The sequence below is a fragment of the Centruroides vittatus genome, unplaced genomic scaffold, assembly GCF_030686945.1.
Source record: "Centruroides vittatus isolate TY-2023 unplaced genomic scaffold, ASM3068694v2 contig_439, whole genome shotgun sequence".
Lineage (NCBI taxonomy): Eukaryota > Metazoa > Arthropoda > Arachnida > Scorpiones > Buthidae > Centruroides > Centruroides vittatus.
The window spans coordinates 2,619,209-2,871,384 of NW_027122239.1; the positions used below are offsets into that span (position 1 = coordinate 2,619,209).

The following is a 252,176-nucleotide window of genomic DNA, read 5'->3' on the forward strand; positions in this document are numbered from 1 at the left end:
GTTCCAAAAGTATTTAAGACATCGAGGTCTCTATGTAAAAATACATTTTGAAGCAATGCCTTGTTGATGACAGTCATTTCATTTTTGGCAGTATAAAAAAGAATTAATTTTAATTGCTTGTAATTTTTCGATGTCTGAGTACTGCGCGTCTTTCAACAAGATGTTAATGTAGCCGGCAATCAGCTATTTGTAATTTGTTGAAAACTCTTTACTCTTTATAAATAAGTCTTATATATCATGTCTTGGCACTCTTCCATGACTTATTACTAGTGCATTTGAGTCTTTTCATAATATTTTAGATCATAGATAGCAACGATAAGGTTTCCTATTCTTTATTTTCTTAGTATCTTTGGACTGCTTCATTTTCATTCTTTATATCTCTTCTTTGTTTTTAGGAATTTTAATTTAATTCTATATCTAGAATAATTTACATATTATATATTTTGATTTTGATTTTATAAGATTAGTGAATTTGAATTAATTAATGGCATAGAGGTCTTCATTTTAATCATTTTTAATTTGTAAAAAATGCAATTTGTATATGAAGGAAGAACGTGATGTAAAAAAGAAAAACAATAATAAAAAAAAAGATCTAGAAAGAGTGAAGTTCAAAAATTAAAGTTTCTCTCGTAAATTTAATTTTGTATATTTTTTCTCGATCTCTAGACCGAAATTTTACAAAGAATTATGCGGTACACGTTTGTGTTAGACGATGCCACTCAAGTATATCCATCGATCAGATCATTAAAACTGTGATCATGTATCAAAGAATTGAAATTTCAGCCAACCTTAAAATAAGAAAATCTTACAAATACTACATTTTTATACGATTTAATATCATAAAATATATATTTAATAACAATAGTAGTAGTAATAATAATATTATTATATGTAAACCTAACACATCTTTAACGAATGAATATATAAAATATGGAAAATGTAAATAATTACATAAAAAATCACTTTAAATTTCTAAAATATAACTTAATTCATAAAGCTTTAAAATAATTTATTAAACTAACTATTAGAAAATGAGATCATTTTCATGTTCAAGTTTTAAAATTGTTTTCTTCACAAAGAATTATGGATATTGACTTATCGGACGGTATTGATAAAGAGCCTTATAATTGATACAGGGACGAGTGAGAAGACGTGATATTCTCCACTGAAAGCTATCCCTCGAGTGGTCTTTTAGATGACAATAGCTCTTCAGATAGGCTTGCCGGGCTTTTAGATCGGATTGGAAGTATCTGTACAGGATGATAAATTCCAACATGAATTCCTTTAGAGAAGTATACTGCCTCGCTTATTCTTCTTAAATTTCATTTTAACTTTGTTGCCGTTTCGTTTATCACGGCATAAATTTATATAAATCTATAATAATTAAATAATTTTAAAAGTTAAAAATTGATTTAAAACCGTGTTTAAATTTTCCTCTAATATCGGATGATATTATTTCACACTTTAGATTGCTTTTTAGTGGATTTTAAAGTAAAATTTAAACGATTAGTTTTTATTTTTAAGTGAATATTAAAAGGGATAATGTATATATGTTAAGTGAAAGCCACAAAAGTGATCGCTCTCTTAAAATAAGATGTTTGAAGAACTGAAAGTGTTGAAGACAGAACTCACTGTCACGGTTTAGTTCTCCAGTTAGTTGAAGTATCCGACGATTCTTCATTCAGACAGTCACGTACTACGCTAACGGCGAAATGACAGTTTTATCAGATATCTCTACCTGTTAAATCGATTAATAAATTTCATATATAAAATTCTTTTTTATATATAAAAATATTGTATAAATCTAAACTTTATATATATATTTGAAAATTACATAGATAATTTTACTTGAAACTTTTCGCGAGTCTGTTATAAAATTCATCGGTCAACTTCAGGTAAAAGATCTTTTTTGACGCCACACTAAACTGTCCCATCGTTTCCTATATCAATTTTTACAGATCCAGCTGTAGGAGAGTTTATTATTGAGGCTGAACCGAAACAATAGAAGCAGTAAAAGCTCGGAGCTGCTACCCCCCGAGAACTTTATGACCTTTGCTTATGGTTGATCAATTTAATGTTGGGGTGATAAAGCTACAGTCGCAATGTCTACAGAAAGTGAAGAAAAGTCTTTACTTTTCTTCGGCTATGACTCGCTCTGTTATCTTAATAACGTCTTATAAACATCACTAGTACACTAACTTAACTGTGCCAAGTATGAGCGAAAACTTCCTATAAAGAATCGAACGAATGACCGTATATAGTCATATATATATATATATATAATGTATATAACAATTGAGATCTTTACACGCTTTAGTTATATTTACTTAGATTTCTTTATTGTTACATATAATAACCTAAAGAGAGTCTATTCTGTTCTGTTATATACATAATTTCTCACTACGTTAAACTGTAAACGGGAAGATAATTATTCACCGAACTCACTATTTTATACACTCGATCGAACATCGATCGATCGATGCTTAATCATATTTATTAAGCAGGATATATATGCGATTAACGTTAATTCGTTCTAGTGCAGAAGAAATGTACTATATCAAATGCAGCGTTACGTCTAATTGTACGAATATTTTTGTTCTTTGTTTCGAAATTTGCCGAAAATTTTCTTCTTTTTTTCTTAAAAAACTTTGATCAGAAATTTTATTCAAAAGATATTTTATTGGATTTCTTAAACTTCATCATTAGAAAATGCTGATCCGATTTATTCTCGATTTGATTGCCTTGCATCAAAGAACGTTTGATGAAGTTCTGCTCAAGGCTGAAAATAGAAAGTTCTTTATAAAGTTTACTAAATTTTCTATTTAATATCGAATTTAACCATTCTCCATTCTCTAATAAGTTAATAACAAAACTTTTTTAACCATTATTTTTTTTTAACTTCCTAATCGCTACTGCGCTCCATTTAAAACATTTAGAAATCAACGTTACGCGAATATAATCGATGAATATTTAATCATTCTAAATCGTAGAAGTGAGTAAGAAAAAAAAAATATATGTCAGAGTATTTACAATAACTTCATCTTAATTAATCTCCGTAATGATCTTAAAGACAAGAACGTCACCTATTTAAATAAAAGTAAAGACACTTTCGCTCGTCTATACGTCAACAAACACTACATATTTGAAAATAGGACGAAAAACAAACATGGAAACGGTATACAAAAATATGTCTGTAGACGAATTTAGCCGAACCACTGTTCTGTCGAAAAGCTCGTATTTCTGCGCGATGTGGGAATCACAAATAGGCACAGGGCCAGATTTTAACGTTTTATTATCGCCATTTTTTAAGACATATTAATAATATCTTAATATAGCTTCGGGGGGGGGTCGAGTACTCTGTTTAAGCAGATTCTCCCCGTAAATAAAGGATGCTGTTGATGGAAACTTGCTCCCTATCCGAATATATATATATTTTTTATACGATTCTTTAGAGAAATAGACGGTGATTAATTTTTTTCCTTAAATTATATCCTCCCCAAATAATTAATTAGAAATAATAGAAAACGGAGGTTTAGGTAATATCGATTTTTCTTCAACTAGAGGAGCGTTTTTGAAGAATTTTTAAAGTTCTTCCCCTTCCGTCCCCCATACTGTTTGTCAAATACTTGTCGTGGATAAAAATCTACGTAAAGTTGTACAATACATCGCCGTCAACTGCGTATTAACAACGTTCTATTGTAGATACTTCCGACATGCAGTAGCGTACTTGAGATCAATGACAATACGCTTTATCTCACAATCGTCCATTCCATTGTTCATGACCATTGCTTTAACAATAGCGAATTTTCATCTGCTCTACAATAAATAACTTTTTAAGTTACCGTCAAGTTGTTACAAACTCGGAGATTTTTAAGTACCGCGCCTTACTTGTTTAAAATATAAGTGATCTTAGGATTAAAAACATTCACAAAACTATACTTTGGAATTATGGGATGGATGGCTGAGATTTAGAAGCATTTTCTTTTGGCAACTTTACAGTATTTTTTTAATATTTTATCCACTTTTTTATATTTTTTTCTAAAGAATATATTGTTTTTTTAATTTTTTTTCGTGGTTATTCTTATTTTTTTAATTTAAAATTGTTTCATTTCGGGGGTTTTGATCTTAGATTTTTATACCCCGTAAATGTTTATACAACAGATTCTAACATTTGTTTATTCTCTTTTTCCAAATAAATAGCTTTCTACGGCACGATAACGCTTCCATCTTTAAAAATTACTTAATTATTATCTATAAGCTATCATTTTATTAACTAATATTTATAAAACGGAGCGAATTTTTAATCGTAAAACGTTGATTTAAAAAAAAATGATTATAATCTGTGTAAAAATGTGTGTTCGCTTCTTAAAAATATATAATTAAATTAAATTTTGAAATTATAAAAAAAACTCTATGCTTGAATGTCAAAGCACTATAAACACTTATTTTCCAATGTTGTTTACGATGCTCATAACCACTACCAAGGTCACCGAGTTCCAAAATTAGAATATGGACTATTAGTCGCTGAGTTCATTTAATTCTTGTCAGTCTGTTGATAAAAGCGCTTGGTGACAGGCTGTCTGAGACAAACAGTCGGTTATCTGATCACCTGGACAAACTCCGCACACCCAAGTAGGCGGCATACTGTCTATTGAACTCACCTGTCGTAATCTGAATTTGATATTTTTGTATAAAATGTCACTAGGTTAAAGTTTTATATTGTAATTCATTATCTTTATCTTATCAGGTTTAAGTAATTGTAGTAAATTGTGGATAATTAAATCTTTTTTTTGAGTTATTTATTAAAATTAGAACATAAAATTTTGATCTCTGTTCTGTTTTTAAGTTTTATTGCCATCCTTTATAATAAACTCCTCGCAACGTCTTTCTCTCTATATAGTTTGCTTTGATTTTTTTTTTTTTTTTTAAATTCTCTCTTCGTGTGATTATTGCTAAAATATTTACGAAAATTTCTCCTGAATTATTAAGCTAAAATTTTCAAATCGCAGAACTATCCATCTGTTCGTCTCTTCATCCTTCCTCAATCTTGAGAACAGATTTAAATAGATGAAAATAGAGACCAGATATCGAAAGCTTAGGGGCTGGAGGGCCCCATTAACCATTTACGAACTTCCGGTTTTAACCGGAAATCATGTGATTTATTTTTTTTTTTTTAAGAAAGGTGATTAAAATTGCAGCCCGATTATACACTCGATTCTTTTTATAGATTTTCTTCGTGCCAATTTCTAAACTTTCAAAAAATATATTTATAAAACCAATTTTTGTCTCATTCTATGCATCTACTTTGCATCCATTTTGTGCAAAACCGCCCATGAAGTAGCCTTCAATTCTTCAACGTTTCCTTATTCAGAATATTCAAAAATTATCATCCTGAAATTTAATTACAATTTAAATTTATGCTATTACTTATACTTTAACCTATATTCACTCCTCGTGCCTTAACATAGGACCTCTTAAAAATTCTTCTAAAGTAGCCTATACCTTGCTGAAAATAAATTCATGAATTAAAAACCCCTAAAAATTTTTAATTATTTTAGAAAAATCCGAACTTTTTTTTTCACACGAAAAGCATTTGAACCTGACCCAATTTATTGTTTACATTTTCTTGTAGGTTTTAATAAACAAAATTTTAAACATAACAATTTGTTTAAAAAATTGTTTATGAGTTATATAAACTTGTTCTCTCGATCCCAATTATTTTGTTTATTTAAATATTACACATTTTACGTTATTATAATGTAAATTTGGAAGATTAATCTAATTATTCTAGAAAATGTCAACACATATGTTGACACAATAGACTAGAAAATTTTGTAATCTCTCTCCAAAGGTTGATAATATCGCTTATTTTCGTGTGTATATACATTGTATATATTACATATTTGTATAACATTATCAGAGCTGATTTAGCATATATTTTTTAAGGGCATTAACTTGTATTTTTTTTCCTTCTTTTAAAAAAATCAAGACTAAAGAAGAAATTTTCATAATGCTTCTTTATTTAAATATTTATAATTTATTTTATATATTTATTTATATTTAACATCGTATAAGATTTAAGTTGCGTAATTTAACGTCCTTTTTTTTCTTTAAAGTTTAACGTACTTGTTAATATCTTCGGGAGAAAGTCTATTTTCTTGCAAGTACAGCAAATCACCAAGGTCGTCATCATTAATGTGTTTGTCTTCTTACGTCGCATGTCACACTAACCTCAAGATTCACTAACATAGTGAGTAGAATATCCTGCAGAAAAATGCAATTTTTTTTTATTTTTTCAAAGTTGTTATTATTTTTTTATAATAAAAAAAATCCCGTAGAATTAATCCTAATATAGGAAACAAAGTTTACCTAAAGACATTTTTATAAGAGTTGAACGGTAAGAGGGAGGAAGAGATACAGGGAGCGAGTGGAGGAAAGATTTTGATCGTTTAAACAAAGCGGCATTGAATAGCGTACGCGTGTGCAGGGGAAAAGGGGGTAAAAAAATATATATCCCCGAGTGTACGGGGCGATGAAAAATAACTTTTGTCCCGTTGTTTTTGTGAGCTTGAGATTCACTACTAGTCTACTCTAGTATCTGTTTGCCATGGGACACTCTGCCCCGAAGCTAGGGAATTTCGCTTGGGAATCATGCAGATGACAAAAGACACAGGAAACTGCATCGTCGGATCGCTAAGTAGTGGCTCTTCAATAACTCTCTATCTCCGCTCGCGTGCTTTCCAGAAAGGATGTTGGTCAAGACAATTCCACCCTTGAAAAGTTGCCTTTGGCTAAAAATTTCTGAGAAGCATGTTATAGTATGAAAAACCTACTTCTTCCTAGTTCATAACATCAGGTTATTACTTTCGTTCTGACTGGTGATAGATAAAACACAATGTTTGGAGCCCTTGGCGTTACACACTACACTGACTAATAATGCATAAACTAGTATCCTCTATTCAAACTATAGAAACAATTCTAGTGATAACGCTTGTCTTTGTTTCATTTAAATAATTTTATTTTTGTAAAAACATATCGCTTTCTCTTTTTTTCTTTTTTTTAATCAATTTTCACAGTCGTATGTCATTTTCTTTGTTTTCTCTATGTTAAATTTAGCTTGCGATTGTTTCGTTTATATTTGTTCTAATTGAAATTTTATTGAGATGTTATTTTATTTGTTTTTTAAATGTATTTTAGCTAGATTTTTCCGCGAAGCGCAAATTTAGTTCAATTCTAATTTCACTCACTGGAATTTTTCTCTTCATTTTTCTTCCGTTAATTTGTTTAAAAAAGGAAAAAAAACTCTTCTAAAAATACAAAGTCTTTAATTATTAAACATCAACCTTATTTTTTCTTTAACGAAAGAATCTTTTTATCTAGCCGCAAACAACTTATTTTAGTGTCAACAGCATTTAAATTGATGCCTACTGACAGTATTCGGAGGGAGTGTAGGAGACATTCTTGCCTATTAAATGGAGTAGCTAGATGAAATGTTTGTAAAATAATTCAGTTTATATTTACTAAATAAGTCGGTCAAATAATTTAAGTCGTTTTAGGTCGGACAATCAATTGAAGAATGGTCTTAACAATTAGTTACGCTATACGTTAGTGAGATGGGTTTGGCAGGCACAATCGCTGGCACGATAGAACGACTTATAACTCTTCCCTTTAACTTTCCGTTTAGTATATTAGATGATCTTTCAAGCATATGTTGATTTAAGAATTTAAAACGCTTCATGAATCATATCATAATTGTAAACAAGGTTTTAATTAATATACAGGCCCTCTAAGCGTAAAATTCTAAGCTCGTCTAACGCATAAAGGTACTACTTCTAACGTGTAAAACTAGGTTTAAACTTTTGTTGGATTTAAAGGAGAGAAATTCTGATTCTATTCGTGTGATCTCTTTACTTCTATTTAGCATTACGCGATAGGAAACTTTCTAGTCCTTTACATACAATAAGTCGCATAAGTGGCCGAAACTCTGAAGTGCCGATAATCTCTCTTCAACTATGTCATAGTGTAGCATTAAAGGTGTTTACACGCTCTCGAGAATTGTTCGATTTATGAAATTTAATCTGATAGTGTTCGATCATTGATCTTAATTATCATATTAAACAATGGTTTATTGCACCCGATCATTTCGATAAACAGTAAATTGATAAATAACCTTTCATGTGGCTGACATTTAAAGAGGATTTGTACTTTGGGATTTCACAAAACTGCTTGTTCAGTATTTAAATTTTGTCAAAATAATTTTTTTTAATATATAATTTGAGAATTTTAAAAGCTCATTTTAATTTTAATAGAAAATTGATGCTAAATAAATTATATTAACAAAATTAATTCACTTTTAAAGCTTTAAAAATAATATTAATAGGCTAATTCTCCTTAAGATGTTTTAGTGCATACTTTTAATAATTATTATGTTTACATCACGCTTACTTTTAGGAAATTTTTTTGTATTTTTAAAAATAATTTATATTAAATTAATTACCCAAATAAACTGAAAGAATTTATTTTTAAGCTTGCAATTGAGTTTAAAATTGTGATGTTGGAAACAAAATTAAATGATATTTCAATGCTTTCTTCTAATAAATTAACATTAAAATTGCCTTTTAAATCCTGAATTCTTATATTTTAATATAACTTAATTCTTTTAATGTTAGATTTTATTATGATTAACGAGAAAAGGCAATTTAAAAAATCATTTAAAATCACTTATGATAATATTCTCCTATAACGAAGATAAATTATTAGAAAGATATTAAATATGCTGATGAATTATTATAAGATTATTATTAAGAGAAGCTTATAAATTCAAATATATACAGAATATTTATATAAATTATAGAATAATTCTTTTATCATTAAAATATTCATAAATTTTAAATATTCATATACTTTTTAAATTTTTTCTCTTGTAAACACTAAGAGAACTATATATAATTTTGCATATAATGCATCTACATAAAATGTAGATTTTCAATTATTTTATAGTTATTTAACCAATCTTCTAGCACAATTAATGTTTTATAGAGTTCATGAATCTCTATAAAAACTTGATATATAATATAAAATTTATAATCAATACGTAAAAACTTCCAAATTTTATTAAACAAAACAGAAACATTAAGTTTAAATTTACTTATTATTTCCTAATATTAGCATTATTAAAATCACTTTTTAAAACAATTTCTATGCTGTTAGGAGTTAAAGAATCTTTATATCAGGATTTAGCCTATATACAGAATTATTTTATATAAAAGACTTTTGTTTATAAATCCTAAGATCAAAGGGCATAAAATTTTTAAAAAATGATTATGAAATATGTAATTTTTGTTATTATTACATAGACTATAAATAGAAGGGTATAATGTAATAAAATTTGACATTTTTCTAATTTAATTAATTATACTCGATATTCTAACATACAATGTAATTTCTAAAAGAATAGAAGTCTAATTTAAGAAATAATATTTTAAAAATCGGTAAAATTCTTTCTTTATTTCTTATTGGCAACAATTGCAAAAGTAAACAAGGTGTTATTTGTGGTTAACGAAAGCGAACATTTGCTAACATCTGTGTATAAAAGAGAACAAACATATTTATGTTGACACAAAGTAATTTTTGAGTTTTCCTACGACTATTTTACTCTCTTATAATTTAAATCTTAGCGAGTTATTGGTAGGTCAGGTGCAGACACGAGTCTAGCCACATGATGAAGAGCATGGGTTGTGTCATACTTTGTGGTCCCCAGGGTTTTTCAACGTTTGCCAAAAAATCTGGAAAAAGAACACCGTGCCAACAGATATAGTTTTCTTTTAAAGGAAATAAACAGATACAAAGTATCTTAAGAAAGAACTTGATAGATTTTTAAGTAGGAAAAAAATAGAAAGAAAATACAAGTTTAGAAAAATATCTCGAAAGCGGAATGGTTAATCTTTACTTGTCCAGGTGAGATCTGTTCAAATAATGTTACTGGATTTCAGGATATGGTAGGATTAGTTGAAGAGATATTTGGCCACTCGAATAACTATTAAGCTACGAAGATAAGTACTTCCTCTCGTAAAGGATTCGGTCGTTTATAAATTTTGTATATATGTATTCTAGCGAATAACCTTTTCTCTATTATATACTTTGCATTATTGCCATCTTCGATGCTTATAAATCCATTAAAAAATTTATTAATTATTCTGTACATTTCTACAAAAGTACACAACAAAATTATAAATATTAAAAACTGATACATTTATATATATAAATATGGTGTTAATTCTCTTCAAACTTGAACTCGTATAACTGCAACCTGATTAAACTGAAATGCAATATTTTGAAAATATTATATATCTGTTTATAAAATATAGAATTTTGTTTTTCTTGATTGTTAATTACACAAATAAACACAAATTATTTAAATAAGGGAAATGAATGTATGCAATGTAAATTGTTTAAATGTTCACTAGTAAGGATGGGAAAGCATACAAGAGCATAAACTTTGAAGAAAAAAGGAAGAAAAAAAGACTCTGCTTTCACTATTTTTAGTGCTGAGAAAAACTCTGATTAGATTGTCAAGCAGTTATCAATTGAACATTGTTTTAAATTGGTCGGTTTCTACTTTTGCTTTCCAGTCATGTGACATTACATAAAAAAAGTATACTGAAGATAGGTCGCAATTCTATTTTAGAGAAGAGTGTCTCTTTACAAATTTCCATCTTAGTAGACTGCTTATAGAAATAAATTAAAGAGGTTCCGGCAAAAGAATTTTTTCTGAATATCGACTCGGCCTATATGAATTTAGGTGGCAATACCGTATACGCAGGGAAGCGGGTGCATGTTAATGAGATTCGGATCACGTTAGCAGAACTGGGACTTAAATAGCGTCCGATCATATACTAGCTGACTCCACAGATCTCGACTAGTTTTATAGCCCGGAGAAAGAATTTCACAATCTCGAAAATTTCTGATAGTTCGTCGACGCGTAAATTCTTAGTGTTTGGAGTATTAATGAGTCTCGAAACTTTTCTTTTGATAGAATAGCCTGGAAGAATTTAAGTTTATTTATCTACAGATACGAAACGTTTTGTATCTCGATGCTTGAAAGTGACCTTGCGTAAAATATGTAATTGATTCAAACTTATGGATATTTTATCTTTTCTCTGAACTTCGAAACCGAAATCAGGTGCGATCTCATCTGAGAAATCTCGTCAAGGACAAGAGGGATTGACCAAGAATACATTACTTTGTCCTTATTCGGTCAACTGATTATCATAGAGTAAGAACAAGCTTCCAGTGGTTGCTGGGCGATAACTAAACTTGAAATTTTACTCTTACTTGTCAGCTGACTGGAACGGGAATGAAAGAATTAGCTAATCAAATTCAAACTGATCGAGTGATAAACGAATAAGTCGGGCTGAAATAGATAACTTGTTAAGCTAATAATTAAATAATCGATTGCCTAATTTGTATTGCAGATTTACATGTATACTACTAACAAATAAAAATACAATCGGTTGAAGAAGTTTGCAATCTCTTTTTTCTATCTTATTATTATTATTTTCATTAATCTGGATAACCGAACCATCTCTTAAACTTTCTTTCATTAAAAAAATTTATAAAAATATTCTATTATAAAATGTCAAAGGTGTAAATATTCTCAAACGGGTGGTCTAAGTCAGGATTTAGTGGGGGAAAAAACCGGTTGATCGATTATGATTGATCTGAGGTCTTGTTTGCATTATATTTTTAGTTTGTCGCAGCTGGCGAATGATCTTTCATGTCGAAAATTTTGACGAAGAAATTTTTTTCATTATCTATGTTTATGAAGTCCCGTAAAAAAATTAATCACGAAATTAATTTTTAAATCAAAAATTAATAACTATAAAGATTTTTTTATACGTATCTTAATATAAAGGCCCTATATATTAATTTTCGCTACGTTGCATTCAATATACTGTTAGTTTTTGTAGTGTTAGAGTCGTTTTCAGTAAGTTTTTACATTCCCATGGTACCATCAGGATGTCTGTTCTTGTAAGCAGGATAGCAAAAATCCTAGCTCAAATGCTTTTTTGACACTTGTTCACGATGTGTCACAATGTCTTAGTCTCTACCATGACAAGTTCCAGATCCATGGGTAATTAACACAGTCAGAAGAGTGGAACGACATTTACAATCCATCATTGCTTAGATCTCTGCCAAACATTTGATGTTATTTTGGCCAGGTTTTCTTTTATATATATATATATATATATATTTAAAAAAACTTCCCTACCCTTTCGTATGTTCTTGGTTTTAGCCTCTTTTAAAATAAAAATTCGTTGTAGAAAAGGATCAGATCACCAGATGTGTCAACAGAAAATGGGATGGTAAATCGTAGCACAAATTATATCACTGTAGGAAACAATACTAAGAGTAGAGTCTAATACTCCAGAAGAGTTCTTTTTTTCAGTTCTTTTCTAAAGACAAAAGAACAACAGCGCAGTTAACTTACTGGATATACATTGTTTTCTTGCATGTAAACTTAATTGTGTTTCTGACAATTCAATAACCACCAGACTACTTAGACGATTAAGATGCCATTAATTTAAGATTAATGAAGGTTTATTCAGTAGTTTATTTATAGTAAACACTACTAAACTCTCAATAAATTTTAACCAGTTAAGCCTTTGATTCCTAATTACATTTTTTTAAATAAGAATAATCAACTTAATTAAAGCCCAAATTTAATCGACATTGTTTGTAAGCATCTTTTAATCATATTAAATAGATCTACGACACGAACGTAACTATTTAAATCCTATTAAACTCTATATGATAATTTGAGAGGCTGTTTCCATCTTCAAAAAGAGGTGAAGAAAGGCGAAGCATGCACTTACCTTCCTATCCTGTACGCTAAATATCGAACATGAAACCACTCTCTATCATCCATAAATATGCATTATCCGGATTAAGAAGATATTTCAATCATTCAACTAGACTAAGTTATAACTTAAGTAAAAAAGAAAGATTGTTTATTACATGTCAAAAGGTGTGTATTTCTACCTCAGTAAATAGGCAGTTTAATTCTTGCGCCAAGACTTTTCTACTTTTAGACGATGAATGAGACATCTGTGAAGTATTAGGTCTAACTACTTGTCGGTATGTCTGTGTAAAACTAGATAGCTCTTATCCGAGTATTCTTTGCCAAATTACCTGTGGCCATCGCAAATACAACTATAACGGAAATAAACTAGTAATATAACACTAGACTTCATATGAAAGATTTAAGCCATTCCCCTGCCAAGGATTTACTAAAGAATCTTTGGCCACGTCATATAACCCATTAATTTGTATTTGTGCTAAATCATAAAGTAGAATCATCTTAACTATTTCTCAACAATAATTCTTTTAGCGAGTCGAATTAATTAAAAACAGGATTTTTTTTTATTCAACATTCCCAGAAAATCCTATTTCTAGAATCCTATCAGTTTCACTAATGGAATTTAATTCAGTTAGCATTAATAAATAATTTATCATTAATTAGCTTCGGTTTGATTTAATGCTATCACATTGTCAAGCTCAGGTGAAGTGTTTACATCTTTGGTAACGATGGTTGTCAATATAAAGTAACGAATTTACATCAGTCACGAGACAGATGTTTGGCAACTATGTGACAACAGTAAAAACAATGTCAGCTTTTTTTTCTTTATTCTCTCGTTCCTCTCTCGATTCTTTGCCTTCTCTTGTGATCTCACTCGAATTCTGAATTTTTTCTCATCTTACATATTTTTAGCAACTAAGAGATAAATCACTGTTGTTGGGTGGTAAATCCTTGCACTTAAAATTGATTGGAGAAATGATTACAGGAAGGCATTCCCTATCTTAAGAACTCATTGGATGCGTAAGTCGGGACTCGATGAACGATTAGAATACATCAGATAGCATAAAAAAGATTCCTTCTAATTCACCGTGACTATCTGGGAATGGAAATAGACAACCATGCATTTAAAAACTCAAAAAAATAGATGAGAAAATAAGATAATCTTAAAACAAACCTTCTATTACATCCTTTGTAGTCGGTAATGAGCCGAATAAATTCTAGTCTATTTAAAATGTTCCTTTATATATATATATATATATTCATGTATGTATTATTGTTTTGCTAGTGCATATGAACAGCGTGGTACTTCGTACGTGCACCTGTTTATAAATAATCAGCCCTATCCAACAATATTAAATTCTATCTTGGAAAATACCACTTTTTTTATTCGAGAAGTTTAATATTTACCCAACTTAGCTCGAAGTCAAATAGGAAAAAATTTTTATAACTTTGCTCTTGGATATCCGGTTAGCTTTAAGCTATATCGACTACAATATAGGTCTTATAATATTGACCGCGTTGCTCTTCCAAACAATCGATTTCAATAGAAAGAAGTTGATTTAAATTCATATTTTTTTCTGTGTATTTAAATTAATGTTTAGTTAAAGCATTGAGATTTACTCACAATTATTATATAATAATCATTCTATACGGTTTCTAGATAAATACATTTTTAAAGATTTCTTACATCTCACTCTGAATAAATCTATAGATCTATGAGTATGCATTATATATAAGAGAAACTTCAGATTTAAATATCTAGAAGAATCTATATTCTTACTCCTTTCCAAAAATAGATCCTTTCTAGATCTATTCTGAAGATTTAGAATGCTAGAATATTGTTTTAGTGCTTTATTAAAGCATAAATTTCATCAGTAGTTACTGTAAAATAGTGTAAAATTATGATTTGACGTCTATAAGACATGGTATAAAAAGTTATTCTTTAAAATAAATTCGATATTTATAGAATCATTAAGCTGTAATGATTCTGTTTGGTCAGACTAAGCCAAGAAGTAACATTTAATTTTGGCGTTTTTAAACTTGGCTTTAGACACATTTAGGTAAAGTACACAACAGAAATTTTAATAAAGTCCCTTTAGACTATCAAACCAATACACCATGGTCAAATACGAGCACTTAATGAAACGAAGAGTAAAAAGAAAGATCCTGTACCAAGACGCAGGTGGGTCTCTAACATCTGTGACAGAACTCATTAAAAGAAAAAGAATCGTCCCCAGACAATTTGTATCAGAGAAAAAAAATTTTTAAGTTTCTTTGTTTATCAAAAATAATAACAATATATAATCCAATTTTTTTTAATCAATAGACGTTCGATCAAACTTTTATATATATTTCTACTCCCCTCTAAAAATCCTTGTATTCGGAGATCAACTTTTGGAACATTGACCCTATCTTAGGGATTACAATTCTCTCAATAGAATTACTTACTAAAGGATTCTCTCAATCAATACATTGATTTTGTTGATCGAAGTTTGTTCATTGTAGTTTCGGTTTATTTTTTAACAAAACTTCTTTTTTGCATGTTGTTAACTTCTTATGAAGTTCATCATTTGTTCAAATGATAATTGCTATCAGTCGTCCACTACTACTAAACTTTATAGGGTGTAAAAATCTGTTTGTAAAACATTAAAATAAAGTAGAAAAAACATTTGTTTTTCTTTAAAGTTTCAGGCATTGAGACATGAAAAAGTGAGTGCATGATAAACTACAGCAAATAAAATTTGTAGTCTTTATGGAGAGATTAAAAAAAGTTTAAACATCAACAAGCTCACACGCAGCATTTTCTGGAACAATTGGTCCTGTTTGGAGAGGTTCCAAATGACCGTTTCTGACATATTTAGGTAAATGTTTCTTATTAACAATCCACGTAAAAAAATCACAACACTTCTTTTTTCTTACTTGGTAACTGTGCCAATTGTTGTTGATTGTTTATCTCAACATTTTCGAGGTGCCACGGGATAACTTTTAACTACAAAAGTATCGCCTTTAAAATAAAATCTATCGAATTTTTATTGACCTAGTTATACTAAATGAAAGTTTTTAAGGGTTTTAATTATACAAATGGATAAACATCTGCGTAAGTTATTTAATTCAAAAGATATCAAGACCTTGAGAGCATCGCTCATTTAGCACCTGCGTTAGTAAGTAAACAGCAGGATGATCACACCTGGTTTACAGATGATGGTTTAAGGATATATAAATCTTATTTAATATACAAAATGTCGATTTTACGTTAAGTGTTTGATTTACTAAAAATTTCCTGGTTTCGAAACTTCATAAAAGTGTAGCAAAACTAAGTTGTGCGTAAAATAAATTAAGAGATTTTTATAGCAAAAACAATTATCACAGTCTAAATTACGAAATTCGTATTGGGTTTAAAGGTTTAAAACTGCATTTTTATATAATTATAATAAATACTTTTGCAAATTTTTATATACTTATTTAGATTTAAATTCTAAAATTATCATCTTTATTTTAGAAATGTTTTATATATTGATTAGATTTATAGATTTAACAAAAATTGAAATTAAAAATTACTTTTTAATTACTATATAGCGAAATTTATTAAACTTTGGTTCCTGTATTTAATTTTTATATATTTTTCTTTTATTGGTAGAAATTATCAAATAAAATATACATTACTAACTTTAATAATTAAATCTTTAAACAGAGAATATAATATATAAAAATGCAACTTTGAAGAGATGTTTATTACTCTCTACACTTTAATTTTTATACTATTATGGGATAATACCACTAAAACTAAATCTGAAAAATACGCAAAAATACTCGAAAAACTTCCAATATAATGTATATAATAACACGACTAATCATAGCGAACACGTGTTTGAGGTCCTCATCACAAGCCCCCTACTGTAATCTTCACTACGGAATCAGATTTTGTTAGGAGGCCCACAACTCTTCTCGCGCGACCCTTTATAACGGGCCCTCACTAAAGACCTTCTAACATAGTGAGGGGTCTATATTGAATTAAAATTTGTTAAGAGGCCCTAAACTCCTACCGCGTGGCACCACGTAACATTTACTAATGGGTAGAATAGGAATCATGCCATGATATTTATAAAAAACGTAGAAATATTTTATATATTTTAAACTTGTAATAATTAAATAATATAGTTCATATTTGATAATTCACCCGTGTTATTAATGTTATAAAGTTTGTCTGAAGCATAACATTTGTAAAAATTTACACGTTATTCAGATCTAAAATATCTGCACAGAATCCCAGAAAATTTACAGATAATTACAGATAAAATATAGAAAAATTTAAAATATATACAGATTTATTAATAGTTAAATTCCTAAACTTTTTATTAATTATTTTTAGGGTTTGATAACTTTACAGATAAGCCACAGATTGTTTATTAATTAATATACTCCTAGAATAAACAACGTTAACAAGTTGGATTGTGTTATACAAACAAAAAAGACGTTTAAACAAGCTTAGTAAAAGCAAGAAAGAGGGAAAATGTATAACAAAAATGCAGTTTAGAGCATAAAATAGGCATTGATTATATTTAAAAAACACGATTTTTAAAAAATTAGTTAATAAATATAACCGTAAATCAATATACGAAATGGAAAAACATAGATTTTTCCTAGTAAGAATACGATAAACAAATCGTTATTAGTTCAGCGACACGTTGGACAAATAAACGTATCCATGTCAATTTTTAACGAAGATCCCGGAGCAAAACATTACGATATTTTAAGGTCTTCGTCCACGAAATTATTTGTCATCTGTACACACTTGACTTTTGACCCTGCTGACTGGCATACTTTTCAATTTAACTGTTTGTCAAGAGAGGTTTTCAAGTTCAAGGTAAAATCTAGTTGTAAATAAGGTCATCGAAAGTACGATAGTCGGATGTTTCCGGTGAAAAAGCGGTCAGTGGCCGATCGAATTTTGTTGTTAGAGAACTCTGTAACTTTCAAAAATCATGTTACCTAAACATAGAATCGATTTATATGCACCATATACCAACCAACCAATAATAAATTTAAATATTTGCATATTTATCTGTGTAATTAGATTTATAATTTTGTTAATTTTATATAAATAGGCTTACATATAGAATTTCTCTCTCTCCCTCTCTCTCTTTAATTATTTCATATATATATGAAATAATTATGAAATAATTCATATATATATGAAATAATTAAAGGAAAAATAACAAATTAAAATGTACAAAAATTAAATTAATATTGATTATATATATAAACTTGATGATAAGATTTTTGTTTTAAGCCATTCTTGACTACGTGCAATAGTGATAAATTGCGTAAAATAAATTTTAAGATATTTTTAAAGATAAGAACGGTACTAAAATGTTAAATAGGACTTATTTCTGAAGGATTCTTGACAACTTAATTATATATTTATTATCTAAAATATTTTTTATAATAACAAATCTTTATAAAATGTCTTTCGTGTAAATAATAAAAGTGTTTTTTTGTTTTTTTTTTAGTTGAAAAAATGTTCAATTTTTGTTTCAAATTTTAAACTTATTTTATCGTTTTTTCTTTGGATAAAATTTATTTCGAATTTTTACAGTTTTAACAATAAAATTCTTTCTTTATAAAATAGACTTTTGCGATTTCAGTTCTGTAAGTTTTAAAATTAATTAAATCAATATTAATTTATTGTTATTTTTCCTTTAATTATTAACTTTTCAAATGATTTTTATGCTTGTTTTATATCACATTTTCTTATTTTTTAGTTGCAATTTTCTATATTTTTCACAATTGTTCCTTATTTTTAGAAAAAATATTGCTTTGGTTTTCCATTTCTTAATATTTAAAAACATTTTTGGAGAGATTTATAACCTGAAAACAGGGGGAAAAAGCATTAAAGAGACTTGAAACTCTTAGAATGCGCTCCAACGATAGAGAAAAACTTAGAATACTTGCAGAATTATATACTTCTCTATAAGTTAAAAGATTAAAAATGCTTATAATTGAATCATAAAAGGAAAAATAACTAAAAACAATTATATTCTCCGTATAATACATGCTATTTTTCGTGTTAAAAATGCCATAACATATTATTCACATTCCATATATTGAAGCGAGTTAAGCGCTTTGTTCCTTTTTATTGTAACCTGTAAAATAAACTTTTTATAAAAATAACTAATAAAATACTTCCTTTAAAACTATCTTTGATATAAAATATAATGATATAAACTTTAAAATTTAAAATTTATGATAAGTTAAAATAGAAACTGTAGATATTTATCTCCTATTATGTTTGTACTTTACATTAGGCTAATAGTCTAATTATTCATGTTATTTACTTCAATTCTCTATATATGACGTGTAAAATTAAATAAAACTTTTGTTCTAGATAGAAAGAAATTTAGCGATATAAGAACTTCGATCAGTTTTTAGTATAATTATACTTAAAAGTTTGGACCTTTCTCTCCCGTATAACAAATTAAATAACTACACAACCTAGTTAAAGTAATCATTGTTTATCGACTTACAAATCAGTTATAGCTTGGTGGGGGCCCAGGCAAATTTGAATTAGTGGGCCCCATATACAATGTTAACTTCAAACATTTCTCTTCGGGGGGAATTTTTTGGGGGAATCCCCCGGTACTGCCAGTGCCACATGCACCTGAGCCACACCGGATTTCGATATTCTTACTACAATAATAGGTTTATAAAAGATTGGTTTGGGGCCCCCTGTTAGTGAGGGCCCATAGGATAACGCGAAAACGTTAAAAACTTATTTAAATCATAAAAATGGCTCTAAAGCAAAGGTTTGTAAGATGGGAACCACGCTTGTGAAGGACTTCATCAAAACTCATATAAATAACTTTTTTTAAATATTAATTATATTAAAAATGGAATTATTATTTTTTCTTTGTATACCAGAAAGCGTGACTTATCCGTTTATAGTTACATAATAACATAAAAAAATAAGTTATGGATTTCCATAAATGCGTGCCTCGTTCGACTAATTGCACCGTGAGCAGTCATGTTTAAACAGTTGGGGGAAAAGTAACCTGACTTGACCTGACCTTTTTTTTCTTGTAGAGAAATTGCGAAAGGATTGTTGAGGGAATGCTTTCGAATGTTATTACTTTCATTATGAATGCTAAATATATAAAACACTAAAAAGAAATTGAGCGAAAGGCTATTTATTTTATTGTTCAAAATGCAAATGGCGCGTTATATACATAAATATAAATCGTTATAAAATTTCCTGTTTTTATATATAAAAATTTTTAATTAGTTTTTCTATAACACGCTTTCTCGAACATATATGCCATCCGTTCTAAATCGCATTTTAACAGCTGGTATCCTTTATATATTAAAATATATTTCGACTACACGCTGAGGACTACTAGTTCTTCCTTCCTTATGTTATCTAAATTGGAAATAATCCAAAGGGATCTGTGGGTTGGGAGAAAGGAGCAGAGGGGAGAGGAAAAGCATTTAAAAATCACTGTTTTGGCCCATTAAATGCATTCTTTACGCTTTAAATGATGATATAAACTTTATCGGACCTTTAACTACTGTAGGAATTATTAATCATCTACGCAGAATTATATATCATTCCGTACAGTCACGTTATCGGATTTTGGCATAAAAAAAAAACTAAATTAACTGTACAGCAATTATGTTTAAAGGTTAATTTAGCTTCAACACAAGTTTGTTTTCATTTTTTAATGTATATAAAGTAATTAATCATTACTATTGTGTCTTATTTTTTATGTTCCTAAGAGGAAATCAAACAATGTAGACAATTATACACCCGTCCTTGAACAGCGTGTATATATATATATATATATATATATATATATAATATATTTATAAATTTAAAAAAATATATTTTTCTTTCAAATGCTTATTTATTATAATTTATAAATATGTATAATTTGCTTTTTTATTTTATTGAATATTTTATAGATAATTTAATCATCGACAGATGGCGGCATCACTCTGATAAATTTTTATTAATTAAATTAATATGAAGTAAGTAAACTTTGAAAAAAGTCCTAAAAAATATGAAAAATTACATTTTTACATGGAAATAAAGTATAAGTCTAGCTACGTTTAAATGAACATTGTGAAAACGCATAAATTCTTAATAATGTATGTTAGGTCGTTCACTGAATTCATTTTTGATTTATATAGAAATCTAGTCAAGATTTCTGAGTTATTTTTGTAGTTTAGTTTAAAATAAATTCGAAAATATGGAGATTTTTTAATTGTATTGAAAGCGAGTAAAAACTTTCTTAGAAGTTGTAGAATGACCTAACAAAGGAATTTAAAAAGAAAATTTGAATAAAAAAAAATAAGAATTTTTAATGAATTTAAACGAAAATATATTTATAACTTTAAAAAGTGCTATTATAATGAAATCTTCATATATTTAATATTTAAAACCAGAGAATCAGTTGTTTCTTGTTTTAAAATTTTACTTGTTTAACACTGCTTAAATTTCATAAATTAAAACTTCAAAATTCGTTTAATGTTTACAGCTTAATTTTTATTTACACTTCTCGTAGATTTCCAATCAGAAGATCCCTCAACACTCATAATATTAACATTTTAATGTATCAAGAATTCATTACAAATATGATAAACGAGGCAAGGAAAGAAAAAAAAAAAAAAAACGAAAACTTTAAAAACTATACTATGTTTCATCTTCTCTATCTTCATAACATAACTGGTATATATACATCGACTGTTTGTTTACAGTTTAAACGTCACATAGTTCACGGACATTCACAAGTCCACAAACGAAAAAAGAAACCACACAGACACACACACATAAAGAGAGAAGAGAGAAAAAACATAAGTTATATATACACAATATTTTAAAAGGTGCTTAAGTTTGTTTATACATTACAGAAAATGTTTTTAAAAAAACGTGAATATTTCAAGCATTTTTCTATTTCTATTTTTTTTTTTTTTTGAGAATTAAAATTCTCTTTTTTGGTTCTCGATGAAGAAGTTTAGCGATAGGACCTACTATACATCAAGCAAACATCTAATCTGATAAGCATGGAGACCTTCAAAGACTTTTATGTCATCTTCATTTGAATACATTTCTATAGAGGTACGCATGCGTTGTTTCCATCGATTGGATAAAGTCTTAACTTTCGGATAGACTTAACGAACTGAAGGCATTTCTAAGGTATTCGTGCTAATAATCCCTTATACTAGAAGTACTGCACGTAGTCAGACTCGTACTCTTCATTTCGAGAAACCCGACAAAACACTACTTCTTCTCCCCCTTTTTCCCCTTCCATTTCTTTGTAACAAATTTATTTTTTAAACTCCTCTAAGTAAATTTATTTATAATTTAATCATCGCTTATTTTTTTTATTTTTTTTTGAATTATAAACTATGGAGACGTTCATAAATATGTCTTAATTTCTCAACGGACTGTATTAAGCGAACAATAATATTATCTACTTTATCACCGCAGTTAAAAGTAAATTTTGAAAAATACAAGTGAACTTTAAACGATAAGCAATTATTCTAGACAGCTCGGCTACGACGAGGGAAAGGAAACAGCTAAATAATAATTTTTTTTTTTTAAATATAGTTTTTACGAACTCTTGTACTTTCTGGGGGAATGGTAAATAACGCGGTACAAAGTTGTAAAGGGGGTGTGGGGGTCGTAATGCCAATAACTTCTTGTCATGCACACTTTTGTTTGTTAATTTCCCCATGCAGAAGACTATATGGCCTTACCTGATTAAATTTAACTTCACCCGTCCCAGAGTCCGTTGAAGTCTGTCGGAAGGACCCACCCCCGTGCAGCACGTCCCAAGACGGCCAGTTATTGGCAGACACCCCTCGATATCACTCGGGCCGAGTGCAGCGTGACGTCACACGGACATCATAAATATCAACGAAGAACGAGATATTCGTATTCGAGCGATCAGACTTTGCCAACAAGCGGTGGAAAGTGAAGCGGTCCCGATTGGTGCATCAGCTACCGAACACGACAACTCACGTGTGTAGTGTGACAAAGAGTGCGCGTGTGCGACTTGGACTTCGGGACTGTTAGCCAGAGAAACGGGCATATCTAGCCCGTCGCTTCATGGGTGAATGTTAGGTTGCTCTGCATCCGTGGCAAGGTCGAGCCTACTCGACGATGTTTCTATTTTGAATCGTTACGAATGTGACGCCAGTTGCAACGGCAGTCAACCGACTGACAGCGCCGAGGTACAACACGTGCAGTCGGCATTGTCACAGCTATCCATAGAAGCGATGCAGCGACAACAGGACTCGGAAACCATCGGCGACGAGTATGGAGTTCCTCTTGACATGGACGATAGCTTCGTTCATCTTGACATGGACGAAGCTATCAAGCACGAAATTGAATTACCTTTCGCCAAATATGGAACGCCGAACTGCGGTGTGTCGGAAGACGGAAGTGGAAACGGCGGGGGAATGGGACTAGCATCGACTGTCGATCCCACCAGCGTAACGGGACTGAACGGTGGCTGTGCTATAGGCAATCTGGCTACCTTTAGGAGGTCGGTCGTTTTGAGTGCCAGCACGCCCGCCACACCTTCAGACAATCACAATCTACCGCCTTCTCCTCCGTTCGCTGCCGTTCCCTCCACAAATATAGCCAGTCCGATAATGGCACCCGCGGCGATGGATGCAAAAACATCGAACATGCTGGACGACAGTATGATGTGGCTAACGCATACACTGCGTTACGCACCGGAACCATTAGACTTAAGGCCGCAGGGAGAAGTAATCAACGAATGGATGTTTAGAAAAGATTACACCGACATGACTGTTGTTACCCAGAGTCAAACTCAAGTTGTACAACGTCCGATCGCTACCGTTAATCCTCACCAACAGCAACAACAACCACAGCAGCAGCAACAACAACAACAACAGCAACCGCAACAACAGCAACAGCAACAACCACACCAACAGAAACAACAGCAGCAACATCAGAGTAACAATTACAACTCCAGTCGCATATTGGAAAACGGTGAAACATGTATAAGCAACGAGCAATTAATTAACTTGACCGTGCGAGAACTGAACAAAAAACTTCACGGATATCCAAGAGAAGAAGTGGTGAAATTGAAACAGAGACGTAGAACCTTGAAGAATCGTGGTTATGCACAGAACTGCCGAACTAAAAGACTAGCCCAAAGACACGAACTGGAAACAAAAAATCGTTTACTCCAGACTGAAGTAGCCAGATTGAGACAAGAGTTAGAAAGAGCGTGTCAGGAAAGGGATTATTATAAACAACAGTTTGCTGTTCTCAGAGGTCGCGATTGTTGTCAAGGTTCACTTTCAAGTGTTTCAAGTCCTAGTTCACCAGAATTCTATGGGATGTAAAGTCTATGGGAACCAAAAAACAAACCAAAAAAACAAAAAACTCCCGTCCTATCCCGATCGACGGGACAAGAACTCGGAACAAGCTCTGATTGTGTAGTCGATGTAGGTATGTTAGGTCAGAAGTTTTTAGCCTCTAGTGAGTGTGTATGAATGTGTGACCGTCTAATTCAAGTCTGTGATTGAAAAAACTATATAGTTAGCAACTCAATTATAAAAAAGTAATTACTTTAAAAAGTTTCGATTCCGTGAAACTAACGGAAAAAAAATATGCGCTAATTCTATGAAGTTGAAGAATGTGTTCATTTGTATATAATCGTGTCTTAAAGCGCATTCTGTTTTGAAGTTTTATTGTAAAAATCTCATTTAAAATGAGATTTTTTTTAAAACAAACCAGAACAAAACTTCAAAACTATTGACTCAGCAATAAGAGAAATACAGCTTTAATTAATTTAAAAAATAATAATAATATAGCGTGTGGTTAATTTAGTCAAAGATGGGTCACAACACAGATAGGCCAAATTCCTTATTTTATCTTTTTCTTTATACTCGTTAACACCTATCATTAATCTTAAAAATGGGTGTATTTTGGTTATATATATATATATATATATGTAAGCTTAAAAAAATCAAATTATTTCCCTTAGGTATATGATTATAATAAAAGTAAATAGTCATTAATAGTTACTTAATTGTCCTGTATTTTGGCATATTTTCGAAACATCTGTGATATGAGCTACCATTTTATGAGCTTCGTTTTATGATGGCTCCATCGCTACTATTAGTAATAACAGAACCATAATTTTTGTAGAAAAAGAAAGTGACAATAGACCCACCGTTAATATGTTTGATAAGCCCACCGTATAACAGCTTACGAGACCAAAAAGAAAAAAAAACCACATAAATTTCTTCAAATTAACCAAAATTTTTGTTCAAATGAATATCATAAAAAATATATGTTTATTTTTTATGTCCTCCCTCTGTTCAATTTTCAAAGAACAGCATGTTTCGATTAAAAATCGAAAGAAAAAAAAAAATATATATTAGAGAAGTTTTCATATTTGTTACAAAAGAAATAATGAATAAATGAAGCTCAATAATAATTTTTGTAGTGTTTAATGTTCATTTTTTTTAAAGAAAAAAAGCACCTTTTTAAACCAGTTTAAAGAAAAAAAGAAATGTAAATGACGTCAATATTTGCGTCACCTGCATTGCTCCTCTTACAAAAGGATCATTAATAACGTCCAGATGTATCGAACACGATCGGTAACTGATGAATAAACATTAAAGATCCGCCATTGTTAACGTAATATAATTGTATAACTAAGAAAGTAAAAATCGTTGGTCCAGGTGAGCCAAACAGAAACGTTATATACGGCCCTTACGTACTTTAAAAAAGCTAAATTGAGGTATCCGTTGACGTCAATCTGTCCAATATGTCCCACAAATCGTCTCACTTATAAACTAACACTTGTGGTGTTTGCCGGAACCATCAATGTAATCTTACACGTTGATAAAAATAGGATTTACACTAGCTATACACGCATCATTGTAAAACTAGATACAATTTCCCTCTTTAATATTAATTTAGTATTTAAATATTAATCCGATTTTATTTTATTATAGAATAAAGGAATAGAAAGTAATAATAATAATAAATTTTTACCTTCTTCAAAGGTTTACTTCCGTAAAAATTCCTTCCCCCTTTCTTTCCTTTATCAGCAGCTGACTCCACTCAAAGTTGTCATCTGTTATTTATGACATCTCAGACCAGAACACGTACTAGATAAAGGGGAATGTATTGTGTCTATAATTGACACTAAGACGTAATATCAGTTCGAATTATGGCATAAATGCTCGAATTTTAAAACAGCCGCCATTTTTAGTACCGTTTAGTATCCAATTTGTCGAGTCTAACGTCTCGTTTACATAGGTTTAAACGCGTTTAAGATTAATTATAATCTTCCATTTTTAATGGTTAATATCTCTAGATAATTATAATTAAACTCCAATCTTTGGCCTAAAAGTAATAATGCTATTTTCTTAAACAATTCGCAGAGATTTTGATACATTATCTACAAGGTTAAAAATAAATTAATTTTAGTCAAGTTATCGCTTAGTCGGTTTAAAATAAATAGGCCAAATATATATATATATATATTATTTTATTTTTAATTATTATCTCTTTTTTAAAGCTATTTTAAAAAATATATTTAATTAATTCTAGAAGATTTTTAACAGTTTCTACTTAGAATTGTACTCTGATAGAACTGACTGGGTTCTTATCGCCTCCTTTTTTTTGCGCTTCTCCCTTCCAAAGTTGAATTCTAATCTAGACATGTCTACAAAGAAGACAATACTATTGAAAAGTACGTCTTCTTGTGTGACAATCGGATTTAATTCTGATCGTAGTAAAGAAAAGTCCACCAATTGTTTTGTCCCTTCACAGAACAGAAATGGCAGTTTTAGGATTCACAATCGTAAGCAATAGAAGTGGTCTTAAAAACGTGCTTTATTTCGAATAACCTTCATTATTGTCTAACAGTAACTGTCTTTTTTCCCCTTAAAAAAAACAAAAAAAAAGTATATATTTAAATTATACCTTATTTAAATAAATGTTTAAGCCTTAACTACACAAAAAAACTGAAGTTTTGTTAATGAATATTTTAAAAAATATAAGTTAAATCGATTAGATTTTAATTAGAATTAAGTTATAAAATAACTAAATTAATTTTTTAGTTTAATCTTGATCTATTTTAGACAATGATTATAAAATGTAAACATTCGGGACCATTTAAATTTTATTATTATTATTATTATTATTAAATTTTTAACATTATATTTTTCGACAACATCCTAATTAAATGTTTAAGTATCTTTTTTTTTTTTGCTTCCGGAATTAGAACTAGAATAGTATAAACGTTAATTAAATTTTAATTAGTCTAAATTCTTTCTCTAGAGTGCTAAACAATAATAGGGCTTGCCTATAAATCCCTAAACTAGAAAGAGTAGGGACAACAGTCCCAGTAGCTCCATAGTGTCGTCCCTGATTCTATTTTTAAAACTATCCGATATCTTATTTATAAAACGAGAATTCTGTTATTTATATAACAGTTTTTAACAATTTTTAGAGAATATTTTTTTTCTATTTTTTTTTTTAACTTACTAAAAATAAACTCTAATCTTATTTACATTCAATAGTTTTAATATAGGAATTACACTATTAGAGTTTCATTACATAAAACTAATTCTTTTTAAATATTATTAAGTATATTTTAAACAAGATTAACACTCTAAATCATAAAAGTATCATGTTTAATTTGCTTTAATCTAAAATTTAAGTATTATAAGAGAGAACTGAAAGGAAGGAAAATTAATTTTATATCAATATATAGATATATTATTTGTGAATATATCTTTTATAATTTCTAGTTGATTAATTCTTAGATCTTGAAATTAAAAACCCAAAGGACCCCTATATTTTGATTGTTTTTTTTAATTTAATAATACATTTTTTAAAAATCCTTAAGGATATATTCCTGTAGAAAGTAATGTGTTTCCCATTAATACTATGTACTGTAATTACCTTTAAGAGGTATATTATAATTGTCATGTAAATAAATATATAAAAAAGTATATATATATAGTAAAAATATACACACATATATATAATTTATTGATTTACATGTTTAAATTTTCTTTCTAAATATAAATAATTTAGAATATAAAATATATATATAAATGTATTGTTTGATGTTAGCTTTTGTTTAAGAAACTGACTTATGCCAGAATACTAAGAACCATTCTTTAACATCATCTGGCATGTACAAAAAGTTGGTGTACCTATATTTACACTTCTGAACTATTCGTTTAGTAGAATTTTTTACTAATTCTTTAATTTTAAATAATTATTTTTATATTATCTTCAATAAGAACTTGCATTTATTGCAAGTTTAAATGGCTATTTTTTTTTTTGTGTAATTTTTTATTTTAAAACTTTAAATCGATTCGTTTACGTTTAAAATTTAGATTATTTATATATTTATTATTAAATTTAAGATAATTTTAGATAAAATGTTATTTAATAGTACCATTTTCACTTTGGCAAATAAGTAAAGGCAGCTTTGCGGGATGACAGAAGTGATTTGCAGGGAAGCCCCTCTCCGGCTACTGACTCATCACTCGCGTCATGTGACTAACCTAGTAAAGCAAGATCTGTCACTTGACCTCTGACCTTAATCCCTCATCATCGTATAGTCGTTCTGATAAGAGATTCTACACAAATATAAGACTTCTTTCGAATTTTTATTATTAGAGAATTAAAATTAAATTTCTTTTTTAAAGGAAAAAAAAGAAAAAATATATATTTAATGAAATTCGAGTACTTTTTAATTAAATTTTATATCTTTTATTGAAACCTTTTCTCTATTTTGAAATGACGTCAGAAGATGGGGTTGACGTTAACATTCTGCTTGCATCACTTTCTTAGTTATTTCTGTCTTATCACTTTGATGAAAACAAAAGTTTCCCTTTTTACAATAGATTCGTCGAAATTTTTAATTTTTTAAAATACATTTAACTTAAACGTGCGGATATTTTTTTACTTATAAAACTGAGGATACAATAGAAATTTTAAATATATTTCCAGTTATCCGTATATTGGATATTTTAAATGGAAGCTTGCTTAGTTATATCATAAAAATGTAGTAATTATTATAAAAATATATATAAATTCTAAAGCTTTTTATTTAATTAAAATAATCATTTTTTATCCAGATTTACGAAGAATCAATAATTAAAAACTTTCACAGAATGTAAATGAAAATGTAATGAAATTAATTTTAATTATTTAACAACAGTTAAATTAAATAATATAAAGAAAAATTCAAATAAAAAAGAAAAAAGAAAATAGGGCTATTAACTACGAAATGAATGAGTGAGTCACTGGAAAAGTAAAGGAAGAAAATAAAAATCTATGTAAAGAAAGTACCAAAATAATAATAATTATTAATCCCTTGGGTGTAGGAAAAGTTGACTGCCTTAATTTATAAGTAGCTTATTTACAATGGTAGTTGAATTTTTCTACAAAAAGTCGGTTAGAACAATATCAAAAGAGTTAAAAACTCACGAACAGAAAATAGTAATTTACAGCTTTAAGGACAGGTTTATGTCTCCACTCACGACATGTTGGTCCGGTTGTAAATCTTCACGAATTTAGCTTGTCTCCTCACTCTGATTTTCTTTTTTTCCATAAGAATCTTTTTATTTTTCTTTTATTTATTAAGGATTATAGTTTCTATATTGTTTCCTTAAAAAAAAAGAACAAATATTTATCAAACTCTCTTGATAAATATATATGTGTATATTTTATTATATTAAATGTACAACGTTACTACAGACTAATTTATCTTTGAGTAGGTAAAATATACATTTTATACGCCTTGAGAATAAGAATATTTATAAAATTGTAGGAGCATGAGCTCGTAAATATTGTCTAGATTTTAAATTAGTACAATTTATTGTTATAGCTAGAAAATATACTTCTGTTTAAGGTCTTTCGATATTTTCGTATGGTATTAAAATGCTTTCAGGCCTCTTGTTTTCGTTCTATTCAACATTATAATTAACGAGATTAAGAAAGTTGAAGAGAAGAAATATGTCTAAATATTTTTTTAGGCTTTAGAAAAATTGAAATTTTATATTTTATGTATAATTTTTGAAGTAAAAATAGGAAAAAGTTGACATTTTCTACGGTTTATATTCTTAATGTTTTACAGGAGATGAATAATTGAATAAATATTAATTTCTTAACTTCATTAGAAGAAATATCCTTCACGATAACCCTTGTAAAAGTAGCCTTCATGATAAGTCAGATAAAGGGCAATTATCGTGAAGATCTTTACTTAATAAATATTGATAAAATTATAGTTTTAATGTATAAAATATAATAAAAATTACATAGGTTCCAGTAGTTTACAAGAATAAATAATATGAAATTCAAAGCTTCGACTTCTCTCGTTACAGTAGCTTATAATAATCAACAATGAATCAGGACAGTTAAACAACGAGGTATCTACACAGGTTGGACGAAAGTATAGTGTTTAAAATAATATATAAATAAATTAAATATAATAATTTATACCTCTTTTTTTAAATTGAATACTATATAATATGGCAGTTAAAATAATAATAATTGTCCTACTTACTTCTGAGCTGCCTTATATGTTAAAAAAAATTGAAGAAAAAACATGATAAATTAAATATAAACAAATACTTTATTATAATTTAAGTTCAGTTTAACTCATTTTTAGCGCAAATTAAGAGAGAATTTTCTAATTTGTAATGTAATATTCTTTATTATCTTCGAAGATGAATAAAAAAAAAATTTAAAAATGAATTATTAAATAAGTGTTTTATAATTGTGTAAGAGTTCGATTTTATTTCACATTATTACAATTAACAAGAAGAAAAAATACATATAAATAGTATTATACTTGTACAAGGCTTCGACTTTCGCTATATTATTATAAGGGGCTGTACAGTACATAAGTGACGTACACACTGGAAGGGGGAGGAAGTTATAGCAAGTCAGGCAAGGGGAAGGAGAGGGTTGTCTGTTTTATTTCATTAAATTTTATGCATTTCATTATATTTCTTTCAAAATTTTTTGCATGTTTTCCTTTTTACTTTTGGTATCAATCATTCATAAAGTGATAAAGGTTTTAAGGGGGGTTGAGTTTTGTTGAACATCCGAAGTAGAGAGGGACGAGTAAAAATTTAAAAAAAAAAAAAAAACGCGGACATAATTTATGAACAGCCCCTAATCAGCAATTAATTTATATATATATATATATATATTATTTATTTAAAACAATTTTAAAACATTTTATCTCACTTTTTACTTTATAAACTTAGTTAAAATTTTAAAAAATAATAGCATAAATAAATTGACGTAGGGAGACAATTCTAGTTTATCTTTTATATAATCATTTTTACTAAACTATTAGATGAGAAATTAAAAATAATATAAAATTAAATTAGATACATATTAATATTTTACTGATTGCGTGTTGTATCAATTTGATAATTTATAAACACCATCTGTTAATAATCAAGGTTTCGATTTTTATTTTTAATTTTACTTTCCTCTTTTTTTTTCTCTCTCTCTCTCTCTCTAAAGCTAGTGGACGTATAGAGAAAGCGTAATGGGACCTTGAATGATAGATAGCCTACATTTACTAGAGTTTAACCTTGCGCGACTCAACATTAGTTTCAAACACTCTCACTTTATATACTTTAATAGAGAGTTATAGTTCAAGGTTTAGGTTTGTTTATCCACTCGATAATCAATGAATCAACACTTGTCTGCCTTTGATAAGAATGTTGCTAACAGATGTCTAAAGCCTTTTTATAACTAGGAAAAACGAATTTTTTCTTTATTAAAATAACAAAAATTACTAGTTGATAACGATAAGTTGTCTAGACGTTCTCTAAAACGAAGTCCAGGTAGTAAGAGGATTTTTAATTATAACATATTTCAGTAAATAATAAATATATTTTAAAAATTCATTTTTATTTAATATATCGAAAGGAGAAAATTAGAGGGGAAAAAATATATTTTATTAAATTTCTAGCTTTATAAATATGAAAAGGAACAATTATAAAATATCAATATTTGCACTAAATCTCACATTTGGAAGGAAATTCTTTATCCAAGAAAATTTATTTTCAGAAAATTCGTCATTAAGTTTCTTTTTGTGTCTACTTTACTATTTCTTTTCACTCCAAGAAACATAATTTTCCATCTTTCCGCCTTTGGTTATTAAATATGCTATGTTATTGGTTGGAAGCCAGTTGATTGAGTGTTGAAGATGTTGGAAAAGGCGGCTTAAGACTAAAGTGGTAAAGTTGAAAATACGAAATCAGCAACCGCTAAATCATGTGATTAAAATGGTGTCTTAAAAGGTGGACTGCCCCGTTATGTAACACGAGGTTAAAGGCGAAGGTTTTCAAAAGAGAAAGTTTCTTATCAATTCTAGTTAGAAAGTTACAACAACGTTAAATGATAATCGTGTCATGTGATTATTATCGTCTCATTTGTTTATTTTGAAGCGTACAAAATTAATTTTATTTAAATTTTATTGGCTTTTTTTAATTTTCTTTTCTTTCTTTTTATTAATGTTCTTAACGGTATTCTAATTGAATAAACTCATTTATTTATTATTTATATACAGTAAAGTGCATTGTTTGTTTAAATTTCGATAGAAACATTAATATATATTATTTTTTATATCGATTAATGTACAGTACAATTAATTATCCTAAATTTGATTCTATTATTATATTTAGTATACTCTATATATAGGATATACTGTTTATTATTTTTATATATCTTGACGTGTAGGATTTAATAAATATTTTGCCTTCTAATCAGTTATAAACATTTTTAATTAATGAATATTGCTTCACTCATTTCGCTTCATTAAAACCTGTTTATCGTGTAAATCTCTTAGATAACGGTTGTATACAGTCGAACCTCCAATAAAAACCACCTCTAAACAGCGACCATTTTTTCGTGAACTTTTTTGAACAGAAATGCAAATAAAATAACTACTAAACAACGACCACCTGCAAAAATGGACATTTTTTATGTTCCCGTCGGTGTCCGTTGTTCAGAGGTTTGATTGTATACACATGGACATTTATTATATACACTCATTAACTATTATGAAGCATTTTTGTACTGTTTAAATTCAGAAAATATATATTGTTTTCCGGTATCTTATTATCTAGAGCTGATATATTTATCATTTTTATATAATACTAAGCGTATCAGAATGTATTTTCTATTATAGTAAATGATTTATAACAGTAAGTTATGAATCATCTCATGTATATTAAGTATTTTTTTATTCTGTAACATTCATTCTAAATTATTTATACATGTTGCGCATTAGTTTTGTCGTCTCTCTAATGTATAACGAGTAATTTTTAACCCGTTGTACACATTATTTAATAATATAAATTACGAAATTCCATTTAATGTACAGCGTATCGCTTAAAACAATCGAAATTGCCATAGATGCGGAATGAAAGATCATAACAAATTAATTTATATGGCATTAAAGTATGTTCAATCTTTTGTTTTTAACAATGTTTTAATAAAGATAACCTTTTAAAAAACGATTACAACTTACTAGACATATATCACCTCCTCTTATAATAGAAGCAAAGTTACATCGTCTAGTAAAGTAAGCGAGTTGTTAGCTAGAAACTACGTGATTGAACATATATTATCTGAGTTACTGTTCCCGTTATGGTAGAGAGGCCAACCTATTGTGTCAATGTTGACCCGAGGGCCAAGCACAGAATACGTGACTAATCATAGCCGCCATTCTTAAATCACTATTAGTCTACGTAACTCGCAACTAAAGAAAAACGACATATAACGAATACATATATATATATAAATCTTATAGTTTTTATATATAAAAATAATACTGTTGATCTCAAGTTAGAAAACATCTTCATTATTTTATATAGACACTCGTTCATGCCTATACATGGCATGTTAACTTTATACACGACTACTAAAATGTTTAATTATCTAAGCTTATATGTGATAAAAATTTTATTACTTTTTTTTAGCAAGTTAATAACTTAAATGCCAACAATTTCGACTGGCGAAACAGATTAAGAAGAATTTTAATATCTTATATACAAACGAATGAATAATATTTCTCGACTGGACATTTTTCAAACTGCAAAATAAGCGTTATATATATATATACAGGCGCATACATCATGGTATACGTTGTACTGTACATCTCAAAAATTACCTGCTTAACTTGGTAATCTTGCAAATCGCTTTCTTTTGTATTCAAGTGAAGTCCTTTCTTCTGATATCTCAGTAGAAACCAAACCACGTAGGGAAAGAACTGGAAATTGGCAAAAGTTAACTATAAACTTAGAATTCTCATATTTCTCTTTAGCGTAACGTACAGTACAAGTTTAAACTATTCCGATGTTCGTCCGAGCGTCATTTTTGTTTTTATTCTTTGTTCAACGAACTGATTCTTTGGGTAATAAAGTCATTCAGGTGTTTAGAGAGAGGTGACGAATGTTTTTTATTCTATTCCAAACCCTTCCCCTAATGCTTACTTATCGATCCCTTTTATAATAATCGTATATTAATGCTGACAATTAATCGATTATCGCGGATATTGGGGGAATTGAAACTTGATTCTCGAGGGGGGATGATACTTCACTTCAGATCTCTCTTTCCAACTTTTAACGGTTACAATGACTGGCGACCACGAACATCAGTAAAAGTTGTTTCACAGAAAAGTCCTTTAAGAGTTGAGTATTCAGGAAATAGATTTTCTCGATAGATTTGATAGCGTGTGACTGCAATTGTTCGTCGGAGTCGTTCGAAAGTCACGGAGTAGCGGTTGTCATGGTGATAGCGCGCTTCCGTAACCACCCCTTAAAACTATCCCTCTAACTGTCAGGGGGATCCACTGAAGAGAAGTACTTTATATGGAAGAGTTTCATGCTTTAAGTGGAACGTTTTATAAAGTACTTCATCACTATCTGATTGAAACGACGTTTTTGTTAGAAAATGATTTTTTAAAAGGCTGTTTGACTTATATATATTCCGTGTCTAGTTATTTTCGTTTAGGGCCGTCTATTATCCTTGTTTAAAGTCTATTAAATCTCGTAATGGTGGATAATAGTCAGATGAAACTAATTAACTGTAAAATATGCCACGCTTGATTGATTAACTAATTTCGGTATGTAATTTTTCCTCGCCTATTAACGAATTCAGCTGTATTAATTATAACGGCCTTACATAATTTATGTAAAATCTTGTAATTTCTCTTATTCTCTATGTTGTTCATGATATTTATATATATATATATGTATATTTAATATGTTAAAACTATCTCTAGACTATTTTATATGTATGATATATTTTCATAGAATCGTTACTAATTTAACTGAATTTTCATGAAATTAACACGTTATACGCAGACACCTGTACACGTTGAAAAAACACTTAAAAACAAGAATTAATTTTTCAACACAATTATAAAATTCCACAATATCTTATATATAATATATATATATAACACAGCTTTTTTTTCTGGAAATCTATGAGAGAAAACAGGAAAAATTTATTCTAACAAATCCTCTATACTTATTTTCGTAAACTAGCAATTTTTCATATCTAATATCCTTCCGGTTTTAGGGTTTTTTTTATTTTTTTTATTTTTTTCTTCGGTAATAAAACTCTTGAGCAGCTGGTATACATTCTAACACGTTCGAAAACTGACAGCTTTTCAACATGCAGACTTTATAATGTTCTTTACATATCTTTGGTATGATATGAGGGATTGCAATGCAAACTTGGATACATTATGAGGCACAACAGCTTTGCGATGAATACCTGCATTCCGAACGATCGATGGAATTCGACAATCATGCATGTATCAAATACGATGTTGCTAAAGGAAGTTGTTTTGCTTGGTGTTTCCCGTTATTTTTCTACTTCCTCTTCCTGGATCTGCTAACTGTTTACTATGGATAACGATACAGGAATCGAGAGATTGTGGCTTTACTTTTTCTTTTATTATATCATATTTTTTTATTTATTTATATACGTGTGTGTGTATATATAATATTTATATTTATTCCGTGTTTATCCTCGTTTAAATTCTAGTAATAAAAATATCAGCATACGTTTTCATATATGCTGAGATTTTCTACAACTTTATCATGAATCTCCTTCCGTGTAGACTATATTGTTATTAAATTATTCTTAAGTGTATCTACGGATAGTTTAAAGAATTTAAGAGAGAAAAATCTTGGAAAAAATCCTCCGAAATCTGCGAAGAAATTCTGGAAAAAATTTACATATTTTCGATTTCGCATGAAAAGTGATGCATCTATTAACAAGCGATGCTATTGGAGAAAAATCTTTTTACATTAAATTTCTGGTTTAAAAAGTACTTTCTAAGATTATTATTATTGATGTTAAAAGGTTATATATTTTTTTACGTATTAAAATAGTTTTCTGTAAATTTTTTCGAGTAAAAAATGAAGAAAATTATACCAAATACAAATAACAACACGGTTTCGATAGTACCAAAAAATTAATTACTTTTCTACATCAATATTTTGCTTAAAAATTGTTGCATAAGTTATTTTCGAATTCCAAATAGAGAAAGTGAGGAGCAAGAGCAAAGTTTTAAATCTTATCTCTGAGAAAAATAAATATTTTTACGTTTAGTTCAAAGAAAAGTTAAACGACCGGTTGTTACATCGATGTTATTTATGTTATTATTACTTTAGTAGTGAGAGTAGCACTTGATATATGAGAAAAATTTCAATCCTTCTCCCTTAAAAAAAAGGAAAAAAAATCATTATCGCATGAATTTCTAAAATAATTTAATCGCTTGACGAAACAGAAAAGAAATTATACAAATGTTGAATACCAAGTATTATATTACGTGAAAGGAAGTTTAAATATCGTTAAATAGTAGCGGCCATGTTTTATATTCAGTATTAACGCCTGTAAGGATATCTTTTCCTTATAACTCAAACGCATTAAGGAGAAGAACGATTTAACTTTAATAAAAAAAAGAAGAAGAATTTAATGATGATTATTATTATTTTATTAAATAAGAATAATTTTCAAAACATTTCGAAAAAGTTTTAAGAGTTATTCAACACTGTAGGCGGTTAGTTGTATTTTAAGGAAGAAAGAAAAAGTGGAAAGAATGGTTGGATCTGTTTGATAATTCGCCCATCGGTTCTTCAATTAGCTGTAAAGAGTTGGGTCTGTCCGCAGTGACATCAGTTGGTAAGATGGTAAATGAGTTAAGTGACATCAAACCTTCCTCTCGTAACCACTTCTTTTCAGTTGGATGGGCGCGCATTTAGCGTGGGAAAGAGTAGTAGCCGGATAGAGTCAATTTGAGAGAAGTTTCGCGTATAGAAACGGAACCCGCTTTACCAGTCATCCGTATGTTCCACACATGAACGAACAACGAGTAGGCGATCAGATCTCGTCTATCTCCCTTAGGGAAAGTTCTGGGGATACAAGAGAGAGAAAAGCACAAATCTAACGATGGACCTTTTGGGCTACTCGTGCCGCCAACAGTACAAGGGAAAGTTCAATTCTCTCTCGTTACTCAGATGCATGCTAGCCCTAAGGTAAGAGCTAACAGTGGAATAATAGGATTAGTTTCTCTGGTTGGTTTGCAGTACGCCACTTAACGCTGTTAGAGTTCTTGCCGCCAATGTACTTTACCGTTGGGAAGAGTTCTAGTTGGATACCGCTATTGCCTTTTTATTCTATACTATATCGCTTGGTTTTACAAAAATTTCTGCCTTTCTTGCCCTGTTTGGGATATTGGAATTTAGAAACCAGTCCTTTTGCTCTTATATATATATATATCTATATATTATTCGATTGCATACGGCGCAATTTTTTTCCTTCTTCATCCTCCTCCTCTTCCTCCTTTTCCTAATCTCTTGATTCGGATTTTTCTTAGAGAAAAGGTAAAGATTTCGAGACTAGATCCTGCATTTCTTTTAAGCAAATAGGTTCGCTTTGAATTATCTACATTTTGATATATAAATTGGGAATTGTTATAACTCGCGGATATTATATTATTTGCGTTATGCTTACTAAGTAATGAGTTGTTAAATACTTTAATTACCTGTCGTGTCGTTATCGCCGGGGGATCGTGCGCTAAATTTGCTGTTCTACTTATAGATTTCTTCCATTAAAAATTTACTAAGAGCCTCGTACTTTTATAAAAATTAATTAATATTTTTTTTGTCTTAACATTTCCGGTATGAAGTCTTTTAAAGTCCCTTTAGAATCTCTCCTGTTTTGTTTTAATTAATTAATTTAAGCAAATTAAATTATTATTATTATTATTTTTGAAAGTTATAATTGAGTTATAATTCATATGAATTATGAATTTTATATCCTACATGACTTCACTCATTCTAAAAACTGATTTTTATACTTAACTTTCATAATAACAGTAAAAGTTAAAGAATATTTTATAGGTTAAATCTAATCTTTAGCCTTTAATTATCAATTAAATTTATCGAAAATTCCCATTTTTAAAATATTTTAAAAATAAATAAACTGTAAATTGTTTACATGTAGATATATGAGAGTTTATACAGAATTATCTCTTTTTCGAATTTGTTGAAACAGCAATTTAAGAAAATTGACGTATTGTATCATTTCTAAAATCATTAATCTATTCTAAAAATTGGTTTAACTATTTAAAATAATTAGATTTCTTTGTGTAAAATAATTATAATAAATAATAAAATCCTCTCCTTTCGTTTATAAATAACAGGAATTTAAAAAATTTAGGCTAAATTTGCTTATATATTATGCTGTTTCAACTACAAATTGCCAAAAAATTGTTTATTTTTCATAAAATTAAAGACAAATAAATCTGATTTCTTCATATATATATACAGTTAACAGTGTTTTGTTTCAATGCATATTTATGCCTAACAATTTTTGAAAGTGTAACTTTATGTATTGGATAAGAAGAAGGATCGCATTTTTAACTGACTTTTGCATAGTTTTTAAGTAATGAAGTAATGAAGAATTTAGGCTTTATAGTGGTTAATTAACATAATACGTAGAATTATAACTAATTTAAAGATAAAACTTATACAAAATAAGCTTCTTCGTTGCTCTTATAAGTAGAGAGACAAACACTGAATCTGATATTTGGTTATAAAGCATTAATTGAAATTTATCAAAGATAAAAAAAAAACAAAAACAAAAGTTAGAATTATATAAATAAATTTTTTATGTATGAATTTTTAAAATTATTATGATTATTATTATTTTCCCAATAAATCAATATTGTTGATAGAGACTTTAACTTTTATTCTAACCGTTCGATGCTGTAATTTAGGAAAATTCGTGAGTTGTAAGGGCTTAACAATCGATATATTTCACCTGAAGATTGACTGTAGAATCTTTAATAGATCCTTGTTGCAATCTCGTTAAGTGAACTCCAACGACTGATATAAAACGGTCAATTGGATAACAACTCTTCCATGCTGCCTTTCTGAATTTATCATTATCGACTAAATAATAGTGAAGAATTTATGTTTGTCGAGTTTATTATTAACAACATTTTTTCTCGAGTTTGTTGGACCTCTTCTTTTTCTTCTTTTTCTGGTGAAGATCAGTTTAGTAAGCGGATACTTCGCCTTAAAAAATAACTCTTTGAACGACTTTCTATAGCCTACGCCTTAAGAAAAACGGGCTCTTACACTAATTTTGGCTAAATGTAAAAGAAAAAGAATAGATTATAAAGAGAGAAAAATCTATATTTAGTAAAGACTAATAACCCAAATTTTGTTAATTACTTGTGTTAAAAGGTAGAGGAATCAAAGAAAGGATGAAACGTTTACATTATAACCTAGTCTACATACATGTATATACTACGTATACTGTATATTTTTTCACATCAAAGACAAAATTCGGCTCGGAACGAGACCACTTTATCTAAATCACACCCTTACAAACAGTAAAGCTTATAATACAATGGAAGATCTGGCCTAATTTTAGATGCCTTTGTCTTGTCGGTTCAGAAGGAAGAAAGTATCTTAGAAGAGGTCGTCAGCAAATTAAACCGCAAAAATTCTTCTAATCCTAGTTTGGCAAGAAATGAACTTTTTTTAAAAAAGAAAAAAAGAAAAAAAACATTAGAACAAAGTTTGTACTTCTTCCCCTCTGTCTCAACAGACAACATGAAAGGCGGGGAGGTTTAATGTTACGTGTGGGAAGCTGAAAGTTAAATATAGGATAGTCTTGTGGATGAGTATTTATGGACCATTGAAGCAGAAGAGAAAAAATGACGTTGGAATACATCCTGTGACGTCATATCCTCTGTGCAGGGGGAAGAAGAAAAAAAAGTAGATGCTCGGCAAGACTGAGCTGACAGTTGACGTGACAGACGCTTGTCATTTCACTACTGCCAATTCGAGGTAATAGTCTCCTGCTGGCATAAGTTAGTTATCTTAGTTCCTGCCTTTTCGCATTGATAAATAACACCACTCTAATTTAACAATCAAGGCCGAAATATAACTTTAATATAAAGAATTTACCAGTAAAGTTCAATTTTCACCTTTATTTATGATAGATTTCTAAAAGGCGACACAATAAATAAATATTTATATATTTAACTTGAAAATATGTCGTTATTAATTAAGTTGATATTTCGACTTTGTTGATTTTTGCTTATTTTATTTTTTATTTTTTTAAATGTTTATTCAATCTCATATTTTTCCATAATGGCTGCCAACTTTGCCCAGTTGTCGCATGTCTTAAATGTCGCCCACATCTTGACAACCGGTTGTACTAAAAACACGTGACTATCAAACACGTGAATCGGTTTAACCCCGAAAATACTCCTTTCAACTGATAGACGCCTACACTTATTAACAAAAAGAAAAATTGCGTTTATACAGAGTAATTTCTTACAATCTCCATCCAGTTAATATATCAAGGCATCGTTTCCCGTCTTTATTTTATTTTTACTATTTTATTTTAATTTCTTTTTTCTATATAGGAAATTCTAATTCTATTAAATCTCAGTTGCATTTTTGTACATTTAAAAAATTTATAAAAAAATATATTAAATTATTATAAATTTCTGAGTCAATTTACAAGTCTAAATGGCTTAAATTATCATTAGTAGAAATGGGTGTTTTATCCGCTTAAAAAGTAATAAAAGTGATAGTTTTACTCGCTTTAAAATTGTAGTACGTGCAGGCTTTGAGAGAGAAAGTGAAATGGGGCCCGGGTCGGTCATAAATATGGAAGGCCTTTCCTCTCCGAAAGCCATAAAAACATACGAATAAAACAAACAAAAATCGCTTTTTTTACAATTTACCAAGAGAAATTTTAATTGTTTACTTAAAATTACTAAATTTTGAGGGCCTTCTATATCCGGCCCCCTGTCAAACGCCCTAGGAATCCTCTTCTATATTTCTTAAACCCATTGAGTTTCCTGTAAATCATACATTCCGCAAAGCATATCCATTAAATATGATACATAAAAAGAAAATTTATAGGAATTAAAACTAATTATTATAAATTCATTATTTTACGTTAATATAAGCTTATATATATAATAAAAAAATTAATATAAATTGTATTAATTGTGTCTGATTACATGTCAAGTAATTTATAGCCAAAAAAAGAAAAGTAGATATGATGTGATTTACTGTAATTAAATTGGTTTCAGTTTTAATTTTTAGAAGAAAAAAAATGTAAAAATTAAGTCAAAAAAGTTTGTATAATTATTAAAAAGTAGTAATTTCTTCTTCCTTTATGAATAAATAATAGTAATAAATGTATTTTCATGTTTAATTTAATAATTTAATTAACATTTATGTGTATAATTACACCAATTTAATCTAATTTAAAAATGTGTTTAAATAAACGTTGCGCTTCTGTTGAACAATTTTCGATATTTTGAGAGTGTTTTTTTTTTTGTAGAAAAATGTTCGAAACACAAATAGAAAAATAAATATTTATTAATTCTTTTTTAACCTTTAAAATTTTATAACTTATACCACTTATTTTTTGATAAGTATACAAAGATGGCCAAGAAAATATCGAATTTTAGTGATAATTTCGAAATTATTTTAATTTTATATTAATAAATTAGTAATATAAATAATTATAAATATATAAAATATTATATTTAGAGCCTGAAAGGGATGAGATAGATCTCGTGCCATTCGCAAATGTGGGGCCCTCACTAAAATCCGTAAAAATATACGAATAAAAGTAACAAAACACAAAAGCAGATCTTTCAAAATATCAAATAAACTTTAACTTATATCGATATATATATATTTAATATAGGGGAAAAAAATTAAATTTTAGAGGGGCCTCGGTGTTCAGGCTCTCAGACTGAATGCCCCCGTTAGCACTCCTATTCAGGTTTTGACTATATTAAACTCGAAATTCAACAAGAGGAGCAATGGGGCCTGCCTTGTCTAGTTGCAAATATAGGGCTTCACCCTTCTCTGTAGGCATTAAATATACATTAATAAAATCAATAAAACACATAAAACCAAAGATTTTCGCATTTACTAAACTAAACTTTAATTTATACAATTGCTTTTTTAACATAAAAAACTAAATTTTGAAGGGCCCTTCAATATCCGAGGCCCTGACTAAATGTTCCTCTATCTAGATTTAATTATATTAAACTTACGTACAGACATTATTGCCTCATATAGATTACTTCCATCTTTGGTGGATATTTAACGGTGATTACCATGCAACTCCATAAAGAAATAAAAGGAAATTTAATGGAAGAGAAATATATATATAATTACATTGGTATTCAGCATGATTCATTGTATACTTTACATCGTTAGAAAAGAAATGAAAGATATAGAGATCCCAAACAAGAGTTTAGTCATCTCCCTAAGGTCCTACTTAAAAATTACATTCTTCTGCTGTGAAGATGATACTATTCTTAGAATTAACAATATATTATGTAGAATATATTACACTAAGCACCTACAGAAAAAAAACAAGAATTCAAAATGTCATTAAGACAAAGGGGGGAAAGACCTGTTAGAATTAATTAAAAAGTTAAATATTATTTTAAGTTAGAAACTAGTTAGAAATAAACATTAGCAGATGTTAACAATAAAGACATTGTGCGTTAAAAAAAGGTTCAGATTTATTGTCCATAGATAAATTATCATGTTTATACAATTCTAGAGGGATTTGTGATAGTCATCATACATCAAAAGCAATGAATTCAAGTTGGAATGGTAATGATGCGCGAAACTAGCAAGAATGAGGTTTACACAACAAATATAGCTCACGTCCAAAACGGTACCGAACTTTATAATCTATAACTTTTACGACATATCTTGATATTTTTACATTTAATCAAGTCAAAACTTAGTTTAGTAACAAAGAAAAACAATTAAGAGAATGTATAATCTTAAAGAACGGCAGTAAAAACTTATTTTTAGGAAACGTTTTTGATCTAGGGATGGTGCGAGATGCAGAAATGATTGAACTTCGTTGATGATTTTTCTTTTGTGGAACCGACTTCGGAGGGGGGCAAAGTACAATTTAATGGCAGGCTTTCGAGTTAATTTTCTAGCGGTGGGTGTAAGAGAGACAAGTGCGAAGACCTTCTTTGTTTATTTAGGAATAAAAGGGATTAAACGCAATCAAAGAACACCCAGCGTGTTGCAGGCAAAGTGCCAAAATGGCTGCAGTTGGCCAGGTTGAGTTTAGTGAGATGGGACGAACAGACTAGCATCACTTCGCTAATCGGACGAATGTTTTTATTTGGCTTGCCTATTAACGGAAATATCTTAAGTTCTTTTTTGGCTCGTCTTATTCTTCGTTAATTAGACATGAGTTGAGGGGAAAAAAACGGTGTTATTCGGTTGACAACTAAGAAGGAATATAAAATTAGAGATGTGAAGATGAGACAAATAAGATTATTTACACTTTATATATATAGAAAATGGGGATAAGATGGTTTTTCTTTTTACTCCGTTCCCCCTCCTCCGATCGCTTTTATCATTATGGAGTTCATGGAAAAATGATGCGGTATTTTCTATGTTGGGAAAGTTAACGTCTCGAAGTAAAGCTGTCGAGTGGGGAGAAATCATTATGAAGAGAAATCGTACATGTACGGGTGTAAAAGAACAGCTTACAAGACAGAAACAAATGGAGCGAAATACCTGTTAGCTGCAGCTTACAATGGATGTGGCGACAGTGGGGTAGCGTCAGGTGCCAGCATTGGGAGACAAACACGTGGTGTTGTTTGAGAGTTTTTTTCCTCTCTTTCTACGCTCATCCAGAAAAGAACAATGCTTCCTTTGTATTTAGTCACATGTTACACACTAGTTAGTCTATATCCGAACGGATATCTGTTGTTTCTAATATCCTATTTCAATTGTGAAATCGGCAAACAGTTCGTGAAAAGCAATAGCGATACGGTGTGGTGACACGAGATTATAGATAATGCAGAAACATTATTTTTACTTAAAACAATTTCGTATACTCTTACAGCCATCGGGGAAGCGAGTTTCGATTTGTAATAATTTTCGTGTCTAGACCAAATAGCAATCGATGAGCAATATAATCAACAGAATAAACTCCTCGGTATCGTAAAGAAGGTACAATTTATCGTAGAGGAAACGGTTTTATTTAAGTCTGCCATACTTCATTCTGATGGGTTTTAGCGGATGTTGCGACCAAAGATTGAACTATCAGTTTTCTTGTACTTTGCTCACAATTAGATTGTCCCGTTCTCCGATTAATCCTTTCTTTGATCACCAGCTTATTTGTCTTCGCGATCTTCCCTCTGTCAACTTTTCGAAAACTCGAAGAAGTGGAGCGAAAATTCGTTTCAATTAAAAAAGAAACCACACCGGAGGGAAAAAAACCAACCGAAGACGAGAAAAGGACCCATTCTTAATGGACATATTCGAATATGAACCGTGAAATTTTCGAGAGGAATCATAACAGTGCCAAAGTATACGAAATTTAATCTTTAAATAACATCTGGTTTGTACTAAAAACTTTTAACTTTAATGTTTATACTTAGAAGTATTTCGAGTGTGACTAACGTCCGATATTTCGTTCAAAGGGTTCGGATTTTTAAGAAGAAAGAACGAAAAAAAAAAAAAAAGAGAGAAAGATGGCGGTAATCCGACACTTTATATCTCAATTCAGAATGCCATACTTCAACAAGTGACAGATATTGCAAGGACAACGGGTGGCGCTTAGGTGAGAAGACTATTTCTCTAATGACATTTACCCTTCCGCCATTAAGACTGGAAGCATCCCCCTAATTATCCCGTTTCCAAATTGAGTGTATCTGCCTGTCTCTCTTCTCCTATTCCTGCAAACACTCTCGATTCCCGACACCGATGCATCATGGGTCTGTCAGACGATCATTTCTCATTCCTACCTGAATTGGGGTAGTTGCCAGAATAGAAAAGTTCCTAGCAGAAGCAATAAACACAATTTTGTTTGTGCGAATTGACGGGGTGGAGAAGCAACCGCTTGTAAAATTGTAAAGATGAATGACTTTTGCCGTTTGTGCTAAAAAACCTACTCATTTTCCCTATTCTTCTAAAAGTTTATTTGGCTACAAAAGGATCTCTATTAAGGACTCTTGTAAATAGGTTAATTTCTATGCTGTTTATTTCAAAGTATCACTCTTGTTAGTGATGAATACGAGAAGAAAGTGTTTGAGACAACTTACTAACGGTGCAAATAACCTAACAGCCAGGAAGTATCATTAATTTGCATTTTGTTCCACTATGAAAAATATTCAGGAACGTAAAGACAAAAAATAAAAATAACACATTAGGAATGTCCCCGATTATCTTGAAAAAAATAGCAATTTGAAGTATTATTGCATTATTTTACAAAACGTAAACAAGTGGTTCTTTAATTAATATTAATTTTCAAGTAAATAAATTGCAGCGTGTTTATTTTCTGCTATTTTACAAAGCATCAATAGAAAGGGTACTATTTTAACTACACTTTTTATTTAAAATAACGCGAAGATATACTATTATTTCATGGATGTTTTACAAAACACGTGTTCTGTCTTTTTTTTATTTATTATTTCATACAATAGTATAACACAAACGTTTTGTTCTTTTTAAATAGTGCTTTACAATTCAATAGTGCAGTAGGTGTTGCTCTTTATTGACATTTTACAAAATATCAATACGCGAAAGTTGTTTTACAAGAACTTTTTAAACTGTATTTTTACCGTTTAACTCAATAAAAAAATATATATTGTGTTTGACTTTAAATGATTTTTCTTGCTATCCTACGGACTAAAATGGCAATTGCCTGGGACCTCCAACAACAGGGGGCCCAAATCAATCTTTTATAAGAAAATATTTTCCCAGAAAATTCCCCGAAGAAAAATGTCTGAAATCAACATTGTGCACGAGGCCCCCTAATTCAAATTGAATTAGGGGGCCCGTGAACAGTGTCGTCTGGACCCCACCAAGTTATAACGCGCCACTGATTTCGTACCGATTTTTTACAAAACGGTAGCACAAGAAGTATTGTTTTTAATGTTATTTATCATTAACAGACTTATTAAAGAGGAAAAAAAGTTGCTATTTTGTAAGAAATTATTTTAAAATAACTCAAATTATGCTATTATTTAGGCCTATATAAATTAGACTTTCCTGTAATCCAAGAAAAGCAACGCAGAAAAATCGTTTAATAAGAGAAAAACACTAAGAATTCTATTCAGTTTACACAACACTAGAGCACATACATAGCGTTTTTAATCCATAAATAATGAATATAAAAACTATTCTTACGTTATTATATATATATAATATATATATATATATATATATATATTTTTTTTTTCGAAAAGTTATGACGAATATTCCGCGATTTAAACGTTTGATTGAGGAGAAGTCGCTCGAGTGTTATTCAATGTCGCAATCTTATATTTATGTTTTTCGATTCCGAACTTGTCCGGAATATAGAATCGTTGGACCATTCAAAACGGAACAGAATTTGACATGTTCATAGCTCCTGCAAAATTTTCCATTTTTTAGTACTTTCCCTTACACGTACAAGAAACACACACACACAGAGAGAGAGAGAGCCGCGCCGCTTTATCTACAACTCTCATCTCTAGAAATGAAACATAAGAAGGCGCGACACACTATAATATATTGTAAATTTGTTAGCAGCGTATTAATTTCAAACGGCCAATTAAAAAAAAACAAGAAAATTACTTAAAAAACAAGCAAAGGTTCATACTCTCCAAAAAAATAAATAAACAAACGAAAAAAAAAGGCAGAAAGCAGAAACTTCAACACAGGCGGTATCTATCTTAGAAAGTGGAAGATGGAGAAGAGAAAAGGGAAGATTTCTGTTCTTTCTGTTCTTCGGAGCGTGAATGGTCTGATTTTCTTATCGGTAGCAGCGCCCCTTTTTGATCCATCGTCGTCCAACAAAAGAGACGTCGGTAACTTGGCCGACTCACTCTCACTTAAAGTCAGGTGGTCTCCCACCTCATACGGTTACACAAGTTCGAACCAAGCCATCCGTATCGAAATCAGGGGTCGAAAGAAGTTAAATAAAACCATCAGCTAGCAACGGCAACTCGGAAAAGAAAAGGAGGGAGGAAAAGAAAGAAAGGGATGAAAGTTCATGAATTTATGCAGCTGTCGCTTCTCGTTATACTTTTCATCTCTCACGTCGGCATTACGCTTCTTATTTAACGCCATCTACTTGCTAGATGTGTGTGCGGGACAATGAACTACCTTCACTTCTTTCGCTTTTTTATTTTTTTTGAATTTTTATACTGTTTCCCTCCCCCTTTTTAACTTCGCAAATCTTCGGCGGTTATGAAAAGTAACGAATTCCGCCATTAAAAATTTTTTTAAAAAAATTTTCTGTCGCGTGACGTCATAATATTTTTTTTTCTGGCAACGCCGCGTAAAAATAGATTTCTTCTTACGAAAGTTAATTGTGTCGTCATTAAATTGTTTACGTCACTATTTCGAGTCGTAATTTCTGTTTTTATGTTGCGTAGTCGCGTGACGTCGAGAAAGTTTTCGTTTCTTTACCGTGACGTCACGTGACGCTTCGTCTCACGTGGATCAATTCGAAATACACTGGAATTAGAAGCAGAAGCGAACTATTTAAAGAAAGAAAAAGTAGGAAAGAAAAAAAAAAATATGGTTGAAAATTTGCAAATAATTCCGAAAATGAACGCGGTGTGCAGGATTAATTAAGCGTGATTATTTAACAATCATAATCCCAACAGTTTGGAAAGTTTCAAAATACACTGCAAGAATTTAAATAAGGGTTTTTATTAAAATTAAATGACTAATTTTGTTTTACGCTTACTTTTAATAACATTATTTTGTGCATATTTGATTATTTAGCAATGAAAGGGTCGGATGATAATTTCATGCCTGAAATAATTTTCCGCTATCGTAAATGCGTATTATTTCATTATTTTAACGAACAGTCACTAAACACAAAATTCGGTAATTAATACTTATTAACAATTACTTAGATGCGATCATAAAAAAATATAACGTCTTTAAAAATTCACAAGCCGATCACCTCGCCATCTAGTATCAAATCAGCGCATCATATCCGACAGTTAAAAAAGAAAAAAAACTTGTCGATAAATCGTCGCCCGTTGTGACGTCATATATTAAAAAATATATAATTTTATCTACGAAAATATGATAAAATTTTTTTAAATAGAAAAATAAACGCGTTATTATTCTAAATGAGTAAAATAAGTTAAACTAATTAAAATTTTGTTTTTTTTTGCGTCGGATAAATGTCGTCTGCTTTAGTCATTTTGATGACGTTGTTGCCGAAATCAAGATGGCGGCTTACAGGTAAAATTGTTTAAGTAGTAATTTTATAGGATTTTATCTTATAACACAAATTTCTTTTACATTATCATACCATTTACATATATAATATGCAAAGAATTAAATTTAATTACGTAATAATTACAGATGATAAGTAATAGTTATAACAATATACAGTACACTCTTGCTAATCCGGCATGACCTAATTATATTCCTATGCTATTCATTGCTGTTTTAAATGCACACAGTAGGCTCGTAATGTTAAATTTATCTGTATCACTGCACATAATTTCACAATAACAAAAACAATACAGTTCCCCAGCATATGAATCAATACCAAGGGTGAAAGGAAACAATTCGCTACACACTGTAATCCGGCACCCGAGCAAGTAACGTTCGGATTAACAAGAGTACGGTATACGAAGTTTTTAATAGAGTAAAATCTACTGTTAAACATTTATCTTGTAAATTAGCAAATGAAATTGGTTTCATGATAATGTTACGATAAAAGAATATAAGTAAAATTGCAATAGTTTCTTCATTAAAACAAAAGTTAAAGAAATGTTTAATGATAAAATCTCAATGTTTCTAGGATAAAATGGAGACTTTGTTATTTGTTTAAATGTTATTTTTAGTTTAAATGAACAGCATTTTGTTTAAAAGTTGTTTATCAACCAAAAACAATTGATACTATTATTTTAAATGAAAATGTTTTTTTTTGGTCATAATTTTAATTATTTTCAATGTACAGTACGTAGTACATTATGATATAAAATATAAATTTCGTTGAATTATATTACATTATATTTATTCAATTTCTATTCCATTTGATTTACATATGATGATTATTTTTAAGAAGTTATTATATGTAAATTTATTGTAATCACAAATGTACTTTCCAATTAACTTTTCTTTCTTTTAATTAATTCACTATGATGACTGACACTATAATTAAAGCACATTAAATTCATTATTCATAAATTCTTTTTTTAAATATATTCATAAAAAAATTGTGACAATTCATTTTAAATGTGAAGAAAATAATAATTTTATTTTAGATAACAAATATGTTATTCATACATTTAATGCAAATACAGTAGATCCATAATTAATTCAAACTGGACACTAGTCCCCGTCTGATTCCTATTTAAATTAATATAAAATTCTCTCGTTAATTTGAACTCCATTGGAATAAACAGGAGGCAGCACAATCAAGAACACATGTTATAGTAGATCAACATTGTATTCCCACTTTTGAAATTTAAAAACATTTTAAATCGGTTGGTGCAGAATTAGGACAGTTTACAGTTGCCCTGTTGAGCTTGCTCCTCATTGTTTTTCATTTTATTTTTCTTTCTTATGTTAATGCATTATTATATCTTTGTTTTGTATTTCTCATTTATTCAACATTATTCTATTTGCCCTTGTGGTGTTAAAATCATTCTTTTGATCCAAAGCATACAAAAATGGTCTCCTTTTAATTTAAAGTGTTTAGGCCATCCCTCTGAGTTCAAATTAACAAGAGTCTACTATATTCGTCTAGTTTAAGGAAATTTACACAGAAAGAAAAAAAACATATTTAAACATTGAATTACACAGAATTATCATCATCATCAATAATATATAAAGTAAATAAAGATAAAATGAAACTGAAATCATAAGAGAAATTTGAATTTAAAAGAAATTAACAATAAAGGACTTTTGATATGTTACTTACCTTAAGTTTTAGGAAGATTGAAACTGTTTACACATATTCATATGCTTTAACATCATTATAAGTATCATCCCTACAATGTTTATATATTCTCATATATAAATATCATCATCATCATCAATTCATCTTTATTTGTATTAGGCCTTGGCCTGTTACAAGGGGAGTTTTGTTTAACATTCATTAAATAAGCAATTATGTAGTTACAAATTTTTTAACAAAATTATACAAGTTATAAATAGATTTTAACGTAGCCACATGGAAAAAATAGACATTTCTTTTCCGAGGAGCACTCATTTAAATTATTTAAATCGGAACTTTGTCTTAGGAATATTGTTTTTTTCGCATCCACAAACCAGATAGAATTTAGAGAAGTTTTCTAAACACCTCGGACATACAATTTTAGAATAGATATAAATCTTGTTATCAATGGTTATTATGTCATTATTAAGGCGAAGCTGGATGAAGAACCCCTTAACACCAAAGGGAAAATTAAGCTACATATAATTATTGATATTAGGTATTATATTATATGAATTCGGCAGATTTCGTGTCCGGATATCCTCCACGTCAAGTATCAATGAATTCTCCATTACATTTCTAGTTAGTTGTTTACATAATTCTTCACTAATCTCCGGAAGGTGTATAAACGGGCCCATCGAAATCCAAAATTGTTAATTACTCTGGTCAGCTGACTTACCCAGTTCTTTCTCGATTCTGTTTGTAATGATTTCCGATATAATTGGTTCAAAAAAACTAAATAACAGCCGACCACTAAAAAAGACTCTGGTTTAATTCCACCAATGCGAATATAAAACTGGAAGTAGTATGTGATTGCACTAGATGACCAACCGATTTCCTAATTAATAGTAACAAACCTCCAGCTGGTCGACCAAATCTTTGTGGCCTTTGAGCATTTTGCTATATAAAATCCAAAACTTATCTTCTAGGGATCTCTTCCTTATCTTATTTATATCTAATATCCAAGTCTCTGTAAATCCTATTACTTCATGCGATTGTAAAAACTGTATGACAGGATCTTTATAGATTTTTTTAAATAGACCTTGGATATTCCAAAAGCTTATACTTATTTTGTTTAGGATAGCCTGAATATTTTCTTTGACTTGGTCTGGAGGTAACGAGTTTAATGAACTCTCCTGGTGAAGATTACAATTTTCCTTAATATTAGTCAGCTTTTTAACCTCTAGTTCCAATCTTTCTTGCTCACGACTCTCTGTATCAGCAGTCTGGCGACTCATAAAAAATAACTGATCTGAATTACTTCCTCCAAATTTAAATCGTACGTGAAGATATTACCATCTTTTATGAAATAATCGTCTCTGACCGTTATTTTATGTCCCTTTGCCTTTTCTTGACTTATCGTTAAGGTTAATTTTTTTCTTCTGATCCTGGATCTCTTACATAGATCTGCTATAAATAGAAACTTTCCCTTTCCTATACTTGCTAATTTTGATCTTTTTTTCCAAAATTCTCGCAAAATCGAGTTTCTTTCATAGATTGAGCTTAACGTAATTTTCACAATGGATTTATCGTCCCCACTTGACACTCTGACCAAACTATCAGGCAAACAATCAGGTAGTCCTAGTTTATTCTTAATATAATAATTAATCTCATCCGTGAGATCGTTTGTCTTAAACGGGAAGTTCAGGACTATAATATTGTTCTTTACCTTCTCGTTTCTCAAAGAATCGATTTGAAACTCCAGCTTACCTTGCAGTTGTTTACCAGTCTTAACTATCTGGTCGAGATCGGTTACTTTCTGGAAGGCTTTATCCAATTCCTCTCTCAATTCTCTATTCTCTTTCTTTAGTGAGGTTACTTCTGCTTTTATCGTACTTAAATCTGAATTTAATTGCGTAAACTTTTCCTGAATCAAAACGTATATTCCTTTTAAAGTATATTGAGTCTCTTCCGTTTCGTATTCATCCTCTTCCGCTACCAATCCAAAGTAGTCTTGAATGTTTGAGTCTCTCACTATCCCACTTTTAGTTATAGAGGGAGTTTCTACAATTTGTTCTTGTTCACCATGCATCAGATTCAATAACTCATTTCCTCTCGCTAATTCTTTCGCACTACCTTTCCGGGGTCTTCCACGCCCCTTTCTTTGCATATCTGCACGATCCATCTCCTGAGGAGATCTAGCCAAAGGGCCAGGGTTAGACTCTATCCCCGCAATTTGCAATAAGCACCTTATTAAACTTAATCTTAAAATATTTGTGTATTCGTAAACTTTCTGATACACCATATTCAATTACTTTCCACAAAGCTACAATAGAACGTCACTTCTAACCCCGAATAAAAAGTCACCAACACCGTCCACGACTCCCCCAAGTTCCCATATATAAATATCAGTTATTTCATTTATCAGAGTTAAATCTTACTGTTATGAATGGACTGAGGAAGAAACAAGCAAATTCCCTTTTATATTGTTAATGATTTATGTGATTTAAATAAACTTGCTACATTTATTAATAATTTTATTGCCCTCACCACATAACAAAAGATTATTGTATAAATGAAGTGATAAACTTAGTTGGGATAAGCAGCTTATTGTTTCAAACCTTTGAGATATTAAAATAAAAATTATTTTCCAGAAAATGGATATCATTTATTATTTTAAGCTAGAATTTAATATATATCTTTATTAACAATAATGCAAAAGCTTTCTGCTATTGTTCTAATCAAAAATAAAAATTTAACTGTATAAAAATACTTTCTATTGCAAGCTTAATATGGTTTAATGAAGCATCATATCGTGAATGTCAGGCATTTTTAGACCTTAACTAAAATTAAATAAAACTAAACAGAATAAGTCAACATGATGTTTTTATTTCAACTTTTAAGTTTTTTTTATTAAATACATCTTTTTTGTGCTTTGACGAATAATATTATATTAAGTTTATTTTTTACAATTTGTAGTTGTGAAAGTTCTTTCAGTGAAAGTTTAAAAAACTTTTTAAATGAAGATATTTCTTCTAAAATAATAATAATATTGAAGAAAAACATTTCTTATATTTTATGAGAGAAGTTTCCAAAGAATATCAAAAAGGTTTTTTGTAGATTTGGTTTTTCTTAAAATTACATCCAGCTCAATGAAATAACCACATACAATTCAATAACAAAAATGGTAGACAGATCCTAAACATTGCATAAAAAATATGCACATTTAAACATTGATTTGAATATAAAACAATTACAGTTAAGAGAAATTTAAACAAATATTGTACATAATTTAAACAAAAATTTTTAAAATATTTTAAACTGATATGATAACCTGTTAATTGTAATTTTGTTAATGATAAAACATTGTTTATTTGGCCGGTTTCATGATAACATTACAATATTCTTACATCATTTTCCTTAAAATTTTTGGTTGTAAATTAAACATCCCACACGAACAATCACACACCAAAATAAATTTCCCTGCAGGTTAAATGTAATTTCAAAATTAACAATAATTATTTTAGTCAAAGAGAAAAATTTAAAACAAAATGGAAAAATAAACTTATTTAAAAGTAATTGCACACAATTATTTGAAAATCGATAAATGATTTATGCTCTTCAACTACACAAAACAGCACACTTATTTGCTATGTACATGCATGAGGTTTAACCTCATATAGTAAAAACAAAGATAATATATATATATATATTTATATCTCTTTGATAAAATGCTTTAATGACAAAGAAATTATCTTTCTTTGGTTGATACCGAAACAAGAAAGATTATCAAGAAAATGTTTCTAATTATGCTACATACAAAGCATTAAACATTTAGTACTGAAGCATATACAATAATTACTAAGACATATATTTATACAATCTTCTAGGATCTGCATGTAGGTACTTTCTAATGCAATGCTAAAACTTACATTATTAACAGGAACACTACTTTTGATGAATTGTATGAAACATATTAGCTAGACGTGATGATAACACTAGTGACAATAACAATAATTAAAAACAAAGCAATATTAACCGATTGATTAAATTCTAAGAACTTCACTTTCTATACAAGAGATGATAAAGTCTTTAGTTTTTCAATATAATCTGCAATTGGCATTGCACACTGAATATAGTACAAATGTGTTACTGCTGCCTGTGAGAAGAAACATGATTTATGGGTACAGTGGATAAACCAACAGTTGATGAAGTGGGTTGATCAACATGAAAATTCTTTGGCTGACCTGCAGCATGAGAAGGTCCAGCTGTTGGGTTTTGAATCTGCTGAGTTTGATCTGAATGAGATGTAAGAACTGTATTCTGATTCTGTTGGGGTGGTGGATACATAGTTTGCTCTCTTTCTTTATCACGTCCAGGTTTGTACGATTCTAACACAGCATCTAGCCTTTCTGGAGTGGGTCCCCACCGTGCAAACCCAGTATCATTCTGTAGGAATATCATTTGAGTACCATGCACAGAACGAACATTAGTTTCTTGTCTAGAAAAAAAAAATTTTTTTTACATGATATAATAAAATTATAACTTGAAAACAAGATTTATTTTAACTCTGATTAATATTTATCTCTCATTATATAAAATATAAAAAACTATACAATTTTCCATTTCTTTCTTTACATGTACATCTAACCTGATTTATTAGTTAAACCAAATGTTCAATTTCCAGATTTACCAGACTATGATTAAAAAGGAAATTTGCAGTCCAAACTGTAGCTTAATAAATCAGATTCCAAATCTTATATATAAAATTCTCGTGTCACAATGTTAGTTACCTTACTCCTCCGAAACGACTTTACCGATTTTACCAAATTTTATATGCATATTCAGTAGGTCTGAGAATCGGCTACTATCTATTTTTCATACCCCTAAGTGATAAGGGTTGTTCACCCTTAACATTTTTTTTTAATTTTTGGACAAAATTTTTTGTTTTTATTTTTCTATAATGTGGCATTAAAAAATACATACAACCCTAAATTTTTACCCTTTTATCACCAACCCCTATTTTTTAATAGCCATTTTAGTAATTTAATCATTTTTCATCCCACTCGATAACTGATCAATTATCGTCTTTTTTGTAAATGTTTTTCACTCTATTTCGATTAAAATTTCCCTGAGCTTATGGCAAATCTAAAATTTTTTTATAAAAATAAACATTTATTTTTATTATTAAAGTTTATTCCTGATATATACTTAGTGTTACCAATGTTAGATTTTTAAAATTTTCTGCGCTTTTACTGGTGAGTGATACTCATTTGCCAGACTATACTGGTGTCATTTCCCAGTAAACAGCACGGAGTAGGGATGAGACCGAAGCCGATCTCCTGTTTCTCTCACACAATAAGACTTCTCTCCCTCCCTACACAGTTTTCGGCCATCATTATTGTTTATGCATCAAGTGTAGTAGTAACGTTTACAATTATCATTTTGCTATCTCAGTGTAACTCTCATATTAACTATTAATTATTCCTATTTTATTAAAATTACTAGAAATTACCTAGAAATAATTTATATGGCAAAACAACGTTTGCCGGGTCAGCTAGTAATTGATAAAATTATTAAAACTTTCAGAATATGGAAGGAGAAGATCAAGCTACAAACTTTGATTCTTCATAATAAAACAAATTTCATAAAAGAATACTCCAAATAATTATCACAGTAATTTATTATTTGATTCTGAAGGTAAGGATTATAATATTCTGAAATTCCACAACATTAAAATTCTGTATATTTAAATTATAAAATTCATGAGAATACATTGAAAAATCCATTAATACAGTAATCACAATATTTATGAATGTAATGTTCAATAAACAGTTAATCAAATTCAATTAATTAAATCATAATTTAACAGTTAAAATTTTAAATTTAACTTAAATTTATTAAACTCAAAAAGTCTATGCTACAGTAAAACTTGGATAATTCAAACATTTCCTCCAGACCCTTAATTTCTTGTAGAAGTAATATAAAAATAATTCCTCTTTTTTGATTAATTCAAAGTTTCAAGTAAAATTGTGAGAAGTTTCACCTGCAATATTGAGATAATATGTGTTTTTAGGTTTTAACATTGGTAACAATGATTGGGAAATTCTAGATTACAGTATTCAGCACATTTCTTAGCTTCAGCTTACTTAAAAAAATTTTCTTTTTAGCTTTAAGATGATTTTTTAGGAACAGGAAAAAGTAAGTAAAGCTGTTTTTCAGGCCTTCACTTTTTTAAAAAAAACCTTTAAAAGTATTGTATTTACATAATACTAAAAAATAAGTAATGCAATACTATCTGTACTGTACTGAATATTTATAGTTTGGCAGGTTTCCATTTTACATGGGGGTTTTTTTTTAACATAGAAAAATCACTCCATTCTGAAGATGTTTCCATTTTACTTGGGTTTCATTTGGACAGGTTTTACTACACAAAAAATTTATTGTGAACTGTGTGTGCCAGTTCAGTAAATTTTTATGAATTAATTATTGTTCTCAAAACACATTTTACTCATGCTAATTTACATATATATTCTTCAAAATTCAGATTTATAAATTGAAAATCTAAATCTGGATGGGGTCTGGTCCCCAATTAGTCTGGGTTTTTGAAGCTTCACTGTACTTCAAAATATATTTGAAGAATAAAGTTCAGAAAAAATCCAGAATAGTTGTTTTTAATTTAATTTAAATTTTATAAAGATAATAAAAAGAATCACAACAAAGTAAAATATACAGTAGTCTGCTATATTTTTATTTTATCATTTTCTTTAGTTCTATAAATTGAATATTATCTCATTAATATATTTAAAACAACAAGGATTAAAATTTAATTCCTGTAATATACTGTTGGGTGAGTGCCAATTTTACAGAAAAGCCAGAAGAAAGTTTGAGACTATTAAAAAAAAATTCAATTTATGTTATATTGGCCTAATTTTTTCAATTGTGATCTCTCTTCATAGGAGGTTTTCATTGAAAATCTCTGTTTATATAATTTTACTCACTTTGTCAGTTAGAAGAAAAGTGACATAAACCATATGGCACAGACCCAATAATAAAGTAATTGGTTTTATTGATTCTTGCTATTCTTTACATATATAGTTAACTCCTGATGAAGTGAATCCTTTGAGAGTCCATTGTACTTAGACTTACTTTCATTTATTTTATTAAACAAACTAATACTAATATATGATAAATAATTATTATTAAGATACAAATATATAAAATATGTTTTATAATTGTTTTCTAAAAATTTCAATAATAATGAATTTAAGAAACTTAATAATGACAGATTATGATTTTCAAATATTTTAGCTGTAACACTTAATGAACAAAATTTTAAATCTATAAAAGGCAATATTTGCTGAATTTTCTTTGAGAAATTAAGTATGCAGTTGTTTTATAAAGTAATAATAATCATAACCCTATATCTTTTCTATTCAATTTTTATATTATTACAATAATTCCATAATTGTTATTTCTATAATCTAAAACAAATGGAATAAATGAATACAACAAATATATTTACTGAAGTGAAAGATTAAACATAATTATTCTATATTTTTGTTTATTATTTGAATGATCTGAAATTTATAAGGAGGAGAAATATTTTAAGGGTATTTTAGGAAATGAAATAGCAAAATTTAAATCTTACCTCGGACAAATATGTTGAAAACCATGCCTATATTCATGTTCAAACGCAGGAATTAAAACTTGCTTTCGTTTAAATCTAGTAAAGAAAAATTATATATATTGAATATTTGAAATTATTAATTGAAAATTTTTATAATCTCTCATTCTAAATTTAAGATTCCCCATTACATTATATTATTATATCAATTTTAATCAAAGTTAACTAATTTATATATGGAAACTTTGATGCACAAAGATTCCATAAGAAATGATCCCATGCTAACTGTGTTATTTGCAGAATTTAAAGATCACAATCAAATCAAAACATATACTCTCCCATTTTTGATTTCTAATAATATATAATTTATGGAACTTATGAAATTTATTGGCAATGAATTCCAAAAGAAAATAATCATAATATGTAAATGTAAGCATTTTATTTATAAATAAAAGTTACACTAATAGCATTTTTTGATTTCATCTGAAATTTGAAATATTTGAGTAAAACTATACCTTTCATACACTTCAAGCACAGAAAATTTATCATCATGAATGTTTTTGGCCTCTGTAACCTGAGATAGGTTACAATTAAAACTTAAAATACCTTAGACACAAGAGTATAAAATTCATGAGTGAGCACTCTACCTCCTACCAAGTATCAAGCAATTCAAAAAATCTTATTTGAGATATTAGAAAAAATAGACTCATATATTAATTTGACATTTCTTGAAGCCACTAGCACAGCCTGTAATAAACATTTGACTCAGAATCTATTTTTTTTTTCCAGTTATTTCTTGAAATGCTAACCTGGTTTGTGCAGAAGCTGAAATGGATGTATATTTCAGCTTCTGTCTAATGAAACTAAGCATTTTGTATAATGTCTACTTGCATTTTAAATCTCCTGCAAACCTTGTAACCGGTGCTGTCAAAATTTGTACGCTAATGTTTTCGGCCCCTCACTAGGAATTACTTACACGCAGGGGAGAGGCGTACCCATGGGCAGTGCGGTCTCGGGCGACATCTGTGAGCTTCTAATTTGGCAACTGGAAGAGAGGATAATTCCACCGTACAGCAACAACATAAGCTTATATACAAGATACGTGGATGACATCATGGTACTATGGAGAACAGACATAGACATCAAGGTATTCATAGAGCAGTTTAACGACAACCGATATGGCCTCAATGTCAAGCTTGAGCAGCATAGCAAAACAGCGGTACATTTCCTGGACCTGAGCATAGAGTTAGGGAAAAACTGCATAAATACCTCCATATACCGCAGGACTTCTAATTTCCCGACGTACAAACCAGCGGATTCTTGTGACCCTTACCAATACAAAATCACGGCGTTCAGGACTTTGGTCAAAAGGGCGCACACGCACTGCTCGACATGGGAAGCACTTGAACAGGAAATGAAGTACCTGCGAGAAGTTGCAAAAGGGCACGGATATAATGGATTAATACAGAGGTTAGAGAGGCAACACGAAGACGATACACGTCGGGCACCACCCCTAATGACTGCATAGGACAACCAACACGACGACTGGTACCGGTAACATACAACCCCCGGTTGGCATCGTTATATAAAACAATTGTGAAGAAACAAGGAATACGTATCGCATACAGATGATGCCTGTTGATTTTTCAAATCCTCCGTAATGATAAGGATAGGCCGGACAGGAAAAAACTGCCAGGGATGTACACGGTCCCTTTAAAGGACCATAGATTTAACAGAGATTTAATGTACATCGGGGCCACAAAACGATCAGTAGAAATTAGATGGAAGGAACATCAGCAAGATATTAGGGCTAACAGAAACAGCACCGCACTTGCGGTTTACGCCTCAGATCCGGAAATAACAGCAGACTTCATGAATGCTAAACTCCTCATCACCACTCGGCACATGGACCACCTTAGATGGTTAGAGCAAATGGAGATTTGTAAAGCCTTCGAGTACACCCAACCAATCAATTCGAAGGACGAGATGAAGTTGTCTTTAGCATGGCAGGCACTAATTCAAGACAGCGATTCGAAACAATGGAGGCCAAATGATTAAAGAGACCCTTACAGGGAAGTTGCATCGATAAAAGATGCAATCGGATTGCATTTGGATAATTTACATCACGAAGATAAGCACGCGATCATATTACGTAAAGTTTGGAATGTTGGATAGCACGCGGTTTCGTTAGATTCGGAATTTTGACAATTTGAATTTTTATCCGGAAAGAGGATATTATTCGATGTAACGGTCAAAAAAGAAAAATTTTGCTTGAAGAAGGACCTAGTGAGGGGCCGAAAACGTTCGCGTATGAACTTTGACAGCATCAGTTACAAGGTTTGCAGGAGATTTAAATGGTTTCACCCCAGTGTGTATAGGTGAATTATGTCTACTTGCTTATTAGCACATAGCATAAAACAAAACAAATGAATGCTTCTGTACTTCCAGATTCTAGATATGCATGCTCGATAGCTATTTTTACATTTTTTCCTCTTATTTTTGACTTTTCACCACGTGGACACTAAGAGGACTATTTTCCATACCCATTATGAATCTCACCAGGCAGTTGGGTAGTAAGGGACAAGGCCAATGTTTTTGTCAACTCATGAAAAATTCCTGGGATTGCTCACCTGGAAGAACAAACTTTAAAACCAAGCTTTACACATTCTGCTGTTTTGTTTTATGCCATATGTTAATAAGCTGTTATATATTACATGAAATGCCTAGTTACATTAGTTAGATGATGAAATACACATATTTCAGCATCTATAGAAACTAGGTTAGCATTTCAAGAAATGACCAGAAAAACAACATATTCTGAAATAAATATTTATTACAAGATGTGCTAGCACTTCAAAAAAATGGATAGGCTCTTGAAATGGCAAAATTTCAGCATGTGACTACAATGTGTGTCTAGTCTGCACTATTGACAATTGTTCTTAATTAAAAATATTTTCTTAGATTAAATGACAAGTCTTTTTGCTAAAATTTCAGTCCCTGCTAAAAGGATATCTTAAGTAAATCATAATATGAGACAATATCAAATTTAAAATATCTAAACAGCATGTCCTTTATAATTTCTGCAAAGAAAATTAACAAAATTGTTGAACAAAATAATTGGCTCAAATCTTTTATCTGTTGGTTCTGCAATTATAGAACAAAGAACAATAAAACATTTCCAGGCATTGAACAATCCAACTGAATATTTTCCCTTTATTGCTCTAGTACATGGATGGTAAACTTATGACACGTGTTTCCAAAGTAGTATGTTTTGAGAATTCTTCAATATATAACTTCATTTACTTTTTACTTTATAAAGTATGTGTTCTATTTGGTTTATCATCATTCTTTTCTCAAACAAGACTTTTATATTTATTTTAATTAATATACTGTACATTCAAACTTTTTTAAAAAATATGTGCATCTCAAAGATTTAAATATGCCTACTTTTGTAAGTAGACTTAAAAGTGTTCATCTCAGCTTCTAGTATATTCTTAGATTTGACTAATACTAGTATTAGTATTAGAAATACTAGAATATCCTAAATGGTTATTCTAACTGTAGATAAATGAGAAGAATCAAAAGTAATGTTTCTATCAAGTGCCACCCAAACAAGGACTATGATAATTTGTCTGGTTCTAATAACTCAGGAGTATTGTGCAAATCACTCTTTAAAATGTTTTTTAAAGTAACTGTATAATAATTTTCCTAGCATAAGCCACATTCAGTAATATGGAATTCTTGCTAAGTCCAGTTCTGCTGTGATATTGAACTCACTTCTAATTCCCAACTGCCCATTTCTAGACTGGCAAAACATAGCTTTGGATACATTGATACCATAAAACACCAACAAACCAACCCACTTCTAGAATTATTAGTTCAGGCAGCATACAGTATATTCCAAAAGAAGCCTTCCAACAATGGCAGGACCAATGTGGCAAGTTTGTGTGTGCGTGTATGTTTACATATATATACATGCTGAAGGGTCTTATTTTGAAGGAGATTAGATAAGAGTTTCCATATGTCCTACCATTACAGTGCTATACCACAATTCTGGAAACTTTTTGATTTCCATGTACAGTACATTTATATGTAAATTTAATTTTTTATAACAATGATTATTCATTCACACAAAGGTTAATTTTATCATTTTTATCTCCCACTATTTTAAACACTGCTTGGCTAATTTGCTGACTCAGGATACCATTCAAAGATAGAACAATTCTTTGCCATGCCCTTCCAACCAATTAGATTTTTTAGCATTCTGCATTACTGAACATAGGCGAATTATATTGTTATATATTCATTTAGCAATAAAATTTTTATTTTATTAAAGAAAAATAAACTTTTTTCCCCATGTATTAAGAAAATAAACCTTAATTAATTCTTTGAAGTTTTAAAATAGGCTAATACATACAGAGCTCATAATCTCTTCTTTAAAGTTTGTATTGAACAAAGTATAAAAAAATAAAAAAGTTCCTAAAACTTCTTATTAAAAAAACAACTTTTAGATTATATCTGTTATAAGAAATTGTGTTTTGTCGGCATTATTAGAAAGGAAAGAATATTTTTCAGGAAGAACTAAAGTTTTAGCCAACAAAACTTTTACACAGATTTATCAGTATTTGAATACTTTTTCCCTTCCCAAGTAGATAATATTGCATGTTTTACATTCAAATTACCATACTAAATTTCTTCATTGCAGAGTTAGAACCAATATGTAGTTAAGTATTAGAGCATTTCAAATCAGTGAAAAATATATTAACAACTTCATGATGAATTGATGTTAAATACTCTCATTCATTTTTATTATATGAAATATTTTATGTTAATTAGAATAATTTTGATTAAATAATCTTACAATTAAATGGCTGTTAAATTTATTTATTAACAATATATAATAACCTGTACAGAAACTACATGATAGCAGTAGAGACCCTTTGATTTGTGAAGCTCCGGGCAAAAATCATATTTGAGGCCCATTTAGTTCCTCTATAGATATTTGATTGACTTAGAAACATTAAACTATTCAATAGCTTGGAATATTTAAACAAATGTAAAACTGGAGAAATTTCAGCTTGGAATAGGTAGACAATAAAACAATTGCATACTGGTAAAAATTATGGACAAATGCTTTTTCAGACATTTTAAATAATTTGATTAAATATTATTGTTATTTATTGTAATTAACAGAGAGCAGTTTGTTTACAGTCTATTCCAAACTCAATTGGATTGTGTATCTAGATTGTAGTGTTTATATATGAAAAGAACTTTATATTTTATACACAAAAATCAAAAAGTCTTGCCACAGCCAATTTAATATTGAAACGGTAACAAAAGAAGTAATTCTTTTTGAGAAAGATACAGCTTGCATACAGAATATTAAGTTTCCCAAACTTCAAAGGAAAATTTGTAGAGATTTTATATTTGTAAAATAATCATCTATCATAAATTTATTACATAATAGAGTTATTAATATAGTAATTCTTCATTGAATGTAAACTTGTGTAAAATTATCAACTCATTATATTTTTATTTCATTTAATATACAATAGATACTGCTTCTTCACTCCAGTAGAAACCAACCTTCAAAAATTTTAACTTTTCAATGAAAAATTTATTTCATTTTTGTGATAATTGCATGAGATTACCAAATTCAAATGATGTCACTCATCACAATATATGTTGATTTATGCAAGAAATATATAAAATCTTAAAACTTCTTTTTCAAGAAGCAATTTTTTACATATTTTTTCCAAGTGAAGCATAATTTATTCATTTGAATACTCAATATAAAAATATTTACAGATTTATTGATATAGTTAATGATTTGAACATTATATTTTTCTTCATCTTTGCACTAATATCTACATCAACATATATTTTATTCTGTTTTTGAAAATTCAAAACCTATTTAAATGGTTTAAAATTGTTCTAACACAGATATGAGAAACATATTATTCACCTATTTCAATTTGCAATTCTGATATTAAGTACATACCAGGTGTACTGCTGTTTACTAATAGATGGTGTAAGTGAGCGTATTAAGCTACCATGGAGACGCCAGTTTTGACCTGAGTGACAAGAAGCATGAAAATCACCCCAGGAAGGTCGAGGACCATCAATTGCAGGCTCTTTTGGACGAGGACAATACCCAATCGCAAAAAATGCTTACTGAGCAATTGGGTGTTACTCAACCAGCCATTTTCATGCATCTACATGCCACGGGAAAGATTCAAAAGATCAGAAAATGGGTGCCACATGAATTGAATGATATGTTTTGGTGTCGCTCCATCTGCCTATGTGAAATCTTGCTCGCCAGACGAAAAAGAAAGTCATTTCTGCATCGGATTGTAACTGGCGATGAAAAATGCATATATTTTGAGAATCTTAAACACACGAAATCGTGGGTTGATGCAGGAAAACCATCAACATCTTCCCCAAGACCAAATCGCTTCGGACAGAAGACAATGCTGTGCGTTTGGTGGGATCAGCAGGGTATTGTCTACTATGAGCTGTTGAAACCTGGTGAAACTGCCAATGCCCACTGCTACCACCAACAACTGATCAAATTGCACCATGCTCTGCTTGAAAAAAAGCCAGATTATCAGCAAAGACATGACAAGCTGATTTTCCTCCATGACAACACACCATTGCATGCATCAACATTGGTCTGAAACTACTTGGAGACACTCAACTGGGAGGTGATACCCCATCCTGTTTATTTACCAGACCCGGCCCCTTCCAACTATCACCTGTTTTTGTTGATAAGCCATGCACTTGCTGAACGGCTTTTCGATCCTTAAACAGACATCCAAAAATGGCTGGACGAGTGGTTTGCCTCGAAAGAGAAGGAATTTTTTTGGTGTGGTATCCACACATTGCCCAAGAGATGGAAAAAATGTGTTGCTAGTGAGGGAAAGTACTTTGAGTAAATTTGTTTTTGCTTTCTATGAAAAAATGTGTGTTTTTCTGACTAAAAAAACAACGGATTTAAGCTTATACACCTGGTATATAAATAAATAAATATATATATTTATTTGTTTATTTATTTGTAGGCACCCCAAAAGGATCTTTTCTGATGCCCATAAAGCAGACACACAGCTGGGTGATGAAAGACAAGGTTCAACACATCTGGATAGACTGTCCATGGAAATTTTCTGAGATTGTTTACCCAGATTGAATTTCCAGAACCATCTAATGGCCACCTATGCCTGTCTGTTAAGTATATTATTGTCTTTAGGATAAATAGGAATATTCATTTTGTATGTTTTGAAGACATTAATTTTAGTGCTATTAAAGAAATATTTTTAATAAAGAAATGGATAGTTTTTGTAGTCAGTCAACTGGATAACATGAAAATTTATACATAAAATGTATAATCTTTTGCCATCAACATATAGTTGCTTATCATATTGATTGACAGTTCTATTAAATCCTTCACTGTTTAATCTCAAGCAATTTAAATGGAAAACTGACATAAGATATTTTGTGATAGACATTAATTAGTGTTTTTAAATTCAATTTGTATTACCAAGTTTTCATGCATATAACCTACACATGACTATCCTATTGTTTAAAAGCAATTTGAATGGAGTGTGGCTTATGCAAAGATTTTATTTTTGTCCTAGCAATTTTCTATGGGTTATAAATGCATATAACCATTGCAGGCTATATCATGAAAATATGGTAAATACCTGTATGTATGTATAAAATGGAAAATAAATATAATTCCTTTTGATAACATATTTACAGTAGGTCTTTTACAATATTGTAAATATCTTTTTTAAGTCTTGTTTTACATTAGCTAGTTATTATTACTTTTGTTTATATAATGTACCAGGCAATACTTATGTTCATGTATAGGGTTCAATGTTTTCTTAACAAATGAAAGTTGTGTTCACTTATTTCTAATTGCATATAAATGATTTGAATCCAAGAAGCAATGAAATTGACATTATCAAGAAATGAAAATCCATAATTCTATTGCAAAAAATTCCTATTATTAAGATTATATTTTGATGAAATATAAAGCTAATAAGATGGATTCTTGATAACATTATAACAACAACAAAACAAACTGCCAAAGTCAAGGTTACCAAAATAATTGAATTAGAAAATGTTTTGACTTTGATTTTGGTCATCTCCCACTAACAAAATAAATTTTTCACACAATATACATCCAAAAAATGTTTGTAAATTCAAAAATAATTTTATTATGTAATTTTTAAACGCAAAACAATTCTATTAGCTAAAGATGATCTGAATGCTGAAAGATGAAGGCCGAAAACATTTCTAAATATAGACTTTTGGTAGCTTCAACTTTAGCAACTTCTTTTCTTATTACGGTAACATAAACACGTACGGTGGACGTCACGCCAACTATTGTACTTGTGTTTTCTTATTCAATGTCTTTGTGTAAACCAAAAATTTATTAATGAAATCTTATTTCCTCGACTGAAAATTCAGGCTTCCATTTTGAAAGGTAAAGTTATCAATGTGAATTTTCCCTTATTGCTTTTCATTAATTTACAGTTTAATGCAAATATAGATAACATCCAGTATAAATTATGGTTATTTAAATTTTGTCAATGTGCCAATTAAATAATAATTACAATAATATACAAAAATCTGAAAGATGACAACATACCAATCAATAATTTTTCCAGCATTGTTAGTGTATTTATATATTTCAAATTCCAGAATTTCCATAAATTACTTATAATGGTTTATTAATCATGTAGTAAACTATCTGAACTCTTAATCAAACATAACATATTTTCATAATTGTTTCAGGTTAATTAATAATTTATGTTTGCTTTATTTTTTCAAAGAAATTTATCAAATAATAATTATAAAAATTTTTATTCATCTTTTACACTTTAAAAAAAAAATTTTACATTTAAATGTAATTAGTTTTTACCTATAAATTTTTAAATACAGTAGAGCGCCGGAAACTGGAACGATTTTCAGTCGGACTGTGTTGTGCTGAATCGAACGTTTTTGATACTAAATTTACTTCTAAAGTATAATTTTCATGTTTTTTATATTCTTCAATATATTTATTTTGTTTGTACAAAATGCAGAAATAATTTTTAACGATACGATAGCCTCGATTATTATTATAAAAATTTTCGTTAGGCTTAAAATCGACGAAAATTCAACACGAAGCGACACGCAACAGAGAAAAATTTGAACGTCGGACAGGTTAATATATTTTTTCGTACATAATCGGAAATTGGAAAAAATCACTACTTGGAATGACCCCAGTCCCCAATTGGTTCCAGTTATCGACACTCTACTGTAGATGAATTTCTTGCCAACTGTGGGGCAAAAATTGATGCAGATGGCAAAATTATGGTTGCCAAACAAACCATTTGGGCAATAAGGAGTTGAGAGATTTATTGGTAATAAAAATATTAAATTATTATTATAAAATTTTTTGTAAGGTCATAAACCATGGTTTCTAAAGTTTAAAGGTAATTTTAATGAACTTTTGAAACTATTCTAATATTCTTGGAAACTGTATAAACTAATGCACAAGTAAAAATAAATAACAAACATTATTTTTTTACATTTTATTGTAAAATGTTTAAAAAACATACATTATTTTGATGTTGAATTTCACAGAATTTTACTTTTCAATTCTTTCTATTTGGAAGAAGAGAAAAATTATGAAATTTTCAAATGATTTGCAACTATATCACTGTTTAGTGAATGTATACTTGAAATCTTAAAAGTTGTGTCTGAATTTTAATAATAATAATAATAATTTTTAGGACTTATGGAAAAAAAATTAAAGTTTTGGCTTTGAAATACTTTCTATCAAATAATTTCATACTTGGGTTGCTGTTGTGTAATATAATGCAAAAAAAATTAACGAAAATTGTCATGTTTTGTTAAATTAATCATTATGGAGCAACTGTTTATTATTTTGCAAAGCAAGAAACACTGATTTTAATCAGTTTGAACAGGTAAGTATTTTTTACTCTCAGCCAAATTAATCAGCAGAAATTACATGGTAAGAACATCTTGGGATGTTTATATATTTTTTACTCTAACATTAATATAGGTTTATAACTTGTTCATGTTTTTAGAAACATACACGTGAAAGATAAAATCATTAGCTGAGCTTTACAAAATTAGAAAATTTAACATTGTTCATGTTTGTATTAAAAATTTTATTTTTTGTAGCTTCAATTTAGTTATTGCCAATCTAAATTTAAAGATTATACCACAATAAATAAATGTTTGTTAATCACAATGCCGAGCTGCAATTTTTAATCACATTTTTAATTTAATTTAAAATATATGCTCTCCACCTCAAATTCATAGTGGCTCACCCCTGTACATCATACTTTTCCTTTAACAATAGTGTGTTCATGTTGGTCATCAATCTAACATTTTCAGGGAAAAATTTTTGAATTGAAATAACATGACTTCCATTGTGCATTGTAAGTTTGTGTACAGTTAATTGGGGCCTCCTACCTCTACACTTTCATCTATCTAACTCCATTCTCAAAATTAAGGAAAGAAGGACAGATAAGCAAATGACAGTAGGAAATGGGCTGCAATTTGATAAAATTGTAGACCTAACAAAGATAGCTATTTTTAAAGTAAATTGGTTGATTTGGATGACTTGAGTAAAAAAAACCAATCAGACTATATTTATTGTATTATTTAGCATGGAAGAACAAACAATATTGATAAGTAAAAGACTAAAAAATGAATTATCCTTGTTTAATCATATTTATAACTTTCAGAAAGTCCAATAGCACAGGCATGGCCAACATATGGCCCGCTTAATGAATTTACGCGGCCTGTGATTAATCTTTCAATAATTGGTTGAATGGATTTGCGATAATTCAATTTTTTTTTTTTTAAATTCCATTGTAGAAATTTACAACTTTTGTACTTGTCTGTATGATAGTGCCAGATAAAAAAAATGATAAAATATTAATATTTATCATAAAATAATGTAAATTTAAGACAGTAATTCAAGATATACAGGTGATATTCAATTTAATTTAGTAATTTGCGTGCTTTGCTAGAAATGCAATACTAATATATCTAGACATTTATTTACTTAAATGAATCGGTTTTGTATTTAACATTTTTTAATTTTAATATTTCATTCGGCCCAGGGCAAAAACTGTTGGCCATGCCTGCAGTAGCACGTCAAGGTTTGGTCTCTAGCCTAAGATTCCCAACACACTTACATTCAGAGGATTCAAGAACAGCATTTTAAATTGAGAGAATTCACACAGTCACAATACTGACATACTTGTCTGACTCATTAATAAATTCAGATCTCCTGTCATAGCATCTAATAAAGTTTACTGTGGACTTTAGCATACATATTCTGTCATATGTGGAATGAATGTCATTTTTTAATGACTGGCTTCAAGTCAGTATGCCTTCAAGGTGTTGAATAATATAGCACTTCTGCAGAGCCAGCCTATTCTTTATTTCCTTTTATACCAACATAGCTTGAGACTCAACAGAATTTTAGAGAGAACTTAGTTGTGAAAAGATGTTTATTTCACATTCCGTACTCATTAGCCAAAACTTGTGAGTCAATATCAACTGCGTGGATTTCATCAGCAGTCAAAGACTGATTCTAATAGTTATAAGCTGTGTGTACAAAAATCAAATTCTTGTTACTGTGGTTGATTTCTACAACTTACTCTTTATATACACAATGTGGAGTGGATTCTTTAGGGAATTACTTAGCTAAAGTCAACTGTATGGCAGAAGGTGACCAAGGTGATTCACACTATTAATCCCAGACTGTGTGAGATAATAGTTGTATCCCAATCAATAGTGTTGGTTATAATGTCCATTTTTATATCAAAAGTATAGGTGAACTGTAAATAACCTCTTAACAGTGAGGGACGATTATAATCGTCCAAGGCAATCGTGTGGCAGTGGTGAGGGACGACTATACTCGCTACATTCTTTTGGGGGTATCGCCAAAAACTACCGCGAAAAAGAAATTCACACAAAAAATGAATTATGTAACAATAAAAAAAGACTTCTTTACTAGACAGAACTGTTTACAAAAAGTCTTTTTCTGAAACAGTAATGAGAAAAAATGCTTGTGGGAAATTTTTAAAGTATATTTTCATTTCTTCTCCACAACTAAGTGGGAGCCCCACAACTGACTGTTCCACTGTTGAAAGGTTAAGTTCTGATTCAGATAATGCAGGATATACAAGAAATTTAGGCTGAGATTTCAGTTTAGAGAGAACTGTTTTCTTCTGACTGACAATGGAAATTCAAAGGCATCTAAACATCAATACACAAATGCAATGCTTGATGGTGAACTAGATCTGGTATCCAAAGAGTAGATTCTCATGCAGAACATCCATAATTTAGCATTGAGAGAATAAGAGCTTTGTAAATCCTGAGAATAGAACATTTATTACCTCTGACTTCTTTACCTGAAGAGTAGTTGTTTAATTTTTCATCAAACAAGAATACTCATGAATTTTGCTTCATTGATCATTGGGATTTGTATACCATTTACCTAAATAGGTAAATTTCTGGCAAATTTCAAACATTGATCTTCATGCAAACCAAGTAGACGTGTAAAGTTTTGTCAGTGTTAAAAGTAAAGTCATTATTAGACCATTGATGATTTTGTTTTTTTCAGATGAATTTCATTGAGAGACAACTGCAAACTATATTGATAGACTGACAAGAGAACCAAAAGTTACCTGCACACACAGTCAAACTCAAAATAAAACTCAATTCAGCATCCAATGTCACCCATTTTATCTTTAGGAGATGAAAGTTGTGTTTTTACATCTGAATTTTCCTCTTCCCCCCCCCCCAAAAAAATCCAAATCACCACTCATTAGATCACCATTCAAAATTTTTGAATTTGTTCAGTGGCTTCCTATTAGCTTTTTGAAATCATTAGTAAAGTATTAGATTTACAAGTCTACCTGAATGTTTTGTGTTTATTTTGTGGCAAGTGAAATATTCCCGTGGTGTTTAATATGCATTTATCTAATTTTCCACTGTTTTAACTGTTGTTGCATAAGATTCCTGATTTTGGATGGTTTGAGGAGGTGCTACTCATCTCTGGATCTTGGCAAAACTGATATCATTTGTGAAAGCAATGAGAATATCATCTTTTTTCTTTGTCATACAGGTTATGATCTAGAGTATGAAGAATGAGGTCCTTTACAGTTTACACAGCAAGGAATGGCAGTGCAAGTATCACTGTGTTAACCCTTTCCCTGCCGTTTGCCACGCCCCCTTATTTTGTAAAACGGCCAAGGTCAAAATAGGTAAATCAGGCAATATTACTTTAAAAATTCACCAAAAATTAAATTATTATTTGATTCATATGAAAAAAATCACATATATTCATCAATATAGTTAGTTTTAAATACGACATTTTTCAATAAAGTTCGTTTGAAATATTTATGAGAAAAAAAAAATAATATATGATAATTGACATTCAAACTTAAAAATTTGTTACTTTTTGTCAAAATTAACATTGTCTGGTTACTTTATTCTTATTGTCACTGAGCCAGAATGACGTAGAATATTGTTCTGTACAATTTGATATTACATTTATGCACGTACGTTTATTTGTTGTGAAATTATCGCACATTATATCAAACATTTGTTTGAAATCTGAACTTTATTCTGCTTTCATCTAACATAATTAACTAATATACTTTATTCATTTCATATCAAACAAGACTATATATTTTTGTAATAAACATATGATTACCAATAGCAATAGATGTAACATTTGCTAATATTTTAGATTTAATAAAAATTAAAATTAAAAAAAATATATAAAATATCAGAACTGAAGGTCATAACTTAAATATTTACGATATATTAACATATTATAGCTGAATAAACTTATTATAGCATAAATCAACTTATTATAGTAATATTATTGCATGAATATGCAAAAAATAAAATAATAAGTTATCAGAAAATGAAAAATTAAGAAAAAATAACCGATAATTAAAATTTTTTAAGTCGATAAAACACCACCTGGACAAAAATATGTAGAATGAACGATAAACAAGACGATGCCGTCAAGTGCTGACATCTGTTGTCGATAAATTTTATAAAAATCGATTGTTAACAGGGTAACGATCAATCGGTACCCTGGCCGTTTTGCTAAACGAATAGGGTAACGATAGATCGGTACCCTGGCCGGGAAAGGGTTAAACAATACCATATTTTTGAGCACGAAGAAACGCTATGACAAGAGGTTTTAGATTGCCCACATCTTTGGCACTGGAAGCAATGCACAGGGTTAGGTATGTTGGGATAAACTGAATAATGGATATAACCTACATATATTGATTTGGACAGGGTGGGTTACTTAGTCAAGATCAAGTGTTTAACAAATGGCCAAGCAGGTTCTGTTCCCTGAACACTGAGTTTGGTCATTGGTTTCCGCCTTGCCAGGACGGACTGGCCACATGGAGTTTTCTCCACACATGTAACATCTGAATAGGGGCCAGTTATCCTTAAAATGACCTTCCAGAAGGTGATTTCCCTAGGGGGAATGCCTAAGTGTTGCATTTAATAGGTAGTAGTTTTTCCCCTCATTGAATTCTGGTGTGATGAATAACCAATACTCCTTGTTCTGATGGATTTGAAAGTATGGAGAGTGAGTTACTTTGAACATCACTCCCTTAGATGACTTAAGAGTTGCATATGAGGTAACAACTATTTATATTTTGTCCTCATTGATATCACTTGGTGATTATAGTCTTAGACTGCAAAATAGAAGAAGTTTCCAACTGCAGATAAAAAACTGCAATCTTGTAAACTGTTTTGGTATTTCCGATTGTAGATTGTAACAACATTTGCACTAAGAATGAAGGTACAGATCCTGTATTTTCATTTAGCAGTAGCATGAAGAATAGGATTTGGTTCTAGGATTATTGTATTGAATATTTGATCAACAGGTGGTGCTTTGAGTATTGCTGTTCCATGACTAATAAAAATTCAGCTTCTGGTTCCATCTACCATGAAGTCCACATTACAACTGAAATCATAGACAAATTGTCACACTAACTGAAACAACAGCACATCTTGTCTGACATCAATTGACTCCAAGATCAACAAATTGACTGCAGACAGCATGTTGCCCTCAACTGCAAGGATCCTTCTTTCCATCATAGCAAACATATAAGTGAAAATTTAGATCCCAGCAATGGTAAAGAAGCAATTATAAACCATTCTTAGAAGTTCCCATATAAAGGAATTGATTAAGGTATTCTTTAGTAAATAAGAATTTTGAACAAAATTTCAACTTTAGTTTGTTTATGCAATCTAATGTAAGCAATTTTGAATTTTCTCATCTTCAGAATGCATGTTTTGTTATCAATATGCAGCACATATATATATTTCACACACTATATTATGCAGATAAGTGTGAAATATAAAGTGTTTATATTCACACTACCCCTAAAACTAGTGCATTACTAGGACATCATGCAAGTTTGTCGTATTGCAATAGAATTGAGGTGAAGCCTGAAAGAAAGAAGTGATTTCTGCACATGTTAGGCATAGAAGAGATGATTCTTTCTTGTACCTGACAGACAAGAGCGGTAAAATTTACACTTGCCACCACAAAAGAGGGAATCTTTGTACCTGCCAGCCATGGGAGATACGATCTTTGCACTTGCCGATATGGAGAGACGATCCAAGAACAAAGCAATCGCCATTGATTGCTTTGTTCTTGTGTATTGTTTATTTTTCATGCCTATTTTCCATCAGGCGCACACAATGCTATTTTTATTTTGATCCCTAGGCTTAAATTCCATTAGGTACAATCAGTCACATCAGAGAGCAGAGATATTGTCACTTTAATACCTCATTATATTAAAAACAAAGTCATGGACTCTTATTTTTTACATTTAAATGGATCTTGATTACAATTTTGGATTCCTCATCAAAATTAATGGAAAATGGCAAAGTTAATTCTATAAGCTCAAAGAAGGCATGCTAACAACTGTGGAACATTGTACATCAGAGTCACACAATACTGCTTTGTTGCACACACTCGTACTACAACCTTATATCCCAAAAACGAAGTTGTGAATCGCCATTTTTTATTAAGTTTTTGGATTCCTCATAGCAATTAATGGAAATCAAAATCATTCAAACAGATTTTGAGAATGAACACAATTCTGTAAGCCACATAGAGCATTAGTGAAGCCTTTTCTGTCTCTATAATTTATTTTTAAGTGCAAACAATCGGCTGTGTTTACTAATGATATGGTATCACAATTAAATGTAATACTGCAATGGGCAATAAATGCAATGCATACAATGTAACAATAAGTTTATTCATCGGTAACTATAATTCAGGTTGGCACTATGGGCGCAAAAAAACAAACAAAAATGAAACTATTTGTAGAGCTGCTAGTTTGGAATTTTTATCATGTCCTTGCTTCTTTGAATGTGGTTAACTATTTGCATGTCTGTGAATAACTAATTAATTAATTAATTAATTATAGTATTTTATTAAATACTGTAATTGTATTATCTTGATGTAAATAACTGAATTAATGCCTCATTTGTATTTACAGTACTTCATTGCTTCTGATCTCTCAATTGATTGTATGTTCCTTGGAATCAAGCATAAAATTGCTATTGAGAACTTATCACTCAGGAACACTCCTCATGATGGAAAAAGTGGATTTTTATTTTCTATTTTTTTTATAAAGGATACACATTTTGGGCCAGGTGCCTCTCTTCAGTCCTTATTATGTATAATCATAAAACTAAAAATATAACTAATGGTGACTACTGGAATAACTAATTGTTGAAAACATGGGGTAAAATAAGTAAAACTGTAAAATAAAAATAAAAATTTTTTTGTTAAAATGTAGAAAAAATTGACCAATAAAAGGAGTAAAAACAAAAACTGGTTAAAAGACAAGGTGTAAAGAGTGACATCAAGAGGAGCATTCCTGTGTGATAAATTCTCAATAGCAATTTTATTCTTGGTTCCAAGGAACATACAACCTCAGTACTGTACATAGTGGTATTAAACAGGCTTGTGTGTTGCCTTGGAATCTGAACATCAAAAATGACAGTAATAATACCATCATTTTTTATGTTTGACTTATGATGGAAGTCCCAGAATGGAACTTCATAGTAGTAAGTCAGAGACTACTTGTACTTAGTAATATAGATTCTTCAACATGTACTACTACTGACAATTTTATATTTGACTGTACTTAGTAAAATAGTAATACTAAAAATTTTAATAAATTATTTTATCATTTACACCCTGAAAATAAAAATGGAACAAACATCCTTAACTTCATTAAAAAATAATATGTTCAGACTTACCTGCTAGCTTCAAGTTTCGCCAATGCAACCGGAACAGGATCTCTCCATTCGGGAATGAAAACAATGAAAGATAATGGTTCCTGAGATTCCGAAAGAATTTTCTAACAAAAAAATGATCCAAATTTTATAATTTACTCTGCATAAAAATACGATAATATTTATTAATTTAAAATTGCTAAGGGTTGTTTACTTTTAAAAAAATAATTTGAAAGGAGGTTTATGCCAATTATAAATTCACATCCATCAAACAATGGATTCTCCAATAGGCATAGCAAGTTTGCAAAGATTTTATTTTCATTCTAGCAATTTTCTGTGGGGTACATGTGCCATCACAGTTTATATGTATGAAAATCAGTAAATGAAATAATTTTTCTAAGAATATATATTTTACACAAAATTTGGTAATTAGATTGAAAGGTAATTGTTCCACTTTCAAATATAATACATCAATATAAATTCAGTCCCTTTCAATTATACTTGGTACATGTATCTAAATATCAATGAGTGAGTGAAACTGATATAGCTTAATATGAAACATTTAAGTAGAAGCAGACTTCTTACTAAGAAAAGTAAACTGTCCAGCAGAAAGAGGATGTCTGGTATATTATCAGAAAATGTTGCAGAGTACCAAAGTTCGACACTTATAGAACAAAAATGTAAATACAGTAGAGCGTCGAAAAGTGGAACCAATTGGGGACTGGGGTCCTTCCAGTTAATGATTTGTTCCAGTTTCCGACTTTGTACGAAAAAATACATTAACCTGTCTGATGTTCAAATTTTTCTCCGTTGCGTGTCGCTTCGTGTTGAATTTTTGTCGATTTTAAGCCTAACGAAAATTTTTATAATAATCATCGAGGCTATCGTATCGTTAAAAATTATTTCTGCATTTTGTACAAACAAAATAAATATATTAAAGAATATAAAACACATGAAAATTATACTTTAGAAGTAAATTTAGTATCAAAAACATTCGATTCAGCACGACACAGTCCGACTGAAAATCGTTCCACTTTCCGGCCATTCCACTTCCGACGTTCCACTTATCGACACTCTACTGTAGTCCAATTTTAAGCACCAACTGCCTATTTTGAAAAGATAATTTTTAATTACTAGTTATAATGCAATCAAGTTATTCTTTTTCTCTTACCACCAGTTCTTATTACAATTTTTTTGATACATAGATGTTGGCTTAGTTACAAATTATGCAGAAACTATTGCAAACCATAAAGTGGTAGAAAACAATTTTTGTCCACTGAAGCAGGAGGCAATGAGGGCAGCCAGGAACAAAATCCTTTGTATTATTGTTATCCATAATTAGTAACTTAAAAAATTTTAGCTTTCAGAGGAGTCAATAATTTGTTCATTGCAGATATATTTTAAATAAAAGTACACACAAATCACAATAGATCAAAAAATTGCAACAAGTTGCTCAACTTTCCTGGCACCATCTGATATATTTTATTTTAAAATTTTTAACTATTTTATAAAATGGCAAGAAGCTTAATTTTGAGGGTAGGGATGAGTGTTATAAAAAAAAAAATTATAAATGCTAATAACAAGTAAAATTGTCATTAAGTCCAATCCTACTGGAGATACACACGACCCCATTATCTCCCCAACCCTCGACCTTTAACCACCAAAATTTAATATCACAATACTATATCTGAAAACAAATATGAAGAAATAAAAATTTTATTTAACAACATAAAAAAGTTGATCTACAGAGTTTTTTTTTTTTTGCCAAACAGAAAATAACATCACAATTTTTAATCTCTCTGTTTTATGAGAGGGATAAATAAAGCAAAGGAATAACACTTTCTTTATTTATTCCTCTCTTCAAATGTGAGGAATAATAATACTAATGATGTGGTAAAATAATAATGTTACACATAAAAAAAAAAGTAAACTACACTAAAATTCAAAGGTTCAAACCTATATCGTCTAGCTCAATGGTTCTCAAACTTATTATGCCCAAGGACCCCTTCTCGTAGCAACAATCTGACCACGAACCCCCAAGTCAGTGATTTTCAACCAGTGTGCCAAGAGAGGATTGTATGTGTGCCACAAAAATTTTTGAAAGCACTAAATAAATTATTTTTAAAAAAGCCCAAAGAACTATTAGTGTACTAGTACGTATCAAAATTAAAACCTCTAAAAAACTCGTATAGCCTAATCAATTTAAATTGTTATAATAAATAAATATGTACATAATGTAGTAAAAAATATATATTCATAAGCAAAATTATATAAACTTATGCATAACACTGGGTTATTTCATTTTAAATGAAATTTTCTTTAAATCAAAAATGTATCTATAACTGTGTATATTTAGTTCAAATGATTTTAATGTAAAAATAGTGGACATCGGGCAGGTTTCTAAAGGTAATTATCGTGCCACTTTTAAATGCAAATTACGACTTAATGTTAATTGATTTTCTTATGTAAATGAGAATTATTAATTTAAATAACTATTATTGTAAAGAACAACAATACTATTTTAATTTAATTCAAACTTTGTTAATATATATATATATATATATATATATATAGACAAAAAGAATATGGTGATAAAATGTTTACATGTTTACAAACAACTTTAAATCGTGATTTTTTTCCACCAAAATTTAATTATAGCTTCAAGTGTGCAGTGAGATGCGAGATAAAAAAAAAAGGTTGAAAAACATTGTCCCAAGTGAAATAAATAACTCTACACTACTATATAATAGCAAAATTACAAATTTAACTTTGATACCTAGAATGGTGACAAAAACAAAATATTTTGATATTTAAAGTAATATTTGTTGAAATTACTAGTTAAAGGTTTCCCATTTTTGATAAACTGGTATAATACAGTGAAAACAAAAGAAAATGTATACCGTATTTTACGGACTATAAGACGCACCTTAATTTTTAAGCAATTAAAAAAAAAAAATAGCTGTAAGACACTACAGAGTATAAGACGCACCCGAATTTTGGAGGCAATTTTTCGAAGAAAAAAATGCGTCTTATAGTCTGTAAAATAACGGTAATTTATTTCTAATTGGGTTATAAATTATATTACCAAAATATAAAATTAATAAGGTTTTTATTTTATCTATTGAATTTTGATGAAAATAAATAAATTATTTATATTTTTAGTCACTAAACAGTTAGAATTATAAAATGATTCATACATTGAAAACTATAGATGATTATAAAATAAAATAAAATAAATAATAAAATTGTATAAAGTGAACTATATATTTTAATTAAAAGGCACTTTGTTCTATATTTATATTTAATATAAATGTAATTTTTAATTTTAATTATAACATAAAAATAACTATAACTATTAAGTACTTAAACGATGTGTAAATTTTAAGTAAAACACAATTAACATGTTGTTTTCTATTTTTAATATCGTTTTTTATAATATGAAAACTTTTAATTAACAATGTTTTTGGATAAATAACCTGAGATTTGACCAAAAAAAAAAAATCATACTTTTCCAGCAATAACTTTAATCACATAACGAATGTTTACGTCAGGATGTAAAAATGAATCCAATTTATTTATTACTATTTATTTTTAACTTTCATAATAATGAAAATGGGTCACAATCATTTTACTTTTTATTAAACCATTCAAGGAGCCCTTGGCATTGTCTATGCACCTCCAAATTAATTTTAATTTGCCATGGATCCCATCAGTGGTTTCAAGGACCTCCAGATGTCCGTAGAAACCACTTTGGAAAACATTGGTCTAGCTCCAGAGCCTAGTGTCTTATCAACTTGGCTATTCCTGCTCAATGACAAAACCTTCAAACACTTATAAGCTAAACACTGAATTTTCAAAGACCCATTACTGAGAATGCTTGAGAAGCAGGTTATATTATTGGGACAAGGAGCTGTTTGTGTATAAGACTACATATTCATCAGGTTTTGTTCGAATCAGAAATCCAAACATCTGATCCTCTCCTTGTAAGTGACAGCTTATTATTTTTGCTTTTCAGACACCAAACTGATAAGGATACCAGCACTTGCATTAATAAGTAAGTAAAACTGGTGGCAATAAATAATTTGAAGTTGTGAAAGCAGTTTAAAACTGATGAAGAATGGTAACTGTATTTTTAACCTTTGAATACAGAGAATAATTCTGATTATTAATGTGCATGTTGACTATGTTTATTGTGGAGTAGAAGTAATGATATAAACATTATAATTAAATTTACATGTCTACCTTAGTGGAAACAAGTAAAATGGCAAGGCCATATTTGGGACAAGACTGTCTCGGAGACTCACTACTAAGCGGGATCACTTCGACGCTCACGGCGGGTCTCGTTCTCATTCTGCAATCATCTTTGGTATCGCTGGTTTTGAGTGCGATTGTTCAAACTTCGCCGGCCACAGCCACAACCATGAGGTCTTCCACAATGCATTTTCATTGAAATTAACCTATCAAATGTTGAACTTTCTCTCCGTTGCATGATATCCCATGTTGAATTTTTGTCATTGTGAAAATTTCCCGTTTTTGAAAAAAATAATGGTGGCTATTGTATCGTTTGTGCAAAATAAAAAAATAATTGCAAACGAAATTTATATATATATTATATATATATATATATATGTAAAAAGAAAAAATAATTCTATTTCGGAAGTTAGTTTTAATATAAAATTATAATGACGCGCCATCTAGTTTCAAAAAGTTCCAATGATGAAACAAGATATCTCCGGTCAATCGGTCAAGGTTAGCATGTGAGGAATAACATGGAAACAGGTAAATGGGTTTCTTCAAAGATTCGTTTGTCAAAATTTGATTTCACAATATTCGTATTTCCAACTTACCAACCAGCAACACATGCGCAAATCTCGCATTACTGCCTGTTTGTAGAGAGCGTCGCCATTTTGTATTTTATTGCGTTTCGGTTCTCGGTCCCCCGACTACCTATTAGTCTGGTTTTTTATGCGCGCATGATTTGGACACCTAATACTCTGTGCCAAATTTCAACTCCTGACATGTACTCCTTCATACCTCTACTCTGATAAGACAGCAGGACATACGATTTTATAAACAAGACATAGTCTTGTCAAAAATTATCCAAATGAATTTAAAATAGAAAATTCTAATGCAGACATGAAGAAAAGCAGAAAAAGTTGTGTGTGTACAGTATGCAAATTGCATAAAGTTAAAACAAACTGTAACTAAAACTAAAATCTTTGACAATAAGCAACACAATAGGAGTGGCAACAAACAATTTTAACATTTTTCTATTAATTTTAAATGTTGCTCAAGTGTTCAGGCAGTCATCTGGGACTACATGGGTGGAACACTAATTTATATGGAATTTTCTTTTACACAGTACCTGTTATCGCAATCTCTACATAGATTTACATTACAGGATGGTCTTGTTTAATATTCATCAAATAATCTTTCTAATATATCAAAAAATTGGAAGTTAAGTCACAAAAAAATTATATTAGATTTCTCCCAAGACCTAAAGAGATGTCAATTTTAAAGAGCCATTGATATTTCTAATATTAATAGCTCTTTAAAAAATCTTTCTAATACAGCAGTGTGTTGTGTTGTGGTTTTATTGTCTACCATTTATGATCTATTGATGTTGCAACTATTCTTATTTTCTGTTAGCTATCAAGTTTTTTGCTGTTATATATAGAAACGAACACTGAAATAAATAATAAATAAATGTTTTGAACTCTGTACTACAAAAATGGAATCTATTTCACATCACTTTTCCATTACTGTTTATTATTTTATTGTGTCATTTCCCTAGATGTGCAGTGTTACTCAGGCAGTGTACCAATTAAAATAAACTCTCCACACTGCTTTTTTAAATGTTATATGGTTGATAATAATTTGTATGCCTAAACATTTTTATCTATGTAAAATTAATATCATAAATTAGATTTAGATGCTCTGAACTGTAAAATTATTTTTTTACAAATACTTAATAAAATCAAATATAAAAAAAACTATAGGTTACTTAATAATTTCATTATTTCTAATAATTATTTTTTTAGTTTATTCTTTTTTTTAATGTAAATATAAATAGATTTAAGAACTAAATAAATGAATACTTAGGTTGTAAAAATATTTAAATGTTAATTATTTACTTCAAAATGATCAACAGTCGCTTCCATCAGTTCTTCGGAATATGGAGGATTAGCTTCAAAAGAGCCACTGATTGGATGAAAATTCAAAATTGGACTAAAAAATAAACATTTTATTTTATTAATACACTGGATCAAATTCTCTCATTAAATTAATATTGCATTTATTTCAATTTACCCTCTGGATCCAAAAAAACTATCTGTATCTGGAAATGCAGAACAGTACTGGCGGAAGTAAGAGTTTAAAGGTGATGCAAAACATTCAAAAGTTACACCAAAATGTTTGTTTAAACTTTCTAATACAGATACAGGTAAAGCACCTTGCGTTCCGTGTCCTTCATTGGGAGACGACCCAAAAAACGTCTGAAATAAAATTAGCAAGTTTTAAAATAAGTTATGATATTTATATATGTACTCTGAAACATTTCTTATGCTTCTTACTTGATATCGTTTCAGCATACACCATACTCTAGTAAGAAAATTTTCAAATTTGCGATCATCTGTACAATTCCATCTATACAATTGTTCCTAATGTGAAAAAAGAGAAAAAGATATAGTTGAAATTAATTACTGGTTATTTTTAGTTACTTTTACTTACTAGTTTTTTCATGATAATTTTTTACCCAAATCAATTTATTTAGCCATGCCTCTCCTTGATATCCTCACACTACATGCCATCTATCTGAATGTATAAAAATTTTGGTAAAAAACTGCTTATCACAGGCCCTCAAAAAACTGGAAATTTTCCACCTTGCACCCATTCTCATGAACAATTTTCCCCCTCATAATTGCATGCATTAGACAGCGATTTTCCACCCTGATGCCATTTTTTAATGTTGTCAGTCACGAAGACATCTCAAGATTGCCACAAGAGAGAGTCACGATGTCACACATATTTCTCAACTATGCATGATGTCACGACATCATGGACTCAAGCTGCTACAAACTTGCCTCCATAAAATAACCTAGAACACCACGACCTTCAACAATTTAATTTTTTCACAACTATTTTGTGCCTAAAATATACAGAAAAATAATTTTCTAGCAAACTCATTTCACATTAGTCCATGCTATTGCAAAGGTGGGGAGTTCCTATGGATAAAGAGTTAGGGACATTGCTCTGTAAACAAAGCAATATTTTGTATATTAAAAACATATGATCTTAAATTTGGCAATACAGAGAAGGAGACATCACAGGATTTTTTAGAATCGTCAAATTCAAGGAATAGCAGTTATGTGAAGTGTACATGTAAAAAATCAGCAGAAAATTGCCTCCTTTGGCATTCGGCCATACTAATGGAAACTGCATGCCATTACAGGTTAAAATTTCTCTCTCTCTCTCTAATTTATTCAATTAGGAAATAAACTTAATATTGATCTTACCGAGATACAAGACCAATCTGATTTTAATATTTTAGGAATTTTATTATCTATAAAAATTTTTGATAATCTTGCTTTTTTTATGTTAGATGTTACAGCTTTAGCCAGTGATGAGAAATTACACAAACAATTCAGTTATTATAAATTGTTTGAATGTCTCGATTATAGTAATCTCTCGAGTACCAATTGCTCAAATGCAAAGAATCACTTTGGCACTATTTTCAGTAATCATTTATTCGAATGTTCCTCAAATAGTAATTGATTAAATCTATTAATCACTCATTATTCAAAGGATAAATACTGAAGTTGTTTATTATCTCAAGTATAATCTTTTCTTAAATTAAGATACTGAAAATTGATTTTATAACATTCCCAATATATTTTAAAATACAATTTATAAATCTTTCAATTGCTTTTCTAGAGACTAAAGTTATGCTTTTTCTTTAGGTTCTCCATTCTTTTTTGATACTAAAAAGTTTTGCAGTGAATCCATTAAGGAAGAAGATGAATGAGATAAGTTCCTTCAAATATTATAAATAAATGACCTTATTTGTAGATGCAATAAAATGAAGAATGTGGAAGAAAGTAATAGTTGTCCAGCCAAGAGGCTCTGTAGTGTGGTGTGTGAAAAAGAAACATATAAGATAAGATAAAAAAGTGCCAAAACAACAGAATATGAAATACAGAGCATAAGCCTGAATTAATAAAATTATTACCCACCAAACCAATCCACCAATTTGTGTAATGGGCAATATAAAAAGGAACATTATGTTGTACTTTTATGCATCATGTAATTCTTCTAAATTTCAATATCATTATGCCTATATTTTGTATTGCTATGTAAATTGGCTTATAATATTATCAATATATACTTTCTAATATTATTTCTACATAAAGCATTCATACATAATATTCTTCTGAACTTCTCAATAGCTTGCCTTTTAGCAAACTGTTAAGTGGTATAGTTTAAACTTAAAAATCTAAAAGGATTTTTGAGTATAGCTGAATTTTCCATTTCTTGATATGACTATTAGATAAAAATTTTACAGTTGCAAACAGACTCAAAGAAGCCATATGTGACAAACTATAGTAGTGTAATGTATGTTCTTGAAGAATATTTTATTTTTAATGTTTCTATAGTTACAAATATAGACTTAATAAGAACAAATTGATATTTTTAAAAAATAAACACAAAACTATTGTGTTATTACTAAGATTTCATAAAATTATTTGATTACTACTAAGAAAATTTTGCAGAGAAAGTTTTGATATAGCATGATTTCTATTTGACAGACATTGCAGAATTTATTGTATAAAACTCCAAGATATAAAAAAACGCACTCACTCCTTCATACATTAAAAGTGTACACAACAATAAAAGAACCTAGTATAGTTATTCGAATGTTCTAGATACAATAATGGAAAGTGGTAAAATTTACTCCTCCATTTATCATACTGCCAGCAAGTAATTATTGAAAACAAATTCTTACATTTGTATAATCTAAATTCCTATTTTAAATATTGCTTGTTGAATTCTAAAATTTATCATCATTTTGACTCATCTTATATAATTATTTAACACAACTGCATAACATCGAATTAGAGTACAATATTTTCAGTTAAAAAATGCACACTTATTATTTCCATTTTAATTACCCATGAAATCTAAATCTAGTTTTTACTGTTGTATTGTCTTGTATCAGCTATAAGTTAAGAATATTTGAAAATAATCTACATAACATATTCTTAAAAAATTTGCATTTTTCATAAATAAAAAATGTTTACTGGACCAATATGGGGGGGGGAAATCTTTTCAATCCCTAAATTAAACAGATACTGTATCAATTGTAGATTTTATGACATAATAAAATTACAAAATTGAGCATATGACTTACTCAAACATTAGTGTAAGTGTATACATAATCAAAATTTAATGAAGAACTTGTTAGAATCAAAACAAAGAAAAATACCAAATTTTTATCTTAAGATATTATTACTAAATATAGGAAGAACACTTACCAATTTCTGAAAGTATAAAGTGTTCATTCTAACAACATCACCCCGATAACGCAAATGAGTAATTTCTTTGTCGGTGAGTAATTCCACGTGAGGTAATCGTGGCGAAGAAATGGCAAACTGAACAGGATAGCAAAACACTTTTTTTGGATTTGTCACTTGTAAAGAACTTGTAATTTCTAAATAAAAAATATTTTTACTATGTATATAAAATTTTTAAACAATTATTTACTATAATAAATATAATGACAAATCATTATTATACAAACCTTCAATTCCGTGTTGATTTAAGATACTCCAATGTTTGTTATGTATTTTCTTCGCATAATCACAGGACATATAATAGATTTTTGAACATATTCCCTCAACAGAAGCCTTTGCAGCTTCCATTAGGTGTGGTTGGCATTGCTGTTTCAAGTGTGCTAGTCTCTCCTTTAATTTTAAAATTTAAAGTTAAAATAAGAAGAACAAATAAAATTAGTTGACACAGAAAAATAAATATTTAAAAGTCACTAACAAGATAATCATCATAAGTAGCATTCAAAGTTTTTCTTAACCATTGAAAAGCATCCTCAACATTCCATTTTACAATTTTCCTACTTTCAGGAGAAGCATTTCTGCAACATTTAAAGAAAGTGGTTTTAATTGAAAACATCTACTCAACTATTATAATTATTAATCCTACAAAGTTATATATTAACATTTATAAAAAATTACAAGATAACATAGAAAAAATAATTGTAAATATAAAATAATGTGAATATCCACAAGTTTCCAGAATGTGCTTTTGAATTCTGTCACACAAGGGCATATGTCTTGGCAGCCGTAAGATACTGTTAGTCGTTAGCGTAAGTTCACAATTTTTAGTTTTTCATTGGTGACATGCCTTATAAAACCAGTTTAGGTAGATATTATGCAGTGGTTGGTTGCCATAATGGCCAGCGTGTTCTTTGTAAGTGGTTTGAAGCTGTGTATGTGACATACGAAAACACGCTGCATCGATATTGTCCGTGTATTCGACCATTCTAACAGTGGCGTGCCGTCATTGGAAGCGATGGAAGCGCCGATTCACCTTCCAATGACCTTCCCTTGTATTTTATAAAATATAAATTTTCATATATTAACATACTTTGCATTAATTAAAATTAATATTTTATTATAACTGCATTATGTATCTTTTACAAATTTCTATACTACATGTGAAAAAAACGGTAAGATTGCTATTGTATATTCGAATAATTCAGTAGCGGAAGGAATGTCGAAACCGGGTCAGTTTCAAATCAGCCAGATTATATAGGCATTGGCACATGCGGTTTACAGAGCACCAACCTCACCCGGTTTAACTGGTGGATGCTTTACACATAAAGCTTCTAATTTTATATCCCGGACCGGTTGTGGGCTGTTAGCCGCCTGCCTGCTAGATATTCGGCCGCCCTAGCCCGATTATGTGAATCATGAGTAGACTAGATCAATGGCGGGAAACTCCCGGCTTGCGGGCCAGCTATGGCTCGCGAAAAGTTTCTATCCGGCCCGCGAGATCTTTAATAGATTATTAAATTGGAAAAATAACTGTTAATTAGTTATTTTTCCAATTCTTTGTAATTTTCGAAAACGATAAAAGAAATAAATGTAGTAATTAACTTTTTATTTATTTATTTCATATTTCCAGACTAAAAAAATTACAAGTCACAAGAAGGCGTCAGTTGACTACTATGGCCCGCGGAAAAAACGTAAAATTTATTCTGGTCCATGTTATAAGAAAGGTTGCCCACCCTAGACTAGATTTATAACTTAACCCAACCGATAGGAATTTACTGGCATGTTTTTATGATAGTTCTGTATAGTTCGACAGGAGTTTTAAAAAAATCCATTAAAATATTTGATATATTTATTCTGCGTTTATTCCGCTCTCCCATCTTATATTACTTACAGATTTCAATGTTAAACCGGTGATATTACGATTTAGTATGTCCCATCTGTAAGGGGATGGAGAAAAAACGTGTACAATTCTAGTACAGTGTTAAAAAATTAACTGTTACTTTGGCAGCATCATTTACAACCAAATTTAATGAATGAGACATACAATGGTACAAAAAAAAGCTCTAGAATTTATTTTCCTTAAATTTACGATTTATATATCCGTTGTCATAAAAATTTGTCTTTCCAATGTTTTCCCAAGACTACAGATATTCAGGTACAAAGTAACTGGTTTCGACTTATTTCTACTAAGTAGTAGTTAAATAATTAAGAGATTAGGGAATGGGGACATAAATAAAACCCTGCTGAAAGACCCAGAATTTTACTTAAACAAAAGCTTAACCAAACCAATCACTAGCTCAGTACAGTGGGAAACTGATTTCCGTGTACACCTGGTACTAAAACGAATTACAGTACTGTAGTTAGAAAACAAATGACTATTAAGTTTAACATATTTACATCTATGGTGAGAAACGTTTAAAATTTACAACAGCCCTGTGGCGTCCTTTGAGATATACTAGTGATCGACAAAAGAGGCATTTGACATTGACCGGTATCGGCACCCTGCATGCATGCACGCACCGCACACCTACCAAGACGCGTCTGATTCCATTCATTAGCCACTCGTAGGGAGCTATTTCACTAAGTGGATTGTTTTAAGATTTAAAGTAAAGAATATTTTGTTATTTTTATGTACGTTTCTTCACAAAGTTATATTTAATTATAAGTTTCTTTAAAAGTATATTCATACAATTGAAGAATTTTTTGTACTAGGCATGTATATTCATCACACATTTTGTTTTACCAAGTAAGTTTTCTTTTATAATTTTAATTTTAGCCCTTATATCGTGGCTAGTGATTAAAAAATTTATTTTAAAAAAGTTTTGGCTCAAGACCATATAATGAAAAGGAAAACATTATTAAAAGAGAAAGACCAATGCCTAAATTAAATACGTCAACAAAAAATTTCGACATTTTGACCATAAAATTTATCACAAATGACGATTCTTTCGTAAAATTGAAGCAATTTGGAAATCAAAGCGGAATAGAATTTAACATTGGTAGACAATATAAAATAAATATTGAAAATTATAACAAGATAATTACGATTAATAGATATATCTAAATTAATGGATGTTATATGTTTTTTCTCAAAGCAAGAATTGGCATTTAGAGGGCACAGGGAATTTATTGAATCTAATAAGAAAGTTCAATATAATTACCTCTGTTATTTATTAAGTATGTCAGATAATCTATTAAAAATACATTTAAAGAAGTACAGTAGAGAACCGAAAATCGGAATCAATTGGGGACTGGGGTTGTTCAGATTAGTGATTTGTTCCGATTACCGATTATGTACGAATAAATATATTAACCTGTCTGATGTTCAAATTTTTCTCCATTGCGTCGCTTCGTGTTGAATTTTCGTCGATTTTAAGCCTAATGAAAATTTTTATAATAATAATCGAGGCTATCGTATCGTTAAAAATTATTTCTGCATTTTGTACAAACAAAATAAATATATTGAAGAATATAAAAACACGAAAATTATACTTTAGAAGTAAATTTAGTATCAAAAACGTTCGATTCGGCACGACACAGTCCGACTGAAAATCATTCCGATTACCGGCGATTCCGATTAACGAGTCTCTACTGTATACGGTTTTTACTGTCTTATCGAACAAACAAATACGAACGGGCCCTGACGCACAATTAATTGATTGCCCCTGAAAGTCGGCTTCTTACAGAAACACAGCTTCCTTATCATCAAATGTCACGGCACGCCACTGCATTCTAATTACATTCATTTCCACGTGATGAAAATTTAAGAAGAGAATGGGTAACCAGCCATGCATGTAGGTACATCCAGCTAGTAAAATAACTGCCATCATAAGACACAAGTCCATACAGAATGATTACTTGCAGATAGGGTTTGTAATGGCTCTACATTTAGCTAAGGACACAAATATTTTGTAACAATTTGTTAATTGATTAAAATTTCACCTGCTTTACCACTTGAAAAATAATTATAAGAGTCAAGACTCCTATAATTAAGCATTTCTTGGTAATCATAGGCTTTACTTTTAATAAGATACTCAAATATAGCTGGATACTCCAAAGGCGGCAGTCTCTCATCTCACTAGTCGACAATTTTATAGTACCAATTGATGAAAATAAATTAGAAAATACAAGTTTGTAGAAGAAACTATGAAAAACTCCAAAAATTTTGCATTAGACTTAATTCTATGAATATTTTGGGCTATTTTATGAATTAAACAGCAATATAAATATTTTCCAATAGATAGTAACAGTGGAATTTTAGTAAAATTACAGAAGTAAATTTTGCCAATTATTTTCTAGAAACAAAATAATAATAAAATTTAAAGTAAAATTAAGAAAACCCGAATCCTGTTTTTTTATCAGTTTTAAAAAATATTTCCTGACCATGCACGTAGCACGCTTTTTTTTCTTTACGTTAGAAAAAATTTAAACTCTTGTAAAAACAATTGAAAATACTCTCTTTATAATTTAAAACATTAAAACCCTTACAATTACTAACAAAGTGTGCATTATGAATGAATTTCTATTAGTAATTTCAAAATCAATTATATTCTCAATTCTGTAGTTCTGCAATTCCATACTTCTTGCAATCTTAATGGCAGTGTGATGGTGGTGCTACAGTATGGAGAAAATACACAAACCTTCTCCAGAAACTTGTGGATAACAATAGAAGATTAAAAAAAATTTGAAAATTCATGATTATAAACTGTTTCATATATACATAACTTGCAATATCCAAATATACAAAAATTTACAAAATGTAAAATTTTTTATTCATTGCATTAATTATGATAAATGTTGAATATAATGTATTTTCAAATTAATTATAAGAAATTTATAAATATAATACAATATGGTGAAAAATTCTTTTGTCAAAACTTTGATTTTATATCTAACTAATTTATAAAAACATTAGTCATTCACAATTTTAAAAATTTGTATTTAAAATAAATAACAGAACTATAAATATTTTTAATAAATTCTGTCATTTAAAAAACCATAACTCTGTTGACAACTTAAATTTTTTTTTGTTTATTTTTTTATTGTAAAAATTATCCTATTAATAAATCTAATAATCTTAAATTCATTAATAAATCCATCTAGTAAAACTGAATTTAAATTAAAGTTAAGTGATCTTTATGTAATTAGAAAAATTTGAATTATGACAAACTATTGAAAAGTTCACTAAACTTATAAAAATGTTAAACACTCGATACCCAATAAAAATTATTTAATTCTTATAAAAAGTTTATTTTTTTTTGTGATAGCTTCTTAAATAATGCATCCTAAATCATTTTTTCTTTTATTTTAAAAAATCCATTGTATTTTCAGATTAACTTTGGATTTTTACAGTTTAGACATTTGCAAAAATTAATAATAAATTCCTAGGTTTATATGTCATCTTTATGCAAATAATGTATGATTTTTATGCAAACATTTTTGTGCATAAAAATCATACATTATTATATTTACCCAAAAGGACCACCGGAGGGTTTGAAGCAGTTAAAATGCTATGGCTCCAAGACAGTACATATTGCGAAATATTTTTATCATTGTTTTATTGTGAAAGTGCCGAATCCTAAAATAAAAGGTTGGCATTTTGATCATTTTTAACTTTGTGTAAATTTTTTAATAATCTATAATTGTTGTTTTAACAAAGATTTAGTTATATCTTCAAGTCAATTTGCAGTTACTTCCGAGTTGGACTGTGAAAAGGATAAAAAGAATTACCGTATTTACTTGAATATAAGACGACCTTGCATATAGGACAAGGTGTGACTTTAAAGATCAAAATAAAGAAAATTAGTTTTATTAATACAATTCTAATTTTATTTCGTTTAATCACAAGTAAAATACCAAATGAACGTAAATACACACATTGTCCAGCAAAAATTACTAGCATTTTAAACTTTAAGAAAAATCTTGTAAAATTGACATAATTTGTTCACGTAAAGCTGGACAATTGGGGACCTTTTTTTTTTTGCCAATTCTTAACGGTCGAATCCACTCTCCGTCGATTACACGTATGAGTTTCTCCGAATTCTGATTTCCGAATAATCATCTGTTTTCACGTGGGAATGGATTAAAACTTATATTGTGCTCCCATATGATTTTGGAATTTCAATCTGGAATTCAATTCAAAAGCTTTGCTTTTCCTATTGCTATTCATCTTTATTCCTGACAACATACAAGAATGATTCAAACGACCCAGATAAAATACTTGTTTTTAAATACAAGAGGGTAAGCATCTGGTAAAAAATGTGAATACACGATTTGCAAAAATTATTTGTAAAAATGCAAAGAATCTTTCGCTCGCGCGTATAGGATGACCTAGGATTTTGAAGCTGTGATAAATGAATAAAAACCCTGTCTTATATGCAAGTAAATATGGTCTATGTAAGTGTTCTAAAGCTTCAAATGACGATAATCCAGGATTATGTTGTCTTTATGCAAATAATGTATGATTTTTGTGCAATAAATTCCTAATTTTTCTGTTACTATATTATATGATTAACAAAATTGTTTTAAAAATAATACAAAAGTACAGTATTTTTGTATACAAATCTGAAATTATGTTCCTATAAGTGAATTATAGGAAGACTAGAATTCAAGATCATTTATATTTGTTTTGCTTAAAAAATAAAATATTTGTTATTGAATATTTTATTAATATAAATTACAAAATTATCAAATGTAAGAAAAACTGAAATCATCTTTATATGCAAATATATCAAAGTATTTTCACATAAATACATTTGTCAAATATCAGGAGGCATTTTCAGGTATGCAAAATTTTTGAAACAAATAATATATTCCAGTTTGAAAATTTGAAAAAAAAAAAAAATTCTAATTTTCAAATTTAAAATTTTTTGGAAATATATAAGATTTATTTTAACTTTTTTTTAATCAAACATTAGCTTTTTGTATTTGAAAAAGAGTAAAGCATCAAATAGTTTCTATTTGTTTCAAGTGTTACTTTATCAGATTTCCAACTGCTAATAACAAATGGTGAGTTATTTCATTCATACAATTGAAAAATTTAACCATCTATTGGAAAATATTTTATTGGATAAAATATAAAAATACATACCTGGATTCAATCATTTTTTTTGCAGCCTCAGCATATTTAGATAACTGTTTCCTAGCATCTCCAGAAAATTTTGGTCGCACTAATTTAATAGGTATGTCATTCATTATTTCTCTAAACATTGATTGTGAAACTGCTGTAGTACAATTATTTGGCAGTAGAGGATCATTTCCTTTATCACAAACTTTGCGTTCCATCAACCAACGATTAAAAGATTCTTTAGGAGCATCGATCCCTTAAGAATATGTCAAATTACTACTAATACTTGCTTCAAAGGAATTTCTTTTAATTATACTATTTGAACTTTTTGTTAATTATATTATTATTTTTTTACCTTCTCTAGAATGGCACATTTCTTGATAACTTAATCTTAACTTGGTGACAAGATTAGCTCGATACTGTTCGACGTCGGGATGAGGAGGTGGCATTAACGAGGGAGTACGCTCCCAGGTGATTACATTTGTGGGAACTTCTAAATCCCATGGTCCACTGAAATACAAATTTCAAAATATTATTTTTATTTTATTCTATTATTAAACTTTCTTCAAAAAATAAGTAAAAGAAATAGAATTACTAGTAACATTTAATTCTATAAATAATATAAAACTGTAGAAATGTCTCTACAGCACAATGTTCTATTCAATATTTCTAAAGTTGAGTCATAGTAAATCAAAAAGCATTAAGTATTAAGCATACAAATTTAAATGCAGTTTATTAATTTGCAAATTTTCTATGTGAAGAATAAGCAAATATCTCATTTTACTTCAAGTAGGCACAAAATTTCAACCATTAGTGTCAAAAAGTTTTGAAATAAAAATGAATTTTCTTTTAAGGTTCTCTTTAAAGCTCTATTGTAGTTTTTGTAAAAATTGAAACCATGGTTCTGTAACAGATTCAGCCTTACTCAAAGCACATAACCTTGTAAATAGGCAACAAAGTAACAAATGACTGAACTGATTAGAAACAAAGAAAACAGCATTCCAATTTCACTTTTAAAACACAAGATCAATTTCTGCATTTTGATGAATTCTCCCCCATTTATAGGCTTAGCCAAGATGTTACTTCATTATTTGTGGCTATTATTGTTATATTGTTTTTTTCTACTGCAAATTTCCCCTGACCCCATTTCACACAATTGGACATATTCTGCACCTGTCTACAACCCAAAATAAAAAAAAAACTGTTCAAGTTTTATGCTGAAAGTGATTAATAGAAGTAAATAAAAAAATATAAAAAAATCCACCAACAAGTTGAATAACTTTCCTGGCTTTACTAAAAAAGTTTGCAACATGTTCTTTTGACTGACTAATTGCTAAAAGTTATGTTGCTCCATGCTTCATCCCCTTATAGAAAAATATCTTAGAGCAAAATCTACATCTACTAGATATGTATTTTTTATTTATTTAGATTAGTAATTATTTAAAATAAAATTGTGTGTGGAACTGCCTGTTATATAATTTATTTTTTAATAAAATCTTATGCTATTAATTATTATAAAAAAGGCAAAAGGCTTAATTTTGAGGGTAGAAATGAGTTTAAGAAACTGTAAATGCTAATGTGTAAAATTTTCATTAAGTCTAACACTCACTTGAGATATGACATGACTATCCTCTATCTCCCCACCCCTCAACCATTAACCACCAAAATTTGATAGCATCAATGCCCCTTATGTACAAGTTATCATACCAAATTTTGTTTCTTAATCTTTACCCCTTCAGATATAGTAATTAAACTAGCTGCTACCTGCGACTTTGCCCGCACGGATTTTGCAAGCAAACAACATTTATATTCAGTATTTCAACAACGATAGTAATTGTTATATAACACCTATCGCTGAGAATGATGACGATTGCTGAAAATCACATGAACTGTTTTCAATTTGATCAATTTTCTGGAACGTTTACAATCGTTCTATAATTAAACAAATATGCAATAACAGATTTGAATTTGAAACGGTTTGAACATTTGATTAAAAAATCAAAATATATAAAAATATTTATAACAATGTCTGAAATGTTATCAATTTAATACAGCTAGTACTCAATGAAGACTAAACGTAGTTGAAAACAAAAAATCGCATCTATAATAGTAGAGTAGAAGCCGTTCTTCCGGTTAAGCCTTAATGCTCTCCCCTCGCGTGAGGGAATTTCTAAAAATCGCTTCTTAGTGTGCGTTTCCATGACGTACCCTAACTGTGTACCAAATTTCACCACTTTAGGTTCAGCGATTGCTCTGGGCGATGATGAATCGATCAGTCAGTCAGTCAGGACAAGTAATTATATATATATATATAGATAGATAGATGAAGTAGATGCCGACAGAGAGAAAATTTTCTGCTGTCTTTTGACACTTTTTTGATTTAGAGGGGCTCAAAATGTAAAGATTTAAAAAATAAAAACTGGAGTGTCAACTTTGATACGGTTCCCTAAAGATGGGAGAGAGTATATTTAAGTGTAAATGTGTATGTAATAAAAAATTCAACAATTTTTTTTTTCTTTTTCATCTGTTTAACTGACATTAATAAAAACGAGTTTTTAAGTACATTTAAAACACTAAATAATTATCTCGCAATATATTTTCAGTTTACATATGGTTAATCTTTGAATTTCATTTAATTATTAAAAATAACAAAAAATTCTTTGGCTTCAGAAATTCTGTCAACAAATTTCAAAATGTGTTCTCGTATGGTTTGTAATATTCAATGAATGATAAGTGAGTATTTTAAATAAAACTCTTCAATTTAGTAAAACAAAACTAATCAACTTTTTCAGGTTAAATATTTAACTGTTTTTAACAGTTTAAAAAATGTGAAATGTTGAATGCATCAAAAGAAATCTGTTAGTATTTGTTTCTTAAAAATTATGCTCAAACTATTTTCTGTATATTTTACATAAAATTTTAGTGACAATTTTTTTGAGCTCATATAAACCCTTCTTTATAAAAAATGGAAGCATGTAAATTCATACATAACAAGTGTTTACCTTAATAAGAAACGTTTAGGATTTGGCAATATTCCTTCTTCAGAGCACCTTCTCTTCTCCCCAAATTTAGGACCTGGCTGAGGAACAGGAGTTGGCTGTAATACTGAAGAAGAAATAGGTGATGGTACAGGAGAGGAAACTTGAGGATCAGGAGATGATTGAATTCCAAGTGGATCAGTAATGGGATCAAACTGTAAATTAATATATTTTTGATTACTTCCAATGGAAATTTCATAAAGTGAAAAATTAAATAAATGAATAAATTATTTGAAATGATCTAAACAAATTTTTATGATATCAAGATATTTCATTTGTAAATTAAGCACAGCCATAATGTCTCAAATACCAATTGGCCAGTCTATCATTTTTATATTTCAGGAGAGTTTTGTCATGCATACTAATATTAACCTGAATAACAATGACAAAATTTAGATTACCAATTGGTTATTATGTAATATCTAATTATAGCCTGTCAAGTTCCATTTGAAGAAATGTGCATAGTAAAAGGACAAAGATTGAACTGATTAGTAATTTAAGGCACAAAAACCATTAGTTATGCTACCTAAATTAATTCTAAATATGGGTGTTTGGATAGTGCAACTGGCAGTATAGTCACACATTAAACAAGACTTAAGGATTTGAATTCTCTTCTATCCTTAGGCTGTTGTTGTTTCATCCTTTTCTAAATTTAATAAAATAATTCTATATCTATCTTGAGGAAACCAGTGTTTTGTATTCGTTTCTTTTCTTTTCTTTCGAAGACACAATGTAGTGACGTAAACTTAAACACTGGGCGAATTTTTCATCCTTTTTATTCGGTTGGAACGCTTTTTTATTACATAACGCGTTTCGGGCCGATGCCCCTCTTCAGCCAACTAAACATTAAAAAGTGAGAGATGACTATATACAAATATTTAAAATAAATATCGTGACAGTATACATAATTAGTTTTTTAGAGGTTGTTACCTTCTAAATCCTGGTAAGAGCTTGTATACCGTTAAAAGCTGGTCCGTACCTCATTCGGTAGTTTAGACGGATGTAATAGTCCAAGGGTACGAATCTTGATAAAAATTCCATAAAAAGGAAGGTTTAGTATCAGTCTGTAGAAGTATACGGGGTTATTCTTTCACAAATCATATTCGTGAAACCATACCTGAGATTCGTCTTCCGGTGTGTTGTCTAACACTGGGCTCGTACTCCTCCACCTCAACTGCGGAGCACGATCTGTTTTTAATTTGCATATGTCTGGTCGAGCATTAGCAGGGGAATGTTACTTCTGCTAATGCTACTAAACCTTCCTTTTTTATGGAATTTTTATCAAGATTCGTACCCTTGGACTATTACATCCGTCTAAACTACCGAATGAGGTACGGACCAGCTTTTAACGGTATACAAGCTCTTACCAGGATTTAGAAGGTAACAACCTCTAAAAACTAATTATGTATACTGTCACGATATTTATTTTAAATATTTGTATATAGTCATCTCTCACTTTTTAATGTTTAGTTGGCTGAAGAGGGGCATCGGCCCGAAACGCGTTATGTAATAAAAAAGCGTTCCAACCGAATAAAAAGGATGAAAAATTCGCCCAGTGTTTAATTCTCTTCTATCCTTAGGCTGTTGTTGTTTCATCCTTTTCTAAATTTAATAAAATAATTCTATATTATTTGATCATTAAATCATCAATATACAGACACATCTGTAGGACAAAGTTACTTAGTAATCTTAAGTTGCTTTTCTTCAATCTTGATAATGGCAGTGCATCCAATTCTATTACAGTGTGGTTCTATTTTACCTTTTAAGATTTACTTTAAAAAATTAAGAATTAAAATTTTTCCTAAATATCAGTCTCCTATATAGCCAATCAACACTATTAATTTAAAATAATTCTTTGTTTTAGTAACACATACTGATTCCTAAATATCCCTAAATAACTATAACAAAACAAATACAATGCTCACAGTGCAAAATAAAAATAATTTAATGTAGACATATATGTATATTAGCAATGAAATTACACCACATGCCTACTAGATACAACGATACCTTGACTTACAAGTTTAATTCATTCCGTGATGGAACTCTTAACTCAAATTACTCGTATGTCAAATCGATTTTCCCCATTGAAATGCCATTAGCCCATTCTGGACCCCCAAAACACCGCAACTTTTTTGATAATAAGAATTTTAAATAAGAAAAATGTACATATAAATAACGAATATTGTATAAAAACATAATAGATTGTACTGAAATAAACTGGTTTTGCAGATGTTGTGGCATTCACTGCATAGATAAAGAAAGAAAAATAATGGAAAATTCAAGAAATGAGAGATGGTGGCACCGCACACAACATGGAAGTGAACTAATGCCTACATCACTCAATCTCGAGTTTTTCTATAAGCTAGCGTGTCAGACATTGAAAGAGTAACAAAAGTGATAAAATTATGACAATTTTCCATCTTCTTTTTCTTAATCTATGATTCGCTGTGGTATTTGCTGCACCAACTAGCAGTGGGGTATCTGAAGCTGGCTCAGAACCTGAATTTTAGCTCTCAACTCAAAGCAAAAAAATCAACTGAGAGACAGCTCATATCTTGAAAAACTCATGTGTCAAGGTACCAATGTACTGGTATATGTAAACACAGCCCTGTTTCTGCTCTAACTTAGATAGCAGAGGTGGGCAATCCAGTTCAGTTTCTGGAACTCAAATTGTTGGAACTGTTTGTTATGCTACATCAGAACTACCTAATCTGATGGACTAAACAAGGAATTGTTTAGTCCATCAGACTCTTCTCCACAACTTTTTTGACTGTTGACCCCTTTAAGAATTCTTTGACTTTTTACTGATCGCTCCTTTTTGTTTTTTCTAACACAGTTACAGCTAATATAGAATGTTTGCATATATCTGTTCTCTCTGCACTTCTAAACCTTTTGACCAAACTGCATCAAATTTTTCATACTTGTTCTCTAAGATCTTGTGAAAAATATAAATTCTTTCATACTTCACTCCTCCCCTAATTTCATATCCTTGACACTTCACAATAAACATAACAATGGTAGGCTAAAATAAACAAACTTTTAATATGGTTTTCATTTTAATGTTTGTCTTTCTTACTTTTTGCCTGGCATACCTGCTAGTTTTCTCTAAACAATATTAAGATAATGGACAAGCTCTGTATAGAAAAGCTTTGATAAGTTGTCTAGATACTATCCAATATACTTTCACAGAACAAGTGCTGTTAAAACATATTCAAAACAAACTTATGAATAATTTTTATACAATAAGCTTCTATTCTTGAGCATTTATCTTGTTCATTATATCTTAGTCAAGTAAATACATTTAGGCTGCACTGATAAAGTAGTAATTGCAGGAAAACATCAACTTTATAATACAACTAATTCAAGTTATTTAAGAAAAAAAATAGAAATGCATTAATCATTTAAATTATGTTTTATTTAATTAATTATTACTTAGTGTAAAAAAAGTGAAATATTTTACTTCAATGCTTTTTGATAACAGATTATTTAATATTTTTTAAAATACATACATGTGTAGCACCTCCAATCTGAGGCATTTCCCATAATGATTCATTGGTAATTTTATTGAAAAAATATGGTCGACTTTCTCTTTTACTCCAAAACTTTCTCCATCCAGCTTGCAGTAATTCATGTGGTAAGTCATGAACAGGATCTACAGATCCAAACTGTGGAGGTGACATAAATGGTGCTCCAGAAGGAGTTTGTGGTGATGGTACTTGTTGAGAACCTGCAGGTGAAGGTGAATTCAGAATAAGAGGCATAGATGACTGTCTTCGAACTGGAGCCGCAACTGTAAAAGTATAAAAATACATTTAAAATAAATAAATAAATAAATAAAATCATATTATTATTTTAAACAAATAATAAATAAAATTTACTTGATTTTGAAATATTGGAATTAGCTGTATCATCCCAGTTGGATATTTCAAAATGAGTTGCAGAACTTTCAGTTCCACTTCCTGTAGAATTGTGATTTCGAAGCCGTTCATCATCCAAAGAACGATGTCTACCAATTGTTCCTCCTGACATATTGATAAATCTATAAAATATAAATATAAAAACTTAGAAACCTAAATGAAAATAATTAGTTTAATTTTATTTCATTAACTGAATAGTAGCACATTCATGTAGAGAGAGAATAAACCAGAGCATTCAGCAGCAAAAGTTAATAGTTAAGGTACAGATGTTAGAATCTGATCTAATATTCAAATTAGTATCATTATTATTATACATGAGAAACAATGCATTTATTATATCTTAAATATTTTTATTCTTCTAAAATTTTTATAATCTATTCTTACAATCATCAAACAATGCTTACTTTTTAAGCTTTCAATGAAATTTTTTTTCAGAAAATTTCAGCTGTGTATGAACTATGTAAACTGTTTTATTTGACTTCCTATGCAATTTTAAAATAGCATTCAATCTAAAAATATGTAATAAATCAAACTGTTTACACTATTTACAGTATTGTGTTTAGGATTTAAACTGTAATTTAAAATAATATTTCCAAATTTATGGGTTACTTTAATTGTAGATGCATGTTATGTATGTTAATAATAATGTAAGTCACTACTGCAAAATAACTTTCGATACAGTAAACATTAATTTGTTAACTTGTGGAATTTTGTGAATAAAAATTCATAAATTTACTGTGAGTTTTATAATATTAATGCTTCTACATATTCAGATTTTTAAGTTCAAAATTTTTATGTAGAGAAATCAATAAAAAATTGCGATATGCCTCTTAATGCATCTCGAAAAAAAATCTAGCAACAAGTTGTGTAACTTTCCTGGCAAGAGTTAAAAACTGTGAGAGCTGTCATCAGTTATAAGATTTTATTTAAAAAACTTTTCATATTATTAATTATTATAAAATGGCAAAAAGCTTAATTATGTGAATAGAGATTAGCTTCATAAAAAATTATATATGCTAATAATGAGTAAAATCTTCAGTAACTTGAGATATGACACACGATCCCCTCTATACATACACGCAAAGTGCAAAATTTCATAAGTTTTCAACAAAAGACAAGAGTTATTAAGCTTCAAAGTGGGTGAACAAAATCATGCTACCACACATACATTCAAACAAATTCTAATTTTTGTTGCTGCATTTCTTGACATTTCAAGGTCGTGAGTCCAAAAATTTAAAAACCCTGGGTGGTCATTTTTTAACCGATTGCCATGCTTTCTCTGTTATATATTTTCTTATGTATTATACATACTTTAAAAGTTACAGTTAACTGTTTATTTCTTATTGCATACTTTAAGATTACTAAATAAAGTTTTAAAATACAATGAATCAGCATTCATAAAACATAGTAGATAAATTGTTAGAGAGAGAGAGGTTTTATTTAAAAAAAGCATATGTTTTTTTTAAACTTTGCATATTTTCTTCTTAATTTTTTTTTGCATAAAAAATGTCATAAGTTTTTGCATAAAGCAAGACTATATTGAATATATACTAAATTGACAATTACAATTTAAGCCAATAAATGTACTGTATGTCCAATGATATTGTAATAAAGAAATAAATTTTATTATTTTTTTTAAAACAAAATTCAATATATCCTGAAGAAGTTTTGTTTGAAAGTACATATTATGTATCATTAATATAAAAAATTACAAACCTTCCTATTAAACATTTGATACTTACTATAAAAAAGTATCTTACTAAGGACTTAAAAATTAAATTAAAACAAAAGCTAGTTACATAAAAACTGGATATTAGAAAATAAACATAATATACAAGTGAAGCATGCAATGCCATAAGGACTGCACATAAATTCGACTTCAAAATACAGTCACTTACAGTGCCATTATCACAATTTTTTTTTCAGAAGAAAACATTGCATTTTGAACTCATTTCTCCAATAAAATGTATTTAGAGAAAAATGCTGCATGCTTCAAGTATAAATTATTTTTACATTTTTATGCATATATTTTTTGTGAAAATACACAAAAATATATGCATAGCACACGCTTATAGCAACTTCAGACATGTAATGCAGACCAAAATGACTATAATCACCAATAGGTCATATTTGAAACAAATTATAAAATTTATGCTACACTAAAAGAAAAATTGATAATCAGTATTGAATGGTAATTTTCTTAATTCCAATTTAAATCAAATTTAAGATAAATTACAAAATAATCAGAGTTTATCATAACAAATGATAACCAACTTTAATTTGATAACATGAAAATTAGAAAAACAATCTTAGATCAAACATAACTTCAAGATCAGTTATAATATCAAAGCGTAGAAAATATATTTAATTTAAATAATTTGCTTAATGGTTGTAGATCATTACTCCTCAGTTATAAAAACTCAGCCCAAGTAGGCCAAAAGAAATATTCAATGCTTTTAAGTATATGCTCTTACATCAAACTGTTAAGAGCTGCCGCAAACTACAGTTTGCAAGAGCAAAGCTGTAGTTTGCGGCGGCTCTAACTGTGAAGGAAGACTTGTTCATATGTGACCAAGAGCTTTTGACAGATGGGTCATTGGTTTAGCAGAGTATATTGCAACATCTTGGAAGAACAAGTATGTCAAAAATCTAAAGTCGATTTCTATATTAAGAAAGTAACAAAAATGAACAAAGTTACTTATAATGCAATCACCTGGGACAACATGCAATCTCCACAATGTATTGTTGATACTTCACAGTTTGGTGTCATTTACATACCCTCATGTATAATAAATTTTATAAATTTCAAACCTGATTTGGAAGGGACCACTAAAGAGTTAGATGATACATGTAGAATTTATTGATAAAAGGTGGCTGCTGGCTCTCTGCACATGTAGCCTGAAGAGTGACATAGAGATCCAACAATTTTGGAACACAGTCCAGCAAAGTAAAAGTTGGACAAAGCAAAACAATATGGCCCTTCTAAAGCAGACAAATCCAAAGATGCAGTCTTGATAAAGAGGAGCACATACATGAAAAGATTAAATGAATATGTCATGGAAACAATGTGTGCAGATTTCAGAAGACTTCCTTAACACCTTACAGCATAGTCAGGAAATTCACCACCACAGGTTCTTAAAATGAATGAGGTAGTCAATTCTTCATTCAAGATGCTACAAATTTATGTGTTTTGCCAAGACACACAAACTGGACATGCAATTGATCCCAGTATTGGAGAAACAACTCTTAACTTTCATCAACTGTAACTTGGCACCACATCCATTCACTGTAAGCAATTCCATACAGCTGTTGGAATTACATAATATCTCATTATGCAAGGAAGAGTATATGACCATTAAACTTCCACCATGTTTCGGTCAACTCAGATTTTCTGCTACACAATATTAATTCAGCACACAAATACCATTCCAACATCCCAGAACACACATTTGTTACATATCCATTTTTGAATTTGACAAAGTCTACATACAGGGTATAGGTATGCCTACGATAGCCCTATACTGAGTATGTTATATGAACTGGTTCTGAGACATTTAGAGAACACAGTATTACACTTGTGTCAACAAACTATTCTTTTGAAAATTATACTGAAAACAGTTGTTTTAAATTAAAACCCTGCTTTCAATTGAATACACTGATACAAGATTCAACTCAATGGATTTCATGTAGATTATCTCCATTAATATTCAAGTTAATTAAAATAAGTCAAATTACTAAAATTCAAGTTAACTCATCAGACATAATCCCCATATTGACAGAGGTTCAAAAGAACTGTGTTCTGTTCTGAATAGTTCTCCTATCAGGATGTCGGTGATTAGAATATCATTCTTTGTAATTATTAGCTGCAGCAGAAATATTGCCATCACATACATCCAACTCAAGAATCATGTTCATATACTCTTGACTGTTGTATATAGTCATATACATTTACTTATTTATTTATTTTTTATTTTATTTTTAAACATTAGTGAGTAAGTTAATATTTAAAAATAAAATAAAATAAATAAATAAAAAAAATTGGGGTCTTGCCCATTTGTCTCTGTTGGTCCGTTCGTCTTGTCTAATTTGTCATTGTGTTCATTTCCTTCTCGCACTGTCTGTCTATCTGTTAAGTAGTATTAAGATTTGCAATCACATTCAGTTCTATTAGTATTAAGTAGATATAAGTCTTCCTACTAACAGCCACTTGGCACTAACTTCTACACTCAGCTATTCGTGCACTCAATTATTGGTGTTTGCTACACCCAGGTTCTCTTTTAGACCCTTTGGGGGACTATGGCCTTGCAGCATAAAAACTGCATGCCGACATCAAACATAGAGGGTACTGTAGTCATATGTACGCTGTTCAGAGGGATCGTATCTTTTTCTGTCTATCTCCTCTCCCTCCTTCTTCCCCTTCCCTTATCTTCTTTTCTGCCAGCTAAACACTTCGTGTACGGCCAATGTCTTTCTTTTATGTATGTATATAGTCATATCAGCTTGTTATATGCTCATCATGAACTATGAAAAATGCTTTTTTAGAGTTTGATTTGATTAAGCATAAGCAAAGAGTAAGAACAATACAAAAAGAAAAATAATAATAAATAAATAAAAATAAAAAATATCAAGAGTGTTTACAAACACATAAGTAACACAGCAATGTTTTCAAAACACTTGACAGTAAAAATAGCATACAGTGACATTCATTGAGTTGAATCAAGTGCACAAATATTCAAAACTCTTTCAAAATCTCTTTTCTTGAAAACAAAGCCTTGTATGAAAAGTTTTATTTTATATTTTCGATTCGGTATTCGTCTAGAATCACCACCTTTCTGCTTATACCATCAATTACACGACACCATGTATAAAACAAATTTGGTTCAAAGATAAAGATGCAGGTTTGCTATCCACCACATGGAAAACTTTGTATGAACTGTAAGCTTAAAAATTCAAATCATGATAGCTACATGTTTATTTTTATCTTTATTCAGTTTGTAAACAGTACATAGTTTTTGGCCTGCAATTTTCAAAAATTGTAGCCCTATAAATTCCCACTGGCATCTGTCTGCCTATTTCCTTCCTTAATCTTGAGAATGAAGTTAGATAGATGAAAGTCAAGACTAGATATGGAAAGCTTAGGGGCAGGAGGCCCTGATTAACTATATACAAACTTCCAGTTTGGACCAGAAGTCACATTATTTCAATTCAAAAGTTTTCTCCTGAATGTAATTAGATAGATGACAGCATGTATTTTACTTTTACTTCATCCCTTACGATTCAAAAGTTTATAATTGAACATATAACTGTTATATGTTCTTTTACGTTCTTCATTTGAATGCAACTGAAGCAGATCCATCAAACTGGATCAAAAACATTCTTGGTTATTAAAGTATGATGGAATTTCTTAAAGCGTGTGTTTATTTCATCTAATTCTTCAGCTGTTTCGTTACTGAATGGTAAATTAAACAATAGTTTTTTTTTTTTGCTGGTAAAGGTGTGACAATGGTTAAAGAATAATTCTTTCATTTTGATGAAGATGACGTACACACACGTATACTTTAGATACCATAAAAAAGTTGATATTCTTGGTACATGGGGTCAATCTAACTCTATGCATATATATAAAATCTACTTCTTAATTGATTATTGTTACAGTTATTAAATGACACAAAACTGTTAAAATTTCAAAATTCTAACATGTTTTTATTTAATCTATTGAAATAATTCACTTAGGAATTATCATTTACTTTCACAATCCCATACAAATGATTTTGCTGTGATTACCACAAACATACTTACTTCATTTGTTATACTGGCTACCTGTCTTTTATTTCTGAAACATAAGTTGATCTTAATCTTCATTTTCTGGCTGTGCTATACTTGCTGCAACTTGATTATCTGCTTTAATTTCATAGCAAGATATTCTTAAGCAATGAATATTTGACAATGCTTGAGACTATGAATTCATTTATCAAATGAAACAATCTTTACAATAGTAAAAAATTAATAATGCATATCAAAACGTAAACACAATTAAACCCAAACTTCAAGAACTGATGAGTCACACAAGTAATTAATACCTATTTCTAATTTTTTCTAACATACAAAATCCACTTTAAATGCTATATATGATATAAGGTACCACAGGGTCTATATGACCCCAAATGTATAAAAAACCATAAAATATCCTAAACCAATAAAGCAATGTAAGTCTCTTTTCATTATTATACATATAGAAGTGACAAAAAAATATATAAAGCAATAAATATGAAAAATTATCCATTTACCCCAAAGACATAGGATAAATATAAGTACTGTAAAGGGTAATTTAAATTTCCCAATTTTTGTACTTAAGACTACATGTCTCTGTGGCAGGGAAAATAGTAAATGAACATAAATTACATGTGTAATTAGTAAATAGTCTGCTTTGAAAGCTTGAGACCAACTGTGGCTTGGTTATTCAATAATGCCTGTGATTTCTGACATGGTTTTGATTCTCTTTTTGTTTTTTTTTTTTTAAATATATGTAAAAATTCACCCCACTGGCATACCTCTTACATATGCAGAATTCCATCATCTGCTCACCTAGAATACTTGCATTTTTACCTTTGCCAAAACCCATAAAATAATTATGTCCAGTAATTGAGAAATGCAGTTCTCTAGTATTCTTGATTGAAAAGCAATTGGTCAGGTTCTTCAGAATTAAGGCTACTCTGCATCCATTTTCAATCAGCAACTCTCTTCAATTGATACAAAGACTGGATTCTATTTCTCTACTTGACAAAGAGTATATGATAGTTTTAGCTTTCAATTGCTTTATCCATCTATTAAATTACTTATATGTTTTAGTGAAATTAGCGATTTCCTACTTGCCAACATCAATAAGGCATACAAACATCATTAACGCATCCTGAAACTGAACATTTGGTTTATTATTCATCATTCTTTGAATTCAACAACAAAATTCACCTGCAGAATAGAGGTGTATCCATGGGCAGTCCCTCCTCAGCAATACTATGTGAGATTGTTCTGTACTGCCTGGAAAATGCCATTTTACCCATCTTTCAAGATCACATTCTCTTGGAAACAAGATAAATAGATAATATCTTCATAATATGGTGGAAAAAAAACCAAACCTACAAGGGTTTCTCTGAACATTCAACACCAACTACAGTTTACTCCTGCAGCTAAATCAAGAAAGTGATACATCAGTATATTTCTTGGACCTAACAAACACATCCAATTTTGGAGAAATAGTTACTAAGATATACAGGAAGCCCACTTTTCAACCAATATTAATCCCCTACAACTTTGTGGACCATAGCACATTAAGTTTTAAGTATTCAGATCATTGATAAGAAGAACATATATCCATTGTACCAACATCCATGATACAATAGCAGAACTCAAGATCTTAAAGATAACAGCACAACATGGGCATCCAATTCAATGATAAAATGATTAATTGTAACCTTTCAAAATACAAAAACTAACTCAATACCAGTGAACCAGAAAAAAATTGTTGTCTTAATTACTTCCTGAAGAGATATACATAAAGAAGCAGCCAACTCTAATAATCTTACATTGGTATACCAACATGATCTGACAGTTTTCAAAATTTTAAGATAGAATAAGGTTCCATATGATCACAACTCTGCACCAGACATCTACTCAACACCAATAAATGATCAACATTTCATGACAAAGCTTCTATTCATAGATGGCATTGGATATAATCTACAACAAAGAATCAGAGAGCACAAATATACAAGCAACAAGAACCTCTGTAACACTGCATTGGCAGTCTATTCACATCAACAAGATATACTGATAAATTGGGAAGAAGTGAAAATTATTAAGCATATCTCTAATGTGCATGCTCTTTCTTACCAAGAGAAGTTTATAAAGCTCGTAGAAAATCTGCATGCATTAATCACTGCAATGCCAATACCCTTCCCAATGCTTTATGGTCACTTTTTGAAATTTGAGTTTTATGTTCCTTTATTAATTGTTTATTTTATTTTTATCCATATATTTACTGTTTTATATTATTTAAATTTTATGTTCACACGTTAATTCAAACATTTACCTACTACTGTCAAATTGTATTCATTATTATGTTTTATCAAAATTTCTGTTTTATTAATTATTTTTATGTTATTTTAAATGAATTTTTTTATTCAATGTAACTAAAGAAACTCAGTCAAACTGATCAAAAACATTTTAAATTTTAATAAATACCTTACTGGGATTAAGGGTCCATTTACAAACAACAGTGACATGACCGTGCAGTATCCACTTAGTGCAGTGATTTTTTGCTGGTGGGAAATCGTTGACCTAGTTTTAAACCACCCTGTTCAGAATCGTCCGGCACAGTGTCGTGCAGTGGCAGTGGCATGACTGTACCATGAAAGTACATTTGACCGGAACGATATTTTCACTGACGGTAAATTTTGTTTTCCAATGGATGATGAACATTTAATTGAAAAGGTGCATCAACACCCTGTTCTATTTGATTTATCTCATTCGAAACACATGGATATTGAGTACAAAATGAATATTTCTCTGTTTTGTTTAATAAAATATGAAATGCATGTTGGGACATTAAAAAAATATAGATTCATCATCTATTAATCTTTTATAAACAGTATGAAACTCCCATTCTATTGATTTTTTTTTTGTCCATGCTTGATGTACCCACTTGCAGCACTTTCTTGACTGCATTTCTTTTTCTTCTTCATTCAAACATATAGCTATCATAGCCAATTCATCCTCGGAAAAGATTATGACCACTCACCGAGAGCTTTTCATGTCACTGCTTTGTGTAAATACTCATCACTGTACTGTGCCGGACATCACTGTCACAAAACGATCACTGTAAATGGACCTTAAGAAGCTAACTTTTATTTAAACTAAACTCTATGGATCTCAAATCATGATGATAGTATCTATTGGATTATTATTAATTACTTTAATGAGAGAATGATCTGTTTAAACAAAAACTTGTTAAAACCAAATATAGTGATTTCTCCAATCTTTTAGGGATCTTCAAAGTACAGGAGGATTTCCTGCTACTAAAAATCTGGCAATGTAGCTAAATAGTTGAAAATAAACCAACAACGAGTTGCTCAACTTTCTCGGCAACATTTAAGATTTTGGTGATGCCATCTGTTATCATATTTTATTAAAAAAACTTTTTATATTTTTAACTATTATAAAATGACAAAAAACCTAGAGGGCAGGGATGGGTTTTATAAAAAATTGTAAATGCTAATAATTAGTAAAATCATCATTAAGTCCAACCCTACTTGATGTACAGTACATATGACCCCATTATCTACCCACCCCTCAATTTTTAACTACCAAAATTTATTTGCATTGATTCCCCTATAAACAAACCTCCATGCAAAATTTCAGAAATAAGCACAGGAGTTGTTAAGCTTCAAAGAGGGTGAACAAAATTGTGCCCATCACACACAGAAATTACCCCCAATTTTTTTGCATTTCTTGATGTTTCAAGGTTCCAAGTCCAAAAATGTAAAAATCTGGGGGGTTGTTTTTTGCCAGATTACCGTACTTTCCCACTGTTATTACAGCCAGAAAAGTAAAAATGGCTGCCAAATCTGAAATATGTACTTTGTTAAAAAGACAATTTGATAAAAGTTTTGATAAATTAATTTCTTCAAAGGACATGAATAGTTTCTACATAAATTCCACAAATTGCTATAGTCCTCTAAGTCAGAACAAGCTAAGTAATACCTCATATGAAAGACACTATTGAAGGTACAGTAGAGCATCAATTATCCGACCCCCGATTAACTGACTTATCGGTTAACCGACTGCGTTCTAGTCGGCAAATTCAAATGTCCGCTAGTGATGTGGCGCTACAATATTTGGTTGTGTCTTGGCTACTTTAATATTATTTTTGTTAAATTTTTGCATGTTTTAGCTGGCAGCACCGGCTCGACCTTGAAAGGGAGGCTAGTATTTAAACCAGGTCTAATACACTATACTAATAATGTATTTTTTCATACTTTTCGGTTATCCGACTTTTCAGTTATCCGACCAACCCCAGTCCCCAATTAAGTCGGATAATCGATGCTCTACTGTACTATTAAAATTTTTTAAATTTGCATTTGGTATTAATAATTCTCAGCCTTGGTACAATATATACGAAACAAGATCAATGTCTGCATGCTTAATTAAGCAGAAAACCTGCCAATTGTGTAGTACATGAATTACGTTCTACTGGATGGTCTTAAAATTATCTGTGTCAAACTACTGTATTTACTTGCATATAAGACAAGGTTTTTATTCATTTTTCACTGCTTCAAAAACCTAGGTCATCCTATATGCATAAGCAAAGGATTCTTTGCATTTTTGCAATAATTTTTGTGAACTGCGTATTCACATTTTTTACCAGATACTCACCCTCTGGTGTTTAAAAACAAAACTATTTTATCTGAATCGTTTGAGTTGTTCTTATGTATTGTCAGGAGTAAAGATAATTAGCAACAATAGCAATAGGAAAAGCAAAGCTTTTGAATTGAATTTCAAAATTACACAGGAGCTCAATATAAGTTTTAATCCATTCCCAAATCTCCTATGAAAACAGATGGTTATTTGGAAACCAGAATTTGGAGAAATTCATAAGTGTAATTGACAGAGAGTGGATTCAACTGTTAAGAATTGGCAAAAAAGATTCCAGATTGTCCAGCTTTACAATTACGTTGTCAATTTTACAAGATTTTTCTTAAAGTTTAAAATGCTAGTAATTTTTGCAGGACAATGTGTGCATTTAGGTGCATTTGACAATATTTTATTTGTGATTAAACAAAGTAAAATTAGAATTGTGTTAATAAATCTAATTTTCTTTATTCTGATCTTTAAAGTCACACCTCATCTTATGCGCAAGTAAATATGGTATATCATAGCCAGTCTCATTGTAGTGTTGACAGAACAAACCAAGATATCCAAAATATGTTCATGACATGGATGGCTGATAAAAACTGTAATCAGTGGTCCAAAAGACTAAGTTTGTTTAAAAACAATAAAAACAACACTATCTTTCAACATTAAATTAGTTTAATTCAAACAAAAATAGGCATGCAAGTATTTGGTTTCTTGAAATTAAACAGATTGTAGCGGCAACATTGATGAGGTAGAGAGAAAGGCACCACTAGAAAAGAATCTACTTACCACAGGGTAAATAGATTCTTTGGACCTTGCAGTGAGTATATTGTGTCTGTAAATCTTTACATGAACAGTAAATCACATACTTGCATTGGACATTTGAGTCTATTTTTCATTTGAAAAAACCAAATACTTTCAACATTGCATTGATGTCATCATCAGGCAGAACAGAATGTATTTGGAGTATAAACAAAATTTGACTGGATACATCAACATATTCCAAAAAAGAGTCCTTAACAATTTTTGAACAAATTTACAAAGTTTTTAGATCAGGGTGTCCCTGTGTTGGGAAGAAACCAAAATGTTAAGAATGGTATTAGATACGAAGTCTGTTCAAAAAGTACGCGGACTGATGTCATAAAACAAAATGTACTTTATGTAGAAGTTACATGTCTGGGTTCCCTTCAAAGTACTCTCCTTCCCAACTCACACACTTATCCCAACGGTGTTTCCACTTGTTGAAACAATCCTGGTACACTGCTCTTGTAATGTCCTTCAGCGCCTTCGTCGCATTTGCCTTAATCTCAGGAATCCTCTCAAATCTTCTTTCTTTCAAGGGTCTTTTGAGTTTGGGAACAAGGAAAAGTCACAAGGAGCAAGATCAGGCGAGTGGGGGTGGGGGGAAGAACAGTGATCGAGTGTTTGGCCAAAAACTCAAGAGTTCTGAGGGCTGAATGGGCTGGAGCATTGTTGTGATGGAGAAACAAGTTGCCACTCCTCCACATTTCTGGCCTTTTGCGACAGATGGTGTCCCTCAGACATTTCAGAACATCAATGTAGTAAGTCTGGTTCACTGTGGAGCCTTGTAGAGGTACTCGTTGTGAACAACACCCTTAGCATCACAGAAAACTGTCAGCATCACCTTGACATTGGATCGAACTTGGCGAGCTTTTTTGAGTCTGGGGGATGTTTCACCCACCCACTGGAAAGATTGGACCTTCATTTCAATGTCACTGAGACGATTAGACCTTCGTTTCCAAGTTTAACACGAATTTCACAGCAAGTTGTTGCTCCTTCATGTCATTCATTCTGAAATCCGACAAACGAAAAAATCGCACTTCACTAAAAACCGCGTAGCTAATCAACAAATAAAGATATCTGTAATTGGGAAACGGCTTTATTACTAGAAGATCTGTACAAACCTAGCGACACCAATTGGATTCCTCTGGAACCAACTGGAGTCATGCAATTCAAACAGTCTGCGTATTTTTTGAACAGACCTCGTATACAAAAAATAAGAATAATTGAAGCCCATTGACATCTGTAAAGCAGCAAGCCAACAGCTTATATATTAACAAAAGAAAGCATATGTATATTGCAAGCAAGGCAAGTGTTACTCTCTAAACATATTTATAACAATTTTTTTTTATTAACCATTCACTTCTGTTTGCTTAATATTTATTATAAGTTATTTTATATCATCAAAATGTAACAAATTTAAATAATGTCAAGAAATCTTCAAATTATTCCATTTGGAATGCAACATAACTCTTTCGTATTTGAACAGTTTATAACCTGTGGTAAGCCTGTAAATCAAGCCAAAAACATTTGTTTGAAGTATAAATAATTCCTGGAAATATATGAAAGCTGTGTTTATATAATGTAAGGTAAATATTGAGTTGATCAAAGACAATGGCTGCATTCAGCAGACTCAACAGTTCCGGAGCTGTTAAGTATTTTTCTGCTACTGTAGAGTCCAGACAACTGGTAAAGTCAGTTGTCTGGACTCTACAGTAGCACTGTTTTGGAACAAGTTTGGTGATTTGACGTCACATTTAGTATCTAAATCAGAGCTGTTTTGCAAATATAAATACATTCACATAACAATAATCTTAGAAGAGAAAACAAATGAACTATTTTGATTTAATGGATGAGGTTCATTTTTTAAAGATTTTTTGTATTTATTTAATTTTAATGTTTCTTTGTATTAATCGATTTAGTTTTCATGCATTTGTTTATTTTATTTACATGTGTAACAGCTATTGAGTGAAACAACTTCGCTCAGTTACAACTGTTGACTCTGCTGAATGCATGCAATGATAATGATCAGGAAGAGACAAACACCAAGAAAAATCAAAAGAAAACTTCTGAACAACACATGTAAGATCCAAATGCTCAGTCTGTGATGATACATGCAAAACAGGAAAAAGAGAATTTGTGAAAAATGTGAATTTTGAAGGAAAAAAATTGCCAACCATAGATACAAATCAAAACAGAAATTACAAAATCAAGCAAAGAAAATGAAATGTTTGTCTAATGCTTGCTTAACTCCAAGTTCTGTTGGCCCAAATTAGTAGTACTGTTTAAGTTCAAATCCTGGATTTTGACAGAGGGAAAGGATATTTTCACACATTCTTGCAGTTGTAGTTGATGTAGAAAATAAAGTTATATAAGCTAGGAAATGAAAATGGGAGAATTGCCAAAATCTTTTTAGGAACCAGTTTATGGTTTGTAACAAAACCTGTTAACTTAAGCACAATATTACCAGATAAAAATCATACATAAACATCCAAAACCCAATAGTTATATATTAAAGCCAAATGATTGGCAATATCTCTTGCTAAAATAAAAATTAATGTAATTAAATTAATATTTTAATAATTAATTTAGAAGGTTCTGGAAGAAAATAATCAGCCCAAAATGGGACTCTAACCTGCAACAACTCCCACTTACCAAGCAGTCACATTGCAAGTGACTGCATGACAATGCCTGCCTCTAGTACCAAATAACTTAGCATTTAATTAATAACAGTAGTAATATAGCCCAATATAATTTGGCATTTGTATAGATAAAATACATTATGTCAGCTGGTAAATGTTTTATCATTTCCAAGAAGGCTAAAGTTATAAAAGAAGTCAATGCAAAAAAATGTACAATCAAAAAATGCAAATGAAAATTTTCAGGAATTGTATGTAATTCTAACTTAAGTGTGACTCAAGCTTGTTCAGTTCAAACAAGTAGCCATAAACATATTTTTATTTAATTAATAAATAAAACTTCATGTTGTTCTTTCTATTCATTATATCTTTTTTTCCCCATTCACTTTTACCCAGTGAAGTTGGACAGGATGCAGATTACCTGGATAAAGCTAAAACATTTTATTTCAGTTTTACCCAGAACTTATGAACAACATGGACCTTACACGAGTAAAGCAAGGTTTATGCAATTTTTGACTTTACCATATGTCATTAATTTCTAATATTTGTAATATCTCCTCTTGACATACAATCCTTGTCTTGGATATAAAGCTAATAATCAGACAAAAACTTCTAAATCTTTAGTTATCAACATGAAAAGAGCAAGCTTAGAATAAATGAGATCAAGCTAATTATTGAATAACAGGAAAGAAATCATTTCGGTAAGATTATAAATTGAATGTAACAGATATACTTATCTTATTAAATAGAAAAGCCGAACCATTATATATCTTTTATAAATATGTTTTAAGCATAAACATATTTTTACAGTATTCTGTATATATTAATACCAGAAAACAACATACAGAGATAGAATATAACAAAAAATATAATTTACTCAATATATCTTGTATGTTTATATGAAGGGGTCAGTGCCAAAACATGACAAAAATGCTTTTTGGCAAAATGAAGATGAGATAGATCAGGCCTGGCCAACCCGTGGCCCGTCACATTAAATTGTGTGGCTTGCTAGGCGATATTATATATCTATTAAAACTTTTGTTTCCTGTTAATGTGTATACCAAAACAATTAAATAAATGAAAATTTGCATGTGTCATTGTTATAATGTGCAAGTGCGTGTATGAACTCTTGGTATAACAATAAAATCTTATTCATTTTGTATTTGTTTTACTTTTTTAAAAGCATGTTTGCCAAAATTGTGGCCCACCGTAATGTTACGCATGATCAAAGTGGCCCGCGAAACAATTTGGGTCGGCCAGGCCTGAGGGAGATCATACTTCCAAACCCTTCAGCACCTATGACCTTGAGTAAGCAACGGTTAATAATTATGGGGAAGATTGATTCACAATCATTTACTGGCACTTTAGCGAGGCTTACTGTTTGAGGTTTAACAGTACAATAATTAACAAACAAAAATACATACTTCTTAATTATCTATACTTCCACAATCTATATATTAGAGGTATAATACCTCTTATATTTGTACGTTTATTTTGACAATAAGAGTTTCGAACAAATAAAATCAGATGATAAAAATGAAAAGAACACTAAAAAAAGAAAAAAAATAGCTTAATTCATAATCATAATCTTTCAATTTAGCAGCAATGGTTATATCTGCATTCTAGATAAATTTTCACATCATTATGAATGACCTTTATTTACACACTTTTTTTTTAATTACTAGAATCAACTTTTTACATAATACAATTTATTTGATCAGTTAATTTTCCTTCTCATTGATGGGCCACTACTAGCTATTTCTGCAACTAATTTTTCTGCATTATCTGTAATGTCTATTTTTTTTTTAAACTGCATTTGCTGCTTCTGTCTTTGTTAGATTTCTTTTTCTACAAGCTTCTTGGACATTTCCATCCCTTCTTTCATTAAATTCTGGGCTTCAAAGCCAGATAGATCTGAAATTTTTGAGAATGTTTACCCTCTTAACAAGGCTTCTTCATCCTCTTTTCATTTCCTTGCATCCATTCACTTAGTAATTCTTTCCTTTTATATAATAATCCAATGATCGCCTAAATATTCGGGCTATAATATGGTTATAATCAAATAATTAATAAAAATAAATTTGGTACTAGAGGTAAGCGTTAGGTGCCATCTCTTATCTAAATTAATAATTCTAATTTTAATAATTTAATAAATAATTTAGAACCTTCTGGAAGAAAATAAATGACCCGGGGCAGGGCAGTTATTTTCTCTGCTTGCTGCTGTGGGCGGGGCGCAATTGGTAGCGCACCGCACGGAAAGTGAAGGCTGCGGGTTCGTGCCCCGCTCTCGGTCAGTTATTTTTATTACCTCCAGTACCAAATTTATTTTTATTAATTATTTGATTATAGCCATATTATAGCCGGAATATTTAGGCGATCGTTGGATTATTATATTAACTCATCGGGCTTTGAGTTGTGTATTATATCTTTCCTTTTATTTGTGTGAATTATTGGCTAATTTCAGAACTGTCTTGTTATTTGTTGTTAGAACCTTTTCCAGGTTTCTATTGAGTCTGTCCATGAAGAATAAAGTGGATCTCAATCCATCAATGCTTTTTATACTGAGACTTGTTCTGTCCAGGTAAAGAATACTTTTGATTTTGCTAAACTTTCAACATTCTATAATGTGAGAGAGGGTTATAACTATGCATTTGTCAGCTTGCTAGGATTTCATATTTTGCTATATCTGCTTACTTCTTTGTGCTGAACACTTTTAACCCAGTAACAATCAATCCTTCTATAGTACAGTGGCACATGTTCCTTGAGTTTTGTCGTCAAATTTCAATATCCTAGTTGTCATAACATCTTACATCATCAGGAAATTCTTTACAGTCATCATCATTTGCATCAGTACATTGTTTACTAGAGTCAGATGTACCGCTCTCCAGCAACCAAGATTTTGGTATTTTTTTATATATATTCTCCATTCGTTTACTTTTTCTTATGAGAACATCAATAAATGTTTTAAGCACAATCTGACATACAACTTCTGTTAGCATTCATCTAAAAAAATGAAAATTTGCTTATTTTTTTAATGGCAAGGTGTACGGTAATACAGATAAAGCTTTTGCATAAGAAAAATATTTTTCTTTTCACTTTTTGAAATTTTGAGATTCTTTTGAACATCAAGGTCAATGGTTTTTAGGATGGTATTTGTCTGTTTCAAATCTATGACATACAGCTTAACACTTTTGTAATCAACAATTGCTTCAAGTTTAATTAATTATCCCAATTTCTCATACTTGTTACTGATCCTAGTTGATAAATAATTTAGATATTTTTTTATTTATTAGGTATATATTTCTATGGCCAAGTGTTTCAGGACTAAGTACTAAATATGCTAAAAAACATTGGTGAAAACAATCCTGTAACACATAAAATTGTTACAGGAAATTGTAGGCCAACAGAAAGGGTTATATGACTTTAATATTATGGGAGAGATAAGATTATATTCTGAACAAAAGCAGAATCTTATAAAATTATAAGATTTCGCTTTTGCTCTGAAGAAAAACATTGTCATGAACGATCAAAAGATTATTGTTTATTAATTACATCATTAATAAAATACTTGACACGAGTTTAATGAAAATTCAAGAATAAAATATTATATATTTTCTGACTAATAATTTAACAAACAACAGTAAAATATGTTGTTAAATGCATCTAGCAACACTGATGTAACATGCTGTAAAATTCACAATAAGCCAATACTAATAACTCCTCAAAAACACCGGATTACAAATAAAACTTCCACTTGGTTGACACGTGCATAGCGGAAATGAAAGTTTGATTACTCGAAAATCGTTTAAGAACACATGAAGGCTTGAGGAAGGTCACAGTGGAGTGTCCGAAAACGTTTGCCATGCAAATATAATTGGTTTGCACCTGTTATTAGGTTTTGACTGGAAGTTTTATTAGTCAATACTAAGTGTGCACCATAGCTGCATAACCAATATACCACAGAAAAATTACAACACACACTAAAATACTACACAATCTGTAGCATCAAGTAATAACCAATATGTTATATGATCAAAAATAATCCTCAAACAACTGATTATTCAAAATTAACACTCACCAACACCAAATTCCAGTAAAATGTAGAAAATTTTACTGCAAACTAATGTTTTCATCTGTATATAATGGACATCTTCAAGTTTAATTCCACAGAATGGAACAGTAAACAACAATGCAGTCTTGAATATATAGGAGCTCCTATTAGAAGCCGCCATGAAGAATCAGAGAACACAAATACACCATTAAGAAGTGTCTTGCCACCACAGCACTTGCCACTTATGTGTTAGATAAAGAAAATATGTGAAAGTAAACCTATACAAAATAAGACTCCTACACCAAACAGCAAACCTACAATAATTGAAACATCTAAAAAAGATTGAGATCTACAGGGCCTTTAGTAGGGAAATAGCAGTTAACTTCAAAGAAACTGATTCAATCTTTACAGCTTGGAGAATGCTGTTTGAAATAAATTAACAGTAAATCCATACAAGACATGCATAGTTCTCCACAAGTTCTTAAAGACAATTTGCACATTTAAAAAAAAAAAGGTTCTGATAGTTCTAAATGTTTAACTTACCTTTACTATTCTATAGAATTAAACCATATGAAATTAACGTCTGTTACATATACAGGCATACCTTGCCATACGTTGGTAATTGGTTCCAGGAGAGGCGACGTAAGTCGAATTTACTTGTGTAGTTACGACATAAGTCGAACTACGGTGGAAAACACCAATAATGAGCACTTAAAGACCGCTAAATAAGACGACAACACAGAAACACAGATGTTTTCATGTTTAGGATTTATGATGATTATATTAACATTTACTGTAAATGTACATATTTTAATATGATTTTATGTGCTTTTAACGCTTTTCTAGTGATATTATGACTTCAATATTTGTGGCAGACGGATGTAAAGTCGAATAAAATGACTTAAACTTGATTTTTATTTTTCCATATACTTTTTTGACAAACGACGTATAATCGAGAACGACATAACTTGAGGTATATCTGTATAGATGAAAACATTAGTTTACTGTAAAATTTCTACATTTTGCTAGGTTTTAGTATTGGTGAGTGTTAATTTTGTTATATGATCTGTAGTACATTGGTAAAGTGCATGGAATGAGAATGGTTTTATAGCAAAATTATGAACAAGTACCATAATATGATATATTATACAGAGCCTATATTTCTATATTTAATTTAACACAAATATCTACTTCAGTTTTCCCATATTTCATTATGTTTTTTCACATTTTCCCACCCGATAACAGTACTAATATAATTAAACCAGATGTTCTGTACTTCCTTTTTTAAAGCACATGTTCAAAGAGATGTTCCTCCAAAACTACTCCATTGCCATTATCAATATACAAGATTCTAGCAATAGCCAATGATAGAAATCTTATCATTAGTTAAAATAAATTATCATTCTATCTAAATAATTCAATCTAATAATTCAACAAATGATTACCAAACACTAATTTGTGCAAAAATGTTAAGATTAGAAATTGACTGATTAAATTATTTAATGATTTGCAAATATGGATTACAGATAGATGTGCTAACATCTGTATTTAACATAAATAATTAATAAACTTAGTAAACATGGCTTATGAAATCAAAAAATTTTCAAAACTAATTGTTTTTTTTATAGGAACCACCATACAAAAATTGAAAAATGAATCAAAAGATTAGTATTTCTTTCCTAATTTTCTGATATCCGGTATGCATAATCAATTTCTTGAATTTTTATGGTTTTATTTAAAAATTTATAGGCTATGTTATTTTCAAAATTTATATTATTATTTCTATATTTCTTATATTATTATATTTCATTTCACCATCCACTATCTCTATTGAATATATTAAAAATTTTAATTAAAAAAAAAATTATTCAAGTTTCTGAAATCAATTACTATAACTTTAATTTAATTTTAAAAATTCTTAAAATTGTATTAAAGTTATAATAAATTAACACCAGAGACGGAGTATTTTCTCTTAACTTTATATATATAGTAATGTATGCCTTATAATTTTATATTAAATATAATCTCTCTAATTTTGTTCATGCTCTTCTAATGCCAAGCTATATTTAAAATATCTGAATATGTTATAGACATTTTTCTATTGTTGGATGTTAATTCAAATTTTTTTGCTTAGAATGTTCACAATACAATTTAGTCAAAAGAACCAAAACTTTTTAAATTACATATTTGTACATTTTAGTTAAAATTGTTTGGTCAATAACATTCTTAAACTTTTTCTGTGTCAAATTACACTGTATTAATTATAATAAAAAAATATCTGTACATGTTTATTTCTGATCATAACACATCCAAATAAAAAGATGTTAGAATATCTACACCAGAAAACAGTACAGTTTCACGTATCTAAAAGCCTTTTACCGGTGCGCGTATCATCACTCTAAACCAGCGATTCCCAAACTTTTTTGATCCACCGCCCCCCTTTGTTCCATAAAGTTATAGCCAACACCCCCTAACCCATTTTCTCTTGTGTGGGAAAGGATTGGAAATATTCTTAGGAAAATTTTTCTGTGAATCTCACACTTTGTGCCCTTACCGTACATTGTTCTCAACATCTGGAAACCATTAAATGCAATGTTTCCTCTTATCCATTTAACAGAGGAAAGGGAACGGCTGTCAGTGACCCCAACTTTTGCCTTTGGTCACCGTTCAGTACCCTGCCTCCAGCGCCCCCTAGATTTACTCACCGCCCACTTTGGGAACCACTGCTCTAAACCATAAGATTTCGCTTTTGCTTTATAAGAAGGCTTCCAAATAAAAAGTAACAAAGTTTAAAAGAACACAAGTTTGTATTTCAGTTTATAATGTAATTTATAAATTTGTATGTTTTAAGCATTGAAAACTACAAACTTTATATATATACAATTCAGATTATAAATATCAGATTTGAGTAAAATTGTTCATCCTCTTAATTAAAATAAAGTACCTTATTTTAAACCGTAAATGACTTCTTGTTCTTCTTTCAATGTATTTTTCACATTTCAATTATTAAATAATTAAATTTCCAGTATATATTATTTAAAAAATAATGAATAAATATTTCCGTAATAATAAAATGCAAAAAAAGAAAAAAAAATTTATAATTGTTTACATTTTCGACTAGAACTAACACATGATGAATCAAAGAGAACATAAAAATTTTGAAGCACCATTAAAAAAAAAATACAATAAATTACTCATAAAAAATATATTTACACATATATAAATGTAAACTTAAAATATTTTCAAATGTGTTTCCATGATTCAATAGAGGTTAATTAAATTTCATTACTGTTTAATCTTAAATTGATTTAACATTAAATGTCTACTTAAAAAATGAAATTCAATCATGAAATTGTTATTTCATAATCCATCACCCCAAAGATAACAATGATGATGCTATTCTATATTTGATATCAGATTTACTTCATTATATAAAAACTGTTAATAAATAAAACATTTACGAAGTAAAACGATCAAAAGAAATTTACAGGGAGGAAAGGTTTATAAAATTCATTCCATTTCGCGATTTAATATCGCGTGGCACTTTTAAAAAATTTAAGTAAAATATAACAGATTTATATAAACTTACCTGGAATTTTATTTTATATAATTAAAAGAAACATTCATCCACCGCAGACGGGTGAAAATAACAGGCGAAAACCCATTGTAAAATCGTACGTTTTCAATTTGAAAGAAATGTTTTCAGACATCAGACAACCACGTGTAGTCACTTGTCGTTATTAAGAAAATTCTATCCAATATTAAAGTTATACCAGCATAAAATAGTACAAACGTATCAAAAACATCCAAAATAATTAAAATGCATTCAATTCGGAATGAAGTAAGGTGTATATATTATATTCATTCATGTTTTTACACAACTCGACAAATCTAAGCCCTACCGTAACATACGCCATTTTGGTTTCTTGGACAAAGGATTTACGGTCACGTGATATAAAATGGCTGTTCTATCTATTGATAATTTCTAGAAGGGAAACTTTCGACATTTTTATAAAAATGATCTCATTGTTTAAAACTTTACAAAAAAATCCATAAACTATTTATATCTCGTCAAATGATTTATTACGCTTCAAATTTGTCTTTAAATTTTAAAACATTTGCGGGAAAATCGGAGGAAATAAAAAAATTAATTTATTTGAAAATATTCCTTATTCAAAAATATATTTTTACTCGATAAGTAAATAATAAAACATAAAATAACTCTAATTCAAAAATATATTTATGCCTAAATATGCATTTACAGATAAACAAAGTCAGTTTCGTGCGCCATCGAGGTCAGTTGTTTGTATTACAGAAAAAAAAACAAAATTCCGTATTTCTCAAACTTTACAATTCAATTCGATTATTTATTATATTATTAATTTAACGTTTCATTAAATAATTTTACCAAATTAATTACTTTAAATTAATTTACGGTGAATATGTCTACATATTTCTGTTTCGTATGTGTGAAAGAATTCAATTGGATCACGGGGAATACTTGACGGGAAAGAACCAATGATCTTCTACGTCGTATATCGTCTAGTTATAATTATATGTATGTGCAGTCAGCTTTAGTTTATGTTGTGTAGTAGTCAGGTAAGACCTTGAGGGATGAGTGATAAAATCGTCGACTATCGTTCGACGTATTTTTTTTATTTGGTGACTAGCATACATTAAAAGTTCAAAATAGGTCCAATATTGAGCTGCATGGGATCGAACGTATCTTTCGTACCGCCGAATCGTAGAATGGGTGATAGGATTAATAATTCTGACACGGATACTGATCCAGATCCCGACATAGCAACCATTTTACAATATCTCATCAGAAGGTAATTGCTTTCATTTCAATAGCGTTACAAAATCTAAATGTTATTCGTTCAACGAAATATAATGATTAAACGTAAAATAAGTTATTAACAAGTTTTCGTCACCGATGAAAATGAGAAAACAAGTATTGTGAAAGCTGACGAAATGTCTTGTGATAATTTTATTTCAAAGGTGATTTTTTTTTTCTAAAGAATTGTTTACAATTGCTGAAATTTAGTGTGATTGAGTCTACACAGCTGAAACGTTTGTTTTCTGTCAGTGATTACCATTGTACACCATGAATTTGATTTTGTTAACTTTTAAAAAATCTTATTTATGTAGAAAGTAAATAGAACAAACATTGTCAATACTATGACCGATTATGTGATTGATGCGATTATATGACCGAGACTGTGCAAATACATTACTCGTGAACTAATAATTTATTTTTATGTTTAATGTTAATACGCTGTATAGTCACTTGTGAGCTAATTCTTATTGCTGTTCGTTTCGTCTAGAAAGTGTACGATTTGACATCGTAGCTACACTTAACTGTTCGGTGTTTGTTTCGTCGGTGTAGTATCTTGGTATATGTTTTTCTACGCTAGTTGGAAATTATAAAATAGAATACCGTATCCTCGGTCGATGAAGAAATTGTAAGTAGAGTGGTAGAAATGGCAATAATGCATGCTATAATTCGTGAGAATATTTTAAAATGATTTGCATGATTTTGTTTAATTTCTACAAACAATGACATTTTTTTTGTTATTTTATATCAAATAATCTAAAATGTGAATTAATGATTGAAATTATATTATTATTTATTACTTAATACCTGTTGGATGAATGCGAATGATTCAGACAACCCAAAGTTAACATTAACAAAAAGAGAGTTTATTTCTACATCTAATTCATTCGAGAACAGCAGAGAAAGTGAGGGAAGAAATGGACAAGTGTTTACATAAAAGTTGTAATTCGTAATTTATGTCACCTTCCTGACACCTGATGTAAGTTCACATACTTTTGGTAAGTCAGTGCAGGGTGACAGAAATTCCGCAAAACTTGCTACAAATAATTGCTACAATATCCATCATTTTATTGTGTTATATAATACTTGCAATGATATATTTTATTAAGGGTTTATAGGTGTTTTTTTATTTGAATATTTAAAATAAGAAAAATTTTAAGTTTATTATACGTGTTTGAGTTGAGTAGACACACTGTTTTGTTTGTTTGGTTGTGATACTTTCTACACTGATTATGTCAATATTTTTAAAAAATAATATTAGAATAACTGATTCGACATATACCAAACAAATGTAGAAAACCTTTTTAAATTAGCACGTTCAAAATTTTAATTTCCAACTAACATTTTCAATCATTTTAATGGCCTTCATCAGACTGTTCTACGTATGAATCAAACACTTCTTAAATATAACAGAACAAATAGAATATAGAATTCCTATCACCATTTGAATCCTGGAACACAGCAATGATTGGTTGTAAATTATGAACAAATACTAAGTATTATACAAATTGAATTTTTTTTTTTTTTAAATTTATCTATGTAGATTTATACTAATATAGTTGAGTCCACTCAAAAGAAATCCGGATAACAGAAACTTTTGCTTAATAGAAACTGTTTATGCCCCAGTTTTTCTGCCCATTTTTTGTATAATGTTATGTCGTGCATAATAGAAACTTCGATATTACAAACATCTGCTTAGCAGAAAACAAATATCACGCTCTGCAATCTATTCTGATTGTCTATTGGTGATTTGGTCTGCTGACTTGCACCAATGATGACCCCTTACTTTTGTTATTTTATTGCTGAAGTTTTGATCTTATCTTCTTATCCAAGTGCTATCCTTTTCTTTGTGATTATTAAAACAAAACTGAACCCAAAATTATTTATTTTTGGTTTTATTTTGTTTTAACAATCTGTATAACCTCTGTCAAAAAAAGGGGGGGGGAATGCTTAACAGTTGATAAAAATTTGAGAATACTTTGATGTTGCTAAAGAATTTGGGATCAATTAATGCATTGTTTCTAAAATCAAGAAGATGAAGAAGAGATCAGATAAACAGCTCTAGAAAATGGTAACATAAACAGAAAATGAAAAAATATTTTGCAAAATTGTAAACAATGCAAAATTACTGTTTTTTTTTATTATTATTGAAAAATCTGTAACCATTGATTTTAAAAAATTAGTTAATACAATAAAAACCACTTTATAATAAGGAAATGTAATCTTTTGATAAACTTATGATCAAAGCTAAAATGAAAGTTTATTTTTTTTAAGCTGATTGAGTTTTGAAAGTAGTTTGGTTTAAAGCAACAAAGTTTCTCTTAAGCATAGTTTGGCTGTTGGAAACTTTGCTTAGTAGACAACTCTTTTATTAGGCCCAACTGGTTTCTCTTAAGACTAGAACAGTGTTGTGAAGTTAGAGTTGGTAAAATTCTTTCCATTCAGCAACTCTGACTTCAAAGTTTACTATTGATAAAATGTGAAGTAAGAGAAATACTTTTTAATTAATTAGTAAGAAATTTCTTAGAAAACAGATATTTCAATAAATTTAAATAGCCTTCATGGATATCATTTTGATATTTCATAGCAAAATGTCATGTGTATCTCAGTGAAATGTTCATACTTTCAGAAAATAGCTTTTATTAATTTAAGGCCCACCATTGGCCGAATGGTTAAAACTACTGAATACATATGGAATTGCACCTGGAAAGTAAATGCTTATGGTATCACTTCAAAGCATCAAGCTTATCTTTACCAAAAAGAAATTTCTAAGATAAAAATTTGACTTTCATTTCAAGTACCATAATTTTTACTTGATGCAATTTTTTTTTTACTTCTCAGATGTTTTTCTTTGGATATCAATGGTTTTTTTGACTAATTTGACTAATTAATTTTTTCACTGCCCTATTGGTTTAGAATTATTTATGACTATTTATTATAGCTTTGATAACATAATTTGATCTTAAAACAGTCAATTCAAAAACAATGAAAAAAGTAAAACCATGATCTGAATCTAACTGCAACAAACTAAAAGAGGAAGAGAAAACTGAAAAAATGTACTTATTAGGATTGTTTCAGCTTATTCACTGGTTCTCTGGGCATGATAGTACCCGACAGTTCAAGACGATTTTTTTTCCAAATTTCACATTTTAAAATTCTATGGTATATTCCAGTTCATTCAATCGTTCATAGGAAATTAACTACTTTACATTGCAAATTTACTAGAGTCAGAGTTGGACTTTTTGTTTACCAACTCCACTACACTGGACTAGACTATACCAGTTGTGTATAAAATTAGTTACCAGTATATCTCAGGTTACGTTGTTTTGAGTTAAGTCGTTCTCAATTATACATTGTTTGTCAAAAAAAATATATGGAAAAATAAAAATTAAGTTTAAGTCATTTTATTCTACTTTATGTCTGTTTGTCACAAATATTGAAGTTGTAATATCACTAGAAAAGCATTAAAAGCACATAAAATCATGCTACTTTACAATAAAAAAGAATAAAAGTATTTAAAATCATATTAAAATAATCAGAATCAGCTGTTGATGCTGACAATCCACAGCCATCTGTAAATAAAGAAATTAAATGTAAATATTGGTAAATTTAATAAATTAGTTTTTTCTACTATTGCAAAATAATTTTAATAACTGTATTTGTTATTTAACCTTACAAAATCATTTTATTTTATAATGTCTTAGAGCAAACCACATTCACAAATAGAGTCCACGATGTACTGTAAACATCGCCAAATTGTAAACATGTACTGTACATGTATTTGTAAATTCAGATTACTTTTTTCCCTGTACTATATTAAAAACTAAAATTTATTTGTTTGCAAGCTTAAAATAGATTCTTATTAACTGTATATTATTAAAAATGCATTTATAAATAAAATACAGAACTGGGAATGGTTATTTGTAATTTAGCCTAGTGACAAGTAAATTTGGAGTCAAGTAAATTTGACTTAAGGTTCCGGGTACTGACGTAAGGTGAGGTATACCTTATGTCAGTTTTTAAGCGTTCTGTTCTTCATTGGATTATTTCTGTTTAATTTTTAGTAAATTTCCGTATTCGCCTGATGACAACGACTATAGGTTCATCGAAAGTGCTTGCGATAAGAAAACGTACATTTAACACCAATCTCAGTGTTTTCTCCATTTTATTATACAGTATTTGGCGTGAAAATCATCCCATTGGTCATTATACCCCTGTGTTTTTGCTTATATATGCTAATACAATGGCTTTGCTGGCCAAGGAATATCAGAACATTCTTTTTAAAATATGCAAAGCTACTATAAAACTCGCATTCCTCACCAAATGCAGATTGTTTGTAATGTATCAAATGTTGATATTTATTATATGTTTGGGAGTAGGGATTCACAACCTTCTGTAAAGTTGAGGTTCTTTGTTTTTCACAGTAAGTATTCAAGTGATGATGATAAAAGTAAGAAAGTAAATTATTTTTAATATCATCATATAATACTTACTTAGTGTGAAAGTTTGTAATGTCAACATGGACTTGTTTATAAATTGAAGTTGTATTTTTAGATAAAGGAAATAATCTTAACAATATGTACAACAGAAAATAGTTAACAGTTCTGTTACAAGATGTGTTTATAGTTTAGTAATATTAGTAAATATTTAAAAAAAATATACAAATGTAAGTAGTAGTAAACAATTTTTATTACCTTAGATTGTATTGATTTTAAGATATTATTGTAATTGTTTAAGCAGATATCAACATATAATTTTTTGTCCTTAATTAATTATACTATACTTGTATCCACTAGTTGAACTAGGACTTGTTATCCTGGGGAAAAGAAACACAATTTCCAATGTCCAAAGTGGACACAAGTATAGTATAAGTTAAAATTATATTTTGTTAGCTGTAATGTGGAAGAAAATGGAATATAAGCAGATAGAAATGAAGTTCAAAACTTATAATTCAAAATATGTTAAAATTTTAATCAGTTATTGAAAATTTACAAATAAATAATAAATTGTTTTTTAATTTTACATTATTATGTGAAGTACACTAATAAATTAAATATATTACACGCCTTTAAAGTATCCAGCATACTGTTAAATTATCATAAGAACGTTTTCGATCACTTTTAGAGATCTTCTTCAGTTACCCATTAAAAAGAACGAACAAAATTCGAATTTAAAAGATCGCAAGTTTCGTTCATAATGACGTCATCACTAACGTAAAACATTTAAATTCGAATTTTGTTCGTTCTTTTTAATGGGTAACTGAGAAGATCTCTAAAAGTGATCGAAAACGTTCTTATGATAATTTAACAGTATGCTGGATACTTTAAAGGCGTGTAATAGATTTAATTTCTGATTTGTTTGTTCCAGTAAGCATTTATTATTGTACACTATAAATGTTTGTCTAAAGTTTAATTATTTATGTATGTGTTAGACTCAAAGACAGAGATTTTTTTTCACTCTAGGAACATTTTCAATCAACACCTGATTTCAGATCCAGCTGCAATGTGAATTTCATGTTGTGGTACTTTCAAAAATGCACATAATGCATTTTTGCATATTCAATAAGACCACAAAGTGAAATTTGTATTGATGAATCAATACAAATTTGAAGAAAATAATGATCGATAGAAGTTTGTCTTACATATTTAAGGCTTAAACATAAGATTAATAAGGCTAACTGTTTATTTTCAGTATAATTCTCAATGTACATTAGAATTTAATTTTATTCTAAATGATGATAAAAATTTTTTAATTTATTTTTGCACAGATATTTTTATTGCATTGAATCATGCCTACATTAATTAATAAGGGTACACAATACATTGTGGCATTTTCACATTGCCAGATTGCATTTTGATTGATTATTACAAGAATATCATCACAAATTTTGCTCTGGTCTTATTGAATATGCTAAAACACATTGTGAACATTTTTGAGAATGCTACAATATGAAATTCTCATTGTGGCTGGATCTGAGAAGTCAGAATGCATTGTGGTCATTTTTTTTCCTCAATAAGCATTTTTTGTCTTTGAGTCTAACATATGTATAATGAATATGTTAGACTGTATATGTATATGTATAAGAAAAGCCAACTGAAGAGGACTAGTAGGTCCGAAATGCATTTTGGCATAGGTATATATCTAAACAAGTATAAATTTATATATTAAGTAATATAAATTAGGCTGTTAATGTTTGATACATCTGTTATATGAAAATTATTGTTATTACTTACAATTTGAAAAGATTAGTAAATATTTCTTAATTTCAAGTGTACTGGTATTGGTATGTTGTGTAGGTGTACTTACAATTATAATTTAATGTAATTGAAAATAATTAGTAATCATTAAGTTTCCAAATTCAAATGATGATAAGAGTTCTATGTTCTATTTGTTCTGTTATGTTTAAAAAGTGTTTTGATACATATTTAGAACAGCCTGATAAAAGCCATTAAAGATGGTCAAAAATGTTAGCACTTTCAAAATTTTAATCCACAACTAATTTAAAAGGTTTGATTAATATTTTATAATGGGAAAAAAAACAAAAATACACACACATCTAATTTCACTTTTTATGATCTATTTTATATATTATAAAATGAAATCAGACAAAATTTTCACATCCAAAAAGAGTACATGTCCACGGAAAAGAGGAATATGGTAACCCTATGATAATACAATGACAGTTTTATAAAAATTAAATGTGTAAAATATAATAAAGCTCAACTTTTCTAAACATGTTATGTGAAAGACAAGACATATCAAAAAACATGAACAGAATATTCAATGACATTAAATAAATCAATAGTGAAGTTACATTTTGTAGTACTTTCATGCTTTACTTCCCAATTGTGTTTTCAGATCAATATTGTTAAATAAAAGATAATTTACAAAGGCTTTTTTAAAAAGCATGAAGTGTGTTATAATGTAACATGATCTTGGCAATTTCATCATTCTTTTCATAGACTTATATTATACTTTATACTCAATCTGTATAAAATAAAATAACATGTGATTCAATGCCAATACAGTTTACAGTATAAATTTTCTGAAAAATATAAAACTTTTTGGAAGTTTTGATATGGTTTAAAATTTGGCTTGTGGTTATTCTTAACTAGTTATATAATTTTTAAATTTAAATCTCACTTTGTAAAGATTCTCTTACAATTTTTGTCAACTAACTTCTAAATAGAGAATTAAATCCTACTAAAAATTAAATTCTTCCTGATAACTGGATCAATAACTAAGTACACCATTCAAAACCTTGATGTTCCAGTAAATAAATTAATGTAAATTTGACAAACATTTTTGATGTTATGCAAATTCTACTCTTCATGTCATCATCATTGAATCTAAAACAATTTTGTTTTAATGACAAAGATAGCAAATAAAAGAAAGATGGATACAGTATACTTTCAATTATTTGGTTTGTGGATTATCTGTATATGTCTCAATAAAAATTTGTCAGAAATACAAATATTAGCATTAAAATAAAAAGTCTGTATTGTTAACTATTGCTATCTAACTAAAAGTGCATGTTGAGCATTTGATCTAATTTTACCAGTCGTAGATGACTCCACCCACTACTCTATCTGACCATCTGGCATTCCAGATATTAACAGTATCCTATTTTAGAAGGTTAATTAGCCAACCTTCACCCTAGAGCATTTTTATTTTAGAACCCTTTCGGCCGATTGCAGAGACAGAGATTACGTTAAACGACGTTTAACAACAGAACGGCCTATAGACGTTGGCTGGCTGAACCGCGGTTAAAAATGCATTGCAAAGACGACGACCGTCTATTTCTGAACGTCGTCTAAACGAATCTCGGCAAAACATTGGCTGTTACTTTCTTCGCCATTACTCCCTTGTTTTAGGAGTAATTCAGCCAATCAGATTATTCGTGTGACGTCAGAAACATGGCGACTGTGTCGAAAACGTGTAGGAACTTTTCGGAAGAAGAAAAGAACGTCCTGGCGGAAATTATTAAAAATTATCCCGTAATTGAAGAGAAGGGGTATGATAACCGTACTCTAGCGTAAAAAAAAACCGCATGGGAGAAGATTCAAAACGAATTCTCTTCGTCATTTCCCTGTAGAGCAGCTCGTACAATAGCACAATTGAAAGGCAAGTATGAATGTAAAATATTCATTTCAGATTATAAGATGTTAGTTAATATTTTTTACCAATATTTTTAACATTAATAATATCAAAGTAGAATAATAATTCAAAATTTTAATAAAAAGAAAATAGAAAGTTACGATTATTAATCACCTAAATTAAATTTATTACAATGAAAATTACTTTGTACAATCTATATTTATGTGAAAGAGTAAGGAGAAAAAGTCCGAATTGTAGAACTCTATTCTGAATCAAGATTTCATATCCTACTAATCCCTACTTCTATTTATTAGATTAATAGATTATGTAAATATACAAATATTAAAATAGCATATTTAATTTAAGAAAAATTTACTAGAAAAGTATATCTTATGATCTATGTTATAGGTTGCTGGAAGCGATTAAAAATAGATGCCAAAAAAGAGGCAGATAATAACCGACGTGCTGCACATATAACAGGTGGAGGACCAGCACCATTATCATTGAATCCCTCCACACAAGTGGTTTTATCTGTTTTGGGTGACAGTATTGAACCATTACCCAATCCAGATGATCCACCATCGCCACTTATCGTTACATATGAAAATATTGAATCACTTACAGATACAAATGAACACTCTAATTCAGCAATATTTTCACCTGTAGTGATAAGTGATGTAGCTGTCAGGGAAAATGTGAACGTGGCAGATGATCCACCACCACCCAAAAGACAACGGTAAATAATATTCAGATAAAATAATACTAAATATTAATAATTACTTTCTAAAAAATAATGATTTATATTATATTTATAGCATTAATTCATTAGAGAAAGCCCAAATCCAGCTAATAGAGGAGGGCATAAAAACAGAGAAAATGAAACAAGATACAGAGAATATAAAACAAGATACAGAGAGGAAAAAGCAAGAAGCAGAACAACTTAACATAGAGTTATTAAGATTAAAAAAGTTGAAACTTCTGCAAGAACTAAAATTATTAGAAAATAACTAAATGTATTTAATAAATATTAAAACGGCCCTTTTCAGGGCCAACAACTTTAGTTAAGAGTGGTCATATCATATTAATAAACAATTAGATGATGGGAGAATATCAAAGAAAAAATATAAGAAAATAAAGATTATAATTATCATGACTAGGGTGAGATGTCATCATTTTTAACTGTCATGGTGGCTTTTTTGAATGTTTTATTGAATGTTATATAAACATTTTCAACAATGCCTGATGGAACTGTACTTAAGGAGCAAGAAATACATAAAATTTATTATTTGAGTGGTTCAGGCAAGTCTCTGAGACAAATTTCTGTTGCTGTAAATAGATGTACGAATGCTATTCAAAATGTTTTCCAACAAGGTAAAAATTATGGGCAAAAAAGAAAGTCAGGACAGCCTAAATGTTTAACATCAAGAAATGAGAGAGAAGTTTTTAAGCTTATAATTAATAAAAGCAAGTCAACAAGGCAAGCTGCTGCTGAATTACCAATAGATTTATCTCATGTGACTGTTTGGAGAACTTTAAAAAACAATGACAATGTAATTTATTTAAAAATGAAGTTGAAACCACCTTTTAACTGCCAAACACAAATCAATGCATTTAAACTGGGCTAATGACAAGATGGGATGAACTGAAGAATGGTTAGAAATAATGTTTAGTGACGAGAAGAAGTTTAATTTAGATGGCCCTGATGGGTTTTCATATTGGCATAATTTAAGAAGAGAAAGCAACGTTAAAATAAGCCAGCAACAAGAGGCTGGGTCTGTAATGATTTGGGGTGGTTTTGGAGGTGAGTGGAATGGATGGAGAGGTAAAACTGATTTAGTAATTGCTGACAAAAATATGTTTTAAAACATATAAAACTGTTTTCTATCAAAAAGTTTAAATAAATTTTGAAAAATCACAAAATTTATGGTGTTCCTTATACTTTTGTAACAGAATGTAGAACAGATTAAAAATCAGTAATAAAATATGAAAATTCCATATTGTAAAATATCTAAGTAATATGCTGAGTCCAAAATGTAAGTTTTAAACAAAATTTTGAAATTTGTAAATAAAATGAAGACATTAATTTATATTTTTAGCTCAGCTTTCTATGAATAAATTCTATAATGACTTTAAAACTGTTTTTAACCACATTATCAGATTTATGTTGACATTTTATGTATTTAATTTTAGTGTAAAATAACCAAATATATGGTAGAACAAACATTAAACATAGAAATCATAATTTAAATCTTTTTGAGGAAATATGGATGAATAAAACAATTGTATGAATGTTTATTTAATTTGTTACATAGGTTATGTTAAGAAATATTTTTATTTAAAATGAATAAAAAGAGAATTATTTTGTCTGTGATAGGCTCACTCTTTATCAAAATTGTATGGTCCTGAAAAGGACCTTTTGTGAAATTTCTACAGTACTGTTTCATTTAAGTGAAATGTTGCAGTACAATAGATCTTCGAAGAGCAGACCCTGAACTTGATTGCTCATTCACTGTTGAACTTTCTTCCTCTCTCTCTTCATTTGAATGTTCAATCAGAAACTCCTCCTCTTTAAAATCAATGGCCCAATTATGTAAAATTGCAGTGGCTATTATTATATTGAGTGTGTTGTCTAATTTCGTTCTTAGACAACTTCCTATGCAGGGAAATCGTCTTTTCCACACCCCAAATAATCTCTCCACGATATTTCTTGCTCGTGAATGAGCTTTGTTGTACCGTCTTTCGCCGTGATTCTGCGGATGTAGAAATGGGGTCATTAAGTACGGCAAACAAGGATAGCCACTGTCACCAACAAGATATCCATTACAATATCCTTGGTGAAGTTTTTCTTTAATACTGCTGTTTGAAAAAATTCTGCTGTCATGTGTTGAACCTGGCCACCGAGCAACAATATTCCTAATTTTCATTTTTCCATCACAGATGACCTAAAATATACATTTAAACATGCATCAATTATATATTTTCATTAAAGTTATCAGGTTGAGATATCAAAGATATTATTTGATATTTTTATTTTCATGTCAAAGAAATAGTCAAGAATATAACTGTTCATAACAAGGCATAACAATTTAAAATGTTAGAAAAATATATAGGCCATTGCATACTTAATAGTCATTTAAGCTACAATAAATTAGTTACAAAAATATTTGTGGAGAACAATAAAATTGTATTTTATTGAAATTTTACTTAAATATGTTATTTTCTTAACCTCATAATTAAGTAAAGATGATGATATATGTAAATAATTCTCACCTGGCAGTTAATAGAATAATAGGATTTTCTATTATAAAAAACTTGTGCTCTACTGCTGTCAGGACACTGGATAGGTATATGGGTGCAATCAATTGCCCCAATTATACCAGGAAAGTTATCTTTAGACAATACCGAAAAATCATGTTTAACAGATGGAAGTTCCGATTCTGTCGGAAATACAATTTCGGCATTCTTCAAATGAACTAATGCCTTTGAAACATTTTGGATGGTTCTGATAAGGATATAACGATAATTAATAAAAAATGCAATATATAACTTATACAAACGTTAAATAAGACCTCATTCTTATAAACGTCTCTAACACTATACAAAACAATTTTTTAAATTTATTTAATAATAGTTTGATAGATACCTGCATACAGTAGAGACGTGAACTCCGATAAGATCACCGGCTACCCTCTGGTAGCTTCCGGTGGCATAAAATCGTAATGCCGTCAATAATTGTTGCTCGGTAGTTAACGGCAACCCTCTTCCATCTAGATGTTTAATTTCGTCGCCAATACGATTTAAAATGCGAACGAATCCAGATTTAGAAAATCTATACCGAATTCGAAATTCGTCTTCGGAATAGATTTCCATAGGATTATTCCGATCTCGCATTACCCTCTCTCTTCGTAATTGCCGAGATGAATAATGTTCTTGATTCGTCCCGTTCGCAAGATGTATTAAATTCAGAATATCCATTATAATACGACCAACAAATGAATATGGCGTCTTATACTCAAGTAAAACGCTCTCTAAACCTGCTATCGAGGGAGTCTAGAAAGTAGGTCAAATAACTTGTTTCTAATCGCTGTCTACATTGTGGCAAGCGTGAAACTCTGTCTCTGCAATGAAATTTTTCTGACCCGCGGTCTACCCGATCTGTAAACCGCCGTCGGCCTCTAAACGTTGTCTCTGCAATCGGCCCTTTGTGGCTATTGTTTCCTATGTAGAATGGCCATATTGTATTAAAGGGAAGGATAAAGAAAGGGTCCTAATACACAAAATTCCTGCTTTTAAAGAAAATATGCAGTGTTAATTACAACCAGGTGTCTGCTCTTTCTATGTTGGTCATTTGAATTTGAGAGTTGGTCACTATCTTGTTCATTTAGTTGCTAAAGTTCAAAATTAAAACTGGAATATATAACATGTAATAAAATGCACACCATACATAATTTTCCAGCAAATGTTGGTTTATTTTATAAACCTGCTTCAGATTTCAAATTTTGCAATTTGAAATTCCAAATTGGAATGTTTCAAACATTTGATGACGTTATTTATAAAATTTTTTTTCAATTTGGAATTTCAAATTGTGAAATTTGAAACCCGAAGTAGGTTTATAAAATAAACTGAAAACGTTTGATCCACAAACTCCACTTGCTGGAAAATTATGTATGGTATGCATTTTTATTACATTCAGTTGCTTCCAAGGTTTATTCTAAGTCTCGATTCAAGGATAGTTTTGAATATGGCATATGTAAAACAAGAGAGAGAAACTAGAAATCTGTGAAAAATTTGGAAACGGAGAATTGACAAGTAATTAGTCAATAATTATGGCATAAAAAGCAGTAAAGAGAAATTAATGTCCTTCTTTAGTAATAATGTAGCTGTGTGTTCAAACTGGAAGAGTACGAAAACATTGTCATACAAGGACCTGGATCATCAAAAGTTTAGTGGTTCATCAGAAGAGAGCTAAAGGAATACAAATCTCTGGTGCAATGTGTGCAGAGAAAACAAAGTTCTTTCACGAATCACTAGGATTAAAAAGCAAATTTAATGCATCATCTGGATTGTTAACTAATTTTAAACAGCAGTATAGTATCCAACAGTTAACCATGGAAGGAGAACATCTTTGTTCAAACATGCAAGCAGCTGACTTTTTTGATTGTCATCTAAATGTAGTAAGGTGTTGATACCAACTCTATTGGGAAGCCCTGATAGTGTATAGGATGATTCTAAATGTACACACAAAATTTCACGGATTGATTTTTCAAATAATTTCAACTACTAAAGGGCATTGAACATATGTTGAAAATGGTATAGTTGCAATAACTGTTGAAAATGACCACCTACAACTGTAATACAGGAATACATTAATAAATTTCTATTCTCCACATCACATTGATTGGTGTATGTGTTCACAAATATCGGAGATGTGTCAAATTATTTTGCAGGATGTGGCAACATTTTCAATGGTGCCACAAATTAAACATCTTGTAACTTTAAAACTATGCTATTTTGAACATATGTTCAAATGCACTTTTTACATTTTTATGGCTAAAATTATTTAATTGTTTGAAGAATCAGCCCCTGAAATTTTTTGTGCATATATTTTAGAATTACACAGTGTATGTGTGTGTGTATTTATATGAAATTTAAACATGAAAAATTGATTGTAGATTTATCATCTAAAAAATTACATATAAACAGAATTGTCATTTGGAATAGTGGATAGGGGTAGCTCAAAATTTTCTAGAAGTGGCTGAACCATTCTTTTTCTCTCCAGCCACAGATCTGGTTAACTGTAAAGAAAACAAGTCCACATTGCAACATAAAAGGAATTTAATGCAGACAATATCATGTATATATATTTGTGGTGTAATCTCATTGTGCTGCACCTGCTAGTAACTAGCTAATATGTAGACATTTTAACAGCATTCTTATTACTTTTAGTACAACTTATAAATTTATTAATGCTACTTTCCTTAAATTATTTAAACCAAAAATTAATAAGTATTTTCATTTTTATTATTAAAAAATAAATACATTAAAAATTATTAAATAATTTTTAATGTATTTAAAATGTATAAAATATATACATTAAAAATTATTAAATAATTTTTGAATTAGCAGACAATAGTCAAGGCTATTTTTCATTCAGTTGTGCTTGTATGTAATACCGGTACCAGCAATTGCACTCAATAAAAAAAAAATTCTATATGTTTAGACAAGAAATATGGTGACTGGCACAATAAAAACAAATGAAACAAACTGGGCCACTCCTATCAAGAACAAAAATTGTCATAGGTCAACTGGAACTGACATAAAAAAGCAAATGGGATGGGGCTGCCACTTTTGTTGAATACTCTCTTTTGATGAACAGGCAATTGTCTGGTAATTGTCTGTCCCTTATATGTTTTTTTGAGAAATGAGGTGTGAAGAAACACTAATGATATTTTGAAAGGAATATGTAAAAATGTGGTTACTAAAAGGGGTACTATTTATCAACTGACACTAAATTCAAAACAAGAAAATAGGGAAGAAAGTGCAGATGGAAATATACAAAAAAAAAATAGGAAAATACTATAAATGATATAATGTACATGTTTACATTTATAAAGAAACTGGAAATAATTAGCAGTTTAACAGTTTTCATTGTTACATTTTTCTTAAAATAGAACTTTAGTTAACATTTGTGTGTCCAGCAGTAACTTCTTTTTTTTAGAAAAAGAACACTGACTATGCAAAAATTTATTTTATTATTGTGTTTTCTAAACAGTAATTGGATGAATAAAACAACAATTTCAGTATCTTATTGGATAGCCTTGACCATTATAAACTATTACATTTTGACTTATTAGGAAGCTCAGCTTTTGTTGATTAAGATACAGTAATGAAATCATCTGAATGTTGACAAATTCTTAAAGAAACATCAATTTGGTTTTTTTAACATCTTTGTTTTTTGTTGTTATATAATTGGTTAATGTGTTTTGTTCCTCAGACTCTGTTCATTGTAATTATTGTTGTCCATGCTTTGCCTATGGGGAGTGATCAAAATTTTTTTTTCTTGACTTGTCTAAAGGAACAGGAGGCAAAAGTTTCTACTAAAAGTATAATATAGAACTTACTTTAAGCCTGTTACCGGTGTGCCTCACTTAAAAAACCGTTACTAACGTTTTCGAACTATTAAGTTCTTCTTCAGGTAACTGACGACCGTTAATCGAATGCAATTCGAATAAAATCCTACTGGAATACGATTCCGAATTCTATCGCTTGGATCGGTGACGTCATCCAGGCATGCGCTCCTTTACCGGCTGTGTGCTATCTTAAGTTCTTGTTTATGAGTGCTTGCCATGCAGTTGACAGGGCTATTTCGTCCTTGTTGTTGATGCAGTTATCTTCTCTGAGAGTAGCCATATATATGCAAAGAGCTTCTAGCCATCTAAGATGGTGTACGCATTGAGTTGTGCGAATTAGTTTGGCTTGATTGAGTAAAGGTTCTACTTCCGGATCTGAGGCATAGATAGCTAGAGCGGTGGTGGACCTCGCGTGTAAAATATCACTTGCGTGTTCTTTTAGTCTTACTTCCAGGGAGCGCTTCGTGGATCCTACGTAGACCAGGCTTCTGTCCGTTCTATGGTCCATAATCGGGATGGAGTATACCCCCGGAAGTCTTTCTTTGTTGGAAGTGTCTTTACCGTTCCTTAATATATCTGAAATTGTAGCGCATCTTCTATAGGCGATGTGGATATTCTTTTTCTTAGCTATTGTTCTGTATATTGCTTTAAGGTATGGATTGTATGTGACCGGTATGAAACTAGGTGTAACTTCATTGGGAAGCTGGTTAGGTTGTAGTTCTTGGCGTTGCTGTTTACGGACCAATTTACGTGTAATCCCTTGGTAGCCGTGATTCTCGGCTATGTGTTCTATACGTTTCAGTTCGGCTTGGAGAGATCTCTGGGAGGACGAGTGTGTATGTGCCCTCTTAATTAAAGCGTTGAAGGCTGCCGTTTTATAGTGTGGCGGGTCACAGGATCCTACTGGTATATAGAGATGTTCCGCCTCTGGTTTGCGGTAGACATCCGTGTGGGTTGTTGTTTGGTCGAATTTGATGTTGATGTCGAGGAAATGTGCCTCTGAAGGGTGAGCTTGGTCTATCTTTAAGGTCATGCCATAAGGATTATCATTGAATGAATCGAGGAACTCTGATATGTCGGGTTTCAGCCTCCACAGGATGAGAATATCATCTATGTATCTTTTATAGAGTAAGATGTTCGGTAAATACTTCGTGATGATCTTAGATTCCAATTGTCTCACTACCATCTCACAGAGATCTCCAGTGATGGGGCTGCCCATCGGGACCCCTCTACCCTGGGCATATGTGACCCCATTGAATTGGAAAAAGGAGTTTATGTTATAACTCCTTTTCCAATTCAATGGGGTCACACAGAGATGCGCCAATTCTAAGATCTGTTGATGCATAGAGCTGTCATTAACGATGTTAAACAGTGTGTCTCTAAGTGCGCAAAATACCAGTGGTAGTTTGACGGAGGGGTATAGTGACTTGAAGTCTAAAACTGTTATGAAGACGGGACATGCTGGTATCTCTTTGAGGTGAGATAATAGGTCTGCTGGGTTAGCCAGAGCATATGGGTATCCCTCTAAGTTGTGCGAAAGTAGCTTATGTGTGCGTCTCTCCAGTTCAATGGTTGGTGCTCTCGCTTTGTCGATCACGGGTCTTAACTGTTGGCCCGGTTTGTGGGTCTTCGCGAAGGCGAAGATTCTCGGATTGTCCGGAGAATCTATTACGATATTCCTTAATCCTAGGCGTTTAGCTAACTTCGTGTTGGAAAATCGTTTGACTTTCGCTTGTAAGCCATCTATGGCATTAATGCTTGCCTTGGTGCATTGCGTGCTGATAATATGTTCCTCTATTCGTCTATTGTACGTATCACGTTTCATGAGAACGAAAGAATGGCTCTTGTCCGCTCTGACTAAGGTGACTTTGTTTTGTTGCATCCATCTTTTTGTGCGGTCCACGTTAGATTTTATTCGTTTGCTGTCTTGAGGCTGTGTGGAATTTTTAAGTTTGTGTGTGGCTTTCCATCTATAGTAGCAGATATAATATAGAGCATAGTTTTTGAAAACTATATTCATTTCACTTATTGTAGATATAGATGATTTTAAGTGCAATTCTTTAACATTTTCCAATGATTTTGAGTAAATAATAAAGTGAAACTATGAAAGTATAGAATTTCTTATTAATCTTTTATGAATATTCCTTTCATAGTGGACAAGTAAGAATTATCACTGCCGATTCTGATTGTTTATATCAGGAAGATTCAGATGATGAATTTTGCAGCCCTCCACAAGGTATTAGTTAGAATATTTTCTATATTAATATAAATAAATTGCTTTAAAACTTATAAGATATTACCGTATTAGCCCGAATATAACGCGATATTTTTCGACCATTTATTTTCAGTTAAAAAATCGACTCGCGCTAAATTCGGGGTTTAAGTAATGGAATGTAATATAAACAAGGAAATTTTCCTACAGAGATTGAAACGCGACTGAACGTCAGACCTAGCTCGACCGACCACTTCAAAACAACCATGTGATCTAGTTAGTAGGCCTGCGCTTTTGTTTGCATAGCGCTACTATAGTAAGGCTATGTCTCCGCTTGTTCGAAGTTCATTAGTCACGTGATTTTTCGACCGCCTTTTAGTCACGTGGGCTCTCACAGACGCCATTTTTTATCTTAAAATTGTGAAATTTTTGGCTTCGCTCGAAAAATTATTATTACATCTTTCTTTTCTTTATTTTCTCTACTTTTAAACAATGTAAAATATTTCTATATTGACAAAAATGCTTTATTTGTGTCGAATTTAATGTAATTTGATACGTAAAACGCAAAAAATAAACATATCAAATTTCAACTCGCTGTAATTTATCTCATGTTTCACCGATTGCCATCGGGTTTGTTTGTAAATGGGGAAGAAATATGACTCATTCAAGTTAAGTCAGTAGAAATTTCGTACTACTGCGAGAAAATTTGTCAATAGACCCGCTTTACCCCCTAACGCGAAAGTCAATAAACGCTAATTGTTTTATAACCCTATTTTCAAATGCTTTTTTCTGAGTTGTAAATCGACCAATTGACTAAGTTTTTATTTTGTTTTACTCAGAAAAATGTTGTGTTTAAGATTTAACAGATATTTTCTTTACATTTTTACACATGAATTTTATTTTTAATTTTTTATGTGATATAGTCGTGTGTTAGGCTTAACTCGATCATTGACATGAATGTAACCTGTGTTATTAGCTATAAATACCTAAATAAATGCTTATCTGATTGAATTTTACTTTCTTTGAATTCTTTTATGAGTATTATTTTTTTTTCTAAATATCTTTATGAAAATTTTGGAGTCGCGTTAAATTCGCGGGTCGCGTTATATTCGGGCTAATACGGTAATAAATGCTTACTGGAACAAACAAATCAGAAATTAAATCTATTATACGCCTTTAAAGTATCCAGCATATTGTTAAATTATCATAAGAACGTTTTCGATCCCTTTTAGAGATCTTCTTCAGTTACCCATTAAAAAGAATGAAGAAGCAAGAGATTGGCTTCAGGACAATCAAGTAGTTCTCATTAAAGCGGATAAAACTAAAGGCGTTGTTCTCCTCAAAAGGAACACATACTATGAGAAGTTAAGGGAGCACATCAACGCCACAGAATCTCGTATAGCGCCTGACAATTTTTTAGAGACAGTACAACGAAGGGTCAGGAGATTTGTCGCTACTCCTTTGGCACGTATTTTACACATGGAAAGGGCCACCATACAATCTCCGAGGACTCCTAGAATATTTGCCTTCGGAAAAACACACAAACCGGGTTCACAGTTACGTCCAATAGTAGAGAAATGCAATGCGCCTACCTACTTAATAGAAAAGAAGTTAGTTAAGTTTTTGCGAGAAAGAATACCGTACTCTCCCTTTTCAATTAAGAACTCCATACAACTGCTCCAGAAACTTGAGAACATCACTCTAATGGATAACGAATACATGACTGTACTAGATTATAAGGCGTTATACCCATCCATTAAATTACCTCCTTGTTTCTGTGAACTGAGAAATTTTCTATTCAATAACATCGAGAATCCATCGAAACATCATAAGGACATATTAGAATTGGCTCATTTAATTTCTCATACGTCATTCTTTGGCTTTGAAGGAAAAACATACTTACAGGAACGTGGAGTTCCAATGGGTAGCCCCACTTCGCCTCTAATTTGTGAGCTTGTCCTGCGTAAATTAGAAAACTACATCCTACCTTTCTTCCAAGAAGATATAGTGATTTACACAAGGTACGTAGATGACATCTTCATTTTGTGGAAAAATAAACAGAATATAAACCGTTTTATAAACTTGGTCAACGATAACTCCTATGGTCTCACACTGGAGCTAGAACAAGAAAGTGAGCGACGGGTTAATTTCCTTGATTTGGAGATTATATGCAGAGAGGGACACATAGTAACAAAAGTATACCGCAAGCCGATTTATCAACCTTACATCATTCCCAGGAATTCATCAGACCCGGAACACCTAAAATTAACGGCTTTTAAATCATGGATAAAGAGAGCTCACACGCACTGTACTAGCATTTATGATACAGACAGAGAGTTAGATTACATACGCGAAATAGCGTTACAACATGGGTACAGAAGACAAACGATAGATACCCTTATTAAGACCTACCAGCCGCACAGCCGACGTATAAAGAAAAATGAGCAGAAAGAAAGGATTGTCCTTAATTACATACCGTTTTTAAACAAAGTCACTAAGAAAGTAGCCAGAAAAAGGAATTTCCGCATAGTTTATAGACGTAATCCCACGGTTTATAAACTTTTGAGAAACGACAAGGAAAGATATAGATACGACACCCTCACGGGAGTTTACTCGATACCGTTGAGGGATAAGAGATTCAACTCAGACCTTGTGTACGTAGGGGCTACCATGAGAAATTTGAAAAAAAGGATCGAGGAACACAAATACACGGTCAATAAAAATGTTGATAGTACGGTACTAGCGGCATTCGCCAAGGAGCAGGACGTGACGGTTTATTGGGACAAGGCTGAGATCATTAAACCTACCAGATCAACACAAGCTATAAAACACATAGAAAAAATGGAGATACACAAGGCGCACCTCAGCAAACACTGCATTAATCATAGAGACTCGGACAGCTTAGCAACCGCCTGGAAGTCTTTCCACATAACGGATATGACGTAATTTCACTTCTACGCACTAGCCGCTTCTCTCCATTCTCATCTTATTTTGTTTTTACCGTTAAGTTATTTACACACGGGAACTAGAATTATTTGTTTTGTTTAATTTTTTAATTTCTTAATGTTTTACGTTAGTGATGACGTCATTAAGAACGAAACTTGCGATCGAAATTCGAATTTTGTTCATTTTTTTAAATGGGTAACTGAAGAAGATCTCTAAAAGGGATCGAAAACGTTCTTATGATAATTTAACTATATGCTGGATACTTTAAAGGCGTATAATAGATTTAATTTCTTAGAAGATATTTTAATTTTATATCTTAAGTTATTTTTATTTTATAACTTCATACTTTTTAATTTAACATTTTTGATTTTTTTATATTTTTATGATAGCATTACCATATGTATTAATGAATTATATTGTTAAGTAGAATATTAAATATGATGACTGTTTATTAGGTTGCAATTTGAAAAAATTGTAGGCCTATAAATTTCCACTGTTGTCTGTCCATCCATTTGTCTTTCCTTAATATTGAGAACAGAGTTAGATAGATGAAAGACAAGTTATGGAAACCTTAAGGACAGGAAGCCTTGATTAACTATATATGAACTTTGATGCTAGCTGGAAGTCACATTATTTCAATTCAAAAATTTTCCCCTGAAAGGTGTTAGATAGATGACGGGTGCAACGCTATTGTTAAAGGAAAAGTATGAGGTACAAGGGCAAGCCACTACTAATTTGAGGTGGAGAGCATATATTTCAAATTAAATAAATTAAAAATACGATTAAAAATTGCAATCTGGCATTGTGACGATGTCACAATAAATAATTATTTGAATGTTACTGTTGTGAAATATTTGGCAGAATATCAGCTGGTTTATTTGGAACTGCCTGAAACAGTTTGGACTTTAAACCTTACAATAAGATGGAGGATAGCATTATCTATTTAATAATAAAGATTACATATGGCCTTTCTTTAAGATAAGAAGTAAACTTTGGGTATAGTGAGCCACAACCATATGGGAGGCATATCCTCCAGACAAACATGGGAAAGATGTCCAAGGACTGATATTAAACCAATTAAAAATTCAGGTTGTGGATTGAATGTGTATATACAACATGATGGAGTGATGCAATAGCTGGCTGAGAGCTATGGAAGGTCAAGATTGTAAAATTATCCCCAGTCAGTGCCATAATTGACTAGTATGGTTATATCTTAATTATTAATAGTTATGGAGGCAAAGATCAGATAGAAATCCAGTTTGCAAAACTGACAATGTAATTGCACAATTTGCAGGAGTTGTGAATTCAAGTCTTGCTCCAGGTCAGTTCTTTTCTTCCAAAATTTTCTAAATTAAAACTAAAAATTTATTTGTTTATAATTATTAAAATGATGAATTATTGATTGTGACATTGTCAGAATGCTCTCAATTTTAGTAGTCTTGCTCCTGTACATCATACTTTTCCTGTCATGCTGGTCATCTGTCTAACTCCATTTTGGGGAAAATTTTTGTATTGAAATAACTTGATTTCTGGTCCAAATTGGAAGTTTGTATATAGTTAAAATTGGGGCTTCTTGCATCTAAGCTTTCCATATCTGGTCTTAACTTTCATCTAACACCATTCACAAGATTAAAGAAGGACGGACCAAACCAGTGGAAATTTAGGGATCTGCAATTTTTGAAAATTTCGGCCCAATTAGTCGTAATATGTAGCTTTACAAGCCAGTAGTTTATTTGGTTTTAATTAATTAAAAACTTGAATTATGGATTGAATGTTTATATATATTTAATTTTATACTAATAAATCCTGATATTGTAAAAAAGCATAATTTGTGTTAAATTTGAAAAATAAGCTTTATTTTCTTTATTTATCAGAAAAAATATGTGTACAGCAATGACTTCATTGTTGAAAGCATTTTTTAAAATTATTTATTGGGATTTTCATCAGGCACTTTGTCATGTTAGTCTTGATCTCTGCATCTTGAAATCTCTTTCTTTTGATTGGCATCTTGACTTTGGGATAGAGCCAAAAATTGGCTGCAGCCATGTCTGGGGAGTAAGCAGGTTTCTGAACCTGTGCAATATTCATGTTTTGCAAGGAATGTTTGGATGAGATTGCTCCAGCCCACGGAGCATTTGTCGTGATGAATGAAACCAGTTGTGAGACTGCCAAACTGGTCTTGCACCTAACAGCATCTCAAAGATGATGTAAAACAGTTAGATAATACTCCTTTGTCAGTTTGACCAAGAGGGGCATACACATGATGAACTAGGCCTTAGTGGTTGAAAGAACAGTCAACCCGATTTCATATTGCTGCATGATTGCTGTGCCTTATTTGGTCATGGAAACTGTTGCATTTTCCACTGGGATGATTTTTCCTTTCTCTCAAGATCATAGATTATAACCAGAGATGTGACCTGAGTCTCGTCTTTGGTTAGAATCTTCATAAAATCAGGATCTCTCGTGTTTTGCCATTTTCACGTAATCACTAATGTGATGATAACAGTGTAAACGTGCAACTATCATGGCTGCTGGATGGGCTCATCAAAATTCACACACATGCAATAGGGTTCAAGGTCACATGACAACATAGTTTCCTCCCCAGCTTGTAAATACTTGCAAAGCAAAAAAATAAGAAGATTGGATACTTTTTGATCAGATCTTGTACAATGTTTATATAAAAATTAATAGTGTACTTTCAAATAACTAAAACATACTTAAAACTTTTTTACAGCTGATCCAAATCCTGATACCTCTCTTTTAGATGTAAGTATTTAACTTTGTTAATATTGAATTTGAATTAAATCATTTATTTTTTTAAAAATAATTTGTTAATTTATGTTATAGGTCAGTGACTTGAGACAGACAATTCTTTTACACTCAGGGACTTTTAATAAAAATAATGATTGGAAAAAAAGAATTTCACCATCTTTATATTGTCTTCTTAAAAAGGTAATAATTGCTTTATAATTTATAATAAAGATGATGATTTATAAAATTGAGTTATATATCAAGCTTTTGTAAGTTAAGTTTTAAAGAACTGAACTGTAATGATGTTATTTTTAAGATCGATTAATATTTTTGCATTTGTTATTACTTTATAATAAGTAAATAATTTTTTTAATAATTTTTAAAACACCATAAATTTAAATTTCAAGTAGATTTTAAGAATGAAAATCTACTTTTTAATAGCACATTTTTTTATTCAAAAAATGAAATGTTTAAAAACAAAAATTATGAAATATGGGATATATTTAAATTAAAAGAAATTTATTGTTTTTCTAATTATTAATCAATTATTATTCTTCTATTACTATACTAATACAATGGAATCCAGTATTATAATCATTGATAACGTTATCAGTCAGCTATTGTTTTTGTAATCAGTCAGTCCCAAAACACATTATATAAAATTAGCTTAAAATAATCCATCTATTATAATCAAATCTCAGCTATTGTTATCAATTGTGATAATTTCACTTAAGGACAAACAATAAGAATTCTTTAAAAATTCATAATAAATTCATAATCAAAGCATACCTTTTATCTTACATAATGGGAGTGCATGACAGGATTTCTTAGAAAATGTGTACTGTATATCTTTACTTTAAGCATATCTTTGGAAATAAAAATATCATTGCAATTTCTTTAGTTTAATTTTGTGATCTGTTGAGTGATGAAGCCTGTATAAAATGCTCTATAAAAAAATCCTTTGGATCATGGTAGAAGCAAAACAAGTGTAGATATCTGTCATTTTAAGAAAAGCAAAGAATTTTAGATTACTATAAGTTGCCCAAAATGAGTCAACATCATGCAGCTGTGTATTAAAAAATTTCACAACCACTCTTGTGTAAGATCTCAAAAAACATAAAAAAAAAAAAAATTTCTTTATGAAAACATGGATCAGAAGAGAGAGTGATCTAAGAAGGGTAGTCAAGTTGCATTGTCATAAAAAATTTGATTTAGTAATGTTTGTAAAAGAATGCTCTGGTTAATGGATCTGTTATGCATCAAAAAGCAGATCTAGCAAAAACTATGGGCAAAGAAGGTTTTTATTGCAACTGATGGATGATTCAATAGATGCAAAAAGCAAGAGAATATCTTGTATAAACATCTTCACAGTGAAGAAAATGTGCTGATTTGTTAGCAGCTAATGAGTGGATAAAGACAGAGTGGCCAAAAAATTATTGATGAATATTCACCCTAGGATATTTATAATGCAGATGAAACTGGACTCTATTTTTGTGCAATGTGTGAGCATACTTATTTGTTTAAAAATGAAACTGTTAAAAGATTTAAATTTTTGAAAGAGTGAGTGACAGTTCTTTTGTTGTGTTCATACACTGGTGTGCAAAAACTTAAGCAACAATGTAATTTTTAAGCTGACATCCATGAATAATAGGCAATTGCTTGTCGTGATCAGTACAATAAACACCCAATTCAGTAGAAAGGCGATTCATATTAAGGAAGAAGACATCACAGGTGACATGGGGGCACACAGAATGTGTGCAGTAAGTGCATGCAGATTACAATAAGTAGGAGGCTTTGATTCCATACTGTATGTGTTTATTCATTTTTGCTCTAGTATGTTTTCTTCATCCTTTAAGTAAAAATACTGTCTCTATAGTCTGAATTTCATGTTTCCAAGATGATTTTTTGTGGAGTTATGACAAAAAACAATTGTTGCTTAAATTTTGCACACCAATTTATGATAGGTGAAAAAGAAACAACTTCTGACAATTGGAAAAGGTAAAAATCCTTGGTGTTTTAAAGTTTACCTGCTGATTACTTTTATAGTGCAAATTCTTAGATGATAAATGTCCATTTTAACAATTGGTTAATTAAGTGAGATTGTGAATTAAAACAAAAAAATTGTCTTTTTAGTAGACAACTGCATTGGTGCACATAAACAATTGGTCATTAAAAAAACATCAAAATGATTTTCTTACCTTTGAACATTACATTGTTAATTCAGCCAAATGACCAAGATATTATATAAACTTTAAAAGCTTATTATTGCAGCAAAATTTGTACTCAAATTATAGCTGAACTTGATGAAATTAAAGATCAATCCGATGCAAGTGCAATTGTATAAAAAAAGTTTCCCTTCTTTATGAAAGCAAGTGTTAGGGAAAAACATTAAAAGCTGCTTCCAAAAAGATGACTTTTCTAAAATAAATGCTAAAACTCCTGCATTCAAAGAACCTGACCTTGCAGCTGAAATTTGCAAAAAAAATTTCAGGTAGTATGTCTAAAAACAAATTTGAAAATTGGCTGGATATAGATAGTCATTTTAGCTGTCACTTCAACATTACTATCAGAAATATGTCAAGGTGATGATTGTGATAACTCCAAACTATCAGAAGAAAATGGACCTAACCTATTTACAGAAGAAGAAATTTCAGAAGTTCTTCCAACTAATGCCCAGATACAAAAAGCTCTATGAATTCTTTGTTGTGGTGTGCAATATAGAACAACAAACTTTGAAAAGCATCATGACTATTAGAATACTATTCAAGAGGTAATAAATACAAACAAATGACAAACAACACTTGATAAGTTTTTCAAGTAAATTTAATGTTTTCAAAAACAGTTGTATATAAGAAATGTAATGTATATAATTGTGTAATCATGAAACAAAACCATTTTACTATGCAGTGAATATTTATTTTTGTAATGTTTTCAGTCTTCTTAATCAACCTTCTTCAGGCAATATTTGAATTCTACAATTTAAAAAAAAAAACAAAGCAGCCACTTATTCTATTTGTAGTTAATGTTGTGCAGTTACAGAAGGGATATAAATGTGTAATGTTGTATTAAGTATACATTTTGTAATAAATATAAATTGTTCAAATGTCATACTATAATTATTTGTAATTATCAAAAATTGTAAGTTTTAAAGTGATCATAAGTGAATTCTACTGTATTAGAAGAAATATTTCTAGGAAAACAAAACTAAATGAGAATAGCTAGAAAATCATCAAAGATTTAAAAGCAGTCATTTAATCTTAAAACCTTTTACAATTAACTGGATACAATTAAATAGATTAAAATAGTTTGTTTTCTTGGATATACAAGATGCATCTACTAAGTTTAGGTTAAATTTATAAAAAAATTTTTTTGACAAAATGATTAGATTTCATTTCATTCTTCAAAATACACTCCTTTGTGATATATACAAATTTTGGCATGATCTAGTAATTTATTTAGGCCCTCATGAGAGGACCTTTTTCAAATACTGTTTAGTTCCCTCTGTATAGAATTTTGGATTCCCAAAATTGACTGAAATTGTCTTTCTTTCAAAGCAAAATCGTAATTTGGGAAACAGCAGTTCCCAAGTCTGGCAAATCCAAACTGACCACTTCCTGTTTCCCAAATTAAAATTTGATTTGAAAGGGAAACCATTTCAGTTAATTTTGGGAATCCAAAAGGCTATGCAAAGGGAACTAAATACTATTTGAAAAAGGTCCTTTCTTGAGGGCCTAAATAAATTACTAGATCATGCCAAAATTTGTGAAGATCCTAGAGGAGTAAATTTTGAAGATAGAAATGATTCAATTTAGCATCAATCAAAAACTTTTTTATAAATTCAAACTTAGGAATGCATGTTGTATGAATGTATAATGTTAAGTCAGTTATAACAACTAAATAATTATTAAAAAAATTTTTTAAATACAAATTTAGAGAGAAGTTGGGGTTCGAGAGCATTTTACAAGAGGTGACTGTTGCCAAATTAGTCAGAGGTAAATGTTTTAAAATTATTATACATTATTGAGAAAGAGAGACAAGTAAGTAATATGAATTAAAAATAAATAATTGTCATTTATTAAAATCCTTGTTAGAAAAGTGTCATAAAATCAAAGTTTGATATTGCTTATTTTCTATATTTAAAATTTATGAAATTAATATTTAAACTGATAAAATTTGAATGAAATAAATGAATATGATGAGTTGATATACAGTTGACATTTGGTAATTTGTTTATTATTCAATTTAGTTAAAACTTTTTCTTTTATGACCTGAAATGAACTTTCATTGATTTGACTTTATAAATTATAATTTATCTTCAGTAAATTTTTATAGGTCAAATAATTCATTATCTGTTGTAATTTTTTTTTGTATACAGTGGAACCATGGTATATGTCTGCTTTAAAATACGTCCAATTCGGAATATGTCTTGTTTGGACGAAACAAATTTTGCTCAGTATATGACTTTTGTTCGGTATACGACTTAATTCTATTATATGCACCATCTATGAACAAGTAGCACTATCAGTGTACTAGACCAGACTAGATGTTCACAGTCTAGTCTGGTCTAGTACACTGGTTTATAACTTTGTTAAATTTCTTCTGATTTTAATTTGCAAGTAAAATTTTATTATTTTTATTAATCATGAATTGCAAAAAGGCAAATGAAAGGCAACAGAAAACTAAAAAAATGACTAGAATCACAATGGAACTGAAAAAAAGAGATTGTTGAGAAATATGAAGGTGGCATGGGTGTTCGAGATTTAACTGTTGCATACCGTATTCCGAGAACAACGATAACGACAATCATGAAAAATAGACATTATTGAATCTGCTAACATTGTGAAAGGGGTTTAATCAATTTCTATACAGATTATTAGTATTAAGGAGAGTTTGATTTGATTTTAATTTAAGGATTTAAATAATATAATACAATATACTGTAATAACATTAAAAATCTATAATAAAATTTATTTTTTTATTAATGTGCTCAAACAGTGTTTAAATTATTTTACAACCCCATTAATATATCATATCAAGAGGGTTTTTTTTTTACATGAACGGATTAATCATTTTTACATTACTTCTTATGGGAAAGGTTGGTTTGGTATACGTCCTATTCAGTATAAGTCCAAACATCAGGAACGGATTAAGGTCGTATACCGAGGTTCCACTGTATTTTATTATAATGATTTATCATTTTAAATAATAAAAATATAGCTACTGCTTCTTTTTTAAAAAAAAAAAGAGTATAGTTATAATTTTATTTTTATTTCAAATGCAGGTAATTCATGACAAAGTTGACAATTGTCTATGAGTAATTTTTATACTATTAATTTTATTTCATAAATTATGATTGAATTCTAAACTAAAGGTATGTATTAAGTATTAGAAATTGTTCAGAGAAAAATTAGACATTGAGTACTTCCTTTACTTTTTTTTTTTTTAGTATATTGATATCAACAAAATGTTTATGCAAAGACCAAATAATACACATAATCAAACCTTCATATTACAGTACAAAATTTGTACTGTGTACCGAAGGAGGTTGAAACATCTGTATTTGAGGATAGTTTCAAATGATCGCTTATTAATATGCTTAAAATTGTAAGAAAAAGCTTTTATCAGCATGAAACATTCTGGATAAAATTTTTGATTGTTTAAACAAAATTAAAATCTACTGAATCAGAAAACTCCACAGGCATAAAATTAGTGCTAAAACCAAAAGTTACAATTGAAATCAAAAGAAATTTTCAGTCAACATTGACTGAAACCATAGCAGAGTTTTAACTTTCCATCAATACATTGCATTTTTGTTTTACAACAACCAATGAGAAGCTATGAGAATATTGATATTAAATTGATTAGCCCAATTAAGTACAGCTATAATAAATTGGGCTAATCAATTTAATCTCAGTTTATGTTGTGGGCTAGAAGCATTATTTAATACAGGTACTTCTCACTTTACGACCTATTGCTTAACAACCACTCGCACTTAAGACCAATCGAGTTTCGACCTGCAATTCGGGGAATCCCCTTTCTCAACTTGAGTGTCGATCAGTGGCGAATGGTGACAGGTGCACTAAGCGTACTATAATAGTCTTTTTATGAATAAATTTGAAGTTTGTTGCATAATTTGTATAATTTTATAACGATCCTATATTCCCGGCGCAAGCTCCTCGCTTATCGACCAATTTGCTTAACGACGTAGTCGTCAGAATGGAACTCGGTCGTAAAGTGAGGAGTACCTGTAATATGAAAGTATTGCCATTAGATCATGTGTTATAGCTATTCTCTAACTTGTATTTTTTTTTTATTACAGATTCTGTTGATTGTAAAATGTTGAAAAGTTTCAGAGTTATTTTCATGAAATCAAAATATTACTGGCAATCATATAATTGCAACTCCTGAATTAAATGCTTATATAATCTAATCTTTTATGTTTATGAAATATTTTACAAACCCAAAATTGATGCCTTTGTCTTACAGTCAACTCTAAGGTTTTATAATTGCATTTAATGACTGTTGTAAATAAAGATATACAGCAGCTTACAAATTGTTTCTAATTTATCAATCTTAATCTTAAATTTTTTAATTTCACCAGAGGGATTATCAGTTTTCCACACATGGACAGTGTACTTGTGGAATTCTGCCTGAAAAAACAAATTATAGAGAATGTTAACTAGTTTGCGATTTTGGTTTTTGTTTTATGTTAATGATTTCATGCCTGTGGAGTCCCAGTTTAATTAATATAGACTGGATAGGAAGTTCAGTTACACATAGATTGAACAAATGTGTGTTGATTTTCTCATTCTTGTGTTAATTAATAGTTTGGATGTTAATCTAGCCATTACATGTCGCTTTCTACTTCTATTTATTTATTTATTGTGTTTCTGACATCTTAATTCATGTCATTTTAAATATTATTTTTGAAGTTTTCTTAACATATACAGTAGAGCGTCGAAAATTGGCGTCAATTGGGGACTGGGGTTGTTCCAATTAGTCATTTGTTCCAATTTCCGACTTTGTACGAAAAAATATATTAACCTGTCCGATGTTCAAATTTTTCTCCGTTGCGTATCGCTTCCTGTTGAATTTTTCTTCGTTGCGTGTCGCTTCGTGTTGAATTTTTGTCGATTTTAAGCCTAACGAAAATTTTTATAATAATAATCGAGGCTATCGTATCGTTAAAAATTATTTCTTTATTTTGTACAAACAAAATAAATATATTGAAGAATATAAAAAACATGAAAATTATACTTTAGAAGTAAATTTAGTATCAAAAACGTTCGATTCAGCACGACACAGTCCGACTGAAAATCGTTCCAATTTCCGGCCATTTCAATTACCGATGTTCCAATTAACGACGCTCTACTGTAATTGTTTCACTTTTCACATTCTTTAACAGAAATGTTATTCATTAAGTTTGATGCTAGTGCATGAAAATGGCAAATTTAAAAAGAAAAACTATAATGTTAGACTATAAAGTAGCAATAATTGAAGCTGTTGATAGTAGAAAAAAAAATGTGTTCAGACTTTGGCATAGTAAGTTCTACAGTGACTATGACTATAAAAATTTCACTGTTTTTCATTGTTTCCAAGACAGCAAGGGAAAAATGAAAAACCAAGATGTGGAAAAAACCAGTAATTGATATGCATTGATTAAACTACTTAATTAAAATGATAAGTGCCAGCTTATTGCTAAATGGACCAATACTTACACAAAAGGCAGAAGAATTTAGTTGATTACTAGGCAGTGATAACTATATGGATAATTGGACCATTTTAAACAGAGACATAGCATAAGTTTTAGAAAAAAGTGAAGAGTGTATAGGTGGAAAACTCAAAAAAAAATTGCAATACCCACATTCATGTGCGCTAATATGACTGGTACAAAATAAAACTTTTCTGTAATAGGAAAATTTATTAATCCAAGGTGTTTCAAAAATGTGAAAACACTACCACTATATTACAAAGCCAATCTAAAGTCATGGATGATATTTTTTAAGAAGAGATTTGAAGATGGGACATAGAACTTATTGGAAAATGAAAAATGTTTTATTCATTATTGATAATTAATTGCCCAGTACATCCAATTTTAGAAAATTTGAAGAACATTAAGTTTGTGTTCCTTTCCCTGAATTGTACTAGTGTACTTCAGCCTATGGATTAAGGAATTTTAAGAAGTCTTAAATGTCAATACAAAAAATTCTTCTATAAAAGATGATGATGAAATGGCAATTTCTTTATTAGATGCAATACATTATGCTTTCTCCAAAAATTCTAACATTAGCTCTCTACAGTTTTTCATGGTAAACTGTTTTTGCCATGAAAAATTGTGTAATAGTCAAACAGCTATTACATTTATTGATACTGAAGATGGTGATGACTATAGCTTTCTATCAGAATTTATTAAAACATTTGAAAGTTCAGAAAACAGGAAATTTTTGTCATCTGCTGCTACTAAATTTGAAATTGTAGATGGAGATTTAATAATATCTAAAACTTACACAGATGTAGATATTGTTGAGGCTAATTACATCTTCAAATGAAATAAATGAGGATAAAGAAAACAGAGAAAAAAAAACAGACATGGAAGATGCAGTGCTGTCAATTGAGGAAGGCAGAGTGCAATAAGACTTAAAAATGAACAAGTAATGAACAAAGTGTATCTGAAGTAATGAACAAAGTGTATGATGTAGAAAATAATATTGATAATTAATTTTTGTGAAAAAATGCCTACAATCTAAAATGACTTTTTTAACCAATTGTCATTTGTTTTTGACAGTTTTTTTTCTCAAAACCAGAAATTCCACCATTACCAAAAACTGGGTCAATTCACATAAACTTATGTAATATAAGTGAAGTTTATTTAAACATTTAGTTTTTGCTATTATACATACATTAATACAGTAAAACCCCGCTTAACATGTGGGATGCATTCCTAAACGACAAAGCGCTAAGCGAAACAGTGTTAAACAAGACCATTTTAACAGAGAGTAAATAGGGATAGGGGAACACATGGCCAAAAAATAAGCAATTTTACTATAATTTTAAGTTATTTTTATATAAATTTTTGCATAATAATATATGTTAAATAACACACAAACATGTGCGCACAGAAATGTAAAGTTAATTTTTTGTGACGAAGGTCCTGGCTCTTCTGAAATTCTTGTTTTTTGCGATGTCGTCGTGTAGTTTCATTGGTCACTTTCTTTTTCTTTCCTTAAGCAAATATCTGTAGCAGAAGATCGCATCCAAAATGCCTCATTTTGCTTTGGTATTCTATCAAAATCTGGATCATTCACTACAATTTGATCAATGATTTCTGTTATCATTACCAAATTTTTACTAAGGAAAACTGTAGAGAAATTTTTTGGGTTTGTCTTCAGAATCTCTATTTTCCAGTTCTACACGAATTCCTTGTTCTGCCAGTTCTTGAAGTCATCGTTGGTAAGGCTCTTACCACAAACCTGCAGTAACTCCCCAATATCCTGCTCATCTACATCTCCTGTATCGTTAAGTTGACAATTTTGTCAACCCAACGATACAGCAATAGGCTCTTCTCAATGAGAATTCTTGAATACCTCCAGCTATAACTTCTTCCATACTCTGTTCGTGCATTTATCAGTTAATTCTTGCGAAGTGAAGTCGATATTTCCTATGGCATCCATGATGTTATATTTTTTCCAAAATTGCACAAAACAAACAGATTTAAGGGAAGTACAGCACTATGATGAATTGCCACCTTTTGCTGATTGGTTCGTGTTTGGGAATAATCGTATTATATATGAATCAATGAAATACCACATTAATTTGAATCGGCGTAAATTTTGAGCGTTTTTTAGGTGTCAAGCAGATTGCGTTATATTGAATCAGCGTTAAGCGGGGTCTTACTGCATATACATGTGAAATTATGATATATTTTATCATACATTCTTAAACAAACTTAGCACTTTTGTATAAGACTGAAATTATGGCATCATGTATGATGAAAAAAAATGAGTTAGAATAAATTTGACTAAACATTTAAAATCACACATTCTAAACTATTAAGATTCTAATAATGTAATCTATATAGTCCAAAAATATTTAGTATGAAATATTTTACTTCTGAAACCAGTTGGTCATAGACCTTACTGTAACAAAGGAGTCAGTTTTCTAAAGTTCATATTTTAAATTACATTATATGATTTTTATGCACACAAAACTACACTGAAGTTTATTTATTTATTTGTCAACTTTATTTTTGATTTCTCAAACAGATGTTTGGATAATTTTTGCAACCATTGAGACTTGTTTATTCAATGAAGTAATTTGACAAGTTGATGGATTAAAGTAATTTAAAAAGATTTAAATGCAAGCATTTTAATTAATTTATTCAAATCAAAAAGCTTTTGTATAGAATTAACCTTAATCCCATTTTGTGTAAAAATAAATGGGAAAATCGGTTAACATGCAGTAAAATTCAGTTTCAGGAAGTACTCCATGTTAAATTATGTAAGTGGCATCTGGTTCATAAGGATTCAATACTGTGTATCACATGCATGAGTAAAGAAATCCATTTGAGGAACTATTGTTCTGCTTCAAAACTATTTTTGTCAATAGATTGCTGCCTAATAAGATGATTCCTGTTGAACAATACCCAAGTAAAGCATTTTGTGGAACATATGCCAGAGATGGAGAACTCTTTATGACTGCATGTCAAGGTTAGATTTCAAAATTAATTTGAGTGATAAATGTTTTATTTAAATTGTTTTTTACTTTTTAATTCAAAAATCTTGTTTTTATTAGATTGTAATATACGACTGTATGATACTAGAAGTGGTCATTTCAAATTAATTAAAATAGTTCAAGCTAGAGATGTTGGCTGGAGTATTTTAGATACAGCTGTGAGGTAATTATAACCTTATAAGTTCTGTTCAAGATATTTTACTAGGTTTATTTTCTGAATATAGAATATATTTTCTGAAATTTAGTTTAGAAAAGTTTTCCCTTATCAAGTAATAAGTTTAGATAAGGATTTATTATTCAGGAGACATTTGAAATTATGAAATATTGTAGGAATTTTTGAATCACTACATTAAATAATAAGAACAAAAGTAAAATGTATAAAAAAGCAATTTTATTTTTTTCTCAGGTTTTATTCTTTAGATATAATAATAATAACAAAATTGAATAAATTATTATTATTATTAAAATTACAATACAGTATATAAAAATAGTTTTTAATGGTGTTTTTGTCAATATATAAGGCATGATCAAAAAGTTTCTGTTCGAAGGCTGTACAGTTCAGTTTTGGTATCTGTCATGCAAATATGCCATGACCATTTAGGCAAGCATCCTACTGCTTCACCAGGTTGAATATACCCCATTGGTAAAACTCCTGTTTCTGCTGCTTGAAGAAGTCCGAAATTGTCTGCTGCACTTCTGTGTTCGACTGGAACTGTCGATTGACCTTTTAAGGACTTCTTTAAGGGACTGAAGGCGTGAAAATTGCACAGGGAGAGATCAAGACTGTAAGGCGGGTGCTCAAGTGTCTCCCACATTAGTGCGCATAACTTCTGTGTTACGACATTTGCGGTATGGGGACGTGCATTATCATGAAGTAGAATCACCCATTTTGCAGTTTTCCTGGACATTTCACCTTAATTGCACATTGTAATCTCTCCAACGTTTCACAGTACCGTGCCCCAGTGATGGAGACACTTGGTTCCTTGAAATTAATAATCAATGGGCCCTGGTGATCGAAGAACAGGGTAAGCATCACTTTTATAGCAGATGACTGGCTCTTGAACTTCTTGGGAAGAGGGGACAAAGGATGACACCACTGCATGGTTGCCACTTTTGACTCAAGTTCCCAGTGGTGGCACCAGCTTTCGTCGCCAGTAACAATGCGCTCAAGGAATGTGTTGCCTTCAACATTGAAATGCATCAGGTGCTTCAGGGAAACGGCCATCCAGTTTGATTGTTGTTCAAAATTTAACACCTGGGGTATCCACTGTCTGCAGATCTTAAGGTAGCCTAACTCCTGCCAGATTATATGTTGCATGCTACTGAAGCTTATGTCAAGATCTTTTGAAAGCGTACGTATGGATATGCAACGATCCCCCCTAATCGTATCATCAGCTGCTCGCTTGTTGTTGTCTGTATTGGATGTGGCTAGACTCCCACATTGACCTGCATCTTGGGTCAAATTGCGACCAGCCCTGAACTTTGCGCACCATTCCACTACGGTGGTTTTCGACAGGTATGCTTCTCCATACACATTCTTCATTCTCTGATGAATGTCTATCGGTGTGTTTCCTTCGGCAGCCGAAAAAAGAATCACAGCGCATTGGTCCTGTTTGGATGCATGTGCTATTAATGTCAACATTGTTCATGTTTTAGCATTTTCCACACAATAATCCCATGCCTTGCTGTCGGTGCTTATATATCCCACATCGGCGATGCCCTAATTTGCATATATGCTGCAGCCACGTCCTTAAATGGAAACTTTTTGATTGCTCCTTATATTTTAAGCATTAGGGCTAAAAATTCCCCTTTAAACATTATCAGAACATTTTTGATCAGCTATATAATTAGTTTATTATGTGATACTTTTGACTAGACTGTGGCTTCTAAAAAAAACTTTTTTTTTTTTTTTTTTATTCCAAAAAGGATCTCAATCTTTTTGGAACCAAAATGAAGAAACTCATGTTTTGATTCTCTTCTATTGCTCAAGATAAACCTATTAATTTTAAGCTAATAAATTTATCAAAACAAAGCAATTACCGTATATTTCCTTAGATAAGATGAGGTATAAATTTTCGTCAAAGTTTTATAGTTTTAGCATATATAAGATAAGATAGCCCTATAAGATGGTCCCCAAACTATCAACAGCCTATGAATTTAGTTTAGATCAGCAATAATCTGCTGGTATCAAAGAGATACCGGCCCTATGGTCACAGTTATAGTGTATATGGAATTATGTCCTATTTGTAATTTTTTGAATGAACAAATTTTATTTTCTTGCATCTGGCAGTACTGCCTTGCGATTGTTGCGAACATTCACACTGATTATGGCATTCAGGTAATGACCTTGACTATTCACAAAAATGTCGTATGGACTATTCTATTTTATGGACATACCCTACTCTCTACTAGTAAATAATTACGGTTTGTCTGTTTTTTTATAATGGTTTTAATTTATATAAATTTAAGTTTAATTTCTTTTTTGTATCTGTCCTATAAGACGATCCTAGATTTTGGGGACCTTTTTTTTTATGATTTAACTATCGTCTTATCTGGCGGAAATATATGGTAATTTTAAATCAATTTTGATAGTTTGACTTAATCTTGAAATTTCATGCATAGCAAAAATTTAGACTTTTTAAAGTACAAAGAAATAAACTGTTTCTTTTTATCTCTACGGGTTTGTGTAATAGAAAAGCAAAATTATTCATTTTCAAATATCTAAAATTGAAGAATTTTTATATTTGTTACAAGAAGCATCCAAAAAGTATTCAGATCTTTTTTTAAAATGTTCAAGTGTTCCATATTCATCTGCATTTTCTATAGTGTTCATTATTAGTGAAGCAATTGTTCTTTCTATTTTCTGTTGGAGAAAGTATTACAGCTTTTTTCCAGTAGAAAGAATACAGTTATAGTGTTATACAGTTATAGTTGAAGCTGGATGGTATAAGTGATACACATAAATTGGAGTATACTATTTGTTATGTAAATGTTTTGATTAATTATTTATAATTATTAATTTCATTTTTTAACATGTAACTGTTTATATCAGTCCAGATGGAAGAAACTTCATATATTGCAGTTGGTCAGAGAGTAGTAAGTATTTTGACAAATTAATCTTTTGAGTTTTGTTAAATTTTATTACAAATATTCATATTGGAATCATAATGTCTGTTAATTAATTACTGTAAATGACTTTAAAATCATCTAGGACCTTTACAAGTAAAATTTTGATATGGTAAATATTAGCATTTATAGTTACGGGTATATACAGATATTCATATAAAAAGTGTTTATGAAAATATTTAAAAATTTTTAAAATTAAGTGTGTACTGTATTGCTTTGTTGTTCATACTATTGTTGCCAAAAATAGATTTATCACATAATTTTTATTTTACAGTAAAGTTATTACAATCTATACATACTATTTACCATAATACTAAACATAATAATCAAAAAATATCTACACATATTTTCGATTAGATATATCCGTGACTGATGACTGATATTTTATTTAACTATAAAATTTCTGTTTAATCATTTCCAACATCAAACCATTAATCAAAGAGCCAAATCTTTTAGCATATTGAAATATTTTAATTAAGGAAGTCTTCTCTTTCTATCATCAGTGATTTATATAAACCATCTCCAAAATCATAGTTTCCTAAATGATCGATACATTTTTAAATATTAAATTTTTTAATATTTGACCATGTGCTGGTAAACAATTTTACATCTTTTTCAAATTCAGTAAATCACAGCACTCTGATATATTCATTCAAATAATAACAACTATTACTTCAGAACTGTTTATTGACATTACCATTTTCAAGCCAGAAAATTCATACTCTTGTAAAGTTTACATGAAAACCTGTGTTCTTCTGTACATATGTTACAGTAAAAGTGATTAACCAATAATATGCATAACAACTGGCTATTATGCGTAATCCCCAATCAACTTGGCAATATCACTGAATATATTACTTTTAAAGCAATTTTTGCATAATTTACAAAATGTAGTTCATAAATTTGATACCATGAAATTTCCCACCTTTTAGTTGTTTTAATAAAGTAACTATGAATTTAAACAAATTTTAATAAAATAAATCAAAGTTGCATGTTTTTTTGTTTTATTAATATTAGAACAATTTAACGAATTTAAGGAAACTAAGAAAAATATGTTTGGCTTAATATTAGAATTTTTTGTATAAAAATATCAAAAAATTTGTGAAAAAATATAGAACTCTAATAATTCTTACTGCTTATTCAAACATGACAAACTATCATGACATTTTGAATTACATAATTTTTCTTTTTTTCATTTGCATTTGGTTGAATTACACATTCCTTTACATGTGAACACCTTTTGGTACATTCTCTACTATAAGAAATTGTTTGTCACATAGCACAAACTGGTTTCTGATATACAATTGTGAAAGATGTCCCTCCTTTATTTCCGTGTGATAGTACTCATTTTTAGGAGCTAATATTACTGCCAATATATTCCATAGATTGCCTCTTGTCCTGTCCACATCTGGTATTCTTAGCTCTACTGTATTTCCTATTTTGATCATAGCAAACTTCAGCTCTGATATTTTCTTTGAACTTCTAAACCTGCCTTTGTATTCACTTGCTTCTTCTCAACTTCTTTTCTCTTCTTGATTGTAGAAAGACTGATCACTTCCATACTAGACTGTACTTTGATTGACAAATCAGGGATAGTCACATTGGGTTGGTGGAGTGATGGCTGTTTGTTTTCAATACTTTTTCTGAAATATTTTCATTAGGTTTTTCTGACTGACATTTATTTTTATGTAGTGATTCATTTATTTCATGTAGCTTCTCTTCAGTATAAACATCTGCTATAGCATCATTAGGAAGGAATGATGGCTTCAGCCCAACTTTTAAGGGTGAATCAAATATAGCATTATAAGGATTATACTTAATGCATTGATGATATGATCTATTCTTCATGAGCTGCACAAATCGGCAATCCAGTGCTGGATTTGGTTACTTTCTAACCAAGAGTTACTCAATGAGAATGCATTATTTATCAAATTTACCATTTAGACTGGTGATTTTGCATAATATCCTGTAAATTTGATTGATTAAATATGGTCTATCATATTTAACACTATGAACTGGCAAGTATGCGTAATCATCAGTAAATGTGATTAAATTATCCGCAAGCGCCGTATTAAGTTCGCATACAGAAGACGTTCCACCATCTTGGACATACTCTGTAACAGGAAGGATCCCCCCGACCCCAACAGACTTCCGGGCATTTACTCCATTCCTCTTAAGGATCACAGGTTTGACAGAAACCTTGTTTACATCGGCTCAACCAAGAGATCCTTGAGGATCAGATTACGAGAGCACAATGCGGATATTCTCCATGGGAGAAATTCTACGGCACACTCAACTTACGCCACCGATCCGGACATCAAAGCGGCCCTCAACCAAGCCAGGCTTATCATCACATCGCCTCACCCTGAACACCTGAGGTGGTTGGAGGCTATCTCCATTTACAAACACAGCCGCACCATCACCTGCATTAACTGTAAAGAGGAACTCAATTTGTCCACCGCTTGGCAGACCCTCATCGGCACAGACCTTTAATCGCCATTTCCTCGCACTGTATGCGCATGTCTGACCAGCTGCATCGTGAAGCATTCAATTTCGGTTTAAAAATAACTCGTTCCATTATTTGATCTGCGTTCCTCGTTTTTTACCGTCTGAAGAAGAACTACCAAGTTCGAAAACGTTAACGAAGATTTTTCATTTTGCGTCCAACACCGGTAAAAGATTCCCGAAAGTGTGGTTTACATCCCCGGTGTTTCATAATTGTATGTAAATGTGATTAATTTGTAACATATGAAAGGAATTTATCACATTTACCAAAATCATTGGTGATTATGCATAATAACCAGTAATTATGTATAATTGCCTGATTAATCACTTTTACCATAACACGTACACGGGAAATCAGTTGATGAGGTTAAATATAAATTAGCAGCTTTCAGGAGTTTAATAAGATGAGCATTTAACCATATTATGCTCCCAAAAGGTAAAACAGAAATAAATAAAATTGTTTAACTTGCAAAAATACATGGAATTTCAAAAAGAGTAATGAAAGGTGGTATAAAAAAAAACATGAAAGTTAATGAAAGGGAGTAGATAAAGCAGATAAAGTGGAGGAAAGAATTATCATTAAAGGTAAAATTTTATGCAATATCACATTGTTACCAGAAGGGATCCCACAGTTATGAATGTGATTAGGAGAGATAAGCACACTACAGAACAAACAAGTAAATGTGGAGTTTACATTGTAGGTCTGAAGGAAAATACAAAGACTAGATATGTGCTATGTTTATATTTATAAATATAAGAATTAAAGAGCATTTTAGAACATTTACAAATTCTAGATTCTATATTATCACTCATGCTTCTAGTATGCTCACACAAGAGTCAATTTGAACTAATGTTAATGTAAATTGGGATAAAGCTATGTTATTAAGAAAGGGCAGTAAAGAGCTCCCACCAGACTATTACAGCAAGTTTATATTTTAATTTTTTATAACTCTAAAGAAATCTTAAACAGATGCATGTAGTGTACCACAACTGTGCAATGTAGTAATAGACAGCATGTATTTTCTGGAACACCTTACAAAAGTTATTAGATTAATTGAATAAAAAAAAGCGTATTTAGAATTTTTAAATTCTATTCTGATATTAATGGTAGTATATTAAATTATCTTACATTCTTTGAACATTTTGATATTCTAAAATGAGTTTGGATGTGGATACTGAAGATCATCTAATTTAAGATTGAAAGCATTTTACAAATAAACAGTAAACAATTCTTGAATTAATAGTTGTGAAATTATATTCAAATAATAATTAATTTTGCCAGCAAATTTTATTAATTTCAGATTTAATGTTTTAATATGTTTGATTTAATGCCCATCCTCAGGCAATTGTATACTAAATCATATGGATTGAATTACAAATTAGAATGTATGTTCTATATGTTTCAGTTTAGAAGCAAACAAAACAAAACATTTAAGTCTTCGGTAGAACATTACAAAAATTTTGACAAACGGTATTCTATTTTATATATTCTTATCAGTTTGAATTTAACAGAATTCAAACCTTTCACACCTTTGTATCTGCTATATATTCAAATATTAAAAATCAGACTAAAACATTAGTGAAATAAAATAGTCAAAAACAAAATACTTAAATTTTTATGAGCTAACATAAATACCATAACACCCAAACAATGTGTATATCTTTCCAATATATGAAGGTTGTTTTACAAGGTGATGTTGTAACTAGGAGGCTCCAGTTGGAACTGCATTGATACATGTTTTTCAGTTGTTACAGTATTTATGTTATCTTCGAAGCATTTAAGTATTTTACTTCTTTGGCAATTTTATATTACTGCTTTTTTTTAAACATTTGAATATGTTGGATGTGTAGCAGATGGTGTTTTTTGTAATAGGAAACTTTTAAAAAATTGTGAATATTCATTTTAAGATGTGGAAGGTTTAATTAAATTAAATTCAAGCTGATAAACCATATTCTATTTTAATTTTATATAGTATAATTGTCAAAATTTTTGTAATGTCCTGTATAAGACCTAAAAATATTTCATTTGCTTGTTAAGTTTAAATATATGGAATGTATAGTACATTCTAATTTGTAATTCATTCTATATGATTCAGTATGTGATTGCCTGAGGATGAGTGTTAAAAAAGTTGGGGCAAACTTTTACTCAGTAGTCATTTGTAATAAATATTTTGTTTTAGATGTATATTGGTAAATATTAAAATTGTTAACAAATATTAATTGCAACCAGTTTTAACATTTTTAGCATGTCAGATTTTGAGATTACATAAGTTAAATTATATAAAAATTTAAAAAAAAAAGAGGGAAATTAATATTTAAAAAATTGGAAATGGTGTTATATGTCTTCCAAATTATTGTGGCAATGCAGTTACATGAGTTATTTTCAGTAACTTAAAATAAATTATAAAACTCAAATTGAAACAGAAAATGTCAGTTTCATAAACGATGTCTATTAATACATAAATTAAATTATACAGGGTGATACAGACCACCTGTACACTCCTATTAAAATGAAGAGAAATGAGCTTCACAAAGATCTTAAAAATTTTGATAAATAAATTAGGTACACTTTGTCAAACTGTGATATTTATTTTCAACTTTTGGTATTGACCAGAACTGAGCTATTTAGGTTGAAGGCTGAGTTTTTTAAATGGAACATATTTTTCAATTTAGATTTGTATTAAACTTGAAAAAATAAGAAAATTTTATTTTAAACATTTTTTTCTGAAAATGCCTCCATTTACCATAAAATACTCTTGAAAGTGTGATGAAATCTTCATAGTAAAACTTTATTACAAGTTATATCATTGCAGTATTCTTCAGCTGGCTGAATATTCTGTATCAACAAATATAAACATTGCACTTGTGTTTACAATATCAATTCAAATAAGTTTTTATTTTCAATTAGACATCTGTCAAAGACATCATAGTGATCTATGTAGCCATATCCTATAAAGTTCTTTGAGCAACAAATTCTTTTTAAGCAAAGTAGATGCTTTCATTGGTGAGAACAGTGTTTAGTTTGAACATTTTGATTGAGCAATAGTTAAAATCAATTCCAAATAAGTTATACCAGAAGAGTGTATATAGGAAAAATACTATGTAGCAGTAGTAACTTTTGAAGTGTTTAGCATCAATTACCTATGATTGTTGTGTTAACATTTTTATTGTTTTGCCTAGATCAATGGTATGTTAATTAAAATAGTTTGTAATGCAAGATTTTATTTTCACAGTATAATTTTTCTCTGTATGTCATACTTTCAAGATCATTTTAAGGTCAAAGGTGGTGTTTTCAGAAATGATTTTGATATTAATACTTTGTATTTTTAAGAAGTTTCCTTTTTGTTATATTTTTATAGTTGTCTTTATCAAACTTATAAAAATATTCCTATATTATTATTCTAAAATATTTTTATACAGCATATCTCAATTAAGTGCCATAATCCATGTATTAAATTTCTAAAACAAAATTATAAAAATCTATAAAGAGAAAAATTTGTGATTATTTTGAGATATTAGCAGTTATAAGAAATTGTTTTGAAGCATTTGGCAGTTGTTTTGAGCAATTTCTCTGAGTGTTTGTCTACCAATAATGATACAATAAAAAAAATGTTTTGTAGATATTGTTCTGTATTGTTAAAAAGTTTCAGCAGAGAAACAGGCTGCCAACTTTATTGTATAGAGGTGAAAAGAATAAACAAGATGAGTTGCTTCTAGATATTTGAACTTTAACATTTTGTTTTCAACTTTTTCAAACAAATTTCATTCTCTATAATTGATTGACTGAACCATGTGAATAAAGAAACTTAACATTACATTGTTATTCTGCAATTATTACTGAATATGGACACATTGTTTTTGACATTTAACAGCTAATATCTCATTAAAGAAATAAACTTTGCAAATTTCAATTCAGTTTTACATCTGGAATTTGATTATGAAGTCAGCTATGGTACTTAATTTAGAGAAACACTTTTACAATTACATTTTGTACATTTACTGTTACAATTAGTTACCTTTTGTACATTTACAATACAAAAGATTTAACTATTATATATTGTTTTTCCTCCAAAAAGAACTAAATGGCATTTGTATCCTCATTTCAGTATTTGTAATTTAAGAAACTTGTTTTATATCTTCTACAATTTTAACACATTAAGCACCATAATAGAAAGGCATAAAATATCACACTGAGCCATGTTCCTTTTTTATGAACAAAACAGCACAAATATGATAGCTGTTCAATACAATCTTGTCTGCATTGTTGAAAAACATTTTTTTCCTCAATTTTTAGGCATGTTGCAGAATGACTTTTTTTTCTGATCATGTGCCATCTTGTATGCTCACCAGGTTTTGAATTCAACAGAAGGCCGCGACTCCACTAGCCGTAAAAGGGCCGTAAAACCCCTCACCGTAAAAGCTTTTACGCCCGAGCAGGTCGTAAAACCAACGTAAAAGCGAGTTGAATACTGCTCAACTCGCTTTTACGTTGGTTTTACGACCTGCTCAGGTGTAAAATATCATGGTCACGTGATTAAAAGCTTTTACGGTGAGGGGTTTTACGGCCCTTTTACGGCTAGTGGAGTCGCAGCCGAACTTTTACTACATTTGAGGTTTCATAAATGGACTGATACAAATCCAACAGAAATAGTATAATCACTAAAATAATATACTTATTACTATTATTTTTTTACTGTTTATGTTCACTGATTTCAAAATAAAGATCGTTTCTTGAATATTTGTTTGTTTTTTATTTTTACAATATTGTACTTACTTACATTCATTGTGCAAAATAAACATTAAAAAAGGCAACTTTTTGATTATTTTTAATATTTTATAAGTGAAAAAATTAAATTGCTATTAGCATTCTATCATAAAAAAATTTAATAGGCCAAGTGCAATTTACATTCCCACAAACTATTTCCATTACATTTATATGGCTAGCATGTAACTCTGAAGTAACACAGCCCAGATTTCAATGTATATTGTGTTGCATTTCTGTAACACATGGTGCTTAATGTGTTAATGGTAGGATCCATACTATTTTGTAGATAAAAATCATTTGCTTTCTTCTATAAAACAAGATTTAACTAATGCTAATTGCTGTTATTACCATTTGTAGTAATTTATATTTAACAAGAAATTAATATGACTAATTTAATCTATCAATTATTTCTTTATAATTAAATCACAATTTTAAAATTATCCAATAATTTCAGTACATATATGCAACATATATGGTGATCATGAAATGCATGAAGCATTACCCCTTTGTCCAGAAGATCGTCGATTCTGTATATTTTCTCTCAGATTTTCACATGATAGTAGAGAAATCTTAGGCGGGTAAATATAGACATCAGTATCATAAATTTTTTTTTATTTTTCTGTAAATTCTGAAAGTTTTATTTTACCAATTGTTATTATTTAGGGCAAATGACGAATGTCTTTATGTATATGATAGAGAACATAATCAAAGAACTTTAAAAGTAAGTGATTTTAATTTTGCTTTTAAGATAATTTCTCCAATAACTCAAGTTTACTGTGATAAATTACACCAGCTTTGAAAAATTCTAGAAATTACCAAGTTTTTAAAATTTATCACAAATAAATTTATTTGAAAAAGAATCTAAGAATGGGTGTTTTAGATTATAATATGAAAATTGCAATTGTTTTAATAATGAGTTGCTATTGTGAGGTTTGCCGAACGACTGCGCTAGCCAGGATAGTAGCGCAGTCACGACCAATGTGTGGGAGAAAATAAAAAAACCCTCAGAGACAGACTTTCATCCTTAATTCGTTTATATAACAAAAGGTGCTTACAACTACGATACACTTTTATCAGCGATGGTGTTAGAGTCTTCTGAGCCCGTTTTCGAATGCAAAGGTCCACAAGAAAAGTTCTCTGATGTTTTCGCAGGAGTTTGATGGCCCCTGGGCGCACAGTTCAGTTCTATAGGGAAAGTTCCAGAAGCAGGGGCAGTTCAGGTAACAGGAGACAACTCCCAGGGAGCGAGTGACATTCCAAAGGAGATGTAATCCAACTGCCGAAGATCACGGAAGCACACAGTCGTAAGATCGCGAGACAAAGCTCCAAGAACCGAGAGAACTGAGAGAACGTCACATCCTATCCTTGACGGTTTTTATAAGTTTTTCTTGAGTCCCAGATTGAACATTCCGATAGGTCAATGCCGTCTGACTCGCGCTCTTCAATTGGTCCTCACCTTTGTTATGAATTGTAACGAGATCGGAACCCCGATCGTTGGATGAGTCATCATCGACTAACAATTCGATTCCTGTCGAAGATGTTCGATCGCAGTACTCAAATTCATCTATTGTTTCAACCTGAGAAGCCCTACTTTCTCGGAAATTTCCACAGACATGCCCTTTTATGGACATAAAATATTCGTTTTTTGTTTTCCCTTTTTTTGCTTGTTGATGGGTTTTTTTACAACATTAATTTATAATAATAATTATTATTATTTGCTTCTATTCAAAAACAATTAAAAAAATTTTTTTCCTTTTTGCACAAATTCTAGACCCATTTCCAAAGCTTCACACTATTTTCAAAATTATTCTGATTTCAAAATTAAATGGGACGATAAATAATAAGATTTCTTTTTACATATTTAGTTTTAATTGACGATTAATTAGCATAGTTAATTTTCTCAATTAATAAATAATTTCATGGCCATTAAATACCATACAAGATGTTCAGTAAAGTCCTTACATCTAAGTAACTGACAAACACAGATAGCTACAGCTATGAGCATAATGTGTAGTTATAGGAAAGTGACTGGGTTACAAAACAAGACCACTTGCAGCACTTTTAGTGATAAGATTTGGAAGTTAGCACTCCTATTCTGTTCCTACTTCTCATAATTTGTTGCTTTGTGAAATAACGTTGACAGGAATTGAATAGAAACAAATTAGCATTTCTCACTTTCTATTCACACTATTCATGTATTCAGAGTGTCCTTTTGTACTGAATTTGTCTTGCTCTACAACTTTGTAATAAACTTTTTTCGGTATTGTGCATAATTTTCAAGATAGGAATGCTAACTAATGAATTTTACCACTATGGGTGGCGCAAGAAGTTTCATCTTGTAGCACATAGTCACTTTACTGTAACTACATGTCAATTCTTAGCTGTTGCTATCTATGTTCATCGGTTACATAAATGTATAAGAACTTTACTATACACTGATGTCATTAACAAATATTTCAATTATATGTTAAAATTGCAATAAAATTTTTTCGCGCGGGTAAAAATTTTTCAAAAAATTTTAAGACAGAAAACATTTGAAAAATCAAAAAAAAAAAAAAAAAAATTCGGGGCCCAAAGTACCATTTGTTTTGTAACGCTTCGTAACTTGCCCGAGTTAACTCGGGTCCGGGCGTTAAGTGGTTTTAATAATAATAATAAATGGAAAAACTAAATAAAGAAATGACAAATTTAAATTATATTTGTAATGATTTAATACAGTATAGAGATTCTATTCAAAAACATTCACAGTTTATTAATGTTTATAAATTTTTAAGCTATTTAGAATCAATCTGTAGAATTCAAATAACAGATGTATTTATTTTAAAAAAATCAAAAACTATTATAAATTTGTTTTCTTTGAAATATACTATAAAAACATTTATTATTTTTTAAATTTTACACAAATAATAATGTAAGAAAAAGAATTTATCATACAGTATTTTCAGGATGTTTTTTACTAATTAAATGAAGTGTAGATGTTTATATTTAATTTCGAAAGAGGGGTCAGTCAGTTGAGTGGGATTGAAAGAAAAATTATTTAATACAATATATATAGCATATATATTGTCTGTTAATGGAAATCATTTTATATATTTTTATCTTCATTATCTTTCTTTAAGATAGATATTTTTATTAAAAAATATTCAGTAATTGAGAGGTTTTTCAAATTCCTTTTTTAAAAATATATTGTATGTACAAGATCTCATATTTATTAAAATAAATAAAAACGACTTATTAACACAAATTAATAATGACAAATTGTACGTTTAACTGTAAAAAGTTATTTCGTAATGTCAATTCATCATTGATGATATAAAAATAAAATATTAATCATATTTGAATTAACTGTTGTTGTTTCTATATTCTGTAAATGTAAACTTAATTTTTAGTTCAATATTTAACTTTTCATTTTTGTGATTATTACTATTTTAATATTTAAAAGAATTTATCAGACTGACTAAAAATGCTATTGATATTTTAACATGTTATGAATGGAGACTTCTTAAGTGAATGTTTTTTTTTAATTAAAACATTTTTTCTAGATTCGGTCACATGAAGATGATGTAAATAGTGTTGCATTTGCAGATAGTACATCTCAGATTCTTTTTAGTGGAGGAGATGATGGTTTATGCAAAGTAATTATATTTTATAATTAGAAAAATTATTTTGAAAATCAACTAAATATAGATAGATATATGAAAAAATTATAGGTTTGGGATAGGAGAACTTTGAATGAATCGCATCCAAAGCCTGTTGGTATACTTGCTGGTCATTTGGATGGAATTACATATGTAGATTCAAAGGTATATTGATTTTTTTTTTTTTCCTGTTGTATTAAAATCAAACAATTAAATTTTGAAACTTTTCAAAATTAAACTCCATCTCAAATGTAATTGTTAAAAATTAGATTAAAATATTTTTATTTTATTCTTATTTAGGGTGATGGTCGTTATCTTATTACTAATAGTAAAGATCAAACCATCAAATTATGGGATATGAGAGCTTTTTCACCGGCTCTTGGAGCTGAGGTAAAAATTAAAAAATTTATCATTTTAAATATTTAGTGATTATAAAATATTAAAAGTTTGTATAATTAAATTTAGAATATTTAATAACAGAAAACATTAAATTAAAAACCAGAATTTCCATTTAATCAGTTGGTCAGTGTTATCAGTACAGGCAAATCCCAGAGTGATTAGAATCTGCTGATTTTACACTGTATTTGGTTAAATATATTTTTCTCTTCATTTCATTTTTTGAATATCAGTTTTGATTTTAGAATTTTTCATATTAAAATTGCGAAGTGTAAATATTGGGAATTACATATACTGTACTGTAGTTACTTGAATATAAGACACTATCAAATGCATCTTAATTTATACGTGCATACTGATTTTTTTTCTTTTTAATATAAACTCAAGACAAATTTATGTCAATAGAATCAGTATTTATTGCACAATAAAGTAAATTATACATCACTGTCTTCCATGTAGCAAAGTCAGAAATCTCCACTTTACACTTTTCTTCTTTAGACACTTCTAAATCAACGTTGGATTTGATGCTTACATTTTCCTACACATAATCATCTCCAGTGGCATTTAAAGCATTGGAAATGCAATATTTCTTGAAAGTGCCAAACAACTGTTTTTTGGTTTTTATTCAAATATTACTACCTTATTGTAATAGACCTACAAGATTGTGATTAGTTTGATCTCTAAAATATTTGCTATTACAAATATTATTTTAATAAAATTCTTAAAATGTTGCAATGAAATTAGTGGTCTCTAGTAACAGAAATAATGTGTATGGCACTGGATGTCACTAGTTAATACCGTATTTTACGGACTATAAGACGCTACAGACTATAAGACGCGCTTTAATTTTTAAGCATTTTTTTTTTTTTTTTAAATACATATAAAATACATATAAGATGCTATGGACTATAAGACGCACCTGAATTTTGGAGGCAATTTTTCGAAGAAAAAAATGCGTCTTATAGTCCGTAAAATACGGTAATAATTTCTCAATTTTGGCAGGAAGAAATTATAATTATTAAATCTATAAAGAATATTTTTTTTTCACATTTATAAAACAGAATGTTAAAGTTAGTTTATAATACATAGTACTATATTTTAGTAAATATTTTAAAGAACTTAAAATAAATTTTTAGAATCTTCTATATTCAACAATGGAAAATCATTTGCTATTATCTGAAAAATTTACCTGAACTTTTTCATTATTAGAAATATTTATTTTTAACAATAAAATGAAAATAAATTTACTTAAAATATTAAAGAATGGAATATTTTTCAATTTTTAGAAGGCATTTAATGCTTTGAATTAAAATTTAAATGATCTGGAAACATTATATGGAAATTAAATTTATATTTATTAATTTTGAACATTCATATAATGTGATATATATATATATAAAATATTTCCCTATGAAAGAAATCAAAACCAAATAAAAATTGTTATTCTTTGATATAATGCAAACCCATACATATTTGGCATGTTACCAAATAATCTTAAATAACTAAAGGGTAAGTAATTCTATAACTTATCAGATATTACAAATGTTAAAATTTTCTATTTATAAATTAGTAAATTACTGATGAGTCTGTTATTTATTGCATTTTAAGTATTTTAATTTTAAAATATTGAGATTTACTTAAATATTTTTTTTCTAAAGGCTACAAAGAAAGCAGTTGCTTCACATAATTGGGATTACAGATGGCAGAGAGTACCAAAAAAATGTATATTTAATATTTTTATAAAATATTTTCAGTATAACAACTGAATATAAAGTTTATTTAAATATTGTTAATTTTTTACATTTAGTGTACAGTCATAGAAAACGTATTGGTGGGGATACGTCTTTAATGACATATCGAGGGCATAGCGTATTGCAAACTCTTGTACGATGCCATTTTTCACCAGAATTTACTACAGGACAACAGTTTATATATACTGGTTGTGCTGCAGGACGCATAGTCAGTAAGTAATTTGATGATGATAATGTGAAATTATTTTTTTTATAAAGTACATGTTAAATTAATATCATTTACAGTTTATGATGTATTGACGGGAAAAATTGTTTCTGAACTGAGTGGTCATAGAGCATGTGTCAGAGATGTTTCTTGGCATCCATACAATCAAGAAATTATCAGTAGTTCAGTAAGTTTTAGCTTGTTTTTAGAAATATCTTTTTAAAGTTACAAAGTATACATAATAATAATAATAATTATCCTGTTTTTTAAAGTGGGATGGAAGCATTGGCAGATGGATTTATGTTGGAAAAGTAGACAGTGATACTGATGATGGTGGTAAATATGAAACTGATCAAGTTGAGAGAAATGGATTGAGGCGGTCAAGACGTCTTGCTGAACAAAAACTGAAAAAAGTACATCCCTGATTAAAGAGAGTGATCAGTTTTCTAATTTGTTAAATTTGAAAATTCCTATGACTATAAAATTTTTCAACAAGAAAGGTAGTTTTGTATTTTATGACAATTGCTATAGAAATATTGTTGGTATTTAAGTAATAGTTAAATGCAGTAAGTATAAATGACTGTATAAGAAATGATAAAAAAAAATAAGTTTTATTGCTTGAAGGCAATAATATAAAATAATACTTAGACACAATGAATATATTTTCATTAAATATTAAAATTGTGCAATTTTCATCTTATTTTTTTAACTCGTTATTTAAATATTGTGTACTAATATGATTTTAAATGTCAATACTAATTTTTAAAAGGCAGTTTAATCAATTGTCATCAATTACTATTGTAATCTAATTTTAGTTTCCTACGTGTATCATGGAACTGATACTTAATAGAATTTTGTGTGCTAATTTTCATGTTTTTGAATGGCAAATTGGTACAATTTTCAATTTGGCAAGAAAAAATAATTTCTCTCTAGACTATCAATATGAATTTTTTGGTACCAATAATGAAAATAATACTTCTGACTTAATAAAACATAAATTAATGTATATATTATATAATATATATATATATATATATATATATATATATATGAAAAGGCAATAGTGGTTTTTAACCTCATGATGCTTAACCACTAAATTTCTTTTCAATTTTATTACTTTACAATAACAAAAATATGACATTTGAACAACTGTACTTATTGTGATCTGTTACTATATATAATAAGAGAGAGCTCAATTGTATATTAATTATTGGGAAAGATATATTCTCTATGTATATATGTATACTGGTTTGCTAATGTAAGTAATTTAATTTTATATAATTGAAATTAAAGCATATAATTTTTTTTCTTGTTTGAAAAATCCAAAAAGACAGTTTAATGAATTCTTAGTGTTAAATTTTAATAGCCAAAGGAAGATTAGGGGATATAAAAAAAAAAAGCACAAAATTATTTGAATGGTACGGGTCAAATTTTTATTTTAATCGTCATTAGTCCACATCCATTACAGAATCCAAAAGCAAATAGGTAACCATGCAGTTGTCAATAAACTTCACACTACCGAAATAGCCATATGCCAAATATGTACAGCCTAAAAATTTCCAAAAATAAACATTTCAAATAAAACAAAATATTTTACTATCACTGAATATTACTGTATTTGTGCAGTTTAACGGTAAGTTTATTATTCAGAATCAGTTAATCATAATTATTCATTAGTTTTTCAGATTATCATGAAAAGGATTGTTATAATTTGAAAAAAATCATCATTGTATTGTACTTGCTTATATTAGTGTAATTAATTGAAAAATTAGTGTATAATGAAGAAAAAGAATTGAAATTATTTATTCTGAAAACTTGTTTTTATACTTTATAGAACTTTAAAATTGTACTAAATTTGTTTTTGAATAAAATTCAAATTAAACTTTGTACAAAGAATGTATAGCCACAAAAATATAGTACAGAGTTGTACAAAAAAAATGTACAAAGAATGTACATTTTATTGATTTAATAAAAAAATTTTTTTTAAATTTTTTGAAATAGGGAAATTATTATAAAAGTTAAAACAAGTTTATACAGCAAATTATTTTTATTTTGTAAAAATTTTAAAAATTAACTATTATATATAGCGCTGTCCAACTTATCATAGCCCGCGGGCCATATTTTCTTCACCAAACATTTCGGGGGCCAAGAAGGTTGATAAATGAAAAGTCAGTTTATGTTAATTAAAAAAATATTTTATTTATACTAAAAAGGAAACTTTAAAATATTCGTAATATATTAATGAGAACATTGTGGCCGTAATAGTTTAGCAACAATATCTTTTATGTCCACATCAATATTTGTTGTGGCAAGTCTAATTATATCTTCAAGAGTGGAATCTTTCAAACTGCTTCTATATTTTGTAGCGAGCCTTCGTTGCGTTATGGCACTTTTGAATTGATAGAACAACAGCGCGTCAATGTGTTCTTTCGAAATTCTCACGTAGTCAGACATTGCTGACACGTCTATCTATTCTATCGAAATAAGTGATGAAACTCTTTCCAGTTACTCTACTTATATACACATATCGAACGTTTTAGAACATTATTTTCCAGTCGTTTCTAGAAAAAATCGAAATGTCTAAATGTTTCTCCCTTACAACCCGATAGAACTGAACTGTAGAACTGATCCCTCACACAATTTAAAACTTTTACCGCGCGGGTTATTCGACAAAATAAGCGTAATAAACAGCTTTCTCTCATAATTAACGTAATTTTTAATTTAAAAAAAAAAAAACAAAAGTGTGGATTTCTTGTAATTTTGAAATAATTTCGTGCCAAATCGAATTAAAAACTTTATTAGAGAGTTAAAAAGATTTACAGAGAATCAGTCTAAATCAGATTGGCGTCACAAGATGATAAATTTAGAAGGATCTAAATTAACAAATTACGCTTGAAAGAATATTTCCTCCAAGGACTTCGATTGCATTATGTCTTATTTCAATTCAAATTACTTCGAACGGTCTTCTGTTTTCTGTATTAACTCGTTTCTGTATTCCGTGTGTTCTCGTGTTCATCAGGAATTTAAATAGATTTTGGTAGGCTTCCATAGTTGACGTTACCGAGGATCTTTGACATTACTTTGATGCAATAGTGAAGAGATTTCGGCCGGGATTTGACACAGATCGAGAGAAGACAACAATCAGGAACGTCAAAATTCGAGTATAGACGTAAGTCGAAAGTCAAAATCAGTGAATAGGCACAATAGGGAATCGAAATTGACACAATTTGGGAGTCAAAATCAGGAAATTGTCACAGTCAAATGAGTCAAAATCGGTGAGAAGTCAAATTCAGTGACAAATTTCGAAGCAAGGACACAATTTGTTAAATTTCTAAATTTTTCAACTCTTTTAATGTTTTTTTTTGTTGTTGTTGTTGTTTTATTTTACATTTCTAAAATCCGAAACGAAAGACAGACAACGATAACGATAACGAACGACAAAGAATATAAGAAACAAATAAACAAAAATATCCACAAAGAATAAACGAAATAAATTAAGAAAAACAAAGAAAAAAACTATATACAAAGAGACCGAAATCTCTGAATTTCTTCGAAGATCTGTAAAAATAAAACAAAAAATTATGAAATTTTTCATATACGAATTTCAATTATTTAAATTATTTTTAAAGAAATAATTTCACTTCTATTAAGAAAAATAAGGAACATGAGTTAAACAGAAATTAAATTGCCTAGAGTAAATACATAAGTATTGCAATAAACACTTACCCAAGACGAACTCGGATCAAATCAGAAATAAATCTCTTCAGGTATTGGCAAAGAGATCTTACTCCAACCGAGCATACTCGGATTCCTCACCCCCTCTCCACTTACGCACGGTTCTGAATATAAAAAATGGATAATGTTACAAGTGATATCACTCATTGAAAAACGTTTAATTTAATTTGAATTAAATCAAAAGGTATCGAGGTTCAAACACATCTCTATTGATCGACTGCAAATATTATATTACATCACATTGAGAATTTTTCAACTCTCAGTAAGATTTTCAAATCAGTTTACCATTAAAAAAGCTTTTTTTTTTTTTTTTTACTTTTAACTTAAATTTTTATTGAATTGTATATGACACTTGTTTGGAAGAAGAGTATACTGTCAAATTTCGGTACACCGCATTCCAAACAGCACCAAAGAATACGGGAAAATTATGTGATTCTCATGAAATCAATCAAGTCAGCTTTCAAATTTATGTATAGCTCTTAATATTAGATATAATTACAGGAGTTTGGGGTGCTTCTATTTACCACCACACTCGATTTAGTGCTAATTTGAGAGGCGAACGAGTGACGGAGCTGAATCAAACTTTGATTGTACGTATATACAAAAACATACCTCTTAACCGGCTTCCACATTGATTTAAAAAAAGATCCAACCTTCTTCAATGGATTTTTCTCACGATATTCTGTGTTATTTCCACAAGAATCTTCGACCAATCTCTCACTAAACATGGAAAGAATTTACAACACAATAAATACATAATTTTGAAACATTTCTTCGAATATTTAAATAAAATATATTAAAATTCACCAATCAATATTTAAAAAAAAATTATTTATCGCGTTAATAAGTTTATTATTGTGTTGAGGATAGGCTCTTCTAAATCAAATCCAAACTTGCGTGCAGAACTCGTTATTTTATTCAATTCTTATCGTTCGAGGTACTTTAATATTAGCTCCTCACTCGATTTAGTGCCAGTTTCGGAGACAAACCAACAGTGGAAATGTATCGAAGGATGATTATATATAGTAGTACGCACAGTAATACGTATTATGCACGACGTAGGATTTATAATATTGTAATGGTTTGCTAAAAGAGGCCTTCTTAGTGTCCACAGGGCGGAAAGAGTTAGAAAAAAGCCTATAATGGGGCCCAAAAAATCATAGATGTTTTACTTTTTTCGTGTTTACACAATTATCATTGTGTATGTTGCGTGTATGTTGCATAATTAAACTCAATGATCATCGCTAACAAAGTATTTCTCGGAACATATCCTCATCGTTAAAAGGAGTACACTTGTACTACTGTATATTATAATGTCAATATTCAGTATTATAATTTACCTCTTCAAACGATCGCACGTTCTCTGATACAAAGGCCGAATCTTATTCAACATATCTTTACAAGCAGGTTTGATGTTATGGTCAAATACATTAGGACATTCAGAAGTACTTTCTACTGATTCATCCTGCTGTGGAAGGCCTTTGTTCCTCTTGGCACGGAATCTAAAATGATCCATGTTATCTGGATTGACGAATCCGTGCATATCCAAACTCTGCCTAAATATAAACAGAAAATTATTACACTATTAAGAAAACATTTTACTTAAAATCTCTGAAAATCTCCCATCAAAGTGTAAACTGAATCGAGTAGGTTTTAGGGCCTCGTTCTTTAAATATATTATCATTTAGATTAAAAGAAGGGCTTTTTATAAATTATAAAGTCTCAATGAGGCTAAGCTTTTAAATTTGCTGTTTTCACGCTGAGAAAATTGGCGGGCCATACGTTAAGTCCCGTAAATCTACTCAGCGTGAGGCCCTTAACTGTAATCTGTAGAGCTAATGATCAAATCCAAAAGAAAATTTATCGTAATCTTCATCGGCTATTTTGCTAATTATTAAGAATAGTTGGAACAATTTGAATTTAAAGCCGATTAAAATCTACTTCTGTAACTCTCCGCCAATCAAAAACCTTTAAATTTACTGATGAGAATTGCTGTTAATTAGATTTTAATTAATTAATTATAATTTTCACCGAGAAATTTAACTTTAAAGCCTATAATTTTTTCTGTAAATTGTCATTTGAATAAATAAGAATAAAATGTTAAAAATCTCTCACCCGAAGGGATCAACCAAGGGACGATATCCAACAAAATCAAAATTCATTTTCCAAATCGCCGAAATCGCACTCTTGACAACAATAAGAGCAAACCAACAACAACGAGTCAATTGTTGACTTCATTTGTTACGCTTTAAATTAAGATCAAAGAAAATTTAATGATTAATTTTTGATTTTTCTCTTCTTTTAATTTGAAACTTGATTCAGTCGCTATTGTATAATAAAATGATGGAAAATTTTTAAAATTTTTTCATCATACTTCAGTCAAAAGTTTTGTGAACTTTCCACCGCCCGAATTAGATTTCCGGTCTTCCGGAGCAGTAGAGTGATTACTTGAACGCCTTGACCATCCAGCCCTATGTATTATATTATTAATTAATAACCCGAGGTATATGAAAAAATTACGGCAATTATCTTCTCTACAATTTCAATGGTAGTATAATAACGGGTACAGTGTAATACGCATTACGAAAAACTATTGAATGTATTAGTCTATTTCTCCTGGAGAGTCGGAATCGAATCCATGCAAGTCACCCTAACAGTCTAACCAACTGTCTGAATATTTCATGACAATCCGATAATTACATTCATTTTGGATAGAATACATATTAAAATTCGAGTCAGGGAAGTTGAAAGTAATATAAATCAGTGTCAGAAGACCAAGAAAACCTTCGACTTGGAGAAAATTCGAGATGTTAAAACCCTATGCTATTCCATTGAGACGTAACGAGGGCTTAATTTCTTTGAGTTAAAGAAATATTCGAATTACAGACGTTTAACACAAGTTTTTCTAATACATAAAAAATAAAAAACTCTGAATGTTAAAACCTATAAATTTTACTGTAAGTGCATCGATAAATAGTAGAGGTACAAATGAATAAATGAAAAAAAAGTCATATGTGGCCGAAATAGCTCAGTTATTATTTTAATAATTTTTTTTTTTTTTTTTTTTGTAACTCTTTCCGCTCTGTGGGCATCTTATAGCAAGCCCATTATGGGTTCGGCCAGGTCCACAATGGGGTGGCCGGGTGGTGAGGGACGGGGACCGACATATTCGGACGGATCACTCCCCGAAAAATTCCTGGGGATTTTTCGACCCGTCCGAGATTCGATCCCGAGTCCCCCAGGGCGGCAGGCTGCTAACCTTGACCGCTTGGCCATCCGGCCGCTCGAAATAGCTCAGTTGGGAGAGCGTTAGGGCTGTTTCACACTATGACCGACTGGGCCGACCGGTCCGACTCCTAGTCGTATTGCCATGGCAACAGCAGTCGGTCGACAAACTGGTCATTCCAGTCGGACAGATTTAAAAAGTTAAATATTTGTAGTCGCGTCGGAGCAGTCGGTGAGCTACAGCCAATGAGAGCTTCGAACCTATAACCAATCAGAGTTTAGATTTATCCGAAGTTAGAAAATGGCGGAAGGTAAAGTTTCTTGGAAGCTTTAATAAACGAAGTTAGAAAATATCCATGGCTTTATGATATTCGGCGAGCCGATTATAAAGGCGACATTGAAAAAAATAATTGGTTAGAGTAAAGCAAAAGGTATCCAGCTAAAAAAATAGTCTTAAACTTCATATTAACGAATAGACGTAGACATATCTAAATGTAATTTGATACGCTGAATCGATTGGTATTAAAAAAATATTACTTACGATCAACCGTTTAAAAGTTACGAACGATTTTTTATTTCCGTCTATTTGCTTCGTTTAAGAACAACTTTATTAAGAAATACGCAGGCACTCATCGATATTAACAAAACGAATTACTTTAATTCACCATAATACATTTCATTTACAAGAGAAAGCGACATTAAAAATGCTAAAATGGTGTCGTTAGCCCGCGAACACACGACAACCTTATAAAGACGGCCATGTTTTCTGTTTAAATTGAAAAACTTACCACGATTGGCTAGTGTTCTGATCTGTAAGACGCGTTCCGATTGGTCCTTACGAGTCGGCCACCGACATAATCGTACTCAGTGTGAATTCTTTTACTACTAGTCGGCCCGATTATAGGCTCGGGCGGGTCGGACCGGTCGGACCAGTCGGTGACAGTGTGAAACAGCCCTTAGACTGAAGATCTAAAGGTCCCTGGTTCAATCCCGGGTTTCTGCAGACCCGTGTAATTTTTTTTCCTCTTTTAAAAGTGATTTTCGTATGAAATCAAATGCTTATACACTTTAAACTTCAAATTATTGCCAAATTAATTCGCTTTATATTCGGATTGTGGTTCCGGCAGATGGAACGAAAACAGGACTGTCTACGAGTAGTACTTGACTGATACGTCTCGTATTTTTAAGCGTAGCGCTAGCTCGTTAGGCCGAGACTCCACTAGCATAAAAACGGGCGTAAAACCCCTCGCCGTAAAAACTTTCAATCACGTGACCTATTTGCGTTTGCGCTCGGATTGCAGTGGAGGTCCGGCTTTAGATACTATTTCCATGTGTCGCTCATTTTATGTTATTTTCGCATACAGATCCCAATAAACAGAAAAGTGTTTGAATCAGTCGCCTAGAAAAAGAGCACAACTCATTAGCTCGTTGTAAATTTCAAGCATTATACTTAATTGTACTTAATATTTCTTATCATGGACGTCTGCAGACCCGGGAGGGGCAAATGGAGCACTTTCCCCTTCATGGAATCGAGTAAACTATTTCACAAATTATAATCGTAAAAATGATGAAATATGTAACTTTACATCCTCGAACTTGGGACTCTATTATGTAATACTTTATCCTAAAATCTACGTGTGAAAAACCTCAAAAAATTAAATAAAAATTTATTGATGAAATTATTTGTTTCCCCTGGTAAATTTTCTGCAGATGCCCATGTTTCTCACTGTTACTACCGAGGCCGGATGGCCGAGCGGTCAAAGTAGCAGCCTACCACTCGGGGGACTCGGGATCACATCTGGACGGGTCGAAAAATCCCCATGAATTTTTCGGGGAATTGTCCGACCGGATATGTCTGCTCCCCGTCCCTTACCACCCAGCCGCCCCATTGTGGGTCTGGCCGAACCCATAATGGGCTTACTAAAAGAGGCCCTCTTAGTGTCCATAGGAGGGAAAGAGTTTTAAAAAAAAGATAGTATCCTATTAATGATACAGTATAACTATAAAATATCAATTTGGGATAAAACGAATTACATTAGAGCATCGTTTATCCAAATCAATTGGGGACTGGGGTTGTTCGGATAACTTATTTTTCGGATAGCCGATTATGTACGAAAAAATATATTAACCTATCCCATTTTGAAATTTTTCTCCGTTGCGTGTCGCTTCGCGTTGAATTTTCGTCGATTTTAAGTCTAACGAAAATTTTTATAATAATAATCGTGGCTATTGTATCGTTAAAAATTATTTCTTTATTTTGTACAAACAAAATAAATATATTGAAAAATATAAAAACAAAAAAAATTATACTTTAGAAGTTAATCTAGTATCAAAAACGTTCGATTCGGCGCGACACAGTCCGACTGGAAAGCTTTCGGTTAATCGACGCTCTACTGTATTAAGTCAAAATTTTAAAGGATTATATAGAGAGGTTTCAAGTTGACATCACGAGTGACGTTATGAGCATGGACAATTGTCCGATTCCATCTTTGTGGTTGTTTACGTTTTATTTGTGTTTACGCGCGCTTTAGCTGGAGTTCTTATGTTGTTTATTCGTCGCGAATGAATTGTTGTGTAATTGGGTGTAATGCTATTTCACTCAAGAACAAAGGATCGTCATTTTTTAAAATTTTCGGCATTATTTGCCATCAAGTACCCCAAATCGAGGAGCTTTCACGACGAAGGCAATTTGCATGGCTCTCAAGAATTAACAGGAAAAATTTCAATACGGATAAAGTGAATATCAGTACAAGAGTTTGTCAGAACCATTTTATTTCAGGTAAGCAATAACATTTGATTACTAGATATCAATAAATGATTAGGTGAACTTTTACATGAGTATCATAAAGTGTGTACAAGTTGCATAAATCCTTTTGTAAATACCGAAAAAAAAAGTTAAATAATTTTAACAACTCCAGATTTTAGTTTGAATAGATAATTATTGTGTTCTTTATTTTTCACCTTTCAGTTTGTTTTCTTAGTGTCTGCTTGTAATAAATATGCATTAGAGTTAATAGTAAAATGTTAAGCAAAGATAATCGTTTAGCATATTAAGAATTAGAAATGAATTTTGAATCAATTGTCCTTCCAGTCTAATTTACATAAATGTGTGTGTATTTTTTAAGATATAAACCAATAATTTCCATTGCTCATTTATAAATAGCTAAGTTAATGTTGCTAACCAAAATAACCTAACATTTCTTTAAGATATAAAAAAATCATTGTAAAAAGTAACATTAGTAACAAGTAATCATTACATAACCTTTAAGTTGCTCCTGACAAATTCTTAGTATTTATATATAACATACCATTATGATAAGTTCTTTTTAATAATAATATATTATTGAGAAAGTTTTTTACCCCAAAGGAAAATCTTCATTTTATGAGTCATCAGCAGCTGGGTGCCAACATTATACATGGGGTATGAGAGTAGCAACAACCCAACTGCACATCAAAAGCGTAATGAAAGAGCACGTAATCAGGAGAAATCCAGTCATTTGTAAGCTGGTTATGGGCCTCTAAAGATTTGTATGCTTTCATTTGTGAAAGAGTGTAGTAATCTGTCGTCAAAACCAAATAGTTTGATGTCACTTGGGGCTACAACTCTTGATCGAAGATGCTGCCTTCGTATGGATCGACGCCTTGACATAATGAAATTTTTTCTTCATATAAAGCAGCATCTTGTCCAGTCAGACTGCGAGAATAACCCGCCAGAAAAGCATCTTTTTTTAACTTTGTCCACGATATAAAAAACTGTAGTTCTATTAAGTTTAAATTGGAAAAAAGCGCTGTTAACCTGTCAAATAACAAACCACGAGCAAGCTAAGCAAGCGGAAGCTAGAAAATAAACATGGAGAAGGGGCGGAGCAAACGTGCGTTTTCACACGTGACATGCGACCTTGAAACTCCTTTATAGAATTCTACTAATGTTTATTTTGTGAAATAAACTTACAGGTAAAGTACGCATATGTTTAAATTTACACTATAGCACCAGCTTTGCAGCTACACATGCAAATCCAATCTTTTATATCCGAAATTATACATTTTGTGTAGTGAAGCATGCTTATGTACTCATATTTTTGTTACTTACTATTAATATTTATATTAAATTTTATATTTGGCTGGCTTGCGATCTGTGGCATTGACATAATGTAAAAATTTCTGAACTGTCCATTAATACTGCACATAACAATACCAACTACGTTCAAAACTGCATCTCCACCGATTAACAGTCTTGATCAGTGGCGTGCCGTCCGTGGAAACTGTGGAAGCACCGCTTCCCTTGTATTTTCTAAAATATAAATACGTATTTTTATATTTTAACGTATTTTGAATTAATTAAAATTAATATTTTATTATAACCGCATTGTGTATCTTATTACCAATTTCTATACATGCGAAAAACAATGATAAGATTGCTATTGTATATTCGAATATAAATTCATATATGCATATTCCTAATGGAAGCGCTATATTGTCGAATACGTGATAGCTTACACGGCGAAAATATTTGAATCGTGTAAAGCAGCCAGATTAAACCAGCTAAACCGCGTTAGTGCACTCTAAAGCGCATGCGCAAATGCCGCGCGTGCGCTTTAGAGCCGCCGCAAACTACAGGAAGCAAGAGCTAGCGTACTCTCGGTCGCGCTCCTAAGCCCCGCCTTTTTTCCCATGATGCTATGGGCCATTTTTGCTAGGTAAGCTACTCGAGCACGAAGCAGCCGCAAACTACACAACGTTTGCTCGCGTAACTAGTCCACATGACGTGGAATCCAGATGTGGATTGGCTATAGAACAAAGATTTTATTATAACCTATACTTGTCAGTTGTTATAACGGAACCTATCTGTCAGTTTTCGTTCCGAACTTTGAAACAGAATGGGAAAAATATGCCTATTAGTTAAGCCTAACTAGGCTTAAGCCTATTTATAAATAACTATTTTAATATACAACGTTTATACCATTTTCTTTTCAATACTGAATGTATTAATCATGTAATTTACGTACATCGATAAAATTCTATTATTTCTTTTTCGACGTGTGGCATGTTTATGTAGTCATCCATTTTCCGCTGCTCTCTCTTGCTAGCGTAATGCTCTCGTTGTTGAATTCTGTGAACAGCGAGAGTACTCTCGTATCGCTGCTCTAGCAAAGGAAAAACCACGTGAGCGAGAAGAGAGGGGCGGAGCCTTTGACGTCATCGGTTGTGCTAGGGCACGTTTGCTAGCATTTTGCTCTCGCAAAGTGCTAGTTTGCGGCGGCTCTTAGAGTGCACCAACCTCGCGGTTTAGCTGGTGGATGCTACGCACCAAAATGTATAATCAGCGGCGTAGCGTGAGTGTCAGCCGCCCGTGGCGGAGGAAAATTTCGCCGCCCCCTTATTTAGGTATTTTTACAAGATATTATTATTTATTGTGAAATTTTGCCGCCCGGGGCGGGCCGCCCCTGCCGCCCCCACTACGCTACGCCACTGTGTATAATGCTTTCAATGATTCTATCCAGGGCAAGAACAGCTTCCCTATCATCAAATGTCACGGCACACCACTTGGTCACGACACTTCCTCAGTCTATGCCAAAATGTCATACAGCTCAGTAATTGACATTGTTTTTATAGGCTATAACATATTGCACTTGCTAACGTGTTAGATTATCCCAACGAGCTAAAATATACTACATAGAGTGGCCTAAACGCCATGTTTAAGGAAAATTGAATAAACGTCCGCCATTTTCCTTTTAGTCATAGAGGTGTGCTATTTGTGTTGTGTAAAGGCAACTAGCTAAAATATTCCAAATCGTTATGTAAAAGTGATAATACCACCAAGAGTGATGTTACCATGGTCACAGTCACTCTATGTAGTATATTCTAGCTCGTTTGATTATCCCAACTATTGTTTTGATTTGCAGCGCTATTTGAAGTTTGTTTGACTCGCGAATATAATTGTATTGTAAAAATCAATAAACTTGTGAAGTAATATTTTTTAAAGCCTATTTTTTAAAAATCCTGCGCATGGATCTGGATAGTACGAATAAGCGCATTGTTCAGTTTCCCTAATCCATGCTGGCGGATCCCATTGCAGGCCAAGCTTGTCATTGATGATTGTGATTATGATCGGCCGGAAAGCCTTGATGTGTGATTGTTTCACCAATTGTTAACCAATTGATCGATTTTTTCAATTATTTATTAACCAATTGATCGATTTTTTTTCAATTATTTAAGTCTTATTTAGGTCCTTGTATATATCGAGAGAGATCGAACCGCTTACCTTTAAGAGGCCCTTTTTTTTTTTTTTTTTTGTAACTCTTTCCGCCAGTGGGCACTAAGAGGGCCTCTTACAGCAAGCCCATTAGGGGTTCGGCCAGGCCCACAATGGGCGCGCCGGGTGGTGAGGGACGGGGACCGACATATCCGGACGGACCACCCCCGAAAAATTCCTGGGGATTTTTCAACCCGTCCGGATTCTTTCAATTATTTAAGTCTTATTTAGGTCCTTGTATATATCGAGAGAGATCGAACCGCTTACCTTTAAGAGGCCCTTAGTATAGTCAAAAATTTAAAGCAGCGTTTAAAAGTCGTATTATATTCTTTTAAATAATAAAATTTTGCTAAAAATGAATAAGTAAACAAAGAATTTTTCTTAGTACACAAGAAAAATGCTCTAAAAATTCAAATAAAAGAATAATTGACAAATGGAAATGGAATGAATAATTTGTAATAAAATTTTTGCAGCTCACATAAATGTAAGGCCATGTACAAAGGAACCTACTGGGACTTTCGTTTAAGAGTTTAACATAGAATACCTAAGCAATTTATTAGATAAGATAATCATAAGATCAATTGTTAAGCATGTTTTTTAATCAGAAGATTGGATTAAATTGCTAATTCATAGTTTACTTTGTATAGGTATAATGTAATTGTAATCTTTACAATTCTTACAGATCAAATATAGGCCTATATATATAAATGAATTCTATTAGATTCATCATAGAAATGTTTAAACTAATCAATCAAAATATCGTAGAAATCAGTTTTTGCGTAAGTTTTTGCATATACGTTATGATATCGTCACAGTCGTTACAGTTCATATATGGTGTTAGGAAGTAGATATATCTGAATCCAGAATTCCATACGTCATATCGGAGATTTTGTATGTATTTCTTCTTATCTTGTCGTCTAGGTAACAAGATAATACTTATTTACTTATGACAGAATAGTCCATAGCTTTTTAGGCTTCCATAATTCACTAGTTTATCGTATCATATATCTTCGAAAATTGTGAAATCTTTGCGATTTTGCGTATTATGTAATTTAATTAGAAAAAAAAAGTAATGAGGAAATTTGTAATAAGATTTTAAAGAATTTTACGAATTTCTTTCTTAATAATTAATATCTTAATTTCGTAAAACAATCTTTAACAAAGAATAATGATGATTCTATCCATATAATTTGTTACTATGTATAGTTAAAATTAAGTCTAAACGATATTTATTATCAGAAAATGATTTTAATTCTATTTTTAAAGATTATTTTTGATAATTTGACGAGAAAAGATTCTTAATTTATAAATAATTTACAATATTTATTAATAAAATATAATAGCTATGATTAGGGCTTCCAGTCCACCTATGATGGAAAACATAGATATTTCCTTAATACACAAAGAATGAATAATTTGTAACAAATGTTTTTGAGACTTCTGTAAAATGAGGCTCAGGCCCTATGATAGTCTGATTATATAAAATTGTTTTACGGAAATTATAATACATCTCAATATATTAAGTTTATATTTTTGAGTTTAAGAAAGACCAAAGTCTTAGGTTATATTTAATTTGTATTATTCACAGATTTTCAGTAATCCTGATCAATTACTTTTTAGAGGCCCTTAGTATATTAAAAAAGGAACCTAGTATTAATATTAGAGTAGTTAGTAAGTGTTGGATGTTTTTAAATAATAAAATTTGACAAAAAGTAAAGTTTTCTTTAATAGACCTGATAAGAACCTGGTAACGAAATATAATGAAATCAGTAATTTATAAGAAATGTTTTTGAGGCCTTCATAAATATGAAGTCCGAGCTAAATGGCTCTGATGGCCCCTTGTGAGAGGACCTGAAATGGCTTAATAATATGTTGCTATATGTTATAGGCCTGTATGATATACAAAAAATATCTTAAATATATGAGTGCAATGTATTTTTTCGTCTCTTCCCGCCTCGTGGGACTAAGTAGGTCTTTCTAATAGCACCCATCGTGTGTTTGGTTAGGCCCATGATGAGGGAGGTTGGGTGGTGAGGGACGGGATTCCACATATCTGGGACAGATATCCGATTGAAAGTATTGGAAAGTTGCTCTTCCGGATTCGAACCCGGGACCCCAGAACGTAAAGCCAACCGCCTTGGCTGTCCTGCAGTCACTCTCAATACTAACCGTATTTTTTTTAAGTTCTAATTTTAATCAGTTAGTCTGCAAAAGTCTTTATCTTTAACCTATTGAGGATAACAATACAAATGTTTAATGCTCGATAATGTTTAATGCTTTTGTAAACTTTGTTACTATATTCATTACACAAAAGAAATTATAACAGTTTCAATATATTTTATTTTAGCATAAATCTTAGACTTAAATATTTTAGTTTTATATCTAGTTTGTCAAAATATATATGATACTCCACAAAATAGTTTTCGTTTTATTCTAATGAAATAAATAGCAATAACTTCAACTCTTCACCCAAAAGTTTTCGAAAGATAAACAAATTTTTATATATAATTTGTATTAAAAATTTTGGTCATTTGTTACAAATTGTTTCCTTTTATTGTTAAGTAAATAAATTGGCAGCTATTTACACTTTTTTTCTGATTTTAGTTTCTGTCAAATAGTCGGGATGTATACAAAAACATTTACTAATACAATTGATAAGATCTATGTAATATTTTACATATCTGGTACAAAAATTGATATTTTGATACAAAAATTCTGGCATCGCTCATTTATTCATCAAATATAAAGTAGAAAAACCTTAACGAAATTAACTGAATACATTATATAATCACACCACAACGTATTCATGTGATGTTTGCAACTTTATATGTTACTTACAAACTGTAAATTGTCATAAGAATACAGCTTTATTGAATACTCTGCACAATGTCCTACGTGTTTCAAGTTTAGAAAAATGCATTAGTGATGAATTATACTGATTATCACAAAAGGTTAAAATATTGAAATTCCCCAACCAATATTGTATTTTGTGTATTCATTGCATTAACGCGAAATCAATTTCCATAAACATTAAAAATAATATATGATTACTTAAAAACTATGCAAATTATAAATATAACGCAATACGAAATGTACAAATCTTGATAAAATGTAGGCCAACCCTGTTCATAATGAATAATTTGTGTTTTGTTTACGCTTTAATCGCTATTGTTTATACAGAAATTGCAATTTTACAAAAGATGTGGCATGCACTCACACCTGCACAAACACCAGCCAAATCGTAACTCTAATAGTTCAACTCCTTATAACTTTGATATATAGTATTTAATTTTAACATAGATGAATTGGTCTTAAATTACCCAAAAGAGTAGAATCTATAGAAAAATAAATTGTTCTATATAAATACAGAACCATGAATTTCTAAGTTCTTTCAATATAGTCATATAAAAAAATACAGAATAAAAACAAGTTGATATGATAGAAGTACAGTAGTACAAGTAGTAGAAAATAAAAATAAAAATTATCAACAATCACAAAGACTGGTAGATACAGTATTAGATGAATTTTTTTGATATAACTGTTATATTATTTACATGGGATGCATAAAAAATTTTAATTTTGTAAACAACTATATTTAACAACTATTTATTAAGGCTAAAATAATAATTTTGTACTTATTAATGAAATAAGCGAATTGCCTACTTCATTTTGCGTTACTTCTCACTCATTTATGCCTAATTAAGGCCAGTAAGTAAAAAAAATCTACATTTAGAAATAAATGTTGCAATACTACAAACAATTGATTCGATGCTAAGTCACATTAAGTAATTTATTCCTCAGAAGAAACTGTTGAAAACCCTTTTGCCTTTTTCTCAAACAAATGAAATACGTGCAGAATGTTAGGTATGCCACCACGAATTAATGGAAAATAAAAAAATAATAATAATAAATCTGTTTGAAAATGAAACAAATCCTCACGTAGGTATAAATACGGTTCTAGTATATTTTTATTTAAATGAAAATTCTCCTAACGAATGTTCGGACGAGTTATGCCATTAGCAACGCGAATGTCACATGTTATAATAAGGTTATTCACAGAATTCGTATCATTGGCATTGTTAAGCTGGAGAGTAAGTTAGCCTGAATTTCCTATTGCACATTCTTTTAATTATTTTATTTGAATTATCAAAGGGGTATTTAATGTTAGTGTGCAACAGAACGTGTATTTGACTAATAACCTACGTTACATAGGAATGCCGAAACTCACAATTATTTGAGATTGTCTAAAATATTAAAGTAGAATCATTACATGTTTTAGACGCGTTTACTCTAATATTTGCATGACAGGAGCCGAAAGTAAATGAATTTCAAAACAAAATTATAAATTGTAATTATTTATTTCATGAACAGTACGAAAACTTTTAGTTGTAGATTTAAAAATAAACATAGCGAATTCTATAGCTTATCAGTTATAAAAAATACAGCCGGAGTGGCAATCATTATAATATTTTAAAACGAAAAACATTTTTGTCTTTTAGCAAAAAAAAAAAAAAACAAATAAATAGAATAGTTCTAAAATTTTGGACTAGATGGCGCTAGCGGCTTTCGTTAACTAGCAACAAACGCTAATTAACGAAACCGAAAGAAAAAAAATATATGCCTAAAGTTCTATCTAAACCATCAACAAGAAATCAAAACAATCATTTGCGTATATTTAATAATAATATTTACATCGAAAAATTATCTCCACACTTAAAAAGCTATATGCAGTGTTAGCGGTAGAAATAATCCTTAAAAATCATTGTTAAAGCGACGTCTTCTACATATAACTATTTAAATTGTTCAAGTTTTGATGAAAATTAAGTAATGAATATTTATTGAAAAAATCTAAATTAAAAAAAAAACAAAAAAGATATAATAATGTCGGTGAATGAAGTTACACGAAGATGAATACAGTCATGAATAAATTCGATGGTTTCAATTTTTTCTTCCCTTTACACACACATGTATATATATATAATATATACTATAATATATATATTATATATATATATATATATATATATATATATATATATATTATAATATGTATATACTTTTACACACATATATATATATACTTTGAGCTTTTTTTCCCTTCTTAAAACACTGTTATTATACACAATAATTGATATGTGCTTTTTTTTTATTAAAAAAAATAACAATGACGAAGGCACATCGTTTCTCATGCGTTGTGACGTTTCAAGAGATCAACAAGAATGTAAATAAACACACAAAAGGGAGCAATTAAGTCTCCTCTTTTTATATATAAGATGATAGTTTTTTCTTCCCAAGATCCTTTCAATTTCGAAAGGAGAAAAATGTGTAAAAACTATTTTAAATCTAAATTTTAAGTCCATGTTCTAGCTGGTATGTGATGAGTCAATAGGGATCTTGCTCTACGACTTCCCTCTTCATGTGAGGAGGAAGAGGTTGGATATAAGAGTCCGTAGGTGATGGAATTGGCGTTTCTGGATGTCCGTTTGCTACGGGATCCGGATGATGATGGCTTCCGTGTCCATTGGACATGTGATCCACCGATGGATTGTGAAGGACTGCGTGGTGAAGGGAGGTGTGGGTGGCCGGAGGTCCCGTCGGTGGTGGCATCTGCGAACCGGTCTCGGGTGGTGCGCCTGCGGATACGGTCATCGGAAAGGAAGCTGTAGCGGGGGTGGAACCACGTTTGGTTGGTCAGGAAATAGCACGAGTTTTATAAACATTTATGTATTTTAGAGGGGCTTCTCCGTCTTTTTTCTTTTTTTTTTTTTTACGAACTTAAATTATGATCCCACTGTGAAAAGTGGTCACCGAGAAAATATATCGTCTCGATTATTTACTGCGGCTTATACTGAGAATTCTGTGCTGATTTAAATTAGAAATAACTTTCTAACTTTTTTTTAAATATACAAAACATTCAAACTTAAATTTATAAGTTGTCTCGAAACCGTTTTGACTTAATAAATTTATTTTTACGTAAATCAGAATTTTGAAATAGAAATTTCATTGCCTAGAATAGAATACATCGAGAAAATACAGTAAATAAAAAAATGATGAAGCTCTTTTCTTGTTGTAGGATCATAAATTATCAACAATCGTTCGAAAACGATCAAAGCTCGTTTTTCTTTTTCCAGTTTCAGTAATTTAACAGGAAGAGTACTTTAGGTAGTAACGAAACAAACATTTATGAATGCCACTTACTTACTTAGACCTTACTAATATATAATTAAAAATATGTCAATTTTAAATTTTAACACCTCAGTAATAATGATTCTATTTTATCTATCGATTAAATTAACTAAATTTCTAAACACTTAAAAGCATTTGCTACATAGAAAATTGGAAGATTAATTACTATGCCAACTAAATATATTTAAAATCGAATGCCATCAATTCTCATTAAAACATAAATCATAGCTTATTAAAGCATACAATGTGACAAAGAGTAAGAATAAAATCCCTTATTCTTTGATTTATTTCAATAACTTATTTATTTATTTAGATAATTTCCATTAGAAAGTAACTTCCTATTTAAAGAAAAATTAAATAGAAATCATTTTAATCACTAAAAAATATTGCAATCTTGAAAGGAGAAAAACTGTGCAAAAATCTTTCGGAAAGGATACTTTTTAATGTTACGCATGAGCTAGTTTCTAATAAATTTATATCATTAATTAATTTCTATTTAAAACGCTAAAATTATATTTAAATAATTAAATATATATAGATTGAAAAATCTTATTGACACAATTATTAGCTCGATATGGTATATGTAGGGCCTAATTATAAAATACAAAATTTTGTAAATCTTGTAAGCACTAAAATATTCCTCTATCAGCAATTATAGATGCATTCCATCTTGTTTTGATTTTTGTCACTTTAATATCTATATTCTTTTCGACAGAATAAATTTTTATGGAGCTAGAAATGGAAATAATTGTTGGCATGTGGTATTCATAAATGTTTTCCATTAAAATGCCCATAGTAACGAAAATATTTAAACCGAATTTATTAAAGTTAATAGAAAAATATTATTAAAAACCGCGTTGATAGTTAGAAAAAATATTATATTAAAATTAATACGTTACCTCCCAAAAGCATTTCCTGTAACAAGTTATCTATTTTGGCCATACCGAATAATTTTGCAAACTGTATTTGTTCGATCATTTGCCATGTAATACTTTGCAAAGCTGGAAGAGTCAATAAAATCTCTCCGAAACGTCCTCTGGAATCGTATTGTCTATCATTGATGTAATCTTCTAAACTCGTTTGCACTTGATAACGTAACGTTTTAATTTTGTGAGGGTCACTTAAACCTTTTGCATCTAAAAAAAAAAAAATATATATATATATATATATATATAATATTATATATATATATATATATAAAATTCATTTTTGGAAAATTTACCAAATTACGTTTTACTTTAGAACTATTGCACACTTACAAGGATCGAAAAATACAATGGCTTTTAAACAAGCGAATTCTGTATCATCGACGTGCACCTCTCTTAAAGTTGTCACCAATTCATCCATTATCCTGGAACCAATCCTGCTTATTTCTATTTCTGTGGAGTGTCTTGGAATGATGAAATCGTTTCCTAATAGCAAAACATCTTTTAAATGCATAGAACGGCGTGCCAAACCTAATAAGAGATGTTCACCGGCGTGGGCACGTAGTAACGCTACCTGAAAAGTAATTATATCAATAAGTAAGTTATAAGGATTTAATATTTCAAAAGCTACCATTCACTCACTTGATCGTCTAATTGTAATTCACAAAAGGATGGAATGTATTTAGCCCATTCGACTAATATTAGTAATTGTTGTTTCATAGATTCGCACACATCACTAATATTGGCGACTTTCTTGTTAGCTATGTTAGTCTCAACCATAGGAGAACCCATCTATGCAATTAAAATATAATTAAGTACTATAAATTTAAAAAAAAATTAACATTCATTTTATATCGTTATAATTACCTGTGTTGGAAAGGGCGTTACCATTTCCCCAATTCTCTGTAATAAAAGAATTTTCAGTTTTTCTTGAAAATGTCGCATAAAAAAAAAAATACTTTTTAAATAATAATTTGATAATTATATATTATAAAGATGATTATGAATACAACTATAACTGATCAGTGATTACATTTTTTTAATTCTGGGGAAAATGGTAAACTACCTTTAAATTAATTTTAAGAAAAACATATCTAATACCAATATTTTAGTGCTTTTCAGTTTTATATTGTAATTTTCTTGCTTACGATTAATTTCAGCTTATACAATTTGAATCGTGTATGAATACAGAATCATAGGTGTTCTTTAAACAACTGTTAAATTTTTAATCTGTATTCAAAATTATTTATTTATTTATTTACAAGTTTATCTATATCGATTTTAATCTTTCTGTCAAAGTAATCATATTCTATCGTTTCTTTGTTAGACTAAAATTTCTGCTTATTCTTTCTAGCAAAAATAATGTAACTTGTTATAAGATTTTCGTAGAAGGACGGAAAAGCACTAAAATTTGAACTGAGGAGCTCAAAAATGAACTTTAATATATTATTAAACAAGAATTCAATGGCTGATTTATTACCTGTCTGCAATACATTTCAGCATTTAAGAGTGTTGTAAGATTTAAGCCGCCATTATTTTGTCCATCGTCGTAACTTGGTCTTCGACAACTTATTCTGTCTCTTTCGTTTTGGACAGCTTAAATTTCAACATAAAAAATTAGATATTAATTAATTGGCATGATATTAAAAATCACCTCAAGTAAAATTTTAATTATACAGATTTAATTTACCTTATTTTTAATTACGGAATATCGGAAAGTACTTTCTGAAACTCTCTAGTCGTGTAACGTTTTAAAAACTGATTTTAAAGCATAAATAATGCGTTTTTATTCGATATAATTTAGGCCTAAAATGAATTCGATATTCAATTAAAGTGATCAATTTAGACGAACATTATTCACTTGAATTCCTTTATAGAAATTCCAAAACTATTCGTCAAATCTTGATCTGAGTAACGCTTGATCATTCATAGCCTTAGTAACAAATTATCTCGGTTGGAAGATAGGAGATACACACGGCACGGTCCAAAGTCCGCTTGTACCAATAGAATTTTAAGATTAAGCTTGCCAATTGAATTAGATAGATCTATTTGTTCATGACTCATCACAGATAATTTGTTTCTTGTAAGAGAATTTACTAAATTTCCGGAAAATTGGTGTACATAACAGTTACAGAATAGCTTAACAGACAATTAAAATAGAATTTGCCTTTAGTCCTAATGTGTTATCACTTATATAACAGCAAGAGCTCAAAAATTTAAAGCTTAAATTATAAACTATCGAATTTTAAATGTTTATATGTAAAATTTTGCAAAAAGAAATATTTGTTTAATTTTATTTATATTATCTTAAACAGTATAGTTTATATGGCTGTCACCTTTCGGAAATAGATAAGTGTTTTTATTCATCCGATAGGAAGAAATAAATAATAGCCGAAGTTTTAATATAAAATCAATTCTCTTATCTAGAAATGAAAGTATCTATAGAATCCCAAATTATAATCTAAATTTGATATAAAGATACTGTATTTATATCTCAGTTGTCTCCAAGTATTATTATTATAATAAGTTTTGAATGATTTTCTTGATGACTGTTTAATTAAAAACTGTGTTTGCAATGTAATAAATAGCAACAGCATTATTAGGACTACATTTTAATTATGTAATAGTAGTAGTATATCGAAATAAATTTTATTGAAAAATGCGAGAATTAGAGAAAAAAATGAAATGAATTGCAAAATTCGCATTTTATTTAAATATTTACTAGAATTCCGTCTGCTCTGTATCGTTTATTTACACGCACAAAATACGGTAACAAGCAGCGAAAAGCAAAGTTTAATAGCAAAGCATTGTATTTCTCTGGAAACGTGACATTCGAACAATTAAATTTGGGTCTTAATGGTTCTTGCAGACTAATAAAAATATTACCTCTTTTGAAAAATAGTTTATGCATAATTCTTTTAATACAACAAAACAATAAAAACTTGAATATATATATATATAAAAGATAGTGTTACATTAATAACAATTATGCAAAATAGTCTTTAAAGTTCATGACGTGAATACATAATTAACATTTATCGACGATACTTATACATTTCTAATCGCTCGAAGCATGATAACGAAAGTATTATGCAGATTAATATCAGTTGAACAAATTAGAAGGGTATAAGTGTAAATTTATAAATAGTATTTTCATCGAATCGTCGTGTGAAATTGAGATATGGAGAATAATACCTTCATTATCTTTTCTGTGTGAGTCGCTTCCGCCGGTGAAGCTTGTTACATTGGGGCGTTCCTGTGTTGACAGAGTGGGTAGGAACACGAGCAAACCATTTAACCATCCCACTATGCAGCCGAGCACACAATAAAACCTTTTTGCAGGTGACTACAACGGTGTAGTGGCCTTTCTCAGAATTTTTCTAAAGTTGTTCTACTTAAACACGATTCACCTTACTCTAGATTTTCTTACTTTTTTTTTATTTGTCGGAACGAACGAAAAGATAAATGAAGATAACTTAATTTATATTACGATTAGTTAAGTTAGCCACTTATATATTTGTTTTTAGAAATAAATAAGCAAAAAAGCAATTAACGTATTATTCATATAAGTCACAATCAATATTGATGTAGAATGAAAGCGATACAGGGAGTAAAATGAGAAAAGCTCAAAGTTCTTTTAACTCTATAAGAGGTTGGAATTTTAATAAGTTTTTACTATAATCTTATTCGTATTTTAAATAAAAATGAGATATATAATTGTCTATCAATTAAGCATTAAATTTTTAAGACGTTTTGTTTAAAACATGGCAACTTCTTAAACAAATTATAAGGATATCCTACGGAATTGTCAATCGTTAATATTATAATTTGCATTTATTTTATTTATTAAGATCGGCTTATGTTTTAATTATTATTAAAGTTAATTTTTAGTAATTGCAATTAATTACCGAGCCTAATTAATATTTACTTACACAGAAGTAGTAATTGAAATCGATTAAAGTTTCAATGCGATTTGGAAAATACAGTATTAAATCAGTTATGGAAAAAATATATATAAATGTAATTATATATATATATAAGATAATAATTATAGAACATAAGTTGAAAAGGATATAATATATATTAAGAAAATGATGATGATGAAAAGGGATCTAGATGAATTATGTAGTAGGCGTATATATGTTAAGCCGAATCCGGGAATTCGGCTTAACATATGGCATACATGAGCCATAATTTAACGAGCGAAACAAATGTATCTTATTGAAAGATATAAAATGGCAATGCCACAAATCACGCAAATTTCTGCCTATCTTACGAAATGAGCGACATTCCCGGATTCCGCATAACATAGGCATATACATAAACTAACCACACGAGTATTTTATATTCGTATATATCAAGAATGGAACTGTATTGTATCTTGTTTAATTTATGCATATAAGTAGACATAAATTAACTTTACTTACATCGATGAATATTGTACATAACTTGTATAGCTTATTCAGCAAATTTACTTCAAATTGAAACAATTGCATATCGTGAGGTTCTATCTGATTTACAATTTTACAGCAGAAAAATTTGAAGTTTGCTAACTTTAGCAGATAGAATCAAATTTTCACGCCAAAATCTTGCATCTACTACTACTCTGTTGCTCGTAAAATGAAAAACTCTTTTTCTTTTCGTGTTAACGTAAAGATGATTGTTCAAATAATAGATTAAAAAGAAAACAAACCATAAAAAATGTAGATAGAACCCTCACGGTATGCTTATAAAGCAGAGGCCGAACAATTTAGGCCTCCAATGTAGTTTTGTTCGATCAACATATAAGTTGCAATTGTTGATACAGGCCTGATAAATATAATTAAAATTCGTAAAAATAGAAAAAATAATAATAATATAAATTTAAAAAGAAAAAGTATCTGCAAACTTCGTCTTTTTTTCACACCTCAGGAACACAACAGTCTGGCAATGGAGTCGATCTTTATATTGAGGCTCTCATCAGCCTCAATATACAGAACTCGTTAAAAAGTCTCCTTTGTGAATTTTTGTACTATTTTTATAAATTTTAAGCAATTTATACTTAATATCTTGGATTTTTTTAATCTACAATATACCCTTTATAATTGTATAATAATCATAATTTCCTTAGTAAATATAACTTTAATCAATCAATAACTTCTCTACGCTATCCTAAAACGTAAAACAATTTAAATTCGATTAAAATCAAGGATATATTTATAATTTCAGATTTTAATATAAAAATAGATAATATTTAGTCCATATCTGAATTTTCGTATTGACTCCAATTTGAATATTAGTATCAATCAAGACTTGATAATCAGAAGAAAATATTTAATTGATATATGATTAATCATAATCTTAAATAAATTTCATTATTAAAACGAATGAACATACACTAATTAAAATTTTTATTAACAACCCAAAATCTTAATCATAAAGTTTCTTATATTTCACGTATCATTTCTCGTGCGTATTTCATTGTTCGCTCTTCAATTGTTATAAGCATAACAGATTCGTCTAAATATCGTGAATAGGCAAACGGAAATAATTCATCCGCTTCTGTCTACAGATCAAATTATCAAACTTCTTAAGTTTCATATGTGAAAGTACGTCTGTCAATTTAATCTATTATGTCTTAACAGCATGAAAAGTCAATTGGAACAAATGAATTTTCTTAATTTCAAGTTTTGTTTCCAAACGTTTAAGACATTTTTCGTGTTTGTACATAGTTACATATATAGTAAAATGTATAATTATAACATGTTTCCATTCTACACAGTATTATCATGATCATCACTTTGTAATAGTAAAATCAATACTTTTAGAAGCATTTAAAATTTACGAAAATTTATTTTCTGATTAATCTACGACTTTAAAGCTTTTAATTACTTTGTGCAATGGAAAAACTTCTTTTTTAAGTTGTATTTCTTTTTTTAGCTCTCTGAGAACCAAAACATCCATTATAACACTCAAACAGGGCTATAGAGGAACATATATTCCTATGTATAAGCCGTACAATCTGTGCTTTTTTAATAGAAATATTGTATGCATTCTGTTTAAATAAATTTCCATATGGCCTCAGGTTATACGATAATAAATCCAAATGATAATATTTTTAGTTTAAATAATCTATACAAGTATTAATTCATTTTCCTTTTTCAATATCCATTTTAAACCTAAGATCCTATTTGCCCTCAATTGAGTTCTCAAGTACACAAAATATAAACTCTGTTGTTTGACTTTCTTATTATTAAGAATGTATTACGAACGAAAATCGGGATTGCATGTAATCAGAAAAATTTAATAATACGAATAGACATAGGCTAAATATTAATAACGTATTATTTTTAAAAGAGATAAGCTACTAGTTTGAGTTTATATTTTGTCTTTAATTTGTTTCTGGCGTTAACGAAAAGAAAGGCTTGACATTAATTATAAAAAAAACTGAGGATACAAATCATACCCATCACAGAAATAACAGATTCTCTTACGACGAAGCTTAGTCGATAATTGCTACTTTAAACATTATTACAAATAAGCTAGCAAGTTCTATCAATTTAATAACATTACTAATTTTTTAATAAAAGCTAATACGAGGCACGTCCCAAAAATAAGGTACAATCTTTAAGCATTAAACAAATTACATAAAAATTAATTAGCCATTGAAAGTACATATTCTAAGCTATTTTTCTACGTAGTCGCCATCTTTTTCTAAACACTTTTGACAGCAAAAGACAAGAACAAAAATGCTTTCTGAAAAATTCTTCAATTAATGATTTGAACAAGTCCATGATTGCACTTTTAACGTCGGCATCGTCTGAGAAGTGTAAATCACCAAGATGTTTCTTAAGCGGTCCAAAAAGTAAAAATTAGAGGGTTCTAAGTTCAGATTATGCTCAGAATGATACGTTTGCTGCACGATAATACAACTCCCCATACTACATGTCAGACTTCAGACTGGCTTAAAAAGTATGGATGGGTAATCAATTCCACACAGTCCAGACTTGATAAGTCTCTGATTTTTACCTTTTGGATCTCTTAACAAACATCTTAGTGGCTTATACTTTTCAAATGAAGTTAAAGATGAAGAGTGTATCCTCTACATCTTTAATTTATTTTATAAGGCCTATGGTATACTTCGTTCTCTTTTCTTCTAGAATTAATTAACCACATATACTACGTTCAATTAAAAGAAGAAATAATGTAAGAAATATAGTATATTCAAATTAATCTAATTACTAATTTATCGGGTTAATTTGAATCTGTTATAATCAATTACAATATAAATAATTATATCGGGTTTCTAAAATTTATGCATTTTTTTGTATAATTCCTGCACCATGTTATCGGCCTCTCTGGCATTTTCCAGTCTTCAAATGGACAATCTGGCCCTGAGTTTTCGGTACTGCTAGTACCGAAAACTCAGGGCCAGATTGTTTTGTCACGTCTATTTAGCCGAATTCAAACAATTATGAATTCAAATTTTAAAACATTGTGATTTAATAAACGTAAAAGATTAAATAACTCTTATGTTTAAGCATTATAAACAAATTAACAAGAATTATTGTCATTAAATTAACACCATTAAAAAAATTAAATACATTAAATAGGCTACATATTTTCCTGTTTATTGTATACAGAATATTTTAATATTTTACACATTGTACACTAGATACAGATGTTTATAGTTGTTAAAATCATATAAAATCAATCAAAAGTTCTAATTTTTAATTGTTAACAAAAGAAATGCCTTTAATAAATCGTTTACATATTATAAAAATTAAAAACGAATGTGTAGTGTCGCCATTTTATTATTAGGCCTATTAATTTACTGAATGAGTCTGTAAAATCAATTTGTATACATTGATGTAGGTCTATTATTAAAATTACACCATCTTTATAAATTCTGCTTGAGTAGAACTAAAGGATTTATAAAGGACTAATAAAATAGATTATTAAAATTTTGAACATATAAACAAGCATATAATTTCAGTATAACATATAGACTATTATATACGTTAACATATTATTTTATTAGAAATTTCGGATATATTCTTATAACTTTGCCAGTAATAAAATAAAATGGATTCGACGTGTGAATTGTATAGAAAAAACTTGATTCTCATATTTACTTTGCAAGAAAATGCCTCATAAAAATAGAAATAGAAGCAGACAAATAAAGAAATTGTTGGATGAATTCTGAAGTTGAAACATGATGACTAGCGCCTAATTTTCTATATAAATTATCTAAAGGATTTACAACGAAGTCGATATAGACCCCTAGGATCAATGGAATTTTGAAAGGAAATCATCGACCAATGGAAAAATCAGGTACTCATTGAGAAAATTTCAGATAATTTTCAAATAAGAATAATATAAAATTTAGTAACTGATTTAATAATTTACTTGATATATTATGCAAAATCTTGGAAAAGAATAATAAATTTTAAGGGGGTCGATTGAAAAGAATGTTTTCTATATGGGGATCAATGCAAGAAAAAGGTTGGGAATTTCTGGTCTAAAGGCTCCTTGATGATGACGAAGACGACTAAAAATTCCATTTAATTAGATATAATCTTTTCATAATTCGATCTTCAAATTTATCTACTTAAATCTGCTGAAACTGTAGATTCTTTAAAAACAAAAAGTATTGTTGAATCTTATAAAATTAATTCTATAAATTCTAAAAATACTGGCATTAAAATATTGTAAAATTATTTTTTTTAAACTAAAATTTAAGACAAAATCATATTGCAAAAATTTAAATACACTAGAGTCCTGATTATACAAGGTAATGTGGACCGAAGATACTTGGATAATCAAAAGTTTGGATAACACGAAATGTTCAATAAATTATTAAATACGATGTAATATGCTTTTATTGAATAGATTATAAACTTGTTTATTAACATAACGACTTAAACTATGCAATAAAACACTAATAAATACAATTGTAAATAATTTTTTTTTTTAAATGTAAAGAAATTTTAACTACAATTAAAATCTCTTTAATCTTTTTCTAAATTTAATATTATTGTGAGAAGTTACCAGAGTAAATTATTTTTCAAAAGAAACGGCCAGTCTAAATCCGCGTTTCTCAACCGGTGGCCCGCGGTCCATCATAGTGTGGGGAGTTTTAAGGGTATGCGAAACGAGAAACGTTGAGAATCACTAGTATAATTTGTAAACCACAGCTTAGACCATCCTAATCCTTGCTTTGGTCAAGCAGTTATCTAAAGTATTGTTGTTCTTGTCAAAAGCCACACAGCTTAAACTGAACAATGCCTTAAGTGTAGACTTTGTTTTTGTAGTCAATCCTTAATTTAGAGTAATGCTTCTCAAACGATGCGCAGTTAAGTGTGCCAAGAATACTATGAAAATACCAAACTAAGAAATCCATTTGTATAGATTTATTACATCTGTGATTAACTAATAGACAGACTAGGTCCATAGAATAACAGTTATTATTGTATGCAGCTATTCATAATTTAAGCTATATTTTTTAATTTGTACACTAAGTAGGCCAAAAAAAAAAAATATGAATTTTACAGTGCGTCTCGAATCAAGAAAGCCAACTACTGTCGGAACCACTGTTTTAGACCAAAGCTCCTTAAATCTAATTTAAAAATGTCATGGTCCATGAATTTATATTCATAATTACTTTCTTATATAGTCTTAGTTAATTTATAAAATAATTTATATGAACATAACATTTATAGTTTTAATAAACAGCTTATAAGCAGCATATATATATATATATATATATATACACTTATATACGTATTTTATAAACACAAATTATTATTATACTACACACTATTAATCGATAGAGACATTATAATTTATAATGGCGAATAAAAGCAATAAAATATCATTTATTAATGCTTATCAACATTCTAATACCACTGAACCGGTGTTCAGTGGTATTAGAAAGTTGATTCGCGCCTGCCAACGAATTAGCCACGAGGAGTTTTCCGGGTTTTCTTCACGTTAGTAACATTGAAAAGGGACCAATTTCCCATAAAAGGCCTCTCGGGAGGTATCCTACCCTGGCAGGTCGCACGTGCCGCGTTGCCGTAAGCAAATAAACACCTATTTTGAGAATATTTTTAAAAATTATAGTATAATCTAACAGGATCAGTTTGCAGCTGTCGTATTGTTCCCTCTATTTTTCGACGGAACAACCTGAAGAATAGAAGGCCGGTTCACACTTTGCGAGAAAGAAGAGTACGACACAAAATACATTTAGTGCGCAACAATTCTCGTATTACTAGTGACATACATCCGTTCTCTGTTGCTAGCACACAATCCTTTGCGTCTTTCAACATGGGACTGATAAAATTGAAATGATTAGAACTAGAGCAGAATTATCTTCGATTATATATTTTATGTTAATCAAATCCGAGTAGATATTATCTTGACATCAGTATATATTTAAAACTTAACCTAAAATATCGCAAAATAACTTCGGGATCGTCTTCCTTAATTTCTGTTATAAGGCTCCTTCGTTCTCTTTTCTTCTCGAAGTAATTAAAAGCATAAACTCTCATTTTTAAAAACTATTACGACTGGAATACACTTTCAAAGCTTTATTTTAAACTAGAAGCATAATTCGGCCCTGGCATTGTATTAAAAATTGGCCTTTTAAAACACAACTTCGTTCAATTAAAGAAAAATAATAACAACAATTAATTGGATTAATTAGAATATATTATAATCAATTACAATATAAGTAATTATAACCGGGTTTCTAATATTTATGCATTTTTTGTATAACTCCTGCACCACGTTAACCGATCCAGAGAGTACCAGTCTCTGCCAGAATCTCCAGATGACCAGTCTGGTACTGAGTTTTCGGTACTTAGGATATTCTTTCATTTATTGAAGAAAATTACAGGCAAAGCCTTACAGAATAAAATGGCCTCCCTTTTTACAATAAAATTAAAAATTTGATATAATGATTTTATATGTTTTAATATAAATTTTAACACAATATTATAAATATATTTATTTATTTATTTTATTATATTTTAACACAATATCACAATATAATGAAAGCAATAAATTAGTATCGTTTGTTTAACAGTAGATGCTATTAATTATTCAGTTTTATTTCCAAAAATATACGGGCATTCCTCACTTAACGACCGAGTTTCGTTTCTACGGCGAGGTAGATAAACGAGGAACTTAATTGTTTTTATTTATTTTTGATAGAGAAAAGATCTAAAAGAAATTCCAATTTGATAAGATTGTTTAAATTTGCATCTCTTACATAAGAACATAAAAATACAATCAGCAAAAGTTATTAAAAAATACTATACCAAGAAAAAAAAATTAAAGTTCGTTCATTAAATGAAAAAATCATTCGGATTAATATTTTAGTCATCGAATCCTTCAAAGTGTGGTAGTGACTCGAGGTCACCAGTGTCATCGGCAGGGTTATCAGGAGGTATAGAGGATCCGGGTAAGGAAGATGACTGCGAGGAAATGAAAGTACTTATAGAGGTAAGAGTCCTATAACATTCGAGAAGTATCTCGTTAGTGTGATATGTTTTGCGAGATTCTTTCTTCTTCGTAAATTTCACGATAGCATCGTAAAAGTTCATTCATTTTCCATTCCGCTTTCGTGAACCGTTTAACATTCGGGTAGTTTGAATATAGCCGCATTTACTTTCGAGAACATAGGCCTACCAGCTAACCCTTTTACATTCTTTTTTCTTCTTCCTCTTCCAAGTGCTCTGCTGCGAATCCAACTCTGTTGCCATTTCTTCGATTCTTGGCAATTTCTCCAGGTGAAGTCATGGTCTCTTTTCGCAGACATCTTGTACTACGGAATGCATTATAAATTACAAATTTTAAAACAAAATGTGTAGTCTTGGAGATGCAAACTCTTCGTGTGGTTGATACTGACCGACTGCGGGAAAGAGACAAAGACTAAGAAAGGGGATTTCCCGCGGTCGTAAGTCCGAACGGTTGTTAAGTGAGGAGTGGCTGCATTTAGATATTTCTATTCGCATTTGCTAGGAATTTAAATAGCACAAAAAAAAAAACATGGAAATAATGAATATCAATAATTTTTTATTAAAATATAATACTATTCCATTATCAAATTTATAAAATTTCTATACATTATACATAACATAAACTTGAAAATGTTATAAATATAAATATTGTCATGTAGATCTAGGCGCTTTTCAAGATAATATAAATTTAGATAAATAATATAAAATATATTGTAACCGAATTATGATTATAGGCCTAATCAAAAATTGATGTAAAAAGATATTCAAATTCGATTGAAATTTATTTCGATTTTATCAATTACGAATATGTTTTACGAAATTCTTAAATTCGCCAGGAACCATTCCATTAACTGTCATAATTGATAAATACGTTTGATGTTAATAAATGACAAATACTGTCGACATTAATACTGAAATTCACGCTTAAAATGAGAAAGTAATCTTGAATTTTGCTAAATTAAAACCACATTTTTCATATTTCTTTACCGTAATTATTCCCGAGTAATTCGGATAGAAAATTTCCTACTCCTTTAAAATTGATATCCTTCATATCTAAAATAATAAAATCTAGATCTAGATTTAAATTAATTGTATAAGTTTATGTAGTAAATAAGATACTTAAAATCAAATTTGGAATAAAATATTCTGAAATTTTTAATGAACTTTTTAATGAATCATTATTAAGAAGTTTAATTGTCTTGTTTAATCTCTACTTGTTTAATAGTATAAATGGTTATAAAAATTGGAATTAAAACTACAGCAAGTCCTCACTTAACGTCGTCGATAGGTTTTTGCAAACTGGACTTTAAGCGAAAACGACGTGTAAGGAAACCAATTTTAGAATGAATAATATATACAAGATATAATTCGGTTAATATTACTCTAACTGGAATCGTGTTTGCAACCTCCAGCAATTATTTTACATCTCATAGAGTCAATTTTACTATTTATAAAGAAAATTCGACAAAAACAATTGTAAATGATTACAGATGTACAGTACTTGTATCTTTCCTCAACGACGTAAGTGATGATTTGCTGTATATTAGTCTCTTCAATTTTTCTGTCTTTAGTTACAATTTAGGCTTTGGATTTACAATTCTACATAGAATCAGAATATCTTGTTTCAAATTTACCAACTAATCCTAATTGTTGTAACGAAAAACATTTATATAGGCCTACAATATTAATGTACGAAAATAATTATATTTTTGTTGGGCTGAAATTTGAAAAAAAATTGTAGACCTATAAATTCCCCATTGTCGTCCGTCCGGCTGTCTGTCTTTCCTTAATATCGAGAATGGAGTCAGATAGATGAAAGACGAGACAAGATATGGAAACCTTAGGGACAGGAGGCCCTGATTAACTATATACGAGCTTCTGATGCAAACCACAAGTCACGTTATTTCAATTTAAAAATTTTCCCCGAAAAGTGTTAGATAGATGACCAACATGACTCTGTTGTTAAAGGGAAAGTATGATGTACAGGAGCAAGCCACTACTAATAATTTGAGGTGAAGAGCGCATATATTTTAAGTTAAATAAATTAAAAATATGATTAAAAATTGCAGCCGGCATTGTAACGATGTCACAATAAATAATTGCTCGTTAATATTGAATTTTATGTACATGAGGTATAAGGTAAAATTATGTAAAAATTAAATTAAGCCTAATATTAATATCATTGTATTATCTATTAGTCTTAATAATGCGTGAACATTAACTGAAACTTGGTTTCAATTATTTCATTTATAACGAAACTAGCAGGTAGGCCCGGCGTTGCTCGGGCAAAAGTAACGATAGCGAAGATTAAGATTATTACGTTATAGTCATAAAAGAAAAAGAGTAATTTCATCAACAAACTAAGTATTTCCAAAGAAAGATCGAATTTGAAAATCGAATGTTCTAATATTGTTCGATTTTCACGACGTGTTCTGATTATATCGTTCGATTTTCATCGAATGTTCTAAAGAAGAAAAGTCGAGAAAACCCGAACTAAGCTGTTTAAATTTGAAAATCGAATATGCTCTAACATATTACTCTATTTCTTTTTTTTTTCTCCAGCGCCCGTTTCTTCTCCATCTGCGTCTTGCACGTCGCTTTCTCTTGGCACTTTTATTGTTACGTAACACTTTCATTGTTGATGGAAGTGTTAAGCCTTAATCCTGTCCCTCTCCCCGTGAGGAGGAATTTCGAAAAACCCCTTCATAGTGTGCGTTCTCGTGACGTAACCTAACTATGTACCAAATTTCAACTTTCAACTCTTAACCGTTTGGGCTCTTAACATTTTCATTGTTACGTAACACATCCATTGTTAACACTTCCATTCTTAAAACTTCCATTGTTGACACTTCCATTGTTACTTAATACTTCCATTGTTGATGGAAGTGTTAAGATTTAATCCTGTCCCTCTCCCCCGTGGGGAGGAATTTCGAAAAACCTCTTCTTAGTGTGCGTTCTCGTGACGTACCCTAACTGTGTACCAAATTTCAACTTTCAACTCTTAACCGTTTGGGCTCTGCACTGATTATTATTATTATTATCAACTCGTCTCGATTATACATATAGATGAACTTTTTCTAACGTATATTGTCATAAGCTTCGAACAAAGAATTAAAAAATGTTTTAATTATCTTTTACATTTAATATAATGAGCCCATGCATTTAATTAAATTCGTGTATGCTCATTAAGAGAGGGTTCGGTTTTGATTTTATTTGTATACGGCAACGTGACACGTGGGCGATCTGCCTAAGGAAAATAATTCCCGAGAGGACTTTCTAAGTGAAACTTTCCCCTATTTAGCTATAAACGTGAAGAAAACCCAGAAAACTTCATGTGGACAGACCGTTGGCGAGGTGTGAAACCACGATCCACCAGTATTCAGTGGTTTTATTCACTTGGCTATTGGTGGGCGCTTAAGAGATTCATTTCAAAAACTTTTATAATACCATTATGTACATAAAAGTATATAGACAATGCCAGATTTAAACTTATAGTTCCAAGTTGTAATATATGAGATCTTTCTGCTCTGCCAAAAAATAATAAATTTAAAAACAGGCGATCCCAGACTACAGCCTCGTATTGTGAGGCCTTTAGCTGTAAAATTTCCAGTTTGTGTGTAAATCCGACCCTGTAACTAATCTTTAAATTCTTAATAAAATTAATTAATCCAGTTGATAAATTTTAACGTTTTAGCCTCCTGACAAAAAAAAAAAAAAAAAAAAATTATGTCAAAATTGATAATTGATACTTATAATTTTGATTTATTCATCATAATTTAGACATGTATAAAATCTATTATTTGTAATGTTCATAAAATGTTTGATTAAAATATTGAGCAGATCAATAAGCTTCAAAAAGCCATATAAATAAAATTTTATTATAAAACTTTACAATGTAAAGTTAGACGATAAATTATTGTTAATATTAAAATTCTGATAGTCAAATTACAAAAGTATCGGATCAAATAACGAATGCAGATATTTATCACAAATATTTTATTAAATTTAATTTGATAATTTCGTTTCTTATTAATTTATTATAAACATTTTAATTAACTTTTTAAATTTATATCTATAAAAAAAGTTTCTAATGACCTAATATCCTACACTTTCTAACAATTTAGTAAACCAAACATAAAGAACTTTAAAAGTGTGAATATATGGCTCGTATATTTATTCAATAAGTCAGTAAATCTATTTTCAGTTAAAATATTAACGAAACGGCTAGAAAACAAAACAAAATAATGAAATATAACATAGTACAACCAATTATTTAACCTCATTATAAACAACTTTACAATAAGAATAACATAAACATATACGTGATAAACGGTTACATTTAATGTTTTAAGCCCTTTAAAAAATGCTAAATAAGCATTCTTCATCTTAAAATAGGCATTACATCATTTCAGAATCGGCTGCAATATCTGTTATTCGCTTATAAATTGTTTCTATTATGAAAAATCTATTGTTAAAAGTCTAATGTTGGGCAAAGTTTCTAGAAATTTTGATTAGTCAGCTATTTCTTTATAGTCGGTGTTTTTGGAAAAATTAACGCAATTAAATACGCAAAATAACTAATTACAAATTGTAATTTTAATTGTAAACATAATCTAAAAGAGAAAAATATATTACACGGTATCTTAAACGATACTTTTAGGCTTTTATGGTAAAACCGAAATGTCGAATAGTTATAAATTTATACGCAAAATAATTTTGCGTCACGACAATTAAATTAATGGCAAACAACTAAGATAAATAATTGGTTTGGTCTTTTCGTCGGACGTATATAGACTACTTAAATTAACTTATGTTAAAATTTATTGATCCGCAGACACGTCTGCGATAACGGACGAAACAGATATAGCTTATGGTTTCTAATTGTCCCTCCTTCGTATTTATTTATCTTGCGAAGTTTTGAAGAGAAATGTATCTTAAAGGATTTGTTACGACTGTTGTTTGTAGTTCATCCGTATTTCCAGATGGTTGAGATCTTATTTTAGAAAATAATTTAGTTTCTTTTTCAAAATATGTACGAAGAGAAACAAAAGAAAAAAGATCTATAATTATTTAAATTACTGACTTTTACTAACATTTTAAAAATATATTGTTACTCTGATAGTTATTTCGATTATCAAAATAGAAAATATTGATGGTTTTTCGATCAATTAATTTAAAATAGTAATATTATTTTTATTATTATGCATGAAAATTACCTTCTTTTTTCATTCCTGCTCTGAAACACTTCCTAAGACGACAGTATCGACATTGGTTCCTTTTATCCTTGTCAACCACACAATTTCTTTTGAAACGACACGTGTATAGATGATTTTTTCTGACGCTTCTTCTAAAAAAACCTTTACAGCCATCACAACTGGCTGCTCCATAATGTTTACCTGTAGCTCGATCCCCACAAATGGCACAATACTGACCGATAACTTGATTATTTTGAGAATTAGACTGTTGAAGACTACCTAAGTCGAGTTCACCTAAAAATAAAATAAAAATCCAGTTAAAAATTACAGTAGGTAAAGATATCTTAATAGTTTTCTACACCTGACTTTTCCAAGAAAATAAAAAATCGGATCAACAAAGAATCGATATGTAGTGAGAAGAAAATATTACAGAATGTTTGTGACATAGTTTTTTTCTATTTGGTTATATATTTAATCAACTTTTATCAAAATAATCTATATTTAGATTAAAAGTACCTTTGCTACTAAATATTTTGAAGAATAAAAATGAAATTTCGATATGATGATAATAACGCTTGGTTTTATCTTTATTCTTTCTTTATTTTTGTACTGAGTGAGATCAATTTACAGTTTAAACAGCTGCTGTTATCTTCTCATCTATACAGTCTAGGAGAGTTCTGTTATGAATTGAATTTATTTCCATTTATTTACCATTACAATATGTCAATATATATGTTACAATAATAGCGAGATTGAGGCCGAAGTTTCAAACGCGAAAACGTGTACGTCGGACGTTCAGCTCCGCTTTCCTGTAAGCCTAGAAGTTTGACAATGGCGTTTGGGATGTCGAGCATGATTTCACTGACTTTCCAAACGTCATTGTCAAACTTCTAGGCTTACAGGAAAGCGGCGCTGAACGTCCGACGTACACGTTTTCGCGTTTGAAACTTCGGCCTCAACCTCGCTAATATAATGGTCTCAAGTCTCTTAATGTGGTAACCCCTAAAATAACTGTAATTTTATAGCAATTAAGAATTAATTAAATAAAAAAAAGCTAGTCGGTAGACGTATTGTATTATGAAATTTACAATATACAATGCTATACCTATAGAAACCCTCTTACCAGGAATGAAATACTTCATTAGGAGTTTAATAAACGTACACAACAAAGTTTGCGTTGAGTTAGGGGTGTCAGCGACCCCTTATCTGTTAGTGTTTGAAAGGAATGCAAACGGCAAAGAAAAAATACTGCTATAAATACGTCACTCACTTTATTTAAAAAAAAAAGCAAGAGCATATTTTAAAAAGTAAATAAATAATAAATACCATAATAGGCCATCACATTAACCCAATATTCGAGTTTAAAGAAACATTTAAGGTTTCTAGATTTTTTTAAATATCTAATTTATATGTAATTTAATACGAATAATTCATATTCCTGAGCCTATATTTATTTATCCACATTACTTAAACAGGTAAATACATGTTCTAGGGCTGTCAGAATCAAATTCCAGTCGTTGGTTTGTTTTGATGTTATATGATATTTTTCGTTGTCCCACGTAAACATTCAATCACGTTTTCGTCAAAACTAATTCCTTCTTGCATATTCGAGGAAATAGCTTCATCGTTTGCAAAATATATCAATATATTTTAATATACACGTATGCATATGTGTACGTTAAACGCGTTAATAATTAATTAATTACATTTTAATTATAAATTAAACAATTTATAATTAGAATAGACAATATAAGCTAGTTAATGTTTAATTTACGTTCTAAAAATAACAGAGATTTTAGTTATTATAATAATATTAATATTACAAAATCGAAAGAGGATTTTGCAATTCAGTTAATTCAAAATATAATTTCGAAAACTAATCAATTGTGGTTTTTTGTTATTAATTTTATGACGTATAAATATTATTTTAACATGATATTTTAGTACAGTTAAACAATTTCGATGACGATAATTAGGCCTATATATTTTTTTAATTAAAATATTTTTCTCCCACTGTTAAAAATAATGCCATAGAATATCAAGAATATAATAATTTTAAATTCAAGTATATTTTCAAACGATAAATTTACATATAATTTTATGTTAAACCAACTAGAACACGGAGTAATAATTATTAAAAAATATAAATTTTATGTATTTATGCTAATCTATTAAATAGAATGTTTGTTGGTTAATTATTACTTATCAAGTGTTATAATTAATTATAAAATATAAATCAATAAACTTAATACAGTGACGGAAATTAAATAAATACATGTTAAAAAAGTTTACATTTTTGTTTTGCTAATTATAAAAAAATATGTTTTTATATTTAAAATTTCTAAAATGTTAAATAAAATAATAATATAATAAACAATTACGCAAATTTTATTTTATATTACTTTAGTCGTTAAGTTAATATTTAATTTAATTTTTAATTTTCAGAATTAATGAATGGTCTTGGAATTACAGTGATTTTAATAATAAATCTTACGCCCTTATACATTACATAAAGAAATTATAAGGATTTAAATCTTAAATATGGCAAAATTATTATAAAATGTTATTAAAATAAGAGAAAATAATAAAATTCAGCAAATATAATCGACGAACGATTATTTTGAATTTTGTTTCCCTAATCGGTTTTATATGAGCGAATTTAAATAAGTTCTAACAACTTATTCTATCAAATTTTAAGTAAATTCTGTCAATCACGTGTACGTTATTCGTGAAACTCTGTTTCCCTAATTATCAGTCAACCACACTTTTAACTTATTGCTGTAAAATTACATTTTACAGTAATTAGTTAAAAGACAATCCCACGATACACACCCGGTTTACACAGATTTCACTGTGTATACAGTAAATTCTGTGTAAACCGGAACCCCACGGTACCGAATTATTGTATTTTTTTCCGTTTTGAACAGATTTCAGTATTTATTTATTTATTTTTTTAATCTTAAACTACATCAAATAAATGTCACACAGTTATAGGCCTATTTTTTACACTGAATTCACTTTTATATACTTAAAAAATTATTATTAGGCTTAATCCAAATTATTTGACCTCATTTTGTAGCCAACTAATTTGGATTAAGCCTAATAATAATTTTTTTTTTTAAGTATATAAAAGTGACTTCAAGTATCCGAATGCAAGAATTGAGATCTGTTCGTTTGCAAAAACTAGTGTATTGTTCTAATGTCGGAGATTCTAATCGCATTACAGTAATACAGGACTGAGTTATTTTGTGTGATCTGGCAATCTCTAATTATCAACATATTAATCAAGCTTGTTTTCGAATATTCGGTACTAGTCAGGGCCTTCGAGAAGGAAGAAACAACTGAGATTTCTTCCCCGGGTCCGGAGAAAACTTGGAGGCCCATAGTAGTTCCTATTCCTATAAATTGATGCTGATTTTGCTATTGAAAAGAAACTTTAAAACTTCTTTTTATTAATAAAGAAACATTCTAGTTATTTTATTAAAAAAATAATAATAATAAAAGCAAAATGGGCCGCCCTACCCCCTCCTATCTCACGATCTCAACGGCCACAACACTAGTTAGTTTGTTACTAATTATTCCGTACAAAACAAATTGGTAGCACTGTGTTATTTTATTCACGTTATTTTCATAAATTATATTCGTTGCTGGTTCTCGAAAAGTCGATTCTCGCAAACACACTCGATTTTTGAAATAATATCCGATTCTGTCCCTGGTTAGTTCCAAAAAAAAAAAAAAAACTAATATCAAGAAAGACGCGATCCGTATTTTCCCTTGACATGTGACTTGACTTTCTACTAGTAAAATATTAATTTTCTGTTTTATCCAAGTTAAGCTATGTTCTTCGTACTCAAAAACCTCTCCCGTTTACAGTAAAATTATACACTAAAAACGTAGAAAATCGCTCTCTTTCGAAGAATTTTCTCCGTTTAGCCAAGTTTTCGTTTTATCCAGGTTCCATTTTGAACAGGTTTTACTGTAATTCAATATGGATACCGAAATGTTTATGAGACTACATGGAAATCTATTTCTATTGTAAAATAGTTTTATTTCATTTAAAAATGAATACTTTTATTGACAATAATAATAAGTTATTGAAAAAAAAACAAAAACAACACGGCTATTTTAATACATATCCTTTTCAAGTGACGTTTTTAATAAATAAATAAATTTTAAAAAAGGCTAAAAAGAATGAAAATAATTTAATTCTTGTAAAAAATTAAATTATTTTATTAAATTAACATAAAATTTATAACAAATAAATATTATTTAATTTAAAATATACAAAATTTATAGTGACATTTTCCATTGGGGATATGTGACATTTCCCAGTAATTATGCATGTTTTGGCGGCATGCAGTAATGATAAATCATATAATGATTTTTTTTAAAAGTTTTCAGTATTAATATTAGCTTGATATGTAATTTTTCTATCGACAAGATAGTAAATAATTTAAAATTTATTAGGAGAGTGCCTGCGGGAATATGCTCACTCTGTCCCTCTTGTCTCTTTATTACGCCTCTTGTTATAATTATCTTAAATATTTATTTATTTTAATGAAGAAAATTGGATTTAAAAATAAGGTCTACGTTAAATCAGCTTAACATTAACACCAATTTATTCAATATACGATAGACGTATAATAAGAAATATCACAGAAATACGGTGTTTGTTCTTTACTAATATTACAGAGCTGGTAACTTTTTACTTATATAATTTATTTTTCGTAGCCTATATTACGTAAATTATTCATAGATTTGTTTAATTAATAGCCTAACTGATTGACAGGCAAATGATATATTCTGAATGCTATCACGCGATATTTTTTTTATCTCTACGACTTAATAATAATTAAACAAACTTATATTTGGTATTAATATTGAGTGATAGTGGAATAGCAATTAACTTGTCAACTAGTAGAAGAAATTACATAGAAATTTATTTAAATATTGCTGCTTTATATAAGCTATATTTTTTAACTTATTATAACATATCTGTGTATTAGAATACAGCATAAGTTAAGTTACATAGATTAATAACCGTTTTATAAACTACACAAAATATGTCTTCTGAAATAACTTCTGTTATATTCTAATAGAATATTTTGAGAAATCAAATAAAAAATTTAACATTATAATACGGGTTTAATATTTTAAATTAAACTGTAGGATTCTCTAATTTATTAGAGAAAAGATTTTCGAGAAACTAGATTCTATATTGGATTAAGTTATAGTAGTGTAAGGTTTGATTTATTTTGAATATTTTAAAAATAATCATTCGTTAAAACCCAATAGCTTTAAAAAGGTTTAAACTTATGCAGGAGTCGATTACTTAAAATTCTTTATTCCTCTATTAATATACGAATGAAGCTTAAATTCTAAAAATATTGTATAAAATAAATAATCCCCACAGAGTATTTGCTTAATTATGAGCAGTAAATCTATTAAAGAAATCCATTAAATAATTGATTAAATCCTAAAATTTTTTATGAGTCTACATAGAAATTTCCAGTGAATATTAACTTTATTGAATAGATATGTTAAATAACGAATTTTATTTTAAGTTTTGTCAGTTTAGAACTATTCTATTCATAAAGCTTACACTTGTGAATAGATCGAATGAGAAGTAATGATTTTGATACCGAGAAATCTGAATACAGCGACAATAAAATGATTCCAATGTTGAGATATGGTCAATGACATAATCTGTAATTATAATCACAATTGACACCTATACTTTGCCTATTAGGTAGGGATGTAGGTGAATATGAAATATCTTTTGTTTTATTGTGTAATATAAAACAAGGAATATTATATATTATCTGAAAAAGATGGAGATATTATATACTGTCTGAAAAAAATGGAACAGCAAATTGTAACGCCGTTTAAAAGTTTCCTAACATTTCCAATCTAACTGCATATCTCTATCAAAACTTTGATTTATTCTTATAACATAGATACAAACAAGATTAATTAGATTTAGCAAAACATTTTAAAATTAAATTCACGTTTGAATACTATTTATTTGGCTAAAATGGTTCCTAGACATGAATCTAATTTAATTGAGAATTTATTGACAAATAAATTATTTAAGTTCAGATAATATTCTTTAAAAATACTGTTATAAATAAAATAAATGTTTTGCTTTACGCAAAATTGAAAACAATAGTATAACTTCTAATTGATTTAAATTAAATTGATTTTAAGAAAAAAATAAACAATTTCGAAATAACAATGCGATTATTATGTTAATATATAGCCATTTCAGTCTAATAAATAATGTTCAAACGTGAATTTCATTTCAAAAATTAATGCTAAAATATTAAATATGAGATAACCAGAAAACCACATTTACAATTCGCATTTAATCTAATTTGTAAATTTTATAAAATGTGTCACGAGGTGATTCCTGGTAAAATTGCAGTTCGGTCCAAAGTTACAGCTATTTTAGAAATCGGTTCCTATTATTTAGAGAGGAAAAATTATAATCGATGGAATTGTTTTAAAAACATCATAAATTTAATTAAAAATTAAAGTAGAATAAACAATCTACAGATTTCACAAGATAAAGGCAATTCCGACTGAAACAAGTTAATTAATTACAATATAAAATTTCAGATTAATTAACGTAAGTTCACATTTCATTCCTCGTCATGTGGGTTTGAATTTCATTTCTTAATGTCTAACTTGAAAACATGGAAAATTAAATTTCAAACTAGAAAAATAGCAAGTCTTTCCATTGATCTGTGATATTTCTACCGGGAAAAACGAATTATAAACATTAAAAGGCCTAGACAGAATTTCATAAACATACTGAACATTACTCTTTAATTATAAAAATTTTCCTTCTTTTGCAAATTAAAAAAATAGAGAAATAATTAACTTATATTTAAAATAGTATAGATTATAAACATTAATTACAATTAATATATAAATAATTTCTATTAAAAAGAACTACTATTAAGTTGATATTTTCGAAAAACTTTAGATTCGCTTCATCTCTAAACAAAATTTTTAAAAAGTGTTTATATTAATAATTACTTTAATACATCATAATTCGGAATAAACTCTAATAAGTTCAAAGTTATTATTTAAAAAAAATTAAAACTAAAAAACTTCAACTCACGCTATAATCTTATGATAATCTACGGGTAGTCCCTGAGCTATGATTGTGTTTTGTAACTGGATTTGGTAGTAAGTGGAACATAAGGCAAAGATTTTTCGAGTTGAAACAGGAATTTGTCAAAATATCAAGCATATTTTTTTTTTTAGTAAAGTTTATAACTTTATAATGAAAAAATAAAAATAATGGTAATAAAGAGGTATGGTTTACTAGGCCAGAGCATAAGATATAGGCTACCTATACTGTAAAATACCGCTCGTGTTATCAGAAACAGACTTATTTTTACGTTTATTGGCCATACTAATTGAAATATTAACGCAAAAGTTATGTTTTAATTAATTAAATAAGCTATTTAATAAAACAAAGATTTATGGAAACACTCAAGAAGATGACCATCTTCAAAGCCGCTAAATATCATACGGAAGAGAATTGCAACCTTCGTGTGGAGTTATCAATTTTTATTTATTTAATTCAATTTATTCTTATAATAAAATTGAAATTGGGATGATAATCCTAATTTCAATTTTTCAGACAGAAGTTTAAGTTCGGTAGAAGTTTACTTTAGTTTTCGCTCTTTGAGAGCTAATGGCAGAAGCCTCATTTGTAGCTAAATACGAGAAAAAATCACGTAAATTAACATAGTGAAAGCATAATTTACCAATTTTCAGTTAGATCTATGAACGAAACAAACTTATTACCTTTCAAATTTTAATATGCACATTAACGATATTTGATTTTCTTAATTTATTTTTTCAAATAAATATAGTTTAGACTTCATATCCTATATTTTCATATTGGTAAGAATATGCTGTCTACAAATCTTACCTAAGCTAGTAAATGCCACCGATTTTATTCAAGAGATATGAGATAGAATAACTTTTATACCTTCTACTTAGTCTTTAATTTCTAGCTTAAATTAGCAGTTCCCAAACTGCCTTTGAACCGCTTTAGAAATATTTGCGGTCTCATATACATATATTTCTGTCTGTATTTGCAGTATATATGAGCATAAACTGCTACACTTAGCTTATTCAACACTTATTTAATGCAATTCGTTAAAGTTTTTCTTTTAGGATGCAAGCTGCTTTCCATTATTTAAGCGCATAAAAGATTCATACGTACTGCACTTAAAAGTAAGCATGAATTGATGGTGGAGATGGAATGTGCTCTGTTAGGAAGAGACCTGTGTACGTATTGAAAATAAGTAATGTTCGATAGCGAAACTCGTGATTCTATTAGTAGACTATGTTTTAGGAATATAATCTCATGTTAGATACACCTTGTGAACGTCTCAGTTTGAAAAGCATCGCCTCAATATATGTTTTTTTCCCTCTGAAAAATTGTCGTAATAGGCATTTAAATAACTTTACGTTTAGTGTAAAAATGATTGAAATAGTATCATTTATGATATTTGTGTAAACACAACACAAAACAAGTATTGGTTAAAAACAGTAAAAATAGCCTAGTATGTCAACTTAGAGTTTTAATGATCTCTTATTCTATAATAAATAGCTGAATTTATCGTGGAACACACACTTTATTTTGTAACAATAATATCTAAACCTTTTATCTTGTCAGTCTTAACGGATATCATTAAGTTGTAGGACTGTTTAATGATCCGAAATAATTTTTCATTTGTTTACTTCTAAAAAAAAACACCAAAAAATAAACATGCAAAGTAGTAAATCAGTAGTCTTAATCCGTGTTTGACTCTTAAACAATGTTTAAAACTTCATTAAACTTTTTACATGTATATATTATATAATGCCTGTATGATAAAACACGCGATTTAAATATTAAATCCTTAGTAATTTTTTAAGTTTAAATGAATCTCTTTACTTCAGCAATTGTAAAAGAAAGAGAGTGAGTATATTTAGTAAACAGTCAAAGTAATTAGAGAAAAATTATTATATTAAACGCTTACATATTCATTCCATTAACAAGTCTATTAACATATTTCCATAGAATTCGATGAAAAATGGAGAAGTGATTTATAATAACAGCGTTAAATCGTGAAGGATTATTATAATTAAACTAACTTTTAGAACCAAATTTTGAATTTCTACAATAATTAATCACCATGAAAAATATTTGAAATGTGTAATTTTGATTAGATTTAAAATAATAACTTAATATTTGCAATTTAATTTGCAATGTCTACTGGAAATGTTTGCTAAGTGGAGGCATGCGATTATCATAAAAATACATATAATTAAATCAAAAATATGCCACAGAACTGACATTCTGGAATAAAATTTATTAAGTTATTACTATATTTGCTTTAAAATTTTAAAATTCAACCTGACACTTGTAATAATTAATTAAAAATATGAAAATTGAGATCTACACTGTCCTAAATTTTCTATTTGTTACAAATAAACGAAATTTAAAAACAAATAATTCCAAGTAATTCCGATCGATGATATTATACAACTGTGATTTTTAATAACCTTTTTTCGATAGGAAAGATTATAACAAATTAATAAAGAAGAAACTCGAATTCATTTTCTTACGGAATATTCGGAAAGAATATCGATTTTTTTTTTTTAAAGTCACGCTTCCTTTCATTGTATAAGTAATTAATGAATTATAATCAATGACTAAGTAATAGCAGCTATATCCTTTAATCAGATGATGATAATTTCAAGTTATAATCTACATTCCTTCTTATTTTACAGAGATTTAAATTAATTTTAATATGTAGATATTTTATGTAAATCACGATTCATTTATAATTTTTTTTTTAATTTATCGATTTTAAGAATCAATAATATCGAAAATAATACTTTAAAGAAGGCGCTAAATTCAATTTCTCTATAATATCAAGTCATACATTATTATTTCTTTATTTTTAGTTTGAAGATTATCAATTTTTGATTGATGCTAACTAATGTGGCATTCATTAATGTCTTAACTGAATCTATAAATTATAACTTGTAAAAAAAAATAGTAATTTTCATATGGGAATTAATTTAATAAATGCTCAAAGATAAGATGATTATATAGGGGTTTTTTTTTTTATATTAAAAATTAGTTATTGTAGTAGTAATACACATTATTTTTCAAAATTAATTTATGATTTATAAACTATATTTAAAAGTTATGACTAATTTTTTAAATAGGTATTTGTTTTTATTAATTTTTTTAAAGTAAAATTAATTAAAGTAAACTTTGTTTTTTAAATAAAAAATCAAATTTTAGTTCAATTTTCTTCTAACTAATATAATATTCAAAGCTAGGAGTTGTAATCCATTAAAACCCATAACATGCTCGTAAATATTTTCTAAATGAATTAATTTAACAATTTTGAATTATTATTGAAATGTTCTATAGATTTATAAAATTCTAATAGGAAGGGGACAATATTTAATAAATGGCTGAAGTCTACTTTAAAGAAGGAATAAATAGCCTACATTTAAATCGTATTAAAATGAAGAAAAATTGAGAATAATTTAAAATATTGTTCGATATTTCAACTTAATTTTAAAATTAAATTAATTTAAATTTCATAAAATAAGCCATTACGTATATTATTGTCACTTTCTATGAAGACAGCGTTAAGATCTAAATTTGCAAATTGAGTTTGAAAAATGTATCAATGGAAAATAATCATTTAATGAAGTATAATGAGTTTAAAACTCGACAAGTTTATCTTGATACTAGCAGATTTGCTGGCATATTAAAATTTTTATAACAAAACTCATTTAAATCTCTTGTTAAAGGCAGAATACAACCTATAGGCCTAAACTTTTGGTTTATTTGTAGACTTGCAGTAAAAATTCTCAAGGGCCATAAAATTTTGACATTACAATTTCGTTTTTATCTTGTTTATGGATCATTTTAAATTTTAATCCTGTTATTACGTTTCATAATGTGGAATTTAAAGTTTTCACTTACACTGCCGAACAGAGAACAAAATGAGGAACATTAAGAAACTAAAAATCATCTTAATTTCACATTATTTTATATTAAAGATAATCAATGTATTTTAATAATTAGTTGTTCTTACAGAAAATTTCAATTTCCGCTTTTTTTCATAGTCATATACTAGATCAATGATAACATGTAAATTCAGTTTATCACGACTGGAGCTGCTAAGCTATTTTACTTCGCATTCCTCGATTTAGTTACGGCATTACTCTAACTTATCAGTCAAGGAACAGTTAAAAGTCCAAAATATCATTACGATATGCAAAAGCAAACATCCATTCACTAGTTCATTTCTTCAGATCAATTCTTAAAAATTATCATAGTAACGTAAAGTAGTATAGTTCTATTTATACTACTTTACACGAAACAATTGTAAATACAAATGGTATTTGAATATGATTGTAGATAAGTTACTAATATATATATATTTATTTTATGCATTTTTATTGTATGAAAGGTTTTACAGTGAACGACAATATTCCGTATAAAAAAATTATTTAAAAAAATGTAAAAGTCATTAATTCATTTAAAGAAGAAATAATAATAAATTTAATAGATGGAGAAGAGTTAACGTGCGTTTTCCTTATTTTTTTAATATAAGAATATGTAAAAAAATGAATAAAATCAGTAATTGAAAACATCTTATTTGGAAATAAATCGCATATCTCTCTCATTAAAACATCTGTCAATTTTTTCTTTCAGATTAGGACCAAATTAAAAAGTTTTTCTTATATTAAGTTATTGTTCTTTCTAAAATATCCCTTCATTTTCTAATGTAGTATGGAAAAATAAGAAATTTTTATTATAACTATACCTTTGGTGAGAGAAAAGACTTTTCAATTATCGTCGCTAATAAAAAGTTAACGGAAGAGTAGTACTAATTTTTATGCTTTTTTGATAAATGCATATACATACAATTATTTGATATAAATATGGCCTATACACGTATGTGTATATTTATAATAACTTAAATTAATATTGCCAAAAACCTTTTCATTATTTTAACTGCATTAATTAAAGGATAATCGGCAGAATTTTCTTTTGTACGGAAAAAATGATGTAACGATTTTGAATAGATTACTATTATTCGTATTAAATATTTCTCTAATTTTCAAAGCAATTTAACAATGAATTTTTTCACGTTCTCAAAATTAACAAAATTATAAAATTTATAAAGATTTTTAGAAGATAAATAATCAGGATTTAAGATTAGGCCTATGCTAATTGTTCTTCGTGGGTTCAATCGATTTGAAATAGACATCGATACACGCCAATGGATCGAATAGAATAAATTGGTGCCTACACCAAATTATCTGATAATAGATATTACTTTGCTAATGTTAATGCATATTTCTTCTTTGGCATATAATGAGCTATGGAATTTACAAAATTAAAACAACAGTAAAAAGCTATATAATAATTTTTGCTGCAAGATCAAAATTGACAGGAATATTATAAAAATTTTACATTTAAAATAAATAACTATAATGAACAGATGATTCTTATAATCTATTCATCAACATTAAATATTTACAGGCCTATATATTTCTTATGTTAAGGTGATAGATGAGAGAGAACTATTTTTGTAATGGGATTATAGTTAAAGAAGGGTTGAAATCTTTGGTATAGAATACAGTGATTTAAAAAAGTTTCTATTCCATTTATGGGTTAATTCCTCATTGTTAACTTAGTTTATTTTTGATTCGATAATGCACATTTTACAAATGTTATCATCGAAACTAAGAAAAGTTCCGGGTGTGTTAGTTCGGTGTAATAGAGCTGTATAGACTTATATTTCTGTATACCTCATTTTTATATAATACAATTGTCGTAGAAATCTTGATGTAGTAATATATATAAGTTATTGAATGTTTAATTCATAGTTTTCTATTTTTTATCCTCAAATTCAAATTCTTAGTTTTAGCTTATATCACTTTTGATTTTTTAATTTTTAATAAAAATTAACTTAAATTTACAGTTCGAAATGTTTAAAAAAAATAAAACGGGATTAATATTTAGCATTTAGAGAAATACTAGACGTTAGTTAATGAAATGTTTGATAAACTAAATTTACAGGAATAGGCCTATTATTTTAGTTTAAATTGACTTCTGCATGCATTATTTTTAATCAATATATGAATTTGCAATTCGCCATTAGTGTGTAGTTTTAATATAAGAAATAGCACTTATATGGCTCTTGGTTTTTGAGATTTAGGCCTATAATCACATTCTTTAGGCCTAAAACTTAAAAACACGCTCCAAAAGAACCCCCTGATATTTACACAGTTTAAATTTAGAATAAAATTGCTAAATTAATTTCTAAAGTTTTATACTACTTTAGAATCTAAATTTATTAACTCTGTAGTAAATAGTATGAGTAGCCTAAAAAAGATGTAGATATCTACAAAGTGTAGATTAGATTAAAATATTAAACCCAAAAGTTTAAAAGTTATTCGTGACTTATATAAAGGTGTATTAGCTATAAAAAGTTAAATAATAATTATTAAGTAATTATTTCGGTTACTCAATTTGATTTATATAAGATTTTTCAACAAAACATTCTGTTAAATCAATAACTAGAATTAGAACAATAAAATATTTATATTTTAAAATTTCTCCTTTTTCTAGCAACATAAAAATTTTGACACGGGTAATTAAATATATTAATAAGTTTAGTAGGTATAAGCCAAATGATTAAATGAAATTGCAATGTTTGCTTATTCTTATTTTAATATATTACATAAAAACCACGAATGATAACATCTTTCATTTGATTTAAGCTTAAAATACTGTAATTAAAAAAATATATAGCCTATATATATATATAAATTAAAAACAAATTAATAGCATTTACCTGATATGAAATAAAATTCACTCCTTGCTTTCTCTATTTCTAACATTAACTAAATTTTGTTTAATTTTTCTCCCGAAGAACATTGCAGAAACAATAAGAATATTATCTAACTTATACTAATCCCTAAATTGGTTTAAACATCTGGATTGATTTAAGTCAGAAATAAATTATAAGATAAGAACCTTTTTAAGACTAAATGTAAATAAATATTCGAAAGGTGTTAGCGTTTACAAAGACGAAGAACAGGTGTGGTGCCGGAGCTCGAGTAGGATTTTATCTAGCACGAAAGTAATCCGTAAAATGAAAATTATAGCTAAAGAGTACATGCGACGAACTCTTAAAAAAATACATGTTGATTGACAAGCACAGGTAAGAATAAATCAACAATAATAATACCTTTTTGTTGGGAATGAACTATGTTGCACGAGCGCAATCTAATATACTGTGACTAGTGCAGTCCATTGTGCGATTTGTACGCTAAGACGAATAGAACTTTTACCCCTAGGGACTTTAGTCTAAACATAAGAACAGTGAAAGGAGTAATCAGAAGCAAAAAATTACCTACCGACAATGCTGGTTACTTGTTGACTTCTACTACAGGACCACCTATCAGATTGGAAACTCGGACGATATCTGTCGGCTGTCGGTATAAAATTATCAGGAGATATGCTATAAGGTGGCGGAGTATAACCCGAACCCTGTGGACCCGCCGCATTCGGGGGACGATGTTGACCCTCGTAACGGCAGCTGTTCAGCATCCCGAGATTATTTTAAAGCGCTCTGAATGTGGACAGCAGCTGCGTTGTCTAATGTATGCACGACTGTAGCGAAATTTTCCCACCCTGTTTAACAGCCCCTCCAACCGCATACAACCACGTGACCGGAAATTGTTCTGTCTCGAGGCGCCACCCCGCCGGTCATGGTCAAATGACCATCGGACATTCGCGTGGCTACTAGCCACCCATTGGATTTCCTGTAAAGCGAAACCACGTGTTAGAAAAAATATATACGTAAGGACAAAAAAAAAAAACGCCGACAACTTGTCAAAGTAACACGTCTTCTTTACTCTGTTTTTTTTCTACTCGTTAACGAGTTTAAAAATCATTGCCGTATTAAATTTTAAAGCTTTATTTACCGAATTATTTGTATATTTTATAAGTTTTTACTATTGATTTTGATGGCAAATAAAATTATACCGAAGTTATAACTGACGTTTACCGTCCTTTTTCCTGGCTGACAATAATAAAATTCCAGGAGGGAGCTACTAACGACAACCAATCACGAGTCGTTCCATTGATAACCACGCCTACGAAATTCTGTTACCTGGTTTCATGTGTAAAAAGGCGTGGACTTATTATAATTCTTAGCTTTGTTATGAAATAAAATAAATGGTTTTGTAATACATTATTTACATTCAATTCATTTCCTGTGGGTCAAGGATAAAGATTAACTCATTTACCTCTCTTATTGCAAGCATTTACTAACATTCTTTAATTTTGAAAATTGTTATATTTCAACTCAATGTAATAACAATTAATCAATAACTACGTGTTAATGTTATGTTTTAGTTCTAAATATTAATGTTTTTTTTTTTCGTTCGAAATGATTGCTAAGCAACAATCAATCTAAAACAAAATAAAACTTTAAATTTAAGTTTTAGTTTTCTTAAATTTTTAATTTAAATTATTATAACAGAGGGGGCTATAGACGTAATGAACTAATATTAAAATTGATTTCTGTTTTGAATTAGAATGTTTAAGTTAAATTTGTCATGTTTATAGTACCTTTTCGGCGTGTTAACGCGTCATTGTTTATGTTAACAATACAAGTTAGTAAAATTAGTATATTTCGAGCTATTGAAAGTTTACTTAATGGTACAAGTCGTCGTCAAACAAAGCTGTCAGATTTATTTGGCCTTGCAAAAGATGTTTACATGTTAAAGTGGTGTAATCTAATTTCTATACCAAGCACTACAGGCCTATGTTTTGTTTTGCTTTGTTTGTATAAAGATTTAGTCCTCGTTAGAATGAGTCATATTTTAAATGATTCAAAGTCAATTAGTATTGTTATGAATTAAAATATTTTTTTAAAGTAGCAAAATAATAATAGAAATCTTGAAGATACAGACAAAGCAAAAAATAGTGTTGTTCTATTGCTTTAGTCTATATATCACATGCATCCCGCGAATAAACTTGTCCCTTAAACAAACTTAGAAATGAAAGGAGAACTCATAGAAACATTTGCACTTTAGAAATGGATAATTCGATGCTGGAGGCAATCTTAACTTATATTTTGACTTAAGTCATCCGAACTCTCTTCTCCATTATCTGTGACGAAGAAAGTTAAATATTTATCGTGTTACAGTCACGTTATAAGACCCACTTTAGTGACAATAATGTATTGTTATAGCTTAAAGACAGGTAGGATCTTTAAATGATTTCATTCAATATTATTTAATCTATTTTAAACATCAAATAAACTTATCACTATATTCTATTATTGATTCTTCGATTAGGTTTATACTTTATAGGTAAGATTATTTTAATTTTAACTTATAAATTAATTTACTCTATAAACAATAAATATTTACGAACTTAAACTTCAAAGCATTAAGGAAAGCAAATTTTTATTAACAATAGAAACTATAATTCTGAAATCAAGCGCATTAAAAACAGGTGATTCAGTCAAGGTTAAATCATCTTCACCATTGTTTAATATGTAGTTATTGTATGATACAGCATCAAGTAACAAGTGTTGTAATAAGGAAACGACTAGTATGTCGCCTTTTATGCACGATTTTCTGTAAAGAAGAGCTTATATCAACATTAATCAATTGTTTATTTATGGTAGAATTTATTATAATGTTTTTCCGTTAGATTGTTGAATAGTCTCTTAGGCCTACATGATTCTATTCGATCCTTGGCGTGTAACTATGTCTGTTTCAAATTGATTGAACCCAAGTAAAATAACACCTATCTTGGCGGGAATCTCTAAGGAAGCCAATTAGCATAATCTAAATTATAACTGAGCATTTCTTTATAACTTTTTTAAATTTTAAGAATTATTAATATATACTTTTTAAAATTATAATCCTATTTTATTTTATTTAATGAATTATCATTTACAAAGTTAAAATATTTTGCGCTAATTACGATATATTCATATCCTTTTGCTTCTGTAAAAGATATAATACGCCTAAATATTCTATAATAAATAAATAGAATTTTATAATTAAGTAAATCATTTTAAATTTATTACGATGATAATATATAATTCGATTAATTAAATTTATGAACATTCTCTAAAAATTGTTGAAATTTTCTGTGTATTTGTTTATGATAGGCCTATATATACATATACAGGAAATCCTCGTTAATTCTAACTCGGATAGTTCGAAATGCTGTTAGTTCGTAACTGTACGTTTGTCTCGACCGGGATATGGAGATCTACATGTTAAGAAATTCAGTTAGTTCGAAATTCGAAATGAAAATTCTGTCTGAACTGTGATATGCGATGTTAACTCGTTCGTTTAGATCAGCGGTTTCCAACCTTTTTTTTGACCAGGGACCACTTTGATTTCATTGTTGTTAGCAGGGACCACAAGGTTTAAGAAAAATAAACTGTGTCAATCTAAAAATAAACTTTAATGAAAACTTTTAACATAAGTAATCGTTAAACTTGAGTAACATGCTTTAACAGTACTATTGTAATAGAAAACATAACATTTTTAGTAAAAATTAAATTCAGTTTGTATCAATGTGGGAATAATAATTTAAAATGAATAAAAGTTTTAAATCTTTCGCGGACCATATTTTAGCTCTTGCGGACTACTGGTGGTCCGCGGACCACTGGTTGGGAACCGCTGGTTTAGATCGAAGTGCTTCCATACTATAAGTGAACAATAGACCAAGAACAACTCTAATCTGTTCAATATGACTTTGCTTTTACAGTAACGCATTTTCGAGTGTCACCTTACCTGTGAATTATCCTTTTATTTCCTCTATCTCATAAAATATGTCTTGCTTTCGGGATTGCAATATTTGGCTACGAGTAGCAGGTTGAGATATTTGTAGAGCTCTAGGCTACTAATTTTGGGGGACTTACTACATTTTGGGCCACTTTAAAAATAATTTAGGCTACATTTCGAGGAATTCAGCTTTACTTTTTATAAAACCATCTGAGATCTGTGAGGTTCTCCCCGGACACGTGTTTTTTTTTTTACCTGCAGTTTATTTATATTACTATTATTATTAATAATTATTAATTAATGAAAATAGCGTTCTGTATAAGAAGCTATATTCTATTTGCTTAATAAATTATATCAGTTACATGGCATTTGGCATATTATACGGGAATGTGTAATTTCGGATAATTCGAAGTCGCGAATATTTCATCTTCTGAATTCCCAACTAACGAGGATTTCCTGTATATAGTTTACTTTTAGGAATTGATTCGAATTTATATTAAAAACTATTAATAATATAAACTATAACATTTATATATTAGAAATGAACCTAGAATATTTGTCAGAAAATCTTAAATAAAAAATCGTCATTTACATTTTATAAAGAAGAATCACTAATTTACACAGAAAGTTTACATTTCGTCTTCTAGGTAGGTCTACATTGTAGGCATTTAGGCTGTATTAAGTTATGTTAGACTATATTCTTCTTTTGTCGGCATAGATATATAATTTTAAGGCCTGTTGTATAGAACTATATAATTGATTGTAAAGTAAATTTATTAAAGTTGTAAAGTACAACTAATGAATATAGGCTTTGGATATTTCTGTGTTATTCTTGTAAATCGTTAAAGGTTTGCGAGAATAATAGGAATGTAAGTCTGTAGAATACGTTTATCTGAATAAACGAAGAAACTAGTAAGAACCGACAAAATAATTTAAAACAATTCATTAACAATGTTAAAATATATTATTAAATTACATTTATTTAAGCCTACTTTAATTTTGAAATTTATAATATAAAATTTATTCATTTATTTATTTCGCCTTCTTGTTTTTTAAATTATCTTTTGTTACTTACTAACAAAACTTTTAAAATATTTCTATCCCATTCAAAAACACTTTAACATAAGCTTTAAAAAAGACAAACAGCAAGGTCTTTATTTTATTTTGCCATTCTGATGCTTAAATTTAAATTTGTATTTTCTTAGAGAAATGTTTCTTATTTGATAAGAATAATACTTATACAAAAATGCTTCTGTAGAATATAATTATAAAATTTTTAAAAATTAAACCTAAATTTCGAAGTATAAGAATCAATAAACTAGCTTTAAAATAATGATAATATGTAACATATTATTTAATATCTTATATGAATTGAATAAATAAGGATACTGAAAAGTAAATACTGTAGAACTTTTCATGGAAAAATATAGGAACTAAACTTATTGGGCCAAATTTTGCAATTTAAACGGTAATAAACTAAGGTAGATCATTTACATTTCTTACCTCTTTATAAAAAGAATTCATATTTATAATTACTAATAAAAAAAAAAAAAAGAGAAAACTTTGAAAAAGTTCAACCGTATATTCAAAATATATTTTCCTAAATGCTATATGAGAGAAGAGAAATGAGAAATTGATAGTCACTTGATACGTTTATCATTATATGAAATATCTTTATTTTATATCCGGATTTTTATCATTAGTTTACAGTTGTATACACTTTAAAATTATAATTTTGAAATTTTGTTTATAAAAAAACAAACTTAAAATACTGTTGATTTATCGCATTATATGCATTATTTATAGCGTATAATAGATCTTAAAACGTGATACTGTAGTCATGTGATAGTTTTTTTTCATACAGTCAAACATATGGTCTAATTTATAAAATAGGCCTCTCCCTTTTCAGTTGAACTTTAACATTTTTATTCTTTCAATTTTATAAAAAAACATTCGTTAAATATATTGGATAACCTGGGTATTTATACAATTAGTCTGAATCAACGTACTCGAAATATCAATAAGTTCCAGAATTTGTTGTAACAATTATTTAAAATTGAATTACTTTGTAGAAATGAATAACAGATTTAACTAGTTATCACTTACACCCATTACTAACAAACTGGAGCCACAGTAAAATTGCTTGTTAAATAGTAATTACATGGAAAACAAGGATTAGAATGTTTTAAAATTGTGATGTAATTAAATGCACCTGTAACGTTTAAAAATTTTACAGGTTAGAATTTAAAACAGATTTTTAAAACAGAAACACGTTTTTATATGGATCTAATTTTAATTGTAACTCAATTTAAAGAAGCAGATTGTAACTCTATTCTGTTGTATAAAGTAAAATCACGTGTACACTACAATTTAGGTATTTAAGAGAACTCAAATTCGTATGATAAGATATATGGAGTAAACCGAAATAGAGAAATTAGCTGTTTTTATAAGTTTATTTATAGTCCACTGCGGAAAATAACTGATAAAGTTTGTCGTTATCAGATTTTGATTTAAAGCAAGATACCGGCATTTTCTAGTCTAACTAGATAATAGGGATGATTATTTCCATAAGGGAATTACATTCTTTAAATCAATGATATTTAGAACACACAGAATATATTCAATTCACATAGTAACCTAATTTGACAGCAATAAGGAATTAAGAAATTGAATTTTAATAGTTAAAATTATTTCTGCATATATTTTTTTTAAATAAGTTAAAAATATAAATAATAACTTACATAAGATGTATACTGCGATATAATTTTATAGTCTAATAAAATCAGCAAGTAGTTACTATTCAAACTAAAACAAATAGGCAAACCTTATTTATGTGAATGACAAAAAAATTAGATACGGCATTTAAAATGCTCTGAATGAAATATAGAGTCATAAAACATAACAAAAGAAAAAAATGACGGTGATAAATTTCTGTTAGAACTGCTGTACGAATTCAGTTCCTTCAGTTTTCTTTATTCCAATTGTTTATTTTTGTCTTAAAACATAACGAAATCTTACACAAAATTATTTCGTAAATCTAATTTATCATTAGATTTACGAAATAATATCTAATATACACGTAAAGTTTTTATTACACAGCATGAAAATTACAATATAGATTCTAGGAATACGGCAATTAGATTGTTTACTCTTGCAAAGAATGCTAATAAAAACGCACGGTATTATTCATTCGTTAGTTTAGAGAATTTTAAAATGAAATTTTGCAATCCACAAAGAAAGTGTTCATAATAATAATAATATAAGATATATCTTATCAACCAAACGACGAGAAAAGTTTATACAAATAGAGAAAAACTGCAAGAGAAGAAACATAGCTCACAAAGTGTCAAAACGAACATCTGGCGATCGTAAATGCGTACTACCGATATAAACATGTGACAAACCCTTTGTGGTTTGATAAAATCGAGATAAATATCGTAATGTTGTCTCGGTAACGATGTTTACGCGTAGATAAAACGTTGTAATATGCCGTTTATCCATCTGTAGAGTTTGAAATAATATTTTAAAATTTTGTTGGGAATGCATGCATTTAGGAAAATAGTAAAAGAGGAATTGTTGATAATACGCTGTCGACGAATGAATCAGTTAATTGAAATTTCCTTCGAACTAAATAATTATTTGAAATTTTTATCAACATCAGGCCGTTAATTATAAACATTTAGAATTTTTTATTTATTTTTCCAATTATTCTCTTAGTCATTTTAACGTTTACTAATTTTTACTAATATAAAATTAGCCTATTTTGTATTACTGTAAAGATGCAATTAATTACATTATTTTGTTATAATTAATATAACATGCCTGTATTTTAATGATTTAATAGTCTGTAATACAGTATAACATCTTAATAGAGAATTTTGAGCATCTTATATTTATAATAAATTGAATACTGTTAATTCATAAAATTATTTCAATTAAAATTTGGGGTTTAAAAAAATCACTTTGGAAAGGCTATAAAATTTATGTAAACATCTCTACTCTTGTTGCTTAAAAAATAAAAATAATTTAAAATTTAGCATTTTATCATGCTTAAATAAAACATTTTTTTAAATCATGCATTCGATATTAACTCGATACTTTTCCTTTAATAATTTGCAAATTTGCCTGTGTAGGCTATATTATATAAAATTTTAATCGCTGTAGTTTGATTTTGATATTTGTTAAATTTAATATGAATTAATGATGATTTCAATGCATTCGTTCTAATTTTAAATCAATTTAGTATTATTAATAACTCTATTATACTATAAAATTTTTCATTTATATCCTATTCAAATCTAATAAATCATTATTTAAAAAATTTTTATTGTTAATAGAAACGTCAATTGTTAATTTTCCTTAGATGATTATGAACATAAACTTATTTTATGGTCATAACATAAGGTACTGATGCATAACAAAAATAATAGTTTGATGCTTAAATCAGTTAAAATTATTTGATTGATTTTAGACTAAAAGTTTAATAAATTGAATTGTAATTCTATAATTGATTTAAAATAATAACCGATTAAAAGATTACATACCGGATAAATTCCAATATTATTGTTATTAAAATGAAAACTTTAATATTTAAACTTTCTTGGCTTTTTACTTAAATTAACATTATTAAAGCTGAAAGGATTCTATTTCTTATCTGATTTAACTTTAAAATTATACATTTAATATGGACATTTGAATTTGGGATTGAATAGATATCCTCTATGCCTTCTGAATCAGAGAATTCTAATTTTAAAGTATTAGAAAAGAATGACGCTAATTCGTTTCTTGTAATATCTTTGAGTTGGTTTGCATAGTCATATAATATTATTTTATTATTATTCATCATATTAGAGGTTGTATCTAATTTATATTGGGAGAGTTCGTTTTCCAGTTTTAATTTGGTGAATTCTTTTTCTAATACTTAAATTAACATTAAAATCCTTGATGTGTTTTGCGTTTAATTTTTATCTTCAAAATCTTTTATTTATGCACTCTAAATATAAAACTCTAAATTAGATTAATCTAATTGTTTAGAAAGAAAAATTACGTTCTATTTAAAACTGTGACATGATTTATCTTCAGCAATATTGAAGAACGTCAATCAATGTAAACACGTAAAGCAATTGTTTTCTGTTATCGCTGTAAGCATAAAAGCCGAATATCTCTAAATTAGATTAGTTATAATCAACTTAATTTTCAATAATATCGATACAACAATGAAATAAGTTATTTTCCATAAGACACACACAAAAAAATCTATATTATATATTGACTGTTAAAGTCGAAGATATTGTAAGTATGCAGTTCAGAACATTGCAATAACAAATCTATGGTGCTGAATACTCAGACAACTTGCTGAAATATTCGTTGGTAATCAAAAACCGCACAATAGTTCAAAGACCTCATTTTAAGAAGCTACAGCAGTATTCTTATGTTATTTATCAGCATCAAGTTGTACAGTCGCACATTGAGTCCATGTCTGACCGTCTATATTATTCTGTGACTGACCCTTGGCGGCTGAAGAATGTATCCTTCTTACCCTCTCTAACCTATGATGAGATAGATTAGAGACGGAAAGTTTCAAGGTATGTGCCAACAACGATGTCTGTGTAAATCACCAGTCTGTATCTCAGGTTACTGTACGTGATGTTTACACTTCTGGCCTGATTATCCTGCACACAAATACAATAGCATTGAGTCTACCAGATGGCCAGACACTGGACTTATTTACACAGGAAGTTTGTGATTTTTCGATTATACGATCATCACTTCCTAGTACTTTTATCTTTATAATATTTCAATCTGACTTTAAATTAATTTGTTCGTACGAACTATATTTATAGTAAAATCTTCACTTTTCTAATAGGATACTTCAATAAAATGAAACAGAATATATTCTTCAATTCAACAATTTCTTTTGATAATTTCATATTTTTAATATTAAGTCTTTTAGAATTCAATGTATAAGGTCAATCAGAAGTTTGATGTCTTAACTGACTCTTAAATAGCTTTGTACATTATTAAATATTCAAATTATAAGGTAACTGTTATATTTTCAGGCCTCTTAATTCTTCCTTTTGATTTTGTTAGTTGTAACATATGCAAATACAGTATTTTAAATTATTGTAAATCTTGCAAGTTATTACAATCCTTGAGTATCAATTTTAAATGAATAAATTTTATTAGAAGAATTAGTACACTTAATATTTCAAATGCGGATAGTCTATAATGGGCCTTGCGATTATCTTATCAGAAAATATTATCTAACAAGAACACTGATATGTTTATCATTTTAATATTTTACAATTTTATAGCAACTCAGAAATATTTGAAAATTTACAATAGCACCAACACGTAATTCATTTTAATTTATAAATTAGATTATAATGATAGAAAGCGTTACTTAAACCTATAAACATTCCTGCTAGATAAAATTCTATGTAAGACTAATTATAATCGCAATGTTCATCATATAATTTTTTGCAACACCAGGCACATATGACATCTTTCTTTTCTTTAAAAAAAATAATAATTTATGAAAGAATTTTTGCAAAGTTTTCTAAATTTAAAACTTTCAAACTTGTACATATAGAAAATTAGGTTTATTATATACAAGAAAACTTTTTTGTTTTTTGTTCATGTTATACTTTTCTAATTCTTCGGTATGTAATGCGAGTGACCCTGTTGGTTAGTTCCACATAGTACTTATCAAAAAAATAATAAACAGCTTAGATTGGTCTGTGTAGTTAGGAGTATCTTTACTTTTACTTTATTCGAGACTGTTGGAAAGTTCGAAACGATAATTTCTTAAGAGCTTCTTTCTTTAAAGTGATTAATTAAGTAAAATTAAGTTAAAGAGTTCCGTTCTGGAAGGAGAAACTGAAATTCTTGTGTAAATGTTTTTTTTTTTCCACAAAAATAAATGAAAAATTGTACGATTTAATTAAGTTTAGAGGATTTTTTATGTAGAAATATATTATAAAAAAATTTGGAAAACAAACTGTTTTATTTACATGAAATGAACGAATAAATAAAATACATTATTAAAATCTTAAAATGATAACTACTGAAGACAGATTATAATATATGTCATAAAACAAAAAATAGTGAACATTTTAAAATTGCAGATTATATTAGAAAAGTTTAGTTTAATTTTAAATTTTAAAGGTTTGAGTCACATTTAGAAAAATTAAAATGAAGATTTCTTAGGAAGATACTATACGTGAAACTAAAATTAATGTGCGAAATAATGTTTTTAAAATGAAAAAAAAGGAATTATATTTAAAGACTACAGAAATTAAATCAAAAACTAAATTGTTAGCTTAGGTTTGGATCAAAAAATGTTAATATTAAATCGATAAGTTACATCAAAGCATCATAAATACTGTGCAAAAATTAGAAAGTTAAAAGAAATTTAGATGATGATAATAATAATAATCTGTTTTTCAAGGGAAGAAAGAATAGATAATGTTGAATGAATGAGCAAGAATTAGTCTTTCAATTAGTCTAAAATAAAATTTATAAGCGGTAAAGTTATTTCATAGATTGAATATTTGGACATAAAAGTACAAAATGTCAGCTTAACTAAAAAGCTTAACTAAAAAGGACATTCGAAGTGAGAGATTGCTCTCATACTGGTAAAAAGCATTCAGGATCACAAAAAATAAAATGGAAGCCTAATTAATCGAAAACAACAATTCTACTAAAACGCAACTACTAAATTATCTAGAATCAAGTCCAGCTAAGAACTAAATAAATAAATAAATAAATAAAAATAAAAATAATAATTAATAATTAGGCGTACTTAATTATTGTGGGCATTTTATGCGACATCAGAAAGAGAATGGATTTCTTACATTCTCAATACCTGAATTGGTAAATTATATTTCTGATAAACAAAATAAAACGATAAGTACAGTATAAGGTAAAATTTTATTTACCACTTTCTAGAATTAATATAAATTAAAAGTCTTCTTATGTTTCAAAAATTAAATAAACTCTTTAGATAAACAATGGACAAAGATTATACAATAATAAATATAAAAGAGGAAAAAAGCTATTTACTTAATGATAACAAACAACTTAAACAACTAAAAAGCTAAATAAATTTTTCATTTTAAAAATCGACTCATACTAATAAATAAACAAGTAATGAATGGAATGTAAAGTGAAATGAAAAGACATTTCACATATTCGAGTCGCTACTAAAGATATGTTGATAATATATAGGAAAATGTATATATAAATATACACATGGTATACATGGTTCAAGAATTAAGTCATAAAAAAGGCAATGAATACTTTCCAGATATGAATCTAATGTAAATAAAATATATAAGAAAACTTTTTAAGGCAATCAGATATACTAAAATTGACTTCTTACAGTTGATTCATGTAGATCTAGCGATGTTAATATAGCTGAATCAATGAATCACACTAAATTAATTACAGTTCGAATTTTAATCATTTTCTTTATATTAATAATTAAAGGAATATTAGAAATCTTCATAAGTACGATAGAAAATAAAATGTCGCCGAATACCAAAAATTCATACGCTTACAGTACGAAATATGTAAATCAGAAACTAGCATTAATATCTAATTAATGAATGAAGGTAAAGGGAGTCGGGAAATTAGTATTTAAAATTAACGAGCAGTTATTTATTATGACATCGTCACAATGCCAGGCTGCTATATTTTAAATTGATAATTTAAAATATATGCTTTCCATCTCAAATTAGTGGCTTGCCCTTGTACAGTACATCATACTTTTCGTTAACAATGGAGTCGTGCCAGTTATCTATCTAACTCCATTCAGAGGAAAATTTTTGAATTGCATAAATAACACGACTTAATTTTGTATCGGAAGTTCGTATACAGTTAATCGGGACCTCCTTCCCCTAAAATTTTAATATCTGGTCTCGTCTTTCGTGTATCTGACTCCATTCTCGAGATTAAGGAAAGACAACGGACGGACAGGCAACAGTGGAAATTTATAGGTCTACAATTTTTTCAAATTGCAGCGCAATAATTGTATTTATTCTGAAAATTTTATAAATTGATATAAAAAGAAATTTATGATCGACTTATTCCGAAACAGTGTCTTCTTTTAATTATTCCTTACTTCACAACTGGGTGCATAGTTAGACACTAGGCATCTTTAACATCACACTTTATTCAGGAATATCTTACACACCGATACGCGTTTCGGGCATACATCCCTATTCCGTCGGCTACATAATAGAATATGAACATGTATTTTCCGTCTTATAAAATTTTTTATATAATGATAAATTACAACATACCTTTTTAAAAAGACATTTAGTAAAGAGGTGCTACTTAATACACATTCTGTTTTTTAAAATACATATATTTACAGTTAAAATTTCCCGACATTATATAAAAAATTTTGTAATATGGAAAATACATGTTCATATTCTATTATGTAGACGACGGAAAAAGGGCGTATGCCGGAAATGCGTATCGGTGTGTAAGATATTCCAAAATAAAGAGTGATGTTAAAGATGTCCAGTGTCTATCTATGCAGCCAGTTGTGAAGTAAAGAAGAATAATTAAAAGAAGACACGGTTTTGGAATAAGTCAATAATAATCAATTGTATACGTTGAAACGGCAATTTACATCACCATAAGGGAATTTATAAGATGTACTGTACCTTAAAAAGAGGAAAACAACAGAAGAACAAAGAACCTTGGATAAGAAAATAAGAGGTGAGATACAAAGACATCTTGTTGATATAAATTACTTTAGAATACATGTCGCAGAAAAAAGAACATTAAAAACCTTATCCTTACCAATAAATAATTGCAATATTAACAAAGAAAAAGTAAGGATTTTACACAGAGGAAAAAATTGGTACAATAGAAAATTTAGAGTTTTGAAATTATAAAAAGTCAAAAAAAAAAAATAATAATATCAATAAAATTTAAGTATAAAGATTAATGCAAACTGGTTAAAGATATTATAAAGAAGTACAAATAAGTTAATTATAAAAAAGAAAAAAAATTATGTATTAATATGTAAATTAGAAAATAGGTAAAAGAAAAACGCGAAAATTCAGTAAAAAATGTAATAATATAAATTTATGTAAAAAGTATAATAGATAAATATAAAAAAGAATATATGAGTATTATTACATAAACGGTTTTTAAAAAACAACAACAAAAAAAAAAAAGAGAATTTAATATGTGAACGAGAGTAAGAAAAACCTGGTGGAAGCCAACATCACCAGGGAAGGCTAAGTGCTGTTCAGTGCACTGTCGGGAAATTTTAACTGTAAACATATGTATTTTTTAAAAGGATGTGTATTGTCGTAAATTTTTGAATTTTTTTGTTGGATTTTGTTTCAACTTCTAAATATAACTAGGTTCATCTATATTAACCATTACGAATTTATTTTTGATTTCTTATACTATATTTGTAATATCATTATTAAATACATTAAATACATTGTCCACATGGAAACTTAACTAAAAATAAATAAATAAATAAATAATTTCATTGTCTTATCAATTTTATATTTAGAAAGTTCAAATCATTTTTAAATACTGTACTTGAAATCCTGGAAAATTTTCTTTTGTTTCGACGTAAATATATCTTTATCCAAATTTCTAGTTAGTTAACATATGCAAACTACATATAAAGCAGTATAACTTAATTTGTTATATATATACAAGAAATGTTTCTTATTATTGTAGTTTTTTCTTGTTTTATTTTCCTGGCTGTTATATATACTGTGCATAACAAGGAAAAGTATTAGAATGTGTCGAATTTGATCCTCTGGAGTTTTTTCGAATCTCAAAGATTTGAGACCTCCTGAACCTTAAAAATATATTTAAAAAGGGGAAGTCCATAGACGTGTGTGTTGGCGTTTGTTACGTTTAATATCTCAGGATGGGAATAATGATTTAAGAACGAAATTTGTCATGGTGACTTGTGTATAAGAGGTATTGGTGCTATTAAACTTGGTGGTTAGACAATGAGGATAGAGGGGGTAACTTGTCATATCTCGAATGGGGTAAGACTTAATGATTATTTTGCATGTTATTTGCATTGGTTTTTTTAAAATTCATCTCTACCTACAAAATTAAGCGCTTTTTTGCCATTTTATAATAATTAATACGTAACATAAAAAGGTTTTTAACAAAATTTCTTAACAGATGGCGTCACAGACAATTTTAATTTTTGTGATAATGTGTCTTACTTGTAACGATTTTCCGCCGCAAAGTTACGCAACTCGTTGTTGGATTTATTTGTTTTTGAAGATGTGAGTATAATTCTGAAGGTTTTGTGCTTTATAATTGTAAAATATAAGTTATTTCATTCCAGCTGATTATATATTCCGTACCGATCTCTCAAAATTACATTTAGTTTTACAGGAGTCCAGAGTTTCATAATTTCTTTCAATTTGCTTTTCCATAAAACATGCTGTAGCATATTTTTAAAAAATTATACTTTTATTTCATGACATTTTTAGAACTTTTTTTAAAATACTTATTCTAAAGCCTTCTGCATTGATATAATCTAGTACAGCTTTAGTATATTTCTTTTTCACATTAACGTTTTATATATCCCTATCTATTACTACATGTCACTATTCTCATTTTGATTTGATTCATCTCAATGCTCATTAATATAATGCTAATTTCCTTTCTTTTAATCATTCTATTTGATTTTCACAGATCTTCAGATTTATTTGATCTTCTCTTATTATCTATTATTTAGTTTCTCGATAAAAGCTAATTGTTTCCTTTCATAAACTCGAGATCAAGTTCCGTAAATTTATCTATTTACTTTTTCTGAATCCAATAATTCAAGTCTTAAAATTTTAAAATCTTTGGTTTATGGTAAAATATATTTTATTTTTCTTATCTAGTTTTATTCTAAAACTTAGTATTTTTCCTATATTTCCCTCCTATAACTGCATAAATTTATCTTTATTTAAATTTTTATATTATATTTTTAAATTACTACCAAACAAAATAATGCTTTTTATTATCTAATTCGTTTAAAAATTGAGATCAGTCAGGAGCTGAATAGAAAGATTTTCAATCAAATTTTATCTTATTATATAATTTATATTTTAATTTAAAATGCTCTCTAAGTAATGTTTTAAAAAAATCGTCACATAAAAAGTTCTATATGCATTATATAACTTAATAAGCAAAAAAGTTTAAATTTTTTATTTTCGAACAATTTATTAACAATAAATGTCCATTTAAATGCACTATTTAGTCTAGACTTTCATATTATATTTACAAATAATATAGAAATTTTCAAAATTACAATAAAATATCTATCAGATTATTTGTCTCGATGTAAATCATTATGGATTATTTATCATAACCAGTTATTAGTAAAGTATTAATAATTAAAAACCATTTTATGGTGTTATCAACTTCAAAAATGTTCAAGTAACAACTTAAAATTGTAGGGAGAAGTATAATTCTTGTATCTTTAGTCGTGTGAATCATTACCATTATTTCCATAGCCTGAAGATGATGATGTAAAATTATAGAATTATAGAAAGTACTTGCAAAAATTATATTCAAATTCAAATTTGGATCATTAAATTTCACAGTTATAAGTAATCAAATTTTCATAAATTTTATCTTTAATTTTGAAGTGAAGCAAGAAAATGAAAAATTTAAAGCATAAATCAGCCTGAGCATTTAAAAATTTATAAATTACATTTTAATTATTAAAATTTAATTTATACATTTTCTTCACCATTAACAAAAGAAACATTCAATTAATTTATTTAAAATTTGAAATGAATATTATAGAAATTAAAGCTTGGTAACTAATAAAAAAAATTGTGAATAAAATAATAATAATAATTTAAATGAAATATTTTTATAACAATTAAAACTGTAAATCTATACAGTTTTCTAAATTTTATTAAATTTAAATGGTTTTTATTTTAATTGAATAGAAATAAAACATCTCCAATTATAAATAAATAGCAATTTACGAGAAATCGTAATATTATTGTAGATTAAAATTATATTAAAATCATATACAAGAAACTGAATACAGTACTTTAAGAAATTAATTATTAAAAATAGAATTTTTTTTTATACAATTTAATTTTTCTATTTTCATACGTAATTAATAAATTCATTCGATGAATTTAAACCTAATCTTTACTGTAAATTTAATAATCTAAACAAAGTACTGTATTTAAACAATTACAGATTCTTAAATTTATTAATCTAAAGACTGCTCCAAGCATGGGCGTCCGCAGAAATATTTTCAGGGTGGCAAAGCTTGGAGACTAATAATTAAATCAATAAATTTTTATATAATTATATAATTTTTTTTTTTTTCCTCAAGTAGATTATAGAATGTAGTATTGCATCAATACGAAATGACTGACAATGCTACCCATGGTCGAGAGAGTAAGGTTAGGCATTTCGATCACTTTTACCATTATAATTTGTGTAATTTTTACTCTATCCCAGGGAAGGGCAAGTGCTCCGTTTGCCTCCTCTGCGGACGAACATGGCTCCAAGTCGTCCATTGTGTTGGTTTATATAGTCTATTCACATTAATGGTGTATAAATGTTTACAATTTTATTTTAGTAGGTAACATATCACTCTAGTGGATAAATTTACAAGTGATTTTGATTCATTAAAATTCAAAAATGAAATTCTATAATATATTGCTTCAAAACTGATCTTATAAGTAGGCCTATAAGCGAAAAGATTTTAGATTGAATTTTTAATATTTTGTGCAAATTTTTCATTTGAATTATATTTAAAATGAGTAACTAAATGCAATCATAAAGTACCGTAATTATATATGATAAATATTAAATTTTTAATAATTTTTTTTTCTTTTAAAACTAGAAAAATCCTGTATACGTCGAAGAATTTTATTGCATAATACAAATATTCTTCATTTTCTATAAACCAAATAGTATTTTAACGTGAATATTTAAGCATAAATGGAAATGCTTATAGATAAATACTTAACTTTTATATACAAATTTTTGTATTAAATGTAACCTACATTAAAATATTTAAATATCATTTAGTAATTAGCCCATTAGACAAAAATAGTCTTAAGACTGATGAACTTTTTCTTTTTAAATTTTATATTAAAAGCATCATTGATATAGCAACGCAATATACATAGATACAATAGACACACAAAAGTGATTAAAATGATCTAGAATGATATCGATAAACTGCATTATAAGTCTATACCACTACATTTGATATAAAAATAGAACTGTTTAAACAAAAACGAACTACTAACGAAAATTAACATAACTTAAGAATCAATTATTAAATTACAATTCTTATATCGATAATGGATCAACTTTCGGAATTTAGTTAACATTGGAAACATCGTTATATTTTAAAGCACTCCTTTAATTTTATATTATAAAGCAGTTCAGATATAATATATCCGTTGTTTGAAGTAAGAATATATATATTTATCTATAAAAAAAATTGTTCAATAATCCACGTTCAGAGCATTGAAATTGCTAAAAATATAATTTAAATCTAATAGATTTAATATGTAGTTCATTAAACTGATAAAAAATATATCGCTGTCTGAAGATTATATTTTTTGATTAATTGTTTAATTAAATTTGAGTTGAAATTGCTTAATGAAGAGTCAGTATGATTTCATTAAATGACATGATGAAATTGAGAAAAAAACCACGAACGTTTATGATAATGGACAACAGTATATCAAATAAGTTCTTTGGTGGGGAAATAAACAGAGGAAAATATATCGACGTTTAAATTAATTTATCATCATCAATATTTGTTCAACATCAATTAAAGAAATTTACTTTAAATTAAATCTTCCAGTTTTTTAAACACAATTTTTAAACAACTTTAAACTCAATCTTATGCTAACTTGTAAGATAGATTTTAAAAACTATTTAAATACAGTCTTATATGTTATTTTAACTAATATTTCCTATGAGTAGTTTATTTAACGTGGTTTATTGTATCAGCTAAACATATCTTATTTATTACTTTTATAGAACGTATACCTGTAAATTTTTAAAAAAAATTCTTGAAATTATATGTATATTATTTATTTATTTTAATAAAAAGAAAGATAAATTATTTTAGGCTATATTAAAAGATGTATACTTTCTATAACTACTTCGTATATTACAGGAATATCAATAATTTTCTTATACATTTTTAAATATTATTGCCCAATTCGTCCTTCTAAGCTATCTATCAATCAATAAATTGACATAATGATACGATTGCATTGACAAATAACAGAATATACTGGAATCCATCTTGCAATTGCAAAATTTGATTAGATACGTTTTAACAGGATAAGGATAAGATATTTTGATAAATTAAGATAACAGTACTCAGCACAGACGTGAATAGTTTTAAGAAGTAATCTAAAAACAATAGGTCTTGCTAATTACTTATATAATTTTATACATATAATATTATCTCAGTTCTTCAAAATTTAAATCTGTAAATGTAAAATAGATCTAGATTTTGATTGTCAAAAGTTACACAGCTTAGTTTCAAGTCATTAGATTTTTATGAATTTGCTGTTTAATTGAGAACATGGAAATTGATTTTTTTTAAAATAGAATTTAGCTAAAGGTTGTTGAAATTTAAAAATATAGCTGTGGATAGTATAGTATAAAAAAAGAAAATATAAATAATGTATATAGGCTTATAAAGCCTAGGGGTATATCTTCTTCACACATTGGTCTAATTTTCGGAGTGATTATCTCCTTTGTTTATATATGTGTATGAAAGATTTCATATTTTGAAAAGTTTAGCAGTACTTTTCCAACTTTTGAATATATTCGAATAATGAAAGACATATATATATATATAATTTTAAAACAATATTTATAAGTACTATAGCCTACCTATATGCATATGTTATAAACGCATCCAGTATATAATTAACATTCAAATTGATTCAAGTAAATACAATTTTACAGAAATATTCTTGTATAAGAAAGGATGAATCATTACAAAAGACATTCGAAAAGTTTTTTAATACTCATACTGTACATTTCTTTAATATTGACGACATGTTATAGAAAAGTTATGAGGCAGAATAAACAATAATTCAAAAAATGCTTATTTAAAATATATTAAGACAGTTTTATATATATTAAACATTATTTTTTTATATCTTATAATATAATCGAGATGGGTTGATGATGATAATAATAATAATAAGCGCAGAGCCCAAACGGTTAGGAGTTGAAAGTTGAAATTTGGTACACAGTTAGGGTACGTCACGAGAATGTACACTAAGAAGGGATTTTTCGAAGTTCCCCCCGCGGGGGAGAAAGAGGATTAAGGCTTATCCTAAGAAACAGCTTCTACTGTACTATTTTAGATGCGATTTATTATTTTTAACTGCGCTTTAGTAGGATACGCCATGAGAATGCACATTAAGAAGGGATTTTTGGAAATTCAAATCTCCTAGGGAAAAGGAGGAGAGAGTTAGTTTTAGTCAGTATAAAGTGTAAATAATAAAGAAGGAAAGTAAATAGTGGCACATATAGTATACATTTTAGCAATTAATAAATATTTTAATCATTTCCACTGTTCGGGTAACCCAAAAACAATTAATCCAAAATAAACGAATTTGAACGAATATTTGAATTCGTTCCAAATTCGAAATATAATGTTCTAAACAAGTTTTCTTAGATTTTAGAATTTAAAATTAATCATTTTATTCAAGTAAGATTATCATAGTTCTTGCACCCGGTGAAAACAGGTAAGATCGGCTATAATCTAATAATTTAATCTTCGCTACCGTTACTTTCTGCCCGAGCAACGCCGGGCTCATCTGCTACTTTGATTTATATTTTCAAATGCGAAACTGCTTACTTAAAATATATGATCTTAAAAGAAGTTTTAAGAAATTAAAGAAAAAGCTTAAAGTTGATATAATTACTTAATAAATTTTAACTTTTATATATATTTTTAAATGATTCAAGAAATCATTTTATTATTTTAAAATAAGAATAACAAAATATCTTTGATTAAGCCTATTATTGATACATTTAAGATCAATAAGTACGCAATCTATTAGCAAATTAATTTTGATTGATTGATTGGGGGTTGATTTTTTTTTAATATTGTACTCATCTCGAGAAAAATATTATTTAAAATTTTCCTTTTATTTATTAATTTTTAGACATAAATATTATAAATCTATTTATAACAAATATGCCCTTATTCCAAAAAACCTGTAATTATTTTCAGTATATAATAAATATTTTTTTATCATTGTTTCATTATCAAAGTAGCATGTAAGTTTCAACTAAAATTTTCAATTATTTGCCTCCAATTTATTAAGTAGGCCTAAATCACATTATGTTCCTTAGTATTAGTTTTAAATAATTTTTAAAACTTCTTTTAATTCATCTGTTTTTGTTCTTAGATAACACTTAGATTAGCTATTTAACCTTACATAGACTATTATTAGAAAGTAATCATAATATATGGTTAGATATAGGCTATGCTTATACGGATATATAACTAAAAGTATTTTAAAAAATATATTAGAAAACTGAAAATTTATGTTAAATATTTTGCTTTAAATTTATTCAAAATTCAAACAGCATAAATCAATATATAATTTTTATAGCGCTTTTAGCTCGCTTTGATTTTGTAGAGCATTTAAGATAGGTAGCTTTTTCTCTGGCCTGGATATAATACAGTGTAATTGAAGTATATTCTATATAAAAATTCAAGAAATATATCTTTGAATTTTAGAAAGGAAATCCAGGAGACAGAAATATCTATGAACATTTTAAAATACTATTTTATTAGTTATTAGACTGGAATTAGTTATGCAAAATTTAATTTTTTGGGAAGTAATTTAACTTTGAACGAGCAAGTGCAATAGTATTGCACTTGCTCGTTCAAAGTTAAATTACTCGTTTTGTTTGATCATAGTATAATCATACTAAAAAATAATTCGAAAGTTTCTTTAAAAGAATCGAAGACTTTTCTCGATCAACTCTTCAATTTTATATGCTTTTGTTAATTATTTTAAGAAAAAATATAGTCAAATTTAATAAAATAATAAAGATGTTTTGATAATTTGATAAGTTAATCCTAGAGATTTTATTAATTCTTGTTATAAAATTTAAATATGATCATTGTTTATTTGTAGTAGTAATTTTAATAAAAGATGTCATAAATTATGTTAGTAATATTTAGTGTATATATTTTTACTATTTATAAGATTTATATAAAATTATTTAATGTTTTATAGTATTAAAAATTACCTGGGAATAAATCATGGAATTATTTGTTTATTTGTAATATGCAGTCTAAAAAAGTTTTAATGAAGAAATAGTCTCAGTTTCTTCTATTAATATGTAATAAGCTATAAGTTTGAATTTATTAATAATTTATAACAGAAAGACGAATGTAAATATTTGAAAACAAGCAAAGATCTATTCGAATTATTAACCGAAAATAAAATACTTATACTGTATTATTATTATTATTTATATTTGAAATTATATGTGCTAATTTTACGAGCAAATATATTATAGTTTATATTAAATAAATTCATTGAAGTAAAATATTTGAAATGAAAATTACAGTATATCATCTCTAAGGAAGTTTATACCGAATTTAATAAAAAAGTAATTAATTATTTGCATAAAGAAAATGTCTTTGGTATATTTGTGCTTAAACTCATAAAGAAAGAAATTGTACAAAATTTTCCTAACAAAAATAGCTGCTAAATTTTATTAGAAAAAATTCGATGTATTGTTTTATTCTGATTCATTCCGGAAGAGTAATAACGGAATAATCGCATCTATTTTTACAGGAAATATTTCAAATTTAGACTAGAAAGTTTCATAATCATTTTAAACAGAAACATTAAAAGTAATATTGCTATTCTGTAAAATTTTGTTTTCTAAAAACACACCGAGAAAAAACATATATTTATGTAGGCTATATTCAAACTTAAATGTAACGGTGTACGTTAGGACGAGTGACGAAGAATTAAGTTTATTTAGACGAATTCTCAGTAAAGCGGATAAAACCCTTTGAGCAATATTCACGTAATTTTAAGTTAAGATTTATTATAGGGAAACACAGCGTGTTAGGTGCTACGCACCATTAAACCGGAGTGATACAGTCAAGTAAAATGCAGAAACGTCCCACGCAGACGTCGGCCCAATGAACGTTTTGTCACGTAGAAAGCAATGCATTGCTATGCAACAACGTGACCGTTGCTGACACTTGGCTATGAAACACCTCCCGACGTATCCGAATTCATTCCAACACCACCTGTACTGGTTAATGTTGCAATCTCCTTCAACTTTTATATATTTCTTCATTTTCCCTCTCTTTAATTTATTTTAAAGTTACTACTAGACTTTCAAATAAAATTAATTTTTTAATATTAATTTTAACTTTCAAGATTTAATTAAGTGGTCTTCTCTTCCTTATTAATAGCGATAATAAAAACGCCTAAGCTTCCGTGATAATAAAGTGATGTCGCTCGCTTTTCGAATGTGTATAACGATTTTACAATTTTGCAATTGAAACATATTTCGAAATTTTCCTTAATTAAAAAAAATATTTAATCTGTATTTTCACATCTAATAATTTAATAAATACCTCATTATAAGTAATAAAATTATTGCATTTAAAATGTTCTGACGATTATAATGGGCTTATGTACTAATAATTCATTTTAAATTTGAGAGAAATATTGATCTAATGAAAACAAAACAGCACAAAATTGTAATAAATTCAAAATTAATAGTAGCGATTCTAATATATCATTTTGACACGTGATGTACTATTAATGAGAGTTTTATAACCATAATAGGAAAAATTGAAGAATTTTTGCCACAAAACAAGAAAAATTAATACTGAATTTCGCTAGTCGTTTGTCTTCATGAACGATATTTAAATACTTGAAGATTTTCATAAATCTTCAAGAGAAGTATTTAAATATCGCTGTTGTAATAACATAAGTTTACAGATTTGCGCAAAGATTAAATGAATACAGTATATATATTTATTTAGCTTACAAAGGCTTTAAAAAATTGGAATTATTAAAATAAATTTTGTTTTGGAAAAGACGAGGGATTTCAATAACTGCACCACCAAGCTAAGGTTCCATTTACTCCGAACTAATCCCATAAAATATGTTATTCTTTATATAAATGCCGCTCAAGTTTATAAAGAAAAATTATTTATAAAAATAGAATAAAATTAGTATCTAAAATAAATATAAAAACATTTTAAAATTTATGTTAATACGAATTTAATAGAAAATATATGATATTAAATATATTTATTTTAATACGTAAGGCGACCCTAGCGGTAAAAAAATCAAACAATTTTAAACTAATATCGTCTGCTTTTTAAATTTACATGAATTAATGTAGAATATAAATTCAGTCATATTAATTAATTACAAGTAAATATAATAATTTTTTATTGATTTAAATCTAATTTAAAATAAAAATGAAAAAAACGCTGCATATTTATTCAATGACAAAACAGAAATACAAAGTAAGATATTCTAATTTATAATATTTAAAAAAATATAAAATTCTTTTATTATTTAAATTAATTTATATGATTTTATATATTTACATTCTTAAATTATTAAATATATATTCTTAATAAGAATATATTTATAATATAATATGTATATAAACATCAAAGTTTGTTTATTATAGCTAAGCCTAATTGTATAATGTAAAATGTATGAAGAATGTAAAATAATGGAAGAAGATTTTTTTCATACATAGAAATGAAGAAAATACAGGTAACTTACTGATATTATACTCTAATGAATACAAATTTCAGTCTTACTTTTCTCAAACATTTTTCTTTTATAAACATTTTATAAGATTTAAATTTTATAAAACTTAATAAAATAGCTGAACAGACATTAGAAGAATTGAAAAGCTTAATTACTGATTTTATTCTTAAAAATCACGTGAAATATGAAATTTTTACTTCAGTAAGTGAAATATATATATACTGTATTTTTAATTTAAAAAGTCTTATAGCTGTAACAACAATTATACTAACAAATTATAAATATGCATTTGTATAAATTAATACTAAATGCAGTAGCTTTTAAATTTTTAATTATATATATATATATATATATATTTAATAGTAAGTTTAAGATTAATTACGATGTCGTTGAAATTATATCAATAATTTTTTACATATGGTACTAGATTTCAAAATTGTATATCATTTATTTCTTTTAAATAATTATTTGAAAAATTTGATAATCTGAATGTAAAATTTAATAATTTTTTACATACTTAAATAGCATAGCAAAAGCGATTTAAACGGGAAGTAATTAGAAAAAAATAAATAAAATTCTTTACACACATTTGTAAGAATAATAAATCTATATAAAATCATTTTTTCTGAATATGAAAAATATATAATGGATTTGAATTAAGAATTAGTTAGGTGGAACGAGTTTAAAATATAATAAATTATTCATTTTATAATAAAATTATTTAAAATATTTTACTCTTTGAATTATAGGATTTTTTGGATATAACAAGATATGAATTTCAATTCTGTTCTAATCGTATGTGATTCGAACTGTAATTTTAGAAAAGTTTGTTTTTTCTGAAAGAACGAACAGATAACTTTTTTATCTTTATGGTTTGATTTAATAATGTAAACAATAAAGGTGTTCAATGCAAAGTAACACATTAAGATGAATGAAAATGCATTTACTCATATACATTTTACATTTAAAACTTTTTTAATGCAGAAACTACAGCAAAATTTTTTTCAATACACTGTAATATTAATAAATACAATTTATATAAAATTTTTAACTTCTAAATTTATCATAAATTTTAAATTGAAATGATTTTGGAAACACGCTTAAACTTATTTTAGTATTAAACTTAGATTTTTTTTTTTTTTTAGTATTGGCTACTATCTTATGGAATAAAGCATGATTAGGGTCAATAATCCTGAGTATCGTTTCCGATATACTAATCTCTTTGTTTATCCTTATTTGATTTATTTTTAACTTATGTGCTGACAAATACCCTTAAATTTTTAATTTCAATATATTCAAATATTATTTAAAAATATCCGTCTCAAAATTCTATATGCATATATAAGATCTCTATATATAGTTTATGAAAATATTTTAATTTTATTAGTACCTTAAATAAAGTATAAACTTTATGAATATTTAGCTTAATATATAAATAATATATTAATTGTATGCTTTTCAAACAATAATCTCCAAAATGTATAAGTATAATACGTCAATTTTTAGATCTATATTAAATTAGCTTTAAAAATTATATTAAATGTTTTAAAATCAGATTATGATGATATTGCTTTGACATTTCGATTTTTGGAATTAACTTGAAAGTAAAGTTTTAGTTAATCATCAGGAATAGACCCAACTGTATATTCCCACTGCCAAACATTCAAGAATGTAAATAATTGCAAAAGTAGACAAGAGTTCGTCTACCGAAAATTATTGGTTCAGTGCAAAGTCCTTTGATAAATTTTGCTTATTTGATTGGTTGATAAAGAGCGATATATTTAATTTTTTCCGTTTCTAGTTAGTGCATTATTAATTATAATATGTAATATTACTAAATAAATTAATTCAAATAAAAAAAATGTCTGAAAAGATCAAATTTGTACAAAGAATAGTACTTACTTCACAACTTAATGAGTAATTTATAATTAATAAAATTATGTTATAATTATAGTAAATATTGTATCCAAATCATGTAACATGTGTACCTTTAAATATTTTAAATTTAAACGTTTTCACTTTAAATGATCGATATTTTAGTTTAAAATTTTTGAAACTACAATATATTTGAACTAAAATTATTTGTCTTATAATTGAATGATTCTTAAACTCCAGACTATACGTCATTGGATATCTCAGATATATTTTCAAGATTATTTACTTACAAGATAAACAAGGTTACTTATTAAATTAAATTGTAAGAATCAAATTTTTTAAATAGTTATCAGTTAAACATTTTTCATTAAAAATGGAATTTCGATTTTAATTAAACTCGCTATTTTTATCGAACTATCATTTTCTTTAGAAAAGTTTAATTTTTAGGTCACTATAGGGCAGGATTACCGATGACGTGAACGTTAAAGCTGTCAGGAAATTTCCAAACTTGCAGTCGATTAGGATAAACATTATTTTTTTCATCAGTAAACTCTCTCAGACATTCTGATGATTCGATACATTACTCTCAAATCATCAGAATGTTTTAGAGAACTTAAGTCTAAAATTATTTTAGTACTAAAATATTATTTTTCATTTAAAAATCAAATTATTATAATTTTAAAATATTTTAGTAGGAAAAATTTCACTAGTCTTACATGAATATTAAAATCCATAATTTGTTAATGATAGTCATAAATAAAGATATGTTATCTCAAAATTGTAAATAAAACTAGAGTTATTTTCGTTTTTTTTTTTAAATTTAAGTCTAAAACATTTATTTCAATAAAGGAGTGTTTTAATTTTAAATAACGAATTTAAATATCCGTTAAAATTATAAACGAATTTCATAAATAATAATTTAAAGAAGGTCTATAATTTACTATTTCTTTTACCTTTATTATGTAGTATTTCTATTCTGTATTTCCTAAGAACTATGAAATGATTCAGCAGTTCTTATATATTCTAACTTTGCTTTTTTTATTCTTGATCATTGATTCAATTTATTCCATACTTGTTTTCTCTTCGGATGTATGTCGAAATTATCAATGTGTAACTAGTAAGCATAATGAATACATCTATATAACATTGGCTAAATTTTGATATATATAAATATAAATTTTTGAAAGAATTTTTTAATGTTTTATTTTAAAAAATCCAAAACGTTTGGATTTTTTAAATTTAATAATTTTTATATTTATAGTAATTATAACATAAATACGCCTAGTTTAGGCCCATTTTAAATTATTGATTTATTTGATAAAAATGAGTTTTTTCTAAAGATTAGAAAAAGTAGGAATTTCATAATAATTTACAGTTTCATTGATAATTTAATTTCGAATTGTATAAAAATTATTTAATACAATAATTAAAGAAAACAGGCGTTTACGTCAAATTTAATTAGTATAGTAAGAATGATTTCCGGTAGAATATTTTGTTGAAATTCATTTGGAACTTCTATTATATAATATGCCAATCTGTTACTACTATTACTACGACTACTATTACTACGGCTATTGCTATTACAATTTTTTTTGATAATTGTGAAAATTTTGGTCATACAACTAATAATTGATCTGATTAAATAAATTTTAAATATCTAGATAATTACATTAATACATTAACTATATTTGATGAGTAAAATTGATAATTATAATAAGGAATTCATTTAATATTAGATAAACATATTGAGTTTAATAAATAATAATTTAAAAATAAAATTTTAAAATGAAAGAATTATAAATCCATACAATTACTGTAAATCTTTAAAATTTTATAAGTACTATAATTTTTTAATATTTACGATTATTATTTAAAAAAATGTGAATAATACGTGTAACGTATTTTAATTTTATATTTCAAATATATGAAAATTATAAAAAGCGGAAAAAAATTCATGGACAAGTTTAACCTAAGTAGAAAGTAACCGGAGAAGTGCAAGCGGCATCTTTGTTACGACCATTTTTAAACAGTCAGGTGGTTTAACTTTATTGACTTTAAAAAAACACATTGAAGAGAAATACTAAAGGATTCACTCACCTGCTACTGTTAATGTTAATTGGGAGGCTACACTAGCATTTTGAACTATTACACTACTACCCAGAGAAGGAGCTGTGTGCACCGACTGTACAGGCAAAGACACACTTGGTCCTACTAACACCCCACTCGGAGGGTGATGCTCTTCATTCATGTTTTGTCGTCTGCTTAATGCTAACAAATGTGGGAAGTTTGATACGGGTCAAATTTCACTCCCTTGTATCTATTGTCGGCTTATGGACTTGTACCTCACGGGCTGAAGTGCGCCCAAGGAGAACCATCACCGTCAAACTTCGACTTTTACCCTTATCAAGAGCACGTGATAACTCAGGGTGGGGGCGCTAGTATCCACACTTTTAATGGTTTTTACTGTAAAATTTTTTGTAACACGATTTTATAAGCACAATACAAATACAAATCCATATTGTAAATAGAAACAACTGATGAGATTAAGGAATTTTAAAAATTTGAACGATATCTTAGAAATCAATTCATGCAAAAGTGTATAGAAATATTTCTATTATGGCATTATCCTCTAATTATGCATATTCGATATAAGAAATTTTAAATTACTTATAAAAATTAACTGATAAATTAATGAAACATACTATATATATAGTATAC

The 252,176-nt window shown here is 29.1% G+C and overlaps 5 protein-coding genes and 3 long non-coding RNA genes across 14 annotated transcripts; 5 read left to right on the forward strand and 3 right to left on the reverse strand.

The window, feature by feature from the left end:
* The first annotated feature begins 1,236 nt into the window (after nt 1-1,236).
* Nucleotides 1,237-45,827, forward strand: LOC136977050 (uncharacterized). The gene is made up of 4 exons (XR_010881026.1): nt 1,237-1,292; nt 6,117-6,250; nt 44,625-44,852; nt 44,935-45,827. It is a non-coding gene; the product is annotated as an uncharacterized lncRNA (long non-coding RNA).
* Nucleotides 6,201-26,099, reverse strand: LOC136977051 (uncharacterized). The gene is made up of 2 exons (XR_010881027.1): nt 25,899-26,099; nt 6,201-6,264 (listed from the first exon to the last, which is right to left on the reverse strand). It is a non-coding gene; the product is annotated as an uncharacterized lncRNA (long non-coding RNA).
* LOC136977044 (transcription factor MafA-like) lies at nt 22,599-24,321 on the forward strand. Its single transcript, XM_067272478.1, has one exon. The coding sequence runs from the start codon at nt 22,973-22,975 to the stop codon at nt 24,233-24,235; it is 1,263 nt and encodes a 420-aa protein (XP_067128579.1). The 5' UTR covers nt 22,599-22,972; the 3' UTR covers nt 24,236-24,321.
* Nucleotides 45,828-53,216: 7,389 nt separating the features above from the next.
* On the reverse strand, nt 53,217-120,736 carry Pcif1 (Phosphorylated CTD-interacting factor 1). Its single transcript, XM_067272476.1, has 15 exons — nt 120,384-120,736; nt 98,855-99,015; nt 98,486-98,766; nt 94,938-95,128; nt 92,291-92,445; nt 91,960-92,191; nt 85,348-85,447; nt 85,100-85,262; nt 84,834-85,009; nt 81,876-81,962; nt 81,613-81,797; nt 81,438-81,531; nt 75,328-75,428; nt 58,000-58,074; nt 53,217-54,849 (listed from the first exon to the last, which is right to left on the reverse strand). The coding sequence occupies exons 2-15, from the start codon at nt 99,003-99,005 to the stop codon at nt 54,498-54,500; spliced, it is 2,343 nt and encodes a 780-aa protein (XP_067128577.1). The 5' UTR covers nt 99,006-99,015; nt 120,384-120,736; the 3' UTR covers nt 53,217-54,497.
* A 576-nt stretch (nt 120,737-121,312) lies between these two features.
* Nucleotides 121,313-172,868, forward strand: LOC136977043 (DDB1- and CUL4-associated factor 11). Its single transcript, XM_067272477.1, has 17 exons — nt 121,313-121,626; nt 139,012-139,094; nt 144,751-144,782; nt 144,864-144,968; nt 148,701-148,759; nt 155,373-155,473; nt 155,559-155,661; nt 158,551-158,594; nt 166,349-166,472; nt 166,558-166,615; nt 169,437-169,529; nt 169,605-169,697; nt 169,833-169,922; nt 171,587-171,650; nt 171,736-171,891; nt 171,965-172,071; nt 172,157-172,868. The coding sequence occupies exons 1-17, from the start codon at nt 121,505-121,507 to the stop codon at nt 172,307-172,309; spliced, it is 1,587 nt and encodes a 528-aa protein (XP_067128578.1). The 5' UTR covers nt 121,313-121,504; the 3' UTR covers nt 172,310-172,868.
* Nucleotides 129,427-130,739, forward strand: LOC136977067 (uncharacterized). Its single transcript, XM_067272506.1, has 3 exons — nt 129,427-129,628; nt 130,080-130,464; nt 130,544-130,739. Exons 2-3 carry the CDS (start codon nt 130,121-130,123, stop codon nt 130,737-130,739), a joined length of 540 nt encoding a protein of 179 aa, XP_067128607.1. The 5' UTR covers nt 129,427-129,628; nt 130,080-130,120.
* A 17,520-nt stretch (nt 172,869-190,388) lies between the features above and the next one.
* Nucleotides 190,389-251,849, reverse strand: LOC136977032 (hepatocyte nuclear factor 4-gamma-like). 7 transcript variants are annotated; one of them, XM_067272459.1, is made up of 8 exons: nt 251,556-251,849; nt 208,930-209,202; nt 193,690-193,805; nt 193,077-193,112; nt 192,852-193,001; nt 192,543-192,783; nt 192,183-192,419; nt 190,389-190,757 (listed from the first exon to the last, which is right to left on the reverse strand). In XM_067272459.1, the coding sequence occupies exons 1-8, from the start codon at nt 251,704-251,706 to the stop codon at nt 190,480-190,482; spliced, it is 1,482 nt and encodes a 493-aa protein (XP_067128560.1). In that variant the 5' UTR covers nt 251,707-251,849; the 3' UTR covers nt 190,389-190,479. The 7 variants fall into 7 exon arrangements, with proteins under 7 accessions (XP_067128560.1, XP_067128558.1, XP_067128557.1 ...); XM_067272457.1 differs by lacking the exon at nt 251,556-251,849 and adding an exon at nt 223,381-224,245 and having other exon boundaries at nt 190,389-190,730; XM_067272456.1 differs by lacking the exon at nt 251,556-251,849 and adding an exon at nt 223,381-224,037.
* Nucleotides 226,183-226,988, forward strand: LOC136977033 (uncharacterized). Its single transcript, XR_010881024.1, has 2 exons — nt 226,183-226,355; nt 226,694-226,988. It is a non-coding gene; the product is annotated as an uncharacterized lncRNA (long non-coding RNA).
* Nucleotides 251,850-252,176: the final 327 nt, after the last annotated feature.

Coding starts and splice junctions, on each gene's coding strand:
- LOC136977067 (XM_067272506.1), top strand. CDS start 130,121: ATGATCTATGTTATAGGTTGCTGGAAGCGATTAAAAATAGATGCCAAA. Junction 130,465..130,543: donor CCACCACCCAAAAGACAACG/GTAAATAATATT, acceptor TTATATTTATAG/CATTAATTCATTAGAGAAAG.
- LOC136977032 (XM_067272456.1), bottom strand. CDS start 223,573: ATGCTGAACAGCTGCCGTTACGAGGGTCAACATCGTCCCCCGAATGCG. Junction 193,002..193,076: donor TAACGCCCTTTCCAACACAG/GTAATTATAACG, acceptor TTAATTGCATAG/ATGGGTTCTCCTATGGTTGA. Junction 192,420..192,542: donor CATTGTATTTTTCGATCCTT/GTAAGTGTGCAA, acceptor TTTTTTTTTTAG/ATGCAAAAGGTTTAAGTGAC.
- LOC136977043 (XM_067272477.1), top strand. CDS start 121,505: ATGGGATCGAACGTATCTTTCGTACCGCCGAATCGTAGAATGGGTGAT. Junction 139,095..144,750: donor ATTTTGCAGCCCTCCACAAG/GTATTAGTTAGA, acceptor ACTTTTTTACAG/CTGATCCAAATCCTGATACC. Junction 169,923..171,586: donor CACCGGCTCTTGGAGCTGAG/GTAAAAATTAAA, acceptor TTTTTTCTAAAG/GCTACAAAGAAAGCAGTTGC.
- LOC136977044 (XM_067272478.1), top strand. CDS start 22,973: ATGTTAGGTTGCTCTGCATCCGTGGCAAGGTCGAGCCTACTCGACGAT.
- Pcif1 (XM_067272476.1), bottom strand. CDS start 99,005: ATGTCAGGAGGAACAATTGGTAGACATCGTTCTTTGGATGATGAACGG. Junction 85,263..85,347: donor CTACTTATGATGATTATCTT/GTTAGTGACTTT, acceptor TTAAAATTAAAG/GAGAGACTAGCACACTTGAA. Junction 81,963..84,833: donor CTTTATACTTTCAGAAATTG/GTAAGTGTTCTT, acceptor TTTTCACATTAG/GAACAATTGTATAGATGGAA.